Raw genomic sequence first — 288,358 nt, forward strand, 5'->3', positions numbered from 1 at the left:
TTCCTATTTTGACAATGACTTGAATATACTTCATTATACACATTCTCTGTCTCTGTACACAGATATATCTTAAAACTTAACTTTTAATAAATAGTTTAAAATCGTTAAGCCTGTAAAATTGTTCCCATAATGTGACTGAGAGAGGGGAAAGGAATTCATAGAGGAAGCAGGAAATGTGGGCGCATGAGGCAGGTGGACAAAAAGGGCGCCGCCATTCACTCCCATAATAAATATCGTTTAATGGGCGCCCAACAGGAAAAAAGGGCGCCGGAGAAAAATAACGTTTTAAAAGCGGCGCCCAGAGACTTTTAATGTTTTATAACTGCTTCTCATGATTACACATTATTTAATGATTTATAATTTTTTAAACATTATTTTTAAACGAAAAACAGTACAATCTTTTTTTAAAACATTATTTTTAAACGAAAAATAGCACAATATTTTTTTAAAACGTTATTAATGCTTATCACAGGGGGGGTCTTAGGCTTAGGCACCACCAGGGGGGTCTTAGGTTTAGGCACCACCAGGGGGGTCTTAGGTTTAGGCACCACCAGGGGGGTCTTAGGTTTAGGCACCACCAGGGGGGTCTTAGGTTTAGGCACCACCAGGGGGGGTCTTAGGTTTAGGCACCACCAGGGGGGTTTAGGTTTAGGCACCACCAGGGGGGTCTAGGGGTTAGGGGTAGGTACAGGAAGGGTTCTGTGTGAGAGTAGGGTTAGGTATAGAGTTGGGCCGAACGGTTCGCCTGCGAACGGTTCCATGCGAACTTCCGTGGTTCGCGTTCGCGTCCCGCAGGCGAACCTTTGCGGAAGTTCGGTTCGCCCCATAATGCACATGGAGGGTCAACTTTGACCCTCTACATCACAGTCAGCAGGCCCAGTGTAGCCAATTAGGCTACACTAGCCCCTGGAGCCCCACCCCCCTTATATAAGGCAGGCAGCGGCGGCCATTACGGTCACTCGTGTGCCTGCATTAGTGAGAGTAGGGCGAGCTGCTGCAGACTGTCTCTCATAGGGAAAGATTAGCTAGGCTTAGCTTGTTCCTGGCTGCATACCTGTTCTGTGAACCCACCACTGCATACCTGTACTGTGAACCCACCACTGCATACCTGTTCAGTGAACCCAACACTGCATACCTGTTCTGTGAACCCACCACTGCATACCTGTACTGTGAACCCACCACTGCATACCTGTTCAGTGAACCCACCACTGCATACCTGTTCAGTGAACCTGCCACTGCATACCTGTTCTGTGAACCCACCACTGCATACCTGTTCAGTGAACCCACCACTGCATACCTGTACTGTGAACCCACCACTGCATACCTGTTCAGTGAACCCAACACTGCATACCTGTTCTGTGAACCCACCACTGCATACCTGTTCAGTGAACCCAACACTGCATACCTGTTCTGTGAACCCACCACTGCATACCTGTACTGTGAACCCACCACTGCATACCTGTTCAGTGAACCCACCACTGCATACCTGTTCAGTGAACCCACCACTGTATACCTGTTCAGTGAACCTGCCACTGCATACCTGTTCTGTGAACCCACCACTGCATACCTGTTCTGTGAACCCACCACTGCATACCTGTTGTGTTCAGTGAACCTGCCACTGCATACCTGTTCTGTTCAGTGGACCCGCCACTGTATACCTGTTCAGTGAACCCGCCACTGCATACCTGTTCTGTTCAGTGAACCTGCCACTGCATACCTGTTCTGTGAACCCACCACTGCATACCTGTTCAGTGAACCCACCACTGCATACCTGTTCAGTGAACCCACCACTGCATACCTGTTCAGTAAACCTGCCACTGCATACCTGTTCTGTGAACCCACCACTGCATACCTGTTCAGTGAACCCACCACTGCATACCTGTACTGTGAACCCACCACTGCATACCTGTTCAGTGAACCCAACACTGCATACCTGTTCTGTGAACCCACCACTGCATACCTGTACTGTGAACCCACCACTGCATACCTGTTCAGTGAACCCACCACTGCATACCTGTTCAGTGAACCCACCACTGTATACCTGTTCAGTGAACCTGCCACTGCATACCTGTTCTGTGAACCCACCACTGCATACCTGTTCAGTGAACCCACCACTGCATACCTGTTCTGTGAACCCACCACTACATACCTGTTGTGTTCAGTGAACCTGCCACTGCATACCTGTTCTGTTCAGTGGACCCGCCACTGTATACCTGTTCAGTGAACCCGCCACTGCATACCTGTTCTGTTCAGTGAACCTGCCACTGCATACCTGTTCTGTGAACCCGCCACTGTATACCTGTACTGTTCAGTGAACCCGCCACTGCATACCTGTTCTGTTCAGTGAACCCGCCACTGCATACCTGTTCTGTTCAGTGAACCCACCACTGTATACCTGTACTGTTCAGTGAACCCACCACTGCATACCTGTTCTGTTCAGTGGAGCCGCTACTGTATACCGGTTCTGTTCAGTGAACCCGCCACTGCATACCTGTTGTGTTCAGTGAACCCGCCACTGTATACCTGTACTGTTCAGTGAACCCGCCACTGCATACCTGTACTGTTCAGTGAACCCGCCACTGCATACCTGTTGTGTTCAGTGAACCCGCCACTACATACCTGTTCTGTTCAGTGGACCTGCCACTGCATACCTGTTCTGTGAACCCGCCACTGTATACCTGTACTGTTCAGTGAACCCGCCACTGCATACCTGTACTGTTCAGTGAACCCGCCACTGCATACCTGTTGTGTTCAGTGAACCCGCCACTGCATACCTGTTCTGTTCAGTGGACCCGCCACTGTATACCTGTTCTGTTCAGTGAACACGCCACTGTATACCTGTTCAGTGAACCCGCCACTGTATACCTGTACTGTTCAGTGAACCCGCCACTGCATAACTGTTCTGTTCAGTGGAGCCGCTACTATATACCGGTTCTGTTCAGTGAACCCGCCACTGCATACCTGTTGTGTTCAGTGAACCCGCCACTGTATACCTGTACTGTTCAGTGAACCCGCCACTGCATACCTGTACTGTTCAGTGAACCCGCCACTGCATACCTGTTGTGTTCAGTGAACCCGCCACTGTATACCTGTACTGTTCAGTGAACCCGCCACTGCATACCTGTTCTGTTCAGTGGACCTGCCACTGCATACCAGTTCTGTGAACCCGCCACTGTATACCTGTACTGTTCAGTGAACCCGCCACTGCATACCTGTTCTGTTCAGTGAACCTGCCACTGCATACCTGTTCTGTGAACCCGCCACTGTATACCTGTTCTGTTCAGTGAACCCACCGCATCAGTGCGCATACCTGTGCAGTTAAGTGAACCCACCTACCTACGTGAGTGCACGCAGTGTGATATACCACTCCGTGCATACCCGATATGGACAAAACAGGTAGAGGAAGAGGTAGTGCCAGAGCCAGAGGAAGGCCACCCGGCAGGTCTGCGCGAGGTCGTGTAAATGTAATTTCGTGTGGACCTGGCCCACAGTACAGTGCTCGGAAGAAGGCACGTCCCATCACCTCCCAAGATTGTCAGGACGTGGTTGAGTATTTAGCGACACAGAACACCTCATCTTGCTCAGCCACCAGCGCTACTACTAGCACCACTTCCGCTGCATTTGACACTTCGCAAGAATTATTTAGTGGTGGTGAAATCACTGATGCACAGCCATTGTTGTTACAGCCAGATGAATTTTCACCAGCTCATATGTCTGAGTTACACGGCAACACTATGGATGTAACGTGTAAGGAGGATGAAGGACCTACTGATGGTGCATGTTTGGATTTGTCTGAGGCAAGCAAAGCTGGGCAGGATGATTACGATGATGACGATGATAGGGATCCTCTGTATGTTCCCAATAGAGGAGATGAAGAGGGGGACAGTTCAGAGGGGGAGTCAGAGAGTAGTAGGAGGAGAGAAGTTGCTGAAAGAAGCTGGGGCAGCTCTTCGTCAGAAACAGCTGGTGGCAGTGTCTGGCACCATGTATCGCCACCTATGTACAGCCAGCCAACTTGCCCTTCAGCATCAGCTGCTGAGGTCCCCATAGTGCCCACATCCCAGGGTGGCTCAGCGGTGTGGAAATTTTTTAATGTGTGTGCCTCAGATCGGAGCAAAGCCATCTGTTCGCTCTGCCAACAAAAATTGAGCCGTGGAAAGGCCAACACTCACGTAGGGACAAGTGCCTTACGAAGGCACCTGGAGAAAAGGCACAAACAGCAATGGGATGGCCACCTGAGCAAAAGCAGCAGCAGCACACAAAAGAAAAGTCACCCTCCTTCTCCTCTTCCTCCTTCAGGTGCATCATCTGCTTCTGCCGCTTTCTCCCTTCCACCTTCACAGGCACCCTCCTCCACTCCGCCTCTGCCCTTGAGCGGTTCCTGCTCCTCTGCCCACAGCAGCAGTCAGGTGTCCGTGAAGGAAATGTTTGAGCGGAAGAAGCCAATTTCGGCCAGTCACCCCCTTGCCCGGCGTCTGACAGCTGGCGTGGCGGAACTGTTAGCTCGCCAGCTGTTACCATACCGGCTGGTGGACTCTGAGGCCTTCCGTAAATTTGTGGCCATCGGAACACCGCAGTGGAAGATGCCAGGCCGCACTTATTTTTCGAGAAAGGCCATACCCCAACTGCACCGTGAAGTTGAGAGGCAAGTGGTGTCATCTCTTGCGAAGAGCGTTGGGTCAAGGGTACACCTGACCACGGATGCCTGGTCTGCCAAGCACGGGCAGGGCCGCTACATTACGTACACAGCCCATTGTGTCAACCTGGTGGTGAACGATGGCAAGCAGGGCGCAGCGGACCAAATTGTGACACCTCCACGGCTTGCAGGCAGGCCTCCTGCCACCTCCTCTCCTCCTGCTACATGCTCTTCGCTGTCCTCCTCCTCCTTGGCTGAGTGGCAGTTCTCTCCAGCTACACAGCCCCAGCTCCGCAGGGCCTATGCTGCATGCCAGGTACGACGGTGTCACGCCATCTTAGACATGTCTTGTCTCAAAGCGGAGAGTCACACTGGAGCAGCTCTCCTGGCTGCTCTTAAGAAACAGGTGGATGAGTGGCTGACCCCGCACCACCTGGAGATAGGCAACGTGGTGTGCGACAACGGCAGAAATCTGCTTGCCGCTTTGCATATGGGGAAGCTGACACACATACCCTGCATGGCACATGTCATGAATCTAGTTGTTCAAAGATTTGTGGCAAAGTACCCTGGCTTAGCGGATGTCCTGAAGCAGGCCAGGAAGGTCTGTGGGCATTTGAGGCGGTCTTACACAGCCATGGCACGCTTTGCGGAAATTCAGCGGAAAAACAACATGCCGGTGAGACGCCTCATTTACGATGGCCCGACTCGCTGGAATTCGACCCTGCTCATCTTCTCCCGCCTGCTAGAACAGAAGAAAGCCGTCACCCACTACCTCTACAACTACAGTAGAATGAAACAGTCTGGGAAGATGGGGATGTTCTGGCCCGACAACTGGACACTGATGGAAAATGCATGCAGGCTCATGCGGCCGTTTGAGGAGGTGACCAACCTGGTGAGCCGCAGTGAGGGCACCATCAGCGACTTAATTCCCTACGCTTACTTCTTGGAGCGTGCTGTGCGTAGAGTGGCGGATGAAGCTGCGAATGAGCGTGACCAGGAACCGTTACGGCAGGAACAGGCATGGGACCAATTTTCATCAGACCCAGCTGTTTCCTCAACACCTGCGGCAGCACAGAGGGGGGAGGAGGAGGAAGAAGAGAAGTCGTGTGCAGAAGATGAGTCAGACTCAGAGGATGATGAGCAAGGTGTTTCTTTGGGGGAGGAGGAGGAGGAGGGGACGGCGGCAGGAGAACACCCACAGCAGGCATCGCCGGGGGCTTGTGCTGCTCAACCTTCCCGTGGTATTGTTCGCAGCTGGGGGAAGGAGGTTGACTTACGTGACATCACTGAGGAAGAGCAAGAGGAGATGGAGGGTACTGGATCCGACTTTGTGCAGATGTCATCTTTTATGCTGTCCTGCCTGTTGAGGGACCCCCGTATAAAAAACCTCAAGGGGAATGAGCTGTACTGGGTGGCAACACTACTAGACCCTCGGTACAGGCACAAAGTGGCGGACCTGTTACCAACTCACCTGAAGGTGGAAAGGATGCAGCACATGCAGAACCAGCTGTCAACTATGCTTTACAATGCCTTTAAGGGTGATGTGACAGCACAACGCCAGCAAGGGACCACTGCCACTAATCCTCCTCCCGTGTCCACGTAGTCAAAGACAGGACGCTCCAGCGATCTCATGGTGATGTCGGACATGCGGACGTTCTTTAGTCCAACGCCTCGCCGTAGCCCTTCCGGATCCACCCTCCACCAACGCCTGGAACGGCAGGTAGCGGACTACCTGGCCTTAAGTGTGGATGTAGATACTGCTGTGAACAGCGATGAGGAACCCTTGAACTACTGGGTGCGCAGGCTTGACCTGTGGCCAGAGCTGTCCCAATTTGCCATCCAACTTCTCTCCTGCAAGCGTCCTGTCAGAAAGGACCTTCAGCGCAGCTGGAGGCATTGTCACTGAGAAGAGAAGTCGCCTAAGTCACAAAAGTGTTAAGTACCTCACCTTTATCAAAATGAATGAGGCATGGATCCCGGAGGGCTGCTGCTCGCCCCAAGACTAAGTCAGTCCCCGCACACACAGCATCTCTGCCTGCACGCCGTGTGACTGGCTGCCTGGCCTGCCCCAAGAAGACTAAGTCGCTCCCAGTCCCTCCACACAGCATGTCTGCCTGCAGGCCGCTTGACTACCTTCTCCGCCACCACCAACAGGGTCCGGGACTCCAGGCGGATTGCTGAATTTTTTAGGCCGCTGCTAGCAGCGGCCGCTGTAATAATTTTTCTGGTGCGTGTACATGACTGCCTAATTTTTCTGGCTGCACTGCGGGCAGCTGCAACTACAAAAGAAAAGGCATGTACATGCGCCCAGTCCCCTTCGTGATCATTACCTTGCCGTGGTGAAGGGGCTTGCGTATCACAATGAAGCAATGACCGGCGCCTAGATGAGTGTCTCGGGGGGCACACAAAAGATAATAAGGTCGTTGCTTCATTGTGGTCAGACCAAATTTGATCAGCTGGACAGTCACTGTTCTGTCATTCAGCTACATCAGCCAGGCGACCATATGGGCTGTAAAGCCACCAAAACATGCACTCTCGCCATAGTGCGCACCAGTCCAGCACGGCCGTCACTACACAAACAGCTGTTTGCGGTGCGTTACACGGTGAGTTTGGTGTGTCAGTGTGAAGCAGTACCTTAATTACACTACCTGATTGATGTATACACATGCAAGATGTTTTAAAGCACTTTAGGCCTGTCATTTAGCATTCAATGTGATTTCTGCCCTTAAAACGCTGCTTTGCGTCAAATCCAGATTTTTCCCGGGGACTTTTGGCGTGTATCCCACTCCGCCATGCCCCCCTCCAGGTGTTAGACCCCTTGAAACATCTTTTCCATCACTTTTGTGGCCAGCATAATTTTTTTTCTTTCAAAGTTTGCATCCCCATTGAAGTCTATTGCGGTTCGCGAACTTTAACGCGAACCGAACGTTACGCGAAAGTTCGCGAACCCGGTTCGCGAACCTAAAATCGGAGGTTCGGCCCAACTCTAGTTAGGTATAGCTTTAGTAACATTCTTATTAATGTTTTATAAAATGTTATTATAAATTTCACTTTTTAAACAGGGAAGATTAACGTTTTTACAATTGCCGATTTCATACACATTATTTAATGATTTATAACTTTATAAAACATTATTTTTAAACGAAATATAGCACAATTTTTTTTAAACGTTATTCATGCTTATCGTTTAAAACCCTGCGCCCTTTTTTCCCAGCGCCCTTTTTTAACGTACGCATTCATAGAGCCCTGTGAGTGAGGCTATATACTGTAAATCCTTAAACCATAGGTAACCCATCTTTCCCAGACTGTATCTTATCTAAACACACATGACCTCACCATACAACCCAACATGTTTCACCCTGTAAAAAATAGAGGTTTCATCAGGGGTACTATAACAAAGTGTTAGAGTGCTCAAATGTGCTATACAGACATTATAAATACATTAGGCATGGAAAACAAAAAACAGCAAGTGTGTCATAGCCTCACGGGCATTAAGACAGTCTGGGAAAGAGGGGTTACCTAGTGTGTGAGGATTTATAGAGCCCCACTCACAGGGCTCTGTGAATTTCTTTCCGCCCTCTCAGTCACGTTACGGGAACAATTTTAGAGGCTTCAAGATTTTAATGTCTGTTAGGAACTCACCTGGAGATTCCTGCAATGCAACCACTCCTGACGAGCGTCGCGTCGGGTCCTCCACATGTTGGCGGCCGTCCTCTGCTGGTGAAGTGGCGAACTGGGGATCGCTCTGCGCATACTGGTGGGCGGATGTCTTGCTTCTCTCGGCCGCAGTATGGTCTGAAGCGGCGACAGAGGTAGTGTCAGCTGACAGGATAGTCCAATGCAATGCCCTTAACCAGTATGCTATAGCTGACACACATTCAGGATGTTTTGCTGGTCAGCTGACTGGTTAGTCAGTTGACAAGTATTACTACCTGTGTCAGCTGATCTCTCTGTCATCAGACACTTAAACAGGATTATTGCCTGCGTGTGATTGGCTGCTGTGTGCATGTGGCCGGCCACTGATTGGTTGCATGAAGTATTTCAACTTGCTTTCTGTCATTGCCCGTGATAGCTTTGGCTGTGTGCTTCTGCTGGGTGTGATTTATTGCTTATTGATTATCTGTGTACTGACTTTGCCTGGAATCTGACTACTCTGTGCTGACCGCCTGTACCGACCTCTGCCTGGAATCTGACTACTCTCTGCCTGCCGCCTGAACCGACTTTCTGCCTGATCCCTGACTACTCTCTGATCTCTGCCCCGGACCGACCTAGGATTACCTGACCTTGATTTCACCTGCTCCTTGTGTACCTCGATACTTCTGATTATACGTGTATGACTTCGGATTGTTACTGGACTTTGCTTATCTCCTGTTAGGTTCTGGTGAGTTACATAGTTCACTCTATGTTCAGCTCCTATATCTTGCGTCTATCAAAAAAGGGCGCCTGGAAAAAAGGGCGCGGGGTATAGCCGAAATTGTAAGTTTGAATGCAAAACCATATTTTTCGTTTAAGAGGTTATAAACGATAATGTAGTGCTAAATAGGTTAAATAAACAGAAATGAAATGGCAAAATACCGTCTATAACAGCAAACTAATTCTGAAATGAAACATCAAATATCGTCTATAACAAAATCGATATGTACACTTGTATTAAGCATAGTAATAGAATGGTAGATTTTACAGGTATTTTACTGCAATTATACCTAACTTTAGGGTCACAGATATCTCTCCTTATCCCTATCCCTAACACCTAGACCCCCCCCCCCTTTGTGTAAATACACATAATGTAATAAATTGTATATGATACATATATTGTACTGTACCTATAGCTAACCTTACTCTCATACAGAGCCCTCACTGTACCTATCCCTAACCCCTAGACCCCCCTGGTGGTGCCTAAACCTAAGACCACCCATGGTGGTGCCTAAACCTTAGACTTCCCTGGTGTTGCCTAAACCTAATACTCCCCTGGTGGTGCCTAAACCTAAGACCCCCCTGTTGGTGCCTAAACCTAAATCCCCCCTGGTGGTGCCTAAACCTAACCCCCCCCTGGTGGTGCCTAAACCTAAGACCCCCCTGGAGGTGCCTAAACCTAAGACCCCCCTGGTGGTGCCTAAACATAAGACCCCCCTGGTGCTGCCTAAAACTAACCACCCCCCCTGGTGGTGCCTAAACCTAACCACCCCCCTGGTGGTGTATATTGCACTGTAACTATACCTAACCCTCCCTGTACCTATCTCTAACCCCTAGACCCCCCTGGTGGTGCCTAAACCTAAGACCCCCCTGGTGGTGCCTAAACCTAAGACTCCCCTGGTGGTGCCTAAACCTAAGACCCCCTGGTGGTGCCTAAACCTAAGACCCTCCTGGTGGTGCCTAAACCTAAGACCCCCTAGTGGTGCCTAAACCCCCCCTGGTGGTGCCTAAACCTAAGACCCCCCTGGAGGTGCCTAAACCTAAGACCCCCCTGGTGGTGCCTAAACATAAGACCCCCCTGGTGCTGCCTAAAACTAACCACCCCCCTGGTGGTGCCTAAACCTAACCACCCCCCTGGTGGTGTATATTGCACTGTAACTATACCTAACCCTCCCTGTACCTATCTCTAACCCCTAGACCCACCTGGTGGTGCCTAAACCTAAGACCCCCCTGGTGGTGCCTAAACCTAAGACTCCCCTGGTGGTGCCTAAACCTAAGACCCCCTGGTGGTGCCTAAACCTAAGACCCTCCTGGTGGTGCCTAAACCTAAGACCCCCTAGTGGTGCCTAAACCCCCCCTGGTGGTGCCTAAACCTAAGACCCCCCTGGTGGTGCCTAAAACTAACCACCCCCCTGGTGGTGTATATTGCACTGTAACTATACCTAACCCTCCCTGTACCTATCCCTAACCCCTAGACCCCCCTGGTAATGCCTTAACCTAACCATCCCCACCACACAAACACGCTAAACACATATAAACAATAATATATTTAATCCTTAAAATACTTCACTACAAATAACATGAATAAAATAATTTATATATTTGTAATAGAATAACTAGCCTTAAAATCATGTATACATTAATAATATTATAAGTAAAAAAAGGTATATATATTTATATATATACAATACATTGGATAGCCTTACAATCACGTATGCATTAGAAACCTTAAAATAACAGTAATATTAAAAGCGATATTTTAGTAACTATAATCAACGCATTATAAGTGTAAAAACAAAGTTAATACCAAAAGCGATGAATTTCTAATACAATCAGGTTGAGAAACGGTATTTAAGCATTATACATATGAAAACAAATTTTAAATGATAAAAGAAATATAAACGAAAATTTAGTTATTATAGTTTTGTAAGCGAAATTTTAAAACGAAAAAAATACGTAAAACTCATATAAGCGAAATTTAAAAACGAAAAAATAAGTATAACACAAAGTCAAAACGAACTTGTAAACGATATTTGTTATAAACCTTATCCTGTAAACGAAAACTTTTGTTACCACGATCCCTGTAACCGCTATTTCTCGGGCGCCCCTTTTTCCTGTCGGGCGCCAAATAGCCGATATTTTGCATTACAGTCTATGGCAGCGCCCTTTTTGTCCACTATCCTTGTGCGCCCTTTTTTACTAGCCCGCCTATACCTTGCACCTACAAAGCCTGGGTGTAACCGAAGTTGGGTAGGTGTTGTTTCCTCACCTCCCGTTCAAGAGGGGATGCGTCACATAGGGTGAAGAAGGTGGGGATAGATTGGGGCATAGGAGCTGAGCTGTGGGATGATAACTTGCCAAGCCTGACATTACAATGTCATTACAACACTCTTCAAAGGAAATGAAATGCAAATGTCTACAATATACATAAAATGGTATTTTGGACACTGTGTACAGAATGTGGGCAAGATGGATTCCACACCATGGAGCACTGTATAGAGATGGAAGGGATAGAGGGAGAGCTACTAGACACTAAGGATTATGGTACGGGGGAGGGAGGGACGGGGGAGACACCAGGGATCACCGTATTAGGGGAGAGAGAACCTCTAGACATCAAGAATCACTGTACATAGGAGGAGGGGGAGTGGAAACCACTACACACCAGGGCTCACTGTATAGGGGGAGAGGGGAATTGCTAGACACCAGGAATTACTGTATGGGGCAGTGAGGGATAGAGGAAGAACCACTAGACACCAAGAATCACTGTACAGGGTAGGAGGGGAAATAGGAACCACTAGACGCATGGGATCTCTGTATAGGGGAAGGGGGGGAATTGCTAGACACCAGGGATTACTGTGCAGGGCAGGGAGGGACAGAGGGAGAACCACTAGACACCAAGAATCACTGTACGGGGTAGCAGGGGAAAGAGAAACAACTAGATGCCAGGGATCACTGTATGGGGGGGGGGTTACTAGACACCAGAGACCACTGTATGGGGGAGGTTGTCTTGTATTTTGGTTTGCATTTCCAAGGGCTACCTTTATAATGTTACTGTTTCCTCTGGTGTGATAACCTGTTATTTCACAACAATCAGTCCACAAAAGCTTGTGGATTAAACTGCTAACTTAAATGTATATTGTGTAATTCCATAAATCTAACTTTGTCAGCAGTTCTGAGTTCATAGTCTCTCTCTTCACCTCCCCAGTAGAAAATTCCTCACTGACCACCTCTGTCCATGCTTTGTTTGTCAACCTTTTGCTACACAGAGATTGTCAGCTGTGTCAACAGTACGCCACAGCTAGCCTGCCCACCTGTGGCCTGTTTATCGAAATCGCTCTGGACACATCAAAAGCTTGCTGCTTCCACATGGGTTAAGGGTCACAAAGCCACCACAGGGAATTCCAGCGTATCTCCAATTAAAACTTGGAGAGAACAGAAAAGGGGGTGAAAAGAGGCATGAAGCATAGAGTAGGGTTGGTTTATGCAATGCAAGCTATACTAAGACAAGAAAATTCATTAAAAACAGATTTTGAACAGGCTGCATTGAGATTGCTGTGAGGAGGGGGGCTACGCAAGGCTAAACATAGATCAGCTCTTAAGTAAAGCTTCAAATGGGATAGGTCATTCTTGAAAAAAAGGTATACTTAAAGCAGTGCTGCAGAAATTCAATTTAAATCAGCTTTGTACAGAAGGTGTAATAGCCTTTCACAAATATTTTTACACATTAAACAAGTTTTTTACACATTTACCAGATCTTTCATAAAATACATAAAAAGTGACTGATAGTGATTATTCTATTCATTCATAAGCTGTGTTCTGCCCCGCCCACTTCATGCACCGACTGTGTACATAACACTCACATGAACAGATCTTTCTACTTAAAGTACCCCCATCGCAAAAATTGGTAAGATTAAAATACAGGTAAACACATACAAATAAGAAATAGGTTTCTTCCGGAGTAAATAAATGAGCCATAAATTACTTATATGCCATGTTGCTGTTACTTACAGCAGGTAGTACAAATCTGACAGAACTGACAGGGTTTGGACTAGTCCATCTCTTCATGAGAAATTCTCAGCATGGCCTTTATTGTTTATAAAGACATTCACTGAAAAGGATTTACAGAACATGTCTCTGTTGAGGGTCCATTGACAGGAATTATCAATTCAACCCGACATTCTGATGGGAAATTGTACGGTGTGTACCAGGCAATAAAATGCATCTCTTCAGACTAGTTCACAGTTTGTCATTGCCATTCTTCAGAAAAATACAGGCCCAGATTTCTGTAAAGGCTACCTGCAAAGAATTTTGGAAATAAATGGTATATTACACCTACTGCAATACTGTTCAGAACATTTTATTTATTGCACAGAATTTTTTGGACACAAATGCACTCCTCTCACAGAGCCATAAAAAGCAAAACATGTAAAAACTTCTTCTGCACAGAACGTGTTTAAAACCGAAGAGTACCCATGGAGCCAATATTCATATTTGTCTATATGTCTATGACTGACCTAAACATAGGCTCTATATTATAGCATAGCAAAAGTCGATTTACCTATGCCACATTCATATGCATTCACATGGCCATTCACACAGCAGATTTCTGTAAAGGCCACCTAGGGCCCAGGTCTTGGCCAACTGTTGCCCAATGTGGCTGGGGCACGTGGAGAAAGAAGCTGCATCCATCCATGTTTTCCTGCAGTTCATTTACTTTATACAGTTCTGATGTTATTTTTACTATTCCTTTAAGTACCTGGCTGAGAATGCATAAGAAGGTGAGATGAGACACTTGGAGATCCAACAATTGAATAAAGCATTCACAACTTTCTTATGGAAGGGTAAGTGACCTAGGGTTTCCCTGAAAGAATTATCTCTATCTAAAGAAATGGATGGAATAGGGGTCCCTGATATCAGAAAATATAGCTTGCGTTACTAGACATGTAAGAGATTGGATCTCACAAATGTCCATCTTTTCTAATTATGCTTTAGAGGCTGCTATAGCGGAACCCTGGTCACTAACGGGCATACTGCATGGTAGTTGGACCTCTCTTCCACCCAGACTTAAACATAATGTCCTATTCAGAGATACGATCATCACCTGGAGAGAATTACTGAAATTATATGAGTTACCATGAAAGATCTTAAAGTAACTGACAATTTCGGGCAATCCGGGACTTCCAGTGGGCATCCAGCACAGGGGTTTCCTTAAGTGGGAGGAGAAGGGTTTATGTAGGCTTGGCCAACTACTGGATTTAGATACTCATAAGTGGAGGCCTTTCTCTAATGTCCGTGAAGTCTATCAGTTTGCATGCTCTGATTTTCTTAACTAAGCTCAAATTAAGTCCTTTGTTAATAATCAGATTAATGCAATTTCAACACTAATGTTTGATATGTTCATAAAAACTAATGGTGATTCTTTCTGTCAATCATAAAGCTTTATTAAACCTGCAAAGGAAAAAGTGTGCTGCAACCTGTTTTAAAGAATGGAATAAACACTTCCAAAATCTGCAATTTGTGAAGGATATTCTTAATGGCTATATGCGAATTTGTAAACTTATACCCAGTGAAACGTGAAGACAGTCACATTATCTGTATACTGTATGTATCATGCAAAATATGCCTTTTATATTCACTATTTCAATCTGCCTCCAGGTTATTAAGCCAAATGCCCTAAATGTCAGCAGCCACAGGCAGATTTATATTACGTGTTTGGAACTGTACTAAAATTAAAAAAAATCTGGACTGCAGTTGGTAAGTTACTGGATCAAGTTTTTAAGAAAACCCTGGACAAGGACCCCTTTTTGTTTCTTTTTAACATCATGCCCTTCTTGACAGCAGACCCTTCTGATAAATCTAAGGTGCCCTCTGACTTAACTCACATTGTATTATGTGCTGCCCATAAATCCATATTTATTAGATGGATATATCCTACCTATCCTTCTGTGAGGGACTTGAAAGCCGAGTTGATAGACCACCTTGCTATGGATAAAATAGAAGCTCTGCTCCATGAAGAAAAATGCTCCAAGAAGACAGATACTGATTGTAGGGGATTCAATTATCAGGCACACAGATAGGGTAATCTGTCGAAGAAACCGTGAATGTCGTACAGTCTGTTGTCTCCCGGGTGCTCGGGTTCGGCATGTAGCGGAAAGAATTGACACATTATTGGGTGGGGCTGGGGAAGACCCGGCTGTCATGGTACACATTGGCACCAATGACAAAGTTAGTGGGAGATGGAAGGTCCTCAAAAATGATTTTCAGGTACTTGGAGATAAACTTAAAGAAAACCTAAACTGAAAATTAAAAGTCAAAATAAGCATACACAAGTCATACTTACCTTCCATGTAGTCTATTCCTCAATGTCTTTCTCCTGTCCCACGCCCTGTTTGTTCACTGTGATCAAGGGAATTTTCCGTCCTCCATTTTGAAAATGGCCATTACCCATAACAGCTTTCTGGTCAGCACACAGTTAAACTGTAACATCGCCCACTTGAGCCATAGGGAAACATGGACATTACCTGGTACATCAGTTTTCCTCTCAGCTATAACTGACAGCAACTGATATTTTACTGACAGCAACTGATAAATTTCAGATCTGACAAAATATTGTCAGAACTGGAAGGGATCATCGTCAGAAGAAAATGGTGAGCTTCTGAGAGGAACTGATGGCAAGGTAACTATGTAATGTTCATTTGAAGTTACCTCATGTGTTTATTTTAAATATTTTTACTCAGTACAGGTTCTCTTTAAAGCAAGGACATCCAAGGTGGTGTTTTCTGAAATACTGCTAGTGCCACGTGCTACATCTGAGAGACAGAGGGAGCTTAGGGAGTTAAATAAGTGGCTGAGAAATTGGTGTAGGAAAGAGGGGTTTGGGTTCCTGGAGAACTGGGCAGACTTTGCAGTCAGCTACAGGTTCTACAGCAGAGATGGGCTGCACCTTAATGGGGAGGGTGCAGCTGCATTAGGGGAGAAGATGGCTAAATGGTTGGAGGAGATTTTAAACTAGGATCTGGGGGGACGTAAGAGGGTAAAGTCTCAATATGTAAACAAGATAAGGTAAAAAGACAGTGGGAACCGAATATTATGGGGGGGTGGAGAGGGGGGTGGGGACAGTGTAAAGAGTAAGGAGGTTGGTAAAACTTCACGTAGCCCATTTCAGGTAACTAAAATTGGAAAATGTGGTGGTAAAAATATAAAGTGCATGGTAACCAATGCTAGGAGCCTTGCAAATAAAATGGACGAACTAGAGTTCATTCTGATTGACAAAGGCTATGACATTGTGGGAATAACCGAGACATGGATGGATGAAAGCCATGACTGGATAGCGAATTTAGAGGGATGCAATGTGTTTAGGAAGGATAGAACAGGGAAAAAAGGTGGAGAGGTTTGTCTCTTTGTTAAAGAGTAACTGTCAGGCTGCAGAAGCTAATTTAAACCTCTATTCTCCTGTGTTAAACAGTTTAGAAGGAAGCCAGAAAAGCATTAGTGAAGATAAAAATCTCTCTTACCTTTGATGTGTGCTTATCAGAAAAGCTAATTAGACCCAAGAGGACGCAAGCCGCATACTATACTGCAAAGCATTCTGGGGCCCTCCCCTCGGCTGCTAATGAGACGTTACAGCAGCTTGTAATCAGTCCAGCGCGTAGCACTGATAAATCTCCGGACAGAGCACACTGCAGGAGTCAGCTATTGTTCCTAGCCACATGGCTCATTAATATTCACTGCACACTGTGTTATTCAGTACGAGCTTATCTGTGATCAGGAAGCAGGCAGGACATGACGACACATTTGACAGAAAAACATGGAGCCTGCCATGAGCTGTCAGGAGCATCTATCTCTGCATATACTATATACAAATTCTGTGAAATCCAAACGTGGACAGTGAAATGCATATGTAATGTAAGTACAGCCAATATTTAGCTACTGATATATGTGTTTATTTTCTCTGAGACCTTATACCTAACAGCTCCTCTTTAAGAACTATTTTACAGCTGTCTTAAACGATGAGATGGATGAAGATTTCAAAGATGTGGAGTCTGTTTGGGTAAATATTCATGGTGGAAATAAAGGTTGCCAATTGCTTATTGGGGTATGCTGCAGGCCACCACATATTCATGAAGCTGCAGAACTGTGATTACTACAGCAGATTGAAAAAGCTGCAAGTAAAAATGAGGTCATAATTATGGGGGACTTCAACTTTCCAGACATTGACTGGAGTATTGAGGCTACCCATTCTGGTAAAAGCAGCAGATTTCTGGCATCACTACAGGACAGTTACCTGACTCAAATGGTAACGGAACCAACTAGGGGGAATGCGTTACTGGCAGTGGCGGCTCCAGCTTCAGATTTTTGGGGGGGCTGAAAGGGGGCACAAGGGCTGGCAGGCCGGGCTTGGGGGGGGGGCCAATTTGCCGCGGCGAAGATTTGGGCTTGGTCATGATTTCATGTGGGCGGGGCTAACTTTAATGTAGTTGTACCAGCTAACGTAGTTACATGAAAAAAAAAATGAAGTAAACGCACATAATGACAGGTAGCCTTTCACCAATAAATGCACATAAGAATCAGCTTTTCAGCAGTTAATGCACGTAATGACAGACAGCGTTTCCTCATTAAATGCACATAAGAGACAGCTTTTCACCAGTTAATGCACATAATGACAGACTGCGTTTCTGCAGTAAATGCACATAAAGGGACAGCTTTTCACCAGTTAATGCACGTAATGACAGACTGCGTTTCCGCAATAAATGCACATAAGAGCCTGCTTTTCACCAGTTAATGCACGTAATGACAGACAGTTTCCCCATTAAATGCACATAAGAGCCTGCTTTTCACCAGTTAATGCATGTAATGACAGACAGTTTCCGCAGTAAATGCACATAAGGGACAGCTTTTCACCAGTTAATGCACATAATGACAGACTGCGTTTCCGCAGTAAATGCACATAAGGGACAACTTTTCACCAGTTCATGCACATAATGACAGACAGCATTTCCCCAGTAAATGCACATAAGAGACAACTTTTCACCAGTTAATTCACATAATGACAGACTGCGTTTCCGCAGTAAATGCACATAAGGGACAACTTTTCACCAGTTCATGCACATAATGACAGACAGCATTTCCCCAGTAAATGCACATAAGAGACAAATTTTCACCAGTAAATGCACATAATGACAGACAGACAGTGTCCCCAGCATAGGTAGCCAGGTGTATAGATGTCCCCAGTATATGTAGCCAGGCGTATAGCTGTCCCCAGTATATGTAGTCAGGCTGGTGGTGGTGGGCTGGGGGCCCCAGGGCACCAAAAATCCTGACTGGTGGTGGGCTGGAGGCCTCAGGCCTGCGTGGCTGGTGGTGGTCTAGTGGCCCCAGGGCAGCTCAGGCCTGGCTGGTGGTGGTGGGCTGGGGGGCCCAGGGCACCTCAGGCCTGGCTGGTGGTGGGATGGAGGGCCCCAGGGCAGCTCAGGCCTGGCGGGAAGGCCTCAGGCCTGGCTGGTGGGATGGGGGGCCCAGGGCACCTCAGGCCTGGCTGGTGGTGGTGGGATTGGGGTGCCAGGGCAGCTCAGGCCTGGTGGGAAGGCCTCAGGCCTGGCTGGTGGTGGTGGGATGGGGGGCCCAGGGCACCTCAGGCCTGGCTGGTGGTGGTGGGATGGGGGGCCCAGGGCAGCTCAGGCTTGGTGGGAAGGCCTCAGGCCTGCCTGGTGGTGGTGGGATGGGGGGCCCAGGGCACCTCAGGCCTGGCTGGTGGTGGTGGGATGGGGGTCCCAGGGCAGCTCAGGCCTGGTGGGAAGGCCTCAGGCCTGGCTGGTGGTGGTGGGATGGGGGGCCCAGGGCACCTCAGGCCTGGCTGGTGGTGGTGGGATGGGGGTCCCAGGGCAGCTCAGGCCTGGTGGGAAGGCCTCAGGCCTGGCTGGTGGGATGGGGGGCCCCAGCCCCCAGGGCAGCTCAGGCCTGGCTGGTGGTGGTGGGATGGGGGGCCCCAGGGCAGCTCAGGCCTGGCTGGTGATGGTGGGAGGGGGGGCCCAAGGGCAGCTCAGCCAGGCCTGGCTGGTGGACTGGGGCCCCAGAGTCAGGCCTGGGGCCTGGGGGTTGTTGTTGGTGGTGGTGCTGCTGGTGCTAGGCTCAGGACTCAGGAGGCCTGGGGGGGCTGCGGCAGAAAGAGACAATTTGGCAGTTGACTGGGACTCTGGGAGAGGACAGCCACCGCCCACCGCACCCACCTTGAGTTGTCGCGGAGTTCCGAATTGAACGACTTCAAGTCCTCCTGCTCCTGCTGCTGCCTGGCTGTGTCAGTGTGTCAGGTGAGGTCCAGAGAGTCCAGCCCCGCTGCCGCTGTCCGTGTGTCGGTGGTGTGTCTGTGTCACACACAGGCAGCGTGACTAGCCCGGCCGCCCTGCAGAGAGAGTCTGACTGTGACGCAGTCACACTTATAACGCCGCTATACGCAGCGCCGGCGAGTCGCCACCCACCACGACGTTACCCCTGGGGCGGGCCGCTCTGCGTGACTCACTCAGCTGAGCCTGCGCCCGGCCCAGGACAGAACAGAACGGAAGCCATGTCGGCCGGCCAGGGTGGGTGGGTCCGTGGGATCGCTGCTGGGGTGGGTGCCAGCCCAAGCCCTTGCCCAGTCGCCCTCCTCCCAGACTTGAGGCAGCCCTCGCTCACTGCAGTGCAGCCAGCCAGCCCAGACGACGAGCCAGCCAGCCAGGTCGGGTCGGACACAGCCGGCGGTGGCGGGGGGGGGGGGGGGGGCTTTGAGGGGGGCTAATGAGTTGCCAGCTGGGGCTTAAGCCTGGGTAAGCCCCAGTGTAGCGCCGCCACTGGTTACTGGATTTGATCATTTCAAATAGACCAGATAATGTATCAAATGTGCAGGTTCAAGAACATTTGGGAAATAGTAATCTGGTGACTGATAGGCTGTGAGGCAGCGGGACCACTATAACTATGAATTTTAGAAAAGCAAAGTTCAATCAGCTCAAGCAGGCACTAAGTTTGGTGAACTGGGATAATGTACTACAAGGGGAAAACACTGAAGGGAAATGGCAAGCTTTTAAACTTATTCTTAATCAATATTGTAGTAGGTATATCCCATATGGAAACAAAACATCTAGGAATAAGAAAAGGCCTCTATGGATAAATAGAAAGGTTAGAGATAAAATGAAGGGGAAAAAGAATGCCTATAAGGTCCTAAAACGGGAGAGGACCGCTGATGCATTATGCAATTATAAGGAGTGCAATAAAGGTTGTAAAAAAGAAATTAGGCTGGCAAAGATTGAAGCTGAAAATCAAATCGCTAGGGATATCAAATATAACCCAAAGAAGTTTTACAAGTACATCAACTTTAAAAAAAGAAAGGTTGACTGTATTGGACTCCTAAAGGATGAGGGTGGGAACTCCATGGTGGATGACCAAGGTAAGGCAGAGTTATTAAATGTTTTCTTTGCTTCTGTCTTCACAAGGGAAACATCACTGTTGCAAATTACAGATGCAGAAGAGTCTCAATCTTCCAATTGTAATATTAAATACTTAAAGCAGGAAGAAGTGAAGGCAAGACTAAATACAGTAAATTAAAAATTGACAAGGCACCTGGCCCGGATGGCATGCATCCTCGGGTCCTAAGGGAATTAAGTTCCGTTATAGATAAACCCTTTTATCTTATCTTTTGTGACTGTCTTTCAACTGGCAGAGGCCCAGTGGATTGGCGTACAGCCCACATTTTCCCATTATTTGAAAAGGGCAAAAAATCAGATCCAGGAAATTATAGACCTGTAAGCTTAACATCAGTTGTATGCAAACTATTTGAGGGGTTACTAAGAGATACTATACAGAACTTCATAGTGGAAAATAATCGTATTTCTCAGCATCAGCATGGGTTTACTAAAGACAGGTCCTGTTTGACTAAGGCCTCGTTCACACTTGCGTTTTGGCAAGTAAACGGACCGGATCCTGATCGGATCCTGATCGGATCCTGACCTGATCCTAATCAGAACCGTACGGTTCCGATCCGGATCCAGTCCGTTTGTATCAGGCATGCATCAAGCTGCCATCCGGATCCGTGGGCAAAAAATACTGAAATCAAAATAAAAAAATGTTGGGGTCAGCAGAAGGTGCAACTGGTGCACCTGTAGAATCAGGTTCCTCCGCTGTAGGCCTCACCTCCACCTCCGACATTCTGCCAAACAGCTCCAGCACGTGTGTCACTGCTGCTCCACTCCAGACATGCTTGGCCCATGTGTCCCCATCCAAAATGGACGCTTGGATACGCATAGGAAGTGGGGTAGAACGTCAGGTTTTTGTAGGCAGTGTGTTCTGTGCCTTCCGTTCCCCATTGGTTTCTGTGTTCCGGATGCTGCAGTCAGGCTCCAGTCCGGCTCCGGTCCGGGTGTGTTGGCCGGAGATCCGGAGCCAAAAAATAGCGCATGTTGGAAAAGAGTCCGGATCCGATCCGGCTCCGCTCTGTACGGAACGTACGCATGTGAACGTCCGCATAGACCAGTGGTTCCCAACCTTTTGCAGGTCGTGACACATCACGACAAACATTCAGATATCCGGGACACGTCACATCATGCCAAACATTCAGATATACATGACACGTCCCGTATGATAGAAAAGAGGGGCTCAGTAACAATCTGATGATGCTGCAGGCACAATGAGGGGCTCAGTAACAATCTGCGGATGCTGCAGGCACAATGAGGGGCTCAGTAACAATCTGCTGATACTGCAGGCACAATGAGGGGTTCAGTAACAATGTGCTGATGCTGCAGGCACAATGAGGGGCTCAGTAACAATCTGCTGATGCTGCAGGCACAACGAGGGGCTCAGTGACAATCTGCTGGTGCTGCAGGCACAACGAGGGGCTCAGTAACAATCTGCTGATGCTGCAGGTACAATGAGGGGCTCAGTAACAATCTGCTGATGCTGCAGGCACAATGAGGGGCTCAGAAACAATCTGCTGATGCTGCAGTGCCCCAGTATAGCTAGTATAGTGCCCCAGTATAGTGCCCCAGTATAGCCAGATTAGTGCCCCAGTATAGCCAGAATAGTGCCCCAGTATAGCCAGAATAGAGTATAGCCAGAATAGTGCCCCAGTATAGCCAGTATAGTGCCCCAGGATAGCCAGTATAGTGCCCCAGGATAGCCAGTATAGTGCCCCAGTATAGCCAGTATATTGCCCCAGGATAGCTAGTATAGTGCCCCAGGATAGCTAGTATAGTGCCCCAGGATAGCCAGTATAGTGCCCCAGGATAGCTAGTATAGTGCCCCAGTATAGCCAGTATATTGCCCCAGGATAGCTAGTATAGTGCCCCAGGATAGCTAGTATAGTGCCCCAGTATAGCCAGTATAGTGCCCCAGTATAGCCAGAATAGTGCCCCAGTATAGCCAGAATAGAGTATAGCCAGAATAGTGCCCCAGTATAGCCAGAATAGTGCCCCAGTATTGCCAGTATAGTGCCCCAGTATAGCCAGTATAGTGCCCCAGGATAGCCAGTATAGTGCCCCAGGATAGCCAGTATAGTGCCCCAGGATAGCTAGTATAGTGCCCCAGTATAGCCAGTATATTGCCCCAGGATAGCTAGTATAGTGCCCCAGGATAGCTAGTATAGTGCCCCAGTATAGCCAGTATAGTGCCCCAGGATAGCTAGTATAGTGCCCCAGTATAGCCAGTACAGTGCCCCAGGATAGCTAGTATAGTGCCCCAGTATAGTGCCCCAGGATAGCCAGTATAGTGCCCCAGTATAGCGCCCCAGGAAGGGAAGAGGACAGTCCTGCGGCCCAACTGGGAGCGTCCCGCGGACCACAGGCAGGTTGGGGATCCCCGCCCTAACTCACCCCTCCATAGCCACCACTCCGCCCCTTCTTCTTCTCCCTGAGCCACTCATTCGCACCGTGGCTCCGTCCTCGATGCGCTGCCTCCGCCCTCTGCCTGTAGTTAGTGCAGATCTACAAGAAAATGGCCGCCGCATGTCTGCAAATGTGAACGGCGGCGGCCATTTTCTTGTAGCCCTGAGAAGGGCGATCTGCGGGGGAGACGAGCAGGGGGAGCAGAGAGCGGCGACACATAGCTGGTGCTGCCGTGACACATGAATGTGTCGCGGCACACCAGTTGGGAACCTCTGGCATAGACTTTACATTGCTATGCGGAACGTACGTTCCGTTTGTACAGTATGCGGTCCGGATCAGATCCGGAAAATCCGGATAGCGAACGCTAATGTGAACCAGGCCTAACATGCTCAGCTTTTATGAGGTAGTGAACGCTAATGTGCATATTGGAAATGCTATAGATGTGATATACTTGGACTTTGCAAAGGCCTTCGACACTGTTCCCCACAAAAGTCTGGTGCAAAAGTTGAGGATGCAAGAACTGGGGAAGAGTCTGTGTGCATGGATAGGGAACTGGCTAATGGACAGAAAACAAAGAGTTGTGGTCAATGGATCATACTCAAAATGGGTGACTGTTAGCAGTGGGGTCCCACAGGGGTCTGTGCTGGGTCCAGTGCTCTTCAATTTATTTATTAATGACCTAGTAGATGCAGTAGAAAGCAATGTTGCTATTTTTGTAGATGATACAAAACTGTGCATTATCATCAACTCTCAGGAAGAAAGTGACATATTGCAACAGGATCTGGATAGGATGGCTATATGGGCACATACATGGCAGATGAAATTCAATGTTGAAAAATTCATGTATTTTGTCATTACCAATGGTCTAGCACCATACAAAATAAATGGGATACAGTTGGGGACATCAAACTTAGAAAAGGACTTAGGAGTACTCATCGACAACAAGTTAAATAATCGTATTCAATGCCAAGCCGCTGCAGCTAAAGCTAATAAAATTTTGGGATGCATTAAAAGGGAAATAAAAACTCGAGATGCTAGCATAATATTGCCCCTGTTTAACTCTCTAGTAAGGCCACATCTGGAATATGGAATTCAGTTCTGGGCAGCACATTACAGGAAAGATATTGCAGTTTTAGAGCAGGTGCAGAGACGAGCAACAAAATTGATACGTGGGATGGAAGGTCTCGCTTACCAAGAAAAGTTAGATAAACTGGTTTTATTTAGTCTGGAGAAAAGACGCCGTAGAGGGGATCTAATTAACATGTATAAATACATCAGAGGCAGGGTCGTAACTAGACATCACTGGGGCCCCCTACAAACCTTTGGAAGGGCCCTACCACCCCCACCTCCCTCGCTTTCTGCACAGGAAAACTGAGGACCAATGTGTTTTCCCCATGCAGATAAAAACATTTAGACTTAAAGGAAACGTCAGGCAATCTATGCTACCCCCAGATCTACTTACCCGGGGCTTCCTCCAGCCCCTTGTAGCCAACAAGTCCCTTGTCACAGCTCTGCTCCAGGGCCGGGCCGAGGCATAGGCTGGAGAGGCTCCAGCCTCAGGGCGCAGTGTAGGAGGGGGCGCACAATTCATTCAGCTGTCATTCCTAATTGTGTTTGAAGCAGAAAGAAATAAGAAAAGGGGATACATGGCAGTGACTGCAAGCCAGATAACTAGATATAAAGGTGTTGGGGAGGTTGTGGGCCCTGTGGCACCTCTTAGTCTAATAGCAATCAGTGTGTGATGGCTGGGCTGGGAGGGATGGAGGGGCGCATTTTAGTGTCTCAGCCTTGGGTGCTGGAGGACCTTGTCCCGCCTCTGCTCTGCTCCCAGTACATACATACACACACAGCCATAATATTTTACTACATGAGAGCACACACTATATGGAGGAACAACAATGACATGCTGAACATAAGATACAGTATAGTATTCACTGTAACTTTGGCAAAACATTCAGAATGTCATGATTGATACTGTTATTACAGAATCTTGGACTCAGTATGAGACAACAAGCTCTCAATGAGGCAGCTACAGTCAGACATCTTACACACTCCACTGTGTCCTTAATCAGACACCATAAGGTCACTAACCTGTGTGTGATAAGAATCTAGGAATCTCTTCTGATGGGTTACTGAATAAGGGCCAGTCTACAACTTGTTTTCAACCTGTGACTCCTTTGTTTGTTACGTTGTACATTAAGTCATCAGAACTTTGCTGCAGTGTGAGACAGATGTGTTTAGGAACCCTAGGGACAGTGTACAAATTCAAAAGTGTGTATGATTCCTTATCTGTGTGGTGGACACATGCAGTCAATATAACAATGGTACGTGAGCAGAATACATTTTCTCTCCATGCCCTTAGTTGTCAGTCTCTCAATCAATTCCTCCCACAGGGCCCTCTGTGGTTTCGGGGCCCCCCTGCGGAAGCATCCCTTGCAGGGTCTATTATTATGCCCCTGATCAGAGGGCAATATAAAAGCTTGGCGGATTAGTTTTTTGTCCCTAGGCCTTCTTAAAGGACTAGAGGACATGATGTGCGTATGGAAGAAAAATGTTTTAGCCATTTATTTAGGAAAGGGTTCTTTACAGTAAGAGTGATTAAGATATTGAATGCATTGTCACAGGAAGTAGTTATGGCAAATTCTATAACTGCATTTAAAGGGGACTTAGATGCTTTCCTTGCCTTGAAAGACATCCATTGCTGCAATTACTAGGTAACACCCAGTGATGTTGATCCCGGGATTTTATCTGATTGCCATCTGGTCAGGTGTCGAGAAGGAATTTTTTCCCTTTTGGGGCTAATTGGACCATGCCTTGTAAGGGTTTTTTGCCTTCCTCTGGATCAACAGGGATATATGAGGGAGCAGGCTGGTGTTGTACTTTGTTCTATGGTTTAACCCAATGGACGTATGTCAATTTTCAACCCAAATAACTATGTAACTATGTTCCTCAAGCGTTGAAAAATATTTATTGTGGCTAGCTTTACCAGACCTGAGATAAACGCCCTAATGGAACCTTTTAAATATACCTCCTGGTATGCCATGGAGGATCTCCAGGGCACATTGGGTCAGCTGGAAATTATACACTAGAAATATGTTTTCTTTGCTTGTTTTGATTTACTGCCATAATTTCTTAGCACCCATACCAAAGTGGGTGCCATTGTTTCTTTTATTGCGATGGAAAATGATGTGACTGGGGGAGAGGGTGATATAAGTAAAAGGGGGGATGGTTTGAGATAAGAGTAAAAATAATACCGGCTATATTCTATAGGCAAATTTGTATTCTAATATCTGCCCCTGGAGTAGAGTTTTTTGTCATGGGATTACTTTTCTAGATACGATGGTGTCAAATTGTGCTTTATACATGTTGATGATCTACTGTATGACTTTAAGAAAAAGGATGTGACAATTGTAACTTTGTGTACTCGATATAATGCAATGCATACATACTTTTTCTGGTTGCTCTCTTCTACAGGGTGGGCCATTTATATGGATACACCTTAATACAATGGGAATGGTTGGTGATATTAACTTCCTGTTTGTGGCACATTAGTATATGTGTAGGGGGAAACTTTTCAAGATGGGTGGTGACCATGGCAGCCATTTTGAAGTTTGCCATTTTGAATCCAACTTTTGTTTTTTCAATAGGAATAGGGTCATGTGACACATCAAACTTATTGGGAATTTCACAAGAAAAACAATGGTGTGCTTGGTTTTAACATAACTTTATTCTTTCATGAGTTATTTACAAGTTTCTGACCACTTATGAAATGTGTTCAAAGTGCTGTCCATTGTGTTGGATTGTCAATGCAACCCTCTTCTCTCACTCTTCACACACTGATAGCAACACCGCAGGAGAAATGCTAGCACAGGCTTCCAGTATCCGTATATTCAGGTGCTGCACATCTCGTATCTTCACAGCATAGACAATTGCCTTCAGATGACCACAAAGATAAAAGTCTAAGGGGGTCAGATTGGGAGACCTTGAGGGCCAGTCAACTGGCCCACGATGACGAATCCACTTTCCAGGAAACTGTTCATCTAGGAATGCTTGGACCTGACACCCATAATGTGGTGGTGCATCATCTTGCTGGAAAAACTCAGGGAACGTGCCAGCTTCAGTGCATAAAGAGGGAAACACATAATCATGTAGCAATTTAAATGTCCAGGGGCCTTGAGGTTTCCATTGATGAAGAATGGCCCCACTATCTTTGTACCCCATATACCACATGATACCATCAATTTTTTTGTTCCAACAGTCTTGGAGGGATCTATCCAATGTGGGTCAGTGTCAGACCAATAGCAGTGGTTTTGTTTGTTAATTTCACCATTCACAATAAAAGTTTGCCTCATTACTGAACAAAATCTTCTGTGTAAACTGACGGTCCTGTTCCAATTTTTGTTTTGCTCATTCTGCAAATTCAGTGCGCCGATCTGGGTCATCCTCGTTGAGATGCTGCAGTAGCTGGAGTTTATAAGGGTGCCATTTGTGAGTAGTTAATGTCCGCCGAAGGGATGTTCTACTAATGCCACTCTCCAGTGACATGCAGCAAGTGCTACGCTGTAGGCTCTTGCTGAATAAAGCTAGGACAGCCACTGATGTTTCTTCATTAGTGACAGATTCATGCATCCACATTTTGGCAAATCCAACACTGAACCAGTTTCACAAAACTTAGCAAGCAGTTTGCTAACTGTAGCATGGGAGATAGGTGGTCTTGTAGGGTGTCTTGCATTGAAATCTGCTGCAATGACCCGGTTACTGCATTCACCAGACATCAACACAATTTCTATCCGCTCCTCACGTGCTAATCTCGGCGACATGTCAATAGCTGTAAACAAAGAGAACTTGTAAATAACTCATCAAAGAATAAACTTACGTTAAAACCACGCACACCATTGTTTTTCTTGTGAAATTCCAGAATAAGTTTGATGTGTCACATGACCCTCTTCCTATAGAAAAAACAAAAGTTGGATTCAAAATAGCCAACTTCAAAATGGCCACCATGGTCACCAACCATCTTGAAAAGTTTCCCCCCTCACATATACTAATGTGCCACAAACAGGAAGTTAATATCATCAACCATTCCCATTTTATTAAGGTGTATCTATATAAATGGCCCACCCTGTACTTTAAAATTCTTATAAAAAATATGTTTATAAAAAAAAAGAAGGTGAGATGAATGTATTAGGAGACATGGCGCAGATGGGTAACATCAGCAAAGTAAGAGTATGACTGGTGTACAGAAATGGGGCTTCTGTGCAGAGTGCAGTATGTAAAAAATGGGAGTTCCTGCAGGTCCATATACCATTCCAGATGCAAAATCAACAATGCACATTTTTTGGTAAGATATGTTCAAATTTGTTATATGATTGCTTTAACATTCTAATTACTGATTTATTTTCCATTGGAATGCAATCCAGCAGTCACTGAGGGATGAGGGGGAACCTATGCTCATTTTTGTTGAGACCCAGATTTTGTCTTTAACTAGCATTTGATCAGACTGTCACTGGAGTGTAGATCTGAAGGGAACATTTAATTTTACGCATCTTTGGGAACAAGGATGTGAGGTGAGTGGTTCTGTTTTGTAAAGTGCCGTGTAACATGTCAGGATTATAAATAAGCAATTCAATAAAGAGTTGAGAGGGTTTGAGAAGCAGCAGGTGGCTTACAGGACACAATTCAGTTGCTGTCACCTTTGCTACACAGCTTCACTGCTTCTGACACATAGGCCTCAATTCACAGAGCTTTATCAAACACTTTATCAAACATTTGATAAATTTCCTCATGGGTAAAATCTAATTTTGAATTCACTAAGGTGTTATAGATTTATCAAATGTTTTATCGATGAAATGATAATAAATCTATAACACCTTAGTGAATTCAAAATGAGATTTTACCCATGAGGAAAATTATCAAACGTTTGATAAAGTGTTTGATAAAGCTCTGTGAATTGAGGCCAGAGAGAGTAAATCACAAATAAGGCTTCACAGAAAAAGTATGTTTAATTCTGCCCGATAAATGAAACAAGTCACTTCTGCTGGCTGTTACTCTGTAATAATGATAAAACTCAGATGAAATTACTTAACTTTCTCATCAGGTTGCTGCGTGCATATGGTTTGGCGGCAGTGTGTACTCAGCGCAGTTGCAGAGTACCGATGTGATGATTTGCTCAGCTGCCTGTGCAGGCAGGCAGCTTTTTGACCATTGTTTTGATTTGCATGCTGCAGGACTCTGGAAAGAAGAGCTTCTGTCAGTTTTGCAGCTTGTGCTTGCAGAGGAATTTGCATACGTTGTCATGCAAATTGCCTGGCCACATTCATTGGAGGCGTGTACTATAAGTACTATGTCTTTCCCACAATGCTTCGCTGTTCATAAGGATTTCGTCCTATGTAACACTCCTGGTGGGGTGTCAGCCTTGCTCTCTGTTTGAACATCAGCTTAGAGTAATTCCTGAATCTGCGCTAGGCAGATTTCCCTAGTGCAGTTAGGATTGTATTATCTGTATTGCCTGTTCTGTCTTGTCTTGCCTGTTGCCATTGTCCGGTCCCTATGGTGGTTGACAGGAAATGGTTCTGATCTCTGTTCTTGGAGTATAGCTGGTGCAGCGGTTGCTACCAGCTATCTCTTCTGTTCTGTCTCCTGGGATCGCGCTAGCTACTTTTCGCTAGCGCTGGGGATCCTTCTGTTCTGTCTTCTGGGATCGCGCTAGCCACTTTTCGCTAGCGCTGGGGATCCTTCTGTTCTGCTACTCTGTACCTGGATCGCGCTAGCCACTTTTCGCTAGTGCTGTGGATCCTATCTCTCGCTTGTCCCTGTTTTCGTGTGTCTGTCTTGTCTGCTACGCTTGCTGGAGGCTCGGTGAGGTAACCGTTAAGCAAGCACTCGCGTCCTCTGTTTTATGTTTGTCTGTTAATGGTTAGTTAGGCGTGCTTGTCTCTATTGTGCTTATCACGTGAAGACTGCGCTAACCGCGTGCACTGTTGCGAATGAGTGCGGTGTTCGCGGTTAGCTAGCGTTTGTTATTTTCCGTATCTCCTTATTGTATTATTTGCTGTGCCTTTGCTACCCTCGTATTCTATTCTGATCTGCCTTGTGTCACGTCTGACGATCGCACCTCTCGCAATCGCGTTCCTATTTCATATCTGCTGTTGTGTGTGCACGGTCGCGGGGTGGCGACTGGATTGGCGCACACACATACAACCTGTCCCTTTGCTCGCTCTCATTCGCAATCGCCTCTCTTGCGATTGCGTTCTGCGCTTCGTACAATTCCTGTCTGGCACTTGTGGAGGTACAGAGGATTGGTTCCTCTGCACTCCACAGCGCCATCTGCTGACAGGAATTTCCCTCTACAGGTGCGTAGCACCTTTTGCTGGGTGCCTGCAAATATACGCTTGTGGAGGATTTCCGCCGTGTCAGCGCACGCGTTGTGCGCTGATCACGGAGAAAGTTCCACAATCGTTACAGTATGAACAGCCCAACCCAAAACCCCAGTGTAGACGGAATTTCCGATTTGTACGATTTTGTCGAATACGGCTCTTGTACCTTTAAGAGATTTAAAAAACTTGAACCTGAATCAGCAGACGAATTTTTGTCTGAGTGTACAAAACTTTTAGCGAACCCTGAATTCCAATGCACCCCAGTGTCTACCTGGGCCCCCCAAATGGTTTGCATTCTGTTGGGGGGCGAAATGTCAATGTGGGCTTATGATGTGTTAGATCATACCACCCTGAGTCAAAGACCCCTGGAATTCTTGGCCTTTTTAATTCACAATTGGCTGAGATTACCTCAATTACCATACCCCCTTAACGAGTTGTTGTCAGCAGCTCAATCAGCTGTTCCATCTACTCTTTCATCCATAAAGCAGCCATCCAAAGCCTCTAAGTCTAAACGTAAAAGATCTAGGAAGGCTTCCCAGCGGAAAGATCCGTTGCCCCTAGCAACCACAAATAAAGAGGTTATTTCTGTCAAGTCTGAAATGGGCAAAACCATGCAGTATGATAATGATGTTTATAATGCATCTGCTGATCAGTTTCCAGGTTTTTTGCCCCAATCCAAAGCTTATGTGGATCCTGCTATAGGTAGGATCGCACACTACATTAAAGCAGTTAAAAAATCTGTTCTTGTTCCTGAACTCCACCCCTATGGAGATTATTTGGATACTGGCCTGTTTGAACCCCCATTTGCTTCCTGGGATATTGGGGCCTTGCTGGAAGAATTTGATTTTGATTGGAAAGCCTTTTGCGATTTTTACATCGCAAAAAGCGAAGATGTCTTGAATGCTTGTCTTGATTCTATGTACCTTCTGATTGATTCCGATGAATGTGACAAGGATGATGTGGATCTGGTGATCTATGTATGGCAAACGATTTTGGATGAGTTGCACACACACCAACCAATTGATTCCAATAAAGAGACATCGTTGTCGGATGATTGTTCCTGCCTTTCTGGGGTAAAGCATGAGAGTCTTGACTTTGTGCAATCTGAAATGAATGAGTATGCCGCTGTGGTTGGTTCCTGTGCGAATCCTGAAGGATTCTCTCCTGACAGTGTGCAGTTTGAATCTGTGCGATCTGATGCCTGTTTCTCGGATGTTCCTGCAGATTGTGATCGGCATGATTTTGCCGGTTTCCTCAAGGATGTGTGGGATCCTTTGTCAGTTAGAAACAGATCTTTGAGATCTTCCGTCTGTGACCCTGCTATGGGGAAAATTTCTCGACTATGCAGCGTCAAAAGTAAAATTTTTATGCCTAATAAAGTTTATCCTGTTGATGTCGCCATTTCTTCTGCAAATGAGTCTCTGTCTCACCCTGTTCACACCTGTAAGGGCCCGTTGCCTGCGGACAGTTGCTCCAGCGTGTCGGTCCTAGATGCCTTGCTGTCTGCTCCGCAGATCGCGGAGGTTTGCGCTATAGAAGCGTCAGTTTCACAACCTAAAGTGAATTTTGATTCGCAGGTTTTGCGTTCTGATTCCTCGGATTCAACATTGTTAGCCGAATCTAAGAGTGAGACAGCGCTTCGGTTTTGCGAATCTGATGCTGAACCTTCTTTGCGTTGTTCAGAGACGCTTTCTCTGAATCTGCCCTGTACCATGAATAAAAACATGATCTCCACTTGCACTGACATTTGTGAGTCCCTTTCTTGTTTTGAGAAAAATGCTGATTCTGCACCCTGTACTCTGGATGAGTTAATATTGCCTTGTACAATGTCTCCTGCAGTGCCCCTAGAGGCTCATCTAGGTATTGCTGCTATACTCACCTGTTTTTCTGCAGTTTTGGAGTTGCAAGCTAGTTTGACTGCTACGCAGAATTCGGGGTGCAGTGAGATTAAAGTTGGGGAGTCAGTGTGTGTTCTAGTAGATATTCCTGTACATTCCGCTCATGATGATGAGATCCAGTCTCAGTTTATAGTGGAACCTTCCCTGGGACATTTGCCCTGTCCACAAAATAAAGTTCTAGTTTTGCCCTGTAACATGGATAGTTCAGAATCCTTCTCAGAAAACTTGAAAAATTATGTTCCTGAAGTTTTGTCTGATGTTCTGGAGGTCTCCGAGTTCCTCCCAAAGGGAGCAGAACTTGTAGGAGATGTCTCCTGCCCCCCAAGTCCTGAGGTGTTGCCCACTTCAGTAGGCATTGCTGTTGTGCTGACTACCTTTGCAGCTCTGGTGGAGCTTCACTCATATGTAGTCAATGATGATATTGCAGTCACAGAAATTTCTGAATTTGAGTCCGAGTCTTCTTTTGAAAGTCCAGTGCTTGAGACCATTGCTCGTGATGATTCTTTGCCCGGTCCTGGTTTTGGTTTCCTCTTGTCGGACTCTGAGGTTGGCAGTTCCCCAACATGTCCTGAGGTTTCTCCTGTGCTGGTGTACCCCAGTGTGCTCTGTGACCCAGAAAGCCCAAGTGTGCCTCGGTTACCAGCGTACTCAGATGCTTCCTCGGTGGAGACATGCTCTGATATGGCCTGCCTGCTTGCATGCCCAGAAGTGGTCCCTGAAAGTCTTGATCTTGATGGGGTCCTCGTAATTCTGAATCCGGAATTGTCATTGGTTCCATGGGGGTTCTTGGTAATTCTCCATGTGAGCCTGGTGATTGTTCTGCCCTCTTGGGATCTCTGTGGAGCTTCAAAAGGTTCTGGGAGATTCCGGGAGAAATTTTGCTTGGTACCCTGGATAAGATCAACGGTGGCTTTTGTGTTGTAAGGGACACTTCGAACAGGTATTGTGGCAGGTTTGGTATTTTCGGACGCTCCTTGGAAGGTGGTGGGTATTGTCTGGAGGGTGTCGATGGCTTCTTCTCTGGCGTTCACAGTCCTGATGGGTGTTATACTGAGACTGGTAGTACTGATGGGCATGTTTCGGTGGCTTCTGTTTCCGATGAGGTCGGTTTCGGGTGAACTGACTCTGGAATTGGACCTTGTCAGGCTGTCCTGACCTTCATGAGTCTTCAGTTTGAGTCTGTTGCTAATAGCAGTTTTGAGGGTCGTCTGGAATTCGACCCTGGAGGGAAGGATTTCGTCCTATGTAACACTCCTGGTGGGGTGTCAGCCTTGCTCTCTGTTTGAACATCAGCTTAGAGTAATTCCTGAATCTGCGCTAGGCAGATTTCCCTAGTGCAGTTAGGATTGTATTATCTGTATTGCCTGTTCTGTCTTGTCTTGCCTGTTGCCATTGTCCTGTCCCTATGGTGGTTGACAGGAAATGGTTCTGATCTCTGTTCTTGGAGTATAGCTGGTGCAGCGGTTGCTACCAGCTATCTCTTCTGTTCTGTCTCCTGGGATCGCGCTAGCTACTTTTCGCTAGCGCTGGGGATCCTTCTGTTCTGTCTTCTGGGATCGCGCTAGCCACTTTTCGCTAGCGCTGGGGATCCTTCTGTTCTGCTACTCTGTACCTGGATCGCGCTAGCCACTTTTCGCTAGTGCTGTGGATCCTATCTCTCGCTTGTCCCTGTTTTCGTGTGTCTGTCTTGTCTGCTACGCTTGCTGGAGGCTCGGTGAGGTAACCGTTAAGCAAGCACTCGCGTCCTCTGTTTCATGTTTGTCTGTTAATGGTTAGTTAGGCGTGCTTGTCTCTATTGTGCTTATCACGTGGAGACCGCGCATAACCGCGTGCACTGTTGCGAATGAGTGCGGTGTTCGCGGTTAGCTAGCGTTTGTTATTTTCCGTATCTCCTTATTGTATTATTCGCTGTGCCTTTGCTACCCTCGTATTCTATTCTGATCTGCCTTGTGTCACGTCTGGCGATCGCACCTCTCGCGATCGCGTTCCTATTTCATATCTGCTGTTGTGTGTGCACGGTCGCGGGGTGGCGACTGGATTGGCGCACACACATACAACCTGTCCCTTTGCTCGCTCTCATTCGCAATCGCCTTTCTTGCGATTGCGTTCTGCGCTTCGTACAATTCCTGTCTGGCACTTGTGGAGGTACAGAGGATTGGTTCCTCTGCACTCCACAGCGCCATCTGCCGACAGGAATTTCCCTCTACAGGTGCGTAGCACCTTTTGCTGGGTGCCTGCAAATATACGCTTGTGGAGGATTTCCGCCGTGTCAGCGCACGCGTTGTGCGCTGATCACGGAGAAAGTTCCACAATCGTTACAACCGAGTATCAAATTCCCTAACCTAAACTCTGGTGCTTCAGGTATGCATTGGGAATTTCACCATGGGGAACAGATTCCTATTTGACCCTCTTATTAATTAATTTCCTTCCAGACTCCTAACTCTAACCTCAACCATATTGTCTCCTTCCTAATGCCCAATTCTAACCCTCTCCTGACCCTTGTGTTAACACTATCCTGATTCTTAAAGGGAACCTGAACTGAGTAAATTATTTAAAATCAATACATGATATAGCTGCAAATGAATATTATATACTTACCTCGCTGTCAGTTCCTCTCAAAAGCTCACGATTTTCTGCTTACAGTGATCCCTTCCAGATCTGACAACATTTTGTCAGAACTGAAATATACCAGTTGCTGTCAGTTATATATCAGCTGCTGTCAGTAATATGCAAGGTAATGTCCATGTTTCCCTATGGCTTAGTGGGTGATATGACAGTTTAACAGTGTGCTGACCAGGAAGCTGTTATGGGGTAATGGCCATTTTCAAAATGGAGGACAGAGAATTCCCTTGATCAGAGTGAACAAATGGGACGCAGGAGATGAGAAAGAGATTGAGGAGTAGACTACACAGGAGGTAAGTATGCCATGTGTATGTTTATTTTGACTTTTAATTTTCAGTTCAGATTCTCTTAAAACCTTATCATCCCCCAGTGCCAAGCCCTAACCTTCCCCCTAACATTAACCCCTTCCTGATAACATGTCTTAACCTCTCCCGCAACATAAACAACGTCCTGACACCTAATTTTACCTTCTAACCCTAACACCTTAACCTAACCTTTTCCTATCCTTTCTTCTAACCTTCTGTATACATAATCTTAACTAGTAACCCTTACTAATAACTTATGTTTTGTTGTCTTCCCATGTGCACTGAATATATCCCACTCTGCAAAATATCAGAATTGGCAAAGAATCTGCCAGCACCAAATCTACCTGTTTTAAAGAACCTTTGTCACAACTGAAATCTCATCCTACTTCTAAGCATGTCTCAGAACTCCACACCAATGTAACTTATTTCACCACTACACAGGTCATTTGACTGAATGTCATTAGATATTATCTTTCAACTACAGTCTGTAGCTACTATAATATATATAGGATCATTTGCTTAAACCTAACGCAATGGTATAGAGCAGGGGTCTCAAACTCGCGGCCCGCGGGCCATTTGCGGCCCTCGATACAATATTTTGTGGCCCTCGCCGGCAAAATCTTCCCTATAGTTAGCTTCAGTGCTCCCAAGTAATCCGCCGCATCCCCGCCGCTAAACGAGGGCTACAGAGCCCCCAAATCGCCGGGGGGGCAATCCGCCGGCATTTCCTGGAAGGGGCAGAGCTTTCAGCTTCAGCTCTGCCCCTCCTGACGTCAATTGCCGCATGGATCGCCGCATCTCCCCGCCCCTCTCTGTGAAGGAAGAGTGAGAGGGGCGGGCAGAGGCGCGATGCGCCGCAATTGTGAAATACCTTATGCGGCCCAGCCTCATCCTGACTTTGCCTCCTGCGGCCCCCAGGTAAATTGAGTTTGAGACCCCTGGTATAGAGCTTGTGTTCAAACTCTGTTAACTTTTCTCCCAAATTTTCTCATAAGACATACTCATCCTAACCACAAAATACCTTTTCAGCAGCCATCAAGTGAAATAGTACTATGGTAAAAAAAAGTAATCTAAAAAAAAAAGTAATATCAGTCTTCAGTCAACTTGAGTGCTTTTTTTGCCTCAAGGGGGCTTAACAGATACAGTGGGATGCAAAAGTTTGGAGTTTAGTTGCCCCAGTATGGCTAGTATAGTAGTATAGTTACCCCACGTATAGCTAGTATAGTGCCCCAGTATAGCTAGTATAGTGCCCCAGTATAGCTAGTAAAGTGCCAAGTATAGCTAGTATAGTGCCCCAGTATGGCTAGTATAGTGTCCAGTATAGCTAGTATAGTGCCCAGTATAGCTAGTATAGTCCCAGTATGAGTAGGTAGTGCCCCAGTATGGCTAGTATAGTGCCCCAGTATGGCTAGTATAGTGCCCCAGTATGGCTAGTATAATGCCCAGTATAGCTAGTATAGTCCCAGTATGGGTAGGTAGTGCCCCAGTATGGCTAGTATAGTGCCCCAGTATGGCTAGTATAGTGCCCCAGTATAGCTAGTATAATTCCCCAGTATAGCTAGTATAATGCCCAGTATAGCTAGTATAGTGCCCAGTATAGCTAGTATGGTGCCCCAGTATGGGTAGTATAGTTCCCCAGTATGGGAAGTATAGTGCCCCAGTATGGCTAGTATAGTGCCCAGTATAGCGCCCTAGTATGGGTGAGTGGGTAGGTAGGTAGGTAGTGCCCCTCCCCCCATGGCCCCGCTCCTGTTGCCTTATGAGTGGGCGGCTGCTTCCTTCCTTATATTCCCCCAGCCGCTCTCCTCTTATTAGCATCCGGTATTACAGCATCGCGTATTGTGACTGCTGTAAGGAAGGGAAGGAAGCGCGGCAGCAGCTTCCTGTAGTGGCGATATGCATCGCCGTTACCATGGGAACCGCTGCCGCGCTTCCTTCCCCTCCTTACAGCAGCCGCAATACGCGATGCTGTAATACCGGATGCTAATAAGAGAGGAGCGGCTGGGGGAATATAAGGAAGGAAGCGATCGCCCGCTCATAAGGTAACAGAAGCGGCGGCCGCGGGGGGGGGGGGGGGGGGGGGGAGGGGCGAGAGGCCACACACGCCGCGGCCCGGTGGTTGGGGGCCCCTGTAGTATGATATATTTTACTGACATTTTTTATCGTAACAACCAACGATTTATACAGGAAAATCATGACGATTAACAACATTGCCCAAACTTTCGCATCCCACTGTATTTTATTGATGAGGGAAAAACTATTTTATTAAAAACTCAGGAGAAATGTTTATTGAATCAGGGTTTTTGTTTAAAGATACCCCGCATTTCTCCTCTCTCTGTCTTATTGGTTGATAAAGCTGAAAACAAAATATATTGCTTCCTTTATGTTGGGAATACACGGTTTGTTTTTGAGGTGATTAGATGGTTCGATAGATAATTTCCGACATGTCCGATCTCCCTTTCTATCCTTTCGCCACTCGATTTCTGATAGATTTGAATGGAAAAAGATAAGAAAAACGAGCGGAAGATAAGAGAATCGACTGCAGAATCGAGTGGCAAAAACGATCGAGAGGAGAATCAAGTGCCAGAAACGAACTGTGTATTCCCAGCATTACACCTCAATAGCACATTAAAGTACCACAATTGCGAAGTGTAAAATTTAAGATACATATTTATAAAATGTACCACCATAAATTACTTTTCTCCTATGTTGCTGTCACTGACAGTAGGCAGTAACAATCTGACAGGTTTTGTACTTGTCTACCTCCTGATAGGGAATTTTTAGTATTTCCTTTATTCTTTAGGTACAGACTAACCAGCAAGCTCATGGTGAACCAGAACTCATTGGAGTGTGTGAGGGGCTACAATGGTCCTAAAAGCCCCCTTACTAAAATGCTAAGAAAAACTAAATTCAGGTTGGAGTGAGCTTGAGATGTCTCCCAGTGCATCACTGCTGAATATATGCAAATTAACCATTGTTACCCTTAGTAGCTAAACACACCTCCAGAACCGCTGGAATGCAATGATGTGTCAGCTTGTTAATTTGTACAGAGCCATAATAATCCAACATGCATACAGACTGTTTCGGATTGTTTGATCCTCATCAGTGCATGGCATGGATTAATTTGGCTCTATGGAGTAGGGCTTGTAACACCGAGAGCTACAGACTAACTAGCAAGCTCATGGTGAACCAGAACTCATTGGAGTGTGTAAGGGGCTACAATGATCCTAAAAGCCCCCTTACTTAAAGCGGATCCGAGATGAAAAACTAACTATAACAAGTAACTTGTCTATATATCTTATGTACAGTTTAGATGGTTTAAACAGCAAATCTGTCTGCATACTGCTTTAATAGAATATGATTATTTCTTCCTGTGATACAATGACAGCAGCCATGTTGTTTGTAAACATTACACAGAGGCAGGCTTATCTGCACCATCAGCACTCAGACTGAAAAAAAAAACTAATCCCCCCTCCTCCCCTCTGCCTCTGAAATCTCTGGCTAGTAATACCTCCCCCTCCTCCTGCCCAGACTGAGCTCCCATGAGCCCTTGCTACTGCCAAGGCTCTCTGAAAACTGTGGGTGGGGCTTATTTACTTTATAGGAAATTAGAGTATTAAAACAAAAACAAAAGAGTATTTGGCTTGAGGAATGCCCTATAAACTATAGGAAAGGAACACAATTATGCAATGAGTAAAAGTTCATCTCGGATCCACTTTAACAATGGTTAATTTGTATATATTCAGCAGTGATGCACTGGGAGACATTTCAAGCTCACTCCAACCTGAATTATCGCAAATTCTTTCTGTTTTAAGAAAGCAAACTTTTTTTTTCTTTATTCTTTAGAAAAGCACTATGGAAAGAGGCCTGCTGGCTACTCGCTTGCACACAGTTTTTGCGGTTTCACTGAGCAGCCACTGTTCAGCAAGTGTTTTTGAAAATAAACCAAACCCTGAAAAACCCCCATGAGGAGATTGAGTAGTCCAAACCAGATTTTTACTGCCTGCTGTACGTGACAGTGAGATAGGAAAAAAGTAAGTTATAGTGCATTTACTCTGGGACAAATTAACATTTTATACATATGCATACACATGCATTTTAAATTTTACAATTTTTTTGTGATAGAGGTACTTTAATTCCACAGTGATGAGGAATCCTAACGCCCATGCAGATACTGGCTATGCCTTCAATTGGGAGTAATTGCTTTCATCTTAGTTACAACTGATATAGCACACCTATATGCCAAATGCAGCCATCATGTCCCCTATATCAAAAGTCTACCCATCGTGGCCCTTATAAAGCCAGTGCAATCATCATGCCCCTCATACAACATGCATTATCATCATGTTTCTTGCACAACAAGCCATAATCCAATCATGTCCTTCTTATAACAAGGACACTAATCATGTCCCTTTTATGCAAACAGCCGTCATCGTATGTTCCATTTATTAAGTTTGGCCATTATGCTTCACACATACAGTAAGTGCAGTAATCTCATGTCCTCCATTTAACATGTGTAGCCATCATGTCCCTCAGCCAGTTTCTCAAAAGCTTTTGAGAAAGTGGTTGTAGGCCAGAAAATGCACTTCAGGTATAACCACAAGTTCTTCAGTGTATTCCTTAGAAGAGTCCCATTATTGTTGATACAGTAGTTATGAAATCATACCACTATGTACAATGTACAGAACGTAATATAGTGGAAGTATAAATATGTAATATATTGTGAAGGGTCATTGTAGTTCCCACAGTCCCACTTCTTGATAGGCGTATGCACTGCGTCTTCTTCTAAATTAGCAGTGGCTTTTGCTCAAATTTAAAAAAATAATAATTTGTCCAGTAGATGAACTGAATGCGTTTTATGCAACCAAAGCACAAATGAAAACCAGAGATGGCTTAATACATCACCAAAAAAATGTTTTTTAAAAAAATCTGACTGTAGCTGAACATAAAACGCCCTGTTAAAACAAAAAAAAAGTAAAGGTTGGTCAGGAAAACAAATAAATCTTTGCTTTTTTGCTCTACGCTTTTCAAAAGCTTATCATCACATTTCTAATGCCACAATTTTAAAGCTTGTAAAAGGATTTGCAGTAGGATATGCACACAGGGCCGGGCTGACCATGACTCCAGGTGATGAAGTTTCCTCAGGTGCTATCATGCATCAGGGCGGCATCCCGATTGCCCCAGGCCTCACACTGAAGGGGGACCGCCCCTGCGAGCAGGAGAGGGTAGCAGTGCAGGAAGAAGGAGGTGCTGGAATAGCAGTGGGGGGGGGGGGGGCATCCTCACAAGTTTGCCTCTGGCAGCAAAAAAGTGTAGAAGCGGCCCTGTATACACATACCCAGATACCAGGCTGGGCTCGCCTCTCCCAGGTAAAAAATTAGAAATACCTTCAAAAGTAGCTAGCCAAATGCTGATCTCTAATCTTCTTTCCAAAAGCAGAGACATGGAGACCAAAGAAACACAAGGAAGCTAACTAAACAACATTAGTGGTTTCTCATGAACCTTAAAAGGACACCTGAAATAGGAACTTTACTGAACATAACATGATAAATTGCTTATTATTAGAAAATTAAAGGGACTCCGAGCTGTGCCTGTGGGTATGACTTTAAGCATACCCACAACTAATGAATTATATCCTCACACCTACCAGCATGATGTTTGTAATTATATCCCCCTAGGTTCCTTGTATTTCATTGCATTGCACTGAATGGAGCTGCCGACACTGGGGAAAGTGTCGTCCTGCATAATACAATGCTGAATAAGGAATCCAAGATGGCGGCCGCGATTTCGATCTAACGAAAACTAAAAGGCGTAGGGTGGCGGTTTATATATCACTGGAAAGAGGAGAAAGAGAGCTTCAAAATGATATGCATCTTTCCATAGTTACTGCACTGCTCGGAGTCCCTTTCATTTATGAATTATTTAGTCTGTGTTTACCCATTGTAAACTCCTTGCTCACCCTGATTTATATTCTTACATTTATCACAGGTGGCAACATGTTTACTGCTTAGATGCATTACTGTGGAATGTTTGTTTGTTGAGTGTTCCTCATGAACAGTAATTGTGAGGCTAGATATAGGAGGCCAGGGCTTAAATCCTGGCTGAAGCCAGTACCTATACAGTATGCTCAGGGGAGATAAAGAGGCACCTAGAGATATATAAAATTAGATTCAAAACAACTAACAGTGGGAAAAGGAGGTGGTGTACCACAATAAAGACAACTCCATGTAGAAATGAGATTTATTATGCACTGGCAATGTATTTTGTAGTTCTGAACCAACTTCTTCAGGCGATATAATAGTGCCAAACACTAAAATTAGCCGCTGAGTTATGTTTAATGTTTGGCACTATTATTTGGCCTGAGGAAGTGGACACAGACCCATAAAACGTGTTGCCAGCGCATAATAAATTTCATTTCTATATGAAGGTGTCTTTATTGAGGTAAGCCACCTCCTTTTTCCACTGTTAGTAGTTTTTTATTTAATTTTATATACCTCTGAGTGCCTCTTAATCCCCTGTGCTTCTCACCCTCCATTGGTCCCACATGGTGCCGCGATTGGTTCCTGGTGTTTTTTCTATAAGAGATGGACCACTTCCAGCACTTCCTGGACACCTGAGTTGTGACAGGGTTGTGAATCTCCACCTGCCTTATGTGGTCAGCTGCACCCCCCCCCTCCCCCCAGTGCAACCCACCTTTGTGTGTACTGCTATTTCTACTTCTCTGCATAATTCTCATGCTGGTAACATATTGCGCTATTTGGATGCTTGTTGTCTCTGTGCTTCCCTTTTCAAGGTGTACAGCCACCTCCTCTTTGTAAATAGTAAGGTGTCCTTGGGAAAGACTCCCTAACACTGCAGGGTAGCCCATTAGGTGCACCCTTAGTGGTTCAACTTCTCAAGCTCTTTGAATCCAATGGAGGAAAAGCACTGTACAAATGTTAGTATTATTTGTACTTTGAAAAGTGACAATAACAGGCAAAAAAAAAAAACATTTGATTGCCACTTTTAATAAATGTAGCAATCTGAAAAGTGCTGTTATTTATTAATAAATATCAGCATTTTTTCTGGTGTAAACATTTTCAGCCTTACACAAATAGACCCCATTGTGAAATTCCACTTTCATTGAGAGAAAAACAATCCTCTCAGTTCAGCAATATATGTTGCAAGATTCATTAAAAGAAACATAATTTCAGCTTGCTTTAATTTTTCCAACATACAAAATACTCCACTGCACATTGTTACTAGCAAATAATATCAAATAAGAGTGTCAAAGCCTGCTGCCAGGTTTAGTGCACATGTAGGTACTGAGTAAGAAGACCTCCTGCTTTGTGCAACAAGGTACTCATGCAGAAAGGTGGATAGCTCGAACTTAGATACAGATTTAATGCTTGAAAAGAAGTGAGATTTGATTTTACAGTTTTGTGAAGTCATAATTGCAAACTGAAATGAAAAGATTACTCAAAATTATAAAAAGACGTGTGCAGCACCAGTATGTGTCTAAAGCATTTTAATTAAAGAGTCAATTTCCTTTGAAGCGTACTTGTGAACCCACAGTTTGACTGGAGGGTTATGTGGTGTGAGTCTGCAGAACGCAGAGCTGCGTGACTCTGCCTGCTTGGTGTGAGTTTATGAGTAATCAGTGTTACATGATGCACTGTGGAGAATGTTCTTCATGCTGAGTTCTCACCTTCCCCTCACTGGCCAGTCCTGCCCTCGGGCACTCTAAGCCGGTCCATGCTGGGTGGGCACGCCACATGTCAGTGGGCCAGGCGCCCGAGAACAAGCTGCTTCCGTACAGCTATTCTGGCAGTAGGGATAATGTCAGAGGTCAGTGCGGGGCAGTGGTGACAGGCTGCCTCTATACTGACAGGAGAATGCCCTGCAATGTATGCCCCATAACACAGCACTCATCTCCATCCTTTACCACCTACAAACTACTCTGTGATACACTGTGACATAACCTGCTAGGAACATGTACACAAACATATATAATAATCTCATACAGCACTCAAGTCATGCAGAATGCCATCTTGCTCACATTCTAACAAAACATTGTCAGTTTTCTGTCTGTTATGCTAATCCTCTGGCTCTAGTGCTCTCTGAATCACTAACCTGCAAAAACTATGAGGATCATCTAGAAGTAATGCTCATTTGCTTTTATAAACCACACAAGGTATTTTCCTGTGCAATTTAAAGTGAACCTGAGGCAACACCAAGGTAAAAAAAAATACCTTAGCAGAGGGAAGCCTCTGGATCCTCCAAAGGCTTACAGTGTCCTCCTCGCCCCTACTGAGGCTGCCCGGGACCTTCCTGAAGATCGCAAACCACGCTCCTCTCCTCTTCATGCACCAGCACAGCCATGCTACGCTCCTCTTCATGCACCAGCACAGCCGCGCTACGCTCCTCTTCGTGCACCAGCGCAGCCATGCTATGCTCCATTTTATGCACCAGCACAGCCGTGCTATGCTCCTGTTCATGCACCAGCGCAGCCGTGCTATGCTCCTCTTCATGCACCAGCACAGCCGTGCTATGCTCCTCTTCATGCACCAGCACAGCCGTGCTATGCTCCTCTTCATGCACCAGCACAGCCGTGCTATGCTCCTCTTCATGCACCAGCACAGCCGTGCTATGCTCCTCTTCATGCACCAGCACAGCCGTGCTATGCTCCTCTTCATGCACCAGCGCAGTCGTGCTATGCTCCTCTTCATGCACCAGCACAGCCGTGCTATGCTCCTCTTCATGCACCAGCGCAGCCGTGCTATGCTCCTCTTCATGCACCAGCACAGCCGTGCTATGCTCCTCTTCATGCACCAGCACAGCCATGCTATGCTTCACTTTATGCACCAGCACAGCCGTGCTATGCTCCTCTTCATGCACCAGCGCAGCCATGCTATGCTCCTCTTCATGCACCAGCACAGCCGTGCTATGCTCCTCTTCATGCACCAGCGCAGCCGCACTATGCTCCTCTTCATGCACCAGCACAGCCGTGCTATGCTCTTCTTCATGCACCAGCACAGCCACGCTACGCTCCTCTTCATGCACCAGCACAGCCACACTATAGTCCTCTTCATGCACCAGCACAGCCGTGCTACGCTCCTCTTCATGCACCAGCGCAGCCATGCTATGCTCCTCTTCATGCACCAGCGCAGCTGTGCTATGCTCCTCTTCATGCACCAGCACAGCCGTGCTATGCTCCTCTTCACGCACCAGCACAGCCGTGCTATGCTCCTCTTCATGCACCAGTGCAGCCACGGTATGCTCCTCTTCATGCACCAGCGCATCTGCGCTACGCTCCTCTTCATGCACCAGCACAGCTGCGCTACGCTCCTCTTCATGCACCAGCACAGCCATGCTATGCTCCTCTTCATGCACCAGCACAGCCGCGCTACGCTCGTCTTCATGCACCAGCGCAGCTGCGCTATGCTCCTCTTCATGCACCAGCACAGCCGCACTATGCTCCTCTTCATGCACCAGCACAGCCATGCTAGCCCCATGAAATATCACTGTGCGCATGCCTGCGGGGAACGAGGAAGAGAAGCACCTATGGGGAGAAATCGAGACCACAGTGCTGCCCCCTTCTGCCTGTATAGGTAATATTAACACTAATACTGGGAATGAAATTTAATGCTATCAGGAAGAGGGGAGTTATGGGCAACAAATGCCACCCAATTCTACCACATTTGGGGTTGGGGAGAACCAAATTGTACCTAATGCTACTATGGGGGTGAGGGAAGAGGAGAAGCAATAGTCACTTCATGCTGCTGCCTGGGAGAGGGATGAGGGGAACCTAATACCGCTATATTGAGGGGGTGTCAGAGAGGGCCCCAAGTTAATTCTTGCACAGGGCCCTACACTCACAGCAGACCCGGGAGTTGATTCAGAAACAACAATCACCTGTATTAAGAGTTAGTGATTAACTCATGCAAATTGAATTACACCATAGTGTCTGGAAATATTAGCTTGCATGGCATTGAGAGAAAGAACTTGTATGAACATCTTTTTTTTTTGTCTCCCACTGTTCTTGTCATCTGATTTAGTTAGTGGTTTTAGCTGTGTTAAGCATTGTTTAACATCAAAACTAAGGGCAGATGAATGTTAAACTAACCTACAGTATGTTACCTAATATGCTGCTTTTTTCACGAGTTTATTTTTATTACATTTATTTTTATTTTAAATTGCTATAGTTCAGTTCCCTCTGCTGGCCAGCATGGGGTTCTGCCACCTGAAGAATACCAACCTGCATTGTCCATGATATGGCGGGAGATGAGGAAGAGGGGGGAAGAAATCTTTCTCCACACTTGCAAAGCCTCCTTGCCCAAATCAATTATAATGGTAACATCTACACATCTGTGATCAGGAAGGTGAATCACTTACCTATTTAGATCAAATGGTACAATAAAACGTTATTTCAATGTAAAAGCAGACAATAAAATCTACCTATGAGACATTACACTGCAGCAATATATGGAGCGAGATCTGCCAAATGTGCAAGCGGGTTTTAGAAGATGGAAAGGCAAAAGCCAGACAATATCACCATCATTTGATGGATAACAGAGAAAGCAAGTGAATTCCAGAAGAATATCTACTTTTTATTTATTGACTGTACAAAAGCTTTTGACTGTGATGATCATAATAGACTGTGGCAGATTCTAATGGAAATGTGTGTACGACATCTCATTTGCCTTTTGATGAATCTAAATGCAAACCAAGAAGCAAGAGTTAGAAAGGAGTATGAAATAACTGACTGGTTCACAATTGGTAAAGGAGAGCAGCAAGGGGACACCCTATCATTATCTCCTTATTTATTTAACTTGTATGCCAAATATGTTGTGCGGAAAGCTGGTTTCCTGAGTCAAATGCTGAAATGAAAATAGCGGGCAGGAATATTAACAATCTGAGATACGCCGATGATAGTTACATAGTTATTTGGGTTGAAAAAAGACATACGTCCATCGAGTTCAACCAGAGAACAAAGTACAACGCCAGCCTGCTCCCTATCATATCCCTGTTGATCCAGAGGAAGGCGAAAAACCCAGCACTCTGATGACTGAAACTCAGGAAGAATTAAAGAGCTTAGTTATGAATGTCAAAGAAGAAAGTGCCAAAGCTTGTCTACTGCTTAACATCAAGAAAACTAAAGTCAAATCATCTGTTCCAATGAACTGTCTGCAAATAGATGAGGATAAAGTAGAAGTTGTAACAGATTTCATCTTCCTGGGATCGAAGATCTCTGCAGATGGTGACTGCAGCCTTGATATTAAGAGACCCTTGTTGCTTGGCAGGAAAGCTATGGAAAGTTTGTCAAGATATTAAAGGATAGAGATGTCACTTTACCAACAAAGTTCAGGATAGTTAAAGCTATAGTCTTCCCAGTAGAAACATATGGCTATGAAAGTTGGACTATAAATTGGGCCATGCGTAGAAAAATTGATGCTTTTATGAGTGTGCAGAAAGCTACTGAGAGTTCCCTTTGAAGATCTAATCAGTCAATACTTAAAGAAGTAAGGCTAGAGCGTTCACTAGAAGGGCGGCTGATAGTACTACTATTAAAACTCAAATACTTTGTTCACATATTGAGAAGAACAGATTCTTTGAAATCCTTGATGCTTGGAAAACTGTGGGTAAAAGAAGAAGAAGAGAACAGCAGAGGCTAAGTTTGATATACAGCATATGAGAAGCTATGAACATGCCTATACAACCACTGAAAGATGCAGTGATTGACAGAGACATCTGGCGTGCAAAAGCACATATGGTCACGAAGAGTCAGAAATGACTAAACAAATAAGGAGGAGGGTGCTGTGATGTTATCCTTTGTAGTATGCTTCTATCCGCTTCTGACATTTTATCTGTAAACTTATGTTTTCCTCCTTTATACTTCCATCTACTTCTGCCTTCTTTTTGTCTAAAAGATTGATGATCCGCAGGACATCCATGCCTGCTGCACTAATGGCTCATTTATGCCAGACTACACTGCTTGCCTTGGCATAAAACACCATGAAATCCCCTACCAGTGCTTGCCATTAATCTGGACCAATGAGAATCTTTTCTGAGGAGAATTCCCACAGCTCGGATAAAAGGACCCACAGAAAGCCCCAGAAAAATTTTCAAATATGCTTTTTGCCAAGGCTCCCTTTTCTCTGCTATTGCCACATAACAGAGAGCATCTTTGAATTTGCCATCAGAGTTTCCTATTGGTCTATGCACTGATCGATGAGATTCCTGTTGATCCCTAATCATTTTAGGTAATAATTATATAAAGTGTGTACATATCATTACTCTTGCTCTCTCTTTTGTTTCTCTCTCCATTACATCTCTTTCCTAACTCACTCTCCTTCTCCCCCATATTATGCACATGAACATAAAGTGCTATTATTGCCTGCGGCCTGGCACGCAGTCCCTCATCCCCATCTCCCATTACAGAGGATCTGATAGTGCAGTGTTTCATGTGGCAGATGAGATCGTGGAATATTAAATGTGAAACTGGCAGCCAGTGGGAATCCCAGCACCTCATCCTCAGCCTCCAGTCGCAACCGATCAAGGACAGCACAGCAGCTGGTATAGGGCAGGAAAAGAGACTGCCTGGTGACACAGACTGCCAGATTGCATTTAGTCAGTATGTGTACCATGACTCTATGTAACTAGCTGCAGTTCATTCTACATGCTGACTGTACTCTTCTCCAGTAAGGGCTCGTTCAGACTATACGCGCTGCCGTGCGCATTTTGGCAGCGCGTATAGTGTGTGACACGCAAGAATGGTAGAAGGGCATAGACAGCTTTTCTACCGTTCTCATCATATGCGCTGCGCAGCAGCGCAATTGTGCTAGCGCGTGCTGCATGCATTTTTGGGAATCGCAGCGCAGATCCCATTCATTGTAAAGAATGGGATCTGCAGCACAGCGCATAGTAGCGCAGATGGCGTGCGATCGGATGCTTTGCGTTCCGATCGCAAAGCCATCTGTGCTAAATGATGTGAACGAGGCCTAAAGGGCTAGGGAAGGGAGGAACGTAATTCTCACATCTTGCAAATTTGGTGGGCAGCAAGTTGTTTCCTGAACATCTGCACACAAGCATATCTAATCTGCAGAGAAATATACAATGTTCTTCTAATTCATATCTTGCATTACTCTCTGCACAACATGGGCTGAATCTGCATATTCATTGAATCAAAATTCAATCCATTTATAAAAAAGGGTAGGAGATGCTGTATGTGGTGATGATGATATGTACGGTAATATGCAGAACATAGCAGCCATATTGTATCTCGTGGAAGCCATATTTTCACATTTTCTGTCTGTTTTTTTGTGTATGTCTGCTAAAGCCAGTCCGGCTTTGGGGGGAAGCTGTGATTGTCTGAATGACAGTATGAAGTACGTTAGCATTCAGATCCTCTGGACACTGCGGCTGCCAGCAAGGATACAGGTAATTAGGTAACAACACTCTATTCTGTCCTGGATCTGCTGAACAGGTGTTGCATTGCTTTGAACTCTGTGTATACTGTATGTAAACAAGGCAATATACAATCAGACTGAGTCTGGAAAGATGAAGTGTTTGAGTTGCTTTGAAGTCTGCAAAGTTCAAAAGTGGGACAGGAAAAGCCTTGGAAGTTGCATATCACAGCCAGGAAGCCCTTACTACAGAAGTCTTGTTGATGTGTGTGTTACAATACAATTTTACCTGTGTAAATTAGATCTATGGGGAGATGGGAAATGTCTGGAAAGTTAATTAAAACTAGTTCCTCCCCTTCCCAATGGACTTGCAGCCTCAAGGCATATCTCCCAGCATAAAAGGCAGGGCCAGATGCCTAAAAATCATCTTCTCCTGAGGGTAGCGCATAGCTAGAGATGATCCTGAGCGAATCAGAAAATGTATGTCCCTCCACGGCCCAGTTGGACATTTGCACTGGTAAAAGTTCAATTTCTGTTTATTCCCATTTTATTTTTAAGCAACCTGTCGTATTGTGTATCTTTGTAACTTTTAGATTTGTAATTGTTACTTTGTTTTTGTAAATCTTTTCTATATATTATTTTCTGCATTGTTCCACTTTTTTTCTGGAATATTAAATCTTTATTTAATAAGTTTGACTTCTGATGTACTCTGGCTACCTAAAGCTAAGGGGCACCTGTAGATACCTACTGTATGACGAGCAAGGGGAGTAAGAGAGAAGTGAGAGCTGGGAAAGCCAGCAAATTTGCGGTGCAGTTCGATAGAGGTTTGTAGGTTCATGGAGGGCAAAATCTAAGGTGCTAGGACATCTGTGCCCATAGGCTCCTGTGAGGTAAATCCGGGCCTGGTTTGATGTGAATGTCAGAAGCTTCAGCATTTCATAAAGGGCACTTGGCCCGAAACGTCATGCTGGCTTTCATGCTTTATACTACCGCAAGTGAAATGCAATAAAATTGATTGGATATATATCCGCTGAGTGTCGAGTCCTAACTGGGATTGTTTTGGCTCTTCTGGGTAGTCATAAAAGACCATGTATTGCCACCATAGAATATTGAGATATTTCCTTTTGTGTGATATAATGACTGGGGATTTAAGGTGACAATTATAGCTATACGGTAGATTTATCAGAATGGTCAAGCCAGAGATTTTAATGAAAACTTCTAGAATCCTCAAAATGTTTGGGAGTAAGGTATTATTATTATTTCGTATTTATATAGCGCCAACATCTTTTGCAGCGCTGTACAGAGTATATTGTCTTCTCACTAACTGTCCCTCAGAGGGGCTCACAATCTAATCCCTACCATAATCAAATGTCTATGTATGTATCGTGTAGTGTATGTATCGTAGACTAGGGCCAATTTAGGGGGAAGCCCTTATCTGTATGTTTTGGGGATATGGGAGGAAACTGAAGTGCCCGATGGAAATCCATGCAAACTCTGTGCAGATAATGCCCTGGCTGGGATTTGAACCGGGGACCCTGCGCTGTGCCCAGCTATGGGACAGAAACATCAGAAAGTCATCAGCAAATAAATAAAAGGATAACTGTAGCCACAGCTCCTCAAGTGCCTAGGCATTCTGAGTCCCATGTAGCAAGTGTTCATGGGAGCTCAGTCTGGGGAGGAGAAGGCTTTTCCCGAAGGAGGAGGCGTTAATATCCAGAGATTTCAGAGGCAAGGGGGCAGAGAGGGTAGGAGAGAGGAGGAGAGGGGAGTGGAGTTTTCACAGGCTGAGGGGTGGACATGCAGAGCAGTTTGGCTGTGTAATGATGACAGGCAGAATATGGCTGCTCTCATTGTATCTCAGGAAGAAATAATCATATACTTTTGAATCTGTTTGCAGATAGATTTACTGTGCAAACCAACTAAACTTTAGTTAAGATATATAGACAAGTTACTTGTTATAGTTAGTTTCTCTGGTTCACTTTAAAGTTCAAAGCTTCATACACAAGCTAGATAAAACTCGGCCAAGCCAGGTGTTAACAACCACCCCTGCTGAGAATCTAGCATGTGTACAGCAGCCTCCGATGCCTCAGCTAAGGATCAGCAAGGCAGATTGATCTGGACGACCTTTGGCCAACAGCACTTCTAGCCCCCCCCCTCCTCCTGCAAAAAACACACACATACAACCCGCATAGCAACAGGCTAGCAACGCATCTGTACAGTGTTGGCCCTGTGGATGATGACAGATGATAGACTAAGATGATTCTGTTTGTTTATAGAATAAAACAACTATGAAAGGGACCAGAGTTTTTGAAGGTTTTTTTTTAGCCTTTTACAGTAAATGCTCAACATCCTTGTGATTTAGCTTGCTTCAGATCATGAATAGCAGGGAAGGTAAATTAATGTGACAAATATATGTAAGTACCTTAACCTCTTGAGGACCGCAGTGGTAAACCCCCCTAAAGACCAGGCCATTTTTCTGCAACTGGGCCACTGCAACTTTAAAGTGAACCAGAGACGAAGCACCCTCATGTATTTTACCATATATATCAGTGAGAACATCAGAGAAAACACCTAGCAGGCTCTCTGTTTCATTCTTCACTGTTCAGCCTGCTTCTTATCAGCCCTGATAAATACCCTGACTGAGCATTCAGTCTGACTTTGCTCAGGAATCATTATAGCTGAATCATTATAACAGAGCCAGAAGGGGGCAGGCTTGGGCTTGAAAAGACATCAGAGAAGACCGACTTAGCTATAATGATTCCTGAGCAAAGCCAGACTGAATGCTTAGTCGGGGATTTTATCAAGGCTGTAAGGGGCAGGCTGAGCAGTGAAGAATGAAACAAAGAGCAGGGTAGGTGTTTTCTCTAATGTCCCCACAGATATATATATGGTAAAATACATGAGGGTGCTTCGTCTCTGGTTCACTTTAAGGGCTCGCTGCAGGGCTGCACAACTTGGCACACAAGTGATTCCCCCCCCCCCTTTTCTCTCCTCCAATAGAGCTCTCTGTTGGTGGGGTCTGATCGCTCCCCCAGTGTTTTTTTTTTTTTTTTTTTTACAAATGTCTACATTAATATTTTTGTAATATATTTCCTTATTATTTTATTTTTCTCCAAACCTGCCCTTCCTCCCCCCACCAGTCGATTCTTCGATTCTGTCACATGGCTGTCCCCAGTACAGCGCTGCTGTAGATCGCAGCGCTGTACCGAGTGAAAAGACGGTGTCCAACAGTGTCCTAGCGGCTGCTGGGAGGAGCTCCGCCTACCAAGCGGAGATGCATCAGCGCACGCGATCTCCTGCAAAGCGAGCCCCAAGGACTTTATGCCGATCTGCGTTATGAGGTCCTGGGGCTGCGCCGCAGCCACGCCCATCCGCGTGACGCGGTCGGCAATAGGTTAATGCTTATCTTGCGAAGAGGGTTAAAGATGAATGGAAAAGTCTTTAAAAATCCAGACACTGTTAACTGGTTTGGCAGTAACTTGGCCATTGACTCTTTAAACTTTTAGAACAGATAATGGTCTGGGCCTATCCCTCAGTTTAATTGCTCCCATAGCATATGACTTATTGGCATAAAAGTTTGTGATGAGACCATCTCAAATTCATTAAATAAAAGGAACAATTCATTCCCCAGATCATCCCTAACTTCTTAGTCAAGGAACATGGTGTCTGATTCCACTTCCTCTCGGCCTCCTCTGAACTTAGCAATGTGACACTCAACTGTAGTTTTCAAGGCCACAGCTTTATTAATGACAATCTCATTTATACACATACACAAATACAATACACATACATATAATACACTGAACAAACTTGCTAATCTATGATGCCATAAAAGTAGTTGACAATGCCCTAATTTAACATCAGTCAACCACTATGCCAGACACTTCCTTTACACCAGCTCAGTGAGTACATTTTTATCTGCAAAGCTTGGACCCCAGTACCATCACTGCTAGTAAAACATCTATTTAAAGGGATACTGTAGGGGGGTCAGGGGAAAATGAGTTGAACTTACCCGGGGCTTCCAACGGTCCCCCGCAGACATCCTGTGTTGGCGCAGCCACTCACCGATGCTCCGGCCCCGCCTCCAGTTCACTTCTGGAATTTCTGACTTTAAAGTCTGAAAACCACTGCGCCTGCATTGCCGTGTCCTCGATCCCGCTGATGTCATCAAGAGCGCATAGCGCAGGCCCAGTATGGTCTGTGTCTGCGTGACATTAGCGGGAGTGAGGACACGGGCGTGCAGGCGCAGTGGTTTTCTGACTTTAAAGTCAGAAATTCCAGAAGTGAACTGGAGGCGGGGCCGGAGCATCGGTGAGTGGCTGCGCCAACACAGGATGTCTGCGGGGGACCATTAGAAGCCCCGGGTAAGTTCAGCTCATTTTCCCCCGACCCCCCTACAGTGTCCCTTTAACATTGATTATACATGTACAGTGGGATGTGAAAGTTTGGGCAACGTTGTTAATCGTCATGATTTTCCTGTATAAAACGTTGGTTGTTACGATAAAAAAATGTCAGTTAAATATATCATACCGGGGACATAGACTGTGATATTTGAGAAGTGAAAGGAAGTTTATTGGATTTAAAGGACTTACGAGGCGAATAAGGAAAAAAAAAGTTAAATACCTATTTTGTTTTATGACCCTTAGGGGATGCCATCCGCATCCCCCCTTTCTTTACGCGTCGTTTCTATTTCAGTGTCCAGGCTCGGGGGAGGGTCCCGACCCGATCCCTCGGGTCGTCCTTAGCTTCCCCACTAAAGATGGCCGCCAGGTCTGGGCGCGGCTGCGCAGTTCTCATAGCCGCAAGTGCGGCTGCGCAGCTCTATGTCCTCCCCCAGCTCCGACCTCCTTTACCGGCAGTCTCGCGTACATAAAACACACGAGACTGCCAGTAAAGAGGTTGGAGTTGGGGGAGGACGTAGAGCTACGCAGCCGCACTTGCGGCTATGAGAACTGCGCTGCCGTGGCCGGACCTGGCGGCCATCTTTAGTGGGGAAGCTAAGGACGACCCGAGGGATCGGGTCGAGACTCCCCCGAGCCTGGACATTGAAATAGAAACGCCATGGAATGAAAGGGTGGATGCGGATGGCGTCCCCTAAGGGTCATAAAACAGAATAGGTATTTAACTTTTTTTTTACCTTAATCGCCTCGTAAGTCCTTTAACCATTTCTGCTGCCTGTGAAGCTCACGTCCGGGCGGCTGCTCTGCTGCGGTGCCGCGCTTCGGTGAGCTTCCTCGCGCCCTTGTGCCCCCGTGCTGTCCCCGGGAGCCCTGGGATCAGTGAACGGGAACATGGTTCCCGATCACCGATCCGTGTCTCCAGCAGAAAAACCGAAGCGCTCTTACAAGAGGCTTCAGTCTTTCTGCACGTAACATTTTCCGCGTCCTCCTTGTGCTTCCGGTTAGCGAGAAGCACAAGGAGAAAAAAAACTTGTGGCCAAATAGTAAAACTACACCTACATATTTACATTATTTACATTACAATTTTCACATATAATAACATTAAAAATTAACTGTTTATTTCCCACACCAAAATATTACCCAAATAAAATTTTTAATGGAAAAAAAAAATTACAATAAAAAAAAAGACAAATAGTTACATAAGAGTCTGAACTTTTAAAATATGCATTTGAAGGAGGTATACTACGAACATTTTTTAAATTATAAGCTTGTAAATAGTGATGGAGGCAAAACGGAAAAAAATGCACCTTTATTCCCAAATAAAATATTGGCGCCATACATTGTGATAGGGACAAAATTTAAATGGTGTCGTAACCGAGACAAACGGGCAAATAAAATACATAGGTTTTAATTATGGTAGCATGGATTATTTTAAAGCTATAATGGCCGAAAATGGAGAAATAAAGATTTTTTTTCCATTTTTTCCTTATTAATCCTGTTAAAATGCATTTATAAAAAAATAATTCTTAGCAAAATGTACCACCCAAAGAAAGCCTAATTAGTGGCGGAAAAAAAGAGATATAGATCAATAAATTGTGTTAAGTAGTGATAAAGTTATTAGCGAATGAATGGGAGGTGAAAATTACTCTGATGCATAAGGTGAAAAATCGCCGTGGGCTGAAATGGTTAAAGAGTGCGCAATAATTGTCTAAATAAAATTAGGCAGGTGCATAAATCTGGTCATTTTATTGATTCCAATACCTTTATAACTAATTATTGTAACTCAAACTGGCTTGGTAAGCTCAGTGACCCCTGACCTACATACACAGGTGAATCAAATTATAAGAAAGAGTATTTAAGGGGTTCAATAGTAAGTTTCCCTCCTCTTCTAAAATTCTCTGAAGAGTAGCAACATGGGGGTTTCAAAACAACTCTCAAATGACCTGAAGACAAAGATTGTTCACCATCAACGTTTAGGGGAAGGATACAGAAAGCTGTATCAGAGATTTCAGCTGTCTGTTTCCACAGTTAGGAACATATTGAGGAAATAAAAGACCACAGGCTCAGTTCAAGTTAAGGCTCGAAATGGCAGACCAAGAAAAATCTCAGATAAACAGAAGCGACAAATGGTGTGAACAGTCAGATTTGTCCCACAGACCAGCACCAAAGACCTACAACATCATCTTGCTGCAGATGGAGTCATTGTGCATCGTTAAACCATTCGGCGCACTTTACACAAGGAGATGCTGTATGCGAGAGTGATGCAGAGGAAGATTTTTCTCTGCCCACAGCTCAAACAGAGCCGCTTGAGGTATGCTAAAGCACATTTGGACAAGTCAGCTTCATTTTGGAATAAGGTGCTGTGGACTGCTGAAACTAAAATTTAGTTATTTGGGCATAACAAAGGTCGTTATGCATAGAGGAAAAACACAACATTCCAAGAAAAACACCTGCTACCTACAGTAAAATACGGTGGTGGTTCCATCATGCTGTGGGGCTGTTTGGTCAGTGCAGGGCCTGGGAATCTTGTCAAAGTTGAGGGGCGCATGGATTCCACTCAGTATCAACAGATTCTGGAGAACAATGTCCAGGAATCAGTGACAAACCTGAAGCTGCACAGGGGCTGGATCTTTCTACAAGACAACGACCCTAAACATTCCTCAAAATCCACTAAGGCATCAATGCAGAGGAACACGTACAACGTTCTGGAATGGCCATCTCAGTCCCCAGACCTGAATATAATTGAAAATCTGTGGTGTTAGTTAAAGAGAGCTGTCCATGCTCAGAAGCCATCAAACCTGAATAAACTAAAGATGTTTTGTAAAGAGGAATGGTCCAAAATACCTTCAACCAGAATGCAGACTCTCATTGGAACCTACAAGAAGCATTTAGAGGCTGTAATTTCTGCAAAAGGAGGATCTACTAAATATTGATTTCATTTCTTTTTTGTGGGGGCCCAAATTTATGCACCTGCTTAATTTTGTTTAAACAATTATTGCACACTTTCTGTAAATCCAATAAACTTCATTTCACTCCTTAAATATCACTGTGTGTGTCTCCTATCCTTTATAATAAAACCCAAGTGTCTCTGCGTCCCATGTCCCTGTGTGTGTGTTTTGTTGTACTGCGCATGTGCAGGGAGGGACGCAGAGACAATGAAGGGGAGTGACGCGCGGCAAGGGATAATGGGCCAAGGGGCTGGCAGATGGGCGTGCGCGGCGGGCGCATGCGCAGTGACAGACCTACCCCGTTTTTAAACGGGCTAAGGTCACACTAGTATGATATATTTAACTGCCATTTTTTTATCCTAACAACCAACGATTTATACATGAAAATCATTACGATTAACAACGTTGCACAATTCCACTGTATATAAATCATCCCCAAATAAATAATAATTGTGTATTCAAGAATATGCACCTGTTTGAACCTGTGGTTCTTAGTGACCGATTCCAATTAGGAGGGAGTAGATTTTTCTGCGCTTGCGATTTTTTATGCCATTGTCACTGGAATGTACAGAACAAAATAAAAGGGCAGAAGTGAGGTCACACTGTGGCCTTACTGGCCTTCCTTAAAGGCTACCTGAGGTCAAAAGTACAACTGCATTTACTTACCTGGGGCATTTTCCAACCCCTAGAAGTCTCTGTGTCCCTCGCTGCAGTTGCATTCACCAAGTCACCTGCTTTCCCCTCCCATAGGCAATTTCAGGAGAGAATTACTGGTGGTGTCCAGAATCCCCCCTTCATGGGGCAGGTGCAATATCTGGGGACAGACACAAGTTGAGATAACAGAATGTCTGCAGGCGGCAGCTCACAGTACCGTTCTTCTGCCTGCTTTATGTGCTGCTGCGGCCCCATTCTTTCTTGACTTTGGATGTAGCAGCAGCAGCATGTGTACAGAGCATGGATCAGCTCAGTGCAAGGTATGAGCACAGCCCTGTGCCCCTGCTGTGTGCTAGTAAAGAAGGAAGTCAGGATCTTGCAGAAGACTGCACTTCACACTTCGATACAGATGTTGGCTGTCCTCATTATTATCTGTATTCACTGAATAAGCTATAGAGGCCAGTGAATGCAGATAGCAATGCTTACAATCGGCCAACTTCTGTAGTGATAGGAGAAGAAGCACTGAAGGAGGTCTGGATGGATAAGCCAGCTGAATACGTCATGGTCTCAGGCTCTATTTCTCACTCAAGTGTGTGTCTTGCTTTCCCCATGTTTTTCTCACCCTCTCTCTTACACCCTCCCTTTTACATCTTCTCTCCTCTTTACTCGTCTCTCTTCCACGGAGCAATATGTCTGTGTATTATCTCAGTATGGCCCTGCGAAAAGAATATTGCAATCTGGTCAGGTATCTCTCACCTGTTTCTGTGTTTCCTCCCATCCCCTCTCTCCTGAGCCTCCCTCTCTTCCACTCTGTCCTGTGTGTGTCTCTGTCTCCCCCATTCCCGTCTCTCACTCTCCCCCTCTTCTCCCTCACTCTCCTTATCTGTGCTGTGTGTGTGTCTCTATGTCTCCCCCATTCCTGTCTCTCACTCTTCCCCTCTGCTCTTTCACTTTCTCCCACTCTTCTTCCCCACAGACAGGGCCAGTTCTAGACTTTTTGCTGACTGAGGCAAACTTGTGAGGATGCACCCCCCCCCCCCCACCTCCTCCCGATTTTGAATGATCGCACAGCACCCAACAATTTACTCTGCTTCAATTAGTGTTCTCACATGACATGCTGCAGCTCAACACAATAGCACCCTGGCTGGCTGTGAGTCTGTGTAGCCTCATAAGAGAACCCTGCCCACAGACACACTGACAATTTCCTCTCTTCCTTTTCCCCACTCTCTTCTATTTCTTTCTCCCACTCTTCTGTCTCTATCTCTCCGTCTCTTTCCAACCCTCCTACCCCCTAAAAAAAAAAAAAAAAAAAAAAAAAATAAATCAACATGTCTTATCCCAACTACTATTGTGTATTTATATAGCACTGCCATCTTATGCAGCACAATACAGAGTACATAGTCATGTCACTGACTGTCCACAAAGGAGTTGGTAATGTCCTACTATATTATTATGTTGTGCTTGGCTGAGAAAAACCTTTTAGGAATCCCCTCCTTGAAAGTCCTGGGTTTGCCCCTGCCTCCGGCTTCTGCACATGCGCTGGTGCAAGCACGCACCACTCCTCGATAAAGGCAAATTTGGGCGCATGTGGCAAGTGGGTATTAGGTTTAACCACTTAACGACCAGTTATCGCCCATAGGCGTCGGCGGGTCGTTAGTGGTATAGCATGGAAACGGTTTCCATGCCAGTTCACGGAGGCTGCCTCCATGAACAGTGTGCGAGCCGCCGATCGCGGCTCGCACGCATAATGTAAACAGGCGGGGAAGAAATCCCTGCTGTTAACATCAAACGGCGCTGCTGCGCAGCAGCGCCGTGACGTAGATCGGCGATCCCCGGCCTCTGATTGGCCGGGGATCGCCGGCATCTAATAGGCAGAAGCCTATCCTAACTCAGAGGGGAAGGGAGAGGGAGGGAACGGGCGAGAGGGCGCAGAATGCTGAGGAGGGGGGCTTTGAAGAGCCCCCCGCTAAGCAAATGCAGCCGGCGGCGATCAGACCCCCCCAGCAGGACATCCCCCTAGTGGGGAAAAAAGGGGGGTAGTCTGATCGCCCTGCTGCACTCCTGATCGGTGCTGCGGGCTGTAGAGCCCACGCAGCACCGATCACTGAAAAATCCCCTGGTCCTTAAGTGGTTTAGCATTAGGTAGGGGGATTTAGGTTTAGGCATTAGGCATGTAGTATGTGCCAGAGGGGGAATAGGTTTAGGCATTAGGCAGGTAGTGTGTGCGGGGGGATTACGGTTAGATGTCCCAGGAAGAGGCAGGCTTGGTGTGATATACCCGCCTATCACCCTTCTATTCCTATCTGTTAAAGGGAATAAATAGAGCAGGGTAGATATGGGAATTACACATTTCAGAGACAATGGCATAAAAATCACCAGCACAGAAAAATCTACTCCCTACTAATCGGCATCGACCCTCTAGATTGTAAGCCCTGTCAAACTTTATTCATATTCATAACATATACATACTCATAACATATTCTTAAAAATGGGATAAACACTATCTGTTTGCACCAATTCACAATCAACCCGAGACCTATATCAATGACCCCCCCCCCAAAAAAAATTGCGTGGCCACGCTTCTTACAGTACAGTCATGCCTAAAATGATCACAAGAATAGGATGAGCAATCCTCATTATCCATGGTTATGGGGATTTTAAAAAACACAGTGCAGAGCCAAAAAGCACAATGAACCACATAGCTCTAACAACCACAGCCCTTATGTGCACCATGGGTTTATGCCACACGTGTGTAATTTCACTAGAATTTTAACTCATGACTTTATGTTCCAAACTGACAGATCCTCAAATACTCAGTGCATATTGGAAGCAGATACCACAAGAAAATATCTCCTCAAGTAAGTCACGCCTTCTTCTTGATGTGTAACACAAATCCGTATGCAGCAGCCAGACCACTGAGTGTATGAAGATGTCAGCTGGGAGCATTATACTCTAGCTTATGTCGCAGTGCAATTACAGACATACAGTATGCTTAGGGTTGCCAGGTCGGCTGATGGAGAAAACCGGACAGGGGGTGGAGTTAGGGGCGGAGTCAGAAGCGCACTTTTATGTAGAGTGGGGCTAAGCAATGGGCTTTTTAAAAAATGTTTTTTACAGTATTTATATCGCACTGACATCTTCTGCAGCACATTACAGAGTACATAGCCGTGTCACTAACTGTCCTCACCAGTACATGCACATAAGAGACCACTTTTCACAAGTAAATGCACATAATAAGAGACCGCTTTTCACCAGTAAATGCACATAATAAGAGACAGAGCAGAAAACTATTACAAAACTGGAAAACTATGCAAATAATGCAATGCATTTATGGCGTTTTTGCACAGTGAAGTGGTCGATTTCTTGCGGGAAGTTTTAAAATTTATTTTTTTTTTCCCACCAAAATTTTTTATTGAGAACAATAAAGTGGACATACATAGGCATAAAGTTAAAATATAAATCTGCGCATACATGTATGTACACATTTTGAGCAAATATAACAAATATAACAGTATAACAGTATAAATTGCGTTGTACAATAGTATGAAATGAAGTGTAAAGTATAGTAAGCAGCGGGCTCAGGCGAGATTGAATGAGATTGAAAGTTACGCCTGGACTATACGGAGGGGAGATAGAGCGGAGCCAATGCACACAAAGAGCGGAAATACAACCAGAGAATTATGGGTCACTCACTCACCATATCTCCAGACTCCTGACCTTACCTTGCTTCCTTCGCAGATGCAGAATCGCATTGCAAATGACGTGAGTGACGCACGTCATGCGTGCGTTGGCAACCCAGCGTTGGCGTTGCCGCAGCAACGTCGGGAAGCGCGGGCTCGGGGGCGGTACTTAAGCTGGCGTAACTTACGCCGCGTAAGCTGGCTGGCTGTGCCTTTGACTGACAGCCAGGCAGCGAATCAGCGGTCGCGCAGCGCTGGCGGACGGATGGCGGCAAGTGGCAAAAGGCATAAAACCGGACATCTTAATTGTCCGGTTTAACATGCCTTTTTGGACAGGACACAGCGGCCAAAAACCGGACTGTCCGGTCTAAAACCGGACACCTGGCAACCCTAAGTATGCTTGGTGTGATTTGCCTTTTTAAAACAGAAGGTACAGTACTTGCAATAATTCGGCTTTAAATGAACATCTGTGGTTACCCACAATGCACCTCTACTGAACATGCAAATTATCTTTATGCTCCTGCAGCCAGGCTTGCATCCAGAACCGCTGGTGTATAGCACACCTCTCAGACATGCAGTATGAGTTACAAAAATCCATGTTGGAAGTTAGTGTGCTGGTAAATATGGATCACTGCTTTTATGACCTACACTAGGTTTTTCAAATCTTCATAACCATAGATAATGAGGACTTATTATCCTAATTTTTGTGAATAATTTGGGCATGCCTGCACAGTAAAAAGTGTGACGTGATTTTTTTTTTCTTTTTAGGAGATCAGGGTTTTAATCCTAGCTGGAGCCAGTATCTAATCAGTAAATAGTCCTTGGACAAGACTCCCTAATGCTCTGGGGCAGGGCTTCTCAACCCTGTCCTCAAATACCACCAACAGTGTATGTTTTCAAGAAATCCAGGCGGTAGTTAATCAGCTCATTTAAGACACTAATTACCTCACCTTTGAATGTTAGTGGTTTTCTGAAAAACATGCACTGTTGGTGGTACTTGAGGACAGGGTTGGGAAGCCCTGCTCTAGGGTAGCCTACTTAGTGCATCCTTATGGCTGGTTCAGACGGACGTCTGCATGGCGTCGCGTCTGGGGGCGTTGCGGCGGCTGCGCATTCAGGCTTTCAGTAGCCTTCGGTCGCGTTCCGATGCGGTTGCGTTTTTTATTCCCCCTAGGGGAACATTAGCCGTCGCGGTTGGCCGCTCCCTGGAAGCAACATGTCCCTTCCAGGGGCAGCTCGAACGCTAACGAAAATCGGGACCTGAACGCCGCGTTTCGAGTAAAAGCGCGCAAAAGCTCGGTGTAAACGCTCCCATTCACTTGAATGGGAGCGTTTACCGCGACGTTCCGAACGCTTGCGTGTATGCAGAGAGGGAATCTTGGAAGCCAGCAGGGGACAAGCGTAGGCCGCAGAGAGGTCATGTATACATTTACACGGGGCATGGGGGGACATTTACATTGGGGGGGACAGCATTGGGTGTTTCGTCGCGCTAATCGATCGTCAGGAAATTGCACGCCGTACCGTCACGTACCCGATCGAGCAACATCTCCAGGACCAAATCTACACAGAATCTGTATGTTCTCCCCGTGAGTTTCCTTTAGGTGCTCCAGTCTTCTCCCACATCCTAAAAACAAATTGGCAGTTCAATTGGCTTCCCTTTAAATTACCCTTAGGGCCCTTTCACACTGAGGTGGTGCAGTGCATCAAATTGATGCACTGCTACTGCACTCCAGTGCAAACCTATGGGGTCGTTCATATTACCTGCGGTGCGGTCCACTAGAAGTCCTCCATCTGACGCTGGTCCAGAACTACGTTACCATGCTTCTGCGGCGACTTGCAGTGATCTGCGCCAGCCCGGAAGTCATGTTAGTCTATGGTGACGCGGGGATTTTTAAACATTTTCCGATGCCACTTTGCGACGCACATACGTGGAAGCAAATTTTTACAATACGCTTCCGTGCACTTTCGCATTCCCCGAAGCAGGTAGTGACCGCAAGCGTACGTGACTTGGCCAGACTCCAGATAGGGAATATCGCACAGTAAGGCGGTATTCCCTGAAGGCCTGTTCTTGGCGGTGCAGTGTGGCCTTAACCAGCCTTAAGGTGTACACTAATGATACAATCTTGATTGTACAATTTTCCCATTTCTATGTAATATGAGGAACTACCTAAAGCATCCATGCAAAGTATATTACTCAGTTTAACCTACTACTACATAGATTTAGTAAGATTGTACAATCAAGATTATTAGTGGTCACCTATAGGCTGTGGTCAGGACATTAGATTGTGAGACTCTCTAATAAAAGATAAATTATACAATGTACTCTATAAGGTGCTGCAGACAATGTCAGCACAACAGCATATGGCAACATAACAATTAAATACGTTTTCTGAATAAAAGCCTGTGGCATGGGAAGGATGGATGCAGATGTTAGGAGGTGACAGGGAAAGGTTTGGTTAATCCAGTGTGCACCCTTTTATAAACAGCCCCACACAGATGAAATGATTCTAGAATTGCAGCTTCAAAAGCGGCCTGACATTACTGATGCTCCGTGTGAGCGTTGGATGAGATCCGCTTTTCTCCCGAAGGGGAAGACTTTTGCTGTTTTTTTGGAACATGTGCTGAAAAAAATTAATGTTGTTTACCCAGCTGTGAGAAGGCTCTCTCTTCCTTTTATATGTGTCAAGAAGCAGGAGGGAGGTGAGGAGGAACTGGGGATTGTGAGGAAAGGAGAGGAGAAAATCTGGGGGGATCTTATAGTGGGTCCTTCCATTCAAGAAAGTTTAAACCCAGAGATATGTGAATGGAACAGCTTGGTGTGGTTCTACATGAAACTGCTGTTTTATGAATAATAATGACGCCTGACCAGTCACTTTAACTGTGATTTATCTGGCTTGAGCCAATCTTTGATCCAATATAAAAAGAAACTCTGTCAATTATCCCTGTAAATGATCAAGAATGTTAATTTTGCTCAAGGTAAATACAGCTTTAAAACCACAGTTACACTGCTAATCTGGTGTGTTGGTTGTGTTCCATTTAAAATCATGTGGTGGCAAAAAAACTGTGTGCATGTGTGAGTGTCTGTTTGGGCAAGGGTTAAAGTGTGACCAGGGCCAGCCCGCTCATGAGGCGGGGTGAAACTTTTGCCTCAGGCGGCAAATTTCCAGGGGCGGCATCCGCCCGTCCGTGCGGGGAGCCGGCCGCCGAGCTGGAGGGGTAGCTGGCAGGACGGGGATATTGGGCCTAGCGGCGGGGAGGGGGTCGTACCCCCCCCCTCCCTCGCCTGGGTCCCCCGAACTGCGCTCCCCTCCAGCCTTACATAGAAGAAGCAGCCGCTATTTGTAAGACGCACGGGCGAGGAGGACTCACCTCTTCCCAGCGTGCGCTCCACTGACATCACTTCCTGCAGCGTTGCAGGAAGTGACGTCAGTGGAGCGCACGCTGGATCGAGGAAGAGGCAAAAGTTTCACCCCGCCTCATGAGCGGGCTGGCCCTGGTCACCCTTTAACCCTTGCCCAAACAGAGGGGGGGGCGGCGGAAATTTTTTTTTTGCCTCAGGCGGCAAAAAGTCTAGGGCCGGCCCTGAGGGTGACATAACATTACTTGTGATGGCCCTCTCAGCTGCTGATTAATACTTAATTATTCAGAGTAGGGACACTAAAAAGCCAAATATAGTGTGGTATGTACTGGTAGTAGTTGAAATGAAGTATGAAAGAGTAATAGCTATACTCACAAGGCAGGGTTACCTCCAAGGCAACCACTGCCTTGGAGGCAACCACTGCCTTGGAGGTAACCCTTTTTAGATTCTTTTATCCTTTTGGCTCCTCTGTATCCATACTACGCTAATACTTGATTATTGTTCTGAATGCTGGAAAATGTATTTGCAAGGTGAGTCTGAGAGAACAGCAGTCATGTTGTGGGTTAGGTATTTTATCAGACACAAATAGATATTGATCTGTACACACAGTGCTCTAAAAAACAGGGCTTTTCAACCTTTCACTGTTTGTACCACCTTTATCACCTGAAAATTTTCAAGTACCACCAGTGTGCCTGCACAGTAGATTGGACCCAACCGTGCTTCGCTGTTTCCGCCTCAGCCCCGAGTGGAGAGCCGCTACTGCACATACGCGCACGCCGACAAGGAGATCTTTGGGGGGCCCAGTGCTGGATCCCCTCTACTGAGAAAGGGGGAATCCTCTTTATAATCCAGAGCCTCCCCTGTCCCGAGGTAAGTACCCCCCCAGGTGAACTTTTTTTCTTACAGGTACTTCTTAAGAAAAGTGTGTGTGTGTGTGTGTGTGTGTGTGTGGGGGGGGGGGGGGGGGCAGCAGGAGTCATTGGTGGGATAAACAATTAAAATTAGATTGCTAGCCTACAGATTGCATTAGTAGCAAGCGAGCGGGAGCTGAACTTTGTGGAGGCAGGGCAGGACCAGGACAAGTGGCAGGCAAATCAGGCGTGTACCACCTGGGCAACAGCAAAGTACCACTGGTGGTACGCGTACCACAGGTTGAAAAGCCATGCTCTAAGATGTCCTTGCATCCTCTTCTAAGCAACACATCCTGCAGCATAGATGACAAGTGGAAGCTCATTGCACCACAGCCACCAAGTGCTGTCCTCTCAAATTACGTACAAAATAATCACCACCACTAATGACAATTTTTTTTTCCACCATGTCTGCTTATTTGTACAGTCTAAAACTCAGCTTACTCAAATATTCTCACTTGTCACTGTGTGTGTACTGCAAACTCTTTCCTAAGAAAAGCCAGATAAAAAAGATACATAGGTGTCAGAGTTTATTATGTTAAAACAGATCACATGCAAAGTGCAAGCACTGCAAGGTACCTTCAGTTTATTTTGCCAGTAATTGCATTGAAGCAAGTCTATCATTATTATTTTACAGGATGGTATACTATTGCTGGCCACAACAACATGCCTTTTAAGACTCGTACACGCGTCGGATTTTTCTAAATGACCGGTCGTTTAGAAAAATCTGATGTGTGTATGTACCTTTATATACTGTAGTACTGTAGTATATTTGAGGATGATTGTACTAGCCACACAGAAAGCAGCTGTTTTTGCAGCAAACCAATAATCTGGACACTCACTCCATTCTGATTACGGAAGATTTCAAGTACTGAGGTGGGCAGAGCAGTGTTTATACCCATACGAATATTAGTCTTTATCTATCCAATCGATCAAATCTATTCTGACTGTTTCAGCTGACAATCTGCCATTAGCCACAGACGGTTTATGCACGCTGAGCTTGGTTGAGCTGCATACACTGTCCTATGGAGAGGGGATGGATGACGAAAGATAATTTCTGCAGTTAAAGTCTGTTCTGTGCTTTAAGCTAATACACACACTAAATTAAACTTGGCCGAGCTGGACGATAAAGTCTTGGCAGGCTGCCATGTGTCTGCCAGGGGCGGACTGACAACTCATGGGTCCCCCGGGCAATAGGAGATTATGGGGCCCCCATACCAGTGTTTCCCACTATTCACGTTATATTTTTACAGACTAAGATATAATCATTTATTGACAACAGTAAATATGTTATATTGAGATATTGTACACTGACAAAAATCCCTGCGCCACGCGTAGCGCGGCGCGCCAAAAAATGGGTGTGGTCACGCAACAGAATGTGGGCGTGGTCATGGGTGGGGCGAAATATACATGACCTTAGCAGTGGTGTAAAAGGTCTGCCGGGGAAGTCTGAACTCTGCCATGGTGTTTCCCCCCAAAATACATGTAATCTGACAGCATTTCACCAAAAATCCATGCAATTTGGCAGAGGTTCCTCCAAAATACAGATAATATGGCAGTCGTTCCCCCAAAATAGACGTTATCTGGCAGCAGCGGTTCCCCCAAATACACATAATTTGGCAGCGGATCACTAAAAATACATGTAGCAGCAGTGGTTCCCCCAAAATACACAGAATCTGGAAGCAGCAGTTCCCCGTTATACACAATCTGGCAGCAGTTCCCCAAAAATACACATAATCTGGCAGCTGTTTCTCAAAATACACTTAATCTGGCAGCAGCAGTTCCCCAAAAATAGTTAATCTGGCAGCAGTTCCCCCAAAATAGGTGCCCCCAGTATAGGTAACCAGGTCAAAAGGTATCCCAGTGGAAGTATCCAGGTCTATAGATTTTTCCAGTGCAGGTATCCAGGTCTATAGGTGTCCCCAGTATAAGTAGCCTAATCTACAGGTGTCCCCAGAATAGATAACCAGGTCTATAGATGTCCCCATTTAAGATAGCCAGGTCTATAGATGTCCCCAGTTAAGATAGCCAGGTCTATAGGTGTCTCCTGTATAGATAGCCAGGTCTTTAGGTGTCCCCAGTATATGTAGCCAGGTGTATAGGTGTCCCCAGTATAGCCAGGTCTATAGGTGCCCCCAGTATATGCAGCCAGGTGTATAGGTGCCCCCAGTATATGCAGCCAGGTGTATAGGTGCCCCCAGTATATACAGTCAGATGTATAGGTCTCCCCAGTATAGCCAGGTGTATAGGTCTCCCCAGTATAGCCAGGTCTGTAAGTGCCCCCAGTATATGCAGCCAGGTGTATAGGTCTCCCCAGTATATGCAGCCAGGTGTATAGGTCTCCCCAGTATAGCCAGGTCTGTAAGTGCCCCCAGTATATGTAGCCAGGTGTATAGGTCTCCCCAGTATATGCAGCCAGGTGTATAGGTCTCCCCAGTATAGCCAGGTGTATAGGTCTCCCCAGTATATGCAGCCAGGTGTACAGGTGTCCCCAGTATAGCCAGGTTTATAGGTGCCCCCAGTATATGTAGCTAGGTCTATAAGTGCCCCCAGTATATGTAGTCAGGTGTATAAGTGCCCCCAGTATATGCAGCCAGGTGTATAGGTCTCCCCAGTATATGCAGCCAGGTGTATAGGTCTCCCCAGTATAGCCAGGTCTGTAAGTGCCCCCAGTATATGCAGCCAGGTGTATAGGTCTCCCCAGTATATGCAGCCAGGTGTATAGGTCTCCCCAGTATAGCCAGGTCTGTAAGTGCCCCCAGTATATGTAGCCAGGTGTATAGGTCTCCCCAGTATAGCCAGGTGTATAGGTCTCCCCAGTATATGCAGCCAGGTGTATAGGTGTCCCCAGTATAGCCAGGTTTATAGGTGCCCCCAGTATATGTAGCTAGGTCTATAAGTGCCCCCAGTATATGTAGTCAGGTGTATAATTGCCCCCAGTATATGCAGCCAGGTGTATAGGTCTCCCCAGTATATGCAGCCAGGTGTATAGGTCTCCCCAGTATAGCCAGGTCTATAGGTGCCCTCAGTATATGTAGCTAGGTCTATAAGTGCCCCCAGTATAAGCAGCCAGGCTTGTAGGTGTCTCCAGGAGGGGAGACAGCCAGTGAAGGAGGGCAATGGGCATAGCAGCGGAGAAGGGGGGAAGTTCCCCCCCCCTTCTCTCACCTTGGGGCCCCCCTTCCTGGCTCTCCCCTTCGTAATCTGTAATGTGTCGGACAGCTGGAAGCGGCTGACAGCAGGCGGAGACTTACCGCTGTTCAGCCACCGGAGGCATCGCTGATCTGTGTGCAGCTAGTCTGGGCTTCTCAAGCCCACACTAGCTGCACACAGATCAGCGATTCCTCCGGTGGCTGAACAGCGTCTCCGCCCGCTGTCAGCCGCTTCCAGCTGTCCGACACATTACAGATTACGGAGGAGAGAGCCAGGAAGGGGGGCCCCAAGGTGAGAGAAGGGGGGGAACTTCCCCCCTTCTCCGCTGCTATGCCCATTGCCCTCCTTCACTGGCTGTCTCCCCTCCTGCTCAGGGTTCTCTGGCGGGTGGCGCCCCCCCCCCCCCCCCCCCGTGCCCGAGTGCCCTAATGGTCAGTCCGCCCCTGGTGTCTGCTGACTGTAAGGTAAGTGGTCAAAGTTTAGCTCAATAATGATGTATGGGGGGCGAATTGAACACGCCAAATGTTCGCTGAAAATACAAACAGCCGATGTGTGCAGAATACTGCTGGCCGGCGAACTGTTCGGGCCATCTCTACCCGTCATTGGTAGCTACAGGTGCCCATTAGTATTAGGTAGCCAGAAGTACTCTCAATATTAGGTAGCCAGAGGAGTTCAAGTATTAGGTAGCTAGAAGAACCTAAGTATTAAGAAGCTAGAGGTACACCTGACTGAAGGGAGATTTCGTCCGTGGAATGTTGAGAGCAGGGTCAGCAGTGTCGGACTGGGAGCTGGAAAAGCTGAGGAAATCCACTTGCTGGCCAAGCAGCAGTAATCAGGTGTTGTTGCTCACAGTGAAGACTTGCTGCATGTTTCTATTGGGAGTGATAACACCTGATTACTGCTGCTTGGCCAGCAGGTGGATGTCCTCAGTTTTTCCACCTCCCAGTCTGACACTGAGGGTGAGTAACCTCTCATTTACACTCTCATCAGGACTCTGCATAGGGAGGGGGGAGGGAGGCGCTCTTTGTGTGTGTGTTGCTGGGGAGGGGTGAAATGAGCCACCTTTCCATCATCAACCGCCTTTCCATCATCAGGCACCTGTAGGCACGTGCCTACTGTGCCTTAAATCCGGCCCTGTGTCTCGGACACGAATTGTGTGTGCATCTAGATTCTAGTGGGTGTACAGAAGATGCCTGATGTGGCCTAAAGATTAGCAATTCCCCTTTGACTTTGGGTAGAGTGGAGACATTTTCTTCTCCTTTCTTCTCTTTTAGGCCTAGTGCACACTGGAGCGGTTCTGCTGCGGTTTGCGATCCGCTTGCGGGTGCGGATCCGCTAGGGTAATGTATTTCAATGGGCTGGTGCACACCAGAGCGGGAGGCGTTTTGCAGAAACGCATACTCATGGGCTGCTGCAGATTTTGGATTGCGGATGCGTTTCTGCCTCAATGTTAAGTATAGGAAAAATGCAAACCGCTCTGAAAAACGGCACTTCAGAGCGGTTTGCCAGGCGTTTTTTGTTACAGTAGCTGTTCAGTAACAGCTTTACTGTAACAATACATGAAATCTACTACACCAAAAACGCTTCACAAAACCGCAAAATGCTAGCTGAAACGCTACAGAAAAAAAAAAGAAAAAGCGTTTCAAAATCTGCTAGCATTTTGCAGATCTGCTAGCGGTTTTTGGTGTGCACTAGGCCTTACTCAGGTAATTAGATTCTACAAGAACTAAAGAAGTATTACTTCCTAGTTCGAATCATGCATACTTTATTTGAATGACCAAATGCATAGTGTTAATTTAAAAACATAGCAACTGCTGATACTTCAAACAAAGATCATCACGTATCTGTACATTATTCAATAAACACAACAGGTGAGGTTTATAATTTTGTTAGAGTTTCCATAAATATCTTAAATTACAAACCGAAATATCATAGCAAAATGCCCTCTTAGTAATGAGACCTCAGGTCTCTAAATATTATATACAAAAGATCAACCCCTAAATTACAGTTATAACGGCAGATTATATAATTATGATATTTAATAAAAAGTGCCAGTACAAGTCATTGCTCAAATCCCTAAAAAAAACAGCCATACTGGTGTACCATATTACAGCAGAAGAAGAATCCTTTGATCCAGAGGAAGTGGCAAAATATTGACTTTCTAGTGCTGCTCTCATAAGCAAAAACATTAAAACCTCCTGCAGAAAACTGTGGGAGTTTCCCTTGTTTTTAGTAACGCAGCTCTGGCCTATCGTGACATGGACCACACAAGATCTCTGACAATGTCATGTCCTGTCCTGTGCAGATCATTTAAAGTGTACCTGAGCCGATATGTGACATCATGGCAGAAACATGAGTACAAATAGTACCAAGTTAACTTAGAATTTACCTGTGTTCCCGATGTTCAATGTGGACTTAAAACCTTGAATAGCTAATTGTATCTTGTTCCTAGTTATAGAAACGTTTGTTTCTTGATGCAAATGTTGAAGACTTGATCAAGTTGTGTAATTTTGTTGATGGATACGAGACAAATGTTGATGTTTATTTTTTTACTTTTCTTCAAATAAAGCTTTTTTGAAAAAAAAAAAAAAAAAAGAATTTACCTGTGTTCACTGGCTTTTCTGAAATTGCAAGAGTTATTAAACCCAGTGCTTTATGTATGTAAATGAGAGAGTTGTACTGCAGTCAAATGCTAGGTACACCCAGGGCTGCTCCCCAAGGCACCCCAAACCTATGCGCCCCCCCCCCCCCAGAGGGCGTTGGCGCCACGGCGAAAAATGGGCACATAATGCAGTGGGCGTGTCCATAACCTACAGTGGGTGTGGCCAGTTCAAATTTCCAAGTAAGAGTGCAGCCCAAAGTCGGTGGGGGCCATGTTTTCTCCCCGGGTATGAGTAAAGTGACCCTAAAAAAAGCAAGTAGGAAATGTTCCCCCAAAAAAACACACATTAGCCAGTGTTCTCTCGCACAAAATAGTGGTAGGTATTAGAATGTGAGCTCCCCTGAGAAAAGTCAGTAACATGACTATGTTCTCTGCAAAGTGCTGCAGAAGATGCCAGCAGGGCTGTGGAGTCGGAGTTGGAGTCGAGGATGCTATATAACTACATAATAATATGGTAGGACATTAGACTATGGCAGGATTAGATTGTAAGCTGCTCAGAGGATAGTCAGTGACATGACTACGTACTCTGGGAAGTACTGCTGAAGATGGCAGTACAATATAGTACAGTAGTATGGCAGCATGGTGGCGTAGTGGTTAGCGCTCTCGCATTGCAGCGCTGGGTTCCCGGTTTGAATCCCAGCCAGGTCAACATCTGCAAGGAGTTTGTATGTTCTCCCTTTGTCTGTGTGGGTTTCCTTCAGACACTCTGGTTTCCTCCCACATCCCAATACCATACGATACCATACATACACATATGACTATGGTAGGGATTAGATTGTGAGCCCCTCTGTGGGACAGTTAGTGACATGACAATACATACTCTGTACAGCGCTGCGTAATATGTTGGCGCTAAATAATTAGTATCAGTATAAAGTAGCCTGGTCTATTGGTGTCCCCAATATAGACATACTATAGGTGTCCCCAGTATAGATAGCCAAGTCTATAGGTACCCCCAGTTTAGGTAGTAGTCAGGGGCATAACTAGAAATCACTGGGCCCCCTTGCGAAAATTTGGATGGGGCCTCCCCCTCCCATAGGTACCAAATAATCGTAATGGGGAAGCGTTTCACTATAAAATAATTGTAATGGGGCAGCATTTCACCATAAAATAATCGTAATGCAGCAATCTTTCACCATAAAATAATCGCAATGTGGGCAACATTTCAGCAGAAAATAAATGCAATGAGTGCAACATTTTAGCAGAAAATAAATGCAATGAGTGCAACATTTCAGCAGAAAATAAACGCAATGAGTGCAACATTTCAGCAGAAAATAAACGCAATGAGTACAACATTTCAGCAACATGCACCAGATAATAATCATACAATGGGCAGCATTTCACCAGAGAATAATCGCAATGAGTGCAGCATTTCACCAGAGAATAATCGCAATGAGTGCAGCATTTCACCAGAGAATAATCGTACAGTGGGCAGCATTTCACCAGAAAATAATCGCACCCTGGGTAACATTTCACCAGGAAATAATCGTACAGTGGACAGCATTTCACCAGAAAATAATCGTACCCTGGCTAACATTTCACCAGAAAATAATCGCACCCTGGGCAGCATTTCATCACAAAATAATCGTACAGTGGGCAGCATTTCACCAGAAAATAATCGCAACGTGGGCAGCATTTCAGCAGAAAATCGCACAGAGGGCTGCATAACACCACAAAATAATAGGTGTCCCCAGTTTAGGTAGTAGGTATATAGGTGTCCCCCAGTTTAGGAAAAAGGTATATAGGTGTCCCCCCAGTTTAGAAAGATGGTATATAGGTGTCCCCCAGTTTAGGTAGTAGATATATAGATGTCCCCCAGTTTAGGAAGTCGGTATATAGGTGTCCCCCAGTTTAGGTAGTATATATATATAGGTGTCCCCCAGTTTAGGAAGTCGGTATGTAGGTGTCCCCCAGTTTAGGTAGTAGGTATGTAGGTGTATCCCAGTCTAGGTAGTAGGTATGTGTCCCCCAGTTTAGGTAATAGGTATATAGGTGTCCCCCAGTTTAGGTAGTGGGTATATAGGTGTCCCCCAGTTTAGGTAGTGGGTATATAGGTGTCCCCCAGTCAGGGGCGTCTGAGCCATTAAGCAGCTATAAATTCTTGCCTAGGGCAACAGGAGGAGGGAAGGACGACAGGAGGAGGGAAGGGCACTGCTGAACTGAGTAGTGAGAGGAGAAATGCCTCTCAACTCACTCAGGTATCAGGTTACACAGCAGCAGCAGCAGCAGCAGCAGCAGTGCCTGACTCATGACTGATTTACTGACTGATTCATTCATTTCCTTCAGCTCAATGATTCAAAGAACCACAGTAATGAATGAGTCAGTGAGAGAAGGCACTCATCCTAGTCGGATCCGAGTACAGCATCCAGGGCCGGCCTTTGACCTGAGCGACCGGTGCGATCGCTCAGGGCGCCGGCTTCCAGGGGGCGCTCCTGTCCCCTGGCCGAATGTTTTCATTTGGATGCTCCCGCTCTGCCCCCTGGTGCCGCTGCTGGGGGTGATGGGGACAAACATGTCCGTGCGCCGTGATGGAGGGGGGAGCCGCAGCGCGAGGAGGGCAGCCCGACCTCTCCCTCCCTTCCTCTCCGGGCTGCCCTCTGTGCTCCCCCCTCCGATTCAGACTGCAGCAGAGATAACTCACCTCCCTGGTTCCGATCGCCGGCGCCTCTCACTTGCAGTTGCCGCTGGTCTACTCTCTTCTACATAGTTACTGATGCACACTAAACTTCCTGCTTAACAGGAAGTTTAGTGTGCATCAGTAACTATGTAGAAGTGAGTAGACCAGCGGCAACTGCAAGTGAGAGGCGCCGGCGATCGGAACCAGGGAGGTGAGTTATCTCTGCTGCAGTCTGAGGGGGGAGCACAGAGGGCAGCCCGGAGAGGAAGGGAGGGAGAGGTCGGGCTGCCCTCCTCGCGCTGCGGCTCCCCCCTCCACTATGAGGGGGGGCGGGCACCTACCTACCTACCTTATACTGGGGGCAGCTACCTATCTAACCTATACTGGGGGGCAGCTACCTATCTAACCTATACTGGGGGGCAGCTACCTATCTAACCTATACTGGGGGGCAGCTACCTATCTAACCTATCCTGGGGGGCACCTACCTAATCTAACCTATACTGGGGGGCAGCTACCTATCTAACCTATACTGGGGGGACTGCTACCTATCTAACCTATCCTGGGGGGCACCTACCTAATCTAACCTATACTGGGGGGCAGCTACCTATCTAACCTATACTGGGGAGCACCTACCTAATCTAACCTATACTGGGGGGCAGCTACCTATCTAACCTATACTGGGGGGACTGCTACCTATCTAACCTATCCTGGGGGGCACCTACCTAATCTAACCTATACTAGGGGGCTGCTACCTATCTAACCTATCCTGGGGGGCACCTACCTAATCTAACCTATACTAGGGGGCAGCTACCTATCTAACCTATACTGGGGGGACTGCTACCTATCTAACCTATCCTGGGGAGCACCTACCTAATCTAACCTATACTGGGGGGCAGCTACCTATCTAACCTATACTGGGGGGACTGCTACCTATCTAACCTATCCTGGGGGGCACCTACCTAATCTAACCTATACTAGGGGGCAGCTACCTATCTAACCTATACTGGGGGCACCTACCTATCTAACCTATACTGGGGGCAGCTGCCTAACTAATCTATACTGGGGGCAGCTACCTAACTAATCTATACTGGGAGCATCTACCTATCTAATCTATACTGGGGCAGCTATCTATGTAACCTATCTAACCTATATTGCAGGTACCTACCTATCTAACCTGTACTGGGGGCACCTACCTATCTACCTACGCACTACTAAGGCCCCCCCCCCATTAGTGTATGTGTGTGCTGCGCTCACACGTGAAGAGGATGAATGGGGGGGGGGGGGGCACCAAAGTCTGGTTATGCTCAGGGCGCTGTGAAACCTAAGGCCGGCCCTGACAGCATCAGCTCCTTAGATTCATTCAGTCCCTCTCTCTGCTACTGGTAACTGCGTGGAAGTAGAGACTGTAGCAGCCAGGCATTGACTGCCTCCCAGGCCGCCTTTCATTCAGTGATTTAGGGTTGGTCCTGTCACAAATCGCAATCGCTAGCAATTCGCGAATGCGACTTTGTGAAGCGATTTTTTTAAAGAATCGCTCCAATAAATACTACCTGCAGCATGTTTGCGATCACAACACTGCTGTGGGAACACCCTCATAGGGTAAAATTAGCCCAGCGCTTTTCAAATTGCTGTAAATTTGAAAAGCGCTCTGAAGCACTCTTGGTGTGCACCAGCCTTCTTCATTCACCTTTGTTTCCCTCTTTCCCTAGTGCTGGGTGTCTGTGTCTTCTTGTCATACAGGAAAGCTAAATAAAAGTACAATCCTGGTGAGGCAAATATCTTCTTCCCTCTCTTTCAGCTTTTCTCTCCTCATTATTTCTCTGCATAAGGGATCAGACACACTATAAGGTAGTGAAAACCAGGATTAGTATAATAGTATAGTGTATGTCCACTTTGTGCTGTGTATAGTGTGCTCTGTGTGTGTGTGTGTGTATAGTGTGTGTGTATATAGTGTAGTGTGTGTGTGTAGTGTGTATGCGTGTGTGTGTGTACTGTTTATAGTGTTTATGTGTGTGTACTGTGTGCGTGTGTATAGTGTGTGTGTACTGTGTGCGTGTGTGTATAGTGTGTGTGTGTGTGTGTGTGTATACTGTGTGTTGTGTGTGAGTGCATGCTGCAATAAGTATATTTTATGTTGAAACGCTCTGCTGCGTTACAACTATTTTCTGGTGAACCCATGCCGCAATAAGTGTATTTTCTGAAGAAACGCTGCTGCATTATTATTTCCGGGGGTGGGGTTCACCACCGGAGTGGGGGGGCATGGGGCTGGAAGCATTCACGGGTGGGGGCTCCACAGGATTTCTCGCCTGAAGTGACAAAATGGCTAGAGACACTCCCCTGACTGTTCCCCACAAAAGTCTGGTGCAAAAGTTGAGGATGCAAGGACTGGGGAAGAGTCTGTGTGCATGGATAGGGAACTGGCTAATGGACAGAAAACAAAGAGTTGTGGTCAATGGATCATACTCAAAATGGCCGACTGTTAGCAGTGGGGTCCCACAGGGGTCTGTACTGGGTCCAGTGCTCTTCAATTTATTCATGAATGACCTAGTAGATTCAGTAGTGAGCAATGTTGCTATTATTGCAGATGACACAAAATTGTGCAGAATCATCAACTCTCAGGAAGATAGCGACATATTGCAACAGGATCTGGATAGGATGGCTATATGGGCACATAAATGGCAGATACAATTAAATGTTGAAAAATGTAAAGTCATGCATTTTGGTCGTACCAATGGTCTAGCACCATACAAAATAAATGTGATACAGTTGGGGACATCAAACTTGGAGAAGGACTTAGGAGTACTCATCGACAACAAGTTAAATAATCGCACTCAATGCCAAGCCGCTGCAGCTAAAGCTAACAAAATTTTGGGATGCATTAAAAGGGAAATAAAAACTCGAGATGCTAGCATAATATTGCCCCTGTTTAACTCTCTAGTAAGGCCACATCTGGAATATGGAATTCAGTTCTGGGCACCACATTGCAGGAAAGATATTGCAGTTTTAGAGCAGGTGCAGAGACGAGCAACAAAATTGATACGTGGGATGGAAGGTCTCACTTACCAAGAAAGGTTAGATAAACTGGGTTTATTTAGTCTAGAGAAAAGACGCCTTAGAGGGGATCTAATTAACATGTATAAATACATCAGAGGGCAATATAAAAGCTTGGTCGATGAGCTTTTTGTCCCTAAGCCTTCTCAAAGGACTAGAGGACATGATCTGCGCATGGAGGAAAAACGTTTTAGCAATTTATTTAGGAAAGAGTTCTTTACAGTAAGAGTGATCAGGGCCGCCATTAGAAATTTTGGGGCCCCTCACACATCATCAAGCCTGGGCCCCCTCTCCCTAGGTCCACCCACTGGTTGCTTTGCTTGCCCACTAGCTACCCCATGTCCGTGTGCGAAATGCGATGCGGCGAAAAATGTGCATGGCTCCGACACTGAAGAAAGTGGCATGCTGCAAAAAGTGGGCGTGACCATGGCATGTTGTGGGTGGAGCGAAATGTTAGCAAATACAGGTAGACCCTGGTTAACAAATGAGATAGGGACTTGTAGGTCCTTTCTTTTACTTTATCCATTCTATTTTGTCCCGCTCTTTTCTTCCTGGTGCCCACCCCCCCTATAGGTATCCAGGTGAGTACATTTGAAATCGGCGCCGGTAGACTTGGGCGCAGGATACAGCGGTATATGGCTGATCCTGCTTCTGCACAAGTACGGGCCGATTTAATTACTATTCCCCCTCCAGGCCGCCATTGATAGTGGGGGAATGAAATAATTCGGCTTCCAGCGATTGCTGGAGGCCGAATTATTATATTTTTAAGCAACCTCTGACGGAGCCGACGTTACTCACTGAGCGCTTCAATAGGAATGATTCCTATTGAAGTCTATGGAGGCGCCGGCTGCGCCCAAATCTAGCAGCGCTGAAAAGCACTGCTCCGATCCAGGTATAGGTTCCCCAGTATAGTATAGTAGCGGGCTCACTCATCTGCTCCCCACGTTCAAGCGCTGATGTCACTCTTCTCTCAGTGCTTGAACACGGTGTGCTGGTTAGTGAGCTGCAGGCTCGCAGCCAGCACATGCAGCCCTTCCCGCGCTTAAGGGGGGGGGGGCAGGGCCCCCAGAAGTTCTGGGCCCCTCACTTCAGTGTCAGTTGTCCCCCCCTGATGGCTGCCCTGAGAGTGATTAAGATGTGGAATGCATTGCCACAGGAAGTAGTTATGGCAAACTCTATACCTGCATTTAAAGGGGGCTTAGATGCTTTACTTGCGTTGAAAGACATCCATGGCTACAATTACTAGGTAATGCCTAATGATGTTGATCCAGGGATTTTATCTGATTGCCATCTGGAGTCGGGAAGGTATTTCTTTCCCTTTTGGGGCTAATTGGACCATGCCTTGTAAGGGTTTTTCGCCTTCCTCTGGATCAACAGGGATATACGAGGGAGCAGGCTGGTGTTGTACTTTGTTTTTTGGTTGAACTCGATGGACGTATGTCTTTTTTCAACCCAAATAACTATGTAACTATGTGCATGCACACCAGCCTGGCATCTCTCCATGCCACACACTCCTCACATTCTGGACATCTCCTGCACCCTGTCAGCAAATCTCTTACCTGATACGACAGGGGCCTGCAGCTGACTGGCAGCCATCCTGCTACATCGTGCTATGCACAGCTGGAAGATGTCGTTGGGTGGGTGAGATCATTTACTTGTTGTGTAAATGGGAAGTGCAAGCCCATGCAGTAAGATGGTGGACTCAACTCTTCACACATAGGATTTTCCACCATGGGCAGGAATCGGGTGGTCAGACCAGCGCGGGTACAGGGGCTGCCTGAGCACCGCACAACTCCATTGTTCTCGCCGCTCCTCATTGGAAGGCTTTGCATCGCATGCCACTCATCATCCCTCAGCTCCCCACTCGCATTGCAACATACAATTCATCAGCCAGAGGATGATGGCATGTATGTACAGCTTCGTTAGTGCTCTGTCACCCTGTGAGAATCAGTACCCTATCGTTGAGAAACAGAGATTTAACAGATCATCACCAGGTAAGTACCGGTATGTAGCGTAATGGAAAATATTTTTACAGCACAAGGGAAGACTGTGCATTTCACACCTGCTTCCTCAGATCAGTAACAAGTTGTTCCTGGTGGCTTGAATCAGGTAGCAATGAGCGGCGATAGAGGAGCTCGTTCCTGACTCATTTAATCTACCCAGCTCAACTTATTACTGACCTGAGGCAGGATCATTTTAAATTGCACTCAAATCGCTATGTGTAGCGATTCATGAGCGATTTGCCAGTGCTTCAATACTTTACATTGAAATGCAAATGCTCCCAAATTGCTGCATGTCCTGCGACTGTGATTTTGCTAAGCACAATCGCTACTGTAGAATTTGTTACATTTATTTACGTTGGCAGAGCATTTAGGGAAAGCGCTACCGATTTAAAGCACTCCCTAAACGCTCAAAAAAAATTCTAGTGGGTTCCAGCCCCTAATGCTTGGAGTTCCCATGTTGACTGTAGGATTCAAGAAGGAAATATTCATTATCAATATTTTATATTTTGTGAGTGATACTCTTGACACTTTTTGTACAGCACTTTACAAGGTATGCAGACAAAATCATATAATGGATTCCACTATGTGCATTGCTGCATGTAAACAACTGAAAGGGCATGTTCACATCTGGGCGTTATAATGGATCACATTGTATAAACACACTTTGTACAGTGTATTTCTGGATCACACGTGCCATAAAATGCACGTTACATAGCAATTCTACAATGTACACTTAAACATTATAATGTAAAGACTGTGCAATGCATTTTGCCCAAGTATTGCAAGTGTCGTACAACAAACATAGTGTGACCTTAGTCTTAGGGTCCTTTCAACTGTACAGGTTATGTTGCGATACAATTGCTAAAAAGTTGCACCACACATTACATGTGCAGTGTAACTATACAGTGAAGCATACAATACAATGAAAGTATGCTTCACTGTAAACACACCTGTTACCTCATTAATGCACAATATGCTGTGCGTTACTAGGTTGCAACCCGGGCCGTCAACCCACACTGCATTTGATGTAAAAAGTCCCATAGGAATATAATTGCATTGCGTTGCGATGATGTTGTCCATTGCCGTGCAATGCAATTGACGTAGTGTGAAAAGAGCCTAATTGTCCCTCAGCTGGACTGACAATCTAACATCACTGCCATAAGTCTGAATTCAGTTTTTGCTACCAAAGTCATATATGCAGCTATGTACAACACAACACTCATAGAGCTAGGGGATACCTCACAGATACTGGGTATACGAAGCTATATACATTGAAAAGAATAACCCATCTGGTATCCAAATAATAAGGCTGAACAAGAGATTGCAGCATAGAAAAAACCTGGGGTTTATACATATCATACCGTAATACCATTATATTACCCCTCCCACCCAGGCAGTTGGTTCTTCAAGCTCCTTCCACTGCGCCGCCGATACAGGGCTGTCCCCACCAGAACCTCCAGACGCCGGAGTACCTTCTTCCCCCAGGCGGTACTCCAACTGAACTCATACCTCACATGACAATTGTGTTTCTGTTCCTTCTGCATATAACCCCCGCTTGACTGTATGCCCCTCACAATGTTCATGTTTATGTAGCCCTCACTACGCCATATGTTTGCAAGTCTATGTATGCATGTTCAAATGCCGTGCCATGTGCTCCAAAAACAATTCCGGGTATGCCTCTGGCATACTTGGCGAATAAAGCTGATTCTGATTCTGATATTACACAATTATATTACAGAGCAGAGGTCATGATTACTATCATGATTAGGGAATTTTATTTGTTTTTAATTGTTCTTAGTGTTAGTGTGGCAATATAAATAATGTTTTTTTCTATGCTGCAATCTCTTGTTCAGCCTTATTATTTGGATACTAGATGGGTTTTTCTTTTCTTAAAGTGATGTATATACTGTATGTAGCTATGAACATGCCTATGCAGTAGCTGAAAGAAGCAGCGAGTGGCACATACATCTGGCATGCAAACTTACATATGGCCACGAAGATTCGAAGGCGTCTAAATGAATACATTCACAGTGGTGCATTGCGGTGTAGCCTACTTTGTAATGCTGCTTTCTGCACTGCAGTGCACCAATTATGCAACATTTATAGTGCATCTGGTGTTGTGCAGTATAACATCCCAGTGTACTGCATGCAGTGTGTTACCGCAAAATGCACAAGATAACAGTGGCAGTGAACCATACTTTTTATATGACTGTATTCTTCACTGTATGTGACACAAAACGTGCAGCACCACTTTCCTGTTCTGTTCCCACTGTTACAGGGAATGCAATGCCCAGTGTGAACAAAATGCAATCGCATTAAAAATCAAGTGCAGTGGAAAACAAGCCTTATATATTCACTCAATTTACCCTTATACAACATAGATTTAGTAAAGGATCATTAGTGGCAAGCCTTTAGAAGCATGCTCTTAAAGTGTACCTGAGACGAGAAGCGTCTCAGGTACCATACTTACCTGGGGCTTCCTTCCGTCTCCCCCGCCTGGGGCTTCTGTCACCCACAATAGTGCCCGAAAGCCTGGCTGTGTCGCGCCTCGTTGCACATGCGTTCCGGCATTTTCCCCGGCGAGCTCCTGCCAGGCCACGCATGTGCGATGAAGCGCAACTCAGACAGGCTTTTGTGCACTATCGCAGGTGACAGGAGCCACCCGGGGAGATGGAAGGAAGCCCCAGGTAAGTATAGCACCTAAGACGCTTCTGGTCTTTAACTGTGCTGTACTCATTTTGCAACAGCAGTCAAAATATAATTTATCAAACAAACAAATAAACTGAAGTGGAAGTCAATCTGCAGCTGAGGATCATACGACTCATGATGAGACACAACACAACTGCCTGACCCTGATTTGCGTAACTCTCTGAGGATCAGACACAACCGCCTGCCAATGTTTAAGCCAATAAAAAGCATGCAAATCCCCTGCTTCTCCTGCTTCTCTATAAAGCTAATCTCTGTAACGAATTTAAGAGAATGTTTGCAGCGAAACGGGGGAAAATTATAAATTAAAATATGAAACATTATTTTAAAGAATAGAGCGCACAGCACAACTAATGGCATGAAAACTGCGGCGAGACGGGCAGCAAGAGACTGAAGTCAAGCGAGAGAATTCGAGGGGAGAGGGACACATCTGAGCAATATAAAAAAAAAGGAGATAAATTTAGAAATAAGGGCAGAGAGAGAGAAGAGGAGGAGGGAAACAATTGCAGAATAGAGGGATAGAAGAAATTGGAAGTGACAGACTCACAGAGGAGAGAAGGGAAGATAAACACTGAAGGGGACAACAGGACAGGAAGGGGCGCTTGTTTTGGAAAGCCCCCCTGAGCTGTTGCTCCAGCCAAACTTTTCCAGTTGGCAGAGGAATTCCAGGGGGGTAGAAGGAGGGCTCGGTATCCCCCCCACAGAGGGAGGAGCTCACCCCTTTTTCCAGCTCTTGTTTCAACAAGTGCTGCTCTGGCCAACAGCGGAATCAGCGATTGACACTGACACAACTTGCTGCCGTTATTCCCTATACCGAGGCCTGCTGCAGGTCCCCCGTGAGAAAAGATGGGCAGAGGGGTGAGTTGTGGAATGATTTCTCCTTTACTTGTATTGTGATGTGCTCAGGTGCTGTAAGCGCTAAGCTATAGGTGGGTCAGTGTCACTGGGCATGCAAAGCACAATAGGATACCACAGATATCTCTGCTGAACCGTCATACTGCAAACATACACGCTATGCTGAGCAAGGCAAACGGGTTCTTTCCTAGTGAGAGGGGAGAGGAGATTTCATCTGAAGTCATCATATCTCTGGGGAAAATGGTAGTAACTGGTCAGGGAAGTCCTATCTGTGCTCATCTGTCTATTCTAACCTGTCTGTCTACAAATGAGGTTCCCATAACATTTCCATAGAGCCCAGGGCCAAAGCACCCTCCTCATGGATGAGTGGACATGGTGATATGTAATCTACAGCACCCCATAATACATACAGCAGATGTTTCATGAAAACATGTAGTCATCCCACCCCAATCATGTATGGTTCTCACCACTGTATCATTAAATAGGGCAGTTAACAGTTTAAGAACTATGGATTCCTCTTAACCCTGGGACCCTAGCAGCTGCTTTGGAATTTATGCTTATTGCCATGCCCTCCTATCTATCTAATCTCTCTATCTAGTTTTCATCCATCGCTCCCTCTCTGTTTCTATGCACCTTGCCATCCTCCACCCACTCCCCTCCCCCTCCACATACACAAATCTCATACACATACATCTATCGCTATCTATCTGTTTGTCTATTTCTCCCACACTCTATTTCTATAAATCTATCCAGCCTCATCATGCCTATAGATATGTATTTGTCTGTTTCTCTCTATTTGTCAGTCTTCCTTTCTGTGTATCTATATTATTTATGTATGTATGTCTGTTCATCTATCTATTTCTCTTTTTCTCTATGCATCCATTCCTCCCTCCCTCCCAGTCTCATCTAGAAGACTATCTATCTATCTATCTATCTATCTATCTATCTATCTATCTATCTATCTATCTATCTATCTATCTATCTATCTATCTATCCATCTATCTCTTTGTCTATTAATGTATCTGTCCAGTACTATCGGTCTCTCCCTCTTCTGTTTCTATGCATCTGTACATAAAAACAGAGTCCCCAGTCAGTCTATCTATTTTCTATCTATACAACATCTGTCTATTGATTCCCCCTTTTCTGTTTCTAGGCATCTATCCAACCTCACCTGTCTATTTACCCACTGTATCTATCTAGCAGCCATACTTGCATGGATTTTCCTGTGTGATTCCCATCAAATTCCATCATTGATCTAATCTGCCAGAAATCTATTGCCTATTGCAACATGTCCAATCAATCGAATTGCAATCGATTCTGACCTAAATTAGTTGAAAGTATCAATCAGACAGGACGAAAAAATGTAGGTCAGTCGGGGGCAGGGCAGGAGCGGTGGTTGATTGATGGGCCTCAGCAATGCATTAATTTTAGATGTGCAGTATGTGAAAGGAATCAGTCACAATCCGATCAGATTCTGATCAGTGAGTAATTGGTATGATTGATCATTTTTATCAGTTTTGGCCATAAATCGATCAAATTTACGATGAAAGGGTCATGCTGGGGAACTGATCTCCAGCAAATCAATTAGTGTATAGGCACCTTAATTCTCACTCTGTATCCATCCACCTTCTCACATCTATCTATCCATCCCATTTCTCACATCTATTTATTGGCCTGATACACTAAACAGTGGTAATATTGCTGTGCGTAGACAGCGCTTGGCAATATTACCGGTACTACTGCCAACAGTGTACGGCGCGTTATGCAATTAGCGCAACCAGCGGTACCCGAATAACATGAGCTATGGTAACACCCGTTATGCTGTTTGCATAGTGCCCATTACCGTAGCAACTATTACTACTCGGGTAACTCGAGTAAAGTGGGTCACGCTAATAATGTAACACATGGTACACAGCTGGCAATAGTAACAGTAATTTTCTCCTCACGTTAGTGCATTAGGACCTATTAATGTATTTTCACATTTAGGGTTGGTTCACACGGACGCATGGCGGTGTTTACCGCCAAGCGTTAGGGACTCGTCGGCTAAACGCTCACATTCGGTTACTGTCGATTGCGCAAACGCGGCGTTACTATCCCGATATACCATGTAGTTTCAGCTGGCCCTAGAAGCCAACGAAAACCACTGATCGCGACGTGAAGCCAACGATCGCCGTACTGCCGCCCCCCGAACGAGTTGTCACAGGACGATGGAAGCCGACAGATGTCTGTGTGAACCAGCCCTTAGCTCTTTCTTTCTTTCTTTCTATCTAGCTATCTTTGTATCCATTTCCCCTTGTCACATTTATCTATCTATACCTAACTCTGGGCCGAAATTGAGCTCTGGGATCAAGTTGTGGGCCAACCTCATTGTCTACTGGCTACCTTCCTCCCTTATAAAGTTCCCTGGTGTCTAATAGCCCCCCTCCATCCCCTATACGGTATCCTGATGTTTATTGGTCCTCCCTCAGCTATACAATTCCCTGATGTTTAGTGGTCCTCCCTCCCCTATACAGTTTTCTTATGTTTAGTGGCCCCCTCCATCCCCTAGACAGTTTCCTGGTGTGTAGTGGCCCCCTTCCCTCTCTTATACAGTTCCCTGGTCTCTAGTGCTGTCCCATTCCTCATTTGGCTCCCCTGGTGAGCTAGGGCTCACTATCCAATATAGCTTCTCTGGTGGTCTAGAGTGGGCCAAACATAATGAAAAGTGGGAAAACCACCTGAGGGCCAAATCTGATAGCTCCAAGGGCCAGATTTGGCCCGCGGGACGGAGATTGACATGTATGAGCTAGTATGAATTAAAAATTCCCGATGACACATGAGTTATTTCTGTAGCCTAAAGTTCTAACCTAGATTGTACGTGTCAGTATATGAATATTAGTTTAATCTCAGCAGAATCTCAGTTGTACATTTAATAGGTAATCCCTTTTCACTAGCTTGGTGATCTCCAGGAAGCTTGCTCTGAATGTCTGCTGTGGGGGGCTACTTGTCATTTCTGATCCTAGTATCGCCCTATTTAAGAGGAACTGTTGCGAAAATCTTAAAATGTAAAATACATACAAATAATTCTCCCATGTGGCTGTCACTTACAGTAAGTAATAGACATCTGACATTACCGACATATTTTGGACTAGCCCATTTTCTCATAGGGAGTTCTTAGGGCTTTTTTTTAATTTTTAAAAGCACTTACTGAACGGCAGTTGCTCTGTCCAACTTCCAAAATAGTGTGCAGCAAGCAGGGAGGCTAGCCAGCATCTTTGTATTTATCATTTTCAGAGAATGTCTTTATAAAGAATAAAGGCCATGCTGAGAATCCTCCATGAAGAGATGGACTAGCCCAAAACCTGTCGGTAATGTCAGATTTCTACTACTTACTGTAAGTGACAGCAACATAGGAGAAAATTAATTTATGGCTCATTTTACTCGGGGAGAAATGTACTTCTTATTAGTATGTGTTTAAAATTTTAAGATTTTTGTGACAGTTCCTCTTTAATAAGCCAAAATATCCAGATGACTCATTACAATTTAATGCCTCTGTGAGGCAAGCTATTGTAATGCCAGATTTATTTTGTATGTGAATAATTCACTGCAGTGATCAGACACAGAGAACTGCTTTTCTGGTTCAGAGTTACACATTTATAAAAGGTCTCAAAAATGCTGATTTTCCTCTGTTGGTTACTCAACAAAGACAGTGCTGTTATTTACGGATTACCAGTTCTATATCCTGGCTTTGTGTGCTCCCAATTTCTGCTTCCGCCGCACCTACACCCAGCTGTCCAATGACAGCTGAGCTCCGTGCGCCAGTCAGGAGACAATTTCGTTGGCCAACGGACAATAAACAAAAAAGTCTCTGGTCCTTAAACTGAACCCTAGGTGAGAGACATATGGAGGCTGCCATATTTATTTCCTTTTAAATATAACCAGTTCCCTGGCAGTCTTGCTGACCATTCTGGTATCAGTAGTGTCTGAATCACACACCTGAAACATGCTAATCTGCATGCTTGTTCAGGGTCTATGGCTAAACGTATTGGGCTAGGTTTACAGTGTTTGTGTTGCCTCACATAAAGCGAAGCCTACAGTCAATGAAAAGTATCCCCCATTGTTAATGTAAGGGTTTAGTGGTAATGAACTGCATAACTTTGCATATGTGGTGCATTGCAATGTGAATAGCTGAGCTACAAAGCGTCGATATGCCGTAATGCAATGCACCACTGTGAACCTAGCCAGTGAAACAGCAGGACAGCCAGGCAATGTGCATTGTTTAAAAGGTAATAAATATGTCAGCCTCCATACGTTTCTCACCTCGTATTCCCTTTAAGGGCCAGAGCCACATCTTCTGGAACTAGCACCATAATATTTTTATTTGGCTTCATGTATCCCTGACCTGTTATGCGCTGGACAAAGAAATACAGAAGCAGAAGGTCCGCACTTGTCCAAGGGTCAAAATCTTTATTAGGACATATCAAATAACAATGTATGCTGGGAGCTGTAGTCTCCGTCAGAGCATGCTGGGAGCTGTAGTCTCCGTCAGAGCATGCTGGGAGCTGTAGTCTCCGTCAGAGCATGATGGGAGCTGTAGTCTCCGTCAGAGCATGCTGGGAGCTGTAGTCTCCGTCAGAGCATGCTGGGAGCTGTAGTCTCCGTCAGAGCATGCTGGGAGCTGTAGTCTCCGTCAGAGCATGCTGGTAGCTGTAGTCTCCGTCAGAGCATGCTGGGAGCTGTAGTCTCCGTCAGAGCATGCTGGGAGCTGTAGTCTCCGTCAGAGCATGCTGGGAGCTGTAGCTGTACACACCATACTTTTCGGACAAAGAAATAAAGGTAAAATTTAGACTTTTCAGAGTTTGTATTCCTGATCAGCAAGTCTTCTGTAATATGAGTGCTTCAGTAGGTGACATGCCTATAGAAGCCAATGGTCTTTAAAATACATCTGAGACCAATGCAACACAAGAATTTATACTTACCCCGGGCTTCCTCTAGCCCTTTGTAGTCCGTGGGGTTCCTCAGTCAGTCCTATCCCCTCTGTTCTGCCTCTGTCAGCCCAGGTAGATGGGGACTACTGTGCATGCATGACCCTCATTGGTCATGCTCCCATAGCAGGAGTGTTCTGCACCTGCACAGTTAGTTAAGGCTTATAATAGCGCAGGCGCAGAACACACCGGACCACAGGAGCGCGTCCAAGGAGTCTTGTGGCCAGGGCAGCACATGCGCGGTAATCCATGATTGGCTCAGTCAGGAACTTTACTGGAGCTGACTGCAGAGGAACGGACTGGACTAGACGGACAGTGAGGAAGCCCACGGACTACAGGGGACTGGAAAATGCACCAGGTAAGTATAATGCTAGGTTCACAGTGGTCAGTTACATAACGCACACGTTAAAATGGTTAAAATGTGTGTGAACTGCAATGGAGACTGGACATAAACATGAATACAAAGCCTACATGCAGCGAGTTAGAATACCGTGATCAGTTACAACGCAGTACTGTGAACAGGCCCATAGAATTGTATGAGCAGCGACATGCTGAATCTGCAACGTAACTGAGCACTCTGTACTATTAAGTCTTCGGTCAAGCAGAGAAAAGTCTGTATCTCACTTTTCATACTTAGGAGGCACAGTGAATTCAGAAAAACATGTTTTTTTCAAAGCAGCCGATCAGAATGCATGACTGCAACTGAAATCTGTGGGCTACAGGTAGCCAACCACTGCTCCTAAAATGGACTTGAAAAAAGTAGATAATATGGATAGGGACTGGTTTGCAAAGATTTATAAATCGTGTTTTGTTTTCGTGTGTCGAATGCCCTTCTCAGCCTAACCCTGTACAAAATGTTCCAACATTCAGGACCACAATCTATGTAGCAGCTAGCCCGATGAGTGTCACAGGCAATACAGCATTAACTAAGCTGACAACCCATGTCCACACACAAATGGAGATCTGCCACCATGGTTGTGAACTGTGAACACAACCTGGATGTCAGTTCTGCAAAGTACATTTATGTTTAACCCCTTTCTCTAAGAACTCCAATACGGGTTAGGGATCAAATGGTAGATTCTGATTGGTAACTAGAGATGGTTATGGAGATGCAATTATTCTAGGTTTGCATGCAAAGAGCATGCAACTCACAACTGAGCCATTTAAATTCAGGAGCTACTGAGAGTGTTTGACTCAGTTTTAAGTTGCAAGCTCTTTTAATGCAAGCTCAGAATATGCGCAGCTCGTACCATAGTTATCTAGGTTGAAAAAAGACGTGTCAATCAAGTTCAATCTCACAAATCATCTCCCAGACTGGATCAAGGTATCATCTACATCTAGCAGTCATAGCAGCAAATGTGCTTTAAAGTAAAAAAAAAAAAATCTAAGCGGCAGAAGCGCATCTGCTCATGTCCTGAGCGGATATGCTTACCACAACGTTTATGCATGCGCTGCATTTGCACTCTAGTGTGAAGGAGGCCTAACTAGTTATCAGCCAGTATCCCCAACACGTTCTCCAAGTCTCTTGTTCCTAGCCAAATGTCATTGATTTTATATGGTCAGCGCCACGGAATACCGGTATGTTGACACTTTATAAATCAATAATAATAATATGTTGCACTGCTGCTGGCAAGTCCAAGGTGCATGACTTTACATTTATCAACATTAAATTTAATCTGCCATATGTCTGCCCATATATCCATGCTGTCAAGATCATGTTTTAATATGTCACTATCCTGTCAGTGTTTTCGTACTATCTGCAAAGATGGCTGCATTACTGTGTATTCCATCCACTAGGTCATTAGCCCTTTCCAATCCATTTGTACAATCACCCACATCCGCCCCAATACTTACATTTTTTTTTTGCTGTGTGGTGAGGACGTGGGTGATCATTGGGTGGTGAGTGGCGGGGACTCGGTAGGGCATCTACCTCTTTGCACAGTCTGAGGAGGTGACCTGGTATCAGGGAAGGGGAGTGGGCCAGTGCCAGCTTGCTAGCTGTAGCTCTGCCACCCATTGCACTTGCACTAGCGTAATTCCACCATCACACGGCGCAGCATCAAAGTGTCGGACTTTGTCTGACACTTTAATTCAAGCAGCCTGAGGCCATGTTGGACTAGCGCCCCTAGCGGCGAGTCCAAATTCACCCAACGTAATATTGATATTACATGGCACAGCAGTGGAGCATGGGGTCGGTGGTAATCAACTGTTGGTCTTAGTCCAAAACTTCGATTAAAAGGGGCCGATGTCCTGCCAAACTAGATCCAACAACAGCATCCCTAGCGGCAGCCTTGTCTTCCTGTGTTGGACTATGTCCGACATTAGTGCAGATCTGGAAAATGCCAATGTTGGACAAAGTCCGACACACAATCGGAAAACGTAAAGTAAGTACTGATCTTAGATAGTAATCATCTCTTGATAACTGAGGTTGACCTAGCTGTTTTAATCCCAAAGATGTAGCAGTTCACATTTCCCTCTCCTGATATAGGCAGGAAGGCTGGAAATTATGTAAAAGTTCTGAAAAGTTCACAAAGACTGGAGTAATGTTGAAACTATCAGTCTATGTTCACAGAGGCACATTGCAGTGCGACATAACTGCTGCATTGTAACGCCGAATGTCACACTGCAATGCAACACCTACATCACCGCGACATTTACAGTGCAGCTGGTATGGTGCAGGCTAACCACTTGCGGCATCCCAACGCACTGCATGTGAAAATGTCAGTGATGCCCCTTTCACACTGGCACAGTGCGTTACCCTGTTTAGCCGCAGGGTAACGCTATGACAGTGTGAGTCTATGGGGCATTTCATAGCTGGTGTGGTGTGATGTGCCGGAAGTCACTAATTTGACAAGCGGGCAACAGTGCTTAGGGGTTACCATGCGCAGTGACATGCGGCAACTAGAAGTCATGTAAATCTATGGCGACGCAGCTTTTTTTTTTTTATTATTGCTGATCACGTTGCAGCGCAGAAGCATATTTTATTCAATACACTTCCGTGCAATTCTAATTTTGACCACAGGAAGTGAGCAATAGAGAGCCTCACTTCCTGCTTGGCTTGCAGCCGGAAGGGAGATTACCGCGCATTGCGGCAGTAATCTCCAAAGGCTATTTTCAGTGTTGCGGTGCAATCATCACACCGCAGCGCTCCTATACCGCCGGTTGCCAGACTGAAACTGGCCTGAAGCATATTTTTATCGACTGTATACTTCACTGTGTGTGACGGGGCACACAGGTAACTTGAATTTTTTGTTCTGTGAACACAGCCTAACAAATATTTTTCTTCTCCTCTTGCTCAGTTATGTTCTAGTCTACATTTATAAATAAATAATAAAAAAAGCAGTTGAATGCTGCTTTGATTTTATTTCCATATGGTAATGGTTACCACATGAGGTGGTAACCATAAAACAACAATAATCCATTTGTGGTGTACTTTGGAGTTAGGAATATTTATTTATTTCTTGTATTTATAAAGCGCCAACATATTATGCCGCGCTGGACATTAGTTTAGGTTACAGACAATATTTAGGGGTGACATACAGCAATATAACAATACAGGAATACAAGAAAGACCAGATCGTGCAGCACAGTGTGAGTACAAGGTAATGCTTAGTTAGTCACTGGATGGGAGATTAGGCAAGTTAGGTTCACTCAGATGCATAGCATGGGTTCACAGTAATGGAGGTGCATGATCAGGTAGGACACAAAAGGAGGAGGACCCTGCCCAAAGGCTTACAGTCTAGAGGGAGAGGTAGGGACATGAAACGTAGGGACCAGAGTTCAGCTGTGGGTTTAGAGCACTAGTGAGGGGTGGTAGGCCAGAGTGAAAAGGTGAGTTTTGCGGGCCTTCTTGAAGATGTTGAAGGAGGCGGCTGCCCTAATGGGTGGAGGTAGGGAGTTCCATAGTGTCAGAGCAGCTCTTGAGAAGTCCTGGAGGCGTGCATGGGACTGGGTGATGCGGGCGGGGGGGCATTTAGGCGAAGTTCATTGGAAGAGCGGAGTGAGCGGCTAGGTGTGTACCTCTGAGTAGGATCGGAAATGTAGGTTGGACAGGTTTTGTGGACAGATTTGTAGGCCAGACACAGTATCTTGAATCTGATTCTGGACTGGATAGGAAGCCAGTGGAGGGATTCAAGGAGGGGATCCGCCGTGGTGGATCAATGGGAGCAGTGGATAACTCTGGCTGCCACATTCATGATGGACTGCAGTGGGGCTGTTCGGGTCATAGGGAGACCAGACAGAAGGGCATTGCAGTAGTCAAGGCGGGATATTATGAGGGCATGGATGAGGAGTTTGGTGGTGGCAGAGGTCAGGAAAGGGCGAATCTGTGACGATCGGTGTCAGCTAGAACAGATGTTCTGATTATTGGCGATCTGCAGTATCACCAATAATACAGATGTCATACCCGACCATGTGGTGATCTGCAGACTCACCAATAATACAAGTATAGCAAGTCACAGGACACTGGAAAATAAGTGTGAAAACAACTGAAATCAAGATTCACAACGTAGTGGAAATGTCCACCACACGGCAATTCCTCAGAGGTGTGGTTACCTCTGAATGGGAACCCTGTGTGTGAGATCCTCCAACAGGGCAAAGGAGGAGTCTTGGCCTCTAGCAGTAACGGTCTGCTAGGGCAGTCGTCTCTGAGAGGCAAGCCTCAGAGATAACCCTACAGTGGGAGACGTTCCACTGAAGGGAGAAAGGTCAGGCAAATAGAGGTTCGGCAACAGTACAGACAGCGACAGTACAGAAACGAGAGACGAGAGAGTGGTCGGTAATCAGGCAAAGGTTCGGCAACAGAGAGGTAAGTGAAGGTACAAAATCGTAAGGCAAGGAGTAATCGGTAATCAGGCAAAAGGTTCAGCAACAGAGAGGTAAGTAAAGGTACAAAATCGTAAGGCAAGGAGTAATCGGTAATCAGGCAAAAGGTTCAGCAACAGGTAAGGCAGAAAAGCAGAAGTACAGAGTCGGGAGGCAGGATCAGAATCAGAGTTTAGCCAAAAGTCATACACAAGAAATCAAATACAATATGAGCAATATCCTAGTCTTCGGGTGAAATCCGTAGCATCAACACCAGGGATCTAGTCTAAGGTCTGAGCACTAGCACACGAGGTATTCACGACAGCAGACGAGGAGCAACTGACACACAGCTCCTTATATGCTGGGAGCGCTTCTGCAGTGCCACCCAGCCACCCAGCCAATCCGACAGCTAGCTGGAGTCAGCTGACCGGCAAGTCCTGCCGCCGGGTGTGCGCACGCGTAGCCCGTGCTCTGTATGCGCCGAAGGACCTGTGTGTGACAACGAGGCAGGGACCATCGCTGGCTGACATGCGGAGACGGCGTTCATGCCGCTCTCCGCTGCGGCGGCATCCCCGCCGCCTGTTACAGTACCCCCCCCCCCTTGAGGAGTGGACTCCGGACACTTCCTACAAGGCTTCTCGGGATGTGCCTTATGAAAGTCTTGTCTTAACTCCTCAGCATGGAGACGATGACTCGGCACCCAAGATCTTTCCTCTGGCCCATAACCCTTCCAATGAACCAGGTATTGCACAGAATTCTGTACAAAACGAGAATCCAAAATCCTTTCGATCTCATATTCTGGTTGGTCATCGACCATCACCAGGGGGGGGGGGGGAGGAACTCACATGCACCGCAGGTTTCAGTAAAGAAACATGAAACGACCTTACCCCTCTCATACTAGCAGGGAGATCAATTACATATGTGACTGCATTGATCTTTCTGGACACTGGGTACGGGCCAATAAATCGAGGACCCAACTTCGGTGACGGTTGCTTCAAGGCCAAATACCGAGTGGACACCAAAACCAAAACCATGTCCCCTGGTGAAAAGTTCCACTCTATAGATCGCCTCTTGTCTGCCTGTTTCTTTTGTGTCTGAAATGCCCTACCCAGGTTGTCTTTAACCAACCTCCAAATCTCCTTTAAGGCCTTTTGCCAATCTTCCAAGGCCGGGAAAGGAGTTGAAACCACGGGTAGTGGCGCAAACTTAGGAGATTTTCCTGACACTACCTGGAACGGAGAAAACCCAGTGGAAGAGCTTCTCAGGTTATTGTGTGCAAATTCTGCAAACGGCAAGAATTTGACCCAATCTGACTGAGCGTCGGCCACATAACACCAGAGGAATTGCTCCAAAGACTGGTTGACTCTCTCTGTCTGCCCATTGGTCTGTAGGTGGTAGCCCGATGAGAACGAAAGGTTCATGCCCAACTGGTGACAAAAAGCCCTCCAAAACTTTGAGACAAACTGGACTCCCCTATCTGACACCACATTCTCTGGAATACCATGCAGCCGGAATATGTGCCAAACAAAAAGATCGGCCAACTCTTGAGCTAAGGGGAGTCCTTTTAACGGAATAAAATGAGCCATTTTACTGAACCTATTGACTACCACCCAAATTACCGTTTTCCCCTCAGAACTGGGAAGTTCCCCCATAAAATCCATGGACAGGTGGGTCCAAGGTTCGTCTGGAACTGGCAGGGGTTGTAATGTACCTACTGATGCCTGACGAGAGGGCTTACTTTTAGCACATACAGCACACTCCCTCACAAACTCCTTACAATCCAGTGTCAGGGAAGGCCACCACACACATCTGGTTAGCAAATCCTGGGTTCGGGCAGCCCCAGGATGCCCAGCATTCTTATGGGAGTGAAAGAGCTGAAGGATTTGTAGGCGAAAAGGAAGAGGTACAAACATAACCCCTGCAGGTTTCCCTTCAGGGATATCTTGTTGATAATCACCCAGAATAGTGACCCAGTCTTCCCAGGTATCAGTAACTGCTAAAACCACCTTTTGAGGTAATATGGTCTCTGGGGTTGAATGTTGCACTGTCTCAGGTTCAAAGCATCGAGATAAGGCATCAGCCTTGACGTTCTTATTGCCTGTGGTATATGTAATAATAAATTTAAACCTACAGAAAAATAAAGACCAGCGGGCCTGACGGGGACTGAGCCTCTTGGCCCCTTCAATGTACTCCAAGGTTCTTGTGGTCTGTATAAACCATAATAGTATGCTCTGCCCCTTCCAGCCAGTGACGCCACTCTTCGAAGGCCAACTTAATAGCCAGCAGTTCCCGATTGCCAATATCATAGTTTCTCTCCGCCGGAGAAAATCTAAGGGAGAAAAAAGCGCAGGGGTGCAGTTTACCCTGTGAACCTGAACGCTGAGACAATACAGCTCCAACCCCAACCTCTGATGCATCCACCTCCAAAATGAAAGGAAGGGTGACATCTACATGTCTCAGGATTGGTGCAGAACAAAATAACTTTTTCAGAGTGGCAAAGGCTACCTGCGCCTCTGACGTCCAACGATGTGGATCAGCCCCTTTTTTGGTAAGGTTGGTAAGGGGAGCTACTATTGAGGAAAATCCTTTGATAAATTTCCTATAATAGTTGGCAATACCAAGAAATCTTTGGAGTGCCTTCAATCCTACAGGTTGAGGCCACTCCAAGATGGCTGAAACCTTTTCTGGATCCATCGAGAAACCCGCAGTGGAAATGATGTAACCCAGAAAAGGAACCTTAGTGACCTCAAAGAGACACTTCTCCAGTTTCGCATATAGCAAATTCTGTCTCAGTTTCCTTAATACGAACTTGACATGTTTACGATGCTCGGAAAGGTTTGGGGAATAGATCAGTATGTCGTCAAGATAAACCAAGACGAATTTTACCAATACCTCCCTAAAAGCCTCGTTAATCAATTCTTGGAAGACAGCAGGGGCGTTACACAGCCCGAAGGGCATAACCAAATATTCGTAATGCCCGACGGGCGTGTTGAAGGCCGTCTTCCTTTCATCACCGTCCCTGATGCGTACCAGGTTGTATGCCCCACGTAAGTCTAACTTGGAAAAAATACTGGTGTTGGTTATTTGAGAGAACAGATCGTCTATCAAAGGCAAAGGATAGCGATTCTTTATAGTGATTTTGTTTAGACCTCGATAATCAATACAAGGCCTAAGGCCACCGTCCTTCTTTTGCACAAAAAAGAACCCGGCCACGGCCGGTGACCGGTAAGGACGAGGAAACCTTTGGCCAGGTTTTCCTTTATGTACTCCTGCATGGCCAGCTTTTCAGGACCTGAAAATTATAAAGATGACCTCTTGGGGGCATACAACAAGATCTTAAGTCTATGGGGCAATCGAAACTCCGATGAGGTGGGAGTTTATCCGCGGACTTGGGACAGAACACGTCAGCGAATTCTGCGTATTGCCTAGGCACTCCTTTAACCTCTACCTTGGTGGCATGAATAGCAACCCTCTCTAAACAATGATGACGGCAGTGGAAAGTAGTAAGGAAGGTCCGCAACGATGTCTCTTTCCAATGCTCAATCTTTATTCAGGACATATCCTCATGACAGTAAAAAAGCACAGCTGACATGTTTCGGGCCAGACATGCCCTTAATCATAGCTAAGAGACATCGTTGCGGACCTTCCTTACTACTTTGCACTTGGACTGGATTGAGCAGCTAAGGGTCCAGCACTGTCTCTGGCAGCTCACAGTGCAGCGGTGAACTTTCCCTTATCACGATGACGGCAGTGGGTTGACCAGCTCAGGAGCTGACCTGAGGCCCAGTCTATCTGAGGTGAATGGAGTTGCAACCAGGGCATCTTGAGGATGATGGTAGAAGTTGGCATTCGTAGCACGAGGAACTGTAACTTTTCCTTATGTAAAACCCCTATAGTACATAACAACACCGGGGTCTGTGAGAGGGGCTGTCTGTATTGTAAGGGAGAGTCATCCACTGCAGTGACTACTACTTGACGGTCTAACGAATGTAATGGAATTCCCAATCTTTTTACAAACTCGTAGTCAATAAAATTGGCCGCCGAGCCGCCGCGGAGCCAGAGTCCACAAAGGCCTCAGTGCAGGCGACCCGGTCTTCCCAAGAAATAGAACAAGGTAAGAGCAAACGATTATTGCTTAGAGGTAACGTCTGCTCGCCTAGGGTACTACCTCCAACTACTCCTGGGCGGCAGAGTTTCCCGACTTCTTGGGGCAATTTTGTACAATGTGACCCTCCTCTGCACAATACAGACAAAGCCTCTCAGACCTTCTGCGATCCTTCTCCGCTTGTGTCAAGCGGGAATGTTCTATGTGCATCGGTTCATCTGTTGATGTGGAGGGAGAGGAGGCAGCGTAAGAAACAGATCTTACTGCACTCTTCCCACGAGTTTGTCGCTGATAGCGTAGCCGGCGGTCAACTCGCACAGCCAGCGAAATAGCATCATTGATAGATTTGGGTTCAGGGTGTCCCAACATTAGCTCAGAGACTGCATCTGACAGGCCAGAAAGAAAGCAATCTAATAAAGCATAAGACCCCCACCTAGCCGACACAGCCCACCTTCTAAATTCAGCTGCATAAGACTCTACAGAATTTCGTCCCTGCTTGAGAGCCCTGAGTTTACTCTCAGCAGTGATCGAAACGTCCGGATCGTCTTATATGATGGCCAATTTTAAAGAATTTCTCAACTGAGGACAGGGCCTCATCTCCAGGAGGAAGATTATATGCCCAGGTTTGTGAGTCTCCTAATAACAAGGTTCTAATAAAAGTCACCCTTTGTTGCTCTGAACCTGACAAATTAGACCTTAACTCGAAATATGACAGTACCCGCCCAGCCAAACCGACAGCTAACTGGAGTCAGCTGACCTGCGAGTCAGCTGACTCTCCGTCTAGCTGCATAAAGGTCCTGCCGCCGGGCGCACGCACGCGTAGCCCGTTCCCTGTGTGCGGCCGAAGGACCTGTGTGTGACAGCGAGGCGGGGACCGTCGCCGGCTGACATGCGCAGACGGTGTTCATGCCGCTCTCCGCTGCGGCGGCATCCCCGCCGCCTGTTACAGAATCTTACAGATTAACATCTGTAAGGTGGAAGGTGGACGTTGCAGGACTTTGTGAGGTTTTGGATGTGGGGAGTGAAGGAGAGTGCGGAGTCCAGGGTGACGCCCAGACAGGGGGCTTGAGAGGTAGGGCGAATGGTAGTGTGGTTAACAGTGACATGCACATCTGGGAGGTTCATGGATGGCCGTGGTGGGAAGATCATAAATTCCGTTTTGTCTAGATTTAGTTTCAGGAACCTAGCGGACATCCAGGAGGAGATGGCTGATAGACAGGAGGAGACCTTGTCCATGGTAGTGGTGGATATGTCAGAGGTATGGAGGTAGATCTGGGTGTCATCTGCATACAGATGATAGTTAATACCCATGGAGGAGATAACCTTGCCAATGGAGGATGTGTATAGGGTGAACAGTAGGGGGCCAAGGACCGAGCCTTGGGGGACTCCTACCAAGAGGTGGTTGGGGGTGGACGAGGACTCATTGAAGGTGGTCGTGAAGGAGCGGTTGGAGAGGTAGGATGAAAGCCAGGTAAGGGCGAGATCGTGAATGCCCATGGACTGGAGGGACTGGAGGAGTAGGGGATTATCTACTGTGTCAAAAGCTGCTGAAAGGTCAAGGAGGAGGAGAATGGAGTATTTGCCTTCAGCTTTAGCTAAGGCAAGGTCAATGACCACTTGGGTGAGAGCTGTTTCGGTTGAGTGGGCAGGCCGAAATCCAGATTGCAGTGGGTCTAGCAGTGAGTTGGCATTGAGGTACTGGGTCAGGCGTTTGTGAACCAGACGCTCAAGGAGTTTTGAGGTAAAGGGGAGGAGGGAGATAGGGCGGTAGTTGGAGGGTAGCGAGGGGTCGAGGAAGGGTTTCTTGAGCAGGGGCAGTACTGTTGCCTGCTTGAAGTCGGAGGGGAAGGTACCTGTGGATAGGGAGAGGTTGAACAGGGTAGTGAGGACTGGGGCCAATTCCATTAAGTGAGGCTGAAGTAGATCAGAAGGGATGGGGTCAATGGGGGAGGTAGTGGTATGGGAAGTCTGCAGTAGGTGGTTGACTTCCTCGGTGGTAGTAGGAGTGAAGGATGTGAGGGGAGGATAGGGTGGTGGAGGAGCTGGTTGGGAGGGGGTGGGAGGTGAAGATTGAAGATTGGATATTTCCTGACGGATGGAGACAATTTTGTTGGTGAAGTGGGTGGCTAAGTCTGTGGCAGAGAGGGAGGAAACGGATGGTGGGGGTGGTGGGTTTAAGCAGGGAGTTGAAGGTGTCAAAAAGACGCTGGGGATTGGAAGCTTGTGCTCCGATGAGCTTGGTAAAGTATTCCTGCTTCGCATGAGCAAGGGCAGTGTGGAACTGCAGCAGGTTAGTCTTGTACTGTAGGAAATCCTCGTTAAGTCTAGTTTTCCTCCATTTCCGTTCAGTGGCGCGTGTTTTCCTCTGGAGGTTGTGAGTATGGGTAGTAATATGATCTAGTCATTATAAATTTGCACCTGGGGCCATATGCAATTCACTTTTTCACCTGAGTTATCTCCTAGGTGATATTTTTAAACTTGTCAATAATATGCTTTTTAGTTTTAGTTTCAATCGTTTTTTATTTGGGTTTTTAACCTTTTTGGGGACCGACATAGGTTGAATCTACATCCAGCAGGTGGTGCTGGCCTGACTGGACGTTGATTCAACGTCTGCGCTATTAAACCGTCCCGACGCAATCGTGCACACCGGAGAAGGGAGATTAAGCTGTCATATGACAGCTGACATCTCCCCTCAGTGATCAGCAGCGATCGCGTATGGCTGCTGATCACGTGATCACTACGATTGCTGGCGGATCTTGGTGATCACTTTGACAGCGACGGCGGCAGGGGGGAAAAGAAGAGGATCCACTCACCTCCCTGCCATTCCAGCGACGATTGGCGCCCCCCTCTGCTCTGACCGGCATCTTTGCTCCTAATCCGCTCAGTTCCTGGTCCCGGCTTGATGATGTCATCAATCCGCGACCTGGAACTGAGCGCCATTAGGAGCAGAGATGCCGGCCGGAGAAGTGGGGGCTACTGCGGCTCATCGCTGGAGCCTGGAAGGTGAGTGATGGCTGCTGGTGAAAGGGGGGAGACCTACCACCATGGGGGGACACTGCCCAGCCAGCCACAGTGGGGAACCCACCGCCTGACCCCCCAAACGCGCGCACCCCCCTCCCACCGCAAAATGCCTGGTCCTTAAGGGGAGTTAGGCGGCTGGTCCCGAAATGGTTAAACAAGAAATCTTACAAACAGCCTGTTATAGGCACTTATAGTTGTTTACATAATGTTTACATTAACCTTTTCGGGACTGCGTGAATGAGATCCTACGCCGCACTTGTGGCTGTTCTAGCCTGATGCGGCGTAGGATCTACGCCGGCCCGCAGTTTCCGCTCCTGACGCGATCGTGCGCACCCGGAGGGGGAGATCAAGCTGTCATGTCATAGGACAGCCGACATCTCCCCCGAGTGATCAGCAGCCATCACGTATGGCTGCTGATCACGTGATCACTACGATCGCCGTCCGATCGTAGTGATCAGTTTGACAGCTGCGGCGGCAGGGGGGAAAAGAAGAGGATCCACTCACCTCCCTGCCGTTCCCGCGACGATCGGCGCCCCCCTCCGCTCTGGCCGGCATCACTGCTCCGTCTGACGTCAGCGCCGGGTCCCGGCTTGATGACGTCATCTGAACTGATCGTCGGACAGAACGGAGATGCCGGCCGGAGAAGAGGGTCCCGTGCGGCTCATCGCTGGAGCCTGGAAGGTGAGTGAAGGCTGCTAGCAGAAGGGGGGGCACAGGCCACCATGGGGGGACACAAATCCAGCCAGCCACAGACGGGATCTTGCCCCCCCAAACGCGCGCACCCCCCTCCCGCGCAAAATGTCTGGTCCTTAAGGGGGGGTAGGCGGCCGGTCCTGAAAAGGTTAATGATAGTAATATTAACAATGTAGTAATTATAGCAGTAATGACAAATAGTAAAATTACAATAACAATGATATAGTGCAGTGATGGCTAACCTTTCAGAGGCCGAGTGCCCTAACTGCGACCTAACATCGACTTATTTATCACTGAGTGCCAATCAGGTGGGGGGGGCGAAAAATGGGCGGTGGCCATGACATTGTATGGGCGGAGGTAACCTAATGATGTAACAGCGAGGCATAAGAAAGCAGTGTTTCCGCCATGATGTGGTGAAACGAGGATTCGCATCATGGGTGTGCAGAAACTGTGTGATGCTATTTATTAGTATACCCGCCGTAACCCCAAAGCAGCAAATATAGCAAACTATGATCAATAAATAATAAATGCAGCAACAGTTACCCCAGACGCCAGAAAATAAACGCAATGTGGGCAACATTTAAGAAGAAAATAACGCAATGTTGGTAACATTTCAGCAGAAAATCACGCAATGTGGGCAACATTTCAGCAGAAAATAATGCAGTGGGCAACATTTCAGCAGAAAATAAACGCAGTGGGCAGCATTTCAGCAGAAAATAAATGCATGTGGGTAGCATTTCAGCAGAAAATAATGCAATGTGGGCAACATTTCAGCAGAAAATAAACGCAGTGGGCCACATTTCAGCACAAAATAAACGCAGTGGGCCACATTTCAGCACAAAATAAATGCAGTGGGCCACATTTCACCACAAAATTAACACAGTGGGCAACATTTCAGCAGAAAATAAACGCAGTGGGCCACATTTCAGCAGAAAATAAACACAGTGGGCCACATTTCAGCAGAAAATAATACAATGTGGGCAACATTTCATCAGAAAATAAACGCAGTGGGCCACATTTCAGCAGAAAATAAACGCAGTGGGCCACATTTCAGCAGAAAATAAACGCAGTGGGCCACATTTCACCAGAAAATAAACGCAGTGGGCCACATTTCAGCAGAAAATAAACGCAGTGGGCCACTTTTTACCAGAAAATAAACACAGTGGGCCACATTTCACCAGAAAATAAACGCAGTGGGCAACATTTCACCAGAAAATAAACGCAGTGGGCCACATTTCACTGGAAAATAACGCAATGTGGGCCACATTTCAGCAGAAAATAAACACAGTAGGAGACATTTCAGCAGAAAATAAAAACAGTGGGCCACATTTCACCAGAAGATAAACACAGTGGGCCACATTTCACTGGAAAATAACGCAATGTGGGCCACATTTCAGCAGAAAATAAACACAGTAGGAAACATTTCAGCAGAAAATAAAAACAGTGGGCCACATTTCACCAGAAGATAAACACAGTTGGCCACATTTATCCAGAAAATAACTCAATGTGGGCAACATTTCACCAGAAAATAAACACAGTGGGCCTCATTTCACCATAAAATAAACGCAGTGGGACACATTTCAGAAGACATTAAACGCAGTGGGCCACATTTCACCAGAAAATAAACACAGTGGGCCACATTTCACCAGAAAATAAACGCAGTGGGCCACATTTCACCAGAAAATAAACGCAGTGGGACACATTTCACCAGAAAATAACGCAATGTGGGCAACATTTCACCAGAAAAATAAACGCAGTGGGCCACATTTCACCAGAAAATAAACGCAGTGGGCCACATTTCACCAGCAAATAAACGCAGTGGGCAGCATTTCACCAGAAAATAAACTCAGTGGGCAACATTTCACCTGCAAAAAAAGGAATGCACTCACCTGACAGAAGTCTCCTCTGCCGGCCGGCCTCTGGCGCGCAGCTCCCCAGACGATCCTCCTGCAGTCTCCCGCGCTGACAGGCAGAGATCAGGGCTACAGGAAGATGGTGCCCGAAGCCATGTACTGGAGACACAAATAGTCTCCAGTACAGGGCTTCGGACGCCATCTTCTCGTAGCCCCGCTCTGCCTCCCGGGAGACTGGAGGCTGGAGCGGGGCTGCAGGCTTTGAACTGGCGCAGTGTCTAGTAGATGCTGCGTCGAGTTCATGCAGCGTTGGCGTTCCAGCAGATTCGGCTACGCGTGACGGGTCTTGCGTGCCATAGGTTCGCCAACGCTGATATAGTGTATCTGGTCATAGAAAAACAATACAAATTACAAAGATATATATAATAATGTATTCATATAGTCATACAATGATGTTTTAGTAGTGGTTGTTTAATTGACTATATATTTCTATGAAATTAGTTATCGGTTTATGGAGCAGATCTCCCTGAGAGTTGGGGGACCAAAACCACCCTGCTGAACTATCAGGGGTCGCGTCCATCTAGATATATTCACATAGTCAACTTTATTTTCAGCTTGATGTTATTTAAGCATTGTTCTATACATTGCACCTATATATATGCCTACTTTATGTATCTATATGTACCCCAATGTTCAAGATCTATACTAACAACAATAATTGAGAATCATAATAAGGTAGTAAATGAACTTATCTTTATATAAAATGAAGCTGCAGAACGTAACAGTTATCTGAGAGAGAGTTTCCTCTAATAATCATGAATTGTAGTGTTTGGATAAACTAAGGACCATAAATCCACTCTTTTTGAAAAGTTTGCAGATTACCTGTTTTGATGGCCCAAGTTTTTTCTGCATAAAAGAGTCCACAATCTTGAGAATATCTTCTATTTGGGGAATTGTTTTAGACTTCACATTTTCAGCAATAATTTATAGCTGTGAAAAACGTGGTTAAAGATCAGCCTTTCTTTGGGGGGTAGTTCCATTGTCTTAAGGTGTAAAAGTGCCATGTGAGAAGGTATGTGTAAAAGGCTTACTGGACGTTTCCATTACTTGGATCTTAGGGCAGTCCCAAAAGATGTGCTCCAAAGAACCAAGTTGGCCACAATCCCTCCAACAGAGAGGAGAAGTTTATGCATCAAATTAGGCAATTTTCTCAGGAGTCAGATACCATATAATATGCCTTTTAAGCCACAGAAAGCAAGACAATACTAAAAGTCCTTTTTGGCCTACTCATTGGTACTTTTTTAGTTGAAAAGTGCTGGAAAGTTATTTTAAATCGAAGATGAAAAATTATCGTCTAGGAGGAAACTTGCATTTCTCACATTATTTGTGCATTGACCCAGATATAACCAGGGCCGGTTTAAGCAACAACGGCGCCCCAGGGCAAAAAAAACCTGGGGGGCCCCCCCAACATATACCCTGGAACAAAAATCGGCATTAGGGGACCTTTTTTGCAGCTGGTATAGTCAGGGTGTGAAGCCCCAATCGGTCAGAGCTCCACATTCTGGCTATCCCAGCCTGCATGGGGGACAACGGGTTAAAAAGTTTCAGGAGGGGGGGACCCCACATAATTAAAAAAAAAAAAAATTCCCACACTCTAAACATAAAAAAAAATTGGGAAAATAGGAAAAAATGCCAGGAATCTTCATACAGCCATATTGCGGCTGTATAGCGATCCCTGGCCAAAGCGCTGCGGCTGCGTATAGACCCCCTGGAAACCCCGTCAGGAAATTTATTGCACTTTCGTTTGTTGCATGTAAAATTACACTACCGTTAGGTTTGCTACTAAAAGTTACATTTACCGCATTTAAAACTATACTTTTTTCCTTCTAAACTTTAAAATCGATTTTCTCAAAAACTATAAGGTCTTTTTGAAAAATTGTTTTTTCCTCTTATTCCTAATGATCTCCTTAACATATCCTGCAAATTTAGGGTTTCTAGCATTTAAGGTGGATTTGCTATTAACCATTAAAGTCGGCAGGTTTTTTAATGTGTTTTTTTTCCTTTGAAACTTTAAAATCGATTTTCTCAAAAACTATAAGGCCGATTTGAACAATTTTTTTTCCTTTTGTAGCCACTGGGGGCCCCTACAAGCTCTGGGGCCCTGGGGCAGCTGCCTACTTTGCCTTAATGGTAGCGCCGGCCCTGGATATAACATGTAGGTGTTCATAAGTTGACCTCGCTTGGATGATTTTATCCAAAAGCGACTTCTTTTTCAAATGCTGTTTTCATGCTGCTGGGAAGCATGATAACAAATGAGTGAAGACTTTTCACCTGCTTCTAGCATAATTAGGGATGAGCCAGCAACATTTTGAAAATTAAGACCTGCAGTGAATCAGCCAAAATCTAAACCAAATTTCAGACCAAATTTAGCATTTTACTTTGAAGTCAATGACTCCGACTTCTGAAAGTCAGTAGCAAAACCACCATACATACCGTTATCGCCAAATTTGCTAGGTATGTTAGGGAGAATAGTGGGAACCAGTATTGGTGGTTTTTGAGAAAATCTATTTTAACCTTTTAGCAACTTCAAACGATATACCCCGTTTGAAGATGCTTTTGTAATGTAAACCTCTAACAGGGTAACTGGTTTGGCTGACTAGTGCAGGCAAAGTAGTGTGTGGGAGTAAGAAGCTATATTTACCTTCTCCGGCCGGCTTCTCTTCCTCCACCGGCGGCTCTAAACTCTCCGCAGGTCTTCTGGGTCCTGGTCACATCCGATCACATGATATGACGTGATCGGATCCAGGAGACCATGTCACCGTTACAGCGCCACCTGGTGGTGGAAGAGGGTGATGGAAGAGATTCTTCCATCACCCCTCTTCCACTACTGGATGGAGCTATAATGTTGGCACGGTCTCCTGAATCCGATCCCATGTCTGAGATGGGTGTAGCCAGTAATAGGTGGCCGCAGTATATGTAGGCAGGGATAAGTGTAGCCAGTAATAAGTGGCCGCAGTATAGGTAGCCAGGGATAGGTGTAGCCAGTAGTTGGTGGCCGTAGCATAAGTAGCCAGGGATAGGTGTAGCCAGTAGTAGGTGGCAGCAGTATAGGTAGCCAGGGATAGGTGTTGACAGTGGTAGGTGGCCGCAACATAGATAGCCAGGGATAGGTGTAGCCAGTAGTAGGTGTTAGCAGTATAGGTAGCCAGGGATAGGTGTAGCCAGTAGTAGGTGGCCGCAGCATAGCTAGCCAGGGATAGGTGTAGCCAGTAGTAGGTGGCAGCAGTATAGGTAGCCAGGGATAGGTGTAGCCAGTAGTAGGTGGCCGCAGCATAGGTAGCCAGGGATAGATGTAGCCAGTAATCTGTGGCCGCAGTATAGGTAGCCAGGGGTAGGTGTAGCCAGAAATAGGTGGCCGCAGTATAGGTAGCCAGGGATAGGTGTACGCAGTAATAAGTGGCCGCAGTATAGGTAGCGGGGGATAGGTGTAGGCAGTAATAGGTGGCACAGGTGGACAGGAAAGAGTGCCGACGATGTTATACTGCCTAAAATGTGCCCAGCTTACCAGCTATGTTTGCAGAGCTTGGACCGGGCACTGAGTGGCAGCAGGATAACGGAGAATGCCAGCGGGATACCAGAGAACATTCAGCGCTTTAGCGCGCAATACCAAAGAGGCAGACTTCAAAGGCTGTGTTTTGATTGGCCGGAGAAGAGCCCCGCCATTGAGGAAATCACTGTGCTCGCTCTTCTCAGCGTGCTGTGTGTGTGCTCCTGCTGCTGGGGGGAGCAGTCTCTGCGTTCTAGGCCGTGTCATCGTAGGACGCGCGTCAAATCCGGTGCCTGCGCAGTGTGTCAGCAAGCCTCCCGCAACCAGGAAATAGCTTCAGGAGCTTGCTTTTTCATGGAGGGAGACAGAGATGCGAAGCGGTGGCGACGATGAAGGAAAAAACTATTTTGTAAATGTGCATGGTATGATTACCATGGACATTGAAACCGTGGTATACCGTCAAACCGGCATACCGCGGCAACCCTGGTAACAAAACGGACAGTGTGCTGTCCCCCTCCCAAGCCTCTTTGACCCTGTCCCACCCATGCAGTCTGTTATACCCAGAATTCTCTATACTGTACATCATGGAACGGCGAGGAGTGGCACTGTGGCTGGGGTCCTGGCAGTTCAGCGTCCGGGGAGGGGGGGGGGGGGATGGGGTCAGCTCTGCTCAGCAATCATGATAAGAAATGGCAGAAGAAAGAAGGCTGAAGTTAAGAAGATTAAAGGAGAAGAAAGAAGTACAGTATACAAATGAAAATGATGGAAGAAGATAGAAGTATACAGAAAAAAGAAGTATAAAGATGAAATGCACCCCCCCCCCCCCCGATTTAAATGTATTTATTTTTTTATTCTAAATACATGGGGGATCAAATATCACCCTTTTATATATGTACCTGGTGTAATTGCCTTCTTAAAACAGAAGGACATTTGCAATAATTCAGTTATAAGTGAACATTTGTGGTTACCCACAATGCACTGCTACTAAATGTGCAAATGATCCCTTTTCGCCCTTGTTAAGCAAAGCAAGCATCCAGAACCGCTGGTGCATAGCAAGCCTATAGCTTTAAGTTTTACACAGCCATATAAAACCCACATGTAGACAGCCTGTTTCGGACTTTTGGTCCTCATCAGTACATGGCAGGGATTGATAAGGCTGTATGAAATAGGGCCTGGTGAGGGGTCAGACGCCTGGGGTCCCCTTAATATTAAAGTGGGCTCCTAGGTTCTACCATAAGAACCCCCCAAACTATCCTCACATGCATAGTGCATAAAGTCCATGTTACAGACAGGATTTTGTGGGACAGGAGTCTTTGCTGCCTCTCTCTTACAGAGACCTCTCCCTTTCTATACTATCAGCCACATGGGCTAATATAGCTCAGGCTCTGAAGCCACATGAGGTCTGTGCTCTGAATTGTGGCCATACCAGCCTGTATCAGTGACAAGGTGTTAAAGAGTCTTGGAAGGTAGGTCTTTTTAATTCAGACAGTAAGTAATATGCATATATGTATATATAGGTGATAATAGTGTGTGGGGCCTTTGCAGTTAACCAAAGAAGCTGGCACCATTAACTTCAATGCAATTGACTTTAAAAACAACTTTGCAGACCGGTCGGAGGTTTGCGGAAAGTCTCATGAGCATGACAGTGACAATTCCACTCATCCTTGTTTACCAACTTGCAGCAGTAGACGTTATATCAGATTCCATCAGGAGTGTGATCTAAAATCAGTCACACCACCACTCCCACTATCTGTTTATGGCTGAAGCAGTGCAAATCTATGCAATAGTCATCTAAACACTTCTCCAATCCCACCCTTCTACCCCTGATGTGATACGAATGCTCTTTCCTGTGCAGCATCTCTCCGGTGACATTGCAGGGTCCAGGCTGTACAGATGCGTCACTAGCTATTTAGTGCTCTTGGCTGACACTCCACCGAAGTGATCCATCAGGCTGATCACTGGCCAAGCAGCTGAGGAAGTTGCAAGATTTCTGAGTAAGGCGTTCACACACGTTCAATGAATGTTGCCTTTAACAATGGGTGTTCAAACATTAGGGCAACATTGCTTTGTGATAAACAGAAGAAATAACCAAATCAAATTTGTGGTTTTTATCTACAGTGGCGCTTTTAAAATTAAAACTGTAATGGGTTGATAAATAATTTATTTTTTCTGTTTTGTTTTGTTTTTGTTTTGTTTTTTTGCTTTAGGAAGCATAACATATAAAATTATTCTTGGGAGAAAATACTTCCCAAACAAAGAACCATTTGTCTGGATAAAAAAACCTATATATATATATATATATATATATATATATATATATATATATATATATATATATATATATATATGTATATATATATATATATGTATATAATATACAGTGGCTTGCAAAAGTATTCGGCCCCTTTGAAGTTTTCCACATTTTGTCACATTACTGCCGCAAACATGCATCAATTTTATTGGAATTCCACGTGAAAGACCAATACAAAGTGGTGTACACGTGAGAAGTGGAATGAAAATCATACATGATTCCAAACATTTTTTTACAAATCAATAACTGCAAAGTGCTGTGTGCGTAATTATTCAGCCCCCTGAGTCACTACAGTCACTTACAGCTGCCAGTCTTTTAGGGTATGTCTCTACCAGCTTTGCACATCTAGAGACTGAAATCCTTGCCCATTCTTCTTGGCAAAACAGCTCAGCCAGATTAGATGGACAGCGTTTGTGAACAGCAGTTTTCAGATCTTTCCAAAGATTCTCGATTGGATTTATATCTGGACTTTGACTGGGCCATTCTAACACATGGATATGTTTTGTTTAAACCATTCCATTGTTGCCCTGGCTTTATGTTTAGGGTCGTTGTCCTGCTGGACAACACTAGTTGTCCACTAGACTAGACCCTAGTCTCAAGTCTTTTGCAGACTCCAAGAGGTTTTCTTCCAAGATTGCCCTGTATTTGGCTCCATCCATCTTCCCATCAACTTTGACCAGCTTCCCTGTCCCTGCTGAAAAGAAGCACCACCAGAGCATGATGCTGCCACCACCATATTTGACAGTGGGGATGGTGTGTTCTGAGTGATGTGCAGTGTTAGTTTTCTGCCACACATAATGTTTTGCATTTTGGCCAAAAAGTTCCATTTTGGTCTCATCCGACCAGAGCACCTTCTTCCACATGTTTGCTGTGTCCCCCACATGGCTTGTGGCAAACTGCAAATGGGACTTCTTATGCTTTTCTGTTAACAATGGCTTTCTACTTGCCACTCTTCCATAAGAGCCAACTTTGTGCAGTGCACGACTAATAGTTGTCCTATGGACAGATTCCCCCACCTGAGCTGTAGATCTCTGCAGCTTGTCCAGAGTCACCATAGGCCTCTTGACTGCATTTCTCATCAGCGCTCTCCTTGTTCGGCCTGTGAGTTTAGGTGGACGGCCTTGTCTTGGTAGGTTTACAGTTGTGCCATAGTCCTTCCATTTCTGAATGATCACTTGAACAGTGCTCCGTGGGATGTCCAAAGCTTTGGAAATCTTTTTGTAGCCTAAGCCTGCTTTAATTTTCTCAATAACTTTATCCCTGACCTGTCTGGTGTGTTCTTTGAACTTCATGGTGTTGTTGCTCTCAAGATTCTCTTAAGACAACCTCTGAGGCCGTCACAGAGCAGCTGTATTTGTACTGACATTAGATTACGCACAGGTGCACTCTATTTAGTCATTAGCACTCATCAGGCAATGTCTATGGGCAACTGACTGCACTCAGACCAAAGGGGGCTGAATAATTACGCACACCCCACTTTGCAGTTGTTGATTTGTAAAAAATGTTTGGAATCATGTATGATTTTTGTTCCACTTCTCACGTGTACACCACTTTGTATTGGTCTTTCACGTGGAATTCCAATAAAATTGATTCATGTTTGTGGCAGTAATGTGACAAGATGTGGAAAATTTCAAGGGGGCCGAATACTTTTGCAAGCCACTGTATACTCACCTAAAGGATTATTAGGAACACCTGTTCAATTTCTCATTAATGCACTTATCTAATCAACCAATCACATGGCAATTGCTTTAATGCATTTAGGGGTGTGGTCCTGGTCAAGACAATCTCCTGAACTCCAAACTAAATGTCAGAATGGGAAATAAAGGTGATTTAAGCAATTTTGAGTGTGGCATGGTTGTTGGTGCCAGATGGGCCGGGCAGGGAAAAACATCCAGTATGCGGCAGTCCTGTTTGCGAAAATGCCTTGTTGATGCTAGAGGTCAGTGGAGAATGGGCCGACTGATTCAAGCTGATAGAAGAGCAACGTTGACTGAAACAACCGAGGTATGCAGCAAAGCATTTGTGAAGCCACAACATGCACAACATTAAGGCGGATGTGCTACAACAGCAGAAGACCCCACCGGGTACCACTCATCTCCACTAGAAATAGGAAAAAGAGGCTACATTTTGCACGAGCTCACCAAAATTGGACAGTTGAAGACTAGAAAAATGTTGCCTGGTCTGATGAGTCTTGATAGAGTCAGAATTTGGCGTAAACAGAATGAGAACATGGATCCATCATGCCTTGTTACCACTCTGCAGGCTGGTGGTGGTGGTGTGGGGGGTGTTTTCTTGGCACATTTTAGGCCCCTTAGTGCCAATTGGGCATCATTTAAATGCCACGGGCTACCTGAGCATTGTTTCTGACCATGTCCATCCCTTCATGACCACCATGCACCCATCCTATGATGGCTATTTCCAGCAGGATAATGCACCATGTCACAAAGCTCGAATCATTTTAAATTGGTTTCTTGAACATGACAATGAGTTCACTGTACTAAAATGGTCACCACAATCACCAGATCTCAACCCAATAGAGCATCTTTGGGATGTGATGTAACGGGAGCTTCGTGCCCTGGATGTGCACACCACAAATCTCCATCATCCAACTGCAAGATGCTAATCTATCAATATGGGCCAACATTTCTAAAGAATGCTTTCAGCACCTTGTTGAATCAATGCCATGTAGAATTAAGGCAGTTCTGAAGGTAGGGGGGGGGGGGGGGCAAACACCGTATTAGTATGGTGTTCCTAATAATTATTAGTTAAGTTTATATATATACAGTGTATATATATAAATATATATATATATATATATATATATATATATATATATATATATATATATATATATATATATATATATCACTTAGTAGTCTTAAGTAGTGATGAGGTACGTCGAAACTGCTCTGGTCCTTAAAGAGTAACTGTCAGGCTGCAGAAGCTAATTTAAACCTCTATTCTCCTGTGTTAAACAGTTTAGAAGGAAGCCAAAAAGCCATTAGTGAAGATAAAAATCTCAGTTACCTTTGATGTGTGCTTATCAGCAAGGCTGTTATAGACCCATAAGGACGCAAGCCGCATACTAAACTGCAAAGCATTCTGGGGCCCTCCCCTCGGCTGCTAATGAGACGTTACAGCAGCTTGTAATCAGTCCAGCGCGTAGCACTGATAAATCTCCGGGCAGAGTACACTGCAGGAGTCAGCTATTGTTCCTAGCCACATGGCTCATTAATATTCACTGCACACTGTGTTGTTCAAGTACGAGCTTATCTGTGATCAGGAGGCAGGCAGGACATGACGACACATTTGACAGAAAAACATGGAGCCTGCCATGAGCTGTCAGGAGCATCTATCTCTGCATATACTATATACAAATTCTGTGAAATCCAAACGTGGACAGTGAAATGCATATGTAATGTAAGTACAGCCAATCTTTAGCTACTGATATATGTGTTTATTTTCTCTGAGACCTTATACCTAACAGCTCCTCTTTAAGGGATTTTTCTGTCAGTTCTGAAGTTGTTAAAGCAAATCTGCAGTGAAAAAAAAAAGAGTCACATAGTCATCTATGGAGGGAAGGCTCTGGATCCTATAGAGTCTTCCTGTCCCCTATCGGTGTCCTGGTTCCAGCGCTGTCCCCCATTCGATTTAGCCATGTCAGGGAGCCCGAAGATGGGTGGCTCCGTACTGGACATGCGCAAGCACATGCAAGTGCACACTCTCACGCTTGCACAGTACAGAGCCACCCATTTTAAGAACGACTGTGGGTTACGAGTGCTTCTGAAAGCTTTCTAGGATTTCCGAAGGCATATTCGACAGTTGGTTGAGACAACAGGGGTGACTGTGCTGGAACGAGGGGATCAAGGAAGGATCGGGAAGACTCTATAGGATCCAGAACCTTCCCTTGCCTGATACAATGGTTTGAAAACTACCTGCATAATTGCATACAAATGCTTACAAACACTGTATGTACTTCTCCATGTGTTTTAAAACCCACTTACCGGTATGCAAACTAGGCTTTATAGATTATTAATGCATTTTTCTTTAGGGGAAATTTGAGATTAATGTGGTATATTTCTATAATGAACTTGATCATCTATTATAGCACCACAGTAAAAAAATAGTATACAATACATATCTACAAATACATATAGGATTTATGTTTGTCCCATGGTAAAATTAACCTTTTTCGGTAAACCTTCAGACAATTTATATCCAGTTTGGAACACTTTATACAAAAATTACAGATCTCTTATTCACTTCGAAAATCTTCAGAAAAAAAAAGACTTTAGCTTCCATTCATAGAATGTGGGATCCTGTGACTTAGGTGTTCATCTGCTTCTCACGGCCGCTCCTACAACCTTGGCCGCTCTGCAGTCCCAGAATAGATGTGTTCTCAAGGAACGAGATGTCCTTGTGGAATCGGAGGCTGAGGAGTGAGTAGGAGGCTGACTTTAGAGCTAGACACAGAGGTGGGTCAAGAATGAAGGTCTCCCGTACAGCCAAGAAATTTAATTATATTTCCATTAGGCTGTTTGTAAACAGTTTGAATCATGCCAAATGTTTGCTTTTATTAATCAAGCAGAGATTGCCAGCCACCATCCATATTTATTATATTCTTGGGTTGAAATGTTACACCTGGAGATGCTACTTTTTTAATCATTCGAATCATTAACCACTTCACCACTGAGGGGGTTTACCCCCTGACCACCAAAGCAATTTTCATCTTTCAGCGCTCCTTCCATTCATTCGTCTATAACTTTATCATTACTTATCACAATTAAACGATCTATATCTTGTTTTTTCCACCACCAATTAGGCTTTCTTTAGGTGGGACATTATGCCAAGAATTATTTTATTCTAAATGTGTTTTAATGGGAAAATAGGAAAAATGTGGGAAAAAATTAATTATTTTTCAGTTTTCGGCCATTATAGTTTTTAAATAATGCATGCTACTGTAATTAAAACCCATGAAATGTATTTGCCCTTTTGTCCCGGTTATAAAACCATTTAAATTATGTCCCTATCACAATGTTTGGCGCCAATATTTTATTTGGAAATAAAGGTGCATTTTTTTCAGTTTTGCGTCCATCCCTAATTACAAGCCCATAGTTTATAAAGTAACAGTGTTGTACCCTCCTGACATAAATATTTAAAAAGTTCAGTCCCTAAGGTAACTATTTATGTATTTTATTTTTTTTGTACATTTAAAAAAAAAAAATTATTACAAAAAAAAAAAAATTGGGAGTGTGGGAGGTAATGAGTTAATTTTTTGTGTAAAAGTAATTTATTTGTATGTGAAAAATGTGTAGGGAGTAGTTTTACTATTTGGCCACAAGATGGCCACAGTAACTTTTTGCTTTAATGCGACCTCCAAGCATCCTTCTGGAAGCTTGGAGGAAGTATAAGGAGGCTGTAAGTGTTTGATTTTTCTCACAATGATCGCGCTGCCCATCGGAGAGCAGCGGATCATTGCGAGGCTAAGATCAACGAACGGGAATGGATTTTCCTGTTCATTGATCTCCGGGCGAGCGGGCGGCGGCGTGTTTACTAGCGGCGGGCGGCGTGTTTACGAGCGGGAGCGCGGACAGCGGCGGGAACGCGGAAAGTACGGATTTCTCCGTCCCTGGGGGTTAAAGGATGGAAAAAGGGACGGAGAAATCCGTACGGGCGGGGGTAAACTGGTTAATTAAGTGAGCTGTCAGTTAATCATTAACCAATTCTGATTGATTACATGCAAAGTTCCGAGTTCTGAGTTTAGTCAAACTAAAGAATCATCTCTATTTACACCCTCCATCAGACTTTTACTGCTATGTGTGCCCCCATTAAGGAGACTAAAGGTAGCCGCACATTCAAAGATGGTTGCCCAATCAATGTGACAAAAAGATAGATCCCTCTCTGATCAGAATATAAAAAGAGAGGGACCTATTCATGGGAGTCCGCAAGAAAATTGTCCGGGGGGGCAAAAAGCGGGGGAACGTATGCGCGCCGTGCCGAAAAATGGTTGTGGTCATGGACCAGAATGTTGGTGTGGTCACGGGTGGAGACAAATTTACATGAACTTAGCAATGGTGGGACATTAAGGTGCGTACACACGCACTACTAAAGAGAACGACGGGTCCGTCAGACCCTCCCACTGGGCAGTCGTTCTCCCGACAGTAGTGCGTGTGTACAGTCTATCTGCAGACTGATAAGGCTGTTTCTGAATGATCCACTCAGCCATTATGGGGGGAGCACCTACCTATCTACCTACCTACCTAACTATACAGGGGGGCAGCTACCTATCTAACCTATACTGGGGGGCACCTACCTAATCTAACCTATACTGGGGGGCACCTACCTAATTTAACCTATACTGGGGGGCAGCTACCTATCAAACCTATACTGGGGGGCAGCTACCTAGTCTAACCTATACTGGGGGTAGCTACCTATCTAACCTATACTGGTAGGGAAGCTACCTATCTAACCTATACTGGGGGGCAGCTACCTATCTAACCTATACTGGGGGGCACCTACCTAATCTAACCTATACTGGGGGGCACCTACCTAATCTAACCTATACGGGGGGCAGCTACCTATCAAACCTATACTGGGGGGGCAGCTACCTAATCTAACCTATACTGGGGGGTAGCTACCTCTCTAACCTATACTGGGGGGCAGCTACCTATCTAACCTATACTGGGGGGCAGCTACCTATCTAACCTATACTGAGGGGCAGCTACCTAATCTAACCTATACTGGGGGACAGCTACCTATCTAACCTATACTGGGGGGCACCTACCTAATCTAACCTATACTGGGGGCAGCTACCTATCTAACCTATACTGGGTGCAGCTACCAATCTAACCTATACTGGGGGGCAGCTACCTATCTAACCTATAATGGGGGGCAGCTACCTATCTAACCTATACTGGGAGACAGCTATCAGTCTAACCTATACTCTCTGGAGGGCAGCTACCTATCTAACCTATAGTGGAGGCACCTACTTATCTAACATATACTGGGGGGCAGCTACTTATTTATTTATTTATTGTATTTATAAAGCGCCAACAATTACGCATCGCTGGACAATAAATAGGGATACATACAATATTTAGGGGTGACATACAGCAAAATGACAATACCTGAATACAAGAAAGACGAGATCATGCAGCACAGTATGAGTACAAGGTAATGCTTAGTCACTGGAGGGAAGCATGGAGATTAGGCAAGTTAGGTTCACTCAGATACATAGCATGGGTTCACAGTAATGGAGGTGCATGATCAGGTAGGACACAAAAGGAGGAGGACCCTGCACAAAGGCTTACAATCTAGAGTATACTTATCTAATATATACTGGGGGCACCTACCTATCAAACCTATACTGGGGGCACCTACTCATCTAACCTGTATTGGGGGCACCTACCTACCTAGCTAGCCTATACTGATTGCAACTATACTGGCTACCTATATTGGAGACACCTACCTAACTAACCTATACTGGTGGCACCTACCTATCTAACCTATGCTGGGGCAACTATTCTGGCTACCTATATTAGAGGCACCCACCTAGCTAACCTGTACTGGGGGCACCTACCTATCTAACCTATACCAGGGGCACCTGCCTATCTAACTTATACTGAGGGCAACTATACCGGCTACCTGTACTGGAGGCAACTACCTGGCTAACCTATACTGGGGGCAAGCAAATAAAAACGAACAGTGTTGCGCCTATGAATGATTCAGCTGTTAGACCTAGAATAGGGTTACCCCAAGACCCCTAATACGGAATTAAATTAAAAATAAACACTAAGTCAGCGCTAAGTAAATAGTAGAGTAGCTATTTAAATAAGTTAAAGAGTAGTAATGTACAGATAAAACAACCTTATGCAAAGGAATAAATATTCCTCCAACCTCCAAATAAATACAACAAAAGTCCAGGCACACATGCATACAACAATCACCTCCAATGACCTACTGCAGTAGGAAAAAATGATGATATAAAGTAGTGCACATAAAAATAAAAACAATGAATGTCGCTCAATTGAAATGCTGACAGGACAATTCCCAGATATTCCTCCGCAGTGGTGATAGAAATAAGCAGCATAGAGTATATTAAATATACAGATCTAAGAGTGGTTCCTGGAGGGGAATCCAGTAATGTCCGTACTATATAATCAAGTTTCCAGTCTTCATATACTCAAAACGGGTAGTGAAGCACCACTCAAAGTAACAGGTGATGTGCCGTGGCTTGGACCTGGCAGCACTCCTGGGTCCACGCAATGCAAAGAAGGGATCAGCCGGCACCATCCAGTATAAATGCTCTTTATTCTTCCATAATCAAAACAGCCATAATTGCAACGTTTCAGAGTGTTACCTCCTTTCTCAAGCTAAGCTGTATGATGAATATATCTAACTACAACTCTCACTCACTATTTATCCTAAACATGGTAGAGTATTAGCCAATAGCGCTGCTCAACAGCTCTCTCCCAATCACAGCAGTCCGTGCTCTAGCCGGACCTGATGGGGAACTGCGCTTGCTATCTACCTATTGGTCGCCACATGTAGGTTACCACCTCCTCTCCTTTTCAAATGTACTGGTCGGACGCATGCGTACAAACGGCCGCCTGAGCATGCGTACTGCCGTCGGTCCGCCCACTGCGGACCTGACGGGGAACTGTACGACATGACGCGTGCGGAGGACGCGTGTACGCGTCGTATCCGCCCACATAGGCCGGCCACCAATGACGAGGGAGCTGGCATATGGCCACCTCCCCAGGCATCAGGATGTAAACAAAGGTTTGCAACGCATGCAGCCGATCAGCCAAGGTTAAACATCCATAAAAATAAGCACAGGAGAACTGCAGGGGACAGGGAGGTGATCATAGAGGAATATTACCACACATATTAAATATAAGTATAAATCCAATATAAAATATAAAGAGAGGCAGTGTCCACCTGCCTGAATGCGCAAAAAACGCGCATACATGCATGTGAACACCCTTCGCCCAGAACTAGCTAAAGTCAGGGGAAACTTTATCTCCAACAGGTGACACCAGCAAGAGCAATATATTGAATAACCTGAATGGTGCAACAAAAAAAGAGGGGGGGGGGGGGGGGGAAGAAAAAAGGGGAAATTTAGCAATGTGCACAAACGGCACTACATAACTAAATAAAAGGGGTCAGATCTAGTTCCCGATTAAGGCCACGAGGTTCCATTGTGTCTAGTCTTTTTATCCATACTGCCTCTCGCCAAAGTAATTTTTTAACACGGTCACCTCCCCTTCTAGGGGTCGGGACCTGTTCAATTATCATGTACCTGAGCTGGCTAACATTGTGTCTGGCTAATGAAAAATGATATGGCACGGCCTGATCAACCAAGTTCTCACGTATGGCGTGTTTATGTGACGATAATCGTACCTTCATTTTCTGCGTTGTCTGACCTATATATAGCAATCCACACGGGCACTTTAAAGCATATACTACAAACATGGAGTCACATGTGTGACATCCCTGGATTTTAAATTTAGTGCCCCTGTGTGGGTGAATGATTTCATCACCCCTGATCACCGAGCTACAGTGAACTCAATTCATGCAGGGGAATGTTCCCCTACGTGTGAGTCTTGGTCCACCACCCGTGCCCCCTCTATCTGCATGGACTAGCCGGTCCTTAAGATTAGGAGCCCGGCGATACGAAAAAAGTGGCGGATTGACAAAATGTTGTACATGAGGAAAACTATCTGCCAAGAGATGCCAGTGCTTCCTAATAATTTGATTGACATGATCACTGACTGTGGAATATGTGGATACAAAAGGTAATCTATCCTGTTGCTGTCTATTCTTTCTCTGTCGGCTGGTGTCGCCCGTTGGCCTTTCGCGTGCCATCTGTACCACCTCGATTGGATAACCCCGCTGTCTAAACTTAGTTTGCATCTCATCAAGTCTCCTATTCTGGACCTCCTGATCCTCCACAATGGAACGGACCCTCCTGGCACTGTCCCATAATTGAATTGTGTTCACTGTAGCTCGGTGATCAGGGGTGATGAAATCATTCACCCACACAGGGGCACTAAATTTAAAATCCAGGGATGTCACACATGTGACTCCATGTTTGTAGTATATGCTTTAAAGTGCCCGTGTGGATTGCTATTTATAGGTCAGACAACGCAGAAAATGAAGGTACGATTATCGTCACATAAACACGCCATACGTGAGAACTTGGTTGATCAGGCCGTGCCATATCATTTTTCATTAGCCAGACACAATGTTAGCCAGCTCAGGTACATGATAATTGAACAGGTCCTGACCCCTAGAAGGGGAGGTGACCGTGTTAAAAAATTACTTTGGCGAGAGGCAGTATGGATAAAAAGACTAGACACAATGGAACCTCGTGGCCTTAATCGGGAACTAGATCTGACCCCTTTTATTTAGTTATGTAGTGCCGTTTGTGCACATTGCTAAATTTCCCCTTTTTTCTCCCCCCCCCCCCCCCCCCTCTTTTTTTGTTGCACCATTCAGGTTATTCAATATATTGCTCTTGCTGGTGTCGCCTGTTGGAGATAAAGTTTCCCCTGACTTTAGCTAGTTCTGGGCGAAGGGTGTTCACATGCATGTATGCGCGTTTTTTGCGCGTTCAGGCAGGTGGACACTGCCTCTCTTTATATTTTATATTGGATTTATACTTATATTTAATATGTGTGGTAATATTCCTCTATGATCACCTCCCTGTCCCCTGCAGTTCTCCTGTGCTTATTTTTATGGATGTTTAACTTTGGCTGATCGGCTGCATGCGTTGCAAACCTTTGTTTACATCCTGATGCCTGGGGAGGTGGCCATATGCCAGCTCCCTCGTCATTGGTGGCCGGCCTATGTGGGCGGATACGACGCGTACACGCGTCCTCCGCACGCGTCATGTCGTACAGTTCCCCGTCAGGTCCGCAGTGGGCGGACCGACGGCAGTACGCATGCTCAGGCGGCCGTTTGTACGCATGCGTCCGACCAGTACATTTGAAAAGGAGAGGAGGTGGTAACCTACATGTGGCGACCAATAGGTAGATAGCAAGCGCAGTTCCCCATCAGGTCCGGCTAGAGCACGGACTGCTGTGATTGGGAGAGAGCTGTTGAGCAGCACTATTGGCTAATACTCTACCATGTTTAGGATAAATAGTGAGTGAGAGTTGTAGTTAGATATATTCATCATACAGCTTAGCTTGAGAAAGGAGGTAACACTCTGAAACGTTGCAATTATGGCTGTTTTGATTATGGAAGAATAAAGAGCATTTATACTGGATGGTGCCGGCTGATCCCTTCTTTGCAGTCTTCATATACTGAAATTTGCACGTTGTTTAGAGTAACATACAATCCCTTATGGTGATCAGATGTTTGAAATGGAGCTGCTCAAGCCCGTGATTCCTGGCCGGTGACTGAACGGGAGAGTCTGGGACACACTGTTGCAGCAAGAACACAGTGATGTCGGGCAGGATTGCCCGGCTCCGGCGGGAGTAAAGGCCTCGTTCACATCATTAGCGCAGATGGCTGTGCGATTGGAACGCAACGCGTCCGATCGCATGCCATCTGCGCTCCTATGCGCTGCGCTGCAGATCCCATTCATTACAATGAATGGGATCTGCGCTGCGATTCCCAAAAATGCGTGCAGCACGCGATAGCATAATCGTGCTGCCACGCAGCGCATATGATGGGAACGGTAGAAGGGCTGTCTATGCCCTTCTACCGTTCTTGCGTGTCGCACACTATACGCGCTGCCAAAATGCGCACGGCAGCGCGTATAGTCTGAACGAGGCCTAAGACAGCGTCTCTTGACTGGCTGGATAAGCCGCGTTCCCGGATCTCTGTGTAGTTGCGGTGTGATAGTGAGACACACCTCCTTCCTCACTGATAGTGACGTCACTGGAGGAATAGCCAATAGCTGGTGCGTTTCGAAGGAGACGTCTTTCTTTCTCAAAGCTGGCTGTGGGTTGGAGGGGTCCGTCTTGCTGATGTCACAAGATGTTATTCGAAAGCATAAAGTTCCAAATCTTTATTCAAACCTGCAGGAACGAGAGTACTTAAATTGTAAATCCAGTTTGTTTCATGTCTCGACATTTCAAGGATATAGTCTCCTCCCCTCCATAGTTTTTTTTACAAGTTCTATAGCACAAAATCTTGTGCCTCTTATCATGCAGCTATGTTGGAGTTTGTAGTGTTCAGAGAAATTTTTAGTACCCTTTGAAATGTTGGCACAATGTTCCCGTAGCCGCTCTTTGAAGGGACGCTTTGTCCTCCCCACATTCTGTTTTTGACAGGGGCATATAATGACATAAATGACACCTCTGGTGTCACAGTTCATAATATCTCTAATAGGAAAATTAATACCATCCACAGTGGAGGTGATCTCATTCACCCGACCAACTGGCATACATGTTTCCCTACACATCCTGCAGAATCCACAGTTCTTAAAGTATCCCCTATTCGTTTCAATCCTCAATTCTTTCACTGTGGGAGCTTTGATATTACCCAAATTCCTCGATTTTTGGACTATCACTACTGGATTTTCTTGGAGTATAGTGGTGAGTAATTAGTCCTCCTTCAATGTTTCCCAATGATTCCTTATAATCTTCCTCAATTTACCCGCCTGTGAGGAATAATTGAAGATCAGCTTAGGGTCTGTGTCATATCCACTGTCCTCTCGTGATTTTTCTTCCAGCAAACATTCCCTATTGGTGCATTTTGCAAACTCTCCAGCCCTATCAATATTCTGGGGGCAACTATACTGGGGCACCTATGCCTGGTTACCTTTACTGGGGGGACCTATAGCTGGCTACCTATACTGGTTCACATGGTTCAAGTTTTAGCTTAACATCCATGTTCTGGTTGGAATGTGTTATGGGTTTCAGGATGTTAAGCACGGTTGTCTCCGTGTATATATATATATACAGTGGGTTGCAAAAGTATTCTGCCCCCTTGAAGTTTTCCACATTTTGTCATATTACTGCCACAAGCATGAATCAATTTTATTGGAATTCCACATGAAAGACCAATACAAAGTGGTGTACACATGAGAAGTGGAACGAAAATCATACATGATTCCAAACATTTTTTACAAATAAATAACTGCAAAGTGGGGTGTGCATAATTATTCTGCCCCCTTTGATCTGAGTGCAGTCAGTTGCCTATAGACATTGCCTGATGAGTGCTAATGACTACATAGAGTGCACCTGTGTGTAATCTAATGTCAGTACAAATACAGCTGCTCTGTGAGGGCCTCAGAGGTTGTCTAAGAGAATATTGGGAGCAACAACACTGTGAAGTCCAAAGAACACACAAGACAGGTCAGGGATCAAGTTATTGAGAAATGTAAAACAGGCTTAGGCTACAAAAAGATTTCCAAAGCCTTGAACATCCCACGGAGCACTGTTCAAGCGATCATTCAGAAATGGAAGGAGTATGGCACAACTGTAAACCTACCAAGACAAGGCCATCCACCTAAACTCACAGGCCGAACAAGGTGAACACTGTTCAGAAATGCAGTCAAGAGGTTGCCACAAGCCATGTGGGGGACACAGCAACCATGTGGAAGAAGGTGCTCTGGTCAGATGAGACCAAAATGGAACTTTTTGGCCAAAATGCAAAACGCTATGTGTGGCAGAAAACTAACACTGCACATCACTCTGAACACACCATCCCCACTGTCAAATATGGTGGTGGCAGCATCATGCTCCTGGAGTGCATCTCTTCAGCAGGGACAGGGAAGCTGGTCAGAGTTGATGGGAAGATGGATGGAGCCAAATACAGGGCAAACTTGGAAGAAAACCTCTTGGAGACTGCAAAAGACTTGAGACGGGGGCGGAGGTTCGCCTTCCAGCAGGACAATGACCCTAAACATAAAGCCAGAGCAACAATGGAATGGTTTAAAACAAAACATATCTATGTGTTAGAATGGCCCAGTCAAAGTCCAGATCTAAATCCAATCGAGAATTTGTGGCAAGATCTGAAAACTGCTGTTCACAAACGCAGTCCATCTAATCTGACTGAGCTGGAGCTGTTTTGCAAAGAAGAATGGGCATTGATTTTAGTCTCTAGATGTGCAAAGCTGGTAGAGACATACCCTAAAAGACTGGCAGCTGTAATTGCAGCAAAAGGTGGTTCTACAAAGGATTGACTCAGGGGGCTGAATAATTACGCACACGCCACTTTGCAGTTACTTATTTGTAAAAAATGTTTGGAATGATGTATGATTTTCGATCCACTTCTCACATGTACACCACTTTGTATTGGTCTTTCACGTGAAATGCCAATAAAATTGATGCATGTTTGTGGCAGTAATGTGACAAAATGTGGAAAACTTCAAGGGGGACGAATACTTTTGCAACCCACTGTATATATATTTATTTTTTAAAAGGGAGGATGCTTTCTTTTGAAGTGTTATCTAATGACGGTTTTGGTTGTTTTTATGCTGATTTGTCTCATTCCCATTTATGGATAACTGCTTTATTCTTTTTCTGTGTTGTACCTCCTAATAAATAATTATTTCAAAACCAGAGTTTCAAAGTAATTTGGTGAGGGTACATACAATGTTTGTTATAGGCTAAATAGAATTGTGGCATTTAAAACCCATCTTGTCTGCACAAGAAATATTGTAAAAAGAATAGTGGCATTTAAAACCCATCATATCTGCACAAGAAACTGTAATCCCTGTTTAAACCTTTATCTACAGTTTTGAACGAATGTATACATTTTGTCTCTCTTGTTAGTCTTTCTATATGCAATTTGAAGCCGCCCATTAATACAGTGTCCACCTGAGCAGAAATGTTTGGGCATTGGGAGATCAGTATATTTGTTATTTTTTATTTTTTGCTGTTAATGTTGAAGCTGTGCTGGTTCATACACTCATTATTATTATTATTTAGTATTTATATAGCGCCGACATCTTACGCAGCGCTGTACAGTATGTATATATCTATCTATATATATATATATATATATATATATATATATATATTGTATTGTCACTAACTGTCCCTCAAAGGAGCTCACAATCTAATGTAGAGTTTGTCTTGTTTTAACCACATAAATTCCTTTGGGGCACTTTGCACACATGATCCTATATACCAGATTAGAAGAATCACAGGAAAAAGTGCCTTGTACTTTGTATTCCTGTTGTGTACCTGGTATTGTTATCCCGTCGGTGGAATAGATGTGTTTGCAGGTATCACACCTTTTCTGTTGGCATATTCCATTCTGTTGTGGCCTATTCAAACAACTCCTGACAATCATCTGTTTAAGATTTGGTGGCTGTCGATATGCCAGGAGGGTAGGTTCAGGTAATATCTTTTTCAGTCTCTGGTCCTTGTGTAAAATAGGATGAAGTTCTTTTACAATCTTTCTTACGATTCCCAGGTGTGGGTTGTAGGTGACCATCAGTGGGACATGGTTCTCTTCCTGGTTTTGCCTGTATTTCAGCAGTTGAGACCTAGGGATGATGTTAGCCTTCTTGATTTGGGCCTTGGCCATTAGAGGATTGTATCTTTGTTCTTCTTCAGGTAATCCAGTTGTTTATCTCTGTCACCCCTGTCAGAACAGATGCAATTGCATCTTATTGCTTAGCTGTAAATGATGGAATTCTTTAAGTGCTTGGGGTAGACACTGTCATACCTGAGGTAAGTAGGACGGTTTCTTGGTTTGTGGTACATAGATGTTTGTAGGTTATTTGTAAAGAGAGCAACCATGTCAACTGCAGTATGGGAGGGACCAGGGTTTAGGGAGATATTACTGGCACCAAGTAGGTGGAGAGGAAGAGACAGTAAGTGAGAGTGGGTGTTTAAAATGTAGCCTGTAACTGTTTGAATGTGGGGGGAGACAAAGTGATTTTCAGAGATATGGCCCCAATTCACTAACCTTAACTTCTGTCTTTAATAACTCTTCTGAGCTGTTTTACAGTTATCACCATGGTGATATAATTGTGATAACTGTAAATGTGTTCATGATAGGAAGGGACAAGAGCAGGGAGTTTGAAATAGAAACAGATTAACCAACAGTTGAAGTTCGCAGTGTGTTAACAGCTTTTAGGAAGAACTACTGTAATGGCCCAGAATAGAATGCAGATTAAAGTCAACTACTTCCAAGCGACTCTATTTAACTTACAAACAATCTCCCATAATGGAACTGGTTTGTAAGTTGGGGCCACCTGTATAAATATGGAAACCACACATCCCGATTAACTGAAATGAAAGCCAAGGACAGGTAAAAAAAGAAAACTTGAGAATTTTCTATAAGTACGTAGGCAATCAACATATTTGATGCATCGTGTTAAGAAGGGAGACAAAAGCATGACAAGTACAATTCACCAAATACTAATTGTCTCAACACTTGTAGAACTTAAAATATAATTCTTATAAGGGCAAGCATACTTTTGACACATTTTGTGAATCAAGGTTCACATCTTCAACAACTTGGTTGTACCAGAAGAAAGAAGGTCTACTTAAAGGGAATGTCCAAGCAAAATAGAAAAATGAGTTTAACTTACCTGGGGCTTCTACCAGCCCCATGCAGCCATCCTGTGCCCTCGCAGTCACTCACTGCTGCTCCAGTCCCCCACTGGCAGCTTGCCGACCTCGGAGGTCGGCGGACCGCATTGCGTACATTTTTACGCATTCCAGCTAGTGCAGGAACATTAACACATACATTTGTACGCATTACTGGTTCAATGCGTAAAAATGTATGCATTGAACCAGTAATGCGTAAAAATGTATATGTTAATGTTCCTGCACTAGCGGGAATGCGTAAAAATGTACGCAATGCGGTCCGCCGACCTCCGAGGTCGGCAAGCTGCCAGTGGGGGACTGGAGCAGCAGTGAGTGACTACGAGGGCACAGGATGGCTGCATGGGGCTGGTAGAAGCCCCAGGTAAGTGAAACTCATTTTTTATTTTGCTTGAACCTTCCCTTTAAGCTAAAAAAAAAAAAAAAACATAAAGAAGGCTGGGAGGGAAATATGTGAGAAGAGGAGGGAGAGGAAGGTGGAGAAAATGGGAGGGGAAATTTTGGAGAAGAAAGAGGATGGAGGAGGGTGAGAAGGGGGAAAGGTAAGGAATAGAGGAGAAAGGTAGCGGTGAAAGGATGAAAAAGTAAAGGAAAGCGGTTGAAGGTTAGAAAGGGAAGGGGGAGAAGTAGAAGGGGCAAAGGAAAATATAAGAAATGGAAAAGATAAAGAGGAAGAGGAAAAGGGAAGGAAGAAGTGCAGTGAAATTAAAGTTAATGGATTAAAGTGGGAAGGAAAGAAGTAAGAGAAAACAGGCAAGAGGTAAAAAAGGGGGAAGGTGGGAGAAAGAGAGGGAAAAGAAGAGAAAGGGACTGAAAGGCAAGCAACTGCTGAAGATGGAAGATAGAAGGGGAGGGGGGAGAAATTGAAGGAAAATAATGAAAAATGAGGGAAGGGAATAAAAAAATGGTAACTGGGAAGATGAAAAATGAAGGAGTGGGCTTTGATGTGGGAGTGACAAAGAGGAGGAAGTGACAAAGTGATGATGTGATCTCCCTCTACACTTCATCCCACAATGCCCTTTTTCTCACTCCTTTCTCTTCACCCGGAATTCCACTGCTCCATGTGGAAATGTTGCTGCAGTCATTTAAATCTTAATTTAAATCTAGATGTACTCCAGTCTTTTGTGGTCTGGAACATGGTGTTTAAAAGGCCAGAAACTGGACAAACAAACATTTTCTGAAGGGCTTAAGGTGCTCTTTTTTTCCATGAATTCACTAGAGATGGCCCGAACCTCCGATTTTCGGTTTGGTTTGTGCGAACTTTTGCGAACCGCAATAGACTTCAATGGGGATGCGAACTTTGAAAACTAGAAACTTTTATGCTGGCCACAAAAGTGATGGAATGCGCATTGCCACTATTAGACCTTTTTGAGCTTGCACTCCTTGCCTGATGAAGCGGGTTATACCTGCGAAACGCGTCGCGGAGTGCCAAAATAAATTGCTATTTGTGATTTGAACAATCTCGATTGTCCATCATTTCAGGAGGTAAGTCCACCTGTACTCCTCCTTTTTAGTTGTTTTTAGATCATTTTAACCTGCCTGGCGCCTCTGTCCAAATTGGCACCTTGGGTGGAGGGGACTCTCCCCTTCTTTCTATCTACAGAGAGCGACTTCTTAAACCTGAGTGGGGTCAGGTTCTAATGCTCCCCACCTGCATTTCAAGTGGTTGCCTATGTGGTAACCCGTGTTTGTGAGTATATCCACATCTGTTAATTATTTTGCCAACAATTGCTAGACTTACTGCACCATATTGGGCTCTCGGTTTTTCTTTTTTGTTTCAAGTGCAGTAGTTAGCTAGGCATAGGTAGGAGTCCCAGTATAGGTAGGTAGGCATAGGTTGGTGCCCCAGTAGTTATCTAGGCATAGGTAGGAGTCCCAGTATAGATAGGTAGGCATAGGTAGGTGCCCCAGTATAGGTAGGTAGGCATAGGTAGGAGTCCCAGTATAGGTAGGTAGGCATAGGTAGGTGCCCCAGTATAGGTAGGTAGGCATAGGTAGGTGCCCCAGTATAGGTAGGTAGGCATAGGTAGGTGTCCCAGTATAGGTAGGTAGGTAGGCATAGGTAGGTGCCCCAGTATAGGTAGGTAGGCATAGGTAGGAGTCCCATTATAGGTAGGTAGGCATAGGTAGGTGCCCCAGTAGTTAGCTAGGCATAGGTAGGAGTCACAGTATAGGTAGGTAGCCATAGGTAGGTGCCCCAGTAGATAGCTAGGCATAGGTAGGAGTCCCAATATAGGTAGGTAGGCATAGGTAGGAGTCCCAGTATAGGTAGGTAGGCATAGGTAGGTGTCCCAGTAGTTAGCTAGGCATAGGTAGGAGTCCCAGTATAGGTAGGTAGGCATAGGTAGGTGTCCCAGTATAGGTAGGTAGGCATAGGTAGGTGTCCAGTAGTTAGCTAGGCATAGTTAGGAGTCCCAGTATAGTTAGGTAGGCATAGGTAGGTGCCCTAGTATAGGTAGGTAGGTAGGTGTCCCTGTATAGGTAAGTAGGTGCCCCAGTAGTTAGGTAGGCATAGGTAGATGTCCCAGTATAGATAGTTAGGCAGGGCCTGGCTGGCACAGTAATAGCAATTACTAAGGTCCAGCTGCAACAGATATGGCTGTATAATGCAGTGTCAGTGGGCAACACACAAAAAAACCATATCAGGAGAACATTAGCTCTCAAAAGAGCTGTTGAGGGGTGCTATTTTAGCAATAACAATCAGCCAGGAGCAAGCTAACAAGCCTACAAGAGCATAACTAATCATTTCCTATGAGAGTCTGGCCAGCAGCTGTCCCTTCACTAATTACTGCAGGTACACGAGTGAGTGTAATAGCCAGCGCTGCCTGCCTTTTATAAGGGGGGGGGGGGAGTGGCTCCAGGATAGAGTGTAGCCTAATTGGCTACAATGTGCCTGCTGACTGTGATGTAGAGGGTCAAATTTGACCCTAATGGCGCACTATGGGGGCGAACCGAACTTCCGCGAAAGTTCACCTTTGCTGGCGAACGCGAACCACCGAAAGTTCGCCTGGAACCGTTCGGGCCATTTCTAGTGTTCACAATAGACAGTCAAGTCATCCAGTTTTTGAGGCTGTACAGCAATATATGGCCATAGTGTTGCTGCACTTAAGGAAATTCAAACCCTTCCTTGTCATTTTCAATACAGTGTGTGCCATTTCCATCACCAGAGCAGATTGCCACTGCTTAACTCCAGGTACACTGTAAGTGTCCTAATTCATCCTTCGTAGGGCAGTTGCAACACTTGTGCCTCTTCTGAGCCGCTTTAACTCCTGTCACCCCAGAGAGAATATAAACCAGCACAATGCATAACATTAAATAGTTTAAAATGCTATTAAAATTGCATGTACTAAATTCACAGAAGAGTGATTAGCATTGTACTCATATGTCAGGCATGTTTCAAAGGTGCACTCAGAGATCCATGAAAACCTTCGCATATTGCTGCCTTGCAGCTAACGGTCCATTTTTCTAAACAGAGTACTAGCCTGAAGCTGAACTCTAAATGTAGTCTCAGGGAGTGGAATGATTGTCACTAGTATTGTAGAGTCCTAGCATATCTGTCCAGTAAGGCGCAAGGCCTGCTGTCACCAAGTGCCCCCCCCCACACCCCAACAAAAATAATATTTTGTCCAACTCTCTGACTAGCAATCACTGGTTTGAATGGGCTTACTTCAGTCGTGCTGCTCTGCCCCCCATTCAACAAATAATTCCTGTAATTTGCGCTCCTGCCCGAATGTGCACAGCAGCCGATAGTGTTCTGGGCATGCATACTTGAAAAATGACGCTGATGTATGACCAGTACTTGTCAAGAATGCACAACACTGTACCAGCCATGGGCAGGAGTGAGAAATTACAGGGAGTGCGCTGCTTCTTTGTCCTCTGTGCGACTGGCTGCAGTCTGAGACACAAACAGGTGGCAGGGCAGTGCAATGGAGAAAAGCCCATCCAAAACAGAGAACAGTTAAGCAGCAAACATCCTGTCAAGACCCACTTTGGGTGTTTGGTTGTAATTAGAGTGAACCTGAACTCAGAACTTCCTCTCTGCTCTAAAAGATACGCAACAACATAACCTTTAAATAAAAACATTTCTTTTTTTACAGCTGATACAAATCCTGCAATAAATTTGCAGTGTGTCTACTTCCTGCTTTTATGGAAGCAGAAATATTTTTAACATCCTGTGCTTTCAAATGAGCTTAGATATTGTGGCAGTCAGGAGACACAGTGTAGAGATAAATTACAACTTGTGATTAGACACAGAGGAGGGGGAATTAGACAGGCTCTCTAAATACATACATGGTACATTTCTCTGTTTTCCTTCTGTCCTGTGCAAGAGTTCAGCTCCACGTTAAAGCATCTGAATGACTTATTTATATTTGCTGAAAAATCTATGCATCTTTTTTGAATGTTGAATGTACATATGGTGGTGTGCTCTAACATATTGACAGTATACAAGAACAAAGTCTGAAAAAGGTTTATTAGCAGAAAGCTTACTCTTTTTCTTTGAAGCCAATAAATGGTATTATCCTGATTCAAAACTCTCTGCTTTCGCTGATGGCTAAGAGGGTACAATGCTCTACTGCTACAGGAAAGCAGAAGGATGCCAAACCATACACACTAGCATAGAGGTAGTAACAGCTGAGGTGTCCTTTAAAGTGACAGTTTAGCAATGAAAGGGAAGCAAACAGCATTTTTATTCTGCAGTTCTCATAGATGGTAGGAGCTGAAGGACAGAAAATGAGCCAGGAAAGAGTTAACTGAAACAGACAAGCGATCACTGCTAGCTAGGAAAAATAAAGAGAAACATAAATTAGGATTAGATAAAGTAATTAACGACTGCTGGGGTCAGTGTCAAAGCTGTAAAAGAGGTGACTAGCAGAGCTCACTGATGTCTGTGAATGCCTGCATTCAAACTCAGCAGAACTTAGTTCTATCTGCTTTGTAATGTAAATCTCTGGTATTTCTCACATCGATCTGTATGTCCATCATACAGATTATCAGGTAACAGTTATGATTGATCCTAATTGTTATAACACACCAGGAAATGTGTGAGAGAGAAGCAGGGATTGGGGAACTCTGGAATTCAGCTATTAGTGCAGAGCAGGGTGCTGGCTGGCTGCGCTGCGGGACCAGAAGAGATGAATCACTTTGACATAAGACCTCTTCTCTCTCCAAGTCATGCCGCCCTTCTTATCTTATCTGATTTTATCGCCCTAGGCCGTGGCATTTTCTGGCCTTCCCAGAAATCCGGCCCTGATTGTTCTACTGTCTTCCTGGTAGATTATAGAATCAAACACCTTTCATACAACCTTATAAAGCCCACCTTCTCACTTAGGTCACCATAAGAAAGATGTCACTGCTGTTGTACTCCTTCTATCACAAAGGTATCCCCCTGATTGATATGAAAGGTTCGCTTCTCTTATAAGGGTGTCTTCTCCAATAACGATGTCTCCTGATGATAGGACAGGTTCCGTTATCTAACAAAGATTTTCCCTGAATTATAGGACAGATTCCCTTCTCATCCAAGTATTTTTCCTGAATGATAGTACAGGCTACCTTCTTTCACAAGGGTTTCTGATGAATGATAGGCTTAGCTCTCTTTCCTTAGGGCTGGTTCACACGGGCGTCTGCTGAGCTTTTGCTTGGCATTGCGTTCAAACGCCAGCGTTTAAAAGCTAGCTTTTGAAAGCTTTTGAAAAGCGTTCAAGGCTAGCAGTTCTGGTCTCTGCTATTGTTTCCTCGCGTTTACTGCCTCTGAAAGCAGCATGTTGCTTTTGAGACTAGACGCAACGCTGGGATCTACTGCCAGGCTTTCATGAAAGCCTGCAAAAGCCAGCTCTAAACGCTCCCATTCACTTGCATGGGATGGCAGTAGATCCCAAAAAACTGCTGCGTCTGAAACGCTGCGTTAAACGCCACAAAAACGCCCGTCTGAACCAGCCCTTAAAAGGTTACCCTGAATAAACGCTTCCATTGCAAACAAAGGATTTTCTGCACGATAATACTATCTTCTTTCTCTCACATGGGACTTCCTTGAATGACAGATCAGCCTTTTTACTTTCCTAAGTGTTTGCTCTCAGTGACAGGACAGACTCCTTTCTATCATAAGGATTTCCCTGCATGATAAGGCTAGCTCCCATCTCTCACAAGGTCTCACCTGCAGATATTTACATGTAGATAGTTCAGACTGCCAACAGTGGGCCAACAGTGGGCCAGCCACTGTGGTTCTAAAGATACCACTTTTCCCAAAGGTCACTACACTGGTGATATGGTGATAGTAAAACATCTTCCACCTTCAAGGCACCATAGATCCATAAAACACTCAAAACTAGGATTTTAGTTTTTTTATGAATGCTAGGGAGATTAATCAATATTTATTTGAGGTCTTTTAGTCATAAATTGCAATGTATTCTTGATTTTACTGTTAAACTTAAGTGGACCTAATAATTTACCAAATCACACTTTGCATAAAAAGTCTCTTCCCTGCCATCGATAATAAAAAAGTGTATTTCCGACCTTTAATTTCCTTCTCTAGGCACAAAAATGAGTCACATATGGTATCCCTAGAGGAGGAGGAACATAAGGTAGCCCTAGAGGGAGGAGGAGTATTATGAGTGCTTCACATCATTAGAAACTGTAGGCAGAACAAACAGAATCTATTACTTTCAATCAGGCAATTTTTCCAATTTTACAGGAGGGCCGAGAGTATTCGCCGGCAGCAACCAATGCTGACAATGGCGGGGGAAAGAAGAAGATTAAAGAGAGAGAAATGGACGAGCTGAAGAAAGAAGTGACGATGGTGAGTAGAAGGAAAAGGCATAATTATCTATTTATCTACAGTGGTGTGAAAAACTATTTGCCCCCTTCCTGATTTCTTATTCTTTTGCATGTTTGTCACACTTAAATGTTTCTGCTCATCAAAAACCGTTAACTATTAGTCAAAGATAACATAAGTGAACACAAAATGCAGTTTTAAATGATGGTTTTTATTATTTAGTGAGAAAAAAAACTCTAAATCTACATGGCCCTGTGTGAACAAGTGATTGCCCCCCTTGTTAAAAAATAACTTAACTGTGGTTTATCACACCTGAGTTCAATTTCTGTGGGCACCCCCAGGCCTGATTACTGCCACACCTGTTTCAATCAAGAAATCACTTAAATAGGAGCTATCTGACACAGAGAAGTAGACCAAAAGCACCTCAAAAGCTAGACATCATGCCAAGATCCCAAGAAATTCAGGAACAAATGAGAACAAAAGTACTGTAATTGAGATCTATCAGTCTGATAAAGGTTATAAAGCCATTTCTAAAGCTTTGGGACTCCAGCGAAACACAGTGAGAGCCATTATCCACAAATGGCAAAAACATGGAACAGTGATGAACCTTCCCAGGAGTGGCCGACCGACCAATATTACTCCAAGAGTGCAGAGAAAACTCATCCGAGAGGCCACAAAAGACCCCAGGACAACATCTAAAGAACTGCACGCCTCACTTGCCTCAATTAAGGTCAGTGTTCACGACTCCACCGCAAGAAAGAGACTGGGCAAAAACAGCCTGCATGGTAGATATACAAGGCGCAAACTCCAAGGCGCAAACCACTTTTAAGCAAAAAAACATTAAGGCTCATCTGAATTTTGCTAAAAAACATCTCAATGATTGCCAAGACTTTTGGGGAAATACCTTGTGGACCGACGAGACAAAAGTTGAACTTTTTGGAAGGTGCGTGTCCCGTTACATCTAGCAGTAACACAGCATTTCAGCAAAAGAACATCATACCAACAGTAAAATATGGTGGTGGTAGTGTGATGGTCTGGGGTTGTTTTGCTGCTTCAGGACCTGGAAGGCTTGCTGTGATAGATGGAACCATGAATTCTACTGTCTACCAAAAAATTCTGAAGGAGAATGTCCGGCCATCTGTTCGTCAACTCAAGCTAAAGCGATCTTGGGTGCTGCAGCAGGACAAAGACCCAAAACACACCAGCAAATCCACCTCTGAATGGCTGAAGAAAAACAAAATGAAGACTTTGGAGTGGCCTAGTCAAAGTCCTGACCTGAATCCTATTGAGATGTTGTGGCATGACCTTAAAAAGGCGGTTCATGCTAGAAAACCCTCAAATAAAGCTGAATTACAACAATTCTGCAAAGATGAGTGGGCCAAAATTCCCCCAGAGCGATGTAAAAGACTTGTTGCAAGTTATCGCAAACGCTTGATTGCTGTTATTACTGCTAAGGGTGGCCCAACCAGTTATTAGGTTCAGGGGGCAATTTCTTTTTCACACAGCTCCATGTAGGTTTTGAGTTTTTCTCACTAAATAATAAAAACCATCATTTAAAACTGCATTTTATGTTCAATTATGTTATATTTGACTAATAGTTAATGGTTTTTGATGAGCAGAAAAATTTAAGTGTGACAAACATGCAAAATAATAAGAAATCAGGAAGGGGGCAAATAGTTTTTCACACCACTGTATATACATACATATACATATACGGTAGCAGGAGAAAATGAGAGAGAGATCTCATGGTGCATAAAGAATGAGGCACAACTTGTATGGAGCCAACAAAGTTGGCCCCATGTCTCCTGAAACACTTGACAAGCAACTCTGAGATGCATTTTGCTACTTTAAACTGTAGTCCCCTATGAAGAATGTCAATTATGTCAGGGAATTCAGCCATTGTTAGGGTGGGATTAAAGTTGTCTTCATTTTTGGCCTTCTTGACATTTTTCCTTAAGACCCCATTCACACTGGGAAATGCAAAATGCTTGTGATGTGATTTTTCACTTTACAGGAAAGTGATTTTGGAGCAATTGCGTTTTGTGAATCTTTAACATTGAAATGCAATTACTCCAAAATCAGTTCAAAAATGCTGTTTGCACCAAGTTTGGATTTCAGCAAACCACTTATCACTGGTGATCGCACTACCATTGATTTGCATTGCCACATGGCTTTTTCAAGTGCTAGTGATTTACAGACAAGCGAAAATCGCTTGTAAAGCGCTCCAGTGTGAATGTGGCCTAACAAAGTGCTTCTCTATTAATGGATAGATGGATAGATAATGATCCAGCAGAAAAAAACAGCTTCTGACATTGAAGCTTTGTTACTGGCCCTTACTGAGAAAATCATTCATAGAGAGTTAGGGAGATAGGGTAGATTACATGATGGCCTTTTATGCTGTTCCCCACCCCATTAATGTCTGCGGTTTCTAATGAACCGGTAGATGTTATGCCCCCCTCGATGATTTCACTTGGTTAGACCAAACACAACTGTATTCTCACAAACATTAGTCCAGCATGTTCAATGGTTATGTCTTCCAACCCATCTTGTAGGCCACACCTTTGTGATATCAGGCAACAGTCCTAATGCACTAACTGGCAGCAATATTTCTGTGCACTGACTCTGCACAGCAATATTACCACTAGTTAGAGCATCAAGCCCATTGCCTCAAAACCTCTCCCTCAGCTGCAGATTAAAGGAATTATGGTATTTTTTAACTTTGAATACATGCTAGTGTTGGATGCATTTTGACAAATCCATCTTTCTTCATTCCCTCTAGGATGATCATAAGCTCTCCCTTGACGAATTGGCAAAAAAATATGGCACTGACCTGACAAAGGTAAACAATGTTACTGGTGTTACTAATGTAACTTATGCTCCCTAAAAATATGACTGTTTTTTCTGGCTTGTGTCATCCATATTGTCTGTCATAAAATAAATATGCAATGTTCTCTTAGACCTAAGCTGTGTCTTTTTTCCTGTCCAGGGTTTAACCAATGCTCGTGCAGCTGAAGTCTTGGCACAAGATGGACCTAACGCCCTTACCCCACCACCCACCACACCTGAGTGGGTCAAATTCTGCCGACAACTTTTTGGGGGCTTTTCTATACTACTTTGGATCGGAGCCATCCTCTGCTTCCTGGCCTATGGAATTCAGATTGCAATGGAGGATGAACCAATCAATGACAATGTCAGTATAGTATATCATGGGTAGGCAGTGCAGGGTAGCTGCTGCACAGAAGGAAGGTCAAACATGCTAGGATGGTGCTACATATGGAATAGTAAGCTGCAAACAGAAAAAGGAATGCAAAAGGGGAATTGTTGCCTAAACACCGGTTCATGTGTAAGGCATGTAAAAAAGTCAGGAAAAGACACCCTACACACATTGCACAGTAGGCTTTTCTCATACATAGGAAAAACTTACCCAAGGCCCTGCAGCAATACGTAGAAGAGGCGGGGCCATCTATGACTGCAGTTAATATTAATAAGGATAAGGAACAAGGCACAAGCTGGTAGCTCTCCCATTTCATGTCGGCAGTATAGAGTGTGAAAAAGATTGCTGTAGCAGTGTACAGTGCTGCTGCCCCCTATGGGATGCTGCCTGAATTACATGATTCAGGTTTGCAGCATTGTCGGGCTGTTCTGATAGGAGGGGAATGAGGAGGACAGCCAATAACAGCCAGGAAGCTTACCAAAATTAGCTGGGTGGAGCGCCCGGCTGAGAGGGCTTGAGGAGAACTCTGCTTCATAGACCAGTACTTTATACAAGAAACATATTTAGTGTTATTGGAGTAGATAAGGCGAACCTTAAAGAAAAAAACACAGAGACATCGGGAGCCTGGATAGTGTAGTATGTTCTGAGGCTGTAAAGATCAAATTAAAAGGACATGTGGTACTCACAAAGATGGGTTGCAAGATAAACAACCATTAACTGCACTTGTGGAGGATTACTGCATATTTAGGGCCATATGCAATTCACTTTTTCACCTGAGTTTTCTCCTAGGAGAAAAATGTCATCTTTGATTTAAAATAACTTTTAGCACTTTGCAATGGAAAAAAGTATCAATAAGTAGGAATAAAGTACTATCAAAATTATTTTGAGTATTTTTTTGCTTGCTGGTGGCTTAAAAGGCATTTTATTGACAAGTTTTAAAATATCACCTAGGAGAAAACTCAGGTGAAAAAGTGAGTTGCATATGGCCCTTAGTGTTAGTAAACTTTACATGTGTGTAATCTTCACCTGCCTTTTGTGAATATAGCCCACTATGAGCCACTCTTTATTGCAGGGTGGCTACCCAGCAGCTATTATGTGGGCAGTGTCAGAATATGGGAATCTGAAATACAGTTGGCTCAGTGCTCATACGTCTCTTATATTTTCTCAGCTATACCTCGGCGTGGTCTTGGCAGCTGTTGTCATTGTCACTGGATGCTTTTCATACTACCAAGAAGCCAAAAGCTCTAAGATCATGGACTCCTTCAAAAACATGGTGCCTCAGGTAAGAAAACTCTTCTAAAATAGTACTCTAAACCTTTCCTTCTAATATTTGAAATGTATTCCAACTCATGTTAAACTCACCTAAAGGAATATTAGGAACACCATACTAATACAGTGTTTGACCCCCTCTCGCCTTCAGAACTGCCTTAATTCTACATGGCATTGATTCAACAATGTGCTGAAAGCATTCTTTACAAATGTTGGCCCATATTGATAGGATAGCATCTTACAGTTGATGGAGATTTGTGGGATGAACATCCAGGGCACGAAGCTCCCGTTCCATCACATCCCAAAGATGCTTTATTGGGTTGAGATCTGGTGACTGTGGGGGCCATTTTAGTACAGTAAACTAATTGTCATGTTCAAGAAACCAATTTGAAATTATTCGAGCTTTGTGACGTGGTGCATTATCCTGCTGGAAGTAGCCATCAGAGGATGGGTATGTGATGGACATGGTCAGATACAATGCTCAGGTAGCCTTTAAACGATGCCCATTTGGCATTAACCTCCTTGCCGTTCTAAAAAATCCGGCAAGGAGGCAGCGCCGCACTTTTTTTTAATTAATTATTTTTTTTAAATCATGTAGCGAGCCCAGGGCTCGCTACATGATAGCCGCTGAGCGGCGGCATCCCCCCACCCACTCCGATCGCCTTCGGCGATCAGAGTATGCAGGAAATCCCGTTGAGAACGGGATTTCCTGCAGGGCTTCCCCGGACGTCATGGACGTCGTGACGTCAGAGGGAATCCCGATCCGCCCCTTAGCGCTGCCTGGCACTGATTGGCCAGGCTGCGCAGGGGTCAGGGGTCTGGGGTGGGGGGGGGCGGCTCGGCGCGGCGGGTAGCGGTGAATCGGCGGCGAGCGGCGGCGATCGCGTACTACACGCAGCTAGCAAAGTGCTAGCTGCGAGTAGGAAAAAAAAAATTATGCAAATCGTCCCAGCGGGGCCTGAGAAATCCTCCTGCGCAGGTTACCCCGAACTGTGTTCGGGACAACCGGCAAGGAGGTTAACTACCCTGGCGTTCTATTGAGATCGCCAGGGCGGCTGCGGGAGGCTTTTTTTTAAATAAAAAAAAAAAACTATTTTATGCAGCCAACTAAAAGTTGGCTGCTTGAAAGCCCACTAGAGGGCGCTCCTGGAGCATAATGAATTAACAAGGCTTTCCTCGTCGCCGTGGCGACGAGTGGAGTGACGTCATGGACGTCAGCCGACGTCCTGACGTCAGCCGCCTCCAATCCAGCCCTTAGCGCTGGCCGGAACTATTTGTTCCGGCTGCGCAGGGCTCGGGCGGCTGAGGGGACCCTCTTTCACCGCTGCACGCGGCGGATCGCCGCAGAGCGGCGGCGATCAGGCAGCACACGCGGCTGGCAAAGTGCCGGCTGCGTGTGCTGCTTTTTATTTGATCAAAATTGGCCCAGCAGGGCCTGAGCGGCACCCTCTGGCGGTAATGGACGAGCTGAGCTCGTCCATACCGCTAAGGTGGTAAAGGGGCCTAAAGTGTGCCAAGAAAACATCCCTCACACCATTACACCACCAGCCTGCACAGTGGTAACAAGGCATGATGGATCCATGTTCTCATTCTGTTGACCAGGCAACATTTTTTCCAGTCTTCAACTGTCCAATTTTGGTGAGCTCGTGCCAATTGTAGCCTTTTTTTCCTATTTGTAGTGGAGATGAGTGGTAACCGGTGGAGTCTTCTGCTGTTATAGCCTATCCGCCTCAAGGTTGTGCGTGTTGTGGCTTCACAAATGCTGTGCTGCATACCTCGGTTGTAACGACTGGTTGTTTCAGTCAACGTTGCTCTTCTAACAGCTTGAATCAGTTGGCCTATTCTCCTCTGACCTCCATTATGACATTATGTGGCATTTTCGTCCACAGGACTGCCACATAATGGATGTTTTTACCTGTTTACACCATTCTTTGTAAACCCTAGAAATGGTTGTGCGTGAAAATCCCAGTAACTGAGCATATTGTGAAATACTCAAACCGGCCCATCTGGCACCAACAACCATGCCATGCTCAAAATTACTTAAATCACCTTTCTTTCCCACTCTGACATCCAGTTTGGAGTTCAGGAGATTGTATTGACCAGGACCACACCCCTAAATGCATTGAAGCAACCCCCATGTGATTGGTCGATTAGATAATTGCATTCATGAGAAATTGAACAGGTGTTCCATTAGGCGAGTGTACATATACACCTGTATACAGTATGTATATATATATATATATATATATATATATATATATATATATATATATATATTAGGGCTGCACGATTTTAGGGAAAAATTTAAATTACGATTTTTCACTCAGAAATTGTGATTTCGATTTTTTTCACGATTTTTTTCCAAAACAAGCTTTAGCACTAAATTGCACATGTATGCAGGTGGGGCCTTCTGTGAGGACGCTGGGCTGGGGGCAGTTAACAATGTGTGGCATATTGCGGAGTGCCTGAGCCGGGCAGCGGATACACTCGAGTCACTGAGTGGCAGAAGCTAGGACTAGCAGTGCATATTTATAATTGTTAGTGAGCCAGGCAGCAGGGGGAGGGCGAGTGCAGTCCAGCACACAGCGCCACCAATCACTAGATAGAGATAGTATGACGGCAGCGGTAGGCGCAGCTGTACCCTCTGTACAGCTCCGCCTACCGCCTCCGTCATACCATCTCTATCTAGCTATTGGTGGCGCTGTGTGCTGGACTGGACTCACCCTCCCCCTGCTGCCCGGCTCATTAACAATCATACATATTCACTGTTAGTCGCGGATTCTGCCAATCAGTGGCTCCCAAAACCAGTCACTGATTCAGCGATGTGTGGCGTATTGCGGAGTCACAAGTGCTTGAGCCGGGCAGCGAGGGCGTATCCACTCGAGTCCCTGAGTGGCAGAAGCTAGGACTAGCAGTGAATATCTCTGACGACGGCGGAAAGCCGAAACCGGTCGGAACTGGAGACTGGGCAAATCTATTGATTCCGTGAGATCTTTAATTGTGTATTGGTATACACTATACGCTTGTTTTTACCAAGGGTCCCTGTCAAAAGGACCCTTAAAGTAAGCTATTGTATATGTGCTACTTTGTTGAATTTTATTAAATTGTGATGTTTTAATGACAGTGAGTGACCTTTTGATGAATTCGTCTTTGGTGATGGTCACTGTCTGAATATTCACACTGTGGTGGAACTGCAGATACCGTGGTGTGTCCCTAGCGCTGTGGAGTTCTTTGCTTCGATTTCTGTGATACCTACTGTGGATGTGGTTTCCTCCTGAGCGGCTGGTGAAAGATATTTTTTTTGGAGCAGCGCCTGTATTACTTTCCGGATTGGCCGCCGGGGTTCCCCGGAAGAAGAATGGAGCAGGAGGGGATCTTGGCGGCCGAGGGGGAGAAGCCTGGGTCTTGCTGGCAGGGCTGATCGCGTGCGTGACCCAGAAAAAGCCAGCGCGCGGCGGTTTTGGTCCAGCCCGAGCTGAGCTCTGGTTTACCGCTCTGGGTAAGTAAATCTCAGCCCCAGCTCAGCTCGGGATTACCGCCAGGGAGGTTAATTTATAGCTAGCACTGTTTATTGTAAAGCTATAATAGATATACAGTACATGGAGAAATAGTGTGTTTTTCTATTCTTCCCTTATTTACCATTTAAACTGCATAGAAAATAAGGTGATTACTAAACAAAATTATCACATGCTAAAAGCCTTATTTGTCCTGAAAAAAACAATATATAGATTATTTAGGTGTGATAAGTAGTAATAATGTTAATGGCGAATGAATGGGAGCAGCGCTGATATGTAAAAATTGCTCTTGTCCTGAAGTGGATAAAATCTAGTGCTCGCTCCTCAGCTCTCTGCTTCTACAGCAGATAGAGCCCATTTTCAGCACAGCTAGGAATGTAGCAGACAAAGGAATGTAAACAAAAGATAATGTTATCACCTTTTCGGATGCAGCCAGAAGCTTTCCACTGAAGCAAGGAGCTTCTCACTGAAGAACAAAAGTGCTGTGTTTAACTGCTTGAATGCTGTTCTGCTACTTTCTTTTGTGGTAGTAGATTTTATACTGTAAATAATCTTTTAGCTCAAAGAAGAAATGCTAAGTTTCATTCCACTTTAAGGTAATAGTAGACTATCAGTAACATTACCGATATTCTACTAACAGCATTACCAGGCACCTTTATTCCATGTACACCATTCCACTAGATTGAGCAGGTTCTACCATTTATAGGTTTTGTTTTTAATTATTCTTATTTATTGGATTTATTTAGCTCCAACATATTATGCAGCCTTTACTCTCCTTGCTATTATTTTAGCAAGCTCTGGTGATTCGTGAGGGAGAGAAGCTGCAAATCAATGCTGAGTCCGTGGTAGTTGGTGATCTGGTGGAGATCAAAGGAGGAGATCGAATTCCCGCTGACATCAGGATCATCTGCTCTAATGGCTGCAAGGTGACAACAATTCCTGTGACCTCATGTACAACTTATGATATATGTAAAATGTCCACATAACACACCCAGTATTATTTCAATAAAGGACCAAAAGTAGTCCAAAATAAATACCGGTATGCTTGCTTCATTATTATTTTTTTAGATTTTTCTAATTCAGGCTCTTTATGCTAGGTGGATAATTCTTCGCTGACAGGTGAATCTGAGCCACAAACTCGTTCCCCGGAGTTCACACATGAAAATCCTCTGGAGACCAGGAACGTCTCTTTCTTCTCAACCAACTGTGTGGAAGGTGAGAACAAGGAGGACAAATTGATGTTGTTAAGTTATTTGACAGCAGCAAGAATTCCTTCACATCAAGAGCATTATTAAGCACCAGCTGTTTATATTTTGCACTTCTTTACAACCATGGCAACAGTACCGTTGTTTAGAGTACGGTTCCCATGAGACTGTCCAGAAACTCCCACCATTCTGCAGAAGTAATCAGCTGTACTAGGCAGGAAACTATGCTATTCATTTTCAAGACATGGACTAAGCAGTCAAATGGAAACAAACATTGATGCTCCTAAGTGCTACTTTCTGTTAAAAAGGCTGTGGTTTATATGCACATAAAAACAAAGCGAGCAAGTGGATTGCCATTTATCCGCTCACAAAGTATGGATCCAAACTGAAAAATTAGGCTGTTCTATCTGTTAAAATAAAAAGGAGCTTTGCTTGCCTATAACAGTCTTGGTTGGTGGAAGAATTTAAAGAAGTTATGATCAGGAAATTATATCTTTCTCAGCATGCCTTGCAGTTAATAGCAGGCACAGGTACAGCATGACTGTTACTACTTTAAAGAGAAACTCCGACCAAGAATTGAACTTTATCCCAATCAGTAGCTGATACCCCTTTTTACACGAGAAATCTATTCCTTTTCACAAACAGACAATCAGGGGGCACTGTATGACTGATATTGTGGTGAAACCCCTCCCACAAAAAACTCTGAGGACCTGGTACTCCTGGCAGTTTCCTGTCTGCGAACCTTGTTGCATTGTGAGAAATAGCTGTTTACAGCTGTTTCCAACTGCCAAAAAAGCATGCAGCAGCTACATCACCTGCCAACAGTAAAAATGTCAGTAATATTATGATTGGGAGAATATCTTTTTTTAGGAAAAAGACTAAAAAGCCGTTAAAGTCCTTTTTGATGTGATCCACTTCACCTCAAAACAATTCACTGCGTTAGTAGAAAGAACTATGGTATAATAAACATGAAATACAAAGTCTTGCAGCTCTTGTGGTACAAAAAATATCAAAAATCTTTATTGACACAAATACAAAAATGTCTTAAAAGGGGAGGTTTCTGCAGGATGCTCCTTATTTGCATGAATAATCATAGGGATTCCAGTATTTTGTAATGAAACAAGGCTTTCAAGAAATTGATTGGCAACGACACGCTCGTTTCGGGCATATAATGCCCTTCATCAGGCCACTGTATAAGCACTTTCTATGTCTCCTATGAGCAACACATGGCTGGAGCAGGAAAAATAACAGAAACTACGTAAGACATAGCAAACGCATATCGCACAATCCTGATGGCAGGGAATGAAATCACTGAGCGGCTATAAGCACTCCTGCTTATAGCCGCTCGGTGATTTAATTCCCTGCCATCAGGATTGTGCGATATGCGTTTGCTATGTCTTACGTAGTTTCTGTTATTTTTCCTGCTCCAGCCATGTGTTGCTCATAGGAGACATAGAAAGTGCTTATACAGTGGCCTGATGAAGGGCATTATATGCCCGAAACGAGCGTGTCGTTGCCAATCAATTTCTTGAAAGCCTTGTTTCATTACAAAATACTGGAATCCCTATGATTATTCATGCAAATAAGGAGCATCCTGCAGAAACCTCCCCTTTTAAGACATTTTTGTATTTGTGTCAATAAAGATTTTTGATATTTTTTGTACCACAAGAGCTGCAAGACTTTGTATTTCATGTTTATTATACCATAGTTCTTTCTACTAACGCAGTCAACAGTAAAAATGTCACCAAGTAATAAATGTCAGAATGTAAATCAGGGATTTAAAAGATTTTACAGTGGGCAAACACTGACTAAATCATTTATACATAATTATTGTAAAAATAAAGCACTTTTTTAATTACATTATTTTCACTGGAGTTCCTTTTTAAAGCAAAAGTAGCACAGATGCCGATTGCCGTTGATATTTGGTGTAGAACTCATCTAATTTGCGTTGAAACCCAACTCCATGCACAAATGTATTTCTGCCGCGGTGCAGACACTCAATAGCAGATCGTGCTCTCATTTGTGTATAAGCTGTGTTACAACCTGATATTAAATAAATCACTATGAAAGCATGCCTCTGTTGGAACAAAAAGTGTATTTTAGACTTACCTGGGGCTTCTTGCAGGCCCCCTTGGTTTGTCAGGTCCTTCTGTGTGCTCTGGGTCCCCTCTATTCTGCTGCTGCACCCTCAGAAAGATCTGTGACTAGGACTCTAGTTGCAAATTACCACGCATGCGTGGTCTTATCTAACCACCTCCTTGATCACGGTCGCAGGGAGTGTTCTACACATGTGCGGTTCTCAAAAGAATTATGCTTTTGAAGTGCCTTGTCAGGAGCCTTCTTCATCAGACTCTTACTGTAGTGGAGACCTTCAGAGTTGTACGCTGAGATCTTCTCCCAACAGTCTCTCTGTCCCTGCTTATTTGCCATCTGAACATCATGATAAAGTAGCAGTAGTCGCACCGGCAACACCTGTTGTTAACTCCTTCAGTTAAGCTGCTTTCAGCCAAACAAGACAGGAGTTTTTAACTGCAGAAACTTTGACACAAAACATCTTCTGGAAATACAGCTTACTAAGTTATCAGACTGTTCACATATACTTGTGTCAGCTGTTTGTGTCTTTAATAAGCTATAACTAGAGGCTTAGACTTCTCAGTGATTATAAAGGAGCATGATTTTCGTTCAAACCAGGCTCCTTCTGTAAGAGTAAACAATGAACACATTTTGCAATAAAATGATTTATTGGCTGTTCAGCAACAGTTGTGCTCTAGGCAACTGATTACATGTTCCAGGGCTGTTTCAGAATATAGTGATTATATGTAACAGAATAGCTATTCAGTCCCACTCACAGCAGGTGCTCCCATCATTGGAGCCCCTCCAGGGTTTACACAAGGTCACAGCAGACCCACTGAAGATATTATTCTGTCCTGTCACATCCTGACAATCCTTTCATTGAGTTTCCTAAGCAACCCAGCGGTAGCTTGCTGAATTTCTTCCAAAATCACAGTCAGAAATTCAGTTTCAAAGGAACTGTTCTAGAGAAAAATGGAAGCCTGGAGAAGAAGAATAATGCTGGAATGCATCCGGCAGTGCTAGAAGATACAGATTACCTTGCTTAGAAGCCAATGCCAGAAGCTGTCTTTTTATATTTTTGGAGTTTCTTCTGGTAGTTTGAAGCTGCACTGGGTAAAATATATCTTAGGTTTAAAGTCCATCTCCAGGGGAAAGTATTTTAGTTTTTAATAGAGTAGGTTATAATCATTTTGAATTTTTATTGTTGTCTCTTTCACCCTAGTTTCTTTTCTGACAGGAAATGTATAAATATCTACAACAGGGACACGGGCATATTTACAAATCATGATGATTTGACTTGATGGGGCCCCTCCCCCTAATGTTCACAACCCTTTCTTGCCTACCTTGGTGTCCTTCACAGCCTGGGGGCCCATCTTGCAAGGGTCATTAAACAAGTGTAGTCATCATGTCTTTCACGCCCACAACAAGTGTAGTAACAAACACACTTGATCTGAAGGATGGATTAATATATTGGACTAAGGGAAGGTTAGTAGTTGGGGAGCCCTCACAGGTCTGGGCCCCCTGGGGTCTTTCCCCTGCAGGGACATAAACAGTAGTAAAGGGCGCTCTCTATGACCAGGTGACTAGGAGTATTAGGAGTCCTTGACCGAAGACTCTTTACTGTTTTAAATACTGGCTTGAGCTGGGATTCGAACCCTGGATAAAGGTTTGAACCCTCAACCAGTACACTAACCAGCTACTAATATCAATTAAGGACAAATCTATGCCTAACACTAACCTACGCTCTACGTAAGCCTGACACTAATCTGCCCCATCTATCAAAGTCCACTATAAAGTAGCGGAACTCCATTACTACTATTGTGCTGTCACCTCCAATAGTATCCTGTAGCTGGCAACTCCATAGTTGAACATGGGCGTCTATGTCGGCGCTCAATTTCTCAGCCGCAAATCTCACCCAAATGACCAGCTTTGGGTTCTGTGGCCCCTTACAAGTTCATGTGAAGAAGTTGGACACTATTTCAGTATTTGTGGTCTTCCCAAGCAGATAGCAGATATTCATACAATCTGAATAGTTTGTTAGCAAAACAAGTATAAACTATATGAAATCAGCTCTGGAATGACAGTGTGGTCATTTCTTTTCTTCACCATTAGGTTGTATGCTAAGACTTTTGAAGAGTAGGGGGAAATAAGTGGCAGATATTGTTTATATTATGTTCTGAGGAGCACCAGCTGCATGAAGCACAGATGAAATGAGTCCACGAAACACATATTTATGAAAATTGTTACTGCTACTATCATCAGGGACATAAAGAATTCTAAATAATCTGTTATTATTTTTAATTGATCTTACAGGTACTGCCCGAGGTATTGTCATATACACTGGAGACCGCACTGTGATGGGTCGTATTGCTACACTGGCTTCAGGCCTAGAAGTAGGCCGCACTCCTATAGCAGCGGAAATTGAGCACTTCATTCACATAATCACTGGTGTTGCTGTCTTCTTGGGGGTTTCTTTCTTTGTCCTGTCCCTCATTCTTGGTTACTCTTGGTTGGAAGCTGTCATCTTTCTTATTGGAATCATCGTTGCCAATGTGCCAGAGGGTCTTTTAGCTACAGTCACAGTAAGCACTTGACATCTTTGATTAGAGTTTCTGCAGACAAAATGAAAGAAGTTGCATTCCATGAACGTTTTTTTATAGTCGATAACTTTTTTCTCTCTTTCTTCAAGGTGTGTCTAACATTGACGGCCAAGAGAATGGCCCGTAAGAACTGTCTTGTAAAGAACCTGGAAGCCGTAGAGACTCTTGGATCCACCTCAACCATCTGCTCAGATAAAACTGGGACTCTAACTCAAAACCGAATGACTGTGGCCCATATGTGGTTTGACAATCAAATCCATGAGGCGGACACAACTGAGGACCAGTCAGGTTTGGAAAATTTAAAGTTATTTGTTTTTTCTTCTTGGTACTGTATTTTCAACATAGCTGATAGCTTAGTGATGTAAATCTCATGCTAGTTGCTTGGAGGAAATCTGCTCATTTGTGAAAAACTTTGCAATAGGCAAATTCATTACCTGAGCAGAGAGCTGTAGCTGGGTGTTTATGCATATTAACTGTTCAGAGTGTATTGTTATTACCATTATAGATTTATATAGAGCCATCATTTTCCCTGGAACTTTACAATTGAAGTGGCCCGGACATAGTATACATACAATTAAAAGAGACTAGCAAAGGTAATGAGATAATGCACAACATACCCAGTTGGTGGTACATATCAGAAAAGGCATACCATGTACAGCAATACTGTGACATAGGGATATGACCCTGTGACTGTCCAGTTTAAAATCTAAAGCATAGGTGCCCAATAGGTCGATCGCGATATACCGTTAGATCGCGACCACATATTTGGTAGATTGCGGCCTCTTGGCCGCGTCCCATCACATTTTGCGGCCGGTAGCTGTCCCATCAAATTCTGCCGCTGGCCAATAGGAAGCGGGGAGGAGAGAGGAGGCGCGGCTGAAGAGAGGCAAGGGGAGGTTCTGCCATGACGTGACGTCATGGCCGGGGGCGGTGCCGGGCACAACACATACGCACAGCACGCATGCATGCACGCTACACTCACTCGCGCTGCCCGCCGGAGCGCTCCATCAGCCGCCGACATGTTTCTAATCTGCCCTGCAGCTGAAAAAGAGGAGACCAGACATCGCCGCTGGAGGGTGGTAAGTGATTAAGCACCTATCCCTACCTACCTATGCTAAAGGCACCTATCCCAACTTACCCTTGCTAAAGGCACCTATCCCTACCTACCTATGCTAAAGGCACCTATCCCAACTTACCCATGCTAAAGGCACCTATCCCTACCTACCTATGCTAAAGGCACCTATCCCTACCTACCTATGCTAAAGGCACCTATCCCTACCTATGCTAAAGGCACCTATTCCTACCTACCTATGCTAAAGGCACCCATCCCTACCTACCTATGCTAAAGGCACCTATCCCTACCTACCTATGCTAAAGGCACCGATCCCTACCTACCTATGCTAAAGGCACCTATCCCTAACTACCTATGCTAAAGGCACCTATCCCTACCTATCTATGCTAAAGGCACCTATTCCTACCTACCTATGCTAAAGGCACCCATCCCTACCTACCTATGCTAAAGGCATCTATCACTACCTACCTATGTTAAAGGCACCTGTACCCAGCTACCTATGCTAAAGGCACCTGTGCCCAGCTACCTATGCAAAAGGCACCTGTACCCAGCTACCTATGCTGAAGGGACCTGTACCCAGCTACCTATGCTGAAGGGACCTGTACCCAGCTACCTATGCTGAAGGGACCTGTACCCAGCTACCTATGCTGAAGGGACCTGTACCCAGCTACCTATGCTGAAGGGACCTTTACCCAACTACCTATGCTTAAGGGACCTGTACCCAGCTACCTGTGCTAAAGGGACCTGTACCCAGCTACCTATGCTGAAGGGACCTGTACCCAGCTACCTATGCGGAAGGGACCTGTACCCAGCTACCTATGCTGAAGGGACCTGTACCCAGCTACCTATGCTGAAGGGACCTGTACCCAACTACCTATGCTGAAGGGACCTGTACCCAGCTACCTATGCTGAAGGGACCTTTACTCAGCTACCTATGCTGAAGGCACCTGTACCCAGCTACCTATGCTGAAGGGACCTGTACCCAGCTATCTATGCTGAAGGCACCTGTAACCAGCTACCTATGTTAAAGGGACCTGTACCCAGCTATCTATGATAAAGGGACCTGTACCCAGCTACCTATGATGAAGGGACCTGCACCCAGCTACCTATAATGAAGGGACCTGTACCCCGCTACCTATGCTGAAGGGACCTGTACCCAGCTACCTATGCTGAAGGGACCTGTACCCAGCTATCTATGATGAAGGGCCCTGCACCCAGCTACCTATAATGAAGGGACCTGTACCCAGCTACCTATGCTGAAGGGGCCTGTACCCAGCTACCTATGCTAAAGGGACCTGCACCCAGCTACCTATGCTGAAGGGACCTGTACCCAGCTACCTATACTGGGCTGTGCATGACGGGGGGGACGGTGTGCAACACTTTAAATGTTGGTAGATCTCCTGGACTCTGCAAATTTTAAAGTAGCTTACTAGCCGAAAAAGTGTGGGCACCCCTGATCTAAAGGAATAAGAGGGTGAAACACAAGATAAAAGGAAACAGTAAGCTGGTGACTGAAAAGTACAAAATAAGACCAGGCTAGATCAGTAACTACCTGGTGTGCCCTAGGCCAGATTATTTGATTGCCTTAAAACCTGAGTGTTAAAGCTAGAAGTAAAGATATTCAGGGATGGTGAGTGCAGGATGGATTGTGGAAGGGAGCTCTAGAGGAAAGGAGAACCTTGCATGAAGACCTGAATATGCTTTTTCTAGGAGGTGACTAGAGTGATCTTCATTTCCACAGTGGAGATTATTTTTTGGGTAATATCGTATATTGGGATTAGCTTAGTAATGAGTGAAATAACTGTATTTTTAGAGCTTTATACGTGTTACAAGCTGGAACTGGCTTCTGTGTATGATAGGAAGCCGGTGGAAAGAGTAACAGAGGAGAGGCAGCATTTGAGAAACAAAAATAAAGGTAGATGGACTGCACAGCACGGTTCAGAATTGATTGCTGTAGTGCCAGTCATTTCCCTGGTAGGCTGCAAAGGAGTGTGTTACACTGGGTGGTATATTTACTAACCTTTGGTTACATAGTTACATAGTTGGGTTGAATAATTGACACATCCATTGTGTTCAACCAAAAAATATGGTACAACACTGGCCTGCACCTTCATATATCTCAGTTTATCCAGATGAGGGACCCTTACAAGGCTTGGACATATTAGCCCTAAAAGGGAAATAAATTATCTCCCCAACTCCAGATGGCAATCGTATAAAATCCCTGGATCAACACTGCCGGAAATTACCTAGTAATTATAGCCATGGATGCCCTTCAATGCAAGGAAAGTAAAGCTCCCTTTAAATGCAGATAATGAATTTGCCACAACTACTTCCTGTGGTAATACAATCCAGACTTTAATCACTCTTACTGGAAAGTACCCTTTCCTCAATAAATGACAAAAATGTTTTCCCTCAATGTGCATATCATTTCCTTAGTCTTTTCCATCAGCCTAAGGACAATAAGCTCATCTGCTGAGCTTTTATATTGACCTCTAATTTTGATAATTTTACAACATGACCCCCAAATATGGTAACAATTAGGCACGATGAGCACTAGATATCAATAATGGACAATGGCTCCAAAAAGCAATTAGACAGCATGACCCCAAATAACATAGTTATGCAACCCTACCTCAACTTACAGTACATCTAGTAATAGCAGATGCCCCAGACATAAGGGTAGCAAACTGGTGGGGATGCACGGGATGCACATAGGTTATGGTAGCTGAAATTGGGAGAAGCTGTGCTGTAGCTCTGGCTCCAGTGTCAGCAATTAGGGGCCAGACATGTAGGAACCAGCGACTGTGAACTATGGGGTGAGATAAGCCATAAAGCCCTGTGCAACTGCATGATGTGCATAGCCCAAACACGTGGTAGTACTAAAATAAAACAAATGTAGCAGTGTAAGCACACACACTTGCCAAAAACTGTTTATATGTAAGTGATGACACGGTACTCAGGTCGACAGCCCCTTAAAGATGTTAATCTTTGATTTGTTTTTATACTTAGGAACGACTTTTGATAAGCGATCGCCCACCTGGACTGCCCTGTCTCGAATTGCTGCTCTCTGTAACCGTGCAGTGTTCAAAGTGGGGCAAGATAAAATTCCCATTTCAAAAGTAAGATTTTAATCCTTACATTAAATATAAGTGACTCTTGATTGGCTAGACACTGAGTAAAAGTATGGAGTAGTCTTCAGAATTTCTATTGTGCTGATCGATTGGCCACAGGCCATGGGAGTCTTGTGAATAATATACAGTAACTACAGGCCAGTTTATTCTAAGAATTTCTGTTTTCAGTCCAGTGCTCATGCTGTTTTATTGTTGCTACAGCAGGATTTGTAAATACTATTGTTGAAAGATTATCCATGTCTGTTAATTAACAACTTTATCTTTAGACAAAATAAAATGCAACATCTAAGATAAACCATCATTATAAAGCAGAGAAATAAAGTACATCACTTTTTTTAATTGCAAGTTTTTACATAACAGATGATAGTAAAAAGATCATGTGGGTTTTAAAAATATTTAAATCCAACCTCCGGAGTAAAACAACACACTACATATTGCACCATGTCATTATTTACTTACCAAAAAGGATAAAGTAGAGTGACCAGATTTTTGTGGGCTCAACCTGGTACGGGGCGGCGGGGGGGAGGTGAAAAATGGGGGCTGCGGCGCTCCGAAACATGTGGTGGCACCAAAAAATGGGCGTGGCCATGGCATTGTATGGGCGGAGCTAACGTAATGATGTAACAGCGAGGCATAAGAAAGCAGTGTCTACACCATGATGTGGTCAAACGAGGATTTGCATCATGGGTGTGCAGAAACTGTGTGATGCTATTTAATAGTATACCGTAACCCCAAAGCAGCAAACATAGACAACTATGACCATTAAATAACAAATGCAGCAACAGTTACCCCAGACACCACAAAATAAACGCAATGGGCAACATGTCAGCACAAAATAAACGTATTGCGGGCAACATGTCAGCACAAAATAAACGTATTGCGGGCAACATGTCAGCACAAAATAAACATATTGCGGGCAACATGTCAGCACAAAATAAACGTATTGCGGGCAACATGGCAGCAAAAAATAAACGCATTGCTTGCAACATGTCAGCACAAAATAAACGCATTGCGGGCAACATGTTAGCACAAAATAAACGCATCGCGGGCAACATTTCAGCACAAAATAAACGCATTGCGGGCAACATTTCAGCACAAAATAAACGCTTTGCAGGCAACATGTCATTACAAAATAAACGCAATGTGGGCACATTTCACCTGGAAAAAAAAAGCTTTTACTCACCTGACAGCGCGCAGCTCCCCCGGACGATCCTCCTCCAATCTCCTCCGCGCTCACAGGCAGTGCAGGGCTACGGGAAGATGGCTCCCAAAGCCCTGTACTGGAGACACAAATAGTCTCCAGTACAGGGCTCCGCCTCCGGATGCCATCTTCCCGTAGCCCTGCTCTGCCTGTGCCTGCCGGAGGAGGACAATTCAGGCTGCTGGAGCGGGGCTGCGGGGAATGAACTAGCACAGCGTCTATGAGACGCTGTGGCTAGTTCATTCAGTACAGTGGCCAGAGTCCCGAGGCCGGGACGTCCCGCTGCTAAAAGCGGGACGTTTCCCGGGACCTCATGCAGCCTGGGACAGCATCCCCCGAATCCGGGACCTGTCCCGGGTAATCCAGGACGTCTGGCCACTCTAGATAAAGCCAAAATGGAGAAGCCGTGTGTGAAAAACTAAACACATCTCATAATTCAGTAGTTTGTAGAACCACTTTTAGAAGCAAAAACTGGCAGTAATCACTTTCTGTATGAGTTTATCTGTTGCACAGATAGTCTCACTGCAGGCCAGGAAGAGCTAATTGCAAGTGACTGCGAGGGACCCAGGCACTGTAGCTGTAAAACATGTTCAATCAACGCTGCTTCATCACTGTGCATGACAGTTGGTATGAGGTGGCTGTGCTGATATGCTGTGTTCCAAACATGGTGCTGTGCATTATGGCCAGACAAGAAAACTTTGGTCTGTCTAAAACAGGGCTTTTTAACTGGTGGTATGCATACCACTGGTGGGACTTTGCCACCTGCAAGGTGGTACGCGCCCCGCTGTCTGCTGCACTGCCTCTCCGCTCCCGGTGCTGCCGCTGCTAACTGAGCCCCACTCCCCTCCTCACAATACTACCAGATCTCAGATCAGTGACATAGCAGATGGCACGCACGCTACTCGCACCTGGTGTACTACAAATGCATAATTGACGTCATTAGTCACTTCCGCGTTTGTAGTACACCAGGCGTGAGTGGTGTGCGAGCTGTCCCTGTCTCTGCTATGTTGCTGATCTGAGGTCTGGTAGTATTGTGAGGAGGAGAGTGGGGCTCAGGTAGCGGGAGCGGGGTAGGAACCAAGAGCACAGCAGTGACGAGGAGGACCAGGCGTTAGCAGCCGATCTGAGGTCAGTAATGATGGCAGAGGCACCCAATGCACCTTGATCCCCCTGCGCACCCTGACACAGCCTGCACCTTAATCCACCCTGACACAGCCTGCACCCTCACCCACCCTGCGCACCCTGACCCAGCATGCATCTTTACCCACCCTGCACCTGGTCACTAACGCAGCCAGCACCCTGACCTAGCCAGCATCCTGTACTCTGACCCAACCTGCACCCTGACCCATCCTGTGCACCCTGACCAAGCCAGCAACCTGCACCCTGACCTAGCAAGCACCCTTTACCCTGACCTAGCCAGAACCCTGCACTCTGAATCAGCCAGCACCCTGACCCACCCAGCACACTGTACCCTGAGTCAGCACTCTGACCCAGTCAGCATCCTGGACCCTGACCTAGCCAGCACTCTGAACCAGCCAGCACCCTGCATCCTGACACACTCTGTACCCTGACACACCCTGTACCCTGACACAGCCAGCACCCTGCAACCTAACTTAGCCATTACTCTGACCTAGCCAGCAACCTTCACCCTGACCCAGCCAGCTTCCTGTACCCTGACTCAGCCAGCACTTTGACCTACCCAGTGCCCTGCAGCCTGACCCAGCTAGCACCCAGCACCCTGATCCAGGCAGCACCCTGCCCCCCTGGGTCATTGTTTTGCAGTCATTTTAGATCCCTCCTGTAACATGAGGCAGCTAAAATGGCAGCAGTTAACAGATAATCTAGCACATACCCATGTGAAACAAGTGGTAGGTTATTTTATGGTTGGTTGTTGTTGTTTTATGTGTTCTTTCTGGCTAATTGTGGTCGATCCTTGACAGTTGGCTCCTCCCACAGCCTGTCATGACCACACCCATTTTTGATGGTTTTGCGGAGTCACTGGTGATACATTAAACATGCCATGTGATAAAAGTGGTACAATCTGTAGAAAGGTTGAAAAGCCCTGGTCTAAAAGATACTGTTCCAGAAGTCTTCTGTTTTGCTCCAAACCTAAGTTGTGCTGCCTGGTACTTTTCAGAGAGAAGGGGCTTTTTCCTGGCCTACCCTTCTAAACAAGCCAAGTTCAATCATTTTCTGTTTGTACTGAGATAAAAAATAACTTTTAATATGCTAAGACCCAAACTCACTGAACCCATATAACAATCCCTTCCAATAACGGTTTTGAGGGATGTGTATACACTTTATAAACTTTTTACTGTTTATGTACTGCCTGGGTCTTTACAGGTTAGAATATCGTCCTGGAAATCCAATCAGAGTTGCAATAATCCACACAGCAGTGCCCATTTAGGTGTTAAAATTACCATCCATTCCTTTCTTAATGGAAACTATCAGTTGGCTATAAGAATTCCATAAAGAATAGTGTGATCTGTGGTCCCCCCTCTTTCAGTTGTCACCACAGGCATCTGTCTTTACTGTCTATGCCTAAAAACAGCCTTGATTGTATATAATGCATTACACAGATCTGCAATCAGGTATAGTCAAAAACAGAAAAATTATGCAGCATGTAACATAAATCTAGAATATTGTTTGGCTGTAGTATTTATAACAAGAACAAGATAATGATCAGTTATCATCGTGTCATTGCACAGAGAGACACGGCAGGAGATGCCTCAGAGTCCGCTCTGCTCAAGTGTATAGAACTCTCTTGTGGCTCTGTGAAGAAAATGAGAGACAGGAACCCAAAAGTGGCTGAAATTCCATTCAACTCCACCAACAAGTACCAGGTGAGAACATTACAAGACACAAGGTCTCTACACACATTCCATTGTGAGCATTTTGAAAGGGATACAAGGGCAAAAGAGGCACCCAAAAATGGATAAAACTGTGTTCTATTTTAGCTGTTTTTAACATTTTAACACAGTTTATCAATTTTTGGGCGTGTCTTTCCCCTTTGTGCTACCCACCCTCCTTTGGGAGGGGTGTTCCATTTTGGTTAGGTGTACACCCACCCCTATAGCCAATATTGCAGTTCTTTGCCAAGAGTGCGACCAGCATCCACTGTATCTGGACACCCGAGTGGAGTCGGGGTTGTTGATCTCCACCTACCATCATTGGTTGGTTGCCCATTTGCAACCTCCATTTGTTAGTACCATCCTCTACCACAATTGTAACTCTTTGTCATTACTTATTACACTATCGGGGCTCCCATTGTCTCTGTGCTTTTTTCTTCAAGGGTGTCTTTCTTAATCACCCTACACACCTACATTTTGAAAGGGAGGCCCATGTTGTTCAGATGTTGCTCATGCATAGGTTAATAAGTGGGCTGAGGTTGAAGAGGTGACATGGAGTCTGCAAGGCTGAATGCTCCTAATACAGCAAATCATTTGTCAATAGTGATCAGGGCTGTGGAGTCAAAGAGTCAGAACAATTTTGGGTACCTGGAGTCGGTGGTTTCGTACACTGAGGAGTCTGAGGATTTTTGTTTTCCTTTTAAGAATAGTAGCTGCCTTGACTGCGCAAATACAGCGTATTACAGCCTGGTTTAATATACCACCTTCTACTTTAGAGACCCTAGCGTACAGTGAAGACATCCAAAAAGACAGTGCTGCATTGGATGTTCTTTACCTCTCCCTCCCCAGAGACAAGCAAAGCAACACTAAAATGGAGCAGGCCATTACAGTATGGATATTTGTAAACTGTTGCAATGTCATCCCTCCACTTTACAACCAAAATGTGGGTGTCAAAAAGTTGGCTTATCCATGGTGATATACGGTACTTTTTGAAAGTAAAAAAGAAAGTTAAATTTGTGAATTAGAAATGTGATTCCTCAAAGCCTAATCCAAAGACTTTTCATTGAGTTGTCCTGTAATCCTTTCTAGATAAGTGACTCAGAATGAGACTGCATGCTTGTTCCAGGTGTGCGACTAAGAAGCAAATGGAGCCAAAAGATCGACGTGTCTTTTTTTTTATAAAGCAAATAAAGATGTACCTTACATATACCTTTCATAAACCTTCCTTTAAACAGCAGGTAATGATTATTTTCCTGTTTCCTTTATAGTTGTCCATTCATGAACGTGAAGACAGCCCAGATGGTCACCTACTGGTGATGAAGGGGGCACCAGAGAGGATTCTGGACCGCTGTTCTCACATCATGATGCATGGACAGGAGCACCCACTAGATGAGGAGATGAAGGATGCCTTCCAAAATGCCTACTTTGAACTCGGGGGACTGGGAGAGAGAGTGCTGGGTGGGTTCCCTGCATATGTAATTTTCTCTACATAATAAACTACTATGCTTAATGTGTATACTCATACTCAAGTGTGCATAAATAACTTAAAACAATGCTTCTGATCAATAGTGTAATTTGCTTGAATTGGTGATTTTAAGCTCCTTTTAAAACCTTCAACTTTGATTGACCAATCACCATTTTTACCACCTCCATGTTGTAGGAGAGTTTATCTACACAATCTGCTCATAGTATTCAAAATCTGTTGGTCCTCATACTATATTGAAGTGGTAAAATTGGCTAATCATTGGCCAGCCACAATTGAAGGTGTATACCAGGCTTTAAAATCACTAATTAAATATTCCTACGTCCTGTTTTCCAAATCGCTGATAACGCCTGCACAGTGATTATACCCGCAGTCAGCAGCAGTACTTCTTCCGGTGTTCTCTGATGTTACTGTATCAGCACTTGAGCAGACGGGTATAAATGGAAGAGTAGGGAATCAGTCCTATGAAAGGAGTGGGGTAAAATTTGAAACAAAATTAAAGAGACTAATGCTGGGAAGAGACAATGAGTTTTTTCAGCAGATTTATTTTCCAATCGATTTTCAGAAAGTTTTTTTGATCGATTTCTATTCACTTTTATGAGAAAATCAATCAGAAAAACAATCGAAATCAGATCGGACCTGTCGGAAATTATCTATCGAGCTATCTATCTGCCCAAAAAATTTATGGTGTATTCCCAGCATAACACATACAGTACTGCAGTGCCTTTACTATCTATAATAGAACGTGAAGCACATTTCGATATAAGTACACAAACATGTTAACATGAACCTTAAAACAGTTTAAACTAAAAACCAACTCCCATAGTTAGGCGTTATACATTAGAAGAGTTTTATGATGCGTTTCTACATATTCTAACCTGCATCTGTCCTTCAGTCAGTGAGTCAAGCAATCTGAGCACACCTGCTGAAATCTTCTTAATCTTGCTAAGTGGGCGCTTCTCCCATGAGCAGTTTTGATATTTTAATGGCAATCAGTGTATCTCTTAAGACATGTAGCACGCTGTGTAAATATCTCATCAAGCTAAATTCTCAGTGTAGTAAACCTACTGTAGAGGAAGTCTGTAATTTTACTTCTACAGTAATTACGTCAAATCAGATTTAATGAGAGGTTGGGTATTTCTGTTAAGTCACAATTTTAGAAGATCATCTCCTTTGTATATGAGCACTAAACGAAATGACTTGGCGTCCCTGTAAACCTAGTACATCATTGCTGTGGGCATGAATTTTCACTGACTCTTCTTTCCCTATCAGGGTTCTGCCAAACTTCCATGCCCACTGACAACTTCCCGCGAGGATTCAAGTTTGACACTGATGAGATCAACTTCCCTATTATAAACCTGTGTTTCGTGGGCCTCATTTCGATGATTGACCCACCCAGGGCGGCTGTGCCTGATGCTGTAGGAAAATGCCGCAGTGCTGGGATAAAGGTGAGCACAGATATTAGTGATGGCGTTACATGATGTTCTTTTCAATGCCCTAACTCTAGTTCTGTGGAAGAGCTTGTATTTATCCATGTACGAGCTCACTGATTAGATTATATTCAATGAGTCACCAGTTTCGCATCCATTATCATTTAATGCCAGGATCCACCGCGCCTCGCATGAGATGAGTAGCAGTGTTCATATCAATGTGTTTGTCAGCGATTGTGCTGCGGTCAATTTTCTGATATGCTGCATGTAGCAGTGTTTGTGGTTCTGTGTCCCCCTAGGGGTTCAAAACATGATGACAGAACGGTGGGAATGGATGCAAAATGCTTTTCTGCTCTGTAGCAGAAAAGCGCTGTGCATCGGCTAACAGATGCAGGCAGCCATCCATCTGAACCAAACCTTTAAACCTTTCACCAGCCACTTACAGTGCCACAAACTTTAAAACTGGATCTACACGAGGCGATCCGGCGGCTCGATTAGCCGCCGGATCGCCTCTTCCGCATCCCTGCGCGTACCCGCCGCGTCCCCACTCGCCCGCGCGGGCATCGGATTCGATCCGCCCTCGTCCCCGCGCCACTTATCTTCTGCTCGATTGATTCCCTGCCATTGTCCCCTCGTGGGGAACGAGCAGGGAATCGGCGGCGGCAAAATCGGACCTGACGGATGTTATCGCTCGATTGATAAGGAACATCACCTGCACATCTCCTCATGTAGACGAGGCTTAAGGTTCTAGGCTGTTATCAGGTAACTTTGCTTAAAACACATAGAGGTACAGACTAACCAGCAAGCTCATGGTGAACCAGAACTGGATTGGAGTGTGTGAGGGGCTACAATGGTCCTAAAAGCCCCCTTACTAAAATGCTAAGAAAAACAAAAGTTTGCTTTCTTAAAACAGAAAGAATTTGCGATAATTCAGGTTGGAGTGAGCTTGAGATGTCTCCCAGTGCATCACTGCTGAAAATATGCAAATTAACCATTGTTACCATTAGAAGCTAAACACACCTCCAGAACCGCTGGAATGCAATGATGTGTCAGCTTGTTAATTTGTATAGAGCCATAATAATCCAACATGCATACAGACTGTTACGGATTGTTTGATCCTCATAAGTGCATGGCATGGAGTAGGGCTTGTAACACCGAGAGGTACAGACTAACCAGCAAGGTCATGGTGAACCAGAACTCATTGGAGTGTGTAAGGGGCTACAATGGTCCTAAAAGCCCCCTTACTAAAATGCTAAGGAAGGGTAACAATGGTTAATTTGCATACAGTATATTCAGCAGTGATGCACTAGGAGACATCTCAAGCTCACTCCAACCTGAATTATCGCAAATTCTTTCTGTTTTAACCACCCTGGCGTTCTGATTAAATCGCCAGGGTGGCTGCGGGAGGGTTTTTTTTAAATAAAAAAAAAACTATTTCATGCAGCCAACTGAAAGTTGGCTGCATGAAAGCCCACTAGAGGGCGCTCCGGAGGCGATCTTCCGATCGCCTCCGGCGGCAAGAGATAACACGGAAGGCCGCAATGAGCGGCCCTCCGTGTTTCGCTTCCCTCGTCGCCATGGCGACGAGCGGAGTGACGTCATGGACGTCAGCCGACGTCTTGACGTCAGCCGCCTCCGATCCAGCCCTTAGCGCTGGCCGGAACTGTTTGTTCCGGCTACGCTGGGCTCGGGCGGCTGGGGGGACCCTCTTTCGCCGCTGCACGCGGCGGATCGCCGCGCTGCAGCGGCGATCAGGCAGCACACGCGGCTGGCAAAGTGCCGGCTGCGTGTGCTGCTTTTTATTTGGTGCAAATCGGCCCAGCAGGGCCTGAGCGGCAGCCTCTGGCGGTGTTGGACGAGCTGAGAAGTGAGAATCATTACAAAAATATCTGAAAAATATGATGACCTCGTTGTCTATCAAAATAAGGCTTAGGATTAAAATGAAACAGCCTATTTTAGGTCCGATGTAAAGTTCCAGGGCTATTTAATATTTACTGTTGCACCTCATAGAATTTGTAGTAAATACAGCTGGTTAGTGGTTGTGTTGTTGTGGGGTTGAGTTGCTGTCCAGTTTTTAAGAGTCTATTCATGTTTATTCTTATGGCAATATGTCATTAATTCTCATGACCACCATTGGTGTAACAGCACTAGCGGTAATATTGCTGTTCAGAGACAGCTCACGGCAATATTACCAGTACTTACACTAATAGTGTAACGTGCAGTACTCGAGTACTGTGCATGTCTCTGCGGTAACGCATGTTACCGTAGGAACGCTTGCATTACTCTAGTATCTCAGGTCGCGATAGCAGCATACCTCGTGGTATACTGCTGTATTAGTACTGGTAACATTGCCATGCACTGTCTCTGTACGGCAGTATTACCGGTAGTTAGTGCATCAGGCCCTGTGTCTGTAGCTGTCACAGAAAAAAGAATGCTGGTTCTGAAACTTAACCAAAAATGCGTCTTATGCCTTCCAGGTCATCATGGTGACGGGTGATCATCCCATTACTGCCAAGGCCATTGCTAAAGGTGTCGGTATAATCTCAGAGGGGAATGAGACTGTGGAAGACATTGCAGCTCGGCTAAACATCCCTGTAAATCAGGTGAATCCCAGGTGAGCTTACCCATATATTACCATCAAACATCATAAACATCATAAACATCTTTATTTTAAGTGGTAGTGTAGTTATGCTACAATAAGTAAGAAAATACTCATGAGTAGAATATGTTTACAAAGATTGGTCTGCTACAAAATTCAGTAAAAAAACAAAAAAGAAAGAATAAGCAGCATTGGATCAGCCTCATTGCAGAAGCACTGTGCTGTATTTATTCAGTGAAAAGGGGCGGTCTTCTTCTGTGCCTTATGTCCAAGAAGATACATGTGGAGCACAGAGCTGCATTACCCTGAAAACACAGTGCTGACCTCCTACTTGCGAGAAAAATAGACAGACACTTATTCATGTACAGTATATGCAGGGCCGGATTTTTACTTTTTACCGCCCAAGGCCAACTATACCATCTGTATGGTTGTTATCTCTGTGTGCCCCAATGAGAATTTTCCTTACTTTCCATCATTGGTGTCACAGACAATAGCTATTTTAGTAATATGTGTATAGATTATAAGTTATGTTTTGAACTTTTATGTTATGCTTTCCATCTCATTAATGATGGACCCATTGGGTCACCATGAGAGTTAGGGCTGGTTCAGACGGACGTCTGCGTGGCGTCGCGGTCAGGCTTTCAGTAGCCTTCGGTCGCATCGTGATGCGGTCGCGTTTTTTTCTTCCCCTAGGGGAACATTAGCCGTCGCGGTTGGCCGCTCCCTGGAAGCAACATGTCGGTTCCAGGGGCAGCCCGAACGCTCGCGAAAATCGGGACCCGAACGCCGCGTTCGGGTAAAAGCGCGCAAAAGTTCGGTGTAAACGCTCCCATTCACTTGAATGGGAGCGTTTACCGCGACGTTCCGAACGCTTGCGGTAAATGCTCCGCAAGCGTCCATGTGAACCAGCCCTTAGGCTGATGTATACCGGCAGGATAGAGCTTACAGGTCTTGCAGGGACAGCACAAGAACAGGACAGAGAGTTCAAAGGTTAAAGCTGTCCTTTTAGATAGGGATGGCTGCATAGAACAGATTTCCTGCCCCTCACTGAGCCACCCCTAAACTTTTGGTGCCCTAGGCCATGGCCTATGGGGCCTTGCCAGAAATCCGGCCCTGAGTATATGTAATGTAGTGATGGTAGTTATTTGAAAGTTTGAGCCATTGCCTAAAGGTCAGATCTGTCTAAAAAAAGCTGACATTCACCTCCTTCAGCACAACCAGCCCTTCCTTTTCATAGTATCCTTATCTGTATTAGGGCTCAATCGACTTCAAGTTAGCAAAAGGCAAATTTTAAGGAGTTACAAGTAAATTTATCATGAACCACATCTCCCTACCTCCTTCCTATCTAGAGAATTCTCTGACACTTCAAATACCCACAATGTGCCCTATTAATCTCTGTCTTAATAAGGCACTGTCTGCCCTATTAATATTAATTATTAATTAAGGCAGCACTTGCAAGTGAATGCATGCATAAAGAAAGGAGGGATATTAGGTATGTTAGCCACACTTGTTATTTGGGGTGTAGTGAGATGATTCCCTTTGGGAAAGGGAATTGTAATGCCCATGTTTGTAATTAGGAAGGGTGAGTGTATGGTTGCAGAAATTAATGGGGGTAAGAGTGGGGGTGATGGGCAAACATTGTTGGAGTGAGAATGGTAGCAGCACTGGCTTTGGGGAAGCGGAGGTTATAGTGGTTGCATATGCTGTATGATTCCCTCTTAGATCACTACAAGGGGCAAGGTTGGGAATGTAGTTAGGGATTTTCAGCAAGGTTTAAGTGGGGTGAGGGGGCTAAGTAAGTTCACAGACACATGATGTAGGAAGGTTGTACATGCCTGCATTCCATTGCCAGTGTTGAATCCGGCAACTCATTCTAGGCAGCTTTGATTGATTCTAGTGATCGCACCACTGCCTAGCTGACTGTGTGAACCAAGTCTCAGGGAGATAACGACCACATTCTTGCTTTAACTTTGGGAGTGGAACGAACTCCTCTTTCAAGGTCCTCTTTATCCCTGAATTCCTTCTACTACATTGCTGTTCAAACTTTCTCAAATCCTTCTAGAAACAATTTCGGTACACCTGGTAAATGCAGCTAGGGCAACTATTCCTGTCCTATGGAAACAGCCAGATTCACCCACCATTCTCCAATTGAGGCCCGGGTAGACAGAATTGCACAGATGGAAAAGATTATTCTCTCCTCACAAGACCAAGCAGAACAATACATCAAAACTTGGGCTGGCTGGGTCCTTTTTAAAGACTCTGACGAGTAAAAGGCAGAATTGGCTCGATAGCCACTTCTTTCTACTTTATTTCACCCTCCCCCCCTCTCTTTTTCCTCTTTTATCTTCTCTCTGATCAAGAGTCTCCTACTCAATGAGATTACACCTCAAAACCATGTTCAGACCACAGAGTTAATTTATCGCTTTGTGATTATCATTTAAGATTAGGTCCTCTGAAGAACAATGCCATTTATATATCATTCTAAATGGTCACATAATAGTTTACTTTTTATAATTTTTGTTGTATGCCACGTATACAATTTATACGAGTCCATTCCAATTGGATGGGATAATGTACACTGTTCTGCCTGTATACATGATTACTTTTGCGAATATCCCTTAACTATTACGCTATCCAGCCACAATTAACACAATTCTTTTTATTTATTTATTTTTATTTCATATACTGGTAAGATGGTTTTTATACCACCATTTGTTCTATTTCACGTGCCGGTAAGATGGGTTTTAAATGTCACAATTCTTTTTAGCTTGTCATTTTACATTTTTACTGCCTAGTTATGTTTGAACTCTGTATTTATGATGTCTCCCCATCACCCAGAGTATGTGGTATGTGATGTTTTAGCAAACAAGTGGTCTTACCTATTTGTCATAAATTAGGTAGTATCCCTTTGAGACCCTCCTGAAGTTGTAATTAAGGCATCTAATGCATGTTTGCAAAATAATGTTTCTCCCCAGAATGTCCAGTGTATAAAAGCTGTCTGTTTTAAAATATTGTTAAAATACAGGAACAAAGTCTGAAGAAGGCTTATTAGCCGAAAGCTTACTTATTATTTACCTCTAAGTTGGGCAATAAATGGTATCCTCCTGATTCAAACCTTTTTGCTTTTACTGATGGCTAACATGGTAAAACAGTCTACTGGGATATGTTACATAGTTACTTGGGTTGAAAAAAGACAAATATCCACCGAGTTCAACCAGAAAAAAAAAAAAAGTACAACACCAGCCTGCTTCCTCACATATCCCTGTTGATCCACTATGTGAACATAGTGTTAAAGCACTGCCATCAAGTGGTGAATCATAGGTACTGCCGTCACATCTTTAATATCTTTCGAAAAAATTATAAAATACCACATCCACATCTATAACAAAGAATGATTTTATATTAGGTTTATAGTTTTGTGAATAATCAACATCATTCAATTACATAAACAGAAAGAAAGTGTTAACATATTGGTTAAATCTAGATACCAAGTGTGTGCTCTATCATAATGCTAACCACAAAGAAAGAGGACACAGAAACTGGACAAACACCTCTGCTCTACTGAGTATTTCACCTGTGTTGAAATCATAGTGTACAATCATGGTTGGCACCCCAGAACTTTTTCCCCAAAATCAAGTATTTCTCTCAGAAAAGTATTGCAGTAACACATGTTTTTCTATACACATGTTTATTCCCTCTGTGTGTATTGGAAAAAAGAGGAAAAAAAAACAAACTGGACATTTATTTATTGTATTTATTGTATTTATAAAGCTTCAACATATTACACAGTGCCGGACATAATGGCACACAACTCAAAACATGATGATTTTTTTCAAAATTGTGGATAACATTTATTGTTAAGATTGATTGTTTCAAGCATGTGATGCTGCTTTAAACTCACCTGGGGCAAGTAACAGGTGTGGGCAATTTAAAAATCACATTTGTGTGTGTATTTGTGTGTGCCACACTAAGCATGGACAACAGAAAGAGGAGAAAAGAACTGTCTGAGGACTTGAGAACCAACATTGCGGAAACATATCAACAATCTCAAGGTTACAAGTCCATCTCCAGAGATCTAGATTTGCCTTTGTCCACAGTGCGTAACATTATCAATAATTTTGCAACCCATGGAACTGTAGCTAATCTCCCTGGGCGTGGAGGGAAGAGAAAAATTGATGAAAGGTTGCAAGGCATGATAGTCCCGATGGTGGATAAGCAGCCCCAAACAAGTTCCAAAGAAATGTAAGCAGTCCTGAATGCAAACTACCTGTCGACATTTGAATCAAATGAAATGAAACACTATGGCAGGTGACCCAGGAGGACCTCACTGCTGACACAGAGAAATAAAAAAGCAAGACTACAGTTTGCCAAAATGTACTTGAATAATCCTTCTGGGAAAACATCTTGTGGACAGATGAGACCAAAATAGAGCTTTTTGGTAGAGCACATAATTCTACTTTTTACCAAAAACAGAATGAGGCCTGCAAAGAAAAGAACACAGTACCTATAGTGAAATATGGTTCAATAATGTTTTGCGGTTGTTTTGCTGCCTCTGGCACTGAGTGCCTTGAATGTGTGCAAGGCATCATGAAATCTAAGGATTACCAAAGGATTTTGGGTCGTACCGTAGAGCCCAGGGTCAAAAAGCAGGTTTGCGTCCGAGATCTTGGTTCCAGCAGGACAATGACCTCAAACATATGTCAAAAAGCACCCAAAAATGGATGGCAACAAAGCATTGGAGAGTTCTGAAGTGGTCAACAATGAGTCCAGATCCACAGTGGGTTGCAAAAGTATTCGGCCCCCTTGAAGTTTTCCACATTTTGTCACATTACTGCCAAAAACATGTATCAATTTTCAATTCCACGTGAAAGACCAACACAAAGTGGTGTACACGTGAGAAGTGGATCGAAAATCATACATCATTCCAAACATTTTTTACAAATAAATAACTGCAAAGTGGGGTATGCGTAATTATTCGGCCCCCTTGAGTCAATACTTTGTAGAACCACCTTTTGCTGCAATTACAGCTGCCAGTCTTTTAGGGTATGTCTCTACCAGCTTTGCACATCTAGAGACTGAAATCCTTGCCCATTCTTCTTTGCAAAACAGCTCCAGCTCAGTCAGATTAGATGGACAGCGTTTGTGAACAACAGTTTTCAGATCTTGCCACAGATTTTCGATTGGATTTAGATCTGGACTTTGACTGGGCCATTCTAACACATAGATATGTTTTGTTTTAAACCATTCCATTGTTGCCCTGGCTTTATGTTTAGGGTCATTGTCCTGCTGGAAGGTGAACCTCCGCCCCAGTCTCAAGTCTTTTGCAGTCTCCAAGAGGTTTTCTTCCAAGTTTGCCCTGTATTTGGCTCCATCCATCTTCCCATCAACTCTGACCAGCTTCCCTGTCCCTGCTGAAGAGAAGCACCCCCCGAGCATGATGCGGCCACCACCATATTTGACAGTGGGGATGGTGTGTTCAGAGTGATGTGCAGTGTTAGTTTTCCGCCACACATAGCGTTTTGCATTTTGGCCAAAAAGTTCCATTTTGGTCTCATCTGACCAGAGCACCTTCTTCCACATGGTTGCTGTGTCCCCCACTTGGCTTGTGGCAAACTGCAAACGCGACTTCTTATGCTTTCTGGTAACAATGCCTTTCTTCTTGCCACTCTTCCATAAATACCAACTTTGTACAGTGCATGACTAATAGTTGTCCTATGGACAGAGTCTCCCACCTGAGCTGTAGATCTCTGCAGCTCATCCAGAGTCACCATGGGCCTCTTGACTGCATTTCTGATCAGCGCTCTCCTTGTTCGGCCTGTGAGTTTAGGTGGATGGCCTTGTCTTGGTAGGTTTACAGTTGTGCCATACTCCTTCCATTTCTGAATGATCGCTTGAACAGTGCTCCGTGGGATGTTCAAGGCTTTGGAAATCTTTTTGTAGCCTAAGCCTGCTTTAAATTTCTCAATAACTTGATCCCTGACCTGTCTTGTGTGTTCTTTGGACTTCATGGTGTTGTTGCTCCCAATATTCTCTTAGACAACCTCTGAGGCCCTCACAGAGCAGCTGTATTTGTACTGACATTAGATTACACACAGGTGCACTCTATTTAGTCATTAGCACTCATCAGGCAATGTCTATAGGCAACTGACTGCACTCAGATCAAAGGGGGCCAAATAATTATGCACACACCACTTTGCAGTTATTTATTTGTAAAAAATGTTTGGAATCATGTATGATTTTCGTTCCACTTCTCATGTGTACACCACTTTGTGTTGGACTTTCATTTGGAATTCCAATAAAATTGATTCATGTTTGTGGCAGTAATATGACAAAATGTGGAAAACTTCAAGGGGGCCGAATACTTTTGCAACCCACTGTAAATCCCACTGAATGGGGAATCTATGGAAAGATCTTAAAATTGATGTTTGAAAAAGGCACCCTTCCAGTAAGAGAGACCTGGAGCAGTTTGCAAAGGAAGAGTAATCCAAAATTCTGGGTGAGAGGTGTAAGAAGCTTATTGATGGTTATAGGAAGCGACTGCTTTCAGTTATTTTTTTTCCAAAGGGTGTGCAACCAAATATTAAGTTAAGGGTGCCAAACATTTTGTCCAGCCCACTTTTGGAGTTTTGCGTGACTTTATGTGCAATTTGCTTTTTTCCTCCCTTTTTTTGTTTTGTTCCAATACACACAAAGGGAATACACATGTGTATAGTAAAACATGTGTTACTGCAATACTTTTCTGTGGAGAAATACTTGATTTTCTGGAAAAAAAATCTGGGGTGCCAACAATTTCGGCAATGACTGTAGGTGTAAGCTGGAAAGTGATATTCCTTACTTCATCACTGGAAGAGATCACATCAGTTACATGATCGCAGTATAAAGCACATGGTTAATAAAGTTACTCTTTTTTCTTTACAGAGAGGCCAAGGCTTGTGTGGTACATGGGTCAGACCTGAAGGACATGACTTCGGAACATTTGGATGATCTCCTCAAGAACCACACAGAGATTGTGTTTGCCCGCACCTCACCTCAGCAGAAACTAATTATTGTTGAAGGTTGTCAGAGACAGGTACTATCCAATACTACTGTCCTCCAAGTGCTCAGCTTTTGGGAAAGACTTTTCTCCACCAGAACTGATATTTCATTGTTTGGTAGATTCAGAGGAGAATAACTCTACAGAGTTAGCAGGTCTTTTGGGCACACGCTCACTGCTGCATAGCGTCTGACCCGGGCACCACCATAGACTTAATAATATTACGTCTACAGCGGCACAGCGGGATTCTCAGTGTAATTTTGTGCCGGCGATAGCTGGACCCTAAATTACTTCTCCCTCCCATTTAAGAAGGGGGAGGGGGGGGGGGTAGCCCGAAATTTCAGCAGCAGGGTGAGCTGTCATCTGGCTTACCCTGCGCTCAACTGACTGGGTGGCCGAACAACACCTAGTAAACTGCCCAAGAGTTCTTTCTTTTGGGAACTCCACTTGTAAGATCTTTGGGTAATTCCATGGCCGTTCGACATAGTTTTGCACTTGACATCTCTCCGATTTTGACCAAATTTATTTTCCGTGATCAGTGAAAATTGGTCTAAGTCTTTGAGCCACTGCTCGGCCAAATTTCGGAAATTTGGTTGGGGGGTTTAGGGGTCACTGATCACTGGAAAATCAGAGAGGTCAAGTACAGAACTATGTCGAATGGCCACTTACTGAGACCAGTATAAATGACACAATCCCCCCCACTGGATTTTTATTTATTGTGTAGAAAGCAGTGAAGGTTGCAGGAACATCACAAGGTAGACGGAAGCATCCAAAACTCCACTCTGGGCCAAAACACAGTAAGTCTGGGATTTTTCCTAAAAAGATTCTTCAATACATTTAGGTATCTAACTAGTCGCCTTCTCCAGGCACCACTTATTTCTGAAAGGGATTTGGCATGGGTAGTTTGAGTGCTAGCTTCTGATAAGCCAAGTACCAGTGGACTGAGGCTTTGGTATTTCAGGTGTTTTTTGTGTTTTGGTAAAGCTCCCCTTTCAATACCTTAACCCCAATCACCCTAGCAACTAAATCCCTTTCCTGATGCCCAACCCTTACCTCCGCCCCTAAAGAGAAATCCCCTTTCTAATGCTAGTTACACATGATGCGTTTTTTCGGTCAATTTCCCATTCAATCGATTTTTATTCATTTTTCCACTTAATTTACCACTCGAGTCTCTTATCTTTTCTTATCACTTTGCATTCACTTTTATGAGAAATTGTGCTGTAAAATGATCATAATATTGGACATGTTGGAAATTATCTATAGAACTGATATAGAAGTCTGACCACCTCCCATATAGCTAAATCCCCTTTCTAATGCCTAACTTTGACCACCTCCCCTAAAGCTAAATCCCCTTTCTAATGCCTAACTCTGTCAACCTTCCATAATTATAAATACCTTCCCCAACAATAACTGCTTCCTAATAACAGATGGTCAGTGAAATGGAAATAATTCCAACTTGCTTGCAAATTAATTGCAAATTGAAGCAGTTTGGAATTGGGCCAATCAAATTCAGCAGGATGTGCATCTGTTCCAGTTCCAAGCTGCATACAGTTTGCATTAAATTTGCATGCATGCCAGATTTTTTTGCATTTCATTGATCCTGATACCCAATCCTAACCTCTCTCACAACATTAACCCCTTTCTGATTCCTAACCCTAGCTTTCTCTACACTGAGTTAATATTTTAATCAATACCTTCCTTCATTCAAGGTTCAGCATCACTGAACGTGTGACTGCTGATAGCATTGTTAATAGATGCTTTTTAAGGGCGCAGTAGCCACCGCACATCCTACGAGACGTGCAGCGGCACTTTCTGTTGTGCGAGTACGTAGCTGAATCCCGGAAGCCGTGCCACTTACGCAGAAGAATGCTGCAATGTTGTCTGAATCGCTATGGCAAGCTATTCTGATGGCTGCATCATTATCCCCTATGGCAGAGAGAAACTCTGTAGATTTGGTCCGATTTCTGCACTAGTGGAATGGGGCCTTAGCTTCTCAGTGTCTGCCCATAATGGTATTATCTGTACCAACTTATAACAAAGGGGGACATCTATCAAAATGTCTGAGACAAAATCTAAGGAAGTGTGTAGAAATCTGTGCAGGATTGTCTCAGATATTGTAAGAACCACTAGATGGTGCAGTTTCCTAACTGCACTATCTATTGTAGTGAGTGCCTGCGCAGTACACTCCAGATGACGTCAGTGAGACCGCGAGCAGCTCTCACGCAAGCACAGTAGATGCCAACCTGGCGAAGATCGGTACCTCCCCAGAGGGTAACCCGAGCCACCGACTGAATGTGGAGCTGTGGCGAGGACACAGGAAGGCTGCCAGGGGCTGGAGGAAGCCCAGGGTAAGTAGATTTTTTGTTTTTAATTAACTCGGACCTTCCCTTTAACTGTATTGCAGTTCTAGAAATTCACTCTAAACTTCTGTTATTAAGTAGGATGTAATAATTTTCTTGTTATCATGCAGAACAAGTTTTTTTAGGATTACCATAAATTGTAATGTAGAATTTTGTCCCCGTTAAAGGTTATCAAGCTGTGCCTTATCTTTTAGAGCAGAGAGGAAGTTCTGAGTTGAATTCACTTTAAGGAAATAATCAATAATGTGATCATTCAGAATAAAATTGGGCCCATCAGCTTCTTTGTTTTCATCCGATTCTTTCTGGATAATCTGAACGAAAATAAGTTTGTTTACTAAACATTATGCTGTTAATAAGCACCTTAAAGTGAACCTTTAATTATTAAAAAAGTGATATACTTAAGTGACGTACTTACCCATGTTGAGGGAAGCCTTTGGATGGTCCAAAGGCTTCTCATGTCCTCCTGGACCCCACTGCCGCTGTGTACTGCTCCTGCACAATCATGAAAGAGCAGCCATTCTTGCACCTGCGCAGTACGTCCGCACTCATAGATGCAAGGGATTGCAGCCCTAAGAACATATTCAGCACTATGATGAGCCTGCATAGCAGCGACATGACATGCATGTCAAGGCTTATGCAACCATCTCTCGACCCATCACATCTGGCTAGCTACTGTCCCTTCTCTCATCACATTTCTCAAATGACATATTTCCTCAAACCTAGTTAGCTACCTCTCTACTAACTCCTGATATATTCAGTCTGATTTTCTCCCATCACCAATCTTCTGAAACCACCCTTACTTAGGTACTAACAAATGACATACTAATTATATACTCTGTTACCCATCCCTTACTACTTGACATCCTCTCCACTCTTCTCTAGACATTCAAAGCATCTTATGGCTTTCTAATTATTTTAATGGAAGGACTGAAAGTGTTGCCTAATCTAGCACAATCCCTAGGCCTAATCATTTTTCTGTTGGAGTACAGCAGGGCCCAGTTCCCAGATCTCTTTTATATCTCATTACCTCATTTTCACTTATGGTTTTGACTGACTTCTTAGCTTTTTTGGCTTCTATTATGACTTGTGTGCCTCTGCTCATGAGCTTTATACTTTAACTTCTCACATCCCTGTCTAAATGCTATCAATGGTGTCCTTCACAAGGATGACCCTTCCTCTTACAGGTATATATTATTTAGGTATTGCTTTTGTTAATGACCCCTTATATTTACTTTGCACATGATGTGCTGTACAACTGTGATCTATATCCCCTTGTTTGTCTATTAAATTTGCATGTAAAAATATTTATTCATATATTTATTGAAAAGCAGAAATATAGTAATGACAATACTTTTGGGTGGACTGACCCTTTAAGCATTCCTTTTAATAGTTATAATTTCTGAGTGCACTGTGTTTCTTACCTCCTGTGCATTAGTTTATTTACCTATTTAATTTGTGAATTGGGTCAAGAAGTAAAAGTCAGCCTTCGTTAGGGAAAGGGTGAGGAGATCCTGGAGCATTTGGGGATGATTTAGAACAAAGAAAACTGTATTTAGATCTATGTTTTTATTTCAGGCTCATTATACATTTTGGAAATTTAGTTTCTAAGCAGTGCCTTGCACCAGGCAGTATGGAAGAGGGAAGGAGGGGTTTGGCAACATGTGCTTTTCAGATAGAAACATGATGGCATGGCTAGAAAATGGGTTCATACTCAGTAATTTTGGTGAGCACCCAGCTGTCATCAGCTCACCTCCTCATCTTCTTCCTATGCGGTAAACAGAGCAATATTCTCTGTACAGCGCTGCGTGATATGTCGGCGCTATATAAATACTTAAATAAATAAAAGTGCTGGCACTGCATTCTCCCGTCGCACTCCACCCAGCTACTTTTTCATGCTACCCAGCCTGGAAAAAATTTCTGGGGAGAACACTGATACTGTACAGGATGAAGATGCTTTGTAGCATGGCAGATGCTGATAGAAGTTAGAATAGGACAAGCGATTGTTTTTCTCTGTAGTACACTTTAAGCAGTGTATACAATTTTTCACCAGGGAGCCATTGTGGCTGTGACCGGAGACGGTGTCAATGACTCTCCAGCATTGAAGAAAGCTGACATTGGTGTGGCTATGGGCATAGCAGGCTCTGATGTCTCCAAACAAGCTGCTGACATGATCCTACTAGACGATAACTTTGCATCCATTGTCACTGGTGTGGAAGAAGGTTTGTGTGAATGTGGATTTTTTATGATGGCCAACACTGTAAAGGAGCCATAGTTATTGATTTAATTTATCTCAGGTTACAAAAAGTCATGTAACTGTCAAGTTCAACCTATTGAACCTCACTAGTCCTCAATCTGTTGAAAGAAAAGCCACTTTTTCCCTGACTGGATCAAGGTATCATCTTCTCACACTTAGAAATCATGGCTGTGGGTACCCTTCAAAGTAAGGAAAACCCCTTTTAAGCACAAGTATAGAATTTGCCATAACTCATTCCTGTGGTAAGATGTTCTATATCTTAAGGCGACTCCGAGCAGTGCAAAAACTATGGAAAGATGCATATCATTTTAAAGCTCTCTTTATCCTCTTTCCAATGATATATAAACCGCCACCCTACGCCTTTTAGTTTTTGCTATTTTTGCGATTGAAATTGCCGTGGCCGCGATTTCTATCGCGAAAATAGAGAAAACTAAAAGGCATAGGGTGACGATTTAGGGGTCGTCAGAAAGAGGAGAAAGAGAGCTTTAAGATGATATCAATCTTTCCATAGTTACTTCTATTACACAGGACGACACTTTCCCCAGTGTCAGCAGCTCCATTCAGCAGAATGGAGCTGCTGACTTTAGGAAAAAGTCGCCCTGTGTAATACAATGTAACTATGGAAAGATGGATATCATTTTAAAGCTCTCTTTCTGACAACACCTAAATCGTCGCCCTACACCTTTTAGTTTTCTCTATTTTCGTGATCGAAATCGCAGCCGCGGCAATTTCAATTGCGAATATAGGGAAAACTAAAAGGCGTAGGGTGGCGATTTATATATTATTGGAAAGAGGAGAAAGAGAGCTTTAAAATGATATGCATCTTTCCATAGTTTCTGCACTGCTCGGAGTCCCTTTAACAATTATTACTCTGTTATAGCTCCTCCTTTAGTTCATGTCCTCTTGTCCTTTGTACAGACCTAGAGATAACAAGCTAATTTGCCAAGCTTTTATAGTGCCCTTGGATGTATTTATACATGTTAATTAGGTCACCTCTTTTTCAAGTTAAATATATGCTTAGTTTGTCCAACCTTTATTGGTAGGTGAGACCTTCAATCGGATAGAATCGATCCCCTTGATTAAAGAATACATGAGGCATAGTAAAGTATTCCAGATTTACTTATCTGGGGCTTCTTTCCGCTAGAATTATCTGTATCCCTTGGTGTAGTTCTGCTGTTACCCAGTCTTCTGGTGTCCCCTCCATAGTGGCCGGTGACGGGTGTGAGCATGCACCACTCGCAGTCGCTCTTCTGCACAAATGCAGTGCTACGAGGGTGTGACCATGAGCGGCACCTGCGCAGCTGACCTTACGGAGAGGACAGCTGATGACTGGGTGACTGCGGAACTGCGGCGAGGGACACAGAGACTTCTATCGGCTGGAAGAAACTTCAGGTAAGTGCAGCTGCAATAATATTTACTACAGCTGCAAAAATACTTTACCTATACCTTTCTGGCATCGGCATCATGTATCCCTTAAGTTAGTTGCTTGTCTTTGCACCTAAAATTAAATGTCCTTCCTATAGTGTAAATCCCAAAATTATAACCCATACTCCAGATGTGGCCTCAAGTGATTTATACAGAGGGAGTAGAATAATTGCATCTTATGATTTAATTTCCTGTTTTATGAATCTCATAATTTTATTTGCTTTTAGTGGCTGCTGCTTGGTATTGAATAAGGTTGCCCAAATTGTTATTAATCAGCGCTCCAAAATTCCTTCTCAATGTCTGATGTTCCCAGTTCTAATATACTTTTGTACATTTGTAGTGTATTTATATTACATTTTATGCATCTCAAAATCTCATTTGCTGTAGCGGTTGCTTGGCATTCAATAGGGTTGCTGAACCAATTATCTGACTGAATTGTCTTCCCAAGTCCTTTTCCAAGCCCGATGTTACCAGCTGTATGCTATTTAGTATATATGACACTACGGCACTGGTGTTGTCAAGCTTCATGACCTTACATAAATCAACATTAAAGAGAACCTGAAGTGAAAATAAAAAGTCCAAATAACAATACGCAGGTCATACTTATCTCCTGTGTAGTCTACTCCCCAATCTCTTTCTCCTCTCCTGCGTCCCATTTGTCCACTGTGATCAATGAATTCTCCGTCCTCCATTTTGAATATTAGCATTACCCTATAACAGCTTTTTGGTCAGCACACTGTTAAACTGTAATATCACCCACTTGAGCCAAAGGGAAACATGGACATTACCTTGCACATTCAGTTGTAACTGACAGCTGCTGATCTATAACTGACAGCAACTGGTATATTTCAGTTCTGACTGTCAGAACTGAAAGGGATCACTGTAAGAAGAAAATAGAGACCTTTTGAGAGGAACTGACAGTGAGGTAAGTATGTAATATTCGTTTGCAGCTACGTCGTGTGTTTATTTTAAATAATTTTACTCACTTCAGGTTCCCTTTAAATTTCATATGCCATAAGCCTCCCCATAAAACTTTACTGAAAGTCAGTGCATCAGTTTTAAAGATTGAACTGTCTCGTTGGCATGACTACTGTTCTTAGTGGGATTAAACACAAAATGAAGTTCTTCATTTAAAATATTAAACACAGTAAAAAACTAATATAAAGCAGTATGAGGCTGGTCTGATGTGATTTGAAGGCATATTTACATTTCACTGAAGCTAATTAATAACATTGCTGGTAGGACACATTGGGCTTGATTCACAAAAGAGTGCTGTTAGCACGGCCGTTTACTCGCGAATTTGCGCATTGCGCGCGCTCACGAATTTTCGCGTGAAACGATAACGTTTTTGCGCGAAATCGATATCGTTTTCATGCTAAAATCGCGTTTGCGCACAAAACCGTTATCGTTTCACGCAAAAACGGCCGTGCTAACAGTTAGCACTGTTTTGTGAATCAAGCCCATTGTCAGATTGATTTGTAATTAAATGGACCCTGAGCAGTACTTTAAATCAAACATTTCACTTACCTGGGGATTCCTCCAGCCCACCGTAGGCCGTGAGGTCCCCCGTGGTCCTCCTGGCTCCTCTGCGGGTCCGATACCGGCGACACCCGGGCTGGGTGTTGGGCCGACACTTCCTGGATCTGGATGCTTGGAGGCCACTACGTGTCATTACGGCCCCCGCTACGCGTCATCACGGCGGCCGTCATGACAGTACTGCGCATGCACGGTTTTCTAACTCTGAACCGCACATGCGCAGTATTGTCACGCCGGCCGCCTTGATGACGCATAGCGGCTGGCGTGATGCCGAAGCATCCAGATCCAGGAAGTGTCGGCCCAACACCCGGCCCGGGTGTCGCCAGTAACGGAGCCGCCAGCGGAACCCGCAAATGAGCCAGGAGGATGCCAGTGGACCTCGCGGCCTACGGTGGGCTGGAGGAAGCCCCAGGTAGGTGAAATGTTTAATTTAAAGTACTCCTCAGGGTCCCTTTAAGTAATTACTGAGTAAATGAAGAAAGTATCCTCTGGATAGAGCAGAATCTTTTCTGAAGTGAAGTGAAAGTATTAACCCTTCCAGTAACTTGGAAACCAGCCATATGTTTTTAGCTATTAGTTTTATGCTGTGCTGAATGCTTTAAACCATATATTAAATCTCACTTAAATGTTAATTCAGCTGCTATACAAAGTCAGGGCTCATCCCACTGAAATTAAGTACAAACATGACATATAAATTTAGTGCACTTGCATTTTTATGCTCTATCCAGAGCATGAAACTACATTTATGTACATAACTTTGAAATCACGCAGCAAGAATGCTATTGTGTGTTTTAACATGAATGCACTTGTGGCTCATAAAATACATTTGTTTTGTGAAATCAACCATGTTTAGTGGGAATAAACCCTGACGATGCCACTATGCAGCTTTTATCTGTGTACCTTTGAGGATTCAATACAGAAAATTTGTAAAAGAACTGTGCTGGATTCCTTTGGAGAAGAGTGAGCCCTAATGATGACATATTGAACGTTTTATTTCTATGCTCTAATTAGGTATCAGGGAAAAACATGACAGTCTATTCCACTGCAGAGTGAGTTATACTTTACCAGTCAGTTAAGCCTGTTTCAAAAACGGGCGCTAGATTGACAGCCAGCCCAAGTCCCCATGCACCCACGTCTGCCCGTGCGTGTGCCAACTGCGCGCCTGCGCATTTAGCACCTGTTCTTGTGGGAGAGCTGGCAGGCACTCGGGAAAAGCTGTAATTGACTGGCATTTAACGCCCAGTAAACCATGTGCTCAAGACGTATAGCAAGGTAGATGCAAGCAAACTGGAAGACAAGGAAAGTCTGGCACTATGGTTTATTCGTGCAGCAGGTGGCAAAAAAAGTGATGCAACATACATTCAAAAAGCAGCATGTGTGGCTGAATAAGCATCAAAAAACATCACAAGGTGTTGCGCTGTACCTGGGTGTAGAGGAGGTGGCAGGTGTGGGCGCCAAGAAGGTGCACGGTCCTTACGACCGTTTCGCTAGGCGGTTGCCAAGCTTCATCTGAGGTGTGCACAAGTGACTGGAGCAACATCGGGGCTATAAATGCGCGTTTGAGGCGCGCTTCCGTGACTCTGGGAGGACCCGCCCTCTCTCTCTCTCTTGAGTGACCTTATAGGTGTCCCACTCATGTCCCTTTTCTTTCCCCCCCCCTTTTTCCACCCTTTCTCACTCACACTCATAGCACACCTTAGTTCACTTCCCACCTCGGCATCATGGTGGTCCAGTGTGCATATGGATCTTATTGCTCCTTTTAAATTAAGCTGCACCTTTAAATATGGCTAATAAGCCCCAGTGTGCGGAAATTATCCCACACTCCTAATGACCAATGCGGATTGCCGCGCCACCTGCTGTTGGCTGCGGTAACTGACTGGTCCGCCTCCTGCCTACCTCCAGGCGTGAGTTCGCTGTGGCTCTCCGCTCGCACCCCACCGCGTTGTTTATGTGGGCGGGACCGCTCGGATTGCCATGGCGACCAGCCTGCAGCTAGGCTATTGCAGGTCTTGTGTTATTGATTGTGGGTTGAGAAGCCCAGCTATTGGCCGCGGCTCACTGCGTCTTGCAGGACGCGTGTGCCTCATTTTTATAGCTGGGCACCTACCAGGTGTTCAGCTATTGGCCGCAGGTTGTTGCGTCTTGTATGACGCCTTCACGCGACCTCTTCTTCGTAGCCGAGCACCACCCACCCTTTTCCTATTGGAGCAGCGCACTGGACCAATCATCTATCGAGGGCGGGTCCTCCCAGAGTCACGGAAGCGCGCCTCAAACGCGCATTTATAGCCCCGATGTTGCTCCAGTCACTTGTGCACACCTCAGATGAAGCTTGGCAACCGCCTAGCGAAACGGTCGTAAGGACCGTGCACCTTCTTGGCGCCCACACCTGCCACCTCCTCTACACCCAGGTACAGCGCAACACCTTGTGATGTTTTTTGATGCTTATTCAGCCACACATGCTGCTTTTTGAATGTATGTTGCATCACTTTTTTTGCCACCTGCTGCACGAATAAACCATAGTGCCAGACTTTCCTTGTCTTCCAGTTTGCTTGCATTTAGCACCTGACACGGACAAAGCCCATGGACGCTAATTCCTGGGCTTTTATTAGTTAGTATTAACCCTTACAGTGAAATAAAAGAAAAAAGAAACTCAGACAAGTTCCATGTAGGATTGCAACTACAGTATATACTGTATACATATATTTATCTTATCTTTCTATGGGCCAGTTAGGACTGACAGCTGCCTGACAATATCCTTTCAAGGCATTTCATTTCATTGAGGTGAATGGGAGTGTTCACCTTGCTTGTTTACCATAGAATGCCATTGTTTCGTTAGGCGCCATGTTCCTTTCTGGCGTTGGCGTAATTCGCAATTATGATCTATCCCTCTAGGGCTCAAACATGGCAATGAATTGATGGCAAACAATGCCAAATGCTTTTCTGTGTGGTAGCAAAAAAGCATATGGCCATGGTGTGTGAATTTCATATACCTGTCACTTCAGATACTGTATACCTTAATTAATTGTTTACTTTTGTAACTGTAAGTGTTGTTTTTTTGGTCTCTTCCAATGCAGGGCGGCTGATCTTTGACAACCTGAAAAAGTCCATTGCCTATACACTGACCAGTAACATCCCAGAGATTACACCTTTCTTACTCTTCATCATCGCCAACATCCCATTGCCCCTGGGCACTGTTACTATCCTGTGTATTGACCTGGGAACAGACATGGTTTGTACACAGCTGTCCTTATGTTCTTTCTTGTGTCAAGCACAATCATGATCAAAGTCTCTAAAATAAGAACTTTCTGTGTTGTTTACAGTAGTCTGATTTTGCTTTCAATAGATGCATTCTTTTTAATGTTGGTATCAGGTTCCTGCCATCTCCCTGGCTTATGAAGCTGCAGAAAGTGACATCATGAAGAGGCAGCCCAGGAACCCCCGAACAGACAAATTAGTGAATGAGCGGTTGATCAGTATGGCATATGGGCAGATTGGTAAGTCTTGACATGATGACTGGAAGGAGCTCACACATCTAAAATCATAACCTTAAAGGATAATTGTTCTAGTAAGGCTTGGTTCATATTTGTTTTAAAAACGTATCTGTGGCTCAGTTTTTTGGGTCTGGACCAAAACCGGAGCCACGAATACCAATGTTAAAAATAGCAGCCGTCTTGACACACTTCAAAAATGGATCCGTGGGTGCTCCGTTTTGAAAAACTGAACGGAGAGTCTTGATTTGTCGGCACTTCACGGACCCTCCGGATACACGGAGGGGTAGTGAAAGGCAATGCAAAAACGGATCTCCCTCTACACAGAGAACTTTGCACACAGAAACGGAAGGAGATCCGGATTGCCTGCTCCTCCCCTGAACGTCATAGGTGTCCCCAGATGGGCTGGAGGGGGAAGCAGCCAGGAAGGGGGCAGCGGGCACAGCAGCGAGGAGGGGTGTCGGACCCCCTCCCTTTCTCACCTGGGTCCCCCTTTCCGCTCTCCCTTTCCAGCTAGTTTGCTTAAAATCAAGCCTGTAGCGAGCAGCGAGTGGGGAATTTACTCACTTCCACCGCTCGCCACATCACTTCCTGCAATGCTGCCATCTGTACTTCAGTGAGCGGCATTGCAGGAAGACACGTGGCAAGCGGTGGAACAAGTAAGTGAGTGAGTTCCCCGCTCGCCACTCGCTATAGGCTTGATTTTGAGGAAACTAGCTGGAGGGGGAGCACGGAAAGGGGGACCCAGGTGAGGGGGAGAGGTCTGACCTCCCTCCCCGCCACTGTGCCCGCTGCACCCCTTCCTGGCTGCTACCCCATCCAGCAAGGCGGTCCCGTCCCCCAAACACTGCCAGCGCAGGAGACTTGGGCGCAGCAGTGAGTAACTTCAGTGCCGTCAGAAGACGGAGTTGAAGTTACTTATAAAACACTATAATTCGGCCTCAAGCAATTGCTTGAAGCCGAATTATTTCATTCCCCACCATCCATGGCGGCCTGGAGGGGGAAGAGTGCAGGAGCAAGATAAGCCATACAGGCTGTATCCTGCGCCCAAGCCTCCTGCGCCGATTCCTCTCATACGCCCATCCCCACCCACAGTGAATACGTTTTTAAAAACGTACGGACTGGAAACGTGCTGCAAAAGGGCAGCACGTATACGTTTTTGATCCGTTTACGTTTTGCAACCGCACTAGTGTGGACCAGCTTTAAGTTGGCCATACTCTAGGCCGATTCCCGCCAGATCGACAGCAGATTCGATCATTGGGATCGAATCTGCTGTCACATCGTTCCCGCTACACGCTGAATTTCGATCCATTTCGTCCGATCCCGTCGATCGCTCCGTGCGGAAAATTACCGTCGTTCGCCCGCGGGTAGGGAGCGCGTCGCTAGCGGCGTTCGAGTGCCCGACGACCGACGTAATAGAGTGGCAATACATTACCTGCTCCGCCGGCGCGACTCACCCCGGTCACCGCTGCTCCGTCTCCGCTCTGGTCTCCGGGTCCAGCATGCTTCACTTCCTCCTGTCCGGCAGGAAGTTTAAACAGTAGAGGGCGCTCTACTGTTTAAACTTCCTGCCGGGCAGGAAGAAGTAAAGCATGCCGGACCTGGAGGCCAGAGCGGAGACGGAGCAGTGGTGACCGGGGGCAGTCGCGCCGGCGGTGCAGGTAATGTATGTGGGGGGGGGGGTTTGGCGGCGGCAGCACCACCACTACAACAGATTGTGATCGGTTTCAGGCTGAAATCGGTTCACAATCTGTTTGCAGTAAAGGCAGCCATACGATCCCTCTCTGATCAGATTCGATCAGAGAGGGATCTATCTGTTGGTCGAATCTGATGGCAAATCGACCAGTGTATGGCTACCTTAACTGTCAGTATAAATATGGTGCTGTAGCACACTTCCCTCACAGTTTCGCAGTTCCCGCTGGATTATACTTGTTCTCCTGCATCACTGATTCTGCTGCACCCACACACCGCTCTGCATTATTAATTAATTACTACCAAACCCACTTTCATCTTTTAATTAGTCTGGCTTTCCTACAGAAGGAAAAAAAAATAGGCCGATTCTGTTGTGCAGGTATGAGCTGCGGAGATGAATTGCTCTGCTTATAGAGTGAAATTACAGATTACTGCGGTACAGCGGCCCACACCTCAGGCACAGAGCACCATGCTGTTTTATTGAGCCTCAGGAATATATTATTCTGTCTGCAGGTAATACATGGGTAGTTAATTGCCAGCGTTGATGCTCGAAGTAATTACATCAAGCTGGCATGGTGGCGGGCAATTAAGACACATTGAATCACATTTCATGTTTCTTTGATAACAATACTTTGATTTACATTTTCTCACACAGTATACTAATTTTAAGGGATCTCTAGTGTTTACTTTGACATTTTTATTTATTTATTAGGCTACCTTCTTATTTTATTTTCCTAATGGTGGGATTATAATTTTTGTAAATTCAAATAATAAAAATATATGGCTAAAAACTTTTATAGTAACAGCCAGGGGCGTAACTAGAGGGGAGCAGTCCCTTCCCTGTGATCAAAGGGGGGCCCAGAGCTGTGGTGGACTTCAGATCAGGTGTTTTGTGGATTCACTTGTTATGGGTGTGAAGATCATGATGGCAGCACTAGATTTTTGACCCTTGGGATGGGCCCCAAGGCCAAGTAGGGCACCAAGGGGAGGCAAGAGGTGAACATTGTGGGGCCCCATTCAAGTTTTGCTGGGGGCCCCATGGACAGGTTATAGCCTTTATTCTGTATGCAATAATTACTGTATATTCCCTAAATTTTTATGCCCCTATTACATTGATGGCGAACCTTTTAGTGACTGAGGGCCTTATGCACAAAGGGCCTGCAAAGAGCAATTTTACCGGTACTAATGCCAGGGGAACACTGCCTGTTACAATATTAGCATGTTACCCTGCACATTACCATAGCAATGCGCATGTTATCCTAGAAACGTGCATTGCGCTTAAGGTGTAACAGCAGTGCCACCCTGGCATTAGGACTGGTAATATTGCAGTGTGCAGGCAATTTTAATGTCCTTTCCTGCATCAGGCCCTGAGTGCCCAAACTGCAAATGAAAACCCACTTATGTATTGCACAGTGCCAACATTGTAATTTAATGTCTCTTACACGTGGAAGGCTGAAATGTGCACATTTTAGCCTAAAAGCTGCTAGCCACTAGTGCCTTTGGGCTACAACGGCATGCAACTGAATGTCAGCGTTTATAACCCCACATCCGATCAATTACATAGTTACATAGTTACATAGTTATTTTGGCTGAAAAAAGACATACGTCCATCGAGTTCAACCAGTACAAAGTACAACTCCAGCCCGTCCCCCACATACCCCTGTTGATCCAGAGGAAGGCGAAAAAAACCCCACCAGGCATGGTCCAATTAGCCCCAAATGGGAAAAATTCCTTCCCGACTCCAGATGGCAATCAGATAAAATCCCTGGATCAACATCATTAGGCATAACCTAGTAATTGTAGCCATGGATGTCTTTCAACGCAAGGAAAGCATCTAAGCCCCCTTTAAATGCAGGTATAGAGTTTGCCATAACGACTTCCTGTGGCAATGCATTCCACATCTTAACCACTCTTACTGTAAAGAACCCTTTCCTAAATAAATGGCTAAAACGTTTTTCCTCCATGCGCAGCTCATGTCCTCTAGTCCTTTGAGAAGGCCTAGGGACAAAAAGCTCATCCGCCAAGCTATTATATTGCCCTCTAATGTATTTATACATGTTAATTAGATCTCCTCTAAGGCGTCTTTTCTCTAGACTAAATAAACCCAGTTTATCTAACCTTTCTTGGTAAGCGAGACCTTCCATCCCACGTATCAATTTTGTAGCTCGTCTCTGCACCTGCTCTAAAACTGCAATATCTTTTTTGTAATGTGGTGCCCAGAACTGAATTCCATATTCCAGATGTGGCCTTACTAGAGAGTTAAACAGGGGCAATATTATGCTAGCATCTCGAGTTTTTATTTCCCTTTTAATGCATCCCAAAATTTTGTTCGCTTTAGCTGCAGCGGCTTGGCATTGAGTACGATTATTTAACTTGTTGTCGATGAGTACTCCTAAGTCCTTCTCCAAGTTTGATGTTCCCAACTGTATCCCATTTATTTTGTATGGTGCTAGACCATTGGTACGACCAAAATGCATGACTTTACATTTGTCAACATTGAATTTCATCTGCCATGTATGTGCCCATATAGCCATCCTATCTAGATCCTGTTGCAATATGACACTATCTTCCTGAGAGTTGATGATTCTGCACAATTTTGTATCATCTGCAAAAATAGCAACATTGCTCACTACTGCATCTACTAGGTCATTAATAAATAAATTGAAGAGCACTGGACCCAGTACAGACCCCTGTGGGACCCCACTGCTAACAGTCTCCCATTTTGAGTACGATCCATTGACCACAACTCTTTGTTTTCTGTCCATTAGCCAGTTCCCTATCCATGCACACAAACTCTTCCCCAGTCCTTGCATCCTCAACTTTTGCACCAGACTTCTGTGGGGAACAGTGTCGAAGGCCTTTGCAAAGTCCAAGTATATCACATCTACAGCATTCCCAATATCCATATTAGCATTTACTACCTCATAAAAGCTGAGCATGTTAGTCAAACAGGACCTGTCTTTAGTAAACCCATGTTGATGCTGAGAAATAAGATTATTTTCTACTATGAAGTCATGTATAGTATCTCTTAGTAACCCCTCAAATAGTTTGCATACAACTGATGTTAAGCTTACAGGTCTATAATTTCCTGGATCAGATTTTTTGCCCTTCTTAAATAATGGGAAAACGTGGGCTGTACGCCAATCCACTGGGACTCTGCTAGTTGCAAGAGAGTCACAAAAGATAAGATAAAGGGGCTTAGCTATAACTGAACTTAATTCTCTTAGGACCCGAGGATGCATGCCATCCGGGCCAGGTGCCTTGTCTATTTTTAATTTATTTAGTCTTGCCTTTACTTCTTCCTGCGTTAAGTATTTAATATTACAGTTAGAAGATTGAGACTCTTCTGCCTCTGTAATTTGCAACAGTGCTGTTTCCTTTGTGAAGACTGAAGCAAAGAAAGCATTTAATAACTCTGCCTTACCTTGGTCGTCCACCATCGAGTTCCCACCCTCATCCTTTAGGATTCCTATACAGTCAACCTTTCTTTTTTTAGAGTTGATGTACTTGTAAAACTTTTTTGGGTTAGATTTGATATCCCTAGCGATTTGATTTTCAGCTTCGATCTTTGCCAGCCTAATTTCTTTTTTACAATTTTTATTGCACTCCTTATAATTGCTTAGTGCAGCCTCAGTCCCCTCCTGTTTTAGGACCTTATAGGCATTCTTTTTCCTCTTCATTTTATCCCTAACCTTTCTATTCATCCATAGAGGCCTTTTTTTTTATTCCTAGACATTTTGTTTCCATATGGGATATACATACTACAATATTGATTGAGAATACGTTTAAAAGCTTGCCATTTCCCTTCAGTGTCGTCCCCTTGTAGTACATTATCCCAGTTCACCAAACTTAGTGCCTGCCTAATTTGATTGAACTTTGCTTTTCTAAAATTCATAGTTTTAGTGGTCCCGCTGCCCCGTGGCCTATCAGTCACCAGATCAAACGTTATCATGTTGTGATCACTATTTCCCAAATGTTCTTGAACCTGCACATTTGATACATTATCTGGTCTATTAGAAATGATCAGATCCAGTAACGCATTCCCCCTAGTTGGTTCCGTTACCATTTGAGTCAAGTAATTGTCCTGTAGTGCTGTCAGAAATCTGCTGCTTTTACCAGAATGGGTAGCCTCAATACCCCAGTCAATGTCTGGAAAGTTGAAGTCGCCCATAATTATGACCTCGTTTTTACTTGCAGCTTTTTCAATCTGCTGTAGTAATCGCAGTTCTGCAGCTTCATTAATAAGAGGTGGTCTGTAGCATACCCCAATAAGCAATTGGCAACTTTTATTTCCACCATGAATATTTACCCAAACGGACTCCACATCTTCGCAATCTTCCTCCATCTCATCGTTGAGGACAGCTGTAAAAGAATTCTTAACAAAGAGACAAACCCCTCCACCTTTTTTCCCTGTTCTATCCCTCCTAAACACATTGTATCCTTTTAAATTAGCTATCCAGTCATGGCTTTCATCCATCCATGTCTCGGTTATTCCCACAATGTCATAGCCTTTGTCATTCAGAATGAACTCTAGTTCGTCTATTTTATTTGCAAGGCTCCGAGCATTGGTTACCATGCACTTTATATTTTTACCAACACATTTACCAATTTTGTTTACACGAAATAGGCTACTTGAAGTTTTACCAACCTCCTTAATCTTTACACTGTCTCCACCCCCCTCTCCACCCCCCATAATGTTAGGCTCCCACTGTCTTTTTACCTTATCTTGTCTACATATTGAGACTTTATCCTCCCGCCTCCCCCCAGATCCTAGTTTAAAATCTCCTCCAACCGTTTAGCCATCTTCTCCCCCAATGCAGCTGCACCCTCCCCATTAAGGTGCAGCCCATCCCTGCTGTAGAACCTGTAGCCGACTGCAAAGTCTGCCCAGTTCTCCAGGAACCCAAACCCTTCCTTCCTACACCAATTTCTCAGCCACTTATTTAACTCCCTAAGCTCCCTCTGTCTCTCAGATGTAGCGCGTGGCACTGGCAGTATTTCAGAGAACACCACCTTGGAGGTCCTTGCTTTAAGTTTATCTCCAAGTACCTGAAAATCATTTTTGAGGACCTTCCATCTCCCACTAACTTTGTCATTGGTGCCAATGTGTACCATGACAGCTGGGTCTTCCCCAGCCCCACCCAATAATCTGTCAATTCTTTCCGCTACATGCCGAACCCGAGCACCCGGGAGGCAACAGACTGTACGGCATTCACGGTTTCTTCGACAGATTACCCTATCTGTGCGCCGAATAATTGAATCCCCTACCACCAGTACCTGTCTAGCCTTAGCTGCACTCCTATTCCCTTTCTCGTTACAGCAGTCTGCCCCTTGGTTGCTAAGGAGCACATCCTGCTGCAGCATTGCTACTCCAGAATCATCCTCCCCAATATTACGCAAACAAGCATACTTATTAGTGAGGGACAACACGGGACTAGCCTCCCTGTCACTTTTTCCCCTACCCCTTCTAACTGTGACCCAACTAGCGGCTACCTCTGCTTCTTGCTCCGGCTTTACTCCACCCACCTCATCTTCACCGATTCCATCCAGTGTCTGGATCGTGAGATCCAAGCTCATCTCCATGTTGTGTATGCGTCTCAGTGTTGCGAGATGCTTATTTAGCTCTGCGACTTCCGCCTCTAACTGAGCAACACGCACACACCCAGGGCAACAGTAAACACCCTCAATCCGCTGATCAAGGCATGCATACATGTCACAGGATGTACACTGTACAGCATAGTCCAACATGATGACTATTGTGTGGGGAAATTTTATTTAAAGTAAACTGTGGCGGTAAAAGTTGAAACGGGAGAGGGAGTGAAGTTCGGGAGTGAGTGCAGCTGGGGTGGAAGAGGGGGAGGGGTGGAGGGGGAGTGAGTGAAGTTGGAGTGGAGGAGGGGGAGTGAGTAAGGTTGGGGTGGAGGAGGGGGAGTGGAGGAGGGGGAGTGAGTGAAGCTGGGGCGGAGTCCTCAAAACTTAAAGACTACACCACAACGTGTTAGCACATCCTAACCAATGCAAAGAACCGCAGTATTGTTTAAATTTTTTTTATTTTTTTTTACCTGCTTCCTCTCACCTCTCTGTTTGTGCCTGTGTTGTAACGCCTGTTTTTAACGCTTATGCCACTTGTGTCGAAGCCACTTAGTGAGCAAGCCACAGACTGAGCAAGCTCAGTACTGAGTCCTGAAGCTGACCAAATGCCTCCTGTTACAGCTAATCCCTCCCCCTAGCTAATTACCTGCCTGTTGCAAGCACACTAGAGGAAAAAAAAATGTACTTTTAAAAACTTTTAAAACTAACACTTGCGGCTAGATATCTGATGAACTGCAATGCACAAGCCCACCAGATATCAAAGCAGCAAAACACAAATTTACAAACAACAGCAATATAATATAATCAGAGCTCACAATTCCCAGCAGTGAAGTGAAACAGCCCACCACCAAGATTAAGGCTTTGGCCTACACTTCCTGTTTAATATATCACCTGTGTTACAGCTAATCCCTCCCCCTAGCTAATTACCTGCCTGTTGCAAGCACACTAGAGGAAAAAAAAATGTACTTTTAAAAACTTTTAAAACTAACACTTGCGGCTAGATATCTGATGAACTGCAATGCACAAGCCCACCAGATATCAAAGCAGCAAAACACAAATTTACAAACAACAGCAATATAATATAATCAGAGCTCACAATTGACAACGTGGTGTTATATGGCGGCAGAAAACTGCAACGTCTAATGTCTGAACACAGCTGCGCTCAGTTGTGACTTCATGGGGGTGGGTGCACCGCTTCAAAACTGGAAGATCTGTCTGTGGAAGGAGGGTGGCTAATGAAGGGGCACATCTGGCTATCCAAATGTGGCTAATAAAGGAGACATCTAGCTATCTATACTGGAGGTGGGGGCTAATAAAAGGACATATCTTTCTATCTATACGGCTGGGCTAATAAAGGGGTGCGCTAATAACGGAGCACATCTGGCTATCTATACGGGGGGAGGGGCTAATACTGGGGCACATCTGGCTATCTATACTGGGGGGACTAATACTGGGGCTCATCTGGCTATATATGCTACTGGGATTCAAACTGGGAATCCAGCGCTGCAAGGCGAGAGTGCTAACCAGTACAGCACCGTGCTGCCCAATATGGTGATTTGGTGATAAATTGCCTCTTGTTGATCACTAACAATGTTGGTATGTGTATTGATAGCTTCCCTATTTAAATATCTTATTTAACCGCTTCTAGACCATGCTGATATCTACACCCTGTTTGGCACCTCTTATCTCTGCCAGGGAGTAGATGTCAATCCTCCCTGCCGATCGCACCTGCCGATCGCGCTGCTCTCTCGCCGATGTATCCCCCTCATTCTGCCGTCGGTATGGCGGCAGAGCTCCCTGAGCCAGTCAGGAGCCGATTTCATAGGCTCCTGACCCCGTGGTCATTGTGAGCCAATCACGACTCACAGTGATAAAAGGGTCAGGAGCCAATGAAATTGGCTCCTGACTGGCTCATGGAGCTCTGCCATCATAGGGACAGCAGTGCACAGGGGCTACAGCGACAGGACATCAGCGTGAATGGTGGTAGCAATGGGTCAGTGTGGCATGACATTGGTAAGCGCCGTTTTTTTAAGCCAGCACTCTCTGGTCCTTAACCAGCTCAGCTCGTCCATCACCGCCGGAGGCTGCCGCTCAGGCCCTGCTGGGCCGATTTTCATCAAATAAAAAGCAGCACACGCAGCCGGCACTTTGCCAGCCGCGTGTGCTGCCTGATCGCCGCCGCACCGCGGCGATCCGCCGCGTGCAGCGGCGAAAGAGGGTCCCCCCAGCCGCCTGAGCCCAGCGTAGCCGGAACAAAAAGTTCCGGCCAGCGCTAAGGGCTGGATCGGAGGCGGCTGACGTCCATGCCGTCACGCCATGGCGACGAGGTAAGCGAAACACGGAAGGCCGCTCATTGCGGCCTTCCGTGTTACTTCTGGCCGCCGGAGGCGATCAGAAGAACGCCTCCGGAGCGCCCTCTAGTGGGCTTTCATGCAGCCAACTTTCAGTTGGCTGCATAAAATAGTTTTTTTTTTTTTATTAAAAAAAAAACCCTCCCGCAGCCGCCCTGGCGATCTTAATAGAACGCCAGGGTGGTTAAAGGAAAACTTAAGTCAGGAAAAAAAAATGACATTTACTCACCCGGGGGTGCCCTCGCAGCCCCGCTCCGATCGTCCTGTCCCCGCCGGCGGCTACTTCCGGGCTCGGCGACAGCTGCCAACAGGCTGGGAACGCGGCTGATTTTCCGCGTTCCCAGCCGCTATATCACCCCTCTATGCTGCTATAGCGTATATATATATACGCTATAGCAGCATAGAACGGCGAAATAGTGTCAGAGGGTAATAGGAGATGTCCCCTAACGCACTGGTATGTTTACTTTTGTGCGATTTTAACAATACAGATTATCTTTAAAGAGGAACTCCAGTGAAAATTATGTAATAAAAAAGTACTTCATTTTTACAATAATTATGTATAAATGATTTAGTCAGTATTTGCTCATTGTAAAAGCTTTTCTCTCCCTGATTTACATTCTGACATTTATCACATGGTGACATTTTTACTGCTGGCAGGTGATGTCGCTGGAAGTACCTGCTGCTTGCTTTTTTTGACAGTTGGAAACAGCTGTAAACAGCTATTTCCCACAATGCAATGAGGTTCACAGACAGGAAACTGCTAGGAAAATGGTCCTCAGTCTCCTGTGGGAGGGGCTTCACCACAATATCAGCCATGCAGAGCCCCCTGATGATCCATTTGTGAAAAGGAAAAGATTTCTTATGTAAAAAGGGGTATCAGCTGCTGATTGGGATGAAGTTCAATTCTTGGTCACGGTTTCTCTTCAAAAGGCCGGAGATTAAATCCAGAATGGTTTAAGATATGGAGGCATGATGCCCACATCTTGTTTTTAAGTGTTTTTATTGTTTATAGATCATAAATAAAGTTGTATTTTGAAATTAATTTGCGGCATATGCATTTTTGAATCCTTGAGTTTGGATGGGAGGTTTTCTTGTTCTCTTTCAGTATACAGTATTTACAAGATGCACAAATCACAGAAGAAAAGAAAATCACAAATGCTTTATTACATAAGTATCACCTTGAAGTACACTAAAAATAAAGTACCAGCAGTGGCGTAGCTAAGGAACTGAGGGCCCCGATGCAAGTTTTACTATGGGGCCCCCCTAAGCACTCAATACATAACAATTGATACGGCGCACCAAAACCTGCCAATGGCAACTACAGTGTCAGGGGTGCAAGAGGGGGATGGGGAACAGTGTGTTAATGATTATTACTATTCAAAGTATCTATAAAAGTGATTATTATGAGCACAGGGCCAATACAGAGCTAATACTGTAGTTAAGGGAGGGCCCTTCGGGGCCCCTCTGGCCCAAGGGCCCCGATGCGGTCGCTACCTCTGCACCCCCTATTGCTACGCCCCTGAGTACCAGAGTTTGTTTCAAATTTTCTTAATAACTCTCTCCCAACACATTATTTTTTTTCTCCCATTCTTGTCTAGAAAGTGGAGTTTGTCTGCCACCTTCTGACCAATAAAATCTCACTTTCCAGGCATGATCCAGGCTCTTGGTGGATTCTTCACCTATTTTGTCATCCTTGCTGAAAATGGCTTCCTACCATCGCGGTTGCTAGGTATCCGCTTGGACTGGGATGATCGCTCATGCAATGATGTAGAAGACAGCTATGGACAAGAGTGGGTGAGTATCAAACCCATGACTGGTCAATTGATATCGCTAGTCTGGAAATCACTTTGGTGTAAACAAGCTCTGGAACAAAGTGGAGGCTTGGTAGAGATAAGCAAGCACACTTATCAAGTGTGGTCTCCTAGCAAATTGAGCAAAAATTCACTTTCTGAAAATCTCAGGAAAGTGCTGGTCATTATGGATCACATTTTGTTCTTTCACAAATGGTATTGAAGTTAATGGTTCCGAAGTCTGTGGTTAATAGCAAAGCCCCCATACATGCTTTCATCACCACATTTTCTAGGTATGTTAAGAAGAATAATGGGAGCTAGTCAAACAACATTTGGCCTTTTTGTTTTGAGAAAATCGATTGGTAGTTGCAAAAGGGAAGAATCGAGAGCCTCAGATGGTGCAATAACGTAAAATGTATTGAAAATTTAATGAAAATTACTAACAAGGGTGGGTTGCCTCCACTGGCAACAACTGTATGTGCATATGGGGAAATTATCCTGTCCTCACTCAGGCTAAGAAGTCGCTCTCCATAGAAAGGAAAAGGGTAGAACACCCATCCATCAGGGTGGATAATTGGTAGTTTTGTAAATACAGAGGCACCAAAAAAACGTTTAAAAGGTGGAGGTAAGGGTGGACTTACCTCTGCAGAGATGACACAACAGTATCAAATCAGTAGATATTGTTATTCGTTTATTTCTTACTCCTCAGGCAAAGTGCAAAAGAGGAGCCACTTAAGCAGTGTCAGGACGATTGTAAGTGCTTTACAATTGTCCTGACACTCTTAAAGTGGCTCCTTTTTTGTACTTTGCCTGACTAAGCGGACGTGATACCTGCGAAATGTGTTGCAAACTTTTTTTTGGAGTAAGAAATAAATGAATAACAATATATACTGATTCTATACTGTTGTGTCATCTCTGGGGAGGTAAGTCCACCCTTACCTCCACCTTATAAACGATTTTTAATTATTTTATTCTTAATTGGCGCCTCTGTATTTACAAAACTATTTTTTGAATTGCGATTAAATGACAGATAATGTCTCCTGGATACCAGCCAGTGGCGGAAACAGCCAACTGTGGGCCCTTGTGCAGGATAAATGTAGGGGGCTCCATGCGAGTAGCCATAGAAGATCATGGGTGGACCCAAATTATGTCAATAACATGATAGTACATAAACCTAGGTCACATTCTGTAGGCACTGTATTACTGTAGCACACATTTTATACTTGTTATGACTGGGTCACATGCAATTTATCACTCTTCCTCATGAGCTACAAAGAGAAATACACAGAGTAGAGCCTAGAGCAGGGCTGCCCAATAGGTTGATCGCGATCTACCAGTAGATCACAACCGCCTGCTTGGTAATTTGCGGTCTCCTTCAGCCGCGTCCAATTACATTTTGCAGCTGTAGGACGCGGCCACTTAGCCGTGTCCCATCAGATTCTGCTTCTGGGCTCGATCACGGCCAATTAAGGGGAGGAGAGAGGTGCATCTGAGAGGCCAGGGGCGGCTCTGTCATAATGCAGTGTCATGGCTGGGGGCAGTGCTGGACGCAACACTTCTGTTCTCATACCTGCACCCACGCTGTCTGCCGGAGCCCTCCCTCAGCTGCCAGATTGCACATCTGCCCTTCAGGCAGCCGCGGCTGAAGGAGTGAAGACCAGGACAAGCCACAGACACCACTGCTAGAGCTGGAGGGAGGTAAGTGATAACTAGTACCCAGGCACCTATACCTAGCTACCTATACTAAAGTCACCTATACCTACCTAACCTATACTGATGGCACCTATACTATCTACCTATACTAAAGCACCTATACCTAGCTAACCTATACTGAAGGCACCTATTCCTAACTACCTATACTGAAGGCACCTATACCTAGCTAACCTATACTGGAGGCACCTATACCTAGCTAACCTATACTGGAGGCAACTATACCTAGCTAACCTATACTGGAGGCACCTATACCTAGCTAACCTATACTGGAGGCACCAATGCCTAGCTAACCCATACTGGATGCATGGATGCACCTATACCTAGTTACCTATACTGGAGTCACAGTATCGGGCGGGCTTAGGATTTGAAATGTTGGTAGATCTCCTGGACTAGGCAAATTTTAAAGTAGCTCACAAGCCAGAAAAGTGTGGGCACCCCCTGGTCTAGAGGATAAACATGCCCTACTGTGGTGCAGCTGAGGATATGGGGTCTCTGTGCAGCTGCAGGGCCTGCACTGGCCTATGTCTGCCCCTGCCCCTAGAGCAGCCGGCGAGGATCAAGATGTCCTCCCAGTGAAGTTAGGACTCTGGCAGTTAGCGGTGGGCTTGTGGACGCTCTACAATCAACAGCTAGAGGATATTGGTATGGGATCATTAATTAACGGTAAGTAATTATGTTTAATTTAGAACTAAAAAATACTATTGTATATCACTATAAGTGTAGTATCACCATAAGTTGCCACCCCCCCTGGGGTCTACACCCACAGGCTTAGGGGGTTAGGTACACCCATTATCTCCTGGGCACCAGAGGTAAGAATGAGCCCCTTGTCCTTGATGCGGAAAAAAGTTTTAGATGAAAGGGACACGTTTTTCTGTCGTTTCTTTCAGAGCCCCTCATGTCATGGACTATGAGTGCTGGTATAGCTAACGGCACAGAGCTCCATGTAGCCCAGGCTCCAAATTCTGGCTATAACAGCCTGCAGAGTTGACAATAAGTTACAGAGTCTTTTTTTTTATACAGTAAATAGTATGCACATTTGCCAGGGATACTTATATAGTAGATGATCGCACTTATAGGCACTTTGCAATTAACCACAAACGTTGGCGGCTCAATGCCAATAACTTCAATGCAAGTTCCTAAAACTGGTTCACAGAAATGTTGTGGAATTGTTAAAGTTTTTAGAAAAATCTTGTCAGCATTCCAGCGACAATTTCACTCATCCCTAGCGATACCAATCAATCACATCTGACATCTTTCTAGGGCAAGATGGAAAATTAAAGTTGATACTTGATTGGTTGTTATGACAGCACTACTACTATTTCCAGTAAAAATGGGATATATTCAGTAAATTTGCCATGTGCAGAAAGTGCAGGACAATTTTACCGGTACTTTCGACTGCTCTATAACACATGTTGCGCGATAAGTGCAACCCAGGTTACTTAGGTATGAAGTACATTGGCAGGGTACCCTGGCAATGCACACAATACCTAACTAACACGCTGATTGTGCAACTAGCGCTATAGATCCGCCGGGCGGATCACTCAAACTCACTCTTATCAAGCGAACGACAGTCTGTACACACGCCCGATTTAGCGGGCGAACGACGGGACGTTCAAACGACCCGTCGTTCATGGAAATCTGACCAGGGTTGCCAACCGTCCGTCTTTAGACGGGCAGTCCGTCCAAATGACCTCAAATTAAGCATGTCCGTATTGCCCGTATTTTTAAGCATGCTGTCCGTCTAAAATAAGTAAATTTCTCCATCAGCGGCGCATTGTTTTGTGCGCATGCTCAGGTCTCACTGTGACCGCTGTGTAGGAAGCCGGGAACAGCAGAGAATCAGGCTGCACCTCCTCCTCATCCCTCCCTCCCTCCAATCAGAAGCTGCCTTTTCTGGCTCTCAGCTCCTCCAGCCAATAGAAGCAAGAGGTATCAGAAGGCGTCCCTCCCCCACAACACGGAGTCCTGACTCCTGGTCCCCGCCAGTATGGAGAGGAGAATAGAGATGGGAAGTTCGGATCTTTTCAATGATCCGGATGATTCGAATCGGATCATTGAAAAGATCTGAATCTTTGATCCGAATCTCGGATCATTTTACAATGGAAGCATTCAGGGGTGAAATGACTAGCAGGACAGGAGAAGGAGAGGGGGGTGGACACGCAGAGAAGGGGAGAAGATGGACAGAGGGCAGGGAGTGGACAGAGAAGGGAGGAGGGACGAGCAGAGAGCAGAAATGTTTGTTTGCACACAATACCCACATGCTGCAATCATATGCTCAGCTTTACATATATTTCACCTACATACATGTTCATCGGTATACTTTGAATGGAAACGTCACAGTGAAAGAAAGCATTCCCCAAAGATAAGTGCAGCTGTTCAGAGCGAGTGCAGGAGCCAGGAGGATCATATTGCCCTGCAATCACAGTGCCTGCAAAGTTACTGAGCTGAGCTGTGCTGAGCCAAAACTTTCCAATGTGATCACTGTGCACAACTACGGAACAGGCAGCCTATAATGAGCAGCACATTTCAGCCAGTATGTGTGCTCTACACATATCTGGCAGTGGCACCCATGTCCCCTCTACCTGTCCCTGCAAGGCTGGCTCCCCTGAGTCCCCTCCAACAGAGCGATCCATCTCTGCTCTGCTTCCAGGACCCTGCTGCCCGCTGAGAGGGGGCGTGTCGCTCCTGGCCCCGCCCCCTTTTGCCATCCGAATCACTCATTTTGATGATTCGGATGTTCGACTCACAAAATAGATTCGGATCAAAGATCCGAATCGTTCATGATCCGGACAACACTAGAGGAGAAGGTAACTGTTCAGCCATGTGCAGCTTCTAGCCCTGCCGAACGATGCGCTTCTTTACCTCTGCTGCTCACAGAGGCACAGCATGTCAGCATAGTAACTCTTCCAGCCTCTGCCGTGACCCTGATCAGCACTCCTGCCAGCCACGAGGGAGCTGATAAGTGTGACATGTAGCGGCACTTCAGCTGTATAAATCCTCCATGTGCTGCGATGTAATTAGCTGAGCAGCATTCCTGGGGAACTTTAATGGGGTCACAGGAGGGACGTGATCAGGGAAGCCTTTCTCCATGCAGGGCATGGGGGTTATTTACATTGACAAGACTCCTGGTGATCAAACAGCTGAAACCTGAGCTTTAAAAAAGATCAAAATCACTGTCCCCTAGAAATCTGCTCTGAAAGGGCAAGTGCATTGCTTCACTTTTACAATAGGTTTTTGTTAGCTACTCTGATCAGGCAGGCAGCTCAGTTTCTCCCTTTTATTTACATAGAAGCTGGGGTCTGTGGCTAAGCTGCCTGCAACCTATTTTCCAGTTTAGGGCTGGTTCACACTGGCCAATTCTGCAGCACTCTGCTGATTGCCAGTGATCAGCAAAGCGCTGCTGCTAATGTATCCCTATGGATACATTCACAAAGCAGCGATTGCGATCATTCGCCAACACCCTGCAGGCAGTGCTTTGGAAACAATTGCGCTGTGATTCTCGTTCTATTGAACGGGAATCACAGATGCAAAATGCAAAATTTTGCCTGCTGAATCGCAAACACAATCGGGATTTAGGCACCAGTGTGAACTAGCCCTTACAGTGTAACTACCCCTTCTGCAAACATACTCACACTACTGGAATTTAAAGTGACCTGAGCACCATCATTTGAAACAAACACCTCCCTAAAGGCCCATACACATGTCAGAATTTTGCGAACGACGGGTCGTTTGGCGTCGTTCAGTCGTCCGCACGCCAAATCGGGCGTGTGTACAGACTGTCGTTCGGGTGAAAAGACTGGTCTTGAGCAATCCGCCGAGTGGATCGCTCAAAATCAGTCTTATCACCCGAACGACAGTCTGTACACACGCCCGATTTGGCGTGCGGACGACTGAACGACGGGACGTTCAAACGACCCGTCGTTCGCAAAAGTCCGACGTGTGTATGGGCCTTAAGGGAGGTTAGTATACGGTGTGTGTTTTTGGGGACAGCTGTGATTTTTACTAATGTACAAGGGATGATCTCTAGCTTCCCATCCCCTTAGTTTGCACAGGTGCCTCTATCTTACTTTTATGTGTACCATAGAACCACACTAAGTAAGCAGCTGTGATGATATTATGCACCCCTGATCAGCTGCCACAATAATGCATGCTGGGAGATGTAGTCCATAAATGTGAGATGGAATCACATTTATAGATTACATCTCAAATGAATTGCGGAGGACGATCAGGGGTGCATAATATCACCACAGCTGCTCTGAACTGCATTTCTGTGGCACATGAAGAAGCAGGTCTATAGATTGTGAGCTAGTGTGAGAACAGTAATGTGCTGCAGAAGATGTCAGTGCTATATAAATACATACTAATAATAATATGGTAGGACATTAGGCTATGACTATGGTAGGATTAGAGTGTGAGCTCCTCAGAGGACAGTCAGTGACATGACTATGTACTCTGTAATGTGCTGCAGAAGATGTCAGTGCTATATAAATACATAATAAGGTACTTATCCGTTAGCCGGGCGCCTCTCTCCTATAGAACACTGGGGAGGGGACATGCGTGTCCCCCCAGAGTCATTCGTCGCAATATCGCGAAGAACGACCTTGGACACGCATGTCCCCTCCCCAAGGCTCATACGAGAGAGGGCAAGAGGGGGAGGAGAGCGAGAGAGGAAGCAAGCCGGCGGCTTGATCTGTTAAGCCGGGCGCATCCGGCGTTTACATTCACAGGTTTACGTGAAGTAATCATGATTGGAATTAACATTAACAGCGACACCTGCCGGATGCGCCCGGCTAACGGATAAGTACCCATAATAATAATAATATGGTAGGACATTACAATATGACTATGGCAGGGATTAGATTGTGAGCTCCTCTGAGGACAGTCAGTAACATGACTATGTACTCTGTAAAGTGCTGCGGAAGATGTCAGTGTTTTATAAATACTGAAAAAAAATAATGCCCGGAACTTAGCGCCGCCCACAACTCTACTTAAAAGTGCGCTTCTGACTCCGCCCCCTGTCCGTCCAAAATTTTGGGTGTCCTGCTTTTTTGGGCCTTTTGTCCGTCAAAAATTAGAAATGAGGTTGGCAACCCTGAATCTGACGTGTGTATGGGCCTTTAGGCTCTAACAACTTTTCCTGTGAAACACCTAAAAAAAATCTCTTGCTATTGTTCAAGCAGCTGATAAGACTGATAAGAAGTCAACCCAAATGTTGAATTGACTTCTTATCAGTCTTAAAAGGTGCTTGAACAATAGCAAGAGATTTTTTTTAGCTGTTTCACAAGAAAAGTCGTGAGAGCCTAAAAGACCGCTGTGTGTATGGGGCTTGAGGAAAAAACCCAGATACTCACCTAAGGAGAGGGAAGGCTCTAGAGAAGCCTTCCCGTTCCTCTCCTGGTCCCGTTGTTCCTGCACTGGCTCTCCAATTAGCAGTCTCCGACCAGAGGCTTTGGAAGTCTTCGGGTGATTGAGTGCTCCCAAAAACGGGTAGCTCCGTAATGTAAAGCGTGAGCATGCTGTCTCGTGCGCTTAGGACTCCCGAAGACTTCCAAAGCATCCCGCGGCAGGAGATTTGGAGTGGGGATCCAGCGCTGGAGCGCAAGGACCGTGAGAGGAATGGGAAGGCTCAGTAGGACTCAGAGCCTTCCCTTTTCTTAGGTAAATATCTGTTTTGTTTTTTAAATTAGCTTCCGATTTACTTTAAGTACTGATAAAATTGTCATGCACTGAATACACTCCTTTTTCTTTACTACTGGAACCAACAGTAGAAGTGCTGTTTATAACAACCAATTAACATTTTTATCGACATTTACAGAATACACACCATGGTCTCTTGAACTTTCTGTGTTCTACTGCATACATTTTTTTCCAGACATATGAACAGCGCAAAGTGGTGGAGTTCACTTGTCATACGGCATTCTTTGCCAGCATTGTGGTGGTCCAGTGGGCTGATCTGATTATCTGTAAGACAAGAAGAAATTCCGTCTTCCAGCAAGGCATGAAGTAAGCTGCCAGTCATCTATGAAATATACAAACGTACACATTTTTATATGTAACTGTTCAACGGGAATAAATGTAATTGTAAAAATATTTTTTTTCTTTTTGGAGCTTCATTTACTGGTTTCATTGCTAAACTCTTTTAAGCAGACATATTCTGTCCCTGTTGCAGTAAATATGTCATTACAAATATAAAAGTCCATACAGTTAATGTAGCTAGAAACAATTGTTAGTGATCATTTTGCATTACAATTTTAGTAATGTTAGTCATATAGACATGCTGCTGGGCCAAGCATATTATGGTTCTATGGTGAGAGGAGGAGGGATATTGAGTAACTGCAGAACTGTTCTCCTTAATAACTAATTTGTGGCAATGACAAACATTCTTGACATCAGGAGAGAGATAAAAGATACAGTAGTTCATAATTTCTCTGCATGGGAGCTAGACATAAAAAGCAGCAGCAGTAGATACCAGCAAAGGTCCTTATAGTCACTGCATAGTGTACTGGTTTAGGGCTCTATCTCTGACACAGGAGACCTGAATTCGCATCTCTGCTTTTCCTGTTCAGTTAGCAGGCACCTTATTCAGACAGAGAACTTGGGCTAGACTCCATTATACTGCTAGTTCTAGTGCGTCCAAGTGGCTGCAGCTCTGGTCCTTTGAGTCAGCCAGGAGAAAAGCGCGATATAAATACACTTAACAATGGTTATTTATACACTTAACAATGGTTGTGAGGAAAAAAAGTAATTTGGGATAGCTTCAGAAAGATCTTTATCATAAAAAACACACAGCTTGGCTATATTTTCAGCATTGTGTTCTGGTCAATGATAAAGTGGGGGGGGGGGGGGGGGTATAGCGTAAAGGAACTAGTGGAAGCCAGCTGATGGCATCTTCAGTGGTATATAACTCTAGTGATGAAAAAGAATGTTTAAGCATGTCCAATTGACAGCCATAGTGGATGTGTATATGTTAAAGCTCCTTGTAGTTTGTAAATACCACACTTACATAATACTGCATAATTGGCATAAATCTTTTGTTGTTACTCTCTCCCCAGGAACAAGATTTTAATATTTGGGCTGCTTGAAGAAACAGCTCTAGCTGCTTTCCTATCTTACTGTCCTGGAATGGATGTGGCCCTGAGAATGTATCCCCTTAAGTGAGTAGACCACATACCCAAAGATTAATTAAAATTCTGGTTAACAATTTGCATAAAGGAATTAAGCCGATTACTAAATCATTGTCTACTGACTTTGCTACACTGATATGTCTATAAGTATGCACAGTAGGTGGCGCTATTACCATAACATAATAATGTAACATTATACTTTCCTGCATTACATAACATTTCATTCAGATGATCACCGGTCATGTAAAAAAAAAGGCATGCCCCGTTTGAAAATAATTTAAACTAGACCAAGTAAGATCCAAACTAAGCTAGTTAGTAAGACAAACCATGAAGGCTAAATAAGGCTTATTTAGCCTTCATGGTTTGTCTTACTAACTAGCTTAGTTTGGATCTTACTTGGTCTAGTTTTAAATTATTTTCAACGGAGGCATGCCTTTTTTTTTACATGACCAGTGATCATCTGAATGAAATGTTATGTAATGCAGGAAAGTATGCTTATACTTGGCAGACATCTTTTCAGGGGAAGAGGGGGCAATGAACTTCATACCTAAGTAACGTGGGTTGCACATTGTGAGAAAACGCGGAAAAGCCGCCGCGTGCGCTCAGAACAAGGCAGCTGATTCTGCGTCCAACGCGGCGGTTTGCACGCGTAGGCCTACATCTGTCAGTATGGCTGAACGCGGAGAAACCGCCGCATGCCTTGATAGCGCTGCGGCTGGCTCCGCGTCCAGCGCGGCGGGTGGTACGCAAGACATGTCTGGTGTGGCTGGGACTGATAGTCCACACAGGTTCAGAAGGACGCACGCGCGCGTTGAGAGGCAGAGCTTTTATGACAGCCAGAAGGGAGTCAGCTGACGATTGTACCAGTTCCCATTGGTCCAGCACTTAGGGGAGGCGCTGGAGAGCGCTGGGCTATATATACTGGGTGCTGGTCATTCGCTGGTTGTCTGCCATTGCGATCACTATGTGGAAGCACTCAGACCTTATTGTCAGAATCTGTGTTATCATTCTGTTATACTTCAGATTAGTTCCAGGGTGTTGATGATCAAGGACCTCACACCCAAGATTAGGCACTTGTGTTATCATTCTGTTATACCTCAGACTAGTTCCAGGGTGTTGATGATCAAGGACCTCACACCCAAGATTAGGGACTTGTGTTATCATTCTGTTATACCTCAGACTAGTTCCAGGGTGTTGATGATCAAGGACCTCACACCCAAGATTAGGGACTTGTGTTACAATTCTGTTATACTTCAGACTAGTTCCAGGGTGTTGATGATCACGGAGCTCACACCCAAGACTAGGCATTGTTTATTATCTGTTATGACTTTCTGCTTTCCTGACCACTCTTCTGTTCACTGATTTGGTACTTCGCTATATCTGATACTCTGTTGCCAATCCCTGCTTGCCTTTGGATTACCAAATTAGCCTTCTGTCTTTGTACTGTGTATGTCCGTGTGTTGCCGACCTGGCTTGTCCGACCTTGAGAGCTATCTCCCCAGTTAAGAGATAGTTCACAGACCAATCAGTGACATCCTCTATTGGTGTTACTCACGCTCCGGTCCTTCCCTCTCCCAGTCTGACTCCTCCCTGCGGGAGAGTCTCAGGCTGCTGGAAGGTACTTACTCTAGCAGTATTCCTTACTGCCTTGTACCTGTCTTCCTGGTATTGTTCTCAAAGTATAACTGTTGCACCAAACACTCATATCTCTCAGTTAACCAGAGGTTAGTAATATATCTGATTATCGGTGATACTGCAGATCATCAATAATCGGGTATATATCTGTATTTTTGGTAATTCTGCAGATCACCAATAATCAGATCCTCTCTGTGTTACACCGATCGTTACACACATATCACGCAACGTGTGCTATGCTTGTGGCCCTGAATGGTCTTAATCTGGCTCTGCCTGGGTACTGACTATGCATATTGCTGCTCATTTCTGTTCACCCTGAAACCAGATTTGCCGAACCCTCTACACTGAGTTTTCACACTTCTCTCGACCACTAGGCGGAACTATTCTAGGTTTGACCCGGCAGATGGTAGACTGCAAAGTCCATCATCCCTTGCAGGGCGCTCTGGTGATAACCCAAGGTCACTAAAAGCGTACATTTGAAAAGGGCGCCTGGAAAAAAGGGCGCCTGATATATAGACGAAAAAAGCCAGATTCAGCTTGGGTTTGGGTTTGGTCTCCCATTCTGTAATGATCGGTGTCAGCATGCAGAGAGAATCTGATTATTGGTGATCTGCAGTATCACCAAGAATACAGATATATACCTGATTATTGATGATCTGCAGAATCACCGATAATACAGATATATTGCTAACCTCTGGACACCTGGATAATGTGAGTGTTTGGTGTAACAGTAGTACTTTGAGTATAGCACAGAAAATTAGAGACAGTATGGGCAATACTGCTCTAAAGATAAGGAAACCTTCCAGTAGCCTGAGACTCCCCAAGGGGCGGAGTCAGGCTGGAAGAAGGAAGGTCCAGAGAGTGAGTGACAATAAAGACAAATGTCACTGAGTGATCTGGAAACTATCTCTTAATAGTAGAGATAGCTCTCGAGGTCGGGCAAGCCAGGTCGGCAACACACGGTCAGATAAGGTACATAGACAGAACGGCTGATTCGGTATCCAAGGCAAGCAGGGTTTGGCAACAGAGTATCAGATGTGCAAGGTACCGAATCAGAGATCAGAGGAGTAGTCAGGAAAGCAATAAGTCATAACAGATATCAAACAATGCCTAGTCTGGGTGTGAGGTCCTTGGTCTCTACACCCTGGAACTAGTCTGATGTATAACAAAATGGTAGCACAAGTTCCCTAGTCTGGGTGTGAGGTCCATGGTCTCTACACCCTGGAACTAGTCTGATGTATAACAGAATGGTAACACAAGTTCCCTAGTCTGGGTGTGAGGTCCGTGGTCTCTACACCCTGGAACTAGTCTAATGTATAACAGATTGATAACACAGGTTCCCTAGTCTGGGTGTGAGGTCCGTGGTCTCTACACCCTGGAACTAGTCTGATGTATAACAGATTGATAACACAGGTTCCCTAGTCTGGGTGTGAGGTCTGTGGTCTCTACACCCTGGAACTAGTCTGATGTATAACAGATTGATAACACAGGTTCCCTAGTCTAGGTGTGAGGTCCGTAGTCTCTACACCCTGGAACTGGTCTAAGCATAAACAGAATACAATACAAGTAATCTGGCTCAGTGTGAATTCCCAGGTCCACCTGGTTCAAACACACTGCAGGATCTGACTAAGGTCTGAGTGCTTCCACGTAGTGTTCGCAACGGCAGACAACTTGTGACTGGCCAGCAGCAACTATATATAGTGTAGCGCTCTCTGGCGCCACCTCTAAGTGATGGACCAATAGAAACTTGCTCTGGCGTCAGCTGACCAGCCTGGTCAGCTGGTCCTCTCTTGGCCATCATAAAAGTTCTGCCTCTCAGAGTATTCCTAAACCTGTGTGAACTAACAGACACAGCCACACCAGAGGCACGCTACTGCGTGCAAACCGCCGCGCTGGACGCGGAACCAGCCGCCTCGCTGTCAGTACATGCGGCGGCTTTTCCGCGTTCTGCCATGTTACCAGACGCACGCCTCCGCGTGAAAACCGCCGCGTTGGACGCGGAATCAGCCGCCTTGCTGTCAGAACGCGCGGCAGCTTTTCCGCGTTTTCTCACAATGCCAAATTCGGCTACAAAGAGTGCCTGGTATAGCCCATATGCCAAATTCAGCTACAAAGGGTGCCTGGTGTAGCCGAAAAGCTAGTGTTAGTTTATAAAATGGATGCTGTCATTGTTAAGCTATACAAGGGATCTGGATATAACCGAGAAAAGTGATTACTATGACCTAACTTCTCCCTACTTTCACACAGAACCCTTAGACCTAACCCTAACTACCCCCACTGGCGGTGCCTAACCCTAACCCCTCCCTGGTGGTGCATAACCCTAAGACCACCTGGTGGTGCCTAACCCTAAGATCCCAGTGGTGATTACTATGACCTAATTTCTCCATACTCTCACAAAGAACCTTCCCCTGGTGGTGCCTAACCCTAACCTTCCCCCTGGTGGTGCCTAAGACTAAGACCCCCCCTGGTGGTGCCTAACCCCTCCCTGGTGGTGCCTAACTCTAAGACCCCCTGTTGGTGCATAACCCTAACCCCCCCCCCCCCTTGGTGGTGCCTAACCCCTCCCTGGTAATGCCTGACCCTAAGACCCCCCTGGTGATTACTATGACCTAACTTCTCCCTACTCTTACACAGAACCCTCACCTAGTGGTGCCTAACCTTAAGATCCTCCTTGATGGTGCCTATCCCTAAGACCCCCCTGGTGGTGCCTAACCCTAAGACCCTCCCCACCCATGTGATGCCTAATCTTAAACCCCCCCTGCACCCCCGTTTCAAAATTCTTGGCTATAAAAGGGCGCCCTTTTGTAGCAGAATCAAAAACCTTGTAGCCGAAAACCTTGTAGCTAAATCAAAAATATGGGCTACAAAGGGGCGCTCTTTTGTGGCAGAATCAAAAACCTTGTAGCCGAATCAAACATATGGGCTACAAAGGGGTGCCCTTTTGTAGTAGAATCAAAAACCTTGTAGCCGAATCAAACATATGGGCTACAAAGTGGCACCCTTTTGTAGCCGAATCAAAAACCTTGTAGCTGAATGAAAAATATGGGCTACAAAGGGGCGCCCTTTTGTAGCCGAATCGAAAACCTTGTAGCCGAAAAAAACTCAGGCGCCCCTTTTCACCACCTTGTGCCCATATTTGCAGAAATAACATTAAAGTCGGAAGCTAATTATCGATTGTTCCCATTAAAGGCTTGATTAGGGCATTTTCTCAAAATTCTATTGCAAAATCCAACATTCAGATCGAGTACATATTCCAAACGATCGTACAATTGTTTTACATCAACTTTGGACACACGCTGTTTTGTTCTTTGTACCATTTGAACAAATAATTTTTTGTACCACTCGATTGTAAAAATTGTTACTATTAATTGTACCTTAAAGATGGCCTAGCCCTGGGCAATAAGATTGCTGACACCCTAAAACTGAGCTTCATCATTGTGGCGAAGATCATACAGTGGTTTAACAGGACATGTTCCTGTCTTTTATAAATAGATATATGAGTGCTGGCAGCAATTCTGCAGAGGTTAAAGAGGTGGTGGGCTCAGCTTGTCAGTGCTCAGACCATATGCCACACACTACATCAAATTGGCCTGCATGTCTGTTGTCCCAGAAGGAAACCTCATCTAAAGATGATGCACAAAAAAGCCCGCAAACGGCTTGCTGAAGTCAAGAAGACTAAGGACATGGTTTACTTACTGGAACCATGGTCTGTGGTCTGATGTGTTCAAGATACATTTATTTGGTTCAGATGGTGTCAAGCGTGGGGGGGGGGGGATGTCATGATCAGGGCCAGGGGCTGCATGAGTGCTGCTGACACTGGAGAGCTACAGTTTATTGAGGCAACCATGAATCCCAACATGTGCTGTGACATACTGAAGCAGAGCAAGATGCCCTCCCTTCCGAAACTGGGCCACAGGGCAGTATTCCAACATGATAATGACTACAAACACACCTCAAAGATGACCACTGCTTGGCTAAAGAAAGTGAGGTTGTGTATTTGCTGCAACATTCACTCACAGGAAGGAGCACAGCTGCAAACATTCAGAAGGTCCTGGTAAGAAGCAGTGGTTTTGAGGAGGATATGAGATGCTTCTGAAGGATACCAAGGTAAGTATTTGACTTCCCTTTTAAAAGTCACAGTTTTTGTTAAGGCAGTGCTAGAAAATAATGGTGGGCACACAAAATATTGACACTTTGGGAAGAACTTTGACATTCTTCACATGGGGCTGTTTTCCATGGCCTGATTTTATTGAATTCACTTCGTTCTGTGCCACTGTCACATACCTGCCTAGGTCCATCAGCTGGTTGAAAAAAGGTCCCCTTTTGCAGCAGGACAACTAAAACCATGCATTTTAGAAAAGCAAAGTTCAATCAACTCAGGCAGGCACTAAGTTTGGTGAACTGGGATAATGTACTACAAGGGAAGGGCACTGAAGGGAAATGGCAAGCTTTTACAATTATTCTCAATCAATATTGTAGTAAATATATCCCATATGGAAACAAAACGGCTAGGAATAAAAAAAAGGCCTCTATGGATGAATAGAAAGGTTAGAGATAAAATGAAGTGGAAAAAGAATTCCTATAAGGTCTTTAAACAGGAGAGGACAGATGCTGCATTAAGCAATTATAAGGAGTGCAATAAAAGTTGTAAAAAAGAAATTAGACTGGCAAAGATTGAAGCTGAAAATCAAATCGCTAGAGATATCAAACGTAACCCAAAGAAGTTTTACAAGTACACCAACTCTAAAAAAAGAAAGGTTGACTGTATTGAACCCCTAAAGGATGAGGGTGGGAACTCAATGGTGGATGACCAAGGTAAGGCGGAGTTATTAAATGCTTTCTTTGCTTCTCTCTTCATAAGGGAAACATCACTGTTGCAAATTACAGTTGCAGAAGAGTCTCAATCTTCCAATTGTAATATTAAACACTTAACGCAGGAAGAAGTGAAGACAAGACTAAATAAATTAAAAATAAACAAGGCACCTGGCCCGGATGGCATGCATCCTCTGGTCCTAAGGGAACTAAGTTCAGTGATGGATAAACCCCTTTATCTTATCTTTTGTGACTCTCTTTCAACTGGCAGAGTTCCAGTAGATTGGCGTACAGCCCACGTTTTCCCATTATTTAAGAAGGGCAAAATATCAGATCCGGGAAATTATAGACCTGTAAGCTTAACATCAGTTGTGTGCAAACTATTTGAGGGGTTACTACGAGATACTATACAAGACTTCATAGTAGAAAATAATCTTATATCTCAGCATCAGCATGGGTTTACTAAAGACAGGTCCTGTTTGACTAACATGCTCAGCTTTTATGAGGTACTGAACGCTAATGTGGATATTGGGAATGCTGTAGATGTGATATACTTGGACTTTGCAAAGGCCTTCAAAAGTTGCGGATGCAAGGACTGGGGAAGAGTCTGTGTGCATGGATAGGGAACTGTATAATGGACAGAAAACAATGAGTTGTGGTCAATGGATCATATTTAAAATGGGTCAGTTAGCAGTGGGGTCCCACAGGGGTCTGTACTGGGTCCAGTGCTCTTCAATGTATCTATTAATAATCTATTAGATGCTGTAGAAAGCAATGTTGCTATTTTTGCAGATGATACAAAATTGTGCAGAATCATCAACTCTCAGGAAGATAGTGACATATTGCAACAGGATCTGGATAGGATGGCTATATGGGCACATAAATGGCAGATGAAATTAAATGTTGAAAAATGTAGTCATGCATTTTGGTCGTACCAATGTCTAGCACCATACAAAATAAACGGGATACAGATGGGGACATAAAAGTTGGAGAAGGACTTAGTACTTAGTACTCATCGACAACAAGTTAAATAATCGTTTTTAATGCCAAGCCGCTGCAGCTAAAGCTAATAAAATTTTGGGATGTATTAAAAGGAAAATAAAAGCTCTAGATGCTGGCATAATATTGCATAGACTTAGCATACTAAGTCTAGTAAGGCCACATCTGGAATATGGAATTCAGTTCAGGGCACCACATTACAGGAAAGATATTGCAGTTTTAGACCAGGTGCAAACACGAGCAACAAAATTGATACGAGAGATGGAAGGTCTCACTTATCAAGAAAAGTTAGATAAACTGGGTTTATTTAGTCTAGAGAAAAGACGCATTAGAGGCGATCTAATTAACATGTATAAATACATCAGATGGCAATATAATAGCTTGGCGGATGAGCTTTTTGTTCCTAGGCTTTCACAAAGGACTAGAGGACATGATCTGCGCATGGAGGAAAAATGCTTTAGTCATTTATGGTTCTTTACAGTAAGAGATTAAGATGTGGAGGAATGCATTGCCACAGGATGTAGTTATGACAAATTCTATATCTGCATTTAAAGGGGGCTTAGATGCTTTCCTTGCATTGAAAGACATCCATGGCTATAATTACTAGGTAATGCCCTGTGGTGTTGATCCAGGGATTTTATCTGATTGCCATCATGAGTCGGGAAGGATTTTTGTTCCTTTTGGGGCTAATTGGACCATGCCTTGTAAGGGTTTTTTGCCTTCCTCTGGATCAACAGGGATATGTGAGGGAGCAGGCTGGTGTTGTACTTTTTTTCTGGTTGAACTCGATGGACGTTTATCTTTTTTTCAACCCAAATAACTATGTAAGTATGTAACTATGCAGCAATACGTGGCCTCAGACATGGGGACTTGAATAGGTGCATGTGTTGAGGTATAAGCCTTTGTTAGATGTGGGGGCAGACATACGTTTGCATTAATATGTGAGAACTTGCATGTGCATGCACAATTGTGCATAATTATGTTTTGGTTGGAGTTCCACATTAATCCCTTTTCCTAGAAACCTTGTTTACCATGACTTGGATTTAAAGTGAGATTAATCTCCTAAAACTAAGATTTTGGTTTATTTACTTTCACTGTCGAGAGCAGTCGAAGCTTGCTTATATGTGGTTAATTGGAAAATGTAATCATTGCTGGCTGATGCTCTCTGCCTGTGTCTTCACTCAGGCTTTAGGGCTGGTTCAGACGGATGTCTGCGTGTCGTCGCGTCTGGGGGCGTTGCGGTGGCTGCGCAGTCAGGCTTTCAGTAGCCTTCGGTCGCGTCGTGATGCGGTCGCGTTTTTTTCTTCCCCTAGGGGAACATTAGCCATCGCGGTTGGCCGCTCCCTGGAAGCAACATGTAGTTTCCAGGGGCAGCCCGAACGCTCGCGAAAATCGAGACCCGAACGCCGCGTTGAATGGGAGCATTTACCGCGACGTTCCGAACGCTTGCGGTAAACACTCCGCAAGCGTCGGTCTGAAGCAGCCCTAACTCTATCAGTAAGACTGATAAGGCTGTTTCTGAACGATCCGCTGAGTGGATCGTTCAGAAGCAGCCTTATCAGTCTGCCGACAGACTGTACACACGCTCTACTGTTGGCAGAACGCCCACCCAGCGGGAGGGTCTGACAGACCCGTCGTTCATTACAGTAGTGCATGTGTACATACCTTAAGAGTGGTTACTGAAATTTTAGCTTTCAGAGTACAATCCTTCTTTCACAGGTGAAAGGATGAAGGTTTGGTGTGATTCTACCAGTTTCTATTTAGTGTTTGACAAATCAGACTAACTGTACCATTATATCTCTTTTAGGGTGAACAAGGGCCATGTGACATGCACAACTGAAACTAATCACCTCATGTAGCTGGTGTAACTAATTGCTATTTCTAATGACTAGCTGCTATAATTTATGAGTCCATTACAATCTGTTTAGGTCTAATCACAGCTATTAGTAGTGGTAACTAATTTGTCCCATGCAGCATGGCCTTATAATTTATTGGTAGCCAAGACTTGTTTCACGGAGGGATGCATGGTGCATTATGCTTTGCTGACTTCATTTAAAACCTGCCCTCAAACCAACTCTGGGGCAATTAATGAACTACCAATTTTTTTCTTGTACAGTATATTGAAACTTATTTTAATGGTTCCAGCTTGTTTATTTCTGTACATTTTTTCTCCGCAGGGTGACCTGGTGGTTCTGTGCCTTCCCCTACAGTTTACTCATCTTTGTATATGATGAAGTGCGCAAATTCATCCTTCGCCGTGACCCTGGAGGTAAGTAGTGACTAAGGGGTTGATTCATTAAAGGGAATCTTAAAGAGAACCCGAGGTGGGTTTGAAGAATATTATCTGCATACAGAGGCTGGATCTGCCTATACAGCCCAGCCTCTGTTGCTATCCCAAACCCCCCTAAGGTCCCCCTGCACTCTGCAATCCCTCATAAATCACAGCCACGCTGCTGACAAACAGCTTGTCAGAGCTGGCTGTGTTTATCTCTATAGTGTCAGTCTGCTGCTCTCCCCGCCTCCTGCAGAACTCCAGTCCCCGCCTGCATCCCTTCCCTCCCTGCTGATTGGAGGGAAGGGACGGGGGCAGGGGCCGGAGCTATGCAGGAGGCGGGGGAGCAGCTGAGACTGACACTACAGATGTAAACACAGCCTCACAGCACGGCTGTGATTTATGAGGGATTGCAGAGTGCAGGGAGACCTTAGTGGGGTTTGGGATAGCAACAGAGACTGGGCTGTATAGGCAAATCCAGCCTCTGTATGCAGATAACATTCTTTAAACACACCTCTTTAAGTCAAGAAAGAAAACAGATTTTAACTTACCTGGGGCCTCTTCCAGCCCCCTGGACTCCTACTGTGCCCACAACGTCCCCCTGGCTCCCTCAGGGCAGCGGCAGCGACCCCCGCAAAGCTGAGCTGTCATTGGCTACTGCGCACGTGCAGCCCCGAGCAGCGCGCACCCTGGTCGTGCTCCCGGTGCTGGGGGCGTTCTGCACATGCGCCGTAGCGAATTATGCTTACTGTGCATGCGCAGAATGCAACCAGGGTGCAATAGACAGCCCAGGGCTCAGGGTGGGTTCAGTGAAGCATCCGTTACTTAGAAGGAGCGCAAGTAAGTTAGCGCTCCTCTCATTAAAGAACAAGTGACACCCATGCTTACCTAGAAATAAAAACCACATATATAAGTAGATAAATACTACCTCTACTTACATAACAGATGTATTGTGCTATCCACGTAATGATTCCTGTGAACTTTATAAAGGAAAAGCAGAAAATCCTTTTCTAGGCAGTGGACATCTTGCCAAGCTAATGCTGACATCATATTCTCCCTGACTCTTGTTTCCCCCCTCCCTTCTCTTGCTCATTGTGTATTCATTAGCTGCCCTCCTCCCAGAGTCTTTTTTTATTTACACATCCAATCACTGAGTCACCTCAGCCTTGCTTGTAAACACAAGTGATCAGCTAGGCAGGGAAATAAATGGAAGAGGAGGAATATATTATAGATAAAAAGAACTCCCAGCATTCAAAAGATCTCCCAGCATTCAACTTTTTGGCACTGTTTGGCACTAGGGCCAGTGCTCCTATAGTATGTAATAACTCCAAACCATAAGAGCAGAAAAAAGTTTTGAATGCAGGATTAGCATCTTTATCACTTAATACACTCAGAGCAGTTGCTGTTGAAATTTGATTTTTATGGTGACAATATCGCTTTAACCTCTTGACGACCAGCTAACGCCGATTGGCGTAAACTGGTCGTCTGTGGGTTACCATGGAAACGGCCGCTCGATCGAGCGGCCTTTCCATGTCAGTTCACGGAGGGTGTCTCCGTGAACAGCCGGAGAGCCGCCGATCGCAGCTCTCCGGCAAAATGTAAACAGGCGGGTAAGAAATCCCCGCTGTTCACATAATACGGCGCTGCTGCGCAGCAGCGCCGTAAGGCAGATCGGCGATCCCCGGCCTCTGATTGGCCGGGGATCGCCGGCATATGATAGGCTGAAGCCTATCCTTCAATGCGCAGGACGGAACTCCGTCCTGCGCATTACGGAGAGAGGGAGGGAGGGAGGTAAGGAGGAAGAGGGCGGAAATGGCTGCGGAGGGGGGCTTTGAGAAGCCCCCCCCCCGCAAAACGCAGATGGCCGGCGGCGATCAGACCCCCCCAGCAGGACATCCCCCTAGTGGGGAAAAAAGGGGGGTAGTCTGATCGCCCTGCTGCACTCCTGATCGGTGCTGCGGGCTGTAGAGCCCCCGCAGCACCGATCAGTGAAAAATCCATTGGTCGGCAAGTGGTTAAAGGGACTCCGAGCAGTGCAGAAACTATGGAAAGATGCACATCATTTTAAAGCTTTCTTTCTCCTCTTTCCAATGATATACAAACCACCGCCCTACGCCTTTTAGTTTTCGCTATTTTCGCGATTGAGATTGCCGCGGCCACGATTTCAATCGCGAAAATAGGGAAAACTAAAAGGTGTAGGGCGACGATTTAGGTGTCGCCAGAAAGAGGAGAACGAGAGCTTTAAAATGATATCCATCTTTCCATAGTTACTTGTATTACACAGGACGACACTTTCCCCAGTGTCAGCAGCTCCATTCAGCAGAATGCAGCTGCTGACTTTGAGAAAAAGTCGCCCTGTGTAATACAATGGTTTATATATCATTGGAAAGAGGAGAAAGAGAGCTTTAAAATGATGTGCATCTTTCCATAGTTTCTGCACTGCTCGGAGTCCCTTTAAGCTGCGCTGCCCCTAAATTCTTAGCCTTGCCTCTAGGTGGCACTCCTTTTATCAAACAGTGCAGCAGATATATCAGAACCAGCCCACAGAAAATAATGTTTGTGTTTTGAGCAAAATTGGAACAGATGTCTAGATCAAGCATTTTGATTGGTCACTCTGAGCTACTGCTCCACCCTCACACCTGTTTTGCACCAATTTTCCTTGCACTGTTTTTGTTAACTATTCCAAGTTGTTTTTTTGAAACAGTTCTAATTTTAGCATTTAGTGGTGAGCCCTAAACTGGGAGCTGGCTGGGAAATCATTCAGCAAACCTGGTCTGGATTTATCAAAAACTGACATTATCGGTGGCAAAAATTGCGGACTACCCCTAGAAAGTTTGGTGGAAGGATAATGAATTAGAAGCTGCTAATTTAATGTTCCGATTGCGGTTGTTTGCGGTTGTTTGTGTCTGCCCCTGTAAACCTGCAACAAATTATCTCCTTGACTGGATCAAAGTACCGCCTTCCACTACCTAGTAAATATACAGTAGCTGTGGCCCTTCAAAGCGCTGAAAGCATCTGATCCTCTTTTAAATGCAAATATTAAATTTGCTATAACTACTTATGTGGAAAGAGATGTGAGATTTCACATTTTAAACCTTTTATAAACAGGTAGTAAAATTGTTTCTGCATGTGTGGTTCATGTACTCTTGTCCTTTGTACTGACATAAGTAATATATATATATATATATATATATATATATATATATATATATTTGTCTAGATTTCATATTGTCCTTGAACATTTTTATACATGTTAATTAGGCATCCTCTAAAGCTACATATACACTTTCAATAACTGTCACCCATCAGAACTTGATCTCTACGGGCGACAGTTCTGTGTATCAGAGTACCGCATATGGCTACAGCCATGCAGGAAGTGGAGGAAGGGCAGGCTAAAGGGGAAGTGCATGATGCAGAGGCTTCTGACTAGTGGGGTGAGGAGGTGACCAGTGCGCTAGCTCATTGCTATCATTTAAAGATATGGGTTTTCAAAAGGCTACTTTGGCCAGAGTTTTTCTAGCATGTCTACAAAGCTTATGTCTCTTTTATGTGCTAAATAACAGGGCTGTGGAGTCGGTCCAAAAATCGACCGACACCGACTCCTCAGTTTAGGATTCCACCGACTCCTCTAATTTGCATATTACAATTTTGTTGATTAACAGTATGCAACGTGAAATTTGTCTCTTAACTGCCAACGTTTAGGAATTTTACAAGACAACTGAAGTGAGAAGGCTATGTAAACTGCTATATTTATTCCCTTTAGACTAAAACTAGTCCTTGGTAAGAGTACTTGTAAAAGGTACAGGCCGGAACAAAGAACATCTATCAGGCCCTAGGCAATGTGACTGTGGGTACATGTAACAGTGATGTGCAGGTACTCTGAAGGGGAATGAGGAGATTCTTCCTCTATTACACATTCTTCATGTACAATCTGAACAAGGTTTATGGGTGACAGACAACACCTCTGTGTTTAATGTGCACAACATTCTCAGTGGATTCCGTGCAGCTCTGTGGGGAGTGCATATGTAGAGTATAGTACTACTTTGTAACAAAATAAACCTGAGACAGATGAAATTAAAGTTTTATACATACCTGGTGCTTCCTCCAGACCCCTTCAGGCTAATCAGACCCTCGTTGTCCTCCTCCGCCACCTGGATCTTCTGCTATGAGTCCAGGTACTTGAGCCAGTCTGGTGTAGTGCGCATGCACACACTCCACCGCCGGGAGCGTACTACACCTGTGCAGCACTATTGCGCAGGTGCAGAATGATCCTGGCTGTGGAAGCGGCATGTAGCCAGACTGCTCTGACTGGCTGAATTACCAGGACTCATAGCAGAAGATCCAGGTGGCGGAGGAGGACAGCGAGGGACTGATTAGCCTGAAGAGGGTTGGAAGAAGCCCCAGGTATGTATAACACTTTTCTTTTCATCCGTCTCAGGTACCCTTTAATTTGTAGTCACCAAACCAAATTTTAACAACATATCAAATTATTTGATTTCATGAGCAAAAAGAGTGCATATATTTGCATAAACCAGCATCAATGCAGAATTATTTCCATCTCATTGACCATCTCTATTAGTGACACGGCTACACATCAGGCTTTATACTTACAGCATAGATGTTATTTCGTATATACAGTATAAGAGATTCCTGTGTACACATCATATATACTGTACAGTCACAATCAGATATGTATATCTGACTTTAAAAATACGGGGACTGCTTTATTGAAGCAGCACAAGTAACTAATTTTGATTGGTTTATTTCATTTTTGTGGACTAAGCACAGCTATTACTGTATATATACTGTATATATACATTATTTTTATTGACTATTATCTGAGAAATAGAACATTTTATCATATTTTCTATTTTAATTACAGTTACAAATTCATTAGGAGTCGGAGTCGGTGCATTTTTTTCCGACTCCGACTCCAGGCACCCAAAATTGCTCCGACTCCACGACTCCGACTCCACAGCCCTGCTAAATAAGCCATTTGTCTATCCTTTCTTGGTAAATAAAATCTTGCAACTTTTTTAATCTTCAACTCCAATTAATTTATGCTAAATAAACATTTTCCTTCTTAAAGCAGAAAGTAGGTGTAATTATTTAGTTTTACATAAGCAAGAAGGAGCTCCCATGGTGCATTACTTTTGCTTAGTGAGTGAATATAGAAATCTTCATATCCCTGGCCTGAACAGCTAAACACAGATCTAGAGCCACTGGTGTGCAGTATGCCTATAGACTATTTACTTTATAGAGTCAAAGCAGTTCAGCTTTCATCAAAACAAGTCATGAATCCATGTGGGTGTATGGGAAGGACTTGATATATAGGGATTTTATGGAGTAGCCAGTTAATTCATGGAAAACTAGAACCACTAGGACATTGTAATGGAGTTAAAGGAGCTATAGCTTGCACTGATGAAGGCCAAAAGCTTGAAGCAGCTGTCTGCAAGTTGGATTGGTATGGTTCTCTAATATGGAGAAACTATAAAAATACTTCAAAGCAGTAGTTTTGGCTGTGTGATTGGCTTTTAACGGAAATAAAGGATTGATTTGCATATTCACTTCCTGAGCAGAAGTGTTGTACCAGCATTCATTCTTACTTTTGTAAAGCTGAATAGCAAATACCTTATATTTAAACAATGGACATTTCTATTTCGGCTATTAGTTTAGGCTTTTAGGTTCCTTTCAAAGGGACTCTGCGCAGGACGCTAAAATGGGCAAAAGAACTTACCTGGGGCTTCCTCCATTCTGCCCATGGCAGCACCATTAGAGTGGCGACTTCAGCCAAAGTTGTACGCAACTGCACATGCACGGCCCCTTCCGCGCACCGTCTCGCTTGAGCGCCTGCCGCTGTAACTGTACTTTGTGTCAGCAGTACACTTACAGTGACGAGCGCGTGAGCGAGACAGCGGTGGTGCACATGTGCAGTTGTGCATGACTTTGGCTGAAGTTGCCAGTCTATCGGAGCCGCCGGCAGGGGAATGGAGGGAGCCAGAGGGACCTCACCGACTATGAGGGGCTGGAGGCAGTCCCAGGTAAGTTAAATTTGACCATTTTAGCATGCTGCTCAAGGTCCCTTTAATACATTACAAAATTTCCACTGTGTGAGATGCACTTTTTCTCCCAAAAAAAAATCGGGAAAATTTCCCTGCATCTTATACGGCAAAGGCAGGGAAACCCCAACTTACAAATGCTTGCAGATACGAACTGTAACCTGCCGCCATGTTGTGGATTGCCTGCCTGTGCCTCCACTCCCTCCGCATGCCTCTGCTATTCTCCTGTAAACTGCTTGCGCCCCCCCCCATGTGTGCAGCGTCTCCTCTTGTGTCCGTCCCCCCCGCATGCTTCCTCTTCCCCCGCATGCCTCCGCTATCCCCCACTAATGTCCTGGCCTTTACTATGCTACTCTAATGTCCTGGCCTCCCTCCTTATCTGCAGCGACTTACTTAACCACTTGAGGACCACAGTCTTTTCGCCCCTTAAGGACCAGAGCCTTTTTCTCCATTCAGACCACTGCAGCTTTCACGGTTTAATGCTCGGTCATACAACCTACCACCTAAATGAATTTTACCTCCTTTTCTTGTCACTAATACAGCTTTCTTTTGATGCTATTTGATTGCTCCTGCGAGTTTTACTTTTTATTATATTCATCAAAAAAGACATGAATTTTGGCAAAAAAATGATTTTTTTAACTTTCTGTGCTGACATTTTTCAAATAAAGTAAAATTTCTGTATACATGCAGCGCGAAAAATGTGGACAAACATGTTTTTGATTAAAAAAAACCCCATTCAGTGTATATTTATTGGTTTGGGTAAAAGTTATAGCGTTTACAAACTATGGTGCCAAAAGTGAATTTTCCCATTTTCAAGCATCTCTGACTTTTCTGCGCACCTGTCAGGTTTCATGAGGGGCTAAAATTCCAGGATAGTACAAATACCCCCCAAATGACCCCATTTTGGAAAGAAGACATCCCAAAGTATTCAGTGAGAGGCATGGTGAGTTCATAGAAGATTTTATTTTTTGTCACAAGTTAGCGGAAAATGACACTTTCTGACAAAAAAAAGAAAGAAAAAAAGTTTCCATTTCTTCTAACTTGCAACAAAAAAAAATGAAATCTGCCACGGACTCACTATGCTCCTCTCTGAATACCTTGAAGTGTCTACTTTCCAAAATGGGGTCATTTGTGGGGTGTGTTCACTGTCCTGGCATTTTGGGGGGTGCCTAATTGTAAGCACCCCTGTAAAGCCTAAAGATGCTCATTGGACTTTTGGCCCCTTAGCGCAGTTAGGCTGCAAAAAAGTGCCACACATGTGGTATTGCCGTACTCAGGAGAAGTAGTATAATGTGTTTTGGGGTGTATTTTTACACATACCCATGCTGGGTGGGAGAAATATCTCCATAAATGACAATTGTTTTATTTTTTTTACACACAATTGTCTATTTATAGAGATATTTCTGCGACTCAGCATGGGTATGTGGAAAAATACACCCCAAAACACATTATACTACTTCTCCTGAGTACGGCGATACCACATGTGTGGCACTTTTTTGCACCCTAACTGCGCTAAGGGGCCCAAAGTTCAATGAGTACCTTTAGGATTTCACAGGTCATTTTGAGAAATTTCGTTTCAAGACTACTCCTCGCGGTTTAGGGCCCCTAAAATGCCAGGACAGTATAGGAACCCCACAAATTACCCCATTTTAGAAAGAAGACACCCCAAGGTATTCCGTTAGGAGGATGGTGAGTTCATAGAAGATTTTTTTTTTTTGTCACAAGTTAGCGGAAATTGATTTTAATTGTTTTTTTTCACAAAGTGTCATTTTCCGCTAACTTATGACAAAAAATAAAATCTTCTATGAACTCACCATACTCCTAACGGAATACCTTGGGGTGTCTTCTTTCTAAAATGGGGTCATTTGTGGGGTTCCTATACTGCCCTGGCATTTTAGGGGCCCTAAACCGTGAGGAGTAGTCTTGAAACCAAATGTCGCAAAATGACCTGTGAAATCCTAAAGGTACTCATTGGACTTTGGGCCTCTTAGCGCACTTAGGGTGCAAAAAAGTGCCACACATGTGGTACCGCCGTACTCAGGAGAAGTAGTATAATGTGTTTTGGGGTGTATTTTTACACATACCCATGCTGGGTGGGAGAAATATCTCTGTAAATGACAATTGTTTGATTTTTTTTTACACACAATTGTCCTTTTACAGAGAGATTTCTCCCACCCAGCATGGGTATGTGTAAAAATACACCCCAAAACACAATATACTACTTCTTCTGAGTACGGCGATACCACATGTGTGACACTTTTTTGCAACCTAGGTGCGCTAAGGGGCCTAACGTCCTATTCACAGGTCATTTTGAGGCCTTTGGATTCTAGACTACTGCTCACGGTTTAGGGCCCCTTAAATGCCAGGGCAGTATAGGAACCCCACAAGTGACCCCATTTTAGAAAGAAGACACCCCAAGGTATTCTGTTAGGAGTATGGTGAGTTCATAGAAGATTTTTTTTTTGTCACAAGTTAGCGGAAAATGACACTTTGTGAAAAAAAAAACAATACATATCAATTTCCGCTAACTTGTGACAAAAAATAAAATCTTCTATGAACTCATCATACACCTAACAGAATACCTTGGGGTGTCTTCTTTCTAAAATGGGGTCACTTGTGGGGTTCCTATACTGCCCTGGCATTTTACAGGCCCAAAACTGTGAGTAGTCTGGAAACCAAATTTCTCAAAATGACTGATCAGGGGTATAAGCATCTGCAAATTTTGATGACAGGTGGTCTATGAGGGGGCAAATTTTGTGGAACCGGTCATAAGCAGGGTGGCCTCTTAGATGACAGGATGTTTTGGGCCTGATCTGATGGATAGGAGTGCTAGGGGGTGACAGGAGGTGATTGATGGGTGTCTCAGGGGGCGGTTAGAGGGGAAAATAGATGCAATCAATGCACTGGGGAGGTGATCGGAAGGGGGTCTGAGGGGGACCTGAGGGTTTGGCCGAGTGATCAGGAGCCCACACGGGGCAAATTAGGGCCTGATCTGATGGGTAGGTGTGCTAGGGGGTGACAGGAGGTGATTGATGGGTGTCTCAAGGTGTGATTAGAGGGGGGAAATAGATGCAAGCAATGCACTAGCGAGGTGATCAGGGCTGGGGTCTGAGGACGTTCTGAGGTGTGGGCGGGTGATTGGGTGCCCGCAAGGGGCAGATTAGGGTCTAATCTGATGGGTAACCGTGACAGGTGGTGATAGGGGGTGATTGATGGGTAATTAGTGGGTGTTTAGAAGAGAGAAGAGATGTAAACACTGCACTTGGGAGGTGATCTGATGTCGGATCTGCGGGCGATCTATTGGTGTGGGTGGGTGATCAGATTGCCCGCAAGGGGCAGGTTAGGGGCTGATTGATGGGTGGCAGTGACAGGGGGTGATTGATGGGTGGCAGTGACAGGGGGTGATTGATAGGTGATTGACAGGTGATCAGTGGGTTATTACAGGGAATAACAGATGTAAATATTGCACTGGCGAATTGATAAAGGGGGGTCTGAGGGCAATCTGAGCGTGTGGGCGGGTGATTGGGTGCCCGCAAGGGGTAGATTAGGGTCTAATCTGATGGGTAACAGTGACAGGTGGTGATAGGGGGTAATTGATAGGTGATTGATGGGTAATTAGTGGGTGTTTAGAGGAGAGAATAGATGTAAACAATGGATTTGGGAGGTGATCTGATGTCGGATCTGCGGGCGATCTATTGGTGTGGGTGGGTGATCAGATTGCCCGCAAGGGGCAGGTTAGGGGCTGATTGATGGGTGGCAGTGACAGGGGGTGATTGATGGGTGGCAGTGACAGGGGGTGATTGATAGGTGATTGACAGGTGATCAGTGGGTTATTACAGGGAATAACAGATGTAAATATTGCACTGGCGAATTGATAAAGGGGGGTCTGAGGGCAATCTGAGCGTGTGGGCGGGTGATTGGGTGCCCACAAGGGGTAGATTAGGGTCTAATCTGATGGGTAACAGTGACAGGTGGTGATTGATAGGTGATTGATGGGTAATTAGTGGGTGTTTAGAGGAGAGATTAGATGTAAACAATGGATTTGGGAGGTGATCTGATGTCGGATCTGCGGGCGATCTATTGGTGTGGGTGGGTGATCAGATTGCCCGCAAGGGGCAGGTTAGGGGCTGATTGATGGGTGGCAGTGACAGGGGGTGATTGATGGGTGGCAGTGACAGGGGGTGATTGATAGGTGATTGACAGGTGATCAGTGGGTTATTACAGGGAATAACAGATGTAAATATTGCACTGGCGAATTGATAAAGGGGGGTCTGAGGGCAATCTGAGCGTGTGGGCGGGTGATTGGGTGCCCGCAAGGGGTAGATTAGGGTCTAATCTGATGGGTAACAGTGACAGGTGGTGATAGGGGGTGATTGATAGGTGATTGATGGGTAATTAGTGGGTGTTTAGAGGAGAGAATAGATGTAAACAATGGATTTGGGAGGTGATCGGACGTCGGATCTGCGGGCGATCTATTGGTGTGGGTGGGTGATCAGATTGCCCGCAAGGGGCAGGTTAGGGGCTGATTGATGGGTGGCAGAGACAGGGGGTGATTGACTGGTGATTGACGGGTGATTGACGGGTGATTGACAGGTGATTGACAGGTGATCAGGGGGGATAGATGCATACAGTACACGGGGGGAGGGGTCTGGGGGGGGGTCTGGGGAGAATCTGAGGGGTGGGGGGGTGATCAGGAGGGGGCAGTGGGCAGGGGGGGGGGATAAAAAAAAAATAGCGTTGACAGATAGTGACAGGGAGTGATTGATGGGTGATTAGGGGGGTGACTGGGTGCAAACAGTGGTCTGGGGGGTGGGCAGGGGGGGGGTCTGAGGGGTGCTGTGGGCGATCAGGGGGCAGGGGGAGGGAAATCAGTGTGCTTGGGTGCAGACTAGGGTGGCTGCAGCCTGCCCTGGTGGTCCCTCGGACACTGGGACCACCAGGGAAGGAGGCAGCCAGTATAATAGGCTTTGTATACATTACAAAGCCTATTATACAATGTAAGTGCGGCGATCCGGGTGCTAGTAACCCGCCGGCGCTTCCGAACGGCCGGCGGGTTACTACGAGCGGTGGGCGGAGCCAGTCCCCGGCGGCTGATCGCGTCACGAATGACGCGATCGCCGCATAACCACTCCCGCAGCCGCCCCCGCCGATGGGCGTATTGCGGTCGTTTGGGCCCGGACTTTGCCGCCGCCCATCGGCTGGGGGCGGTCGTGAAGTGGTTAATACACACCGCTGCAAAGACTGCACACACCAGACTACTCCATACACTTGTGAGTGGCTTGTACTGATTGCGTCATCAGTAACCGCGCCACGAAGTGTATAAAGTAGCCAGGTGCATTCTTCATGGTGGCATGTATCGGGTAAGCCGCTGCCACTGCAGACAAGGGGGGGGGGGGGGCAGGACATTAGAGGGGGATAGCGAAGGCCAGGACATTAGAGGGGGATAGCGGAGGCATGCGGGGGGAGCAGAGGCATGTGGGGGGGCATGAGGAGATGCTGCACATACGGGGGGCGCAAGCAGATTGGACGGGGATAGCAGAGGCATGCAGGGGGAGCGGAGGCACGCGGGGGGACACAAAGGGACACATGAGGGAGACATGGGGCACACAGGAGGGAGACATGGGGAACACAGAAGGACACATGGGGCACAAAGAAGGACACATGGGGACACAGAAGGACACATGAGGCACAAAGGAGGAGACATGGGGTACACAGGAAGACACATGGGGCACACAGGAGGACACATGGGGAGACATAGGGCACACAGGAGGACACATGGGGAGACATGGGGCAAACAGGACACATGGGGGAGACATGGGGCACACAGGAGGACACATGGCACACACAGGAGGACACATGGCACACACAGGAGGACACATGGGGAGACATAGGGCACACAGGAGGACACATGGGGGAGACATGGGGCACACAGGAGGACACAACAGGCACACAGAAGGACATATGGCACACACAGCAGGACACATGGGGAGACATGGGGCACACAGGAGGACACATGGGGGAGACATGGGGCACACAGGAGGACACATGGGTAAACATGAGGCTTACAGGAGAACACCATTTGGGGGATAACATGTACAAGACATTCCTGACGCACCAGGTTAGGTATCTTTTTTTCCCCTGGTTTTTGCCCTCTAAACCTAGGTGCGTCTTATATTCTGGAGCATCTTATACGGCAGAAAATACAGTACTAGTAGTTCTTGTTTGTATGAGTTATGAGTACATTGCATTCATCCAGTTTAGTTGCCTATTGTTGTACCTGTTCAGATATGTCAATGTCCTTGCTATAGTGAGGTGCCCAAAACTATATCCTGTACTCCTCGATAAGGGGCTTATACAGAGGCAACAAGCAAGCTGTTTCCTCTTTCCTACATTTATGCATCACTGATCCTCAGTTGCTTTGAGCACACTCAGCATATTGAAAGGCAACATTAATAGGTTTTAAGTGCCTGCGCTGTTTTTGATGTGGTCTGAGTGCCTGCCCACCCCCTCTTTTCTCTCCCCTACTGGAATATTTGTTGTAATGTGTTCTCATCTGATACCTGATTTTTGTCATCCTTTCTCTTCCAGGGTGGGTTGAGAAAGAGTCATACTATTAAAGACTTGTCAAGCCGGAAGGAACTATGCTGTAGCTTCACCGTATTCATTATCTATAGAAAAGGACTGAAAGATGCTCAAATATCCTGTCCATTAGTTAATCCGATTTTTTTTTAATTAATGTAAGCTGGGAAGACACTTCAGAGATGACCATTCTACAGAAAGACCATCCATAGCAGTTGCAATTGGTTATTTATACAATTAGACCTTAACAAAGGCATTGGCTCATTCCACTTTTTCAGAAAAATGCTGTTTCTACAGACAGTTTTGAACTTGGACTACAAGATTTTTCCCACACACGGGAAGATACGTAGTGTCTGTCGATATTGCATGAATGTTAAATCGTACATAAAACTGCTGCAAATAGGGCTCAATCAGAGGCATAAAAGCATCTTGCGAATGCTATAGCAGTGCAGACAATCTGATGATTCTGTGGCTAATACACCTCTCTGAGAAATCTAGGCGGAAACCACCCAAGAACTTGTAAGTTCTCCTAAAGTGTATCTATTATAAAGAAAGCATTAGTCATTATCATTCAGTCAAGGGAAGTATTTGCATCAATATGCCTTTATATAAGCAGGGTTGCAGGTGCTACTTCTTTGTTACCTTCTCAAAGAACTGTTCCTGGTGGCTGATGAGTAGCTGAAATACTTGATATGTATTTGTACTGGCAATAATCAACAACATGAAACACTGCAACAATGGTATATACTGTATGCAGTTTGCTTCATGTACAGCATCATCCAGGGAAAGGTAACATTCAGCAGGCAGACTGAGGAGTGAAGCTGACACCTAATATTCATGTAAATGTACCCTTTGACTGAGTTATAGACTATATAATTATTGTGGCTGAAGTCCTCTGTAACTGCTCACAAACAACATTCATTTTGAGAGTTTAAACCTATATTTTGAGAATGCAGTCATTCCATGTAATAAAGTCATCTGTTTTGTATGTAGTTTCTGAGAACTGGCAGGCCAGGCCAATATTTATATGCCAAAAATGGCTGCTCTTCTGTTTTTAATGGTTCTACATCCACTTCTGCACAACTAACAATGATGGACTGGTGTGACTTTTGACTGTTTCTTCTGTGTGATACAAGTAGCGCTTTATCTGATTTTTTTTTATTTTTTTGTTTTCGAGACTCCAGACCTGCATAACCTTCTACTTTATATAACATCTATGTTTATAAAAATGAATTGATCACACTGTTCTTTGTGTCCTTTCAATGGTTTTGTCTATTTGAGTTATGTATAGATTTGTTGTGCCTTTGCAGCCTTTATTTAAAGGATAAGTGAACTTGTAACTTAAATACACCAACTCAACCCCAAATTGCCCCCTGATCGAATGCAATTATAATCCATTACTGACTTGGTAGCCAGAGTTTCCAGACACCTTTCACCGGAAACAGCCTGTACATGTACACCAGCACTGCTCTGGATATGCAGGCTAGTTTGACAGTTGCTTCATTTCCCTCCCTGCTCCAAGGTAGAGTTGCCAACCGTTTGTAAGGCCCCCTCCCAGCATGTAGGGTGCAGTTACTGATTACCATAATGGGGGTATTAAATTTGTGCGCACTAAAATTAGTGGGACTCTGTGGGGGCACTACAGGGGAGGCAAATAAAATGGGGGATACAATAAAAAAAAAATTAGCACATCTGCTTTTAGAAAGAATTCCCTTCAGTTCTGATGATCGGTATTTTGAGCACAGACAGAAGAGAAATGGATTGCAATAGACCTACTTGGGCTTGGTATGGAGCTATCAGATCACAGTAATGTGAGGAGTACTGTTACACACAGCAGTTGGAAGAGGTGGTGTTGTGTTGCAGGGGAAGCTGTCTGACCAGAAAGCAGTCCTGTATCAATGCTGGTGTACAGTGCTGTAACCATTGGAGACCTGTAAGTTTCACAGGATCAGATTTGTACAGATTTTTTATTGCAAAACTTCAGGGATACATAACATTTCCCACATAATGAATATGGTAACAGTGACAACACCAGTATCACATGCAGATATCCATTTTATTTCTTGAGAGGTGGTAATTTAGAGGCAAAAAAGTATGCCACAAAAGACATTATATATAGGAGTAATTTTATGCTCAGAAGCTCCTGCAACAGTCTAACAATGCATAACACAGGGATCGGTAGCAGGGGATTATCCCTTCTGGGACAGGCAGAGATGGAAGCATGTCTAGAGAATATGTCCTTGCAGTTTACCAACACCAAACTTTATTTGTGCTGTACAAACTATTTACAATATACAGGTATACAGGAAATTAACGTTAACAAAACCTTGCCACTGGATGGACTACTGACTAAACTTAAAGGATACCTAAGCTTTTTGGAATTTTCAAAATGGGGAGAGCAGGCATGTGCAGCAAGTGGTCCTGATACCCACAGCTCGCACTGTTCTTCACCCCCCCCCCCCCTTCGATTTCTTGTAAAGGCTGCCCGAAGTTACTTCCTTTTCGGCTAGGAACGGTGAGCAGGTGCTGCCCGGCGATGCATGCCCATGGCCTCTCTGTACAAAACAACTCTAAGGGCTTGTTCACACTAAGGACGCTTTTGGCTTTTTTTAAGCGCCAACGATTTTCAAAATCGCCTTAAAAGAGCTTGTGCAATGACTCCCTATGAGAGTGTTCACATATGAGCGGTTCAATTCCGATCCACTCACCAAAACGCTGCCTGTACCATTTTCAGGGCAACTTGCCTCAATAGAAGGTATAGGGAAATTGCAAAGCACTTGGACTTTTATTGCCCAGCTGAGCAATCCTGATCTGGATTCCTATGTTCACCTGAGCACCTGTTGCAAGGATGGATGTTCCAAAATCCCAGTGCAGATGGCAGGGCAGATAGGAGAAATCTGGAACATACATACACACTGTCAACTCTATCACTTCCCCTTTTGAGTAATTTAAGTAAAATGCCAAGTGCAATATAACAGGCAGTCCCTCATCTAAAGCCTGTTAGGGAATCCACTAATAAGTGACACTGACTGTGCTAGCTGAAGGGTTAAAGTCCTCCTATTTTTTTATTTTTTACACAGATGTGACTCAGGAGCAATTAGCCACATGAGATAAGGTATAACCTATAGAAACGCATGGGCCTATTCTCCCATGCATGGCTTCACTGTGTCTGGGTTTGTCTATGTAATTTCCAAGTCATCGAATTGCCACAGACTGCCAGAGTGGTACAGCATATACAGTATGTACTATACAAATATGCTGCCATTCCAACATAGTGTGAAACAGCCCAAAGAGCTAGACTGGGGTACACACATACTATATAACCAGGGTAGTATAATGAGAGTGCTCTAAGAGGTCACTCTACGTTGTAGGTGCCATGCACTTTGAGTCCTTTAGGAGAAGGTGTTATACAAATGTTAGCTCATTAATTCATAGCTCATTCACCCATTAACTACTTTAAGACCGCCTCACGCCAATGAAAGAACACAATGCAGGACAGGGCAGCTATTATCCTCCACTGTGCTTACTCTACATTGTTGGAGGAGGCAATGACAACCTAATAAGAAAGGGGGGGGGGGGGATATGGGAATAGAACAAAAACCACCTAATACTGCTATCTGGGAGATAGAAGGCCTCAAAGGTAGGAGGGCACAGATGGATTTCCCAGGTGTGCTGGCGTAACTGTCGGAAATATGAAGTGCAGCGCAGTGAAGAGAGGTAGCGACATAGGCAAGTCAACCCTCTCAGCCGTGACCTGAAAACGCCGGGATAGTTTTGCTTTTCACAAAACTGTTAATGAGCATGCTTAATCCTTGCCTCTATCCAGTTAGGTTTTAAACACAACAGCACATAAAAAGAGATATAGAACGTTGATTTAGCACAAACCAGACATTTATTACCTGGTTGGACCACAATATGCTTATTTTGAATATAAAGGGTATACCAAATCATTACTCAAACAACCATGATTTAGGGAGTTTGTTACAGTTCTACTGCCAAAAACAAAATCTCCAAACCCAATACCACCTATTAAAAAAAAAAAGTCAGCTACAAATTCTCCTGGTAGGTAGCTGGTGGATTCTGGAGTGTTCGTTGCTTGTTCTGGGTGTCACTCTCAACCTGTTTAAAAAACATATTCCAGAATTAGGCTCTGTTTCCACTAGATCAGAGAACGGACAATTATTGTCCATTCTCCACTCATTGCTATGCGGAGAGTGAACTGCTCCTATGTTATACATAAGAGCCGTTCACACTTGTCACGCTGCCACGTATCCGCGGGATCATTAGCAGTAATAATCCCGGGCCAGGCGGGTGCGTTCCCCCATATAGTCTATGGGGGAGCGCATATGCCCCAGGCTCCAGGCACATCACTGCGGACCATCGGAGCGGACATTATACTGTCTGCTCCCGCTGGTCTCACGTGATGTGTACGTAAGTGGGAACGGAGCCATAACAATGTTTGTAGCAAAACAAAAAATTCTGCCTATTGGCATGATGCAGCTGGCAAATATAAAACGCCCAGAAGAACCTGCAGCATCCCTTTTCCTTTGCCTTAAAAATATATAAAATAAACACTTTAATGTGTCAGTTTTTTGTTGTGGTAATCTAAACAACTATCTTCAGCTTTGTACAGTACTAGTGAACCTTATTTTCACTAGCAAGTGGCACCTCAAAGTGCATAGTCACACACCATGATAAATGTTTAAAAAAAATTAAATGTTATAAATAGTGCCAGAAGTCTGTAAGAATCATCAGAAGAATTCACCTAGGCAATGCATGGAGAAGCTGAGCTGGGAAACACAAGAAGTCATCCATATTCAATTCAAGTGCATGACTGGAAGCGCCGCGTAAAGAGACAAGTAGGAATCTTTGAAATGAAAACCGAAAGAATTCAAAGTCTCAGAATCAATGGACAGTAATTGGAGGGCAGATTTGATATCCACCTTAGCAAGGAAGGCTACAGAGGCTTCAGTTCATCCAATGCTTATTTAAAGGAAGCATACAAAACTGAAATCAATCTCCTCAAATAGCTGAAAAGGATAAGGCCCCTTCCGCAAGTCAAATGTCCGTTGTGATGCGATTCTTCGGCAACCACCGCAATGGTCTTGAAAGGTCACACCGCACTTACCACTGTGGAGCGACTATATAGCAAGGCATACTTTCCAGTGAAAGTATGCCTCAGTTCTGAGTGAAGGGCACATGAAGCACGGTTACTTATGTGTTATCACGACAGAACCGCACTGCGTTCAATGTGATAGCCCCATAGGACTATAATTACCTCTGCAATGGGATGCAGTGTTTTTGTGTGACACGATGGATCATGGGGAGTGAGAAAGGGCTCTAAATGGTGCTTCACATAAAATCTGTACTAAAAGTCCAAAAATGGAGATGACACAAAAGGACTACCTACTCTGCCATGAACAATGTCTTTAATAATATTATAGTACAGCAGAGCAACTGGAAGGTGGATGTGAACTGGAGCTTAGATACAACTAATAGTAAAACTAGCATCTTTACTATAGTTTTTCTCCTGGCAGACTCAAATCACTTGAGTTGCAGCCACTAGGGAGCGCTCAGTAGGCAGCAGCAGTGTTGAGTCTAGCCCATGGTCTCCTTACTAAATAGGTGCTGGCTTACTTAGCAGGAAGAGCCAAGATTTGAACCTAGGCATCTTGTGTCAGAGGCAGAGCCCTTAACCATTACACTATCCAGCCACTATCCAGACAAGCTTGGCACAAATTGATAATATAATTATAAACTCATATGCACCATAGTAGAGTACAGTACATATTATAATACATATTATAATTTAGCAGGTGACATTCTCCCTTCTTGTTTGTTTTTGTCTCCCAATGCCTGTTTTAGGACTTTCTGTATATTTGAAGTGGTCAGAGTGTGGTTGATGATCTCTCGGTGAATAATAGCTTAGATACTTGTGTTGAGCTGAAATGTCATATTTTCTGACACATTACATTACATCACAACACAAACTTTTCAACTACAACACAAAATTGAAATTCGTAATTATCAGAAAATTTGTAATTTGGTGTCGTAATTTCGCTTTATATCGTGATTTCATTCGGAATTCCGTAATTTAGCAGAATTACAAAAAGAGTACAAGAAATTACAAAACTACCAGTAACACAAAATTGTAATTTTGTGTTTTCTATGAGAAAATGTGTTTCTGAAAAATAGTCGTTATGCTGAAATTTTCTCGTAATTTTTTTGTGAATACGACTTTTTTCCATGATATGATTGTAATTACGAAAAATTACATGAAATTGCATTACATTCGTAATAATTAGCACATTACGATCATTACTATTAGAGAACTATCATCCCTTTTTCAGAGGCAGTCTCTTATAGGAGGAATCTGCAAGATTTGTATAAAATGGACTGTGTCTTATTTCACAGCATAGGAATAATGGATGTGAGGCAAAAATTATCAGAGGTCAGATTGTGTGCTTACTTTAATAGGTGAGGGTTCAGGTCACATTGATGATTTCAAACGTTAGTGAGGGTGGGACAGAATTAGGGAGGTAATTCCAGTGGAGGAGAGAGGCATGTAAGAAATAATTTCTATAAAAGGAGGAAGAAATGTGATTAGGGAGGATGCACTTTGCATTTTTCAACTCAAACATAGATAATAAAGTTCATTTTCCTAACAATCTTGGATGTTATGGGGAGAGACAGACAGACATTTCTGCAGTAAACACTTATTTACTTCATGACATTGTTTAACCTGGGATAGAAACATGATGTCATCTGAGAAGAGTAATCTAAACTGTTTGCATTCCATTGAAGGGGCAGAAAAAAACGTCAACAGTTGGGCCTACAGCAATGAAAAACAGAACCACTGTTGCATCTGTCAAAATAGACCTGATGCTGATCCATCCTTGTGTGAATTGACCCTTATTGATGTGCAATTGATATTTACTGATCAGTCCAAAGTTAAGCTTATTCAGAAGGCAGAAAAATACTATCTCTGGTGCTTGTAATGCCGTTAATTATTACAGTGTACTTTTCTGCCCTATCTGATCACAGTATCATTCATAGTAGGCACTGGTATCGCAAAATCAGATACCGGTAAATCAATTACAAGTCAGTTGCTATATTGTTAAATGTCCCATATACAGTATGTAATGTGCACTTTAATAAACATGGAAGTGCTGAAAATGCAGTGAGTAGGCGCTAATGCTGTGAATACACCATACAATTTTCTTTTAGATTTACCTGCCAGATAGATAAATTCCAACATGTTGGAAATTATCTATCTAACCATCTATCTGCCTAGCAATTAGGAATTGTTCTACTCAGCAGGAGATAACCAGAAGACAATGCACCAGAGATAATGACCAGTCTCTACACAAAATAATCTAATTATGCATTCTAACAGAAAAGGTCCGTACACACGCCGGACTGGAGGCAACGACGGGTCCGTCGTCACCTCCCGCTGGGTGGGCGTTCCAACGACAGTCCGGCGTGTGTACGCACTGTCGGCGGACTGATTGCGGACCACTCAGAAACAGCCGTATCAGTCCGCCGACAGTGCGTACACACGCCGGACTGTCGTTGGAACGCCCACCCAGCGGGAGGTGACGACGGACCGCGTGTGTACGAACCTAAAATCTAACAGAAAATTGTATGGTGTATTCCCAGCATAGGCTGATAAATTAAACTCCATACAATTTAATTATGAACCTTGGGATTTCCTCTAGAGATCTGATGAGACCAGGTGTTAATAAGCCACACGGTGGCGTAGAAATAGGGGTTGCAGAGGTAGCGACCGCATCAGGGCCCTTGGGTCAGAGGGGCCCGAGGGGTCTTACCTCAAGCACAATATTAGCTCTCTATTGGCCGTGTGCTGGTAATAATCACTTCTATAGATGCTTTAAATAGTAGTAATCATTAACAAACTGTTTCCCATCCCCTACTTGCTCCTCTGACACTGGAAATCCTTGGCAGGTTTTGGTGCGCCGTATCATTTGTTATGTATTCAGTGCTTGGGAGGGCCCCATGTAAAAGTTTCACCGGGGCCCACAGCTCCTTAGCTACACCACTGAAGCCACAGCAGTGGAGATGATTGTGGAAGAGAATGTGTTCCCTGCACCTCTCTCCCCTCCATCTATTAATACTCAGGCTTGGCTGGCAGCTGTAAAATGTAGCACTCTCTGAAATAAGGTACGAGGCTCACTGGCCGAGGATAAAGTGTGCTTCATACCAAGCACGTATCATTACACTTCTCCAATATGCCAGCTCCTCAATACTTTCAGAGAGCTGTGACCTTTTCTGACCTCACCTGCTCACAGATGCCCCAAAGCATACAACAAGCCGATAACATGTACTGTACTTCACACCTCTATCCCCCCTGTGGGGGTGATCCGGCCCCTACACGCAAACCCAATGCCAGGAAAATCATTATTTTACTTTTGGGTAGAGTAATGGTTGAGTGATAGTTTTCCTATTTCTCTGTTCTGAGTAAATCTGTACAGCAGGGAAAGAGATGGCAAAAGGGAATATTGTGTTGGGAAGATTAGAATGTCTATAATGTTTTTAGGGAAGTTTCTTGTCCCTGGATCACCAGGGATCACAGTAGCACCAGGAAGGGAGATTCCCCCAGATGGAACGATTCTAGTAGAAAAAAATGCCCTTATTGATAATTACTTTTTTTCCTATGAAGCTGGGCGCAATTCCAGAATTCTCAAATAATCCCACATTACATTCCCGCCCCAACACATGCTGCTTACTATTGAAGGATTTATAAAACTTACATGATCCATCCCCCATATAAAGCTTACAGGATCCATCCCCCATATAAAGCTTACATGATCCATCCCACATATAAAGCTTACATGATCCATCCCCCATATAAAGCTTACATGATCCATCCCACATATAAAGCTTACATGATCCATCCCCACATATAAAGCTTACATGACCATCCATATAAAGCTTACATGATCCATCCTCCATATAAAGCTTACATGATCCATCCCCCATATAAAGCTTACATGATCCATCCCCCATATAAAGCTTACAGGATCCATCCCCCATATAAAGCTTACAGGATCCATCCCACATATAAAGCTTACATGATCCATCCATATAAATCTTACATGATCCATCCCCCATATAAAGGTTATATCAGAATCAGAATCATTTATTTCCCCAAGTACAACGGGGGTTGTACCCGGAATTGATTTTGGCACTACAGGGTCGGTGATGGTACAGTACATGCAGTGGTACACAGTAACAACAGTATGGTGAATAAAAACGCTTACAGTAACAATGTGGTCAGCATACAGTAGATTATAGTAGATACACAGATAAGCCAAGGAGAGGGACCAGGTTGGCAATCCGCTGCCGTCTATGGCACTCAAACGCTTTGCAGCGAAATTTGAATCAGACCCCTTGGAAAAGGGCAGTGAGAGATAGAAAGGAAATGGAGAGAAAAGTGAGTCCGTTAGTGTTGTGGCAGAACACTGCTGGCTGGTGCCCTGGAGTAGTGTTCTGGCTTGGCCTCTGGCTCCACTAATAGGCCGCTACTGCTCGGGTGATCTTCTGGGATGATGAGCTGAAGGCTGCTCCCCCCTCCCATCCCAAAAAAGCAAGATACTGAATCCATTCCCCATATAAAGCATGACCCCCCCCCCCCCCCATATAAAGATTACATGATCCATCCCCCATATAGAGCTTACATGACCCCCTCACATAAAGCTTACATGATCCATCCCACCTATAAAGCTAACATGACCCCCCCCCCCCCCCATATAAAGCTTACATGATCCATGCCCCATATAAAGCTTACATGATCCATCCCCCATATAAACTTACATGATCCATCCCACATATAAAGCTTACATAACTCCTCCGTATAAAGCTTACATAACCCCCTCATATAAAGCTTACATAACACCCCCCCCCCCCATATAAAGCTTACATGATCCATCCCCCATATAAACTTACATGATCCATCCCACATATAAAGCTTACATAACTCCTCCGTATAAAGCTTACATAACCCCCTCATATAAAGCTTACATAACACCCCCCCCCCCCCCATATAAAGCTTACATGATCCATCCCCCATATAAACTTACATGATCCATCCCACATATAAAGCTTACATGCAGGGCCCATAAGGCAGGGTGAGGCGGGTTCCTCAGACGGCAAAGAGCGGGGGTCGACACTCACCTGGCCGCGGGGGTGGGGGGCCGCCGAGATAGAGGAGGTAGCAGGCAGGAAGGGGGTATTGGGCACAGCTGTCTTCCTCACCTGGGTTCCCTGATCTGCGCTTCCCCCTCTAGCTTTAAAGTAGCGTATTAATAGGAGGCAGCGGGCGGGATGACTCACCTCTTCCGCGTTTCAGCGTGCTTTCCACTCTCGTCACTTCCTGCAATGTCGTCCACTTACAATACATCCCCCATATAAAGCTTACATGGTCCATCCCCCATATAAAGCTTACATGATCCATCCACCATATAAAGCTTACATGGTCCATCCCCCCATATAAAGCTTACATGGTCCATCCCCCCATATAAAGCTTACATGATCCATCCACCATAAATAGCTTACAAGATCCATCCCCCCATATAAAGCTTACATGATTCATCCCCCATCTAGAGCTTACATGATCTATCCCCCATATAAAGCTTACATGATCCATCCCCCATATAAAGCTTACATGATCCATCCACCATATAAAGCTTACATGATCCATCCCCCATATAAAGCTTACATGATCCATCCACCATATAAAGCTTACATGATCCATCCCCCATATAAAGCTTACATGATCCATCCCCCATCTAGAGCTTACATGATCCATCCCCCATATAAAGCTTACATGATCCATCCCCCATATAAAGCTTACATGATCCATCCCCCATATAAAGCTTACATGATCCATCCCCCATATAAAGCTTACATGATCCACCCCCCATATAAAGGTTACAAGATCCATCCCCCATATAAAGCTTACAAGATCCATCCCCCATATAGAGCTTACATGATCCAGCCCCCATATAAAGCTTACATGATCCATTCCCCTATACAGAGCTTACATGATCCATCCCACCTATAAAGCTTACATGATCCACCCCCCATATAAAGGTTACAAGATCCATCCCCCATATAAAGGTTACATGATCTATCCCCCATATAAAGCTTACATAACCCACGCCCCATTGATTAAACATTACAGTAGTATCTTCTTAATATTACTTGGCGAGTTCCATTAGCGTTCTACATTTTTTTTTAGATCAGATAAACTGTGGAATGGTTCATTGTCGGAAACTGCATGATTACAGAAACAACTCAATGTTTGAAAATCACTTTTTTATATCTATAAGCTAACACTAATTTAAAGAGGAACTCAAGTGAAAATACTGTAATAAAAAAAGTGCTTCATTTTTACAATAATTATGTATAAATGTTTTAGCCAGTGTTTGCCCATTGTAAAATCTTTTAAATCCCTGATTTACATTCTGACATTTATTACATGGTGCCATTTTTACTGTTGGCAGGTGATGTAGCTGCTGCATACTTTTTTGGCAGTTGGAAACAGCTGTAAACAGCTATTTCCCACAATGCAGCAAGGTTCACAGACAGGAAACTGCCAAGAGTACGTACTCTGAATGTCTTTGTGGGAGGGGTTTTCACCACAATATCAGCCATACAGCACTTCCTGATGGTCTGTTTGTGAAAAGGAATAGATTTCTCATGTAAAAGGGGGTATCAGCTATTGATTGGGATAAAGTTTGATTCTTGGTCGGAGTTTCTCTTTAAGCCAGGGATAAAAAAAAAATCAGTTTTACTCACCTGGGGCTTCTACCAGCCCCCTGCAGCTATCCTGTGCCCTCACAGTTACTCACGGATCCTCCTGTCCCCCGCCTCCAGCTAGTTTTGTTTTCGCCAACAGGCTTACTGCGCCTACGTAGGCCTGGGCACGTGTCTCCTTCTTTGCGTTCCTGTCCGCAATAGCGTTCTGTAGACAGAAATGCGAAGAAGGCTATCTGTGGTCAGGCCTGTTGGCAAAATGAAACTAGCTGGCGGCGGGGCACCGGAGGAACCGTGAGTGACTGCGAGGGCGCGGGACGGCTGCAGGGGTCTGATGAAAGCCCCCTGGTGAGTAAGACTGATTTTTATCGCTAGCTTAACCACTTGAGGACCTAGGGCTTTCTACCCCTTAAGGACCGGCCACTTTTTTTCCATTCAGACCACTGCAGCTTTCACGGTTTATTGCTCGCTCATACAACCTACCACCTAAATGAATTTTGGCTCCTTTTCTTGTCACTAATAAAGCTTTCTTTTGGTGCTATTTGATTGCTCCTGCGATTTTTACTTTTTATTATATTCATCAAAAAAGACATGAATTTTGGCAAAAAAATGATTTTTTTAACTTTCTGTGCTGACATTTTTCAAATAAAGTAAAATTTCTGTATACATGCACCGCGAAAAATGTGGACAAACAGTCAAATCAGTGTATATTTCTTGGTTTGGGTAAAAGTTATAGCGTTTACAAACTATGGTGCAAAAAGTGAATTTTCCCATTTTCAAGCATCTCTGACTTTTCTGACCCCCTGTCATGTTTCATGAGGGGCTAGAATTCCAGGATAGTATAAATACCCCCCAAATGACCCCATTTTGGAAAGAAGACATCCCAAAGTATTCACTGAGAGGCATAGTGGGTTCATAGAAGATATTATTTTTTGTCACAAGTAAGATATTATTTTTTGTCACAAGTAAGCGGAAAATGACACTTTGTGAGAAAAAAAAAAAAAAAAGTTTCCATTTCTTCTAACTTGCGACAAAAAAAAATGAAATCTGCCACAGACTCACCATACCCCTCTCTGAATACCTTGAAGGGTCTACTTTCCAAAATGGGGTCATTTGTGGGGTGTGTTTACTGTCCTGACATTTTGGGGGGTGCTAAATTGTAAGCACCCCTGTAAAGCCTAAAGGTGCTCATTGGACTTTGGACCCCTTAGCGCAGCTAGGCTGCAAAAAGTGCCACACATGTAGTATTGCCGTACTCAGGAGAAGTAGTATAATGTGTTTTGGGGTGTATTTTTACACATACCCATGTTGGGTGGGAGAAATATCTCTGTAAATGACAATTTGTTAATTTTTTTTACACACAATTGTCCATTTACAGAGATATTTCTCCCACTCAGCATGGGTATGTGTAAAAATACATCACAAAACACATTATACTACTTCTCCTGAGTACGGCGATACCACGTGTGTGGCACTTTTTTGCACCCTAACTGCGCTAAAGGGCCCAAAGTCCAATGAGTACCTTTAGGATTTCACAGGTCATTTTGAGAAATTTCGTTTCAAGACTACTCCTCACGGTTTAGGGCCCCTAAAATTCCAGGGCAGTATAGGAACCCCACAAATGACCCCATTTTAGAAGGAAGACACCCCAAGGTATTCCGTTAGGAGTATGGTGAGTTCATAGAAGATTTTATTTTTTGTCAAAAGTTAGCGGAAAATGACACTTTGTGAAAAAACACAATTAAAATCAATTTCCGCTAACTTTTGACAAAAAATAAAATCTTCTATGAAATCACCATACTCCTAACGGAATACCTTGGGGTGTCTTCTTTCTAAAATGGGGTCATTTGTGGGGTTCCTATACTGCCCTGGCATTTTAGGGGCCCTAAACCGTGAGGAGTAGTCTTGAAACGAAATTTCTCAAAATGACCTGTGAAATCCTAAAGGTACTCATTGGACTTTGGGCCCTTTAGCGCAGTTAGGGTGCAAAAAAGTGCCACACATGTGGTATCGCCATACTCGGGAGAAGTAGTACAATGTGTTTTGGGGTGTATTTTTACACATACCCATGCTGGGTGGGAGAAATACCTCTGTAAATGGACAATTGTGTGTAAAAAAATCAAAAGATTGTCATTTACAGAGGTATTTCTCCCACCCAGCATGGGTATGTGTAAAAATACACCCCAAAACACATTGTACTACTTTTCCCGAGTACGGCGATACCACATGTGTGGCACTTTTTTGCACCCTAACTGCACTAAGGGGCCCAAAGTCCAATGAGTACCTTTAGGATTTCACAGGTCATTTTTGTTTCAAGACTACTCCTCACGGTTTAGGGCCCCTAAAATGCCAGGGCAGTATAGGAACCCCACCAATGACCCCATTTTAGAAAGAAGACACCCCAAGGTATTCCGTTAGGAGTATGGTGAGTTAATAGAAGTTTTTATTTTTTTTGTCACAAGTTAGCGGAAATTGATTTTAATCGTTTTTTTTCACACAGTGTCATTTTCCGCTAACTTGTGACAAAAAATAAAATCTTCTATGAACTCACCATATTCCGTACGGAATACCTTTGGGTGTCTTCTTTCTAGAATGGGGTCATTTGTGGGGTTCCTATACTGCCCTGGCATTTTAGGGGCCCTAAACCGTGAGGAGTAGTCTTGAAACCAAATGTCGCAAAATGACCTGTGAAATCCTAAAGGTACTCATTGGACTTTGGCCCCTTAGCGTACTTAGGGTGTAAAAAAGTGCCACACATGTGGTACCGCCGTACTAAGGAGAAGTAGTATAACGCGTTTTGGGGTGTATTTTTACACATACCCATGCTAAGTGGGAGAAATATCTCTGTAAATGACAATTGTTTGATTTTTTTACACACAATTGTCCATTTACATAGAAATTTCTCCCACCCAGCATGGGTATGTGTAAAAATACACCCCAAAACACATTATACTACTTTTCCTGAGTACGGCGGTACCACATGTGTGACACTTTTTTGCAGCCTAGGTGCGCTAAGGGGCCCAACGTCCTATTCACAGGTCATTTTGAAGCATTTGTTTTCTAGACTACTCCTCGCGGTTTAGGGCCCCTAAAATGCCAGGGCAGTATAGGAACCCCACAAGTGACCCCATTTTAGAAAGAAGACACCCCAAGGTATTCCGTTAGGTGTATGGCGAGTTCATAGAAGATTTTATTTTTTGTCACAAGTTAGTGAAAAATGACACTTTGTGAAAAAAAACCAATAAAAATTAATTTCCGCTAACTTTTGACAAAAAATAAAATCTTCTATGAACTCGTCATACACCTAACAGAATACCTTGGGGTGTCTTTTTTTCTAAAATGGGGTCACTTGTGGGGTTCCTATACCGCCCTGGCATTTTACAGGCCCAAAACCGTGAGTAGTCTGGAAACCAAATGTCTCAAAATGACTGTTCAGGGGTATAAGCATCTGCAAATTTTGATGACAGGTGGTCTATGAGGGGGCGAATTTTGTGGAACCGGTCATAAGCAGGGTGGCCTTTTAGATGACAGGTTGTATTGGGCCTGATCTGATGGATAGGAGTGCTAGGGGGGTGACAGGAGGTGATTGATGGGTGTCTCAGGGGGTGTTTAGAGGGGAAAATAGATGCAATCAATGCACTGGGGAGGTGATCGGAAGGGGGTCTGAGGGGGATCTGAGGGTTTGGCCGAGTGATCAGGAGCCCACACGGGGCAAATTGGGGCCTGATCTGATGGGTAGGTGTGCTAGGGGGTGACAGGAGGTGATTGATGGGTGTCTCAAGGTGTGATTAGAGGGGGGAATAGATGCAAGCAATGCACTGGCGAGGTGATCAGGGCTGGGGTCTGAGGGCATTCTGAGGGTGTGGGCGGGTGATTGAGTGCCCTAGGGGCAGATAGGGGTCTAATCTGATAGGTAGCAGTGACAGGGGGTGATTGATGGGTAATTAGTGGGTGTTTAGGGTAGAGAATAGATGGAAACACTGCACTTGGGTGGTGATCTGATGTCGGATCTGCGGGCGATCTATTGGTGTGGGTGGGTGATCAGTTTGCCCGCAAGGGGCAGGTTAGGGGCTGATTGATGGGTGGCAGTGACAGCGGGTGATTGATGGGTGGCAGTGACAGGGGGTGATTGATGGGTGGCAGTGACAGGGGGGGATTGATGGGTGATTGATAGGTGATTGACAGGTAATCAGTGGGTTATTACAGGGGAGAACAGATGTAAATATTGCACTGGCGAATTGATAAGGGGGGGTCTGAGGGCAATCTGAGCGTGTAGGCGGGCGATTGGGTGCCCGCAAGGGGCAGATTAGGGTCTGATCTGATGGGTAACAGTGACAGGTGGTGATAGGGGGTGATTGATGGGTGATTGATGGGTAATTAGTGGGTGTTTAGAGGAGAGAATAGATGGAAACACTGCGCTTGGGTGGTGATCTGATGTCGGATCTGCGGGCGATCTATTGGTGTGGGTGGGTGATCAGTTTGCCCGCAAGGGGCAGGTTAGGGGCTGATTGTTGGGTGGCAGTGACAGGGGGTGATTGATGGGTGATAGGTGATTCGCAGGTGATTGACAGGTGATCAGTGGGTTATTACAGGGAAGGACAGATGTAAATATTGCACTGGCGAATTGATAAGGGGGGGTCTGAGGGCAATCTGAGCGTGTAGGCGGGTGATTGGGTGCCCGCAAGGGGCAGATTAGGGTCTGATCTGATAGGTAACAGTGACAGGTGGTGATAGGGAGTGATTGATGGGTGATTGATGGGTAATTAGTGGGTGTTTAGAGGAGAGAATAGATGTAAACACTGCGCTTGGGTGGTGATCTGATGTCGGATCTGCGGGCGATCTATTGGTGTGGGTGGGTGATCAGATTGTCCGCAAGGGGCAGGTTAGGGGCTGATTGTTGGGTGGCAGTGACAGGGGGTGATTGATGGGTGATAGGTGATTGGCAGGTGATTGACAGGTGATCAGTGGGTTATTACAGGGAAGGACAGATGTAATTAATGCACTGGCGATTCGATAAGGGGGGGGGGGTCTGAGGGCAATCTGAGCGTGTGGGCGGGTGATTGGGTGCCCGCAAGGGGCAGATTAGGGTCTGATCTGATAGGTAACAGTGACAGGTGGTGATAGGGGGTGATTGATGGGTGATTGATGGGTAATTAGTGGGTGTTTAGAGAAGATAACAGATGTAAACGATACATTTGGGAGGTAATCTGACGGCGGGTTTGCGGGCGATCTAATGGTGTGGGTGGGTGATCAGATTGCCCGCAAGGGGCAGGTTAGGGGCTGATTGATGGGTGGCAGTGACAGGGGGTGACAGGGGGTGATTGATGGGTGATAGGTGATTGGCAGGTGATTGACAGGTGATCAGTGGGTTATTACAGGGAAGAACAGATGTAATTAATGCACTGGTGAATTGATAAGGGGGGGTCAGAGGGCAATCTGAGCGTGTGGGCGGGTGATTGGGTGACCGCAAGGGGCAGATTAGGGTCTGATCTAATAGGTAAAAGTGACAGGTGGTGATAGGGGGTGATTGATGGGTAATTAGTGGGTGTTTAGAGGAGAGAATAGATGTAAACAATGGATTTGGGAGGTGATCTGATGTCGGATCTGCGGGCGATCTATTGGTGTGGGGGGGTGATCAGATTGCCCGCAAGGGGCAGGTTAGGGGCTGATTGATGGGTGGCAGTGACAGGGGGTGATTGACGGGTGATTGACAGGTGATTGACAGGTGATTGACAGGTGATCAGGGGGATAGATGCATACAGTAAACAGGGGGTGGTGGTCTGGGGGGGGGGGTCTGGGGAGAATCTGAGGGGTGGGGGGTGATCAGGAGGGGGCAGGGAGCAGGGGGGGGGATAAAAAAAAATAGCGTTGACAGATAGTGACAGGGAGTGATTGATGGGTGATTGGGTGCAAACAGGGGTCTGGGGGGTGGGCAGGGGGGGGGGTCTGATGGGTGCTGTGGGCGATCTGGGGCAGGGGGGGGAGAAATCAGTGTGCTTGGGTGCAGACTAGGGTGGCTGCAGCCTGCCCTGGTGGTCCCTCGGACACTGGGACCACCAGGGCAGGAGGCAGCCTGTATAATACACTTTGTAAACATTACAAAGTGTATTATACACTTTGTATGCGGCGATCGCGGGGTTAACATCCCGCCGGCGCTTCCGTATAGCCGGCGGGATGTTGCGGCGGGCGAACGGTGACAGGCGCCGGCGGAGGATCGCATCACGGATGACGCGATCGCTCCGCCCATGCCCTTAGAAGGACCGCCGCCTCTGTGGGTGAGCCGGTCCTTCAGGGCTTCACTTCCCGGCCGCCTCTGTGCGTTAGGCGGTCGGGAAGTGGTTAAAGAGGAACTCCAGTAAAAATAATGTAATAAAAAAAGTGCTTTATTTTTACAATAATTATGTATAAATATATTTAGTCAGTGTTTGCCCATTGTAAAATCTTTTAAGTCCCCGATTTACATTCTGGCATTTATCATATGGTGACATTTTTACTGTTGGCAGGTGATGTAGCTGTTGCATGCTTTTTTGGCAGTTGGAAACAGCAGTAAACAGCTATTTCCCACAATGCAACAAGGTTCACAGACAGGAAACTGCCAGGAGTACCACGGTCCTCAGAGTTTCTTGTGGGAGGGGTTTCACCACAATATCAGTCATACAGCGCCCCCTGATGGTCTGTTTGTGAAAAGGAATAGATTTCTCATGGAAAAGGGGGTATCAGCAACTGATTGGGATAAAGTTCAATTCTTGGTCGGAGTTTCTCTTTAAGTATCCCTTTAATGAAACCTGTGCTTTTTCATGAGCCAAACAACCCATTGCAATTGATGAAGAAAACAACTTGCAGCACTGGAATCCTAGCTTCAATTCCTCCCGAGGACTTTGAGGTTGATTTACTGAGGTTGGAGCAACTGGAAAACTATAGAGAAAACAAGCAATTCAGTAAATTTAACACATTTTTTTTCCAACCTCTGCATCACGTATTGCTACACCACTGTGGGACAGGTAACCCTAAAACTGGTCCTGTGGGGGTAAACATGATGTTTTCTCACAAAAGCTTAGTTTAAAAAAAGTGGGGGGCATTAAAAGATTTAAGAAATAGCCACTCATAGTTTGCCTTTCTCCCATATTGACTTGGGGCTGCTTGCTCCATCCATATAATGGAACAACAAGAACCACACCCTGTCAATAGGCAAGTGCACACATGAGAATAGTTACATATGTTTGCATGTCTGCACTATGCATGTTACAGGGCCAGCGTTAGGACACCTATGTTTACCTGGGTACTTCTGCGCAGTATAGGTGACTAAGCATAAGAATGCATTCTTCTGTGAACTAAAACCCCGACTTTTAACTTAGCTGTAGGGATAACAGTTGTGCCTGGATGAGTGAATCTGTGAATGGATTTGTCTGAACATTTGCATGCGAGAGTGCGAAGGGTTAATAGATTTTTGCTGTTTTCTAGCCACACCCCCTTCAGCACTCTCCTTTCCTTAAACGGACTTCGAGCAGTGCAGAAACTATGGAAAGATGCATATGATTTTACAGCTCTCTTTCTCCTCTTTCCAATGATATATAAACTGCCGCCCTACGCCTTTTAGTTTTCGCTATTTTCGCGATTGAAATTGCCGCGGCCGCGATTTCAATCGCGAAAATAGAGAAAACTAGAAGGCGTAGGGCGACGATTTAGGTGTCGCCAGAAAGAGGAGAAAGAGAGCTTTAAAATGATATCCATCTTTCCATAGTTACATTGTATTACACAGGGCGACTTTTTCCTAAAGTCAGCAGCTTCATTCTGCTGAATGGAGCTGCTGACACTGGGGAAAGTGTCATCCTGTGTAATACAAGTAACTATGGAAAGATGGATATCATTTTAAAGCTCTCTTTCTCCTCTTTCTGGCGACACCTAAATCGTCGCCCTACACCTTTTAGTTTTCTCTATTTTCGCGATTGAAATCGCGGCCCCGGCAATTTCAATTGCGTAAATAGCGAAAACTAAAAGGCGTAGGGTGGCGGTTTATATATCATTGGAAAGAGGAGAAAGAGAGCTTTAAAATGATATGCATCTTTCTATAGTTTCTGCACTTCTTGGAGTCCCTTTAATAACTTATTTAATGTCCTAACTAGAGGCGATGTGCCTGGATATATGTATTTTTTTTCATATTTTTTTCTTGTTACTGACCCCTGTGGCTAGGGTCTAATTCAGTGCACTCCCTCCTTCCCCTGTATGTGTTTGTCAGCATGCACACAGCTTATGCTGGTGTATGTGCATGGTGCACATGGACACACAACGTTAGCTCCCTTGTGCGATTGGTAAGCTGCACTGTCTGTCCCAGGAGAGGACGTCAGGCTGTGTGCTCCTAATCCATTGATAGGTTTGATGCAATGAATGTGTTTGCATGTCTGCACTATGCATGTTACAGGGCCAGAGTTAGGACACCTATGTTTACCTGGGTACTTCTGCGCAGTATAGGTGACTAAGCATAAGAATGCATTCTTCTGTGAACTAAAACCCCGGCTTTTAACTTAGCTGTAGGGATAACAGTTGTGCCTGGATGAGTGAATCTGTGAATGCATTTGTTTGAACATTTGCATGCGAGAGTGCGAAGGGAGGGAGCGCACTGTACATGTTCAGACTGGGCCGCGGCTGGCTGAAGTTACGAGTACCGGAGCTGGAGAAGGCTGAGGACGGCTGCATGGGAGCGATCCGTGCATATGGGGCTGGAGGAAGGAGGAGGTTGAACTCTAATAAGGCTCCACTCTAATAGTACATCATTAAACTGGGCCACAATTGGATGCAAAGGCATCCATTTCACATACCTAACCAGATGCAGTGCCCTTACCTCCTGAAGATTTCTCCATTGGAAAACTCTCACATTTACACTACCCATTAGCTGAGGATTACCCAACAATGGAAGAAGAGGTGCAGGCCAGAGGGAGATATTCTCATGCTCCCTATAGTTGGCAAAAACACTGAGCATGTACATTAACGAGGACCCCGCCTGGATGCATAACTTTATGTTTGCTTTCTAACCAGGGGGTGTGATGCAGAGGCTACCCCAAGAGCTCCTTCTCCATCCCTACCCATTGTTTCATATCCCCATGTATCAATCTACAATATGCGTCAGGATAGCAGCCGCATGGTACAAACCAGCATTGGGAACTGGTAGTCCCACCACTCTCCTTATTCATATACAACAACAAGATCACCTCTATCATTCATTGTTCTCTGACCCAGAGGCGTTGCTAAGGTTTTCAGTGCCTGGGGATAAAGACAGTCTTAGCGCCCCCTGGATATTCCCAAGCTTGGGGGGGAGGGGGGGTAACCATGCAACCAAATGTGGGCATAGTCATGTGTAGAGCCAAATGTACATGATGTTAGCAGCGGTGTAAGTAGACCTGCTAATGGAAGAAAAGTGATGAAATTATGTGAAAAATATAATTTAAAAGGGGTGTTTTATTACTTAATCTTTATTTTATTGGGCTAAGATATATATATATATTTATTTATGTATATTTAATCAATAATTTTTTCCGACTGACTGTAACATTACACACATATGTTACATTTTTCCCCAATTATAAAAAAATGCTTGAAAAAATTGATTGGGTCTATTCATCAAGTAAACTGACAATCTACCCTACACCATTCAATTTTCATAAAAATTTATCAGAAAAATCCAACACTCCCGATCTTTTTTTATCGAATAAAAACAGGAAATTCTAACACATTTCTCAGACACATGAAAAAAAAAAAACCAATGGATTTTTCAGGACAACCGATTGTTTTTATTGAATTGCAGTAAAATTGGATAATTTTATTGTGTGGTATGTGGCCACCTTAAAGAGGAACTCCAATGAAATTAATGTAATAAAAAAAGTGTTTAATTTTTACAATAATTATGTATAAATGATTTAGTCAGTGTTTGCCCATTGTAAAATCTTTTAAATCCCTGATTCACATTCTGACATATATCACATGGTGACATTTTTACTGTGGGCAGGTGATGTAGCTGTTGCTTGCTTTTTTTGCCAGTTGGAAACAGCTGTAAACAGCTATTTCCCACAAGGCAACAAGGTTCACAGACAGGAAACTGCCAGCCAGAGCTTCTTGTGGGAGGGGTTTCACCACAATATCAGTCATACAGCGCCCCCTGATGGTCTGTTTGTGAAAAGTAATAGATTTCTCATGTAAAAGGGGGTATCAGCTACTGATTGGGATAAAGTTCAATTCTTGGTTGGAGTTTCTCTTTAAGGGTCCTTTTTTCGCTTAATCAGTTGCTCTCAGTTATAACTGAAAGGAAAACTGATATTCAAAAAGTCATGCCCATGGTTTTCTATGGCTCAATTCCCACTATATGCGTTTTAACTGAAAGCTTTTTCACAGTGCATTGCTATGGAGAAAAAAAAAAAAGCAACGTTTACTAGCGCATTAAGGGAAAAGGACCCTAAGGGCTCAAACTCACTAGCAGCCTTTTCTAAGCACTAGTGATTTGAAAAGCTCTTGCTTATGCAATGCTATGGGTGATTTTTATAAAATCACATTGCTCAAGTGGGATCACAGCCATAGCATTACATTAGCAAGAGCTTTTCAAATCACAAGCGCTTAGAAATGGCTTAGTAATGTACTGCTAGTGGGTTCTAGGCCTAAATGTTTTCCCTTACTGGGCATTAATGTGGCCACTAGGGAAAAAACAAATTGGACCAGAAATTTTCTGCTATGGCTCGAATACAGGAGGGATTTAAGAGAAAATAATACAGATCATTTTCTGAATTAGATTAGAATTACATAATTATAATAGTGTAAATATTAAATATTACATATTAGCAGCCAGCAGGAATCATGACCTAAACATGATTCCTTACTATGTTCAGGCCAAATTTCACTTCTCTCACCGCTAAAGATGTTACCAAATGTTACCAAAGCAACGGTATTAATATTATAGACCAATTATAATTAAAGTATGATTTTTCTCCAGGAAGAGATGTTCTTTAACAAATAGATAATTCAGTATCAATTACTATTTATTTGGAAAAAAAAAGTATTAACTTTAATTTATCTGGAATCCTATAAAATATATTTTTTACATATTTAATTATTAGGGCATACAAATTACTAAATATTAATAACTTAAATAAACAGTGATTATTCAGCTTATCAAATATACATACTGTACAAACATTTATAACATATAATGAAAATTTCAAAATTTCTGCCACACCCTGGCAGACATTTATCAAATATTCATACAAAAACTGAAGAAAAAAAAAAACAAAAAAAACTAAATGTCATTTAGCTGTGATCATTTTATTGGAAAAACAACTTGTTTGCCCTGTGTGTGGAATTTGCCATTTTGCTCGTCTTGGTCTCATTCCTGGGAACTGTGAATAAGACAGCTGTGGGGGTGATCTGGGTTCTTTCAGCAGCAGGTCAGTCCGCAGTACTTGGATTTAAGATTTTTTTTATAATCAAGCTCAAGAGCTCATCAGGGTAAGTGGATCCCGGCTGCGTTTTAAAAATAAAGTGCTCAGGGTCAGCATAAAGAGCTGAAATTCTGTCAGGGGCTGTCAGCCAGGAAGCATCTCACACTTTTTAAAATAACAGCAGCTGAACAGGCCAAATCACCAGAGATGATGATGGTAATTATACCGTAATATGGTCCGGTCCAAACCGCAGGACGGGATGGTGCCCACATCCAGATCAGTGACCAGAATCTGGAACAAGTTACAGGAAATCACTGATGTAGATGAGCACAAAAGCCAATTAGGAGCTGTTTCCCAAGGATAATATATGTTTGTTTACATATTTGCCTTATTTGAAAGCTTCAAATGATTATATAGTGCTGGAAGGAACTCACATGGAGCGTTTGTGTAGAAGATCCTAATTTCAGATAGAGGAGTTGTGAAGTATTTGGTTAGGAGCTTCTTTACCAGCTATTTTCTGCATCAAAGACTTTCGGAGCTGCAGGCTGTGATCTTCAGAGGGAGCTAGGTTTGTGTTCAGTCTCTGCAGTATGAACAGTATAAAGATAGCAGCTCTGCTCCCAGAGCCTGTTATCTTCTTCTTCCCATAATGTGACCACATTTTTAAAATTGAACTTTCAGATATTTTGACACAAGAAGGTAACATTTCAGGACCCCACATACTGAGACAAATGGTATAGGCGTATTTTACAATGTACCTGAGCCAAAGCTGGGGTACAAAACCACATACTTACCTAACACGAGGGACGCCTCTGGATTCTAATGAGGCTTCCCATGGCATCCTCTTGTACCCCATTGCTGCTTGTGGACCCTCCAAAGATTACCGATGAGGGCTCCTGAGGCAGGGGCAGTATGGTCACGTCTGTGCAGTAAGCTGGAGTAGCTTGCATGCACGAGTAGCTTAGTAGTATTGCACAGATGAAGCCTGCAGCACGGCCGCACTTGTGCCAGAAGAGGTGCGTGACCCCAGTCAGCTGGAGGGTCAGAGAGTGGCAATGGGGGACCAGAGGACGCAATGGGAAGCATCATTAGGATCCAGAAGCTTCCCTCTCCTTAGGTATGTGTTTCTGAACTCAAGATTTTGGCTCAGATCTGAAACGTCTACCTTTTTGTAAATGCAAAAAAAAAAAATATGCATATACATAAAGAATATATGTGCATGACACGATAGGGGTAAAGCTGATGCCTGATAGTATACTCCTTTCAGTGAGTTTCTGCAGTCCGCAAAATCAGATCATCGTAATTTCTCAGAGTTTTTTTGTTTGTTTCTTTTTTTTTTTTTTAATTTAAGTAGGACAATACATGAATGTTAAATGAGCTTTGTGTAGGCGGTTTTTAAAGAGGAAAAAAAAGAAATGCCTATTAATATGTCTTTTATTCCAGCACTTCCTGTGTGACAAGTCCATGTCTTAGCTAAGCAGTTTTATAAGACTGAGCTTGATGTCTGCCCCTTCCACTTAAGTATGTTGCCTGATTTTGGGTCTATGGCAGGACTCTTCACATAGCTGATCTTTATCCTTCTGCAATGACAAACCAATAATCACAAATAATCATAGGGACTATGATAGATCTATACCAGGCCTGGGCAATCTATGACTGGGGCCACGAGCCAGATTCAGTCCCTTGCTGCTATGAAGCCAGCCTGGCTGCTGCCCCTCTCCCCTTCTCTATCCCACCGTCCTTTCAAAACTATGTGCAGCGCATGTACAGGAGAAGCAACTTAGCTAATCGCTCTCTCCAGCGCTGATCTCCATGACAACAGAGGCATCATGTGACCTGCCGTCAGTACGTACCAGCGTCTCACATGGTGCCGCCATGCAGATCACAACTGGAAAGTGCGATTGGATGACTTACCACCACCAACCAATCTTCCCCCATGTGCTCATTTTCCAAAGGGAGCGAGTGAGGAAGGGAGGGAGGCCGACAACCAATCCAAGAAAAGTTTGCCCACCCCTGGTCTATACTTCAGGTACACTTGGGCAATTGCACCTTCCCTCATGAATATGAGTGGATATGGCCAGGGCCGGTTTAAGCAACAATGGGGCCCCAGGGCAAAATAAACCTGGGGCCCCCCCAACATATACCCCGGAAAAAAAATCGGCATTAGGGGACCTTTTTTGCAGCTGGTATAGTCAGGGTGTGAAGTCCCAATCGGTCGGAGCTCCACATTTTGGCTATCCCAGCCTGCATGGGGGACAAGGGGTTAAAAAGTTTCAGGAGGGGGGACCCCACATAATTTAAAAAAAAATAAAAAATTCCCACACTCTAAACATAAAAAAAAAATTGGGAAAATAGAAAAAAAATTCAGGGATCTTCATACAGCCATATTGCGGCTGTATAGCGTTCCCTGGCCAAAGCGCTGCGGCTGCGTATAGACCCCCTGGAAACCCCGTCAGGAAATGTATTGCGCTTTCGTTTGATGCATATAAAATTACACTACCGTTAGGTTTGCTACTAAAAGTGACATTTACCGCATTTAAAAGTATACTTTTTTCCTTCTAAACTTTAAAATCGATTTTCTCAAAAACTATAAGGTCTTTTTGAAAAATTGTTTTTTCCTCTTATTCCTAATGATCTCCTTAACATATCCTGCAAATTTAGGGTTTCTAGCATTTAAGGTGGATTTGCTATTAACCATTAAAGTCGGCAGGTTTTTAAATGTGTATTTTTTTTTCCCTTTGAAACTTTAAAATAGATTTTCTCAAAAACTATAAGGCCGATTTGAATTTTTTTTTTCCTCTTGTAGCCACTGGGGGCCCCTACAAGCTCTAGGGCCCTGGGGCAGCTGCCTCCTTTGCCTTAATGGTAGCGCCGGCCCTGGATATGGCAATGGGAAGCAACATTTAATACAAAGGAGTATATTTACTAAACCCTGTTAAACTTAACATGTACAAGCAGCGCATGTCAAGTTTACAAGGCTCTACGCAAATTCCGAATACGTTACATACTTTGCATAACTTGGTTTATCCGTGCATCATTATGACATCACTGGGCTGAGATTCGATGGACACAACACAGTTCTTTCCTTCCTCTGCAGGAAAGAGGTTAGGCACTATTGGGGAAAATGATCAATGGGGACCCCCTAAGCAACAGAATGAAAAGAGGCACTCTACCACAGGGGAATAATTTAATGGAGATCATTTGTTAGGGGGGCTTTACATAGGGGCAACATACTAAGGTGGAACTATGAACTCTGTAAGGGAGAACTACAAATGAGGGTGCATTATATAGTGAGCAATAACAGTGGGGTATCATTATCTGGAACACTATGAGAGGAGAACTATAAAATGGGACTATAAAGGGGGCACTGTAAGCTAGGACTTCTGCATGGCAGGCACGATGAGGGAGCAACTATAAATGGAGGGATTATAAACTTGGATGGCACTACATGTGGGGGAACATTATACACTATAACATGGGGCACTGTAAAGGGAATTCTAAAGGGAAGGCACATAGAATGGAATGGTACATGTAAATGAAGCACTCTAATAGAGGGATAGAGCTGGAGCTAAATATGCGGGCCATTACGATGAATTTGCTGTTTAGCCACCTCTTATGATCACATATAATACCACCCTCCTATACGACAAAATAACCAATTCACTTCCCAAATAAACTCTCCTTTCTCATTTGTAGGATTGATTTTTTATTGAACAGGACCAGGTTCACATGTCGTAAGCGAAGCAGGGCTTTTTGGCTCCTGCCTCGGGCCGCGTAGCGCTGAAGCTTGGCACGGCTATAGCAATAATGTTATAGTCCACATGGGTAGTTCTGGAATCCGATGTTTGTTGGACCCCAAATTATTGGAGGGGAAACAGTATTTAACACCCCCCCCCCCCCCCCCCAATTTGTGCCTCAGCAAGGTCATTCGTCTCACCTGTGCTAAAACAACCCCCGTGTCAATATGCCATGTACGCTCTCATAAGCCTATAGGCACAAAAGCTCTGGTGCTTTAATCTCTGCCTTCCTCTAAACTCGCAAATCCTGATACGGTCATGGGTTCATCCACCAAACCCATTCTTTGGTTAGCTGTCACTTCTTCCTGTGCCCGGTGTGCACACGCTCACCATCCTACCTGAGCTGTTGTCATCACCTCAAGAGCACAGAGAGCAGGCTGGACAGTCCGTCCAACCTGACCTCTATGCACCAGAGGATGGTGATGTAAGTGCGACTCCAGTATGGTCACAGGTTTGCAATCCAGTGACAGTTGCCACTCAGCACACTGGTGCCTCTAGTCTTGTACCAGCTACATCATTTGAGTGTAGTGATAAATGTGTAAAATAGCCAAGTACAATATGTGTTTCTTTATCTACAGTATTTTAAAAAAACTAATGTATAATGGCTGAAAACTGAGGCAATAGTTTTGAGGATGAGCATGGAACAGATCACCTTCTCCGTCAAGTCCAGTGTGCTGTTGTTTGGAGGGGGAACACAGGCAGTGACCAATCTAGTAGCAATGGGGTGCAAAAAAAGGCACTCATTTGTCACTTGTCAATGTCATTAATAAAAATTTTTTTTACCTCAGTAGTGGGGAGTCTCTGGACAGTCCAGAGGCTTACCAGGTCCTCTTACAATCCACTTTTCCAGTGCTGCGTCCCTCTATACCTGCTATTCCACCCAACTTTACTACCACTGAGGTAAGCATCTATCTTTTTTGTTTTAGTTCACTTCATATCAGGATGGCTTTAAATTTAGAATCTGTTCATGCATCATCACTGTATTCAACAGCAGCAGCTCTTGCCTTTGTGCCTGGTACTGCTTCCTCCTATCCAACTCTCAAGCTTGCCCACTACTCGCCCTCTATGTGCATACATTCAAAAGTGCTGCCTGCTTATTTGGGCGTGGCATAAACCCCCCAAAAAATCGTTTGAAAGGGCGCAAGAAATTGCAGTAGTAGAATTTTGGTAAATTTACCGATATGCTACTATTTAATTCATATAGTGAAATACTGGTAATATTTGCTGATATTTCACTATGACCTAACCTCTCCCTACTCTCACACAGACCCACCCCTGGTGGTGCCTAACCTTAACCTCCCTCATGGTTGTGCCTAACCTTAACCTCCCACCTGGTGGTGCCTAACCTTAACTCCCCACCCCCGTTGAGCAACTTATCTGCCCCCACATGGGCACCTATACTTAACCCCCCAGTGGGCAACTAACCTTAACTCTACCCCCGACCCTAAACCCCCAAGACAAATTTGGGTGACTGTTAAATAGCGGGAGACGGGGCCAACCACCAAACCCTAAATTTGTTGCGTTAGTTTTAGCTGTTCTGCTCCATGCTGCCTCTTACAGTTTCTGGAAGGGATCAAGTCACCGTGGTAATCTGGTGCTATCCATAATATACTTTCACATAGCTTCCGGGTGTGCATTCTGCACTATTTCCGATTCGGAGGAATTGACACATTCATCTAGCACTTGCTGTACCATGGACTGATAAAGTAGTCCAAACCAGTTCACAAACTGCTCTCCCCAATGTTAAAAGCAGATGGCTGCCTGTATGCAATTCTGGGTGACCTGAGATCCTCGATTCATATATGACCGTTTTAGATTTACTCCACGGTGCGGTTGCTTATCAGATTGCCATGTGGCTGGAAGCCAACCAGACGTTAGGCTGAGGGGATCCACATTTCACAGTAATAAAGGTGGCGTTAATTCACAAAAATAGATCGGGGGAGGGAGAATTCTAAAAAGATAGCAACACTTCTCTTTCTCCATGAGCTTGGAAATAGCTTGAAATGGGAAGAAACTATTTATAATGAATTAAGAGCAAATGTACATTAATTTGGCACCTTCACAATAAATGTACTGTACTTGTAATGCGTACGTATATATGCGCCGCGGGTGAGCTGGGCGCAGGATGAGCCCAATGACGGCTCACCCCACTGCCGCTCAAATTCCTGGCAGCATTAGATACTATTCCACCTCCTAATTGTAGCAACTCAGAGGAAGTAATTCGATTTACCTTTGCACGGGGAGCGTAGTATAGCACTAGTGTGCTATAGTGGCACCTGGTCTCGGCGCCTCGCGCTGAAACACCCTGCTTCGCCTGTAACATCTTTTCATGTGTCCGAAGCCTGGTGCCATAGTAAATACTTTTGTTTTCTCTATATACCTCCTAGGTCAATCTTATGATGATCCTTCTGCTATAAAAATGGCCAGAGGGAGGGAGCGCCGGTTGCCGGGGGAATGTCAGGAAGGTGAGTGGATCCGCTTCTTCCCCCCGTACTGCCGCATCTCTTACAGTGATCACTAGCGATCTGCCGGCGATCGTAGTGATCACGTGATCAGGAGCCATACGTGATGGCTCCTGATCACTGAGGGGAGATGTCAGCTGCCTTATGACAACTTAAAGAGAATCTGTATTGTTAAAATCGCACAAAAGTAAACATACCAGTGTGTTAGGGGACATCTCCTATTACCCTCTGTCACAATTTCGCCGCTCCCTACCGCATTAAAAGTAGTCAAAAACAGTTTTAAAAAGTTTGTTTATAAACAAACAAAATGGCCACCAAAACAGGAAGTAGATTGATGTACAATATGTCCACACATAGAAAATACATCCATACACAAGCAGGCTGTATACAGCTTTCCTTTTGAATCTCAAAAGATCATTTGTGTGTTTACCTTCTGTCCCCTTCTTCTCTCATGCACTGAACATTACAGGCTTCCTGCAGACAGCTCTGCCTGTGCCTGTGTTTGTAATTCCTCAGTATGTGTCCGCCAGCTACTTTCAACAGAGGAGGATTTTTATCCAGCTCTCTTCTATCACTGATAAGATAGCAGAGAAGCTGCTGGCTTATGTAAATAAAACACACACTGGAGTGTGCATAGAGGAACAGACCAGCACGGAAGAGTTGGCAGCCTTCCAGACACAGGCCGACAAGTCTGACAGGGGAAAGATACATTGATTTATTACAGAGACCTTGATAGTACAAAGTGCTGCAGTGAGCCAGAACAGATTAGAATAGGTTTAGGAACTTGTAGCATGGTAGAAAAAACGTTGTCATTTTTGTTACAGAGTCACTTTAAGCTCCTCTTCAATTGTGCACGATCGCGTCGGGAGCAGAAACGGCAGGCGGTGTAACTCCTACGCCACATCAGCCTAGGGCAGTGATCTGCAAACTTGGCTCTCCAGCTGTTAAGGAACTACAAGTCCCACAATGCATTTGCCTTTATGAATCATGACTGTGGCTGCAGGGCGGGTTTAAGCAACAATGGGGCCCCAGGGCAAAATAAACCTGGGGGGCTCCCCCCAACAGATACCCGGAGAAAAAATTGGCATTAAGGGACCTTTTTTTCAGCTGGTATAGTCAGGGTTTGAAGCCCCAATCGGTCGGAGCTCCACATTCTGGCTACCCCAGCCTGCATGGGGACAAGGGGTTAAAAAGTTTCAGGAGGGGGGACCCCACATAATTAAAAAAAAAAAATTCCCACACTCTAAACATAAAAAAAAAAAAAAAAAAATTGGGAAAATAGGAAAAAAATGCCAGGGATCTTCATATAGCCATATTGCGGCTGTATAGCGATCCCTGGCCAAAGCGCTGCAGCTGTGTATGGACCCCCTGGAAACCCCGTCAGGAAATTTATTGCTCTTTCTTTTGATACATGTAAAATTACACCACCGTTAGGTACTAAAAGTGACATTTACCGCCATTAAAAGTATACTTTTTTCCTTTGAAATTTTAAAATCGATTTTCTCAAAAACTATAAGGTCTTTTTGAAAAATTGTTTTTTCCTCTTATTCCCAATGATCTCCTTAACATATCCTGCAAATTTAGGGTTTCTAGAATTTAAGGTGGATTTGCTATTAACCATTAAAGTCGGCTGGTTTTTAAATGTGTATTTTTTTTTCCTTTGAAACTTTAAAATTGATTTTCTCAAAAACTATAAGGTCGATTTGAAAAAAAAAATTCCTCTTGTAGCCACTGGGGGCTGTCAGACTCCTGCAATGCATTGTGGGACTTGTAGTTCTTTAACAGCTGGAGAGCCAAGTTTGCAGATCACTGGCCTAGGGCAGTCACAAGTGTGGCGTAGGATTTACATGCGGTGGTCCCCAAAGGGTTACGGAAGGCCTTTTTTTCAGCATAGTACTTAGTAAATGCCAGTGAAAAATGGCAGAAAAACGCAAGCGCAGAAAAATTACATAAAAACTCAAACACAGAAAAATCGCTAAGTCACTAAGGGACTGCAGGTTAAAACAGATACATACTCCTGAATGTACAATTATTATTTATTGTGGGGAGGGGGAATTCGCGTGTATCAAAAAGGGCACCTGGAAAAAAGGGCGCGGGGTGTAGCCGAAATTGTAAGTTTGAATGCAAAACCATATTTTTTGTTTAAGAGGTTATAAACGATAATGTAGTGCTAAATAGGTTAAATAAACGGAAATGAAATGGCAAAATACCGTCTATAACAGCAAACGAATTCTGAAATTAAATATCAAATAGCGTCTATAACAAAAACTATATTTACAAATGTTTTAAGCATAGTAATAGAATGGTAGACTTTACAGGTATTTTACTGCAATTATACCTAACTTTAGGGTCACAGATATCTCTCCTTATCCCTATCCCTAACACCTAGAACCCCCTTTGTGTAAATACACATAATGTAATAAATTGTAAATATTACATATATTGTACTGTAACTATAGCTAACCTTACTCTCATACAGAGCCCTCCCTGTACCTATCCCTAACCCCTAGACACCCCTGGTGGGGCCTAAACCTAAGACCCCCCTGGTGGTGCCTAAACCTAAGACTCCCCTAGTGGTGCCTAAACCTAAGACCCCCCTGGTGGTGCCTAAACCTATGACCCCCCTGGTGGTGCCTAAACCTAAGACTCCCCTAGTGGTTGCTAAACCTAAGACCCCTCCTGGTGGTGCCTAAACCTAAGACCCCCCTGGTGGTGCCTAACCCTAAGACCCCCCTGGTGGTGCCTAAACCTAAGACCCCCCTAGTGGTGCCTAAATCTAAGACCACCTGGTGGTGCCTAAACCTAAGACCCCCCTGGTGGTGCCTAAAACTAACCATCCCCATCGCACAAACACGCTAAACACATACAGTATAAACAATAATATATTTAATCCTTAAAAGATTTTACTACAAATAACATGAATAAAATAATTTATATATTTATAATAGAATAACTAGCCTTAAAATCACGTATACATTAATAATATTATAAGTAGAAAAAGTTATATATATATATATATATATATATATATATATATATACAATACAATAGATAGCCTTACAATCACGTATGCATTAGAAATCTTAAAATAACAGTAATATTAAAGGCGATATTTTAGTAACTATAATCAACGCATTAACAGTGTAAAAACAAATTTAATACCAAAAGTGATGTATTTCTAATACAATCAGGTTGAGAAATGGTATTTAAGCATTATACATATGAAAATGAATTTTAAATGATAAAAGAAGTGTAAACGAAAATTTGGTTGTTATAGTTTTGTAAGCAAAATTTTTAAACTAATAAAATACGTAAAACTCATATAAGCGAAATTTAAAATCGAAAAAATAAGTATAATACAAAGTTAAAACGAACTTGTAAACGATATTTGTTATAAACATCCTGTAAACGAAAACTTTTGTTACCACGATCCCTGTAACCGCTATTTCTCGGGGCGCCCTTTTTTCCTGTCGGGCGCCGAATAGCTGATATTTTGCATTGCAGTCTATGGTGGCGCCCTTTTTGTCCACTATCCCTGTGCGCCCTTTTTTACTAGCTCCGGGGGAATTCATATACTGTACATTGATTTTAAAAGCATTGGTTCATCCCGCTTTAACAATGAGAACTTTAAAGGATACATATGGGAAATTGCAAAAAAACAAAAACAGATTTACATACCTGGGGCTTCCTCCAGCCCCTGGAAGCTTATGTTTCCCTCGCCGCAGCTCCACTCCAAGCCAGTCTTCTGGGATCCCCTCTGTAGCAGCTGCCAACCCGGCTAGGTTAGCAGCCCCTGCAGATGCGCAAAGTACTTCACCTGCACAGAACACTCCTGGCGATGGAAGTGCAACAGCAAGTGGTGCAGCTGTGCTCATGTGCAGTGGCTGCCGTCCTGTCAGGATCGGCGGCTGCTACAGAAGGGACCCAGGGAGAACAGCTTGGAGCGGAGCTGCAACAAGGATTACATAGGCTTCCAGGGTAAATGTAAAGTAAATCTTTTTGTTTTTAATTTCCCAGATGTATCCTTTAAAAACACTGTTCTGGAGCTGGAGCTATTTTTTAATTATCATTTCTGGGCTACAGCAGAAACCAAAGAATTTGTTTCTTTATAACTGTCTAGTACCAGTTCAGGACCTATAATCGGGAGCCAAAGCAAATTCCTTGCCTTCGCCCCCTTTTCACCTTAATCCTTCTTTAAAGCTAATTTGTAACATCATCATCTACGATCTTTTCCACCAAATCCAAATCAGATGTTTGCTGTGATCCTTACATACTCACCCTCCCCCACAGGGTCGGTTTAAGCAGCACGGGGGTCCTGGGGCAAAGGTAACCTAGGGGCCCCCACTCTAAGGCAAAGTCAGTCACAACCACCTCCCCCATTAACTCCCTGGCAGCCAGCCCAGTGGTCCATTCCCCCCCATAGTAAAATTACAATTTCCCAGTAGTCAGGGGCGTATCAGGGTCATATAGCGCCTACGGCAAACACTGAAATTGTGCCCCCCCCTGCATGATATGAGTCCCCCCAGTATAAGTGGCACCCACAGTATAAGTAACCAGAGCTAGCACCCTAGTATAGGTAGGCAGTGGTAGGTAACTCAATATAGGTAGTCCCCAGGTTAGGTTACCAAACCAGTATATGTAGTTGGAGGTATCACTACAGTACAATTAGCCTTCTTTAGCATAAGTGGTGAGAGGTGTCTCCCCAGTATAAGTAGTCCCCCAGTATAGGTAACGAGAGGTGTACCTCAGTATAATTACTACCCCCCCCCCCCCGCAAGTATCCCTTCAGCAGTACAGGTAGTGAGAGGCGTACCCCAGTATTCAGTATAAGAGCAGGTACAAATGCCCGAGAGACATCTCCCCGTGTTTTAGTGGGTCATGAGGGAGAAGGGGACAGCCATAGCGCCCCTGGTGCTGTGGTGCCTATGGCACAAGCCATGCCTGCACTCTTCTAGATACGCCTCTGCCAGTAGTCTCTCTTCATAGGTATTGTGGTGTACCCAGTATAGGTATAGTAGTGACCCCTATAGGTAGAGTGCTACCCTTAGTATAGGTAGATTAGCACCCCCAGTACAGTTAGAAAGGTGCCCCAGTATAGGTATAGATGTGCCGCCAGTATAGGTAGAGTAGTGGCCCCAATAAAGGTATAGAAGTGGCTTTAGGTTGAAGGGTAAAAAAAAATGGCTCCATAGAAAAGAATAGGGAAGTTGCGAATGCCCCAGTGTAGTTCACATTACTCTTTAACGGACGGGAACCATTGGACAGCGAACTTGTTCTGCCATCCCTAATTCTGAATATACAGTATCCTGAAGTGCAGAGTGCAGTGGAAGCAATTTTTACCAAACCTGCACAAATCCTCCATCTGCTCCTCCTCTGACACAACACCAGCATGTTCCGAGTACATCTTCTGTACTAATGCAGCCTGCGCAAGTCCTCTGACTTCAACTGGTGCAGTCTAACATGGTCAAACAGTGCACCAGCATGCATAGGAGGAAGGTGAGATAAATAGGTAGAGGCACAAGACAGTGCCACCTCTTCCTGCTAATGTCCTAATGTCCCAGCTGCACCACAGCAATCATTCTCTCTACTCATTCTGCTGCTCTGCACATTCCTTCACTGCAGGCTGTGTGTAGCGAGCAAGGAGACACATTGCCCGTGGGACAGAAAGGTGTGGGGGGGGTGCTGCATCTAGTGCAAGAAGTAGCACAGTCATCTGCACTGCCTGCTGCTATTTTCCCGATTGTTGCCCAAAGTATGAGAAAGGTTCCCAGGTGTAAGGACAAAGTGGCTGAGCACCACAGTGGCACCCCTAGCCATGGCTATACCTGGTGTTGTGAGCACTAGAGAAGGCCCGGACTGTTCACCGGCGAACTGTTCCCAGCAAACTTCTGGTGGTTCGCATTCGCCAGTGAACGCAAACTTTTCTGGAAGTTCGGTTCGCCCCCATAATGCACTATTAGGGTCAACTTTGACCCTCTACATCACAGTCAGCAGGCTCATTGTAGCAAATTAGGCTACACTCCCTCCTGGAGCCCCACCCCTTATAAAAGGCAGGCAGCATCAGACAGTGGATTCACTCGTGTGCCTGCAGTAAATAGAGACGGGACAGCTGCTGCAGACTATCTCATAGGAAAAGCTTAGTTAGGCTCTTGTAGGCTTGTTAGCTTGCTCCTTGCTGATTCTTATTGCTAAAAAAGCATACCATAACAGCTCTTTTGAGAGCTAATCTTGTTCTTGTGATCTATTTTTTTTCTGTGTGTCCCACTGACACTTATGTTGCATAGACAGCCTTGATAATTCATACTGTGTGTGTGCAACTGCCGTGCCCAGCACATTCAGTAACTACCTGTGTGTGTGACAGTTGCACATTGTAATACCCATTACTGCATATCCCTACCTACCTGTTGTTCACAGTGCACCCACTTACCTACGTGAGCTGAGCGCACGCAGTGTCACTGTGCCTGTCCGCTACCTGTCTGTGTGTAACAGGTGCACATTGTAATACCCATCACTGCATATACCTATCTACCTATTGTTCACTTCAGTGCACCCACCTACCTACGTGAGTTGGGCGCACACAGTGTCACTGTGCCTGTCCGCTACCTGTCTGTGTGTGACAGGTGCACATTGTAATACCCATTTTTGCATATACCTACCTACCTGTTGTTAACAGTGCACTCACCTACCTACGTGAGTTGAGCGCACGCAGTGTCATTGTGCCTGTCCGCTACCTGTCTGTGTGTGACAGGTGCACATTGTAATACCCATCACTGTATATACCTACCTACCTGTTGTTCACAATGCACCCACCTACCTACGTGAGCGCACGTAGTGTCACTGTGCCTGTCCGCTACCTGTCTGTGTGTGGCAGGTGCACATTGTTTTTAGTCACTACCTCGGGACGTGCATGCCATGCCTGCTGCATTCCTTGAATGTGTGGTAGCCGTTCCTGCTCCTTTGCCCACAGCGTGCCTGCTGCCTTTCTTGGATGTGTGGTGGTGGTAGCCATTTCTTAGGCTCCCACTCCGGACCAGAATCAAACCAGGATTCCCCGGCCATTACCTGTGGTCACTCGCAATGGCAGACTTGCCCTCCACAAAAGATTCTTGATGCAGGTACTGAACAGCAAGCAGAACAAGTATTTAAAAAAATAGATGTAAGCTTTAACAATGGTAGAGAAAGAACCATCGAAAGTTGATAAGGCAGTCAGACATTACCTGATATCACTGAGTGAGGAAGAGCAATCTTGCCATGGTGCGCACCAGTCCAGCACGGCCATCACTACGGAAACAGCTGTTTGCGGTGCCTTACACAGTGAGTTTGGTGTGTCAGTGTGAAGCAGTACTCTAATTACACTCCCTGATTGATATATACACATGCAAGATGTTTTAAAGCACTTTAGGCCTGCAATTTAGCATTCAATGTGATTTCTGCCCTTAAAACGCTGCTTTGCGTCCAATCCAAATTTTTCCGGGACTTTTGGCATCTATCCCACTCTGCCATGCCCCCCTCCAGGTGTTAGACCCCTTGAAACATCTTTTCCATCACTTTTGTGGCCAGCATACATTTTTCTAGTTTTCAAAGTTTGCCTCCCCATTGAAGTCTATTGCGGTTCGCGAACGTTTGTGCGAAAGTTAGTGTAGTTAGTGTAGCTGGTGAGGACAACAGGAGTTGGTGTAGCTGGGCAGTGTAGTTTAGATAGAGACAGTGTGGGAAAAAAAGTCCATAAGTCGTCCCTGCACTATAGACGCACCAGGTTTAGTATATATTTTTCCCTGATTTTTGTCCTTTAAACCTAGGTGAATCTTATATAATCTGAAGCGTCTTATAGCCTGAAAAATATGGTACATGCTTAGAAAAGTGGCAGTCATTACCAAATGCTTCCCCTTGCCCTGTTCACACCACTTTTCCACTGTGGCTGTAGAAGTCAGATTTTTGTGGTCCTTCTCATGTTATTTTTAGAGGAGGAGCAGTGTAACATCCTCAGTGGGGCTCATCGTGATGGGCGAACATCCAGATGTTCGGGTTCGAGGTGGTTCGGCCGAACATGCCCCCGATGTTCGGTATGTTCGGGCCGAACCCCGAACCCAACCCGAACATGTCCCTTTGGGGCCCCTATAGGGTCCCAGCATAAAGGGAGAGCATGCCCCGAGCGCGGGGGGGGGGGGGGGGGGGGTCGGAAATGCCCCCCAACCCTTCCCCGCTAAGCTCTCCCTTTTGCAGGTACCCTATAACGTTAAATTTAAGCCCCCCAAAAGTACCTGAGGAGGAGGGCAGGAAGCGGGCAGCCGGAGATGCTAGGCGCTAGTACCATCTGGTACTTCCGCCCTCTCTTGACGCACTTCCTGTTTACATTTGAAGTCGCGTCAAGAGAGCGCAGAAGTACCGCGATGACATGAACGAGGGTACGCGTCATCTACATGATGACACGTACCCTCGTACGCATCATCGCGGTACTTCAGATGTTCGGGTTCGAGGTGGTTCGGCCGAACATGCCCCCGATGTTCAGCATGTTCGGGCCGAACCCCGAACCCAACCCGAACATGTCCCTTTGGGGCCCCTATAGGGTCCCAGCATAAAGGGAGAGCATGCCCCGACCCTCGTACGCATCATCGCGGTACTTTTGCGCTCTCTTGACACGACTTCAAATGTAAACAGGAAGTGCGTCAAGAGAGGGCGGAAGTACCAGATGGTACTAGCGCCTAGCATCTCCGGCTGCCCGCTTCCTGCCCTCCTCCTCAGGTACTTTTGGGGGGCTTAAATTTAACGTTATAGGGTATCGGCAAAAGGGAGAGCTTAGCGGGGAGGGGTGGGGGGCATTTCCGACCCCCCCCCCCCCGCGCTTGGGGCATGCTCTCCCTTTATGCTGGGACCCTATAGGGGGCTATGTTCGGCCAGACACGGCTGTGTTCGGCCGAACAAAGAAGGCACGTTCGGGTTCGGGCAGCGTGGCCGAGCACCCTCCCGAACACCATGAGGTGTTCGGGGGGTGCCGAACCGAACCCGAACAAGCCAAAATCCGGGCGAACCCGAACAGTGGCGAACACTGTTCGCCCATCACTACTCATCACTCTGTATCTACACCACTGTATCCCTGTGTTAAAGTTTTACACATACTCAGTGATCTGTAGTCACATCTGACAATTGTTCCTGGTGAATGCCTTCCTGCCCCGTCTACTGAATTGCAGACCAAGAATTTCATTATAGCTTTTTTGTTAATCATTATTATAACATAGCAAAATAGTTAGTTTGGTTGAAAAAAGGCATCCGTCCAATGAATTCAACCAGAAGAAAGAAAACAAAATTCAAAAATCCACCATTCTGAACCCGCACATATCCCAATTGATCCAGGGGGAGGTGAAAAACCTTACAAGGCCTGGGCTAATTAACGTTAAAGAGAACATGAGATGACAGGGTATAAAAGTTTTATACATACCCAGGGCTTCCTCCAGCCCCCTCCATGCAGATCAATTCCTCGTAGCCCTCCTTCGCCTCCTGGTTCTTCTCAAATTGGCAGCGGAATATCATCTGGTCACTGCGCAGCCCGGCCCCTTCACACTTCCATGGCCTGGAGTGTTCTGTGCCTGCACAGAACTACTACACAGGTGCAGAACTCTCCTGGCCACAGGAGTGCGATGTAGGAGCATGTGCGGCCAGACTGCGCATGCGCCAACTGGCCCTGAATGGAGGGTTTTCCGGGGCCAGTTTCAGAGGATCCAGCAGTCAGAGGAGGGCGAAGAGGGAGCGACAAGCCTGGATAGGGCTGGAGGAAGCCCAAGGTATGTATACATTTTCCCCCTCCCTGTCTCAGGTACGCTTTAAAAGGGGAATATACCTTCCCAACTCCAGATGGCAGTAAGATAAATCCCTGGTTCTACTCCCCCGGGAATAACCTAGTAATTATAGCTGTGGATGCCCTTCAATGCAAGGAAAGCATCTAAGCCCTCTTTAAATGCAGATATAGAGATTGCCATAATTACTTCTAGAAGTAAGATATTCCAGATTTTAACTACTCTCACTGTGAAGGACTTGGGGACAGCTGTACTGGGGACAGCCCTGTCACTTGGCTGTCCCCTGGAGTGGCAAGAAAAAGGATCGTTCTCATAGGCTAATGCCTATGAGAGACGCTCATGTTGATTGGATCCCAGGGGGAGGGAGAACAAATTAAAAAAAAGGGCAATTTTAATTTAAAAAAAAAAATTATATTAAGTAAAAAAAAAAAAAAAAAAAAAAAAACGCAGCAGCAATCAGATGCCACCAACAGAAAGTTCTTTTGGTGGCAAGAAAAGGAGGCAAAAGTCATTTGTGTGCTAAGTTGTATGGCCGTGCAGCACACTGTTAAAGCTGCAGTGAGCTGAATTGTAAAAAATGGCCTGGTCACTAGAGGGATGTAAGCATGTGGTCCTTAACCCTTTGAGGACCGGCCGCCTAACCCCCCTTAAGGACCAGGAATATTTGCTGAAGGGGGGGGGGGGCATTTGGGGGGGGTCAGGCAGCCGGATCCCCAGTGGGGCGTGCTGGGCACGGTGTCCCCCCTGTAACCAGGTGCCCCCCCTGTAGCTGGCAGCCATTACTCACCTTCCAGGTTACAGCGATGAGCTGCAGTGGACCTCTTTGCACCGGCGGGCATCCCCGCTCCTACTGCCGCTCAGTTCTGAGTCGTGGCTTGATGACGTCATCATGCTGGGACCCGGCACTGACGTCAGAGAGAGCGAGGATGCCGGCCAGTGCGTTGAGAAGCGCCGATCGTCGTGGGGACGGAAGGGAGGTGAGTGGATCCTCTTCTTCCCCCCTACTATCGCAGCTGCCAATAGTGATCACTACGATCCGCTGGCGAATGTACTGATCATATGCGATGGCTTCTTATCACTGAGGGGAGATGTCAGCTGTCATATGACAGCTTAATCTTCCCTCTCGGGTGTGCATGATCGAGTCGGGAGCGGAAACGGCGGGCGACGTAGATCCTACGCCGCATCAGGCTAAAACAGCCACAAGTGCGGCACAGGATCTCATAGAGGCGGTCCCCAAAAGGTTAAAGAGAAACTGTGATCAAGGATTGACCTTCATCCCAATCAGTAGCTGATACAACCTTTCCCATGAGAAATCTTTTCCTTTTCTCAAATGGATCATCAGGGGCTCTGTATGGCTGATATTGTGGTGAAACCCCTCCCACAGCATGATGTCAGGACCATGGTGCTGACATCACACTGTGAGAGCCTTCTTGCATTGTGGAAAATAACAGCTGTTTCCAACTGCCATAAAAGCAAGCAGCAGCTACTTCCACTGACATCACCTGCCAGCAGTAAAAATGTCGCCATGTGACAAATGTCAGAATGTAAATCAGGGGGAGGAAAGATTTTACAATGGGCAATAACTGACTAAATCATTTATACATTTTTGTTCATTACGTAATTTTTACTGTTCCTCTCCTTAAAGTTCCTCTTTAAGTGGTTAAAAGAAAGTACAGCATTTTGCATTTTAAAGTATTTGTATTTCCATTCAGTTAAATTGCATTTTGCTGTCACCTCTCACTGGTTTACCGCTCTTTGAGCCGGGACTGGAGCGGGGCTTTTTTGGGACCTGGGGAGACGATGAGAAGGTCTGTCTGCGACATATATGGATCAAACGCAGATTGATGACTCTGGAGGAACTTCGCCAGGATTATGGACCGTTCCCCTTTGACTTTTGGAGGCTGAGACAGTTGGAGGCGTAGTGGGGAATAACTCTATAGAGCTTAAAGGGAACCTAAACTGAGAAGGATATGGCTTTTTCCTTTTAAAATAATACCAGTTGCCCGACTCTCCTGCTGATCCTGTGTCTCTAATACTTTTAGACACAGCCCCGGCCCTTAACAAGCATGCAGATCAGGTGCTCTGACTGAAATCAGACTGGAATAGCTGCATGCTTGTTTCAGGTCTGTGATTCAGCCACGACTGCAGCCAAAGAGATCAGCAGGACAGCCAGGCATCTGGTATTGATTAAAAGGAAACATCCATATCCCTCCCAGTTAAGGTTCCCTTTAATGATGAGGAAAAAGTGTCTGAATGGGTGGGTCGCTTCACTAGGAAAGTAAAAATAGACCATTAGGTCTCCAAATTATATCAATTGCTCTTAGATCTTAGCTCAGACGAGTACTTTTCCGCTGCACTATTTAAGAGCTTGGTAGAGGGAGTTTGGGTCCCTTTTAAATGATTCTCAGAGAGCTACCATTCTAGATCATGCACATACGTCTTCAATTAGCACAAGAATACAAGAGGGGACTTACAAGACACTTACTAGATGGTATAGGACAGGGCTTTTCTGTTTCTTCTTTTAACCTATTCATCATGTGCACTCAGCAGTTAAACTGTATACACTGGGTCATCAGCTTCTGACCAACAGGCGTGTCAGGGGCTGTACTGTTAGAGAACTGTCCTTTCTTTTATCTGTTCATGCCTAGTTTATAATACTGTTAAATATGAAGGGAAAGACAGCTAATATCTATACATTGTGGTGTTATGAGATTGTTCTAAATATATGGGCCCCTGCGTGGGCAATCTTTGCTCTCATCCAATGTTGTATAGTGGATGCCTTTCTTGATCTGAATAAAATTATGTTAAAAAAATTGTGATTTGCGTTCTGTAGTGGAAAACAGCCTTTAAAGATGAACAACTTGATTGACGCTGGCTGTATGTCAGGCTTGGCAAGTTATCACCAGCTCACAGTTCAGCTCCTATGTCCCAATCTACCACCACCCTCTTCACCACCCTAACGTGCCATGTCTCCGCTTGAACGGGAGGTGAAGAGCAACATCTGCCCGACTTTGGTTACACCCAGGCCTTGTAGGTGCAAGGTATAGGTGCTGAACCTAGAGTGAACTATGTAACTCACCAGAACCTAACAGGAGATAGCGAAAGTCCAGGAACAGGTGAAAGTTATACACGTTAAATCAAAAGTATCAAGTACAGTAGGAGCAGGCAATATCAAGGTGAGACAATCCAAGGTCGAGGCAGGCAGCAGACAGAGAGTGGTCAAGTTCCAGGCAGAGGGTCGGTACAGGCGGCAGGCAGAGAGTAGTCAGATTACAGGCAAAAGGTCAATACACGAGTAATGCAATAGAAGTAATCACACCCAGCAAAAGCACACAGCCAAAGCTATCACGGGCAATGGCAGAATGCACTCAGCAGGTTTAAATACTTCATGCAACCAATCAGTGGCCGGCCACATGCACACAGCAGCCAATAACACGCAGGCAATAATCCTGTTCAAGTGTCAACTGACAGAGGGATCAGCTGACTATCAGTCAGCTGATCAGTCAGCTGACCAGAAAAACATCCTGACTGTGTGTCAGCAATCAGCTGCCAAAACATGATAGCGTAGTGGTTAAGGGCACTGCCTCTGACGTGGGGGACCAGTGTTCAAATCCTGGCTAGGGTCAGCATCCATTCAGTAAGGAGTTCAACAGGAGAAAAGCGCCACACAAATGCTCAGATTATTGTTATTATAAAACAAACAAACCCCTGCCTAAGTATCAGCTGACTATCCTGTCAACTGACACTACCTCTGTCGCTGCCTCAGGCAAAACTGCGGCTGAGAGGAGCGAGACATCTGCCCACCAGTATGCACAGAGCAATCCTCAGTGCGCGCATAACCAGAGGAGGACAGCCGCCGACATGCGGAAGTGGAGGACCTGACGCTACTCTCATCAGGAGCGGTCGCATTGGAGGAACCTCCAGGTGAGTTCCTAACACTGTACACTTGAGGTGTTCGAAATCGGGAATGCTTTGATAAAATCATGTCTCACTGCATTCATGTTTTCGGCCCCTTTTACACTTAGGGCTGTCCATGAAATTGCATCGCACAAAACCACCACATCCCATTGCAGAAGTAGTGATAGCCCTATGGAGATATCAAACTAAACAGGGTGCAGTGTGTTGCGGGGGCTCCCATCGTAGCACCGCAAGAGTTGCATTTGTGATGGCACAGTAACCCCAGAAGTGAGGCATACTTTCCACTGATTTCCACTTTCTGGAGGCTTTTTGGCCTCCAGAGCTTTCCGAGAGCTTTTTAAAAAACGCTCCCATTGACTTCCATTAAAATCGCGGTAAAATCGCAATTGCAGTAAAAATCACACGATTTTACTGCAATTGATATTCTGCCACAATTTTAATGGACGGATGTGATTCGATATTCGCAGCGCATCATCCCGCTAGTGGAATGGGCACTAAGCTTTTAACTAATAAGCCTTCTTGTTCCTGTATACTGACAAGATTTTAGAGCACACACACACACACACACACAAATATATATATATATATATATATATATATATATATATATATATATATATACAGTGCTGCCCATAATTATTCATAACCCTGGCAAATTTTTACATAAAGTTACTTTTAAAGTTACCAGCAAGTATTTTTACTTAAAGTTACCAGCAAGTATTTTTACTTAAAGTTACCAGCAAGTATTTTTTTGACAAGAAATGACAAAAGATAATAAGACGATATACAAGAGGTATTATTGTGGAAAAAAAAAAGTCTCAGCTTTTATTAACATTTTAGCAAAATTACTACCATTCAAAGCATCTATAGAAGTGATTATTACCACCATAGGACCAATAAACAGCTTATACTTTGTTTTAGGAAGGGCCCCTCTGGCCCAAGGGCCCTGATGCAGTCACTACCTCTGCAACCCCTATTGCTACGCCCCTCGTTAGCAGACAACAACATTAACTTTTTAAGTCAGGTGTGTGTTTGAGGCTTTACAGGACATTAACCATTTTAGCCTTTTGGACGTGACTGTCACGTCCAAAAGGCTGCTGCTGCGCGCTCCCGGTTGCTACCGTGCCGCCCCTGTTAGCCCAAAGATCTAAGTCCCCGGTAGAAAGACCAACAGCTTCTTATGAGAAGCCACACAGTCTTTCTGAACAATAAAAAAAAAAAATCACGTCCTCATTATACTTCCTGTAAGCGAGAGTGCTCACTGGAATAATAAAAAAAAGGACTGTGGCCATCATGTGGCCAAATAGTAAAACTACATGTACATACATTTTTTTTTCACACAAAACACAATAAATTACATTTAAAATTACCTGTTCACCCCAACACCCAAAAATTACCCAAATAAAATTTTTAACTAAAAAAAAAAATTACAAATGAAAGAAAAAAAAAACATAAATAGTTACCTAAGGGTCTGAACTTTTTTTAATATGCATGTCAAGAGGGTATATTACTAATATTTTTTAAATTATAAGCTTGTAAATAGTGATAGATGCAAAACTGAAAAAATGCACATTGATTTCCAAATAAAATATTGGCACCATACATTGTGATAGGGACATTATTTAAATGGTGTAATAACCGGGACAAATGGGCAAATAAAATGTGTGGGTTTTAATTATGGTAGCATGTATTATTTTAAAGCTATAATGGCCGAAAACTGAGAAATAATGATTTTTTTCCATTTTTTTTGTTAATATTCCTGTTAAAATGCATTTAGAAAAAAATAATTCTTAGCAAAATGTACCACCCAAAAAAAGGCTAATTGGTGGCAGAAAAAATAAGATATAGATCAATTTGTTGTGATAATTAGTGATAAAGTTATTGGTGAATTAATGGGAGGTGAAAATTGGTCGGATGCATAAGGTGAGAAACGACTGAAGGCTGACGTGGTTAAACAAACATAGAGGGTGAGAACTTCAGTGAAGGCCACTCTGTATTAAGGTGCGTACACATGTCCAACAAAGAGCAAGACCAACTCGACGACATGACCAACCCCACGAAAAACCGCTTACACAACTTGTATTTTCCACACACCAACCAACATACTGCGTGCGCAAGCTAAACGACTGTACGACATAGCTGCATTCAAAAAAGCGCTCAACCAACGTGTAAACACTTGGCCAACTGCACGATATCAGCCCAACAGTCGTGTGAGTTGATCCCTCCGATGGATTGGGCAAACGGCCTGTTATCAGTCGCTTGTCTAGTCCTTTGCCACGCGTACACAGGCCTTACCGTCGTCCAACAGACAAAATCAGATGACAATCAGGCATATTTGTTGGACGTGTGTAAAAAGCCTTTACACTGTCTTCACAGGGCATGGTGAATTTCTCTGCTGCATGGCTTAAAGGATTCAGAAGACAGGCCACTTCGTACTGTGCTTGCGTGAGTGCGCTCTCTTGCGCATTCACAATACAGAGCAGCCTGTCTTCGGGAGCATTCGGGCTCCCAAAGACTGCCAAAGTCTCCCGCAGCAGAAGAGAGAGCAGTCTCTGACCCATCATCAGAGACTGCTAACGTGGGAGCCAGCGCATGAATGACGGGACCAGAAGAGGAACGGGAAGGCTCTATAGGACCCAGAGCCTTCCCTCTCCTTAGGTATTTTTTTTTTATATTCTGGCTTCAGACTCCCTTTAAAGGCAGGGGGCACAGTTATTAGAATCACATGAGTTTTGTCGCAGAGCAGAGGTCATTACGAATACTCATTTGTGCTGTGCTGTGCTGCGCTGCGTAATATGTTGGCACTTTATAAATACAATAAATAAATAAATACATTTGACTCTGGTTCCTGACTTTTGTTCCTGACTTTGTCATACAAGGCCTTGTTATTGTTAAAGTGACCGGTAAGAAAAAGAGACCTGCTTTCCAGCTATAGTTGTCTCACATGTGTCTACTAAACATTGCAAGAAAAAAATCGTTAGTTTACTCTATAAGTTAATAAATGTATAAAACATTTTGTTGGCCGTCCATTGCGTTTCTGTGTAAAAAACAGCAGTAGGCTGGTCTATTGACTTATGATTAGAAAGGATGACTTGATGCATAGCATGCCCAGATTTTGTTATGTATTGACTCAATATTCATTTTGTAGAAATTCCAATCTTGCAAAGCTGTGGATTAATCACAGCACTTGAACCTGACATGCCATGTTCTTCATCAATGCAATTTGCAGCACAGGGGGGGACAAAGTCCTGAAGGGAGGTCTGACCACTGCTGACTTACAGCAAAACAAAAATAAACTTTTGGAAGAGCATGCGGTCAGCCGAGGAGGAGGATTGCATTACGCCCTAAGACTTAAATCAGCTTGCGGTTAAATATAGAGCATCATTGCTGGCGGTTCAGAATTTGTGATGATCCAAGAGTGAATGGTGCTGTCCTAGACCTGGGCGTTCTCACATGGCATGCCAGGCATCTACTTGACCCACAGCATAATTTCTGGGATTTTGTAGGTTCTATCATCATTTTAGAAATGCTGCTACTGACATATTGTATCTGCCAAAATATTTGCTTTTCTTTTCAGCATCTCTTCTAATTCACACATCTCTACCACATCTCAGCACACAGCATAGTCAGAGGGTGACAACACTATTCACAATCCCAGCTATGCCTCTGGGGACTTGTAAAAATGTCAAAAGCTATATGTACCTGCTGGTGACATATATAACTATTAAAGTGGCAAAGGCAGCTCTATAATTAGGTATACCAGACATCTCATGTAAAGATGGTCACGCCAAGAGCACAATATACACCTGTAATATAAACACCTGTGCCTAAACATGAAGTCAAGCCAAACTGCTATATAAACAGCCTAAATGCATATTTGAGTCCTTGCTGTCAAAGTATTTTGTCATACTGTTCATGTTCAGCCACTTCTGTGCTTCCGACATCCCTGCAGTACTGCATAGGCAGAGTGAGGGTGACACCAGTACTAACCACTGTGGAACTGCTACTTCTTGCGCCATCTCCTCTCCTCCAACCTTCTCGGTGGATGAGAATAAACTAACTGCTCAGAATTGCAATACATACTCCTGTAGTATACATTAATTTTGAGACAGATTTCACAAAGCTGGAAAGCGAGGCTTTGGAAGTCTTCGGAAGCCCAAGTGCTCCTGAAGATGGGCCGCTTCACACTGCACATGCGGGAGCGCCCTCTCTTGTGCACTTGCGCATGCACAGTATGTAGCCACCTGTCTTGGGAGGACTCAGCTCCCGACGACCTCCAAAGTCCCCCACGGCGGGAGAATTAAACAGAGGAGTAGGCTCTATTGGACCCATAGCCTTACCTCTCCTTAGGTAAGTATCTGGCTTTAAAAAAAAAAAAAAAAAGATTCCTGTTGAGTTTAAAAACTTTAAAGTGTACCAGAGCTGAATAAAAGAAAAAGTTTTATATATACCTGGGGATCCCTCCAGCCCCATCTGCACGGATCGCTCCCACGCCGCTGTCCTCTGCTGTCTGCAGCACCGGTATCAGGTCTTGTTGTCACCTTAGCCAGTCGGGGCGTGTCTACGCAGGAGAAGTGTGCCCTTTACGTATCTCTCCAGCGGCTGCTGGAAAGATACGCATAGAGCGCACTTCTCTTACATCTCTTACGTTAAGCATACAGACCAGTGCAGGGTTGACAGAAGTTTGTAAACACAAAGGATAGTTATTAAGCACAGGCAACGCGTTTCGCGGGCCTGAGCCCGCTTCCTCAGGCTAATAAAAGTGCTAATAAGAACAAAGATGTCCAACATAGGGAGCCTCCCTATGTTGGACGGCTTTGTTCTTATTGGCACCCATGAAACGCATTGCCTGTGCTTAATAAATGTTCTTTTGTGTTTAGAATGTTCTCGTTATTGAGGTAAGCCACCTAATTTTTTTCCATTTTAACTGCTTATAAAAGTTTTATACACACCAGGGCGCCTCTTTCCCCTATTGTGCTTATCATATCCCCCAAAAAAGTTTGTTGGAGTGGTTGAGACTGACCTCTAGTGGTCTTGACCCTGCTAGCCGTCTGTCACTGTTTTCAAGGAGAGCGACCACACCTAGGTCCAGTTAGGCTACCCCGAGTGGAGTCAGGTTCATTGTCTCCACCTGCTTCTTTTGGTTGGCTGCTCCCTCTGCAACCCACCTTTATGAATAGAAAATCTATTTACATTTCATTTTAAATCTTGCATTTTTGCATATTGCACTACTGGGCTCCCGATTTTGTTTCCTGTATTTTTCTTTAGGGTGTCAAGACAGGTAACAGTAAAAAAGGGCGCAGGAGGCTAGTGGACAAATCGGGCGCCGCCATTCACTTCTATAATAATTATCGTTTAATGGGCGCCGAACAGGAAAAAAGGGCGCCTGAGAATAATAACGTTTTCCAACGGCGCCCGAAGATTTTTCATGTTTTATAACTGCTTGTGATGATTTACGTTTCTTATTTCAATAAAACATTATTTTAAATGTTATCCCTTACTGTTTGTAAAACATTATTATTCACGAAACAAAGCGATCAGTACGTAATGTAAATTGTAATATATTTCATCCCTTACTGTTTTTAAAACATTATTCTACACACAATACAGTGAGCACTAAGGAGGGTCTTAGGTTTAGGCACCAACAGGGGGGTCTTAGGTTTAGGCACCAACAGGGGGGTCTTAGGTTTAGGCACCAACAGGGGGGTCTCAGGTTTAGGCACCAACAGGGGGTCTTAGGTTTAGGCACCAACAGGGGTTCTTAGATTTAGGCACCAACAGGGGGGTCTTAGGTTTAGGCACCAACAGGGGGTCTTAGGTTTAGGCACCAACAGGGGGGTCTTAGGTTTAGGCACCAACAGGGGGGTCTTAGGTTTAGGCACTAACAGGTGGGTCTTAGGTTTAGGCACCAACAGGGGGGTCTTAGGTTTAGGCACTAACAGGGGGGGTCTAGGGGTTAGGGGTAGGTACAGGGAGGGTTACTTAGGCACCAACAGGGGGGGTCTTAGGTTTAGGCATCAACAGGGGGGTCTAGGGGTTAGGGGTAGGTACAGGGAGGGTTACTTAGTAATTTTTTTTTTAAACGTTATTATACGTTTCACTATTTAAACGGAAGATTAACGTTTTTACAATTGCCGATTTAATGCACATTATTTAATGATTTATAACTTTATAAAACATTAATTTTAAACGAAATACAGTACAATACATTTTTAAACGTTATCCATGCTTATCGTTTAAAACCCCGCGCCCTTTTTTCCCAGCGCCCCTTTTTAACGTACGCGTCAAGACACCCCTACTACTGTACATTTATGCAGCAGCTAGACTTCTTTATCCTTCCCATTATTCTTCATCTGGTGTTCCTATCTGCGGATTTCTGGGCAGCATGGTGGCCTAGTGGTTAGCACTCTTGCCTTGCAGCCCTGGGTCCCCAGTTCGAATCCCAGCAAGGTCAACACCTGCAAGGAGTTTGTATGTTCTTCCTGTGTCTGGGTGGGTTTCCTCCTGATAAATTAATTGGCTTCCCCCTAAATTGGCTCTTGACTACGATATATACACTACACGATATGGACAAAGGACTATGGTAGGGATTAGATTGTGAGCCCCTCTGAGGAACAGTTAGTGACAAGACAATACACTCTGTAAAGCACTGTGTAAGATGTCAGCTATATAAATACTAAATAATAAGAATAAGAATTAAGAAATAATTAGAATCATGCGGAATGCGGGAATAAGAGAAGTTGACCAAGCTACAGAACAAGAGGGGCTCGTGGGTGGAGCGAAGGTTCCAGGTGGGGTAGTATCTGGAGATTAATGAGGAGAGGACAACATATGTAGAACTTTGTATGATAGAGTGAGGAGTTTAAACTTTTGGGGACCGCGTAATGTAAATCTTACGCCTCACTTGTGGCTGTCTAAGCCTGATGTGGCGTAGGATTTACGCCACTTGCCATTTTCACTCCTGACAAGATCATGCCCACCCAAGAGGGGAGATTAAAGGGATACTGTAGGGGGGTCAGGGGAAAATGAGTTGAACTTACCCGGGGCTTCTAACGGTCCCCCGCAGACATCCTGTGTTGGAGCAGCCACTCACCGATGCTCCGGCCCCGCCTCCGGTTCACTTCTGGAATTTCAGACTTTAAAGTCTGAAAACCACTACGCCTGCGTTGCCGTCCCCTCGATCCCGCTGATGTCACCAAGAGCGCACAGCGCAGGCCCAGTATGGTCTGTGTCTGCGCATTACACTCCTGGTGACATCAGCAGGAGTGAGGCCATGGCAACACAGGCGCAGTGGTTTTCTGACTTTAAAGTCAGAAATTCCAGAAGTGAACTGGAGGCGGGGCTGGAGCATCGGTGAGTGGCTGCGCCAACACAGGATGTCTGCGGGGGACCATTAGAAGCCCCAACTCATTTTCCCCCGACCCCCCTACAGTATCCCTTTAAGCTGTCATATGACAGCTGACATCTCCCGTCAGTAATCAGGAGCCATCGCGATTGGCTCCTGATCACGTGATCACTACGATCGCTGGCAGATCGTAGTGATCACTATTAGAGCAGCGGCGGTAGGAGGGGAAGAAGAGGATCCACTTACCGTTCTGACGTTCCCCTGGCGATCGTTGTTCCCCTACATTCTGGACAGCATCTCTGCTCGCTCTGACGTAAGTGTCGAGTAGCGCCTTGATGACGTCTTCAAGCGGCAACCTGGGACTTAATGGCAGTGCGAGCGAGGATGCCGGCCAGAGCAGAGGGGGCTAGAGCTGCTCATCGCTGGAGCCTGGGAGGTGAGTAAAGGCTGCTGGCATTTCAGGGGACACTGGGCTACACTGGGGACACCATGCCCAGCTAGCTACACTGGCGATCCGGCTGCATGCCCCCCCCAAATGCGCTCCCCCCCCCCGCCCCGCATGGTTAGGTAGCCGTTCCTAGTCGGGTCCCAAAGGGTTAAATTGGATCCTTTAATAGTTAGCCAATGGAGAATTTGGCAGAAAGTGGCTGCCTCAGAGGAGCGGGAGGAGGGGTGAATGAGGCAATCAGCAGAGTTCAGTAGGGACCAGAGGTGCCAGTCTTGTTTGTGGTAGACCATAGAGTAGGGTGTTACAATTGTCAGGATGGGATATGATTAGAGCATGTACAATATTTTAGTAGCCTCCCGTGAAAGGAAGGGTCATATTCTGGAAAAGTTTTTGAGATGGACGTAGCAGTCGGTAGTTAATGTGTTAATATGTGGTCTAGTGTAGAGTCCAGAGTTACACCCAGTGTCTAGAGCGGCAAGGGGCTGAGAAATAGATTTGGGTTTTATCAGCATAGTAAAGATATTGAAAACCAAAAGAGCTTATTATTTGTCCCAGGGCATGATTTTAAATGGAGAAGAGGTCCAAGGAAGGAGCCTTGTGGTACACCAACAGACAGCGGATGTGGAGAAGAAATAGTATTAGAGTAGGAGACAGTGAAGAAAGGTCCAGAAAGGCAAGAGTGGATCCAGGTGTGTGCTATGTTGATGATTCTCACTGAGAAGCAGAGAATGATCACCCTGTCAAAGGCAGAGGAAAGGTCAAGGAGTATAGTACAGAAAATTGGTCTTTTTACAATGAGGTCATTTGCACCTTTAGGGCTCGTTCACACTATGAGCTTTATTCTCTAAACAGTGATAACTCATATCATGGCCGTTTTCATGTGCATTTTCGCGCGATCGCCAATTTGTGTGCGATATCGCAAATTTGCATGTGAAAATTTGTGATTGCATGTGAAGATTTGCGATTGCATGAGAAAATTCACGATTGTGCGTGCAAACTCGCGATGGCGCACAAATGCAAAAACACGCTAAATGGCCGTGATATGAGTTATCACGGTTTAGTGCATCAAGCCCTATAAGCGCTGCCGATTTTGCAAATCGCCCTAAAAGCATCTGTGTAATGATTTCTTATGACAGTGTTCACATGTAAGCCTTTTGATTTTCTTGAAATCGCAAATGTGTTACATATACCATTTTCTGAGCACTTTGGCTCAATGGAAGGTATAAGGAAATCACAAAGCTCTTGAAATATAGGGATTTCCCAGGCACTTTATGAATAACTACATTGTATTTATTTATTTCCTGGTTACAGAGTTCACGTCAGTAAGTGAAAAAAAATCATCGCTGAACAAATGAGCTTAATAAAGCGTTTTTCGCTTATGGGAAAAGCGCTGTAAAAATCACAGTATAAAATAATTTCAATGTACAACATTTCCCCCAAATAATATAATTAAGCAGGTTGTCAAGTTGTTAAATATGATTCTGTCCCTGTAGTGCTCTCCCATATTTTAACCTATTCCCAGTAGTGCCTCCCAGTAATACTACCAATGTCTCTCTTAAAGTGAACAGCTGGTGTGGAATGTGTAAAATCGAATCCTGTATTTACCGTAAATAAAATATATAATTTTTGAAAAACATAGCTGTACTCATTACTCACACATTGGTAGCTCTTTGTCCCGCCTCCTCTTGAAAAGGTCCTTGGTCTTTTCTCCTTGCCAAGTGTGGAGAGGAGTGTGGTAGATCATGAACTTCTCCCTTGTCCATGCCAGCAATCTATTGCATTATTTGGCACTAGAGCCTGCCCTCATTCATAAAGAGATAAAGAATAATTTATCTTTCTCAAGGGCATACATAAAACAATTTTACTTATTTTGAGGTAATTCTTTGTGCACACACAAAAAAAAAGATATGCTTAAATTCTATACTGGAAGATATTTTGACTGGAAGTATGCTTTTCTTAGCCCTTTCACTAACATGCACATTTGGTAGTGCAGCATATATATTTACCTTCTCCCCTGTTCCTTCTCACAGCACTTGTCCACCTCCCTGTATCCCGCACATCCTCAATATCCTGCTACCCGTGTGTTACTTGACCATGATAATACCAGGAGTGGGAGAAGAGACATGTATAGAAGCACAGCAATGCTGTAATCAGGCATGAGGAAGTGGCATGTATCTTTGTATCTTATGCTCCACTGCCAATACTGCACAGGAAGAAATTCTGCTGGGGGTGTGGAAAAGTGGATTGAATCTAAGTCCCCCCAAGAGTGCAGTGGACCAGACTCCTTGGGCTATTATCTGGTTTGCTTAGCTTTGAAAAGACAAAAAAAAATGAAACCGAGAGCCCAATATGGTGCAGTATGTCAGGATCAAGTGGAGATGAATTAAAGGCAAGCAATATATGTACTCACAAGCCTGGGTTACCACAAAGGCAACCACTGGAACAGCAGGCGGGGACGATTATGACCTGACCCCACTCAGGTATTAAAAAGTCGCTCTCTGTAGGTAGAAAAATGGGGATACACCCCTCCACCAAGGGTGGACTGATCAGCAGCAAAAAGCAAGAATAACAGAGGCGCCAACAAGAATAAAATAATTAAAATCCGCTTAAAAGAAGGGATGCAGGTGGACTCACCTCCCTCAGGTAAAAAACAGACCAGCCAATAAGCCATTAAATTATAACAGTACTATTTATTGGGGACTCTCCAGGTATGCAACGCGTTTTGCGGGCAAAACTCCTGCTTTATCAGGCAATCAAGTTTGGAGAAACACAGCAGTAGGTCTCGCTCAGGGTCAAGCGCCTCTGTCCCGCTTGGGTCAAGCCCCTCTGTCAATGCGCTTGACCCTGAGCAAGACCTACTGCTGTGTTTCTCCAAACTTGATTGCCTGATGAAGCAGGAGTTTTGCCCACGAAATGCGTTGCATACCTGGAGAGTCCCCAATAAATAGTACTGTTATAATTTAACGGCTTATTGGCTGGTCTGTTTTTTACCTGAGGGAGGTGAGTCCACCTGCATCCCTCCTTTTAAGTGGATTTTAATTATTTTATTTTTGTTGGCGCCTCTGTTATTCTTGCTTTTTGCTATCTGGTTTGCATAGTTCATGAAAAAGCCCTTCCTCCAGTGACCTGAAAATGACTCCCTTAGTAATAACCTGTCCCCATGCACAGCTCCAAGACCTCTCCAGGATTGTAACCAGTTTCTAGAATTCTCTCTCTGTCCCATTAGGCTTGCTAATAGAGTCATTAGCAATCATGAACACACACCTCTTCCATACCTCCCAACTTTTTGAGATGAGAAAGAGGGGCACTTAAGCCACACCCCTGGCCACGCCCCTATCACAACCCTAGTCACGCATACCATAAAGATTTCATAAGAAAAATATATTGTTTTATAAAGCAAACCACACTGGTCCTTTATATCCTGGTTCATTTTCCTTCATAGTAACATTTTACAATTAGTAATATATCAATTTAAAGGATGGGAATAAAGTTTAGAGTCAATCAAATACATTTTTTAGTAGAGAAATACATATATTTACATAGAAAGAGGGACAAAGTCCTGAAAAAGGGACAAATGAGGAGGAAAAAGGGACAGAGGGACAGGGCTCCCAATGAGGGACTGTCCCTCTGAAAGAGGGACAGTTGGGAGCTATGCTCTTCAGGCTTGCCTATTTTTCTCCCACTCTTCTTAACTGCAGTCTGTTAGCCATATTTCCCCTATTTCTGCGGAGTATTCCTTCACCTTATAGATTGTAGGCTGTATTCCTGATAGCTACGCCACTGGACCTATGACTCTCCTACACCACTGGATATTGAGTAGCAGACTGCAGGTACTGGGAATGTGATGTAGACATGTTCAGGCAGCACATAGAGATCTAGCAGATGGTGCATTCATAACAGATATTTAAGGATCGTAAGGCTGTAAGACACAAAGAAACAATTAATTACAGATTTCCCAGCAGGCTCATGGTGAACCAGAACTCCTAGCAGTGTGTAAGGGACTAAAAGCCCTCTTACTAAAATGCTATGCAAAACAGAATGTTGCCTTCTTAAAGTGTACCAGAGCTGGATTAAACATAATGTTTTATACATACCTGGGGCTTCCTCCAGCCCCATATGCACGGATCACTCCCACGCCGCCGTCCTCAGTCTTCCGCAGCTCCGATACCGGGTCCCCACACTTCCATCAGTCGGAGCCAGTCTTCACGTAAGTGAAGCTCGCTGTTTGCCTATCTCTCCAGCAGCCGCTGGAGAGATACGTAGAGGGTGCACTTCTCCTGCGTAGACTGGCCCGACTGACGGAAGTGTGGGGACCCGGTATCGGAGCTGCGGGAAGACTGAGGACTGCGGCGTGGGAGTATTCTAAATGTTTTGTTTAATCCAGCTCTGAGTCCCTTTAAAACAAAAGGTATTTGCGATTATTCAGGTTGGAGTGAGTACATGAGGTGTACCACAGAGCGTCACTGCTGAATATGCAAATAGTCCTCTGTACAATTAACAAGCTGACACATCATTGCATTCCAGTGGTTCTGGAGGTGTGTCTAGCTTTCAGGGACAACAAACTGAAAATTTGCATATTCAGCAGTGAAGCATTGTGGGACACCTCATATGCTCACTCCAGCCTGAATAATCGCAAAAACCTTCTGTTTAAAGAGAACCCGAGGTGGGTTTGAAGAATATTATCTGCATACAGAGGCTGGATCTGCCTATACAGCCCAGCCTCTGTTGCTATCCCAAACCCCCTTAAGGTCCCCCTGCACTCTGCAATCCCTCATAAATCACAGCCACGCTGCTGACAAACAGCTCGTCAGAGCTGGCTGTGTTTATCTCTATAGTGTCAGTCTGCTGCTCTCCCCGCCTCCTGCAGAACTCCAGTCCCCGCCTGCATCCCTTCCCTCCCTGCTGATTGGAGAGAAGGGACGGGGGCAGGGACCGGAGCTCTGCAGGAGGTGGGGGAGCAGCTGAGACTGACACTACAGATGTAAACACAGCCTCACAGCACGGCTGTGATTTATGAGGGATTGCAGAGTGCATGGGGACCTTAGTGGGGTTTGGGATAGCAACAGAGGCTGGGCTGTATAGGCAGATCCAGCCTCTGTATGCAGATAACATTCTTTAAACACACCTCGGGTTCTCTTTAAAGAAGGCAAACGTCTGTCTTTATAAAGAAACTGTGAGGATGCGCTGGGCTGCCTGCGCAGGCAGGCAGCCTTTTGACCACTGTTCAGGTCTGCATTCTGCAGGTCTCTGGAAGAGAGACCTTTTGTCAGTATTGCAGCTTGCTGCTGAAGAATTTGCATACGTTTGTCATGCAAATTGCCTAGCCACATCCCTTGTAGGCCTGCTCTATATATACCATGTGATATCACAGACCTTTGCTGGTCATAAGAGTTAGATCCTGTGTGACACTCGCCGGGAGTGTCAGCCTTGCTCTTTGTTGAAGATTAGCCTAGAGTAATCCCTGGAAACTGCACTGGGCAGGTTTCCTTAGTGCAGTTAGGATTGCTTATCTGTTTTGTTTGTCTGTTGCGATTGTCCTGTCCCAGCGGTGGTCGACAGGAAATCGTTCTGTGTGTCTGGGTGCTAACCGGAACAGCGGTTGTTACTGGTAGCCCCTTCTGATCTGTTTCCCTGGATCGCACTAGCATCCTGCGCTAGTGCTCTGGATCCTTCTGTTCTGCTACTCTGTACCTGGATCGCACTAGCATCCTGCGCTAGTGCTGTGGATCCTTCTGTTCTGCTACTCTGTACCTGGATCGCACTAGCATCCTGCGCTAGTGCTGTGGATCCTTTTGTTCTGCTACTCTGTACCTGGATCGCACTAGCATCTTGCGCTAGCGCTGTGGATCCTTCTGTTCTGTCTTCCTGGATCGCGCTAGCCACTTTCGCTAGTGCTGTGGATCCTATCGTTCACTTATTCCTATTTTCGTGTGTCTGTCTTGTCTGTTACGAACGCTTGTTGGAGGCTCGGTGAGGTAACCGTTAAGCAAGCGCTCACGTCCTCTGTTTCATGTTTGTCTGTCGTTGGTTAGTCAGGCGTGCTTGTCTCTATTGTGCTTATCACGTGGAGACCGCGCATGAACGCGTGCACTGTTGCGAATGAGTGCGGTGTTCGCGTTCAGTTAGCGTTTGTTATTTTCCTTATCTCCTCATTGTATAATTTGCTGTGCCTTTGCTACTCTCGTGTTCTGCCTTGCTGTAGCCTTGTGTCACGTCTGGCGATCGCACCTCTCGCGATCGCGTTCCTACTTCATATCTGCTGTGGTGTGTGCACCGTCGCGGGTTGGCGACCGGTTTGGTGCACACACATACAGTCTGTCTCTGTGCTCACTCTCAATCGCCTCTCTTGCGATTGCGTTCCGTCCCTTCATGCAATTCCTGTCTGGCGTGTGTGGTAGAGCAGAGGAGCTGTTCCTCTGCACTCCACAGCTCCCTCTGTCGACAGGAATTTCCCTCTACAGGTGCATTGCACCTTCTGCTGGGTTTCCGCAAATTATACGTTTGTGGAGGATTTCCGCAGTGTCAGCGCACACGTCTTGTGCGCTGATCACGGAGAGAATTCCACAATCGTTACAGAAACAATAGCATATTACGGACATGGTGCTGCCTGCATTAGGGTAAAATATTTTAGTAGAAGCACGTTCTGGCTGCTCATATTACTGCTTTACAGATACACTGGTGCTATAATAACGGTTTAAGAATGGATTTCCTGCTTTGCCGATAGAACTGTTTTATTTCTGCTCCATAGTTATTCAAAGAGGCAGGAAAAAGAAAACGCTCAATAGCCCATCACGCTCCCTCTCAAATGATAAATGTATCACAGAGATGGCAGACTATTTTTACTTTCAGAAGCTAAATTATTCATGTCACTATAAATCTTCCCCTCTCAATAATTTAAAATTGTTCCCAGGCTTTTGCTATCAGTTATAGGGTCAATGCTCCCAAGAGTGGTATTTTGCCTGTAAGTAGAGTCTGGTGGGCAATGTCCCCTGCTGCTGCCACTATCTTAGGGGATGCAAAAGTGAGCTCTTCCTACCATACAGTAGTACCTTAATTATTCCTTTACTTCACCACAACATTGGTCCAATAGATCTTCGTGAGAGAGTGTTTTTTGTTTTCTTTTGTAAGACACAACCAGTTAACAGGTAGTTTAGGTTTTCTGGTATTACTGATTAGTTGATGTTTTTTTCTGCTAGAGTTAGGGTTAAGGTCTGGTTACATCTTACACTTTGACTCAGGGTTAGGCTAGTGTCAAGCAGAAGGTAATAATTCAATTAGCTTTTATTTTTAGGTTAGGAATATGTTAGTATTAGGTGAGATTAAAATAGGGTGGGAGTTAGATGACTGTTAGGCAATACTTGATGGTTATTTAAATGTTAGGTGTCAAGTGAGGATACTGTTAGATGTTGGGTACAGATTTAGTGAGCGTTATGCAACACAAGAGAGACTGGCACCAATCCCCTACATGGGATGTGCAAGCTGATTAATGTTACAACATTATCTATAAAATAGCAGTAGGACCAATTGCCAATAATCTAAATTGTTATCCAGGGCACAATAAATGACATCAGAATACTAGATAAACAGCTACAGCCATTTACTAAAGAGCGTGATTTACAGAAACACATTGTGATCCCTTGGCTTAGTACTGATGCAACCGCTGCCAAGGTAATAGGCGAATGAGAGTACAGAGGCAAAAATGATACTGCAGCCATGCACGAATCCATTTAACTACAGTAAATAGGGATAAAGTGCAAGTGTGTGCATGCTTTCCTAGTATATTGCTTGCCAGCTGGGATGATATCCTGCCTGTATTTATCAAGTACTGTAAATGTGCAGTAACTAGCTGACAATTACAATATTTGGCAACGCAACTTCTGACAGCACTCATGCACGTGCATATGCCAATATCATAGACGTAGTATGAAAAGTGGGACTTTTTAAAATTAAAGCTACATAATATGTTGGTGCTTTATAAATACAATAAATAATAATAATAATAATAATAAAAGAGGACTTGTTTAAAAGCATTGAACTTTATTCCAATCAGTAGCTGATACTCAATCCCTTTCCCATGAGAAATCTTTACCTTTTCTCAAATAGATCATCAGGGGGGGGTCTGTATGGCTGATCTTAAGGTGAAACCACTCCCACAGTGTGATGTCAGGACCTAGGTCCTGACACTTTCCTGTTTGTGAACCTTGTTGCATTGTGGGAAATAATGTCTGTTTCCAACTGCCAAACAACCAGTATCTCCCTTTGTGCAAATGTATATCTATAAAAAAAAACCTTTTTAGGGGGTGTGGTTATAGATAATGGCAGTTGGTGCTGCCGCTTTCTTTTTATGTTTGCCAGTAGTAAAGATGATTACGTGTAGGCTGGTTGTGGATCAAACAATATGAACACATGGCAAATATCAATCAATTATTGATCTCTCTTCTATTTTAATGTCTCATTTTTGCAATGTATTGATTTTTTCCCCCCTCCTTGCTAAAGTTCCTCTTTGAAGAAAAAAAAAAGTATACCTTCTTGCCCACCTAGTTTTCACTAGAATTCACACTGTTTGACCAATGTTTTAGGTATTATTTCTTAAGAATAATATATTCTACCTAATAATTCCTGTAGGTATCTGCATCCATCAGCTGCGTCCGTGTCAGCTGAGTGCGCATGCATGGAGCCACGGGTGCATGCACGGGGTTGCAGGTGCGACACTGTTCGGCGCTCGTTATGTAATGGGCTAAAATCACTAGTTACTATGCCTTTTGGTCTATGATAAGCACTATATGCATTTGTCACAAATTGGGCTTAGTTCTAGTGTCGAGCTCGAATTTCACATAATCATTATTGTGCATCAAAACTTGCAATTACAATGTCAAATCGCAATGCAAAATTTCCAGCAAATTGTAATTTCACTTAGCCCTAATTATGTTCCATAATTTCTTGATTACATGTAATTACATGAAATATGATTCTTTGGGAACAAGTCCATTTTTTTTCAAAAAAGACCTTGTCGTTTATGGGTTATTACTTGATTTGTAAAAATTCAAAGAAAAAAATGTGTTTTAAACTCGGCAAAATGCTAATTTTATATGTACTGAATTTCTGAGTTCTGTAAACACATTTTAAAGGATACCCGAAGTAGTAGTGTAGAGACCGCCACCATCAATAAGTAATTATGCTCTTTGTTAAATAAAAAGACACATAGACATGAGGCACGACGTTTCGGAGGAGTGTCCTCCTTTCTCAAGTGAATGTCAGTGTCTGATTAAAAACAAACAAATACACATTTATATAGTACATCGGCATGGAGTATGAACCAACCACATTAGAGTACGCCTATGGCGACGTTCCTGGCCTTGAGGGGCGGTCTGTTGGCCGCCCTGAGACGATACAGTCTCCCATCTGGTCCGCCTCGTCTAGTAGGCGGTACCAGTATGATGCCATCTGAGATTGTCGGCTGATTGGTCGGCGTCTTTGCACTGTGGGCTGAGCTGCAGGCGCCGCCGTCCGTCTCTGCGCTGTGCTTTTTGGGTAGTCCACGTCAGCGCACATTAGAATATTAAGAATGAAGTTCCCCATCAGGTCCGCTCTGGGTAGCGGACAGGGGATTGGTCGCCATAGGCGTACTCTAATGTGATTGGTTCATACTCCATGCCGATGTACTATATAAATGTGTATTTGTTTGTTTTTAATCAGACACTGACATTCACTTGAGAAAGGAGGACACTCCTCCGAAACGTCGTGCCTCATGTCTATGTGTCTTTTTATTTAATAAAGAGCATAATTACTCATTGATGGTGCCGGTCTCTACACTACTACTTGGATTTGTGAGTCAGGAGTGCTGCCTGACTCTTTGCTCGTGGCACATCATTGAATCTATATACAGGAGTGCTGTCCATCTCTACCTCTGCCAAAGGATACCCGAAGTGACATGTGACATGATGAGATAGACATGTGTATTTACAGTGCCTAGCACACAAATAACTATGCTGTGTTCCTTTTTGTCTTTCTCTGCCTGAAAGAGTTAAATATCAGGTATGTAAGTGGCTGACTCAGTCCTGACTCAGACAGGAAGTGACTACAGTGTGACCCTCACTGATAAAAAATTCCAACTATAAAACACTTTTACTAGCAGAAAATGGCTCATGAGAGCAAGACAGAGGTAAAAAGGGGAATATCTTATCTGTGAGGGTCACACTGTAGTCACTTCCTGTCTGAGTCAGGACAAAGTCAGCCACTTACATACCTGATATTTAACTCTTTCAGGCAGAAAAAGAAAAAAAGGAACACAGCATAGTTATTCGTGTGCTGGCCACTGTACATACCCAATGTCTATCTCATCATGTCACATGTCACTTCGGGTATCCTTTAAGAACATGGACAGCATGGGATCCCTTTTCTCCCATGCGGGGTAGCAGGGGCGTAATTACAGGGGAACAGGCCAGAGCTGTAAGGGAGGCCCATCTACTACTTCATACGCTCTGATAAAGGAATACATCCTTCATATCAGGTGTTTTCCCTGACTACGCTTGTTATGGGTGTGAAGATTATGATGTCCACACTTGCTTTATGATCCTTGCAAGATGGGTCCTGTGTCTGTAAAGGTCAACAGGGATAGGCAAGGGAAACGGTATGAACATTGCGGGGCCCCATCAAAGTTTTGCTGGAGAGTCCCATGATTTGTAGTTACGCCCCTACAGGCTGGTATAGTCAGAATTCAGAGTCCGGATCCCACTCTGAGCTATACCAGCCTACATGGTCCATGATGTGAGGGGCCTCTGAAAGAGAGGGGCGGCAACGCCTCCCCCTTTCCCTAAAGCCCTAGTCCATCATTCTAGTTTTTGCAAACATTGGAACTCAGTATAAATTAAGAGTACCACAGCAAAAAGGAATTTTACTGAATTTAAAAAACATTTTCTTTTGATTTTTCAAAGTTTATTTTCTCAAAACCTTCAAGTACAGAATTTAGACTTGTTCCCATAATTACGTGTAATAATAATTGCGAAATTTTATGCAACATTTTGCATAAGCGAAATTAACACGGTACGATCATCACTAATTTACTAAACTTAGGCTGTGCTGATCTGCTGCAATCAACTCAGTGTAGAGGTTTCGTTTAGTATTAGTCATGAGGTGGGGATTAGGTTAATGTCAGGATTAGGTAAGTGTTAGGCATGAGGTGAGAGTTAGTTAGTTGAGCTATGAGCATCAGGTGGGGATTAGTGTTAGGAATCAAGATTAGGTAGGTGTTAGTCATGGGATAAAAGTTAAATTAGTATTAAGCATCATGTGATTGTTATGTTTGTGTTAGGTATGATTTATAGCCATGACGTGAGAGTTAGTCGCTGGGGACAAAGTAATGGTTCAGTGAGTATTAAGGCCCGTACCCACGATGCGATTTTTTCTGATGATTTTACCAAAAACCCGTGATACTTTGAGCATTTCCGTGATGTGGGTACAGGCCCACGCAAAGTTATTTAGCGTTGCGTGGTGATAACGACCATCACAGCAGATCCTCAACGACTCCGAGGCAAAGTAATGCGATCGTTTGACTACCTGTTCTCATCCGTCGTGTTACCTCATGTGACATCACACATACCCACCAGCTGGAAGATGGATCATTTAATGCTCGTCGTCAGGGAGAACTTCACTCGATCCATCTTCCTCCGTTGGGTAGTGAGTATTTAGCGTTAGGAATTGAGTGAGGACTAGGTATTGCTGCTTCTGGAACCTGCAAAAAAATCTGAAGGGTTTGTGCTTCTCCTTCCTATTTTTATATTCAAGACTATCTGGGTAAACAGAACAGTGTTTTTGTTTTTGTAGGTATACATACTGACAGCAGGGGAGACAGAGTACTACCTTTGCTGTCTCAGGAGAGAATGAAAGCAGAGAACGTATCATGAGAAAATTAAAGAACGAAATAAAGGTATTATAATTATAAAAAGCTAGGGTCTTTTTACAAATATATGCTTCTGAATTGAAGCTGTTAACACGTTGGAAACTTGCATTTTCAGGACTGGACTTCACATTTAGGACGTTGGGATGTGTGAAGGTCTAACTTTAAGTTGCCACAGAAAAAAAAGCTATAGGCTGCTTATTGCAATAAACTATTTTTGACATTAATATGACAAAGCTAATCCTCACTGGGCCTCACACAGCTGCTCCTACACTGGGAGTATTCACAAACCTGTTCACTCTTCCGAGGCCCAGTTTTCTGCGGGAGGCCTCGGCAAACCTAGGGGGATGCAGAAATGAAGCTGACACACTGTAAGGGATATATCAAATTGTGTGGCGTCTCTCTATTAATGATCTGTGAGGTGCTGACTTGCAGACCTCCCTGATTTCTACAGCCTACTGCAATCTCCAAATGCCAGTGCTGCAAGTGGAGGTCATGCAATTGGTCAGAGAAGTGAGGCGCTTCAAAGAGGATGGACACAACTTGACCTCCCCAACTAAGTTGGGAACATAGATCTGACTTTATGCTACCAATATACTTTAATAAACTTGCAATGAGGACTGCCAGTTGTCTCTTATCAAAATAATATTTTCCAACATTCCAATCCATACTGTGTGCACCCCATATGTGAAATATTAATTACAGAATAGAGAGATAGAATAGGTATATTTTACACCTTGAAAGTAATTATGCCTTAATAAATTATCATAGAAAAACAAAATAAGAATAGCTAAGTGGCTAGCATTATGAGTGTACTTAGGGACAGTTTGTCGCCATCCTGACCTTTTTCCTGTTTGGAGCCATGCCTTGTCTTTTACTGGCATTTTTTCTATTTGCCACGCCATCCCCATGCAATTCCATACATTACATTTCTATTCATTCTAACCAAACAAATTTACATGGATCCCTTCCCTACTTCATCTATCTTATGTAATCTTAGGTAGCCATATAACTGAAAATACATAAGCAGATCTATCAGCACAAAAAAAACCCATGAATCAGAATAACTTTTATTCACCAAGCACGACTGGGTTGTGCCTGGAATTGGGGTTGTCACATACAGGGCACACAGTAGATTAGAGAAACTCAATTACAAGTACAGCAGACCAACACAATATACACAATACACAGCAGTGTAAATATGATTGTCGGTAACAGTGAGAAACCTAGGAGGGAGGGCGTGGATAGAGTTCAGGAGGTTGACAGCCGCAGGGAAAAAAATGTTCCTGTGCCTTAAGGTCCTGATGAAGATGGCCCGAAACCTCGGTCTGATGGGAGTTGACTGATGAATCAGTGGCCTGGATGTGAGGGATCACTGGCGATCCTCAGTGCTCTGGAGCGCAGTCTGGAGTTGTAGAAGAGATCCAGAGGGGGGAGGAGTTTCCCACTGATCCTCTCCTCTTATGACCCTCTGTAGTTTGTGTCTGTCGCCAGCGGCAGAGCCAGATTACCAGACCAGGATTGAAGAACAGAGGACAGATTCAAGTAGAAGATCGTCAAAAGCTCCTGGGCCATGTGTCTTTCATTGGTGAAGAAAGAATAGTGCCTGCTGGGCTTTCCTCTGGGTGGAGGCGGTGTTAGCCTTTCAGCTCAGTTCACTTCCAAGTTATCAATTGAAAATGGAAGTGGGGGGGGGAGCATGTGCGCGTGCTTCCTAATGTCAATGATCAATGATGGTTTTGAGGACTTGCTTGTTCCCTCTACACCAGCGGCTTATTCTATCAATCTGCTGACGGTAAGCCTGCTTGTCATTTTTGGTAACAAGGCCAACTATAGTGGTGTCATCAGCAAATGTGATGACTTTGACAGAATTTGCCATGGATCTTCAGTTATAAAGGGAGAAAAGGATCAATGACAGGACACAGCCTTGTGGGGCCCCTGTTGGTAACCCTTGGTTGTTAGCAGATATTCCCCAGCTTGATGACTTGGTAACTGTTGGTAAAAAAAAGTCTGTGATTCACAGGCATAGGGAAGGGTAAGCCTCAAGTGCTGCAAAGTTTATCTGTAGTATGCGGAGGCTAATAGTATTAAAAGCTGAGCTAAAGTCTAAAGGAGGATCCTGGCATATGAATCCGGTCTGTCCAGGTGATTGCTGGTGAGCTCAGGGCAAATATTAATAGCATCATTAGTGGACCTGTTTGCTCTGTATGTGAACTGGAACAGGTCCAGTAGAGCTTAATGAGGGAGAGGACTCCACTTTCAAAGGTCTTCATGGTGATAGATGTAAAAGCCATGGGCCTGAAGTTGTTTAAGTCAATAACTACCTGCTTTTTGGGGACCGGGATGATGGTAGACCTCTTGAAACATGCAGGGACTGGCATTTGGAGTAGATGGAGGTGAGAATGAAAAAGTTTTGCAGTGAAAAAGTTTTCAGGCAGTCTGGTGACATTTCATCAGGGCCTGAGGCTTTCCTAACATTTAACGTTGACAGGGGGCGCAGAACGTCAACCTCGTTCAGAACTGGAGGGGGTGAGCTCTGACTTGGGCCATTGTCATCAGGGGCAGGTGGTGCTGAATGACCTGCAGGTGTCACCTGGTTCTTGAACCTGTGTGAGAAAACGCGGAAAAGCCGCCGCAAGTACTCTGAGTAAGGCGGCTGATTCCGCGTTCAACATGACGGCTTGCGCGCAGGGACCTGCATTTACTGGCCTGACGGAATGCGGAGAAACCGCCGCATGCCCAGAGAATAGGGCGGCGGATTCCGCGTCCGACGCGGCGGTTTGCACGCATAGGCCTACTCCTGTCTGTACTGCTGATCTTTTCATGTGTCCCTGCTTAAACCAGCAGTCCATGTGGGTGCCACTCCTCCTCCTCCTGTGATGGTAGACGACCAACCTGAGTACGAAGTAGAAAAAATTTTAGACTCACGGGTAGTGCAGAACTCGGTACAGTATCTAGTGCACTGGAAAGGGTATGGTATTGAGGAGAGAACATGGGTACCTGATTGACGCATGCATGCGGATGAATTAAAGAAGGTATTTCACGCTCTATATCGTGAGGAACCGGGTAGGAGCTGTCCGGAGTCCACTCCTCAGGGGGGGGGGTACTGTGAGAAAACGCGGAAAAGCCGCCGCAAGTACTCAGAGTAAGGCGGCTGATTCCGCATTCAACATGACGGCTTGCGCGCAGGGACCTGCATTTACTGGCCTGACGGAACGCGGAAAAACCGCCGCATGCCCAGAGAACAGGGCGACGGATTCCGCGTCCGACGCGGCGGTTTGCACGCATAGGCCTACTCCTGTCTGTACTGCTGAACGCGGAGAAAACGCTGCACGCTCAGACAGCGGTGCGGCGGATTCCGCATCCAAAACAGCAGAGGCATTACAACACATGTCTGGTGTGGCTGAGACTGATAGTCCACACAGGTTCAGAAGGACGCGTGCACGCACGGAGAGGCAGAGCATTTATAACAGTCAGAGGGGTGTCAGCTGACCAGGCCGGTCAGCTGACAATTCTTTTAGTTTTCATTGGTCCAGCACTTAGGGGAGGCGCAGGAGAGCGCTGGTGTATATATACTGGGTGCTGGTCATTCCTCTGGTGTCTGGCGTTGCGATCACCACGTGGTAGCACTCAGACCCTGTCAGTATCTGTGTTACATTAGACCAGTTTCCAAGGTGTTGATGACCACGGAACTCACACCTTAGTCTAGGAAATTCTGTTATAAACTGTGTTATTGTCTAGACCAGTTTACAAGGTGTTGATGACCACGGAACTCACACCTTAGTCTAGGAAATTCTGTTATCATCTGTGTTAATATCTAGACCAGTTTCCAAGGTGTTGATGACCACGGGACTCACACCTTAGTCTAGGAATTGTTGATTATTTGTTATGACCTTCTGCTTTCCTGACCATTCCTCTGATCTCTGATTTTGCACCTTGTCATTCTGATACTCTGTTGCTGAACTTGGCTAGTCTCTGGATTCTCCACCCGTCTACTGTCTCTGTACTTTATCTGTCCGTGTGTTAACCACCTGGCCTGCCCGACCTCGAGAACTATCTCTCCTGTTGAGAGATAGTTCACAGATCTGTCAGTGACACTCCCTCATTGGTGTCACTCACGTTCTGTCCTTCATACTCCCGGCCTGACTCCTCCCTGCGGGGAGTTCAGACCAACGGAAGGAACTTGCTGCAGAGCAATACTCCTTATTGCTCTAGCACCTGACATTCAGGTGCGATACTCAAAGTATTTCTGTTGCACCAAAACACTCTCATCACTCAGGTGTCCAGAGGTTAGAGATATATCTGATTATCGGTGATACTGCAGATCATCAATAATCGGGTATATATCTGCATTCTCGTGATACTGCAGATCACCGGTAATCAGATCCTCTCTGTGTTACACCGATCGTTACAACCTGCAGTAAAAATTATTGAGATTCTCAGTTAGCATAGTGCTAGGTTTGCATGTTGGGGAGAGGGGGTTGTAGTTGGACAGGAGGACTATAAAAATGTGTGTTAGACAACTGGATGTGGCTGTATATGTTTTTTCTTATGCTTTTATAATCCGTTCTGTATTCACGAACCATGAACTCAGGAAATGTTTTTTGCCTCTGAAGAAGCGACCTGGTCATAGTTTGCGAAACGTGCGTTTGGCTATTGATATTATGACCAACGTATATTGAGGACTTTTTTACGCTTTATCACTTGTATGACTATTTTTGGCATTACTATTAAAAGTTATATATTATGCATACAATTACTAGGACGAGAAACCCTCAATTTGTATTTTTTTTTTAACTAAATTATTAGAGGGGTGGCCCCTTTCTTCTCAGATACACACACACACACGTGCCAATTTAAGGTGTGCACAATTTACAGCATGTGCCGATTTCAGGTGTGCCCAATTTACAGCATGTGCCGATTTAAGTTATCAGGGCATATAAAGTAAACTGAGTGGTACTTACCGGGGGCTTCCTCCAGCCCCAAGCTCCCAGGACCTCCCTCGCCGCAGCTCTGCCTTCAGCCGTTTGCCGGAGCTCCGACCCGGTCCCCGGCGATGACGTCAGAGCGACCTGGAGGTCGCTCTGTACTGCGCCTGTGCGATCGGCGCTGTCAATCACCGCCACGTGGGCCGGAGCGGACTTCTGCGCCTGCGCAGTCTGCTCCGGCCCAAGTGGCGGTGATTAACAGCGCCGATCGTGCAGGCGCAGTACAGAGCGACCTCCAGGTCGCTCTGACGTCATCGTCGGGGACCGGGTCGGAGCTCCGGCAAACGGCTGAAGGCAGAGCTGCAGCGAGGGAGGTCCTGGGAGCTTGGGGCTGGAGGAAGCCCCCGGTAAGTACCACTCAGTTTACTTTATATGTCCTGATAACTCCTTTAAGGTGTGCACAATTTACAGCATGTGCCAATTTCAGGTGTGCACAATTTACAGCATGTGCTGATTTCAGGTGTGAACAATTTAACGCATGTGCTGATTTCAGCTGTGCACAATTTACAGCATGTGCCAATTTCTGGTGTGCACAACTAACAGCATGTGCCAATTTCAGGTGTACACAATTTACAATATGGAAAGAAAAAAGCAGAAGAAACCTGGTACCAGTATGCGGCAGGGATTGAACGGCCACTGGTGGGCTTACCTGCAGCATGCTTCGGTATGTCACAGGTTCTTGAAAAAGAGAAGACGAAACGGGCACTGCTGCATAAAAGTCCCTTTATTGTGGCCGGGTTACAGAGTGGTTAGCAGTGGGGGGAAGGGGGTTGCCTGACAGTTGTTTCGCAGGTATGTGACCTGCTTCTTCAGAGGCTTCACAATTTACAGCATGTGTGGATTTCTGGTGTGCACAATTTACAGCATGTGCTGATTTAAGGTGTGCACAATTTACAGCATGTGCTAATTTCAGTTGTGTACAATTTACAGCATGTGCCAAATTCAGGTGTGCACAATTTACAGCATGTGCCAATTTCAGTTGTGCACAATTTACAGCATGTGCCGATTTCAGGTGTGCACAATTTACAGCATGTGCTGATTTCAGGTGTGCACAATTTAATGCATGTGCTGATTTCAGGTGTGCACAATTTACAGCATGTGCCGATTACAGGTGTGCACAATTTACAGCATATGCCAATTTCAGGTGTGCACAATTTACAGCATGTGCCGATTTCAGGTGTGCACAGTTTACAGCATGTGCCGATTTCAGTTGTGCACAATTTACAGCATGTGCCAAATTCAGGTGTGCACAATTTACAGCATGTGCCAATTTCAGGTGTGCACAATTTACAGCATGTGCCGATTACAGGTGTGCACAATTTACAGCATGTGCCAATTTCAGGTGTGCACAATTTACAGCATGTGCCGATTTCAGGTGTGCACAGTTTACAGCATGTGCCGATTTCAGGTGTGCACAATTTACAGCCTGTGTCGATTTCAGTTGTGCACAATTAACAGCATGTGCCAAATTCAGGTGCGCACAATTTACAGCATGTGCCAATTTCTGGTGTGCACACTTTACAGCATGTGCCGATTACAGGTGTGCACAATTTACAGCATGTGCTGATTTCAGGTGTGCACAATTTACAGCATGTGCCGATTTCAGGTGTGCACAGTTTAGAGCATGTGCCGATTTCAGGTGTACACAATTTAACGCATGTGCTGATTTCAGGTGTGCACAATTTACAGCATGTGCCAATTTCAAGTGTGCACAATTTACAGCATGTGCCGATTACTGGTGTGCACAATTTACAGCATGTGCTGATTTCAGGTGTGCACAATTTACAGCATGTGACAATTTCAGTTGTGCACAAATTACAGCATGTGCCAAATTCAGGTGTGCACAATTTACAGCATGTGCTGATTTCAGGTGTGAACAATTTACAGCATGTGCCAATTTCTGGTGTGCACAATTTACAGCATGTGCCGATTACAGGTGTGCACAATTTACAGCATGTGCCGATTTCAGGTGTGCACAATTTAATGCATGTGCCGATTTCAGGTGTGCACAGTTTACAGCATGTGCCGATTTCAGGTGTGCACAATTTACAGCATGTGCCAATTTCAGTTGTGCACAATTAACAACATGTGCCAAATTCA

General features: G+C 44.8%; 1 protein-coding gene across 1 annotated transcript; it reads left to right on the forward strand.

The window, feature by feature from the left end:
* Positions 1-81,148: 81,148 nt before the first annotated feature.
* LOC137532709 (sodium/potassium-transporting ATPase subunit alpha-2) lies at positions 81,149-219,657 on the forward strand. Its single transcript, XM_068253540.1, has 23 exons — positions 81,149-81,477; positions 129,980-130,084; positions 132,840-132,899; positions 133,047-133,250; positions 134,443-134,556; positions 138,850-138,984; positions 139,156-139,273; positions 143,650-143,918; positions 144,026-144,224; positions 148,018-148,127; positions 152,049-152,183; positions 153,458-153,647; positions 154,945-155,120; positions 157,580-157,716; positions 164,620-164,770; positions 169,145-169,313; positions 175,384-175,538; positions 175,680-175,803; positions 187,081-187,226; positions 194,808-194,938; positions 195,988-196,089; positions 205,683-205,774; positions 218,425-219,657. Exons 1-23 carry the CDS (start codon positions 81,466-81,468, stop codon positions 218,451-218,453), a joined length of 3,063 nt encoding a protein of 1,020 aa, XP_068109641.1. The 5' UTR covers positions 81,149-81,465; the 3' UTR covers positions 218,454-219,657.
* Positions 219,658-288,358: the final 68,701 nt, after the last annotated feature.

The sequence above is a fragment of the Hyperolius riggenbachi genome, chromosome 9 (assembly GCF_040937935.1).
Source record: "Hyperolius riggenbachi isolate aHypRig1 chromosome 9, aHypRig1.pri, whole genome shotgun sequence".
Lineage (NCBI taxonomy): Eukaryota > Metazoa > Chordata > Amphibia > Anura > Hyperoliidae > Hyperolius > Hyperolius riggenbachi.

Excerpts from the sequence above, each read along its gene's own strand:
- LOC137532709 (XM_068253540.1), top strand. Across the intron at positions 133,251-134,442 it reads ATGAACCAATCAATGACAAT|CTATACCTCGGCGTGGTCTT; the intron begins GTCAGTATAGTA and ends ATATTTTCTCAG. Across the intron at positions 153,648-154,944 it reads ACTGGGAGAGAGAGTGCTGG|GGTTCTGCCAAACTTCCATG; the intron begins GTGGGTTCCCTG and ends TTTCCCTATCAG.